This window comes from Schistocerca gregaria, chromosome 2 (assembly GCF_023897955.1).
Source record: "Schistocerca gregaria isolate iqSchGreg1 chromosome 2, iqSchGreg1.2, whole genome shotgun sequence".
Lineage (NCBI taxonomy): Eukaryota > Metazoa > Arthropoda > Insecta > Orthoptera > Acrididae > Schistocerca > Schistocerca gregaria.
Window position 1 is genome coordinate 739,769,313 of NC_064921.1, and position 226,296 is coordinate 739,995,608.

Genomic DNA, 226,296 nt, shown 5'->3' on the forward strand with positions numbered 1-226,296 from the left:
ATGTTGCATCCAAGATGATTTAAAATATCCTTCTGCTAAGCCAATTTTACTGAATAACATGCCGTGGTCTAATTTCGCAACGAGTTTATTTGGGGACAACAGAGGAAAGACCACTGGGTTTGCGTACTGTTACCAGGGCAGTGGTCCATCGATTTAAGGCATTAACACATATTCATAAGTAAGTCTATCCAGCTCTGTTCTGAGGGTGTCCTTTACAGTGTGGGGTACCAGGTGAGTTTTGGGGACAAAAAAACCATGATACAGCCATTTCTTTAAGAGTGGTGTGAGCTTTGAAATCAGTTCTCCACCAATCCATGTGAGAAAATTTGGGCATATTAGTCACAGTGGCTTTGTTAAGGTAGGCCCTTCAGATTGCATAGTATGCACTGTTTTGTGAACAATAAATCCAAGACCATGGAAAGAGACTACCCCAAAAAAATTCCACCTTTGTGTCAGCTGCCATCAGAAAGTAAGTGAATTTGGTTTTAAGTAAATAAAAGTGGAAACTTTCCTAACAAAGGAACATGATGATGACCACAGATGCAAAGATTTCCCTCAGCTGCTTCGGAAAGTGACAATCATAAGTTTAAGTAAGTAGATTCACTTAGCAATAATAACTTCACAAGGTGTATCCCAATGGAAAACATCTAAGTAAATTTTCTGGGCTGCATTCTGCGAAGTGACCAGTCACTTGATACACTTCTGAGTACGTGATGTACGAGGGGCGTTTGAAAAGTCCGAGCAAAAATAAAAACTACTTACATGTTTGGGGTAAACCTTTTTATTTTTTGATATCGTCTCCTTTTAGACTTATACACTTCGTCCTACGCTGTTCTAATTTGTTGATCCGTTCCGAATAATAGGAATTGTCCAAGTCTGCAAACTAGCTATTAGTTGCTGCAATCACCTCCTCGTTTGAATACAATCTTTGTCCCGCCAGCCATTTATTCAAATTGGGGAACAAGTCTGGAGAATAGGGGGGATGTGAAACGGGTTGGAATCCTATTTCCATTAATTTTGCGACCACAACTGCTAAGATGTGTGCTGGTACAATAGTGATAGAAAAGGACTTCTTTGCCGTCCAATCGCCGGCGTTTTTCTTGTAACTCGGTTTTCAAACGGTCCAATAACGATGTATAATAAGCACCTGTAATGGTTTTAGCCTTTTCTGGGTAGTCGATGAGGATTATCCCGTGCGAAGCCCAAAAGACAGCCGCCATAACCTTTCTGGCCTTTTTTGGTGCAGATTCTCCCTTGGTAATTCATTGTTTAGATTGTTGTTTGGTCTCAAGAGTATAGTAATGTATCCGTGGTTCATCCACAATGACGAAACGACGCTTAAAGTCCTGCAGATTCTTCCTGGACAGCTCAAAACCATCCTTGCAACACTTCACACGAGCAATCGCGGAATCCATCTTGCGGATAGCTTTCTCATATCCAATGTTAATGCAAAATATTATGTACCAGTTCATTCAAAATGCCCACAGCACTAGCAGTCTCACGCATCTTAACTCTTCTGTCGTCCATCACCATATCATAGTTTTTATCAGTTATTTCTGGAGTCGTTGCCTCCACACGACGTCCAGAACGTTCAGCATCACTTGTGCCCATATAGCCACTCTGAAAATTTTGAAACCACTTATAAACTGTTCTAATCGAAGGTGCAGAGTCACTGTAGTGTTTATCAAGCTTCTCTTTAGTCTCCTGAGGCGTTTTCCCTACAAAAAAGTAATGTTTAATCACCACACGAAATTCTTTTTCGTCCATTTTTTGACAATCACTCGACTTCCTTGATTCATACGAATGCCAAACACAAATAAATAGACCAATATGGCTGAAACTTCGTGTGCGTTTTTTCCTAAGATGCTACTAACTAAACATGACCTCGATACGCGTTGGTGGTGCCATCTCTCGGACTTTTCACTGACTTTTCAAACGCCCCTCGTATTTGAATCAGAACTATTGCAAGCGCTACTTTTTGCCACATCTGTGGCATGTTTTATGTCATGGGGGCATGTGCTGCTTACATGACAAAGCAAACAATACTTACAGCCTGACAATCGTGATGCTGCTGACGTCGTTAATCACCACTGTTATAGTGGTTTACAGTGTCGTCAGACCATGGATCTAGTGAGGGCCTCGCAAAATGTGGTCTGAAATCTCGATGGCTGGTGCTGGAGAACTGCCTGCCATGACATCTTTTATCATAAGCAAACTATGGGCTGTGTGGGCAGATTCATGGACTTGAGTTATTCACATTACTGCTATCAAAGAAGGATCCAGTTTCCTCAGGACCCAGTTTCTCAGCACCAAGTCAAGTGTAAGCTGCACTATAACATCTCTGATTAAAAAATCTGCATAGTTCTGCCGGCATAAACATCTGAAATTGCAGTTCCTGCTTAATCCACCTACGTTGGCAGTCCAGTCCACCTAAGGTTGATTGAGGCCCCGTTTCTAGTGCCAAAAGTCTAATATGGCTGCAATGACATGTTTATGTTAAAACGTTTTCTAGCAATAAAGAAAATATTCTAGACAACTCAAAAAAATTGTTCAAATGGCTCTGAGCACTATGCGACTTAACTTCTGAGGTCATTAGTCTAATTAAACCTAAGTAACCTAAGGACATCACACACATCCACGCCTGAGGCAGGATTCGAACCTGGGACTGTAGCGGTTGCCCAGTTCCAGACTGTAGCGCCTAGAACCGCACGTCCACTCAGGCCGGCTAGACAACTCAAATTCTCCTGGATTCATTAATGGCTCTAATTTCTGTATTAGGTGATACAGTTCAGGATATCTTGTCAAGAACATGGCATTTTGTTATTCTGAGTTGAAAATTTGACAAGCCTAAAAATATAACTGCAGTCGTCAACGATAAGTGTCTCAATCTTTGTGTTGTTCACTAAAAAGTGGAAAAGCCATGACACTGGTGTGGGAGACTTGCAAATTTGTTGGTTTCATGTTTAATAGATCATGTTCGTGATAAGAATTGTGGCCGTGCGGTTCCAGGCGCTTCAGTCTGTAACCGCGTGACTGCTACAGTCGCAGGTTCGAATCCTGCCTCGGGCATGGATGTGTGTGATGTCCTTAGGTTAGTTAGGTTTAATTAGTTCTAAGTTCTAGGCGACTGATGACCTCAGAAGCTAAGTTACATAGTGCTCACAGCCATTTGAACCATTTTATAAGAATTGTAATTTGGAATATGTCAATTGAACAAAAGAGTTATAAGCAATTTAAAAAATCAGTTCATACAGCTACACACTGCCGTTTAACATGAACACTTACTGCCACATGGCAAAGAATAAGATGCCAGCCTCCAATTTTGTTGACACCACAAAGTTAAGCTTGAAGAGGCCATACATCAAGTGTGCAGCACAATATGCCATATCACGTTCCCTAGGTTTGGGAAGGAGATCAGGATTATTGTGCTGTTATGGGACCTTTTAACACTTTTCTTACTATACTGCAGGTGTTTCCAAAGAATGTAGGTAATACAGGACCTTTACTTGTTCAGGCTACATACAGATTTAACTTGTTAATTTACAAAATATTTTAATAGCCCTTGCATTTCATTTTTCAAAGAAATGTAAATAGACAAACACAAACAATACAATCAGTTTGGACCTATACAGATCACAACGACATGCGACATCTGTGTAGAGATGTATTAGTTCACCTACCAAAGACTGTAGCAATTTATCCTCTGCAGTTGAATATCACAAGTGAAAAAACTAAACTTTGAGACTATGTCTCATATCATCACAGTCACAAACAAGATGTTCAGTCACAATGAGCCAACTGAGATCAAAATATTTCTGGGGTCAGTGCCATGCCCCATATCTCAGTATTATAGGGTATGCCCAACTGAAAAGAAGATTTGAACTGCAGCAACATTTTTTATCGTCTCAGAGAATGAAAGTGTTTGCCAAGGTATGGTGTGGCACTCCAAAAAAAGCCTCCTCTGTCCCATAAGCAGGAAAAGTGATGCTCAAGTTATTTTTCAGTGAAGAAGGACCTCTGCTCACCGACTTGCTACCATGGGGTGCAAGAGTTGATACTGAGAAGTACTGCAACACGTTGCTGAGGCTGAAACATGCCTTCAGGAACAAGGGCAGGGACAAGCTTTTGAATGGGATAATGCTTCTCCAAGATAACGCTAGCTCACATGTGATAAACAAGACCCACAAGCTCCTTCAAAAATTTTGATTGGACCTGGAACATCCTCTTTACAGCCTCAATGTCTCTCCAGGTGACTCACATATCTTCGGCACCTTAAAACGATCTCTAAAATGTCAGAGGCTCACCTGTAATAAGGAAGTGCAGGGCACTGTGGAAAACTGGATCTTTGAGCAACCTAGAAGGTTCTACATTGAAGCCATCCAGTCCCTTTCTCCATGTGCTGGGATTGATGTATCAATGTCAACGGCAATTATGTGTAGTTATAAAACTTCATGTGAACTGTATTTCTAATATTGTTATTAAAATACTTTACATAAAACTGTAGACTCCTAGGACAATCAATGTCAGGGTGATTTCTAAAGAGATAACCACGAAGTCAATCCTCCTTCACAGTCGATCGCAGCTATGTCTTTGTTCGGAACAATGTTGAAAAACTTCTTTCTACTGTAGCAATAGAAGCAAGTAGACAAGCAGATATTTTGTACAGCGTGTCCAAAGTAGGATAGTCAGATTTAGGACAAACAGACAACGCTTGCATAACAGAATGACGATCATTAAGGGCGTTTATTCTCGTTTGCTTGCATTGAAGAATCTCTCCCATTAGTCTCTTTTTAATCACAAAGAGTGATTGTTCTTCATAGAACGGTAGTTCAGTTAAGCACTGATTCAATTTATGTGCCAGATCATTACCGTCATGTTTAAGTAGTTGTGAGGGCAAAAGTATGTTGCATTTTAAATGATAAATATTTTCTTCGGCAGAACGTTCTCTCGCGTCAATCGTAACATGGTCCAGTTCTGGAATAAAAACAGTTCTTTTCCAATATGTCATAGCATCATCATTATGATCGCAGTTTTCCCTGTGTCACTCCTCTCCACGCCTAACTCTTCCATAACTACTTTTGCCTCTTCAGCAGTGTGAGCAAAGAGGCTATCAGCATTAGCCCTCATGTCGTCGTATACCTTGGACGTCCAAGCTAGGGTCTTGTAAGATTTTGCTGACAGGATATGTTATACTCATAATGTGACTCCGTGTAAACAGAGCGATGATAAACTCGCAATTAGATAGAGCTCGAAGGAGAATATTGGCTTTCGCAGCCGTTGTTCTATCTCTCCAACACTGTATTTAAGAAATTTGCAAACTATTCCGATATCAGCTGCGAATTGAATAAGACCATCATGTCGCTCAACCCAGCTCGTTTGAGAATGTGACTGCAGCGAGTGTCTTAGGTGACTCTTCAATGTTGCGAACCGCTTGCTAGACGCTGTAAAGAACGATTCTACTTCTTCAATAGTATCAACTGAGTTTATCACACCTGTAACTTTGCAACTGCGAGAGACAGCGCGGTTGAGCTGATGACTTCGACACGGTGCTACTTGCGCGTTGATAGACATCTTTTTTATTGTAGCCACAGCTCAATTCTGACGTACTAACTGAGCAAACATCACAGCTTATACACACACAGCTCTCCAGTGACAAAGAAAGGCTTTCCATTCTCCTTAGAATCGTAGTAACTATTACTTCCCCAGTAAAGCTGCGCTCTTCATCTTGACTCTCTTGAGGTTCATCGACAATGTTTCCACTACAGTCATTGTCTTTATGGTTGCCAACGAAAATTATTCACAAAAATTGAACAGTTAATTCAAAGAAGCCCCTTTTTAACTTGTGTGAACGTCACCCATGGATACTGTTGAAAGTGATTATCATGCACTTGTCTGCATTCAACCCGTCCCCTCTTGTTGTGCTCCAAGTAGGAAAGATATACCCTTATTCAAGTTTCCTCGGAGCTGTGTCAAGCTTGTGTTTTATATCATCACGAATATTTCCTGGCGCTAATATATCCAAATAATTGCCAATATCTGTGAGATTACAGGAATCAGTCGATGAATTTAGTTGGGAAGTTTCGACGAAGTGTTGGAGCTCTGCCTGTGCATCTGGTGGTGTTTTTGCGGCTGAATGGTGACCGGAATCTTCAGATGTTTCTACTTTTATTTTTCTTATTAAATAAAGACCCATTTTATTATATTGTTACGACGTAGGTAATTAGATGCCAATTATTCTCGAATAAACTCTTTATTCCCACTGAAAAATGCAACACTAGTGCACTTAGCACTAAGACACACACGGTCACACTCCGCGTATTTCTAATATCACTAAGCACAACACTGACTGAAGTCCATGGTAATAGCCAATAATCGCAGTTGTTCACTTTTTATCACTTCCAAGTTATGGTGACGATTGTAGCTTTCAAACTGACTACCCTTATATTTGTGGCTCGATTGTTCCGAAAACTTTCGCTGCCAGAATTTTGGCTCCATATTTTTATGGAGTGTGAACAAATACCTACTGTCAAAGCGACAGGCCAATATGTACCTTACGATGTAATGCACGGGCAATTTCCTAATGATGACATCATCCGGCAGCTTATGTATGTGTGGAACTTTTATTGTCGATTCCGTTCCTTTTAGTGCATTCGATAGAAGACTTATTTAGTACAACACGTTTTTAGAAATCTACTCGGAAGTCACTATTACCGGAGACATACGCATCAATCGTTTCCCTTTACGAGTAAAGTATGGGAAACTATTGTTACGTCATTAGTAAAAATATTGTTATGAGTCTCGTAATAATATTTTTCCTGAGAAATTACTATGAATTACTATTATTAATACTTCACTCTCACTCTCGAGTAATATGCACACTTGCACTTGCTACAACTAGGACTTTATACTTATTCATTCTTCAGTCTTAATATTTCTGCTTCTGAATGCAAAATACCTTCCCATTCGGCGAATAATCCGTATTTATAACGCTATGTGTCCAAGATTTTCTATACAAGAAAACGGCAGAATATTCACAACTTTTCTTGAACAAATGCCAGACAAAATAACGTATAGAGATCACTAGAATGGCCGCGACTTTTCTCGTGGCTATGTGCCAGACAGAAACACATAAAATACGGTGACACAGACACACGTCCTAGATAGGAAAGTACAACTACTCGATAACTCGATTCAGTCGAGTCGACTGACGAAAGAAGCGAACGAATAGCGCGCGGGCTGACTGGCGGGGGCGGCGCGGGTGGCATAGCGGGCCGCCACACAATGGCGGGGGCAGGGGAGGGGAGGGGGGTTGGGCGGGAAGGTGCGCCCTGTGCACCCCCTCCCCACATATGTATCCACCACTTCCACAGTGCTACTTCCCTGGTATGGCATTGCACTATCCTCATACAATGACAGCCAGTCATTGCACACTGCATATCAAGAGGCAATGCATTTGGGGAAAGTACTTCTAATACAGAATGTGGACTAAAATCTGGATAAACCAACGACACAACACATTAGCATGCCTAATACAGTGTAGGCTTACTATTGGCATTCAAAATAGCTTCCAGTCATCTTGGAACAGATAAATGTAGGTCCTGTATGGTTTTCAAGGGAATCTTATACCATTATTTCAGGAAAATAGTGGAAAGTTCAGGTAATGATGATCACACTCCCTTCTCTCCAAAGTAGACCACACAGGTTCAATAATACTGAGATCTGGTAACTGTGGTAGCCAAGGGGACTGAAACAGTGCATCCTTGTGCTCACAACAGAGAAGCATACGAGAAAGACAGGCCATGCCGTGTACGTCACAATACGTGACACTGCAGGTCTTACGAGTGACAGTAGCCGTCTATGGCAGAGAGCGAGCAACTATTTCAGGTGAGTTTAATAATTATTGACTGCTTGTTTAAATGTATGCAAGTTCTTGACAGCACACAACAAAATTATAATCTTTAGTGGGTACCTTTTCAATTAAATATTTAATTCCTCTGAGACCTGCATGGAGCCGAGTGTTCGCAAAGTGTGGCGGACAAACCGACTAATGCGGCACAAGTTCATTTGCAGGACCTGTATATCTCATTGGCCCTGGAGAACAGGAACCCTGTCATCTTAGAACACAGCACCACCTTTGGAGAACAAACATTGTACCATGGGATGGACCTGACCAGCCAGAATGATGACACATTAGCATGCCTAATATAGTGCAGGCTTACTATTGGCATTCAAAATAGCTTCCAGTCATCTTGGCAGTAATGCGACCAGGCTGTAAATCTAAAGGTCTGGCGTTTGATCGCTATTTGATACTAGGATTTCCTTCTGCCAGTTAAAATGAAATGTTTCTCTGGAACAACTTCACTGTTAGAAAATAATCTAGTTGCTCCACAGTTTAGATTCTGTGTTACATTGTAGGTCCTGCTACAACAAGCTGGCTGAGCCTGTTGTCTGAATGAAGGTAAGGAATTACTACTTCAATACATAGTATGGCATCACAATGATCACATTAGCTTTTACGTTAATTTTTTTTTCAGTCACTAGTATCAGTAGTAACTGAACAAAATTACATGTTATCAAACCATATGCTTCATGCAACTTGCAAAAAGCAAAGGCCAATTACAGATTTGTGTAGTCCTCGGATATGAAACATGTGGACAGACGACATCCCTACTAGTGGTGATTCTTTTTTCAGGAGCAAAAACAGATTTGTAATCATAATAGTGAGCTGTAGCAACATGTAATGTTTTGAAGACCATTTTAGACGAGAAGAGTTATGAACATGTACCAGATTCAGTAAGAATTACAACTGCAGCGTACGACTTTTGAAAGGACAGCCAGCAAGTACGGGAAGAGCCACATCTATAGAGAAGAAAGTGGAGCTCTGCATAGTATCTGGTGCAATATGAAAGCAAAGCTGAAGAACATAATTTGGCCAGCATAAATAACTGTGCTAATAAATAAATAAGTTAAATGTGTATCTGCAAGTTTGTATTCAGTTTAAACAAACACAAAATATTCAAAAAGCAACTGTTGGCTTCTCATCTTCTTATTATGAATCAGTTAGCATAAATATACACCGACATTTAAGAGAATTTTTTATAGACTAATGTACTAATGTTTCATTTACAGATATTGACCCCTTACTGGCCTTATAGAGGAATGCACATTATTCAAAGATTGAATTGTAGTGAACATATGTCCTACCACTCAAACACTATTCCTCTCAGCACCATCTATTGTTTTAGATGTTGGGCCATCTGTGTAAGCAGTCATGCTATATAGCAATTCCATTTGCACTATTGCAAAGTGTTTTATGTGGACATGATTATAAACACACTGTCCACTGAAATGAATAGCCACTAGCAAACTCTGACTCAGGGTATGTTTGATTATTCAACTGCAGACCACACTACTCAGCCCATCATAGCTGACAGCAATGACTCTGCTTCAAAACTATACTGCCTGATCACTCACAATACTATCTTCTCTGAATTGTGCAGGTGAGAACTATTGGTTCAACAATGCATTGATCCTGTAATTTTCATAACTTCTGTCTCTACTGGCTCTTATTCCCGCCCAATTTCTCCCTCCCTCCTGATCTGCAATAGTTATTATCCCCTCAAACTGTTTTCCCTGTAGTCACCCTCTCTTCAAGAATAGGAGGGCTTGGGAAAGTGGGCATGGGCAACTGCTCTTGCTGTATGCATACTTGCACAGAGAACTGCAGTGTTACATTTCACTCTGGCAGAGTGTTGTGTAACACTACATCTACATTTCCGATAAATGGTGTTAACTGTGAAAGTGTCATCAGTAATTATTTTACACATTTCATCCTCCATATGATGAATACTACCATAACTTTCATAATTTGCATTGCCACTTGACCAAAGAAAGACATTTTAAGTCTATACACAGTTCTTATACTATGTAAAACTTTCTTCAAGCAGTTCATTGTTGTGCAGATGAACTTCAGTGTGCTTTCTAAACTTTCTTCAGGATTTTTTAAAGGATGCAGCCGAGACTGACAAAATTTGGTGTCTCTATCGAGTCTTGAACTGAATTATTAAAGTTGCCCAAATTTCATGTCTCCTTAATGTATCAGCAGAACTCGTAGCCGTGGTCTAGGGGTAGCGTCTTTGATTCATAATCAAAATGTATTCGGTCCCGGGTTCGATCCCCGCCACTGCCTAAATTTTGATAAATAATCAGCATTGGCAGCCGAAGACTTCCGGCATAAGCCTCATTCTGCCAACGGCCTTGTCAAAGAGGGCGGAGGAGCGGATAGAGGTTCAGGGCACTCTCTTGTCCTAGGGGTGGGAAATTGCCCCTACAGGCGGAAGAATCAGCAATGATCAACGACATGAGGATGCAGAAGGCAATGGAAACCACTGAATTAAAGACACGTAACGTGTATCCACAGGACATGTGGCCTGTAGTTGAAGAAGTGTCATGATGATCTCTCCATTGGCAAAAGATTCTGGAATAGTCCCCCATTCGGATCTCCGGGAGGGGACTGCCAAGGGGAGGTTACCATGAGAAAAAGATTGAATAATAAACGAAAGGATAATGTTCTACGAGTCGGGGAGTGAAATGTCAGAAGCTTGAACGTGGTAGGGAAACTAGAAAATCGGAAAAGGGAAATGCAAAGGCTCAATCTCGATATAGTAGGGGTCAGTGAAGTGAAGTGGAAGGAAGACAAAGATTTCTGGTCAGATGAGTATCAGGTAATATCAACAGCAGCAGAAAATTGTATAACAGGTGTAGGATTCGTTATGAATAGGAAGGTAGGGCAGAGGGTGTGTTACTGTGAACAGTTCAGTGACCGGGTTATTCTAATCAGAATCGACAGCAGACCAACACCGACAACGATAGTTCAGGTATACATGCCGACGTCGCAAGCTGAAGATGAACAGATAGAGAAAGTGTATGAGGATATTGAAAGGGTAATGCAGTATGTAAAGGGGGACGAAAATCTAATAGTCATGGGCGACTGGAATGCAGTTGTAGGGGAAGGAGTAGAAGAAAAGGTTACAGAAGAATATGGGCTTGGGACAAGGAATGAAAGAAGAGAAAGACTAATTGAGTTCTGTAACAAGTTTCAGCTAGTAATAGCGAATACCCTGTTCAAGAATCACAAGAGGAGGAGGTATACTTGGAAAATGCCGGGAGATACGGGAAGATTTCAATTAGATTACATCATGGTCAGACAGAGATTCCGAAATCAGAAACTGGATTGTAAGGCATACCCAGGAGCAGAAATAGACTCAGATCACAATATAGTAGTGATGAAGAGTAGGCTGAAGTTCAAGGCATTAGTCAGGAAGAATCAATACGCAAAGAAGTGGGATACGGAAGTTCTAAGGAATGACGAGATACGTTTGAAGTTCTCTAACGCTATAGATACAGCAATAAGGAATAGCGCAGTAGGCAGCACAGTTGAAGAGGAATGGACATCTCTAAAAAGGGCCATCACAGAAGTTGGGAAGGAAAACATAGGTACAAAGAAGGTAGCTGCGAAGAAACCATGGGTAACAGAGGAAATACTTCAGTTGATTGATGAAAGGAGGAAGTACAAACATGTTCCGGGAAAATCAGGAATACAGAAATACAAGTCGCTGAGGAATGAAATAAATAGGAAGTGCAGGGAAGCTAAGACGAAATGGCTGCAGGAAAAATATGAAGAAGTCGAAAAAGATATGATTGTCGGAAGGACAGACTCAGCATACAGGAAAGTCAAAACAACCTTTGGTGACATGAAAAGCAACGCTGGTAACATTAAGAGTGCAATGGGAATTCCACTGTTAAATGCAGAGGAGAGAGCAGATAGGTGGAAAGAATACATTGAAAGCCTCTATGAGGGTGAAGATTTGTCTGATGTGATAGAAGAAGAAACAGGAGTCGATTTAGAAGAGATAGGGGATCCAGTATTAGAATCGGAATTTAAAAGAGCTTTGGAGGACTTACGGTCAAATAAGGCAGAAGGGATAGATAACATTCCATCAGAATTTCTTAAATCACTAGGGGAAGTGGCAACAAAACGACTATTCACGTTGTTGTGTAGAATATATGAGTCTGGCGACATACCATCTGACTTTCGGAAAAGCATCATAAACACAATTCCGAAGACGGAAAGAGCTGACAAGTGCGAGAATTATCGCACAATCAGCTTAACAGCTCATGCATCGAAGCTGCTTACAAGAATAATATACAGAAGAATGGAAAAGAAAATTGAGAATGCGCTAGGTGACGATCAGTTTGACTTTAGGAAAAGTAAAGGCACGAGAGAGGCAATTCTGACGTTACGGCAAATAATGGAAGCAAGGCTAAAGAAAAATCAAGACACGTTCATAGGATTTGTCGACCTGGAAAAAGCGTTCGACAATTTAAAATGGTGCAAGCTGTTCGAGATTCTGAAAAAAGTAGAGGTAAGCTATAGGGAGAGACGGGTCATATACAATATGTACAACAACCAAGAGGGAATAATAAGAGTGGACAATCAAGAACGAAGTGCTCGTATTAAGAAGGGTGTAAGACAAGGCAGTAGCCTTTTGCCCCTACTCTTCAATCTGTACATCGAGGAAGCAATGATGGAAATAAAAGAAAGGTTCAGGAGTGGAATTAAAATACAAGGTGAAAGGATATCAATGATACGATTTGCTGATGACATTGCTATCCTGAGTGAAAGTGAAGAAGAATTAAATGCTCTGCTGAACAGAACGAACAGTCTAATGAGTACACAGTATAGTTTGAGAGTAAATCGGAGAAAGACGAAGGTAATGAGAAGTAGTAGAAATGAGAACAGCGAGAAACTTAACATCAGGGTTGATGGTCACGAATTCAATGAAGTTAAGGAATTCAGCTACCTAGGCAGTAAGATAACCAATGACGGACGAAGCAAGGAGGACATCAAAAGCAGACTCACTATGGCAAAAAAGGCATTTCTGGCCAAGAGAAGTCTACTAATATCAAATACCGGCCTTAATTTGAGGAAGAAATTTCTGAGGATGTACGTCTGGATTACAGCATTGTATGGTAGTGAAACATGGATTGTGGGAAAACTGGAACAGAAGAGAATCAAAGCATTTGAGATGTGATGCTATAGACGAATGTTAAAAATTAGGTAGACTGATAAAATAAGGAATGAGGAGATTCAACGGAGAATCGGAGAGGAAAGGAAAATGTGGAAAACACTGATAAGGAGAAGGGACAGGATGATAGGACATCTGCTAAGACATGAGGGAATGACTGTAGAGGAAGACAGAGATTGGAATACGTTAAACAAATAATTGAGGAAGTTAGCACAGGAAAGGAATTTGTGGAGGGCCGCATCAAACCAATCCGTAAAAAAAAAAAAAAAGGTATCGGCTTTGGCAATACGATATACTGAATATAAAAGAAAAATAAAGAACCTTTACTGGTCATGGATATACTTGTATCTGACTTAGGAGTTATTATATATGTAGAGGTAAGATGTACTGGTAATATATTTAATTCAAATTATTTCTTAATGTGGGAATAATTTAGAACTGCATTAACAAATTAATTAGACTGACGTTTATAATATGAACCAGTGGCATTTCTTTTTCTCAGAGGAACCTAATTTGAGTCAGACATAAAGAATAATTTTAGAATCATCATATATGTTGCTGTCTATATTAAAAAACAGTTTTAAACTGGTAAGTTCTCAGTTTTTTGTGAATGTTAATTAATACTGCAGATTACCAGTTGATGATGCCAAACAGTTCTTGTTTTTCGTGTTCTCGCACAAACTTCACACAAAATAATGGAAATTCTCTTGAATACTGCACTTCACACCACTTATATACCTGTAACACTTTTCCACTAATTGTTTATTTGTTACGTCTATTTTAACATCTGCTTTTGTTTCTTTTGTATGTCCATTTGTAGTGACACTGGAACTAGGACTTTCTTCTTTAAAACAAATTTATCCATCATTTCTAAATGCACAAACATACACCACATTTGACAAGAATAAGCGAACCGTACAGGTCTGATCAGTAAGGAGATCCACTAGCTGGGAGGGAAAGCTGCCTATAGTTTGTCTGAGTAACATATAGCTATGGCCTTTTGAAACCTTAAGGTTGTGCTTTTAACCTCTATTGTTTGTCTGTAGCAGATCTGTGTCACATTCTGGGATGGAAGGCTGCGTTTCATTTGTGTTTGTGACAGATTGTTAAGACTTTTTTGTGTTTATACCTTAATTGGAATCCTCATGCCCCAGTACCAGCTTTCACAGCGCTCAAAAGAACAAAGTTGTACACAAGCTCCCACTCTCCTACTGCAGAGGGAATGACAGGTGAGATAAAAAATATCTTCTTTTCTGTGGCAGAATGTTGTTCCTTTTTTACAAATGCTCTTATAAAGCTCGTTGCTTTCTTTGAATAAAATGGAAAAGATGGGACGACAATCACAGTAACTTCGCCACAATTACCTGCAGGGGCATTTATAATGTTTCATGTATGGTCAGCTCAGTTCAGAGTAAGGCAACTCAAGAGAACAATGCTGAAATCGCTTGGGCAAAAATTTAAGAAAAGAAAGAGAATGTTGCACAATGTTTTCATTTTATTTTCATATTTAGAAATGTCAAGTTATTTACCGTGATATTCTGAGTTACAAAGCTACTGTAATGTTCCCATAGAAAGATCTCTTTACCGCGAAGAATTAATTCTATCGTACTTCAAGAATACATGACAAATAATATGAGAAGCATAGCATTTGTTTATTGTTCGCGCAAACAAGCGTGGTGGCTGATGGGAGTGACTGTAAATGGGAAGTGCCTTTACTGTCATTCCCATCAGCGACCGCTCCGGGTGTCAATTTTGTTTGCACATGTAGTATGCAATATCATATTGTGCAAAGTCATAGACTATCAGCATCTACTGCAAAATCAGAAGGCAAAGTCCAAGCTATTAGTATTCGCAGTCTAATAAAATAAATAATAAATAACAGACTAAGATTTTTAACAGTCACTACTTGAAACTAATTGAAACTCCGAAATATCAATGTAGGGAACGTTACATTTTGGCCCCCTGTTGACAGGGCCCAAGGTAATTGTTACTGAAAGTGAATTAAGTGAAAGAATCAGTAGATATAAATGCCCATTCACTTTGGTCACAATTGAAGAATTCCCCAATTGAGTACAATGGGTACTCTTCCAGAACCTGTGCAATTTTCCTTTAGAATGATGCCGGTGAAAGAGATTGTTCACTTCTCAGGGCAATTTTAAAGCAACAATGGAAAACTCTTGGATTCCAGATAGTTGACGTCTTGGCACCATATATCAACGTTCCTTTTGTTGCGGGTGTCACCATTATGTATATCTTGCCTCGTGATGAGAATCACTTGGTTTTTCTTTTGCACTGATGAGGCATAAAAACTCGTACTGGCTGGAGTTTGGTCATTATTCCTTACCAGGTGAACAGAGGCTTGCAGTGCTTCAATTTTTTCCTTGATGTAGTGATTCTGACTGCTTTCTTTTGCCGCATTAATACATCCTTGCAACCTGCGGAGTGGGCTTATAACAGCAGGTTGTTATAAAATAGTGCACAATACACTGTTATAAGGTATGGGTCAGTTAATATAACTATTAGCCTCCTCAGAAAGTACACTATGTGATCAAAAGTATTTGGACACCTGGCTGAAAATGACTTACAAGTTCGTGGCACCCTCCATCAGTAATGCTGGAATTTGATATGATGTTGGCCCACTCTTAGCTTTGATGACAGTTCCCACTCTCAAAGGCATACATTCAATCAGGTGCTGGAAGGTTTCTTGGGGAATGGCAGCCCATTCTTCACAGAGTGCTGCACTGAGGAGAGGCATCGATGTCGATCGGTGAGGCCTGGCACGAAGTTGGTGTTCTGAAACATTCCAAAGGTGTTCTGTAGGATTCAGGTCAGGACTCTGTGCAAACCAGTCCATTACAGTGATGTTATTGTCATGTAACCACTTCGCCACAGGCTGTGCATTATGAACAGGTGCTCGATCGTGTTGAAAGATGCAATCGCCATCCCTGAATTGCTCTTCATCAGCGGAAAGCAAGAAGGTGCTTAAAATGTCAGTGGTGTGATAGTGCCACACAAAACAACAAGGGGTGCAAGCCTCCTCCATGATAAACATGACCACACCATAACAGCAGCACCTCCAAATTTTACCGTTGGCACAACACACGCTGGCAGATGACGTTCACCAGGCATTCACTACACCCTCACTCTGCCATTGGTTTGCCACATTGTGTAACATGATTCGCCACTCCACACAACGTTTTTCCACTGTTAAATTGTCCAATGTTTACACTCCATACAAAAAGCGAGGCGTCGTTTGGCATTTACCACCATGATGTGTGGCTTATGAGCAGCGGCTCGACTGTCAAATCCAAGTTTTCTCACCTCCTGCGTAACTGTCATAGTACTTGCAGTGCACTCTGATGCAGCTTGGAATACCTGTGTGGCGGTCTGAACAGATGTCTGCCTATTACACATTATGACCCTCTTTAACTGTAGTGGTCTCTGTCAGTCAACAGACAAGGTCCACCTGTACACTTCTGTGCTGTACATGTCCCTTCATGTTTCCACTTCACTATCACATCAGAAACAGTGGACCTAGGGATGTTCAGGAGTGTGGAAATCTTGCATACAGACATATGACACAAGTGACACCCAATCACCCGACCACATTTGAAGTCTGTGAGTTCTGCAGAGCATCCCATTCGGCTCTCTAACAACTACTGAGGTCGCTGATATGGAGTACCTGGTGGTAGGTGGCACCACAATGCACCTAATATGAAAAATGGGGTGTGCGGATACTTTTGATTACATAGTGTATATTATATGGGACAGCTTGGACCACATGTACACTTTGTGCTCATTCAGGGATAGTTTACTGTAAATCATGAATCTCAGCATTTTCACAGTTTCCATATTATTGTAGTATCCAATGTAGCTAAGGCTGCATATCATGTGGTGTGTTTTTTCTTTATTCATTTTAATTTTATTGTCAATGAACCATTCCTTGATGTTTTCAAAGAGTACATTTGTTGCTTGCAGAGCTTGCGCAGCAGCTTTTCCTTTTACAAAAAAAGAGTGGCATCATCATCAATCTCTAACATGGGCTTGTTACAACCCAGATCATTGACATAAATAAGGAACAGAGAAGGTCCTATGACAGACTCCTGGGGTATGCCATGCTCAAGTTTTTGCTCTTGGGAGCTTACATCATGAACTGAACTACCTGCTTTCAGTTTTCAAGATAGGATTGAAGAGTTAAATGCCTTGCTGGGGTCACAGAGTGCCAGTGCCACAATTTCCCTGTCTTCAAACCCTTGTCTTATCTTCTCAATTAAGTCCATTGCTGCTGTAATTGACTTTCTATTGAAAAAAACTATGTGGGTGTGGGTTACCTCTTCTGTAGACTGATATTGTCTTTGACATATGTTGATTGCTATAACTTTGTGCCAGATCCACACTGAGATTAGAAAACTTTGTGCAATGATTCCATCCAAAGGTAATGTGGTTGATATGCTGTCCGATCATCTCTGAACTGCTCACATCGTGATTCATACGACAAATTGTGTGATACTGGCAAAGAAGATGATGAAATTCTAGTCTACTTCAGGGTCAGTCATGGAGATGATTAATACCTGTTTAAATGGTGGTAATCAAAGGTATATTATTCTCCTTTTTGTAGGACCTGAAAATTTTATCTTTGAAATATAATGTACATTGGTAATTATTTGGTCTTATGGGAACATTGTTACTGTAGTCTGATGAACGAGCGTGAAAAATGTTTGGAAATCCAGCTAGCAACACTTCATCTGAACACAAGAGGACATTTAAAATCAGCAAAGGTCAATATCCCGCACAGAGGAGGAACCAGATATATATTAGTAAAGTAACTGCTTTAACTATGGTGTGGCTGGGTAGAAGTTTTATTTTTATTTTTTTATTTTTTTTAACACAGTTATATACTCCATTAAATTTTGGGCATGCATCTGCGCAAATAGAATTTCTTCCACTGATATTTCAACCGCATATCATCTGGCCATCTTCAGAGTAAGTCACAAGACTTACCAGAGGAAGAAATTTTATTTGCATGGCTGCGTGCCTAAAATTTAATGGACTATTCATTACACCATGAAAAGTTGAAAATGCACAACATTTATATACAATAATTTTCACGTTCCTGCACATAAATATTTTTTGTTCATTCCATCCAAAATACAAAAGTCAAAATAAATGTCATATATTGCTGGAACTTTAATACTGAATGTTGTGATCCAGAAATATGTTATGATATCATTACTTTGGTTTGTTTGTAATGTAATTCTAGCTGAAAAATTCCGTGTTTCTACTGGGGGAGGGAGCAGTATATGCAGTGTATGGCAACTGTGTCACCTGTAAATATTACAGAATGTTGCTGAGTGTCCAAGTGTTGTCTCTAGAATCTGGAACAAGTGTCTAGCGACAGGATCAGTTGAGGATCATCAAAGAAGTGACAGTGGAAGAAAAATAACAAGTGTGCAGTGCTGATATCTGTGTACAACAGCAAGCAGAAATCCTCAACACAATGGTACACTTCTACGAAGTTAATTCCAAACAGCTACAGGAGTGTAGGTGTCAACACAAGAAACAACACAAAACAGTTTCCATGAGAAGGGACTATGTGTCAGAAGGCCTCTCAAGGCTCCTTCTCTAAATTAGGTTTGGAGAGAGGCTTGTATCACATAGGTATAAAACAATTAATTGTAGACTATGAAGCAATGAGACACAATGTCCTTTTCTGATGAGACCTATAAGTCTCCACCCTGACAATACAGATATTACAATTAATAAAATGTTCTGGGAAATTATGCAATGGTTGAATGGATTTCACTTTAAAACCCGATGTTTTGTTCCCATCTGCAGAGGACATTTTCAAGGAGGATTAATGTCCGATTCGCACCCTGGCACACTACTGACTACAGCAAAATTCTGCTTCTGCACAGTGGCGAGACATCACACGTTTTGAATAAACAAGCACAACTGGTCATTGTCGACTGCTGTCGTCTGCTCTTGCTATCATCCCATGGTGGAAGACTGGTGAACATCTTCTTCATCACTGGAATCCAAATGTAATTCAATATCATGCACTCCTCCTTCCTACTGATATTAACGGGGTGTTTTGCAATCCCTATGGCCTCTCTGTATAGGCTTTCATGCTACCTGCTTGTAGCTGACAGTACCTGAGTGCTATCAAAATGAATGTGGTGGTCTCCTAGCTGAAAGGCATGTTCCACAATAGCTGATCTGTCAGTGTCCCCTCTTCTACAATTGCTCTTGTCCTCTTTTGAGTCATTTTCAACAGTTCTTTTTGTAACACCCACATACCTCTCTCCTCAACTGCACAGGATCCAGTAAGTTCCAGCTTTTTGCACCAGTTGGGGAACATCCTTGGCTGCTTTTAGGTGAGCTTGTACCTTCCATGTTGGTGTGTAGATTACCATGATGTTCCACTTTTTCAGGATGTTTCCAATGTGGTCAGTCATGTCCTTAATGAATGGCAGGAAAACTTTCGATTTCACCAGCACTTGAGCATCACTTTAATTTAGAAACAGTGTCTTAATGCTCTTTCCACCTCAGTGAATGAATAACCATTCTTGAGCAATGGACTGCTGAGAGGTTTTAATTCTGCATCAAGCAGCTCTGGTTCACATATTTTCCTTGCTCTATCTGCCAACATTTTTATGATGCCTCACTTTTGTTGTGGGTGGTGGTTCAGATCACGGTGTATGTGGCAGTCTGTGTGTGTGTGTGTGTGTGTGTGTGTGTGTGTGTGTGTGTGTGTGTGTGTGTGTGTGTTTTTGTTTTTTTCAGTAAACCACGACACCCAAGGTACCATCATCTTTCTTGAAATCTAGTACATTGAGAAAATTTAATCTTCCACCTGCCTCCTCCTCCTTGGTAAACTGAATCTTCAGATTGATCCCTTTCAGATGTTTACGAAAATGATCTGATTCCTCCCTTCTGTGCCACCACAGAATAAACGTATTGTCCACGTAATGGACCCAGACATTCGGTTTCTTCTGTGCAGTTTCCAGTGCCTGCTCCTTGAATTTTTCCACAAAAATTTGCTATAACCAGGCCTGAGGGGCTCCCACAGTGACACCATCCATCAATTCATAGAACTCTTCACTCCATTTGAAATAAGTGGTTGAGAGGCAATATTTAAACAGTTCTGCAACATCGGGTGAGAAATGCGATCCCACTGTTGCAACACTTCATTGAGTGGGAGCATAGTGAATAGCGACACCACATCAAAACTAAATAATATGGCCTCCAGCTGTACCATTATGCCGTTTAATTTACTGATAAAATGTGCCGAATTCTTGATAAACGAATCTGATCAGCCCACATACGGTTGTAATAATTTTGTCAAGAACTAAAGAAATAAAAAAAGAAAGAAAGGAACTATTTGCCTTCAATATTCAATACAGCAGACCAAACTTACCTGAGCAGTGTGACACATGATGATGATGATGATGATGATGATGATGATGATAAATGATAGACAAGAAGTGCAACTGCACATGCAGAGATTGTATGGGTATAATTTGTTCAGGGACTGTATGAAGAAAGCTTTAGATATTTCAACTGAAGATCTGCAAGAGCCAAGAGGATTTACAGAAAAGGGAGCAGAGGTTGCAAAGAAGAAATACAATGACAGGTTCATTGAAGAGGCTCATAATCCGTGTAAAACAGCTTGGAAATCTGGTAAATGAGCACAAGAAGAAGTGTACCTCTGCCTTAAATTCCTGTAGTCCTGATGCCTTCAATTAGGATAGTCGAAACACTGCAACTGAAAGCCGCCGCCGCCCGCCCCCCCCCCCCCCCCAATCGTTGCTGTGCTCACTATTGACATCCAACTACTTTTGTATCAAAGACCTGTCCATCTAACTCCATGATCTTTGTGTTTGCAGCTCTGCCCATTTGGCTCCAAGACTATGGTGTTTCAGGCATCATCCTCTTGACATGAGAAACAGCCCATCCGTGCCTTACTTTGCAACCACCCACAACACGGCTGGTCATGCAAGCTTGCTGATGGCAGCCGACCACGACATCATGCTACATGGCTCCACGTCACTCGAAGTGGTCAACAACTGAGTGCCTCCTGTGCTCATATTCCCATAACTACCCATAACCTGATTTTCATCTCTGAAGTAAGTTGTTGCTTTGCATGCATCTAGCTGTTTGAAGTGACACACTGATGTTTTGGCAGCCATGAGGGAATCACACCCATTTTGAAATTTTTTTATGTTGGAACCTGAAAAGACAGTGTACAAAACCCATGTACTTTTCAATTTTCTTCTCAAATCTCTCTCCAAACTTGACCCAAGCTGGGCTCATTATGCAGCTACCTACTTTTGTCCGGACCACCCACTCAATAGATATAATTGCTTCTTGGACAGTTTGTTTCTTAAATTCTTTCATCACTTTCTTGAGCCTCCCCGTGTCCCTGCAGCGACATTCTGCTCCTATTCACTCACCTCACAATCAGCTCATGTTGTGTTGTACTTGTAAAGGCACATGTTCTAGCAGCACAGGTACAGTACCCCGCATGAAATCATGATAACGTGCTCCATTGAGCGTAGGTGGAAGAATATGGGGCCCAATGAAGACATGACTAACTATGCCTGCCCAAACATTCACAGAAAATCTGTGTTGATGACGTGATGGCACAATTGCACGCAGATTCTCGTCAGCCCACACATGTTGATTGTGAAAATTTATAATTTGATCACGTTGGAATGAAGCCTCACCCGTAAAGAGAACATTTGCACTGAAATGAGGATTGACACATTGTTGGATGAACCATTCGCAGACGTGTACCCATGGAGGCCAATCAGCTGCTGATAGTGCCTGCACATGCTGTTCATGGTACGGAAACAACTGGTTCTCCCATAGCACTCTCCATACAGTGACGTGGTCAACGTTACCTTGTACAGCAGCAACTTCTCTGACGCTGACATTAGGATTATCGTCAACTGCACGAAGAACTGCCTCGTCCATTGCAGGTGTCCTTGTCGTTCTAGGTCTTCCCCAGTCGTGAGTCATAGGCTGGAATGTTCCGTGCTCCCTAAGATGGCAATCAATTACTTCGAACATCTTCCTGTCGGGACACCTTCGTTCTGGAAATCTGTCTCAATACAAACGTACCGCGCCACAGCTATTGCCCCGTGCTAATCCATACATCAAATGGGCATCTGCCAACTCCGCATTTGTAAACATTGCACTGACTGCAAAACCACGTTCGTGATGAACACTAACCTGTTGATGCTACGTACTGATGTGCTTGATGCAAGTACTGTAGAGCAATGAGTTGCATGTCAACACAAGCACTAAAGTCAACATTACCTTCCTTCAATTGGACCAACTGGCGGTGAATCAAGGAAGTACAGTACATACTGACGAAACTAAAATGAGCTCTAACATGGAAATTAAGCATTTCCGGACATGTCCACATAACATCTTTTCTTTATTTGTGTGTGAGGAATGTTTCCTGAAAGTTTAGCCGTACCTTTTTGTAACACCACGTGTGTGTGTGTGTGTGTGTGTGTGTGTGTGTGTGTGTGTGTGTGTGATAATTATATCATCAGATTTCAGATCAGTGCGTACTGTGTTGGGGCATTTAAACAGCAGAAGTTATCTCGAACAAGTAATGTACAGGAGCTGCTACATCATTCCACTACTATCGGTGAGAGGTCCACAATATTTTTCCTAAGGTGTACTGCAGGAGTAAGGAAAACAAAATGACAGATGTCTGGGTGAAGTAGGACAGCCATGGAGATATTAGTCATTGTCGAACCCTAGCAGTTGGTTTGCTACATAGTTATAGCTTCTGCCAGCTAAAAGAGGGAACACTGAATGACAGGAGGCATCCAGAAGTAGAAGGGCAGCCTATACACAAATATTCATTTCATTGTTAGTGTGCCACTAATATGTCACTTGCTGATATTTAAGAGGTTTAAGAACAACCATCAAATGCCCTGAGCTTCAATCACTGCTGCTGCTGTTGAAAGGAACATCTGCAATGCACCAGTTCCCTGCTGTGGGCACATGGTGAACAAGGCACCAACATCTTCATCTGTTGCATAAACAAGTGGAAACACAAAAATTGGCTATACTTGATCTGAAAAAAGAACAGCTAACTCCAAAAATATTATTGTTATTGGAGAAAACTAGACATTATATAGAATCTTACATACATGGTTTTAGTCAACTTGTAAATCCCAGTTTAGTAGTGAAGAACACACAGTGGTCTGAAATAGGAACCACTTGCAAACTGTTCATCTGATTACAGTGTATCATCATTTATCAATAGCTGGAAGGCCTGCCTGTATGGTAGCTCTTGTACAGGGTGTTTCAAAAATGACCGGCATATTTGAAACGGCAATACAAACTAAACGAGCAGCGATAGAAATACACCGTTTGTTGCAATATGCTTGGGACAACAGTACATTTTCAGGCAGACAAACTTTCGAAATTACAGTAGTTACAATTGTCAACAACAGATGGCGTTGCAGTCTGGGAAACTCTATAGTACAATATTTTCCACATATCCACCATGCGTAGCAATAATACGGCATAGTCTGTGAATGAAATTACCCGAAACCTTTGACAACGTGTCTGGCGGAATGGCTTCACATGCAGATGAGATGTACTGCTTCAGCTGTTCAATTGTTTCTGGATTCTGGCAGTACTCCTGGTCTTTCAAGTGTCCCCACAGAAAGAAGTCACAGGGGTTCATGTCTGGCGAATAGGGAGGCCAATCCACGCCGCCTCCTGTATGTTTCGGATAGCCCAAAGCAATCACACGATCATCGAAATATTCATTCAGGAAATTAAAGACGTTGGCCGTGTGATGTGGCCGGGCACCATCTTGCATAAACCACGAGGTGTTCGCAGTGTCGTCTAAGGCAGTTTGCACCGCCACAAATTCACGAAGAATGTCCAGATAGCGTGATGCAGTAATCGTTTCAGATCTGAAAAATGGGCCAATGATTCCTTTGGAAGAAATGGCGGCCCAGACCAGTACTTTTAGAGGATGCAGGGACGATGAGACTGCAACGTGGGGCTTTTTGGTTCCCCATATGCGCCAGTTCTGTTTATTGACGAAGCCATCCAGGTAAAAATAAGCTTCGTTAGTAAACCAAATGCTGCCCACATGCATATCGCCGTCATCAATCCTGTGCACTACATCGTTAGCGAATGTCTCTCGTGCAGCAATGGTAGCGGCGCTGAGGGGTTGCCGCGTTTGAATTTTGTATGGATAGAGGTGTAAACTCTGGCACATGTGACGATACGTGGACGTTGGCGTCATTTGGACCACAGCTGCAACACGGCGAATGGAAACCCGAGGCCGCTGTTGGATCACCTGCTGCACTAGCTGCGCGTTGCCCTCTGTGGTTGCCGTACGCGGTCGCCCTACCTTTCCAGCACGTTCATCCGTCATGTTCCCAGTCCGTTGAAATTTTTCAAACAGATCCTTTATTGTATGGCTTTTCGGTCCTTTGGTTACATTAAACCTCCGTTGAAAACTTCGTCTTGTTGCAACAACACTGTGTTCTAGGCGGTGGAATTCCAACACCAGAAAAATCCTCTGTTCTAAGGAATACACCATGTAGTCCACAGCACACTTGCACGTTGTTAACAGCACACGCTTACAGCAGAAAGACAACGTACAGAATGGCGCACCCACAGACTGCGTTGTCTTCTATATCTTTCACATCACTTGCAGCGCCATCTGTTGTTGAAAATTGTAACTACTGTAATTTCGAAAGTTTGTCCACCTGAAAATGTACTGTTGTCCCAAGCATATTGCAACAAACGGTGTATTTCTATCGCTGCTCGTTTAGTTTTTATTGCCATTTCAAATATACCGGTCATTTTTGAAACACCCTGTACATAAACTACACTGCCCCGACTTGCATTTTTTTTTATCACAAACTTCTTTTTTCTTTTTCAATGCTCTTGACAACAGGTAAAAGTAAATCTGCATTACCAGTCCAGTACATTTGTGGTGCACTGTCTCCAGTCCTTAACAGGACAATGCGACTATACACCCTCCAGTATGTCACAAAGCTGTAAGAGGTCATTTCAAGCTTCAAACAATGTGTGCATTGTCACTTTACAGAAAAAACATTGTCAGCACAGGATAAGACTTACACCATAACATTTGAACATTCAGCTGCTACTATGAGATAAAAAAACACTGATGATCTACCACAATCCGGTGACCACTACCTACAAATAATGGCTCTTAGGTGCTCGAGGACTGTCCAATAGAAGAGTGAGTGTGTGAGTGAGTGTGTGAGTGAGTGAGTGAGTGAGTGAGTGAGTGAGTGAGTGAGTGAGTGAGTGAGTGAGTGAGTGAGTGAGTGTGTGAGCACGCGCGCGAGCGAGCAAGTGTTTCTTTACATCCCAAATCTAATTTTTATGTTCTTTGAAGTCAGCCAAGCTGACATCCTACTATGTGGTAGGCCCTGAAACTAGTAGTGACACCAGACAAAGAAATAATGTACCTGCGAATGAATTAGTTCCCTAAAACATTAACAGGTGCAGACCCACAACAGAATAATCTTCAGACAAAAATGGAAATCCTTGATGCAATAACTTACCAACAGCTGTATGTATAGTAGAAATTTATTTTATTTTATTAACTTCTATGTGCTACCAGTTTCGGCTTTACATTGATGCCATATTCAGGCCCCACTCGTCCAAGTCGTAAAATTGCTATACACGAAAGGAGCCATATAACTGGATCAATGAATCAAATCGTCCGGCAACAGCTCTTGGTGGCCAGGCGACACAGATACAGTTATATGGCTCCTTCCGTGTATAGCGATTTTATGACTGACGAGTGGGGCCTGAAGATAGCATCAATGTAACACAAACTAGCAGCACATAGAAGTTCATAAAATAAAATAAATTTCTACTATACATACGGCCGTTGGTAAATTACTGCATCAAGAAGTTCATGGCAGCCGCTGTCCCACGATCCATAATGGATCAACGAAGAAAAAATGGAAATGGTCACAATTTTATGAAGGATCACCAGATATTTAAACAACAAAAATATTTTTTGTTTTAGATAGAAAATCGAAAGCTCTCCAACCCAAAGAAATGCAATAACTTTGTAATCTATCAACTCCAAAAATTTTGAGAAATTCCTTTGAAGAATTACTGAGCCACACTGTTTCAACAGCTGCCCACTCAACTCCAATGTATGCAAAAATAGAAGATCTTCAGCACTAATATGGAACTGAGCTGCTACTACATACATGTAACAGCTAGGCCCATTGCAGGAATTTCTCCAGTTTCATCATCAGTCCATCACGTGTGGTGCTGAATAACATTAGATGTAGATACATGAACAGCATAAAGGAAATGAAGGTTCTGATTTAATGTCCGATTGAGACTACTAGCTTTGTGAGACAGATCACTAACTTTATGTGACATGGGTTTGGGAGATTCGGACTCAACATTATTAAAGGAAATGTCACACAATTTGCCTGAAATCATTTAGAGAAACTTTGGGAAACCTAAATTAAAATGGACAGATAGGGTTTAAATACTGGTCTAGTATATTAACTGCAAAACCTTTCATACAAGACAGTCAGTTAATCTATGTAGATACTTTGGTGGATCATTCACAAAACTTGTGTTAGAGTATCAGCTACAGATGTGCATAGTAAATGATTCTACATAAGCAATAAAAGAACTTAACCCAACCATCTAGGACTCAAATTGGGATTAGTTCCAATCAGGCTTGGCTCAAGCTACTGGCAGGTCTTGACAATGGATGAGTCAATATATTGTGAGAAAATTTTTGAGGTTATACTTTATAGTCTTCCTGAAATTGAAAAATTCTGCTATCAAAATTTTCTAACCATCTTCATTTTCTTGACAGTATCATATCCCAAACAAACAAGGTTTGCAGGAATAAATTACCTAATTTTGGATATATAACTGTTACTGATGCAGTAGTCCAACATTTTGACCTCCATAAATCATTGCATTACATTTTTCAGAATAAAATTCAAAACATCAGGTGTCAACAAACTAGTAAGTGCTACTCTAGCATAGAACAGCGGACTGTTGACAAACTCAATGACTACTTCGCATCTTTTACTTAAATTCAAGTATGTTTTCGAGCACATTCAGAATTTCTTTATTTGTACACAGATTGTTACTGCTCTATGCATGACAACTGTCCTCTTCAACCACTTGATAGGAAATATTTCAGTGCGTAGTCTACTTATGCCATTTACTAGATTGTGGAGAGCTGTGAAATGCAGGAATTAATAACTGAAAACAAAATTCATGAGAAAATTCTCTAAATTATGTTACTTCTACTCTAGATTTTTTTTTATTCTGGCAGGTCATTATTGACATTACAGATACAGTGTGAAATCTATGTATGCATGTTAGATTTTTGTGAGCATATTGATAAAATATCAATCATTAGATAAACATGGTTAACTTACAATTTTATAAATAAAATTTCTAGATCATAATCTCCTCTCTCTCTCCAGCCATCTTTGGAAAACCATTGATAAACTTTCCTGTCACATTTCTGTGGCATATCTGGCCAATGTGCAGCAACTAAACTTATGATGAATCCTTGTGAGGTCTTGCTTCAAACTGTGATCATGTAACATAATATTAATAGACACTGTACCACATTGTAACAGGGGATCTCATTGTGCTGTAGTCACTGACATTCCTGAGAGTCAGCATAACAACTGATTTGATACAAAACACTGCAAATCTTGCAGCGAATTGTATCAAAACACACTCACCACATATTCCTTGATGTTTCCAGATAAAATAAAGTTCCATGAGAATTTGACGTATTCCAGATGAATTGTTACCCTGTTTATCAAACCCACAGAAATGTTAATCAGGATGCTAGACAAAGGATTTGAGCCATGCTCCTAAACAGTTCACTTGCATGTTAACCCCAGTCTGACTGTCTATTATTCATAACAAATGAAGTACAGAAAGCACTGTATTCATACCATCATCTGCAAGACCAGAAGCTCATAACTTCAGACATGAAATGTCCCGTATGCTTAACATGCAGTATCACATACCTCACAAACTTCACACCAAAGAATCATAGTGAAGATTGAAACACAAATCCAAGCATTCGTCAGATAACTATTTCATACTTTTCTGTTTGTGTAACAGCCTTTGCCATGTTTTAAATACTACTTTGGCCAATAAGCACTGAAGTAAAAAATTAGGCTTCAGAACTGTCATGAAGAAAAGATTTGTTTTTGAAAAATTTGGTAAATAGAACTTTTATTTACAAAAAATACATCACTGCAGCACACTCAATGTTCACAGAAATTATACCTTTCTGCACAAAAATTACAAAATATAAAAATGATTAAAGCAGTCAACATTCAAAGGCATTTCATAATCTGAAAATTTATTAGGAAGCTTTTTATAAAAATCACTTTTAAAAATGAATCAAACTGGACTCAAAATAAGAACACGAATTTGCACACAATATCAACCAAAACAACAAACATGACAGCTGAGAGCATCATGATACAGAGAGAAGCTGAGAGTAATTGCATTGTTATGTCCATTGCAATGTTGAGGTTTAGATGAAAATATAAAAGTAAAACTGAAACAATAACAACTGCAAAGGACGCATTCCAGTGAGCTCCCTTTCAAGAGGGACACTGCAACATGAACACACTAAATGCAATTTTCACACAGTCTTACAATGTGGTTTAAGTTGAGATTTGTTAAACTCACATCAAACACCACAAAATATGTCAACAATGACTACTGGATTATAAGCAAAGGCCAATTTATCATTGGTGGCCAAATGCAATTTCAAACATTTTCAAGCTAGTGAAAAGTAATTTCAGTCACAAAACATCACACAGATTACATATTAAATCCGAGCATGTTATAATTACAGTCTGTATTAAATTTGGTAAAGTGTCTTATGATATCACTAACTGGCTGTCCCATTACAGGAATGTAAAATAAACATTTTATCACAGTGTTAATACTTAATAAATAATGTCTAAATGTGTTCTCCCTGGAACATATACAAGAGAAAGAGAAACTTTTTTCCTTTTTTTCGAAACAAAAGATGTTGAAGCCCAGAAATCCCCACATTACACAACTGGTAAAGTAATATTCAGCACTTAAAAAAAACTTGTGTTATGTAATTATACCTTAACCAAAATTACGCTGTCAGGCCATTTAACACTGATGATCATAGAGTTTACAAATCAGGATGCAGATGTGTCACTTCCAACTTACTATACATCTTTCATTATATATACATGTATAATTCCATAATTAGCAATAACTTACCTCTCTCTCTCTCTCTCTCTCTCTCTCTCTCTCTCTCTCTCTCTCTCTCTCTCTCTCTCTCTCTCTCTCTGTGTGTGTGTGTGTGTGTGTGTGTGTGTGTGTGTGTGTGTGACATGCACATCATTGCTTTTCCCACTTACCACACCCTATACACGATGCAAAAGTATTATAGCACACTATGAAGCCCGATTTTCATTTTGTACGATTCCTCTTTTAATACATGTCATTCCACGACGGTAAGCAGTTATTGAACCATTGGCTCAGATAAAACAATGTATTTCAATCAGTGGATTTGGGAGCAACGTGAGTCACTGAACCAAAAAGTGATTACACTGAACTCTGTTATATTGTGGTCTAATTTCAGCCCTTTTTCTTTGCATTATGACCCTGTGATGAGTATCAGATTAATGTGACAGCAGTAGATGGAGCATTTCTGTTGTTTGGACTTTGAAATTTAGCTCCGAGTTTTTGCTACATTCACACACAAAATCTTGAGCTCCAGGTTTTCAAGGTATCCACTCGACTTATTGCAACACTTTCAAAGACATTGGTGCTTGTAGAAACAAGCCAAGGGCCAAAAAGTCATTCCACACAAACTCCATGTTCTTAAGCCTGTAAACTTTACACTCACAACAATCAAAAACAGTGATTCGTCACCAACAGCAGTTCTAATGGAATTATAGGCAAAATCTGACCTTGTGAAAAATTGTTGCTGGAGTTTCAAATGATAATATGAAGACATTATGGGCCTTTCTTACATCTTAAAAATAACTGAATTTTCACAGATACTATATCAGTTATGCGAGACGAAAATGTATCTGTTCCCTTTTGCCACTGTGAAATAAAATCAAAGGCTGAAGACTTCCTTCGAGCAAGAAACTTAATATGCTGAAGGATAAATGTTTTCCACCTACATAACAGACAGATGGCACAAAAATCCATAATACAACTTGTTGTGAGTTTTTGGTAGATAGTTAAGCAAAGATAGTGGGGGAGGGAGGGAGGGATTAAAGTTTATTTTTTGCCTTTCATAACTATATAATCAGCCCCTCCCCTCCCTTTCTCAAAAAACAGTATTTGTAAAACAAAACTTGAGAATGTGCAAGTATTGGACCATTCACAAATTTTATCATTCCACATTTCGAACATAAAGCAAATATAGTTTACACACTTGTGTGCAATTGTATCAGAGACAATACAGTCCATTCCAATCCAATGTGATTTATAAAGTTTTACTTTTGGCACCAGCCTGGAACTCCAAACTTCAAGTGTCTAACCAGTGAGCAGGCACACTTGTTTTGCGGCACACTTAAGTAATATGGTGCTTCCCAACACAGTTCACAATAATGTGATATCCCCACTCCATTTATCAACAATGTACTTCTTAACTATAATGCAATTCCAAACTTAAAAATTATTATGTCTTAAAATAGCTTAAAACTGTAATATGCACACCTATGATACATTGCGAAACAAAAGTACAAACATACAAGAGAGATATCTTTGTTTAAATTTCATCTATTAATCAGTCACCATGGTTTTTGATTTTACATGGTAATTTACTTATCTTTTGAGTGAGAAACAAAAAACAAATTCAAAAATCAAACTAAGTGCATATGATCTGAAATATTCATGTAAAATAAACATAAAAAATAAATAACTATATGGTAGTGGCACTGCCAAAAACTGCAGAAAAAACTTAGCATAATTAACACTGACAGTAGCTCAGCCTGTGTCTCATCCACTAGATCACAACAGACAAGTTTCAGACAAAACTTGTCTAACTTGAGGACTAGGGAGCCAACAAAGAAACGGCCTACAGACAACAAATATGGTAAGTCAGTGTGTTTAGTCTCTTAAGAAAGCACTTAGAGTTATGAATAGTTTTTCAAGGAAAAAACCTCTCAAATAAAAACAGGAAGAATGACGTGTTCTTGGACCCAATAGGTTAATGGACATCAATGTTTCTTGAATGCTATAAAGATGATTAAAATTACCCTTGTAAATACTGGGAAGTAATGGTTATCTCAGCATGGTAAAATGGCTGTCAACTGTGCCTTTGCTTTTATTCACAGCTTTTGTACATGATGTGGAGGATTATCTGGACATGTCACTAACTGCAGTCAGCACAGAAATACTACTAACTGAGCCACCCTGCATGAAACAAAAATGTAGTAGCAGCAAGAATGGAAACTGTATTTGGAACACCTCCACATACAAAGTAGAGATTTTAAGTGCATAAGATGCTGCCCAAAACAGAAGAAAAGGTAATCGATTAAGAAACAAATGGTGAGCAAGATTTTTTATGTGGAAATAAATAACTAGGGTAAAAAATTTAAAAATGGTCAGTTAAATACAAATGTAAAATGAACAGGAAATGGTTAAAAAACCACAAGAAAAAATTATTCCCTTCCCTAGTATTACTTGAAGTGGTGAAAATCAGAATAAGAATTCAGATACAGTAACAACAAACAGAACCTTATAATTACATCCATCAAGCAACTAGCAAAATGAGGTCTCATCCATATCTGCAACCTGGTCAAAAAATGTGGAATGGCCCTTCCCTCACCATATAAGTCACACAGCATACACTTAAAATCCAATTTGCAAGCACTTATTCTATCAAAATTTGTCAAACGGGTGAATTAAAAAAAGGTACAAAATATTTGTGGCAACTATAGGGAGGCACAAATTATGCGTAACTGCAACTGAATAAAAATATCGACTAGAATGATACTGGGAAAATATAGTTCTTAACAATTAGAAGCTAATTTCAATGATTACGGACACATACAGAAAGAATATTTTAAGCTAAACTCATGAGTTAGCAAGAATGCTTTCAAATGTGAATAAATGAAAGTTCAGCTGGAAATGACAAAATGAAGTTGAGTAAGAAATAAAGGTTGCAGAAAGATGAGGCATTTCAATTTGAGGCCCATAAGTCTTCAATGAATATTTATGTCAGCACCGTTTACTTAAACCATGAGGTACTTTGATAGCAAATATGTGGATAAAAGCACAGCAAATGTTGCTGTAATGACATAATTTATTTACAAATTAGTTTTGCACAAAAAATTTATCAAATTCTTCTATCAACAGTCCACAAGAAAACAGAATTCACAGTACAACCTCATTTATTTGCCCTCACTTTAAGCTTTTGATCATTCACATCAGTTTTGGACAAAAAATATTATTTTAAATTTATTACATTAGAAAGAAGTTGTGGAAAAATATGACCAGCAATCAGTGACTGTAACACAACAATGACCACATTACTACAATGGATAAAGAAATGGTTATAGCACATACTTCTGCATCGCAGGAAGCAGCCAGCCAGAGCAGAGGGGGGAAGGTGAGGAGTGATCACACCCAAATAGCAATAAATGTCACGAGCAAATGCCATGCACCATCTGATCCATGTCATGAGGTCTCCGAGATCACTCCAAATGCAAATTCACTTATCAAGCAGTTGTCTGGCAATGGTGCTGTTAAATGCCAAACATTGTTGCAAGAAAGTAGACTAGACTACCCTTAAAAATTGTACCAAAAGTGATAGTTATTGTTTAATGAATTTTAAATAAATATGTTACTGCATATAATTATAACTTATTCAGTTGATAGGTTTTCTCTTACATTATTTTTGTCCTCATTCATTTTCTGTTAATTTTTATTTGGAGTGTTTTATTTACTGGGTCACTTCCAGTCTCCCATGATCCTGTATCAGCTTTATCAATCATAATCAAACAATGGAAAGTCCAGGATGGAATGACAACAATACAGGAAGGATAAATTGAAACTCACCATACAGAGGAGGCATTGAGTTGCAGACGGGAACAATGAAAATGGCTGCTAAACTATTAAAGCTTTTAGACAAAGTTGGTCTCTAGCACCCTGAGACTGGTCATGTCTGTCAGTTGTGTTTGTATTAATGTGTATGTGTTTTCTACTGCAGAAGAACTTTGTGCAAATACCTTTAATAATTTATCAGTCTTTTTCATTGTGCCTGTCTGCGACTCAGTGTCTCCTCTATATGGATCATAACATATACGAACACGAGTCATTAATTACATCAATAGTTAATAGAACTACGTAATTTCTCAACTTCAGTACAAAAATATCCTACACAACTCTGTTGACAAGCATCGCTCGTGGGTACACACACACACACACACACACACACACACACACACACACACACACACACACACAACCTACTTGCACAACCAGAAACCTTAGCATATAAGGCAATTTTAAACATTCAGAATTTGCAGCTTGAGATCAGTGCTCCACTGCAGTTAGTGGAAAACACTTTTATCCCACGTATAGGCAGAAAGAGCTCTGCATTATACATTAGAATCTGGACTGTCTGCATTGCACACAGGGTGATAATCTTTGCTTGTAAGCAAACATAAAAATAAGCATCTGAATTGTGGTGCAGGATACATACATGAAGAGACAAAATTTGTTTTAGATTGGAAACTTTCACATTAAGAAAAAAAGAGCAGAATACATAGACCTGCTATTCATAAATGACTGAAGTAGCACATTGTGATTATCTTTCACTTATTGTACCTCACAAAAAATGAATTTCAGAAGTGATTTTGTAGTTGCACATTTGGACTTGGAATTCTTGTCGGTTTCAAAATGCATGCTTTTGATCAGATCACTCAAATGATATGAGGAGACTGGTCCATAATTTATCACATTATGTCAACAACAAATTATTACATACTATGCCAGTCTTAATGCTTCCTTTAAAAACCTGATAACAGGCCTGTGATGAAGCTTGCTGAACATCGTAAAAAGTCCCACTCTAATATTGCAAAATCTTCAGCACACAGCCTTTTAACAACAATGCTTTTTATGAATGGTCATAGTGGTAACATGTTGTCTCAACAATACACGCTGCATTCTTGGAGCCCGAGAGCTCCATGAACAGTAAATCACAAAATGTTATTCATAGCCTAGTCAGCTTTACGTGGCTTGCGCTTTCGGACATTGGGGCTGCCTTCTTCTCTTACATCAGAGTCAGATTGTGATTCAATTCCCTCTTCTTCCTCTTCCTCTTCGTCATCATCCACAATATCATCTTTTATGTCTTCGTCATCATCATCTTCTTCTTCCTACAAAAAGAATACCCAAAAAACAAATGTAAATAGCTTGGTTTAGTAGGTTAATTTGAAGTATTGTATTACTGACCTATTTCCTATAGAATCACTGTCATACTTCGGCAATACAGTTTTGAGTACAAAGATAGGTGTGGACCAGCCACTTTTAGAAACTGGCAATGTGTAAAATATATGAAATGAATTTGTAGTAACTTACTTCTCTCTCCATATAAACTCATCCACTCATCAAGGGAATAAGCACAATCTTGTGTACTTGTCCAAAACTACCATTTTTAACTACCGTTCTCTGATAACTGATTGAGAAATTAAACTCATTTAGTTAATTGACTTTTCAGTTCAATAAAGTAAAATTATGTTAATGGGTAAATAGTGAGTTTGCAGTAAATATTCGAACAGCAGCACGAACATTAAAAAAAAATGATGTCTCTCTCTATAATCTCTCACATATCCTTGAAATAAAAATATTATTAAGGAAATAATAATAATAAAATTATAAGACAGTTAAAAAATGCAAAGGAACATATCAAAAACATCACAGAGTTCAGGATGCAATCATGTAGCCTCAATGCACACTGTCAGGTAAAAATAGGATAATTTCTGATAGACATAAAGTGTATCAGATTATTGCAATTGGAAAGCAAACAATCTTCACAGAATTACCAACATCACCACCAATCTTCACCCATAGATGAACAGCATCAGGATCTTCTAATTTCCTTCTATTCCTCGTGTACAATACTAATGGCTCCATAATAGTAACAACTCCTTTTCCATAATCCTTGCTAGACACTGCCTGTATTTGAGTTGTCTTCCAACAAATAATATCTCTCATAGCGAAAGAATCCAAACTCTGTACAGCTGCATTAGATGCCCTAACAAGAGCATAAGTAATCCATCCATCTCCCCAAGTATCACTAGCTCCTAAATTCAAGGTCAACCTTACTGTTGCACCACAAAAAGTCTTAGGATACTTGGGGAGAGCTTACTTGTCTGACTGTCTTTTTGTTGTGTCTACTTGCAACTGAGCATCTCCACTATATAGGAAGTAGCAACCTATACATTTCATAATATTGGGATTAAAAAGTATAAGAAGTCTGCAGAATCAGAAAGTGCATGACAATTATGAAGTGTCTCAGGGTGGCTTGGGTTCTATGGTGGTTTGTTATAAAGGGTGTACATAAAGTCGGGAAACAGTTTCAATTATTTATTGCACAAGAACTAAACATTGTACAGATGTCATAGATATTGCATTTTGAAGAAAAACAAAGTTTTTTTTTTTTTAACATTCGATATGCGAACCATGAGTGACCCAGCTGACGTCAATTAGGTAATTCAATTCTTGCCATGCCTGTCCCAGCATGGCATCGTCGACTGGCAGTTGCTCCCTGTATTCTCTGCTGGAGCTCTGATACATCACATATTAAAGGCGGTACATACACCAGATCTTTAATGTGCCACCATAAAAAAAAAGTTACACGGAGTGAGATCTGGTGATCAGGGAGGCCATTTCGTGAAACAGCTCGCTCTGCACCAGAACTAGCCACATTTGCGACTAACGCTGACTATTGGCAAATTACCAAACTACACTTGGGCGGTAAACATGAAAAAACTTTCAGGATTTGTCTTAAAAATGACATATGTATGATATCTGCACAATGTTTGGTTCTTGTGCAATAAATAATTGAAAGTGTTTCCAGACTTTATGTACACCCTGTATTTCACTTCATGCACCAAACACTTAAATAAGTTGCCACCTGAACACTCATTTTATATACAATGAATATTGCTTACTGAATATTCAGTAGCTGTTAAGTATTGTTAATCAGGGTCCAGCTAGTCTGTGCCGTGAATCGATGTACCTTCTTCCTCCAACTTTGCTTGGACTTTGTCTCCTTACAGGCTGCAGATTAACTTCTCATTCTCATTCATTCCACCACATAAATAATAAGATTCAATTCACCTTCTTATATTATCTTCAAAATTTCAGCTCAATACATGATAAATGAGGACAGCTACTAACTCATATACTGCCTCTCTGTACTACGTACATTACAGATCTGATATTCAGTTTGATAATTAACAATTACAATATATTCCTTTCATTGAAGGAACGGGATGTATCACTACATACCAACACTTAATGCCAGAATGATCTGCAGAGTTTTGAGGAGAAGTAATTATAAATGAACCGATATTTCAATAAACCTGTAAAAGTGAGTTACGTATTCAAAAGAACAGGTACTGATACAGTCAAAATAAAAGTGCTGATTACACATAGGTGAAAATCAACAATACTGCTTATAGCTCTACTACGTGCAATGTTGGAGTAGTGGTTAGTGTCACTTGCTGGTGTGCTGTGGGTTGTCAAATCAAACTCAATTACCAGCAAATATTTGTTATTTAGTATCTACCATTTTCTATAAGGTTTTCAAAATTTCTTATGTTTCTAGTTTGAATATTCCAGAATATGCAATGTTCGTATAAACAGTGGCACCCTGCATCGAGAAGCCAGCTCTGTTCTTCGTCCGTAATAAACATGGTATGAGTACCGGGAGCAGCACTTCATTGAGGACCCTATTTCCACATTTGGAAGGTACTGGGGTTACAATGTGACATTGTTTGGTAGAGACTCAAGGTACTTCAAAACATCTAAACGACAGTGGCTCCAATTAGGCAATGTAAAAGGCCCACCTACACATGCAGGAACCAAAATATGAGGTGTACAGTGCTCCCATAGTCCATATATTATGGAAAGCAATGGATTCCAAAACAGCAGTAAGACAGCTGCACATCAGGCATCCATGAATGTTTTCCAGAGATGTTTGTCAGGACCACGCCACCAGTAAATGGATAAAAAGATTTGAACAAGTCGCTAAATAGCGAGCCCCCCCTCCCCAAATGTTCTTCCTGTGGCAGCTATAGAAGACCACCATGTTCCTGTCTCTCTAATACAGCAGATATAACAACGAAAATAATCAATTATTGATAATATAATCTATAGATAACAAATCGACTCACCAAGTGGTGACGGGAAACACACACACACACACACACACACACACACACACACACACACACACACACACACACACAGATTTAAATTTTACAAGCTTTGAAGAGCCTGTGGCTCCTTCTGGCAGAAGAATTGAAGGGGAAGGAAGAGGGCTGAAGGAAGAGGGCTGGAGAGGCTTAGGAAATGGGTTACAGTTCAGACGTCACCCATAACCCTGGGTCAGGGGAGAGATACCGGACGGGATGATTGTTGGGGTCTGCATATGAGATTTGAAACCCTGAGAGCTTAAAGGTGGAACACAGGATAATATGCAAGACAGAGATTACTACTAAAACATTGTCCACAAGTTAATGAAAGTGGAAAGCTAAGTGCATTGTATGTATAAGAGGTCGGAGGGGGACAGCAAAATAGACAAGTCAGAAAATAAAAGATGTAGGAAACAAAAATGGAGTAAAGAAAGGAGTAGTTACTGTAAATAAAAGCTGAGGCGGAAGGAATTTATGTAAATTAAGGACACTTGGGTGATGGGAACCAATAACATGTTGTTGTGATAATTCTACCTTAGCTGATCAACACCTGCAACCCATAGTACAAAGACTCCCATCCTATATTAAAGTTACCAACTATTTCCTAGACAGTCTGATATCTGTGCCCATCCCACTCCCGCCGCAAACACTGCTTGTCACCACTGAAGACATCTCCCTCAATACAAACATCCAACATATAGATAGTCGGTCTGCTGCTGAACATTTCCTCAGTCAACATCTGTCTGATTCCATGCCCATGACATCCTTTTTCCTCACCTTAATCAACTTTATACTTACCAACCATTACTTCACCTTTGAGGTGCTAACAGACCAACAGATCAGAGATATGGTCATGGGAAATAGGATGGCTCCTTCCTGTGCCAACCTTTTCATACACTGCTTGGAGGGGCACTCCTGGGATCCGTAAGGCTTCAGCCCTTGGTGTGGTTTAGATACATTGATGACATCTTTGCTGTATGGACACATGATGAGGCAAACATGTTAAATTCCTGGAATCTCTAAATACCTCTCCCCAATTACTTTTCACATGGTCCTATTCCAAATCCCATGCCACTTTCCTTGATGTTAATCTCATCCTCACCAAAGGCATTACAAATCTCATAGAAAGTTTAAAGTGGGACACACGTGCAGATAGATAACGCGCTAAACAGAAGGAGTTGCTCACTAAATTCCGAAATCCGATCTTTGCCCAAGTTGTACAGCATATATTCTTACCACCGACTTTCAAATTGTGCAATTATCACCATTCAAAGATACGGAAATTACAGCTCATACTGAGGCGTCCAGACAGTCTTTTTTTCCCTTGCGCAATCCGCAAATGGAACAGAGGGGGGGAATATGACTTTGGCGTGAATTGGCCCTCCGTCACACACCACTTGGTGGCTAGTGGGGTATATATGTAGATGTAGACAGGCCCGCTGCAAGACTTGGCCTATGCACCTTCCTACCACCACCTATTCCAGTGATGTAACTGGCAAAATATATACTTTTGAAGGGAGAGCCACCTGTGAAACACCACATCATATTCCAGCTGTTATGTAAACACTGTTAGGCCTTTTACATTGGTAGTTATCAGTCAGGACGAATGTGTGCAGGCAGCGGGTGTATACAGACAACAGACAATATCCTGTTGCACAGCATGCTCTACATAATGACAGTCACGACCTCCGTGCCTGTTTCACCACACGTGCCATCTGGATTCTTCCGCCAGATACCAGTTTCTAAGAACTCCTCATTCCATCTCTGCATTTATTCAAACTAACTACCTCTTTCTTCACTCAATTTTAGTTTCCAAAATCTTTTATTTTCTGACTTGGCTATTTTTCGCCATCTCCCCTTCCACCTCTGTTACACACCATTTATATAGCTTTTCACTCTTATTATCTTGTGCACGATGTTTTAGTAGTTATTACCCTGTCTTCCACCTTTAAACTCTCAGGTTTTCAAATCACGTCCAGTGCAATCCCCAACAATCATTCTTTCCTTCTCAGCCTGTCCAGTAGGTCTAACCACCCAGGGTTCTGAGTGACTTTTCTCAACTTTACCCCTTTCCCTAAACCTGTCCAGTCCTTTTCCTTCACCCCTCTTCCTTCCCATTGAACTCTTCTGCTGAAGGAGCCACTGGCACCAAAAGTTGGTGAGTAGATTTTTTTATCTAACACAGCAGATACTAAAAGGAGATAACGTAGTTTACGACAGCCAGAAATATCACCTCAATGTCTTTCCAACGTGGACACCACAGACATATTGCAACCTAAATATATAACCTACAAGCTGGTGTACTGTGGTGAGTAACATGTACGACTATTAGTCACTTCCTTTGCTATTCCAGTTGCAAATGAAGCGAGGAAAAAAGCAACTCTATAAGCCTCTGTAAAAAGCCCTACTTTTGCTTATGTTGTCTTCACAGTCCTTACGCAAAATTTACATTTGCAGCAGCAGAATTGTTCTGCAGTCAGATGCAAATGTGTGTCCTCATCATCCTCATCATCCTCATCATCCTCCCTCTAGGTGTTCACATTTGAGTTCACTGTCTACTTAACAGTCACAAATTGATCAATCTAGCAGTACACCTCTGAATTCCTTCGATATCTTCCTTTAATCTGGCCTAGTGGGGATCCCAAACACTTATGCAGTACTCATGAATGGACCACACAAGTGTTCTGTATGTAGTCTTCTTTGCAGACAAGCTGTATTTTTCTAAAACTCTCCCAATACACCAAAACCAACCAGTCATCATCCACAATACCGTCCTTACATGCTCAGTTCATTTCATATTGTTGGAATGTTAGGCATAGATACTTAATTGATGCGACAGTGTCAAGCAGTACGCTACCAATGCTGCAGTCAAGCATTACAGGATTGTTTTCCCACTATTCATTTGCATTATTTTACATTTTTCCAAGATTAGAGCTAGCTGCCATCCATTATTCAAAACAGAGATTCTGTTTAAGTCATCCTATATCCTTCTACAGTTACTCACTGACAAAACATTCCTATATCTTACAGCATCATCAACAAAAAGCTGCAAATTGCTGCTCTCAGTATCCATAAGATTATTAATGTATACAGATAACAAGGGTGTTCTATTACATTCTCCACGGGCACTCTAGATGATACCCATGCCCGATTAAAACTTGCCTATGATGACAATGTATTGGGTTCCATTACTTAAGAGGTTTTTGAGCACCTCGCAAGGCCAGAAACTTAATCTGAATGCTTGGACTTTTGTTAAATCTGCAGTGGAGTACCATGTTAAGCGATTTTCAAAAATCTAGGAGCATGGAATCTACTTTCTGTCCTTCATCCATGGTTCTGCAGGGTATCGGGCAAAAAAAAAAAAAAAAAGGGAGAGCTGAGTCTCCTATGAGCAATGCTGTCAAAATCTGAGTTGATTTTGAACAGAAGCTTTTCTGTTTCAAGAAAATTTATTATATTCAAAATGAGAATATGTTCAAGAATTGTGTGGGCAAACTGATGTTAAGGATATAGATCTAGTTTTGCTGTGTCAGTTCTTTTCACCCTTCTTATATATGGAAGCCACCTGCACTTTTTTCCAGTTGTTTGGGACTGGGCTTGGATGAGGGATTTGGCATAAATATAAGCTAAGTAAGTGGCCAATGCCGTATAGTACTCTACGTCAAGCCCATCTGGAACTCTATCTAAACCTGGCAACTCATATATGTTAATTGCTTCCCAGTGCTCGAGATATCTATTACAATGTCTTCCATATGGGAGTCTGCGTGACACTCAAAAAAAGATGAAAGGATGTGGGTTTTAAGTGAGAGGGTAAGGAGTCATTTCAATCCCGGGAGCGGAAAGACTTACCTTAGGGGGAAGAAAGGATAGTTATATACTCGCGCGCGCGCACGCACGCACACGCACACGCACATCCATCCATCCATCCATCCATACATACATACATACACAGACACAAGCAGACATATTTAAAGGCAAAGAGTGTGGGCAGAGATGTAAGTTGGTTGGTTGGGTGTGAGATTGAAGGGACCAGACTGCTAAGGTCATCGGTCCCTTGTTCCACGATAAAATCACACGAAATAAAAACTGTCAGTCGTTAAAAACGGAGAACTGAGACAAGGGACGACACAATACTAGAAAGACAGACAAAGACCAGACAAACGGAACTAAAATCACACTGAGTGTGAAGGTGGTTGGCCGACCATGAAAATAAGGAAAAGCCAACCACCAAATGACATTAAAACCCACAGTTTAAAACCACAGGCCAAAGGCCCAAGTCAATACAGGAAATAAAAGGACAAACACTCAAATCATACGATAAAAACCCCCTGCCCGAATAAAACTCAACACGAGGTCCGCCATAGCAACGTCATCACATAAAAGGGCAGGGAAGGTATCAGGCAGCGCAAACGTCTGCCTGAGTCCTGTTAAAAGCGGGCAGTCCACCAAAATGTGGACCACCGTCAGAGCTGCCCCGCAGCGACATAGCGGTGGGTCCTCCCGGCGCAACAAATGGTCGTGCGTCAGCCACGTGTGGCCAACGCGCAGCCGGCAGAGGACGACAGAGTCCTTCCGAGAGGCCCGCATGGAGGAGCGCCACACACCGGTCGTCTCCTTCACCGCCCGAAGTTTGTTGGGCGTGGGCAGGGTGCGCCACTCGTCACCCCAGGCACCAAGCACTTTCTGGCACAAAAGCGACAGGAGATCACACTCCATAAGGCTGAGTTCCAGAGCCGGTGAACTCACTGCCTGTTTAGCCAGCGTGTCAACCCGCTCATTGCCCGGGATGCCGACATGACCTGGGGTCCAAACAAAGACCACGGAGCGGCCGCAACGGGCAAGAGTATGGAGCGACTCGTGGATGGCCATCACCAGACGGGAACGAGGAAAGCACTGGTCAAGAGCTCGTAAACCACTCAGGGAGTCACTACAGATGACAAAGGACTCACCTGAGTGGGAGCGGATATACTCTAGGGCGCGATAGATGGCAACCAACTCGGCAGTGTATACACTGTTCCCGGGTGCCAGCGACCGTTGCTCACAAAGATCCTCTAGAGTAAGAGCGTAACCAGTGCGACCAGAGACCATCGAACCGTCGGTATAGGCCACGGCAGATCCGGGAAACTCGGCAAGGAGAGAAACAAAGCGGCGGCGGAGGGCCGGAGGAGGGACCGAGTCTTTCGGACCCTGTGCCAAATCCAGCCGAATGCATGGTCGGCGCACACACCAAGGGGGCAGACGGAGATTGGCCCGGAAAACAGGTGGGAGAGGAAAAAACTCAATCCCACACAGCAGAGCCTGGATGCGAACCGCGATCGTACACCCTGACCGGGGCCGCCTGTCTGGAAGATGGACAATCGAGTGCGGGAACAGGAGACGGTAGTTGGGATGCCCTGGCAAGCTACAAACGTGGGCAGCATAAGCGGCCAAAAGTCGGTCACGCCGGATCCGCAATGGAGGAACACCAGCCTCCACAAGTAAGCCGTCAACAGGGCTTGTCCGAAATGCTCCTGTGGCGAGTCGTATCCCGCAGTGATGGATGGGATCCAGCAATTGCAACGCTGATGGCGATGCCGAACCATAAGCCACACACCCATAATCAAGGCGGGACTGGATCAGTGCTTGATACAGCCGGAGAAGGGTGGACCGATCGGCACCCCATCCGGTGTGGCTAAGGCAACGGAGAGCGTTTAAATGCCGCCAGCATGTTTGTTTAAGCTGCCTAATATGAGGCAGCCAAGTCAACCGGGCATCAAATACCAGTCCCAAGAACTGATGCGTCTCTACCACAGCAAGAGGTTCACCGTCAAGGTAAAGGCGTGGTCAGGGTGAACCGTGCGACGCCGGCAGAAATGCATAACGCAGGTCTTAGCGGCCGAAAACTGGAAGCCGTGCGCTACAGCCCACGACTGCGCCTTGCGGATAGCGCCCTGCAGCTGGCGCTCAGCAACTGCAATGCCAGCGGAGCTGTAGTAGAGGCAGAAGTCATCTGCATACAACGAAGCTGCGACGGACGATCCCACCGCCTCAGCGAGCCCATTGATCGCAATTAAAAACAGGGAGACACTGAGGACAGACCCCTGTGGGACCCCGTTCTCCTGGACCCGGGAGGAACTATGGGACGCAGCAACTTGCACGCGGAAGGAACGAGACGACAGAAAATTCTGAATAAATATCGGGAGCGGGCCCCTAAGACCCCACCCATGAAGTGTGGCCAGGATGTGATATCGCCAAGTCGTATCGTACGCCTTCCGCATGTCGAAGAAGACGGCAACCAGATGTTGGCGGCGTGCAAAGGCTGTACGGACGGCAGACTCTAGGGAGACCAGATTATCGACGGCAGAGCGGCCTTTACGGAACCCACCCTGAGACGGAGCCAGAAGGCCTCGAGACTCGAGGAGCCAACTCAACCTCCGGCTCACCATACGTTCTAGCAACTTGCAAAGAACGTTGGTGAGGCTTATGGGGCGGTAGCTGTCCACCTCCAGCGGGTTCTTGCCAGGTTTCAACACGGGGAGGACGATGCTTTCTCGCCATTGAGACGGGAACACACCCTCAACCCAGACGCGGTTGAAAACAGCTAGGAGGCGTCGCTGGCAATTCACAGAGAGGTGTTTCAGCATCTGGCTGTGGATGCAGTCTGGCCCAGGAGCCGTATCAGGGCAAGTAGATAGTGCACTCTGGAATTCCCAGTCGCTGAAAGGAGCATTGTACGACTCTGCGTGGCGCGTGTGAAAGGAAAGCCTCCAACTTTCCAACCGCTCTTTCCGGGAGCGGAAGGCCAGTGGGTAATTCGTAGATGCGGAACACTGAGCAAAATGCGCTGCTAACCGGTCCGCAATCATGTCTGAGTCAGTACACACCACTCCATTCAGCGAAAGCCCAGGGACAGAGACAGGCGGCCGATAGCCATGGAGTCGCCTAATCTTAGCCCAAACCTGCGATGCAGAGGTACGGACGCCAATGGTGGAAACATACCGTTCCCAGCACACCTGCTTCCGTTGGCGAATAAAGCGTCGGGCACGGGCATGGAGCTGTTTAAAAATGATGAGGTTCTCCAAGGACGGGTGCCGCTTATGGCGTTGAAGAGCCCGCCAGCGATCTCTAATCGCCTCTGCGATCTCGGGCGCCCACCAAGGCACAGTCCTCCGCCGAGGGGACCCGGATGAACAGGGAATCGCAGATGCCGCCGCAGAAACGATGCCGGTGGTGACCGACTGAACCACCGCATCAATGGTGTCATGGGAAGGAGGTGCGATAGTGGCGAGAGAGGAGAACAAGCCCCAATCAGCCTTATTCAGAGCCCATCTGGAGGGGCGTTCAGAAGAGTGACGCTGTGGTAGTGACAGAAAGATGGGGAAATGGTCACTACCACATAAGTCGTCATGGACACTCCAGTGGATGGATGGTGAAAGTCCGGGGCTGCAGATAGAAAGGTCGATGGCCGAAAATGTGCCATGGGCTACGCTGAAATGTGTCGGCTCTCCCGTGTTTAAGAGGCAGAGGTCAAGCTGCGAGAGAAGAGTCTCGACATCTCGACCCCGGCCAGTAAACGCGGCGCTACCCCACAGGGGGTTATGGGCATTAAAGTCGCCCAGTAACACAAAAGGAGGAGGCAGTTGTGCTATCAATGCAGCCAACACATGACGCGAGACATCACCATCTGGCGGAAGATACAAACTGCAGACAGTAATAGGCTGAGGCGTCCACATCCTTACAGCGACAGCCTCTAAAGGTGTGTGAAGAGGTACACATTCGCTGTAGACAGAGTTAAGGATGTAGACGCAGACTCCACCAGATACCCTCTCATAAGCTGCCCGGTTCTTGTAATAACCCCGATACCCACGTAGGGCAGGGGTCCGCATTGCCGGAAACCAAGTTTCCTGTAGGGCAATGCAGAGGAAAGGGTGACTGCTGATGAGTTGGCGAAGCTCAGCAAGGTGGTGGAAAAAAGCGCTGCAGTTCCACTGGAGTATCGCTTTGTCCATGTCCGAAAAAGGCGTGAAGGGGCCGAGGAGGCAGATCACGCCACTGGGTCACCTGCTGCCACCGATGGAGGACCAGTACAATCTGCTTCCATGGTGTCTGAGGGTCCGGCGAGATCCAGGTCCTCAGCGGACGCCCGGATCTCCACCTTATCCTCGGACACAGAGCCTGTAGGGAGCAGTGGGGTGGATGCCACCGCGTGGTCCTTGGCCTTAGAGGTCTTCTTCTTCGTCTTGTCTCTCTGGTCCTTGGGTTTCATTGGCTGGGAGGGCTCCAGCGAGTCAGTCTCCGGGACGGAGGAGGAGCGGGAAGCCCTGCAACCAGCCGCTGGTCTGCTTTTCTTCCATTGGCTGACGTCACCCTTCCCAGAGGCGGAAACCTGGGAAGGAAGGGACCCAAGGGACCCTTTCCGTGCTATTTGAGCCGGGGAAGTTTGAGGCTTCCCCAGCTTAGAAGTGGGGACTGATGTCCCCGATGGTTGGGGGGTTGCTGCTCCTGAGGCAGGTAGTGCAGGAGCAGCAGGGAGTGAAGTGCCCCCCACCATCAAGGGGGCAGGTGTAGCATTCCGGCTCCGAGAGGTGGCAGTCTGAGGGAGAGCTAATGGGGCCATAACAGTAGTAGCCGCGGCGTAAGAGGCAGTCATTCGAACAGGATGGAGGCGTTCGAACTTCTGCCTGGCCTCAGTGTATGTCAGGCGGTCCAGGGTCTTATACTCCATGATTTTGCGCTCTTTCTGGAAGATCCTGTAGTCCGGTGAGCAAGGCGAGTGGTGCTCTCCGCAGTTTACACAGATGGGAGGCGGAGCACATGGAGTATTGGGATGTGATGGGCGTCCACAATCTCGACATGTGAGGCTGGAAGTACAGCGGGAAGACATATGCCCGAACTTCCAGCACTTAAAGCACCGCATCGGGGGAGGGATATATGGCTTGACGTCACAACGATAGACCATCACCTTGACCTTCTCAGGTAAAGTATCACCCTCGAAGGCCAAGATGAAGGCACCGGTGGCAACCTGCTTATCCCTTGGACCACGATGTACGCGCCGGACGAAGTGAACACCTCGCCGCTCTAAATTGGCGCGAAGCTCCTCATCGGACTGCAATAGAAGGTCCCGATGGAATATTATGCCCTGGACCATATTAAGACTCTTATGGGGCGTGATTGTAACCGGAACATCCCCCAGCTTGTTACAATCGAGCAACCGGCGGGACTGGGCGGAGGACGCCGATTTGATCAAAACCGAGACCGAGCGCATTTTGGACAAGCCCTCCACCTCCCCGAACTTGTCCTCTAAGTGCTCGACGAAGAACTGAGGCTTCATGGATGTAAAGGATTTACCATCAGCTCTCGTACACACCAGGTAGCGGGGCGAGTATGGTTCGCTGGCATCCTTAGTCTTTCGTTCCTCCCATGGTGTAGCCATGGAGGAGAATGATTTGGGGTCATATGTAGTTGCGTTGTATTGAGCCCTGGAACGCTTAGAGACTGCTGGCGGCTGGCCGCCAGCAAGAGATGATGTACCACGCTTCATTGCGGGTCATCCGCCCTGATGCCACCTACTCCGACCAAGGACCCTCCCCACGGGCGCCACCCAGCCTCAGCAACGACCACCTGGCAGGATGGCCATTGCCGGGAGTCCCAATGCCCCAAGGAGATAGGCATCTACTCCTTGGCATACGTGGGGAGTTAACGGCGCTGGCATCAGCTTAACTCTGGCATCAGCAGAGCGATCCCTGTGTAGTCAGGGGGCTACAACCAACAGGGTACATGGCGGCCCCACCACAACGGACTGGCTACCGTGCTGGATTTCAGGTGATGTAGTCCAATATCGTCATTGGCGCATAAAGCGACACAGCATAGCAGACTGCAATAAACGGCACCCAAGAACAAATCCACGCCCAAGAGATGGTAGGTGAGCGGGACTGCTAAGCGATGACGACAAACCTGGCTAGAGATGGTAATGCATGATGGACACATCGCTCCTTGTAAGGCGCCCTTCCCCAATCGGCTCGCTCTTCGGAAAATTTAGAAGGATGGAGGTCAAACCCGTTAGGGGACCATCTCACAAGGCCAAAACGTTTGAGACTCCTTTTAGTCGCCTCTTACGACAGGCAGGAATACCGTGGGCCTATTCTTACCCCCGAACCCACAGGGGGGGGAGAGATGTAAGTCAAGGCGGAAGTGAGGAGGCAAAGATGATGTTGAATGACAGGTGAGGTATGAGTGGCGGCAACTTGAAATTAGCGGAGATTGAGGCCTGGTGGATAACGAGAAGAGAGGATATTATGTAGGGCAAGTTCCCATCTCCGGAGTTCGGATAGGTTGGTGTTGGTGGGAAGTATCCAGATAACTCGGACGGTGTAACACTGTGCCAAGATGTGCTGGCTGTGCACCAAGGCATGTTTAGCCACAGGGTGATCCTCATTACCAACAAACACTGTCTGCCTGTGTCCATTCATGCGAATGGACAGTTTGTTGCTGGTCATTCCCACATAGAAAGCGTCACAGTGTAGGCAGGTCAGTTGGTAAATCACGTGGGTGTTTTCACATGTGGCTCTGCCTTTGATCGTGTACACCTTCCGGGTTACAGGACTGGAGTAGGTGGGGGTGGGAGGGTGCATAGGACAGGTTTTACACCGGGAGCATTTGCAAGGGTAGGAGCCAGAGGGTAGGGAAGGTGCTTTGGGGATGAACCAAGAGGTTACGAAGGTTAGGTGGACGACGGAAAGACACTCTTGGTGGAGTGGGGAGGATTTCATGAAGGATGGATCTCATTTCGGGGCAGGATTTTAGGAAGTCGTATCCCCGCTGGAGAGCCACATTCAGAGTCTGATCCAGTCCCGGGAAGTATCCTGTCACAAGTGGGGCACTTTTGGGGTACTTCTGTGAGAGGTTCTGGGTTTGAGGGGATGAGGAAGTGGCTCTGGTTATCTGCTTCTGTACCAGGTCGGGAGGGTAGTTGCGGGATGCGAAAGCTGTTTTCAGGTTGTTGGTGTAATGGTTCAGGGATTCAGGACTGGAGCAGATTCGTTTGCCACGAAGGCCTAGGCTGTAGGGAAGGGACCGTTTGATATGGAATGGATGGCAGCTGTCATAATGGAGGTACTGTTGCTTGTTGGTGGGTTTGATGTGGACGGTTGTGTGAAGCTGGCCATTGGACAGATGGAGGTCAACGTCAAGGAAAGTGGCATGGGATTTGGAGTAGGACCAGGTGAATCTGATGGAACCAAAGGAGCTGAGGTTGGAGAGGAAATTCTGGAGTTCCTCTTCACTGTGAGTCCAGATCATGAAGATGCCATCAATAAATCTGTACCAAACTTTGGGTTGGCAGGCTTGGGAAACCAAGAAGGCTTCCTCTAAGCGACCCATAAATATAGGTTGGCATACGAGGGGGCCATCTTGGTACCCATGGCTGTTCCCTTTAATTGTCTGGCCTTCAAAAGTGAAGGAATTGTGGGTCAGGATGAAGCTGGCTAAGGTGATGAGGAAAGAGGTTTTGGGTAGGGTGACAGATGATCAGCGTGAAAGGAAGTGCTCCATTGCAGCGAGGCCCTGGACGTGCAGGATATTTGTGTATAGGGAAGTGGCATCAATGGTTACAAGGATGGTTTCCGTGGGTAACAGACTGGGTACGGATTCCAGGCGTTCCAGAAAGTGGTTGGTGTCTTTGATGAAGGATGGGAGACTGCATGTAATGGGTTGAAAGTGTTGATCTATGTAGGCAGAGATACGTTCTGTGGGGGCTTGGTAACCAGCTACAATGGGGTGGCCACGATGTTTGGGTTTGTGAATTTTAGGAAGTAGGTAGAAGGTAGGAGTGCGAGGTATTGGTGGGGTCAGGAGTTTGATGGAGTCAGGTGAAAGGTTTTGTAGGGGGCCTAAGGTTCTGAGGATTCCTTGAAGCTCCACCTGGACATCAGGAATAGGATTACCTTGGAAAACTTTGTATGTAGAGTTGTCTGAAAGCTGATGCAGTCCCTCAGCCACATACTCCCGACGATCAAGTACCACGGTCGTGGAACCCTTGTCAGTCGGAAGAATGATGATGGATCGGTCAGCTTTCAGATCACGGATAGCCTGGGCTTCGGCTGTGGTGATGTTGGGAGTAGGATTAAGATTTTTCAAGAAAGACTGAGAGGCAAGGCTGGAAGTGAGAAATTCCTGGAAGGTTTGGAGAGGGTGATTTTGAGGAAGGGTCCCGCTGTGATGGAGGACGGAACTGTTCCAGGCAGGGTTCAATTTGGATAGTGTCTTGGGGAGTTGGATCATTAGGAGTGGGATCAGGATTATTTTTCTTTGTGGCAAAGTGATATTTCCAGCAAAGACTACGAGTGTAGGACAGTAAATCTTTGACAAGGGAAGTTTGGTTGAACCTGGGAGTGGGGCTGAAGGTGAGGCCTTTGGATAGGACAGAGGTTTCGAATTGGGAGAGAGGTTTGGAGGAAAGGTTAACTACTGAATTGGGGTGTTGTGGTTCCAGATTGTGTTGACTAGAATTTTGAGGTGTTGGGGGGAGTGGAGCTGGAAGTGGGAGATTGAGTAGATGGGAGAGACTGGGTTTGTGTGCAATGCGAGGAGGTTGTTTGTTGGAAAGGTTGTGGAGGGTGAGTGAGGTGCCTTTCCAGAGGTGGGAAACCAGGAGATTGGATAGTGCACAGGATCAACATAGCTCATCTCAAACCAACACTTTTTTTGACTTTTTTCACACCTTTATCTCTCCCTATATAAATTTCTATTTATTTTCACTTTAACCTCATATTACCCTTTCCACCTTCTAATACCATGTCAACCTCACAACATCCCTACAACAACCCCATTAAATTTTATTTACATTCCCTCCGCAAATATGCCTTCACCCTAGCCAGATTACGCTCCCATATTTTATTTACTCAGGCTTGCCTGACATTTGGCATTATCCCCAAAGGCGTCACACTTAAAGTTCCCATCTCTGGCTGCAATCCTTCTTTCCATCAGTCCTTATACCAGTTCCAAACAGCACAATCCGTAGCCCTCACCCGCCTAATCCTTCACCTATACATCGACTCGGCCAATGAACACACCCATCAGCTCCTATCCCAAATCAAAGTCCTCAATCTTTCCTCTCCCACATCCACACCGGCTGTTCATAGCATCCTCCTACAGGCCAACCGCAAATTAGAACAGCATGCCACCCTCCACCTCAAAAAACTATCCAATTATCCAATCTCCTGGTTTCCCAAAACACACACACACACACACACACACACACACACACACACACACACACACACACACACACACACACACACACACACACACACAATCCCCGGGATTGGTATGACTCCTTACCCTCTCCCTTAAAACCCACATCCTTTACATCTTTCCTTTTCCTTCTCTCTTTCCTGACGAAGCAGCCGCCGGTTGCGAAAGCTCAAATTCTGTGTGTGTGTGTGTGTGTTTTATTCGTTGTGCCTATCTACCGGCGCTTTCCCGCTTGGTAAGTCTTGGAATCTTTGTTTTTAATATAAATAAATAAATAAATATTTTGAAATTAAAATACATATTTCTACATACAAATTTCAACTTCATGAAAACCAGATATTTTAGCCAGTCCACCAAGGCCAACGAAACGAACACTGCAAGTATTAAATGCAAGACAGAACTTCAGTTTTCATTTTGCTGTCTTCTATTGCCATAGAAGATTGGTTGACAAGTAATGGGGTAGAAACCTTCGAATACTTAATAGTTTTATGTAGAACAACAATTTTCTTGGATTCTTGGCAAGATGCTTTGCTGAGATAAGATGGTGGAAGTAATTGTATGCTTTACGCATTTTTTAATGTACTAATTTCTATTACCTTTTGCTTATCAACATCTCCGCCTTCTTTTTTACCCAATAGTGCATCAAACCACAGTCATTATGCCACAGTGGGTCTTTTCTGCCCTTAATCCACTCACTCAGCACATACCTTTCCAGAGTGCAATTTACAATCAGTAAACTTTGCCTGTAATTTCTCTACATCCATTACATTGGAAATAATGATTTCCATTCACTGACAAAGAAAGATTGTACCGACTTCTTATCTGCTTTTTCCAGCAATCCCCTACCTTCCTGACAGATTTATTCACTTCAGTAACCATTATCACTATGATGACATAAGAATCACCAATTCCTGTCTATACTGACACTGTTGATAAGGTCATATCTGTTTGTAGCTTTCAAGGAACCCTTTGACAGAACACAGCAGTGTGGATGAAATCTTAGTCATCACTGCATTAAATGATATTGCTGGTGAACAGAGGGAAGATACAACACTGTTGAAAACCATATAATCCTTGGAGGAGGAACTGACTTAAGGTGTGCATAAACTGATTAATGGAACATTGTATAGGAAGAATTATGATCCACTGGAACACAAACGGTTGATTGTTTTCCCAGTTTACCTACAGCCAGCCATCCTGAAGTGTTTCCAAGACATACCAACATCATGTCATGACTGAGCAGTGAAGGACTCTTCACAGAATTGAACACTCCAAATCTATATTTTAGGAGGCACCCAAAGTTGACAAATTGGACTCCATGGGTAACAGTCTACACTGACCACCTCACCCATTACACTGCAATAGCTGTGCCATCTACCAAACCTCAGGAAATTGCAGTATTCCTTGTTCGAGACAATTTTGAAGCACAGGGCAACCCGTATGATGACCTACGACTGTGAAAAAGTTTTCCAGTCGAGACTAGTATCAGAGGTAATTTTACATCGTGACATCAACATGCTGACAACTGTGTACCACCAAGAGAAAGTCTCACAGAGTTCTTTAATAATATGCTTGCATATAAACTCTCAATATATGTTTACATCCAACAGAGAGAAGGGGATACAATGCTGTTCATGTGACATTTGCTTACGACACAGCAAAGCAAGACATTACAGACTTCACTCAGTTCCTTCTGCTCCACAGTTGTGAGCCTGCAACAACAATGGATACACAGTTCCATTTAAACTGGACAATACTGAGGATGACTACAGGACACACCTTATCACCTGGACTGAAGAAGCAAGATGGCTGGCTTGCATATGGACCCTGGATGCCGAGAAGGAAGAAGAGTACTATAGCATCAAACACCCACCAGACAGATACAGCTATGGAAACATTCATTTTATGCCTGTGCAGAAGGGGAGACTACCAGGGAAATTACTGAAGTAATACTATGGGTCATATCATATCCTTTGTCAATTGTTGAAATTATATATGAAGTTGAGGAGTATGACACTTCGTCAAGAAGACAAACACACAGATGTAGTCCATGTCCTCTGTAAAAAACCTTACAAAAGTCCTCAGGCACAGATCAACTATGGAGGCTTCTCGTTCAAAGGAACTGAATGCCCACTCAATCGCGAAAATACAACAGGAGAGGCTACCTTTGATGCTCATCGCAGCAAATAGGATGTGACAACAAGACCCAAAAGTGAGGATCCTCCACCAATGCCATGACATACACCTGGGATGCTGTAGTCGGCTCCTATGAGAACTTCTGAAACAGCAGTCACTGTTTCTGCAGTAGAAGGGACAAGGCCACGAGCAATGCTGCTGGTCGCTAGTTGGCGCGCTGCATGTCGCCAGTTCAAATCCAATCATCAACACTATTTTTATTTGCTATTTATCATTTCTAGAAGGTTATCTGCATTTCTGATGTTTGTATAGTCTGGAATATTCAGTGCTTGTATAAACAACATTACCCCCGTCCAGAGGAAGTTCTGTTCAGTCTGGAAATTTCTGTTCATAATAAATATGCTTTCAGTCTAAGTGTTGTACTTCACTGATGACTGCTTTCTCATTTGGATTTCACTGTGGTTACAATATGAAAATATCCTAATTTACTTCCTCCTTCCTCCACACAAACCATTTAATTGATGTGTACAGTCTTGTGTCAGAGTGCAGTATGATGACATAAGTATTAAAGTCCATTTGGAAACCCAAGAGGTGGGCAAACAATTTTGAATTAAGATTTCAATTGCTTTAATTTACTTTAATTGAAAATGGACAGTCCGAAATTTTGACTAATGAGAATTATCTGACACTCACTTTTGATGATGATTTAAGAGAGACGACCCTTCTCAAATGGCACCAGTATCTTTGAGAAAAACGAAAATTTCCTTCACAAAGACGACTTTAAACCTCCATCTGCACTCTTATTCTGATATATAACAACACTAAAAGACCACACTGTCGAACAGTTGGAAATTTAGCACTCACTTTGAGTGTTTCACTTCATGGGAAGTATTTAAGAACATTATACAACCCATCAGTTGTTATCAGTGACATTATCAATCAGTAAGGGGACTGACACCATACAGTTATATGAATTTTAACTAAGAAACTATCATAATCCCTATGGGAATATAGGTATATGACGACGGAATACTTTTGGTATTAATGTCTTCAAACACTTTAAAAACTTGAAAATAAGACAGTCACAGTAAAAAATGGTTCTTTATTGGTGATGTAATTACAACTATGGCAAGAATATATACATATATATATATATAAAACAAGGAGTGTCATGAAAATTAGTTGGCTTCATTAAATCACAATGAATTCATTACCTTGACCTGCTCAGGTCCCAGGTGTAGGTTGTGTTGGAAAGGAATTGGGACAGTTGACCTCATGTATGACAGTCTTATCTTACCACTTTGTCCCGTTGCTTAGTCCCAGGTGTAGGTTGTGTTGGAAAGTGTTGTGCAGCTGGTTTTGATAAAACCAGCACAGATTTTTGTTAACAGCATGAGTTATATAAAAGACAATGCGAAAAATATTTATAAATTATGTTTACTTATTATGTGAGGATAGATGCATGAGTAATAACTGTTTAGCTGACATTCGAGAAAAAACTTTTCACTTTTTTCACAAACTAGGCTTATTTTCACATTCCTTTTCTTTCTTTTCCACCATATTGCCTGGACTCCTAATTTCTAATACCCAATTTTCATTTGCTCTTACTTTGCACAGGTCAAATGTTATAGTAGGGGGAAGCAAACATGGTGACCAAAGAGTGAATGTAAATTCTTTGCTTCCTTGTAGGAAGTGTTTAGCTCACTTTCTGATTCATGACCCACTGTTGCCTTGGTGTCATTTCTACAGTAGTCACAATCCAAATTTTGTAAGAAACGGAAAGCAATAAATGATGTGAGTACATCTCATTTTCTATAGGGTCATGGTTCGTCTTCGATATAGTGCTTTGTTCCACATCTTCGGCCATTCTGTTCCAGCTAATTCTTTCATTTATTTTTGTGTTTGCCATTTCTAAATGTTGTTTGCTGTATGAAACAGATTTAATTTTCAAGTATTTTTACCTGCTCTAGTCACTTTTCTTTGGGGTGGCATGAGGTGGGGTGGAGGTATTGTTCAGTTTCAAGACATACAAGTTTAAACAAAGGGAGTCAGGTACAAGGTGTACAAATTTCTTCATAACAAAAGAATTCCAGAAAAGAGGAAATCATCTTCTGACTGCCAATTACAACGGTGCAGAAACACAAGGAATGGAACATGGTAATACACACTCATTGCTGCACATATTATTGAACATTTCAATGAGTTAAAAGTTTCAGTCTGAGAAAAATGAAAGCTAGTTTAAAAAATTCCAGGATGTCATTAAACATCTGCTTCTTTTCCTCCTCTTAGGTGCATTTTTGTTCTATCTACCAATATTGCTCAACACCAATTTAAACACCTCATACTACATATCTTACACTAGAATATTAAGTGATACTATGCAATTATAAATTCAGTATAAAGTGCAAAGAAAAAGCACTAATTAAGAAGAGGCACCAACAAATGATACTTACCATTTCATCTCCACTAGTTCTATCTTTGCTATCAGGTGTAATTAAATCTTTTTTTTTAACATCACCAACTGTCACAGTTTTTACCACTAGAGGTTTTGGAGGATAAATGAAATCAATAACGCAGACAAGCATCTGAAAAAGAATATACGCATGTAAAGGCCCTCATTTAATAATTTATGTTAAGCAGTTAATTAAGAAAACAAACTTTACTGCTACTATATTGCAAATTTCATTTCCTGTAGAATTACAAGGCCACAACTGGCTAGAAGAAATTCAATAACTAGATTACATACCAGCCCCAACATTGCTCCAAGAAAGATGGTCGCTACAGCAAAGATTAAATATGAGCCCCATGTAGGGAGTCCATAATCTTCCATTAGCTTGTTATGGAGAGCCTGAAAGTGAAAAACAAAGTTAAAGAAGCAGTGATTCTGCTATAAAGATGTTTAAAAAAGATATTTATTGAATGAGTTCTTAACTATTTGAAAAGTTAGGAAATATTGACACTCATTCACATGAAACTATGTGAATAATTATAGTGTAATTTCTTAAGAATGGACCAGCATCATGGCTGAAATGCAAACAATTCTACAAGATTATGGAAACAAAGCAAAGCCACATCAAATAAAAGATGAAGGGCCTTACTGAATGGCCATTAACTATTATATTGACTTTACAGCGTGCGCGCACACACGCACACACACGTAAGTTTCAGTCATTTGACCATGTTATCATCTAGTAATACAGACCAGTATTTCAGCCACTATCATGAGTACATTACTAGTCTCCATCAGCATGATGCCTTTTATTCTTTTTATTGTTAATCTGTGACACTAAAAAAGAAATTTTTGCTGCTTCCCAAAAAAAGCAACAACTTACCCTCAGAACCTGCGACAACTTGAAGAAGTAGGATACAACTGACATCTGAAAGGAGCCTGGGCTTTTCCAGCTGGGAATTGGATCAATCTTTTTCCATTTCTGTTCTTCGATAAATGAAATGAAGGCTTCTTTATCCCTTGCACCTCTGTACTGCCTGAATTCTCCATTTAGAACACTGAAAAGACATTATGGTAATGACTGATTAGATATACTTTTTGTTCCACAGCTCCATAACGAGGATATCCTCAAGGATGTACAGCAAGTCAAAACAAGAATATACAATACATAACTACATCAAAAAGAGGAAAAAAAGGCCTCCCATAGATCCCAAGTGAAATGGTCACCATGGATATGGAATAAGTTCAAAAGCCTGAAACATTTTCATTCAAGTAATTATCTACCACAAAAAATGTAAATATATACACTGATCAGCTAGAACATTACGACCACCCACTCACTACCGCTATAAACAATCCAGGTGATAGCAGGATCACCTGGGGAGGAATTAATGCTAGTCAGACAAATGCACGGTGCACGTTGTATCATGCTGTCCGTGTGTAGAATGAGCAAGACACGCGATCTATCCGAATTTGATTGAGAGCAAATTGGGATGGCCCGGAGGCTCAGCACGAGCCTTTTGGAAACTGCACGACTTATCAGGTGTTCAAGGAGTGCTATGGTGAGGTTCAATGATGGTGAAACCACAATGAAACAATGTCCAGAACTGTGGGGTTATGGGGCCACCCCTTATTACAGATGTCTGATGTCATTGGCTGGGCCAACTGGAAAAAAGGAAAGGTGGTGAACTGTGGTGGAAATAATATCAGAGTTTAAAACTGGGCAGATTACAAGTGTGTGAACACAAAGTACACTGAACACTCCTAACGCTGGGCCTCCACAGCCGACAACACATGCATGTCCACCGTTAATAGCATGGCGTCGGCAACTATGACTAAAATGGGCTTGTGGCAATTAGCACTATATGTTGGCACCGTGGCAGAGCATTGCATGGTCTGATGAATCCGTATACCTTCTTCATCGTGCTGATGGGAGGGGGCGAATTCGTCTTCTTCCATGGGGACAGCTCCTTGACATCTATACTTCAGGAAGGAGACAAGCTGGCGGCGGCTCCATTATGCTCTACAGAACATTCACTTGGGCATCCATGTGTCCAGTGGAGCTCATGCAAGGCAGCATTATGGGCAAGGAGTATCATACACTCATTTGAGACCCCATACACCTCTTCATGATGATTGTTTCCCAACAGCAATGGCATTTTTCAATAAGATAATGAGCCACGCCCCTAGGCCAGGAATGTGATGCAGTGGTTCCAGTAACACAGTGGCAAGTCCCAATTGATGTGCTGGCCCTCCAACTCACCAATCTGAATCTGATCAAAAACACATGGGATGTGATTGACTGTGGCATAAAATCTCATTGGCCCCCCTTCCCTAAACTTACAGGAGTTAGGTAACTTGGGTGTGCAGATGTGGTGCCAACTCCCTCCAGTCACCTACCAAGGCCTCACTGCTTTCATGCCATGATGCATTGCCACTGTTATACATGCCAAAGGTGGACATACCAGCTATTCAGTAGGTCATCATGATGTTCTGATCAGTTTTTACAACGAGATGCATAAGAATTCTTATACAACTGTAGCCAGAAACCAAATAGAAAGAAGTTAACAACACATACCCTTATTATTGAGGCACATTATGATAGTTTCAGCTACTCACTGGAAAATTGTAGGCAATGCAGTCACCATGAATCTCCCACTGAGGCCTGGTGAAGCTGTCACGTCCACCTGCCCAATAGATATGCCAAGGTCTTCACTCCATGTTGAAAATTCTTCCCAGGCAGGTTGGAGGGCTTTGCAGGCAGGGCACCAGGGCGCATAACTGGAATACAATACAAACTGAAATAAAGTATGAAATTTATTGACTTATTCAAATATTGAAACAAGCAATGTTAATTAATCATTTATTCAGTCAACCAATCACTGCACTTCAAAGTCCCATAGTGAAGAAGAGCTTTCAGGGATGTGCAACGAGTCAAATTTTACATTAATGGGCAGAAATAACTACTGCTTGCCATTTCTCTAAAGTATAGTAGCAACAATTTATTACTGGTGTTAATCTACTCATATTGATTATTATTGTAATTACTTGCAGTTTAATTTATATGTTTGTATTGGGAGGAAAATAGCTACTTCGAAAAAACCAACAGCGCCTTCACCTCCTCCTCCTCTAGTCAGCTACTATTAACATCTATACTTCACAGCAGTTACGTAACTTTACCTGTATACAGACTGCTGACAGTGGTTCGTGTAGGACTATCTAACAAAAAACACTGGAGTTCCATGGAATTTACATTCCCATGTCAAAATATTCTGATAAATTGCAGGAGTGGCCAATGAAGTATTCATCTACACTGTTTTTGAATATTTGGGGATTTTTCATTTTCTTTCCTGATATCTGCTGGCAACTTTTTGTGTACTTTTGCACATGAATACAAAATTCTACTGTGAACCTTACAGAGGGATGCATAGTCGGTATAAAAATTACACTTCTCGTATTGGGATAGTGAATTTCAGAGTTAATTCTAATCTGAATGCTACCTTTCCCAATGTCCTCCTAATACCAAACCCCACACCATTTCCTAATACCCCCACCTCTCTCTCTCTCTCTCTCTCTCTCTCTCTCTCTCTCTCTCTCTCTCTCTCTCTCTCTCTCTCCCTCTCTCCCCACCCCCCCCCTCCCCCCTCCGTTCCCTATCTTCCTTTTCCTTTCCTCCCTCCATCTCTTATATCCTCTACGCACTGAACTACTTTCATCTTGTTACACAGCTGCTGAGTAATCTGCTGACAGACCTGCCTCACTACCCCTTTATCCCCTCCTTACATTGTTCACCAGCCCACAAACAGCTTCCAATAATAGATAATCAAAAATCAGTCTCAATGTGCTAGTGTGTGTGTGTGTGTGTGTGTGTGTGTGTGTGTGTGTGTGTGTGTGTCACATTTACTAGAAAAATGCTAGAGTTCAGCTTGTGTGAATACCATTTTCTGTTACATTTTTCTATGCTTCACACATCTGTCCACTATGGTGAGTGATTGCCTTTCCTTTATTTTACAAATACCATTTGGGGTATAAATCTACTAGCATGTGTGTTTGAGAATCCCCAGGTCTCTGAAGGGCCCCCTGTAAGGTGTCTGTTGATCAACTTTACCCAGCATTGTAATTGTACTGTTCTGCAGAAAATAGTAGTCATACCCCACAGACTTATTCACAGGTTGCTATCGACTTTAAGTATGCAAAGTATACTACCAATCCTGTCTGCAGGTCAACAAAAAGCACTTCTCCATATGCTGTTGCCACCTGGCTTATTATCCAACTGAATGTGCAGCACCTGATTAGTGGCCAAGATGTGGAACATTTATGCTAGTGTCACAGCCCAATGGCTCACAGAAAATGAACTGGTTATAAACCTTAAAGACTATGTATGCTGTGAAACTTACTTGCAGATTACAAATGTGGGACAGACCGGGATTCAAAACTGGCACTGTTAACTTTTTTGGGAATGTGTTCTCGCAACTGAGCTATCCGAGCACAACTCAAGACCCACCATCATGGCTTTACTGCCATGATATCTAATCTCCTACCTTCTGAACTTCACAGAAATTCTCCTGCAGATCTTGCAGGACTAACAACCCTGGGATAAAGTATATTGCAGAGATATACCCCTTAATGGACACACCTTGAAAAACGACCTTGGTGTTTGTGTATAATGTTACTATGAACTCTGCTCAAAAACCTAAATGATGTATGCAGTATTCAGAAACAAAGACAAGTCTGAGGATATGATTTAGAAGAGGACAAACAAGGCTGGAAGAAGTATAATCCACAAAATTCTTTTGTGCTACTGTACCTAATGAATTAAGATGGAAGCAGCATATTAAACCTGCCTGTAAGAAACTCAGTCCTGCCATATTCATAATGAAGCATCTACTGTAACATGAAAACAGCTTTTCAGCACAGTATATTAGGGACACACTGGCCCATACCTTCAGTATGGAGTGGCACTGGGGTAAAGCAAACATTTAGGAAAACTAGAGTATTTATAACGAAAAAATTTATTTTTAGAGAATTTCTCAAAAATCTAGGTATCTTAATTGTCACATAAAACAATAAAATAGATCACAGAAGATAGTTCATGGTGGATTCCTAATTGTAATGTGCATACTCATGGAACACAGATGAGATATGAAGCACAACCCACTGACTGCAAGTCGTTGAAATATGACCTTGGCACTTCGGCATCAAGTTACTAAGAAGCCTGCACAATAGTATACATGGTTGTTTGCAAAACCAAACAATGGAAACTCCAGGTAGGAATATCTGCAATGTAGGAAAAATAGATTGCTACTTACCATAAAGAAGACACGTTAAGCTCCAGAGAGGCACAATTATGACAAACAAAGCTTTCAGCCACAGCTTTCATCAGCAAGAGAGAAACACACATTTATACACACACACACACACACACACACAAGCATACCTACTGCACACATTACCATCAACTCTGGCAGCTCGCACCAGAATGCAACTATCAGCTGGGATGGAAGCAGCAATCTGGAGAGGGTGAGGAAGAGGATGGGATAGTAGTGTACACGTGCGGGGAGGGAGGAACACTGGCAGAGTGTGCACAGACTAGAATGCCAACAGGCAGAGCATCAGGAGGTTGTGGGGCAAGCAAGTGGGGAGAAAAGGAGCAAAAAAAGGAGGGGTGCAGGGAAAGATGGGTGGGTGCATTGGCAGAGTGCAACAAACAGAGCATGGGTGACGAGGATGGGGAGGAGGTGATAGAACAGAGGGGATGGAAACTATTGGATGGATGGTGTGGGGACAGTATGTTACTCTAAGTTGAGGCGGAATATTTTTAGGAATGGAGAATGTGTTGTAAGGATAACTCCCATCTGCACAGTTCAGAAAATCTGGTGGTGGAAGGGAGGATCGAGATGGGTCGAGTAGTGAAGCAGCCATTGAACTCAAGCATGCCATGTTCAGGTGCATGTTGTGCCACAGGGTGTTCTACTTTGTTCTTGGTCACAGTTTGACAGTGCTGTTCACCATGGTGGACAGCTGGTTAGCAGTCATACCAGTATAAAAAGGTGTGTAATGATTGCAGCAGAGCTGGTAAATGACATGGCTGCTTTCACAGGTGGCCTGGTCCCTGACGGGGTAGGATAAGCCTGTGACAGGACTGGAAGTACTCAGTGGGTGGATTTGGCAGGTCTTACCCCTGGATCATCTACAGGGATTGATCCTTGTGGCAAGAGGTTGGGTTTGGAGTGGTATAGGGAGGGACTACTATGTTGTGGAGGTTGGGTGAGTCATAGAACACTCTGGTGATTTGGCTCAGTTGTTCCAGATTGAGGTGATAGTTGGTGACAGCATTCCTTTGCTGCTGTTTGTTGGGAGTGATGGTAGGATTGGGGGGAGGGGTGAGGCACAGTCATGAAAACCCGCATGACACCCTCCTTCGCCAACCTGTTTATGTGCCATCTATAGGAGACCTTCACAGCCTCCCAAAATGCCAAACCATAGTCTGGCTCAGCTTCACTGGTGGTATATTCACGATCTGGACTCAGGGCCAAGACATTCTACCTTCATTCCTTCACAACCTCAACTCCTCCTCACTGATATGCTTCAACTAGTCCTTCTCAACCCTGTGTGCCGCCACCTTCCTAGACATTGACTCCCTTCTCTCTCCGCACCTCCCCCCATCAGCTCCTCTGTCCACATGAAACCTAGCATCCACCAACAGGACCTGCATTTTTATGGCTGCCATCCCTTTGATACCAAAAATCCCCTCCCACATAGCTTGGCCACTAAGGGATGGTATTCTGCAGTGACAAGAACTCCCTTGCCCAATACACTGGGGGTCTCCACAAGGCCTTCACAGGCAAGCACTATCACCCAGACATAATCTGCAAACATATCTCCCATGCCATTTATCCTCACACTCCCAATCCTCCTGCCACACCTAAGAAAAAGCCACAAATGAGTGGCCCCTTCATCACCCACTACCGCCCTTGACTGGGAAACTTAACCACATCCTTTGCCAGGGCTTTGATTACCTATCATCATGCCCTGAAATGAGGGACATCCAACTCAAGATCCTTCCCTCCCCTCCTAAAGTGGTGTTCCATCGCCCATCCAACCTACACATCATCATAGTCCATCCCTTTGCCACTCCCAATCCCGACCTCTTGCCACAAGGATCACATCCCTATGTAGACCCAGGAGCAAGACCTGCCCAATCCACTCACACAGCACTTCCCATAGCAGTCCCATCAAAGGTTTACACCCCATCATGGGCTGGGCCACTTGTGAAGCAGCCATGCGATTTATCAGCTCTGCTGCTAACAATGCACAGCTTTTTATATTGGTATGACCACCAACCAGCTGTCCATCAGGATGAACAGCACTGGCAAACCACGGCCAAGAGCAAAGTAGACCACCCTGTGGCACAACATGTAGTTGAACATGGCATGCTTGATTTCAGTAGTTGTGTTACTACCTGAGTCATCTGGGTCCTCCTCTCCACCACCAGCTTTTCTGATCTGTGCATATGGGAGTTATCCTTACATCATATTCACTAGTCCTGTAATTATCCTGCCTCAAGCTAGAGTATCATACTGTCCCACAACCTCCACCTAACAGTTTGCATCCCCTATATCATCTCCCAATTCTCACCTTTCATGCTCTGTTTGCTGCCCTCTGCCGATGCACCCACCCATCATTCTTTGCACCTTTTTTTTTCCTCGCCACCTCCCTGTTCCACAACCTCCTTATGCTGTGCCTGTTGGCATTCTAGTCCATGCACACTCTGCCAGACAGCATCCCCCCCCCCACCCACCCACCCTCCCTCTATACACGACTATCATTTCCCCTTCCCTGCCCCTACAGCTTGCTGCTTCCATTCCACATGATAGCTGCATTCTGAACCGAGCTGCCCGAGTTGGTTGTCAGGTGTGCACGAGGTGCGCTTGCTTGTGTGTATGAATGGTGTGTGTCTCTCTTGCTGATGAAGGCTGTGACTGAAAGCTTTGTGTAAGTGCCTTAATCATGTTTGCCCGCAACTTGTCTTCTTTACGGCAAGTAGCGATCTGTCTCTTCCTATAATACTGATTCTTTTGAAAGTAGTTCAAAGACTAACTGGTAGAAAAGGAATTTTACAGTGCCAAAAAGAACCAATTAAATTAAACTAATCTGTATTGTTCTTTGTAATCAATGGTGTTAAAGAGTATAATCAAAATAGTTGCTCTGTTGGAACTGAGCAATACTGAATGTTTTCAGTTTTCTGACATATCCTATATTACATGAACACTTGTTTAAAATTTAATTCTGCAGAATAAAATTCAATTCAATTCAAATATGGAGCCTCATCCATTGAATGCACATTGATCTCTATTGATGGTACCTGTAAGCAATCTGTTTTGGAATTGCATCATCAGTCCTTGATGTGAAGCATTTGTAAGCCTGTTCCATTATCCACTTGACTGTGTCCAGTATGGATGTGTGTATCTCCTTTATCAATATAATTATGTCATCAGCAAAAATTACAGTTTTTGAAGAACGAGAGGATGTAGCCACAGTTTCAATATTTAAAAAATGTAGTGGAGTAATTTAAGTTTTTATTTATTTGCATGTACAAGTCTGAACTCCTGTTACACAATGAAACAGCCACACCGCAGTACCATTCCATGCCACAAGAGGAGTGAAAACAAAATGTCACTCTGGGGTTGGACATACAATGGTCTAATTACACTGAATCATACTGAACATGAGTTATGCAAATAACCTCTTACAGGAAACATTCAGATGAAGACCACAGCATGTGTGGTGCTTCCACTAGCCTTCATAAGGAAAGGGGGAAATGAGAACCATAAGAAGTCAGAAAAGGAGATTCCTTATTAACAAAACTTCTCAGCAGTCTTAGAGCCAGTGACAAAAGCCTGAAAATCAATTATTAAAATAACATGCTATCAACACATTTAAATTTAATGAAGCTTGAACAGCACTCTCGCACAAAGTAGATTTTTTTTGTATTCAGAGCAACTGAAGAGAACACCTGGATGGGCACGAAAAAGAAACAGAAGAGTAAATATGGTCGGAGTACGTTTGATAAACTACACAGTTTTAAAAAACTAAGTTCCAGAAGTGTCAGATATAACAAGTGAACAATATATGCACATTACCCATTTTGGCTTATGGCCGTAAGACAGAATTTTCATATGAAAACCATTCAAAAACTGAAGGGAATTACTAGCAAAGACAGAAAAAGGAACTAATGGGCCAGGGAAGAGACTGAATGATCAAGATTAACTATGACTGTAATGAAAATGAAATGGGTAGGATATGTAGTTGGGCAAATTGATGACAGATGGACCAAGGACACACACTGCTGGATTTAAAGAGATAAGAAGATGGACAACTACTTAATGGAGGCTAGGAGATAATATCAGGGAGCATGCTGGAGCAACATGGCTAAACTTAGTTGAAGACCATAATTCATGGTAAGTCTGTCTTATGGTGTATGTCAAATGCCAAATATTGCAACAGACAACATTGGAAATAAAGAAAGGATAAGCATGGAAATGCAGTGCAAAAGAAAGAAATCCAGTAAAAAAAAAAAAAAAAAAAAAAAAAAAAAAAAAAAAAAAAAAAAAAAAAAAAGAATGGTTGTACTTAATTTGGAACTGTCAAAACAAATGTAAAATTACCAAAGCTGCCAAGAGAATTTGATAAGTCTGAGTGGATGGAAAAATAAAATGCTGGATATTCTCCTCCCACTTCTGGTTTCTCAGGCAATGGTAAAGGTATATATGGCATTGTTGTCAGGTTATGTAGTTACCAAGAGTAAAATTTATCTGGCAGCTAGGGAGCAGTATGGAAAAGTAAAACCTATACATTATGTACAGCAATCATGACTCACAGCTATGTGGAAGCCATCTGATTTTACATCCTTGGGTGCCAATGTCACTATTTATCACTGCAAGGTGAGTGGCGGGTGACGTCACAGTTGTGTTGCTCGAGGTGGCGGGCCAGTATAGAGGTTGGCCGTCTGCTCTTGCCTGTTCGCCCTGTGGGTGGACAGGTGGCCTTTCAGCAGGGTCCAAACAGGCACACAGGGGCAGGGATTTGCTAGTTCTTGGGAGCTTCAACATTAGGCACATTATGGAGTGCTTAGGGAAACAGTGTTTAGGGCTGGAAAGAAAGCCAATGTGCATTCAGTACAACTGCTGAGATGGGGCTCATCTGAGATGTGGAGTAGGCCTTGCTTGCAGCTATCGAGTGAGCAGGGCCGCAGTCCTCTGCAAGAAGTCACTCACATCCACACCAGTGATGCCTGTTACTTGGGTTCTGAGGCTACTCTCAGTTCACAAAGGCAGCTGGCAGAAGTGATGGAGTTTGCTCCCCCTCATGTGAGGTGAAAGCACAACTCTCAATTTGCATCATTTTTTCCACAATTTGGGTGGGTTCCTTTGGTTCCCAAAAACTTCAACAACTCTGTGAGGGTCTTTGCTGCAGATTTCTGGATCTGCATTATTGGGTGGGGAATTTTAGGACTCCCCTTGATAGGTCAGGGGTGAACTACACTACTAGGCGGTAGTTTGAGTGTGACAGTGAAGTCATCTGGTGGTGTATAAGTGGTGTACGTGAAATCAAGTTAACTGTTAGGTGTTTTTACCAGCCATGTGATTCCACTGTGATAGCTTAAATGTTATACACAGAGGTAGACAGTCTATAGCAGCACAGAAACACTCATATCATGCAATAGTAGTTAGAGGTAACTTAACATACCAAGTACTGACTGGGACATTTACAGATTCATTTTAGTCTTGTGATGTACTTCTGAATACATTTTCCGCCTCTCGCAGCTACTTTGACAGCCCACAAACAATGAAACTATTTTAGATCTTTTAGCTACAAACAGGCATAACCCCATAAAAGTCATCAGTATATTAGTATATAGAGAGGAATTAGTGACCATGATACCATAAAACCTCTGGTTACTAAAGCTAATAAAGCTATCAAGAAGGCTAGGAGAGTATTTCTCTAGAAAGAGTAGACAAGCAGTTGTCAGCATCCCACTTAGACAATGATCTGACATCTTTTAGTTCCAGTATGATGGACAGCATTTAAACAAATTGAGATCTTGGTCTGAAGAGGTATGGGCCGAGTCAGTGGATTAAGGACAGAAAAGACCTACAGCGTTTAACAACAAAATTCAGAAAATGCTGATTAAGCAAAAGCCACTGCACTTTTGGTTCAAAGAGAATGTTCAAATATCCACAGATGAAAATAAGTAGAGATTCATGCATCTGTAGAAAGATTGATGTGTGAAGCAGACAGCTACCACCATTATACCTTAACAAAACAGCTTGCCTAGAACCCGAGAAAATTCTGGTCCTACACAAAGTCACTAAATGTCTAACACTTCTGTTCAGTCCCTCATTGACCAGTCTGGTATCGTAATAGCAAATAGTAAACGGAAAGACAGTTTCAAATTTCTCATTTAAGAAATCATTCACACAGAAGAATTGTACAAATGTACTGTCATTTGAACACTGCAGTATGGAGGACATATTGATACACATCCCTGGCACAGAGAAACAACTGAAAGGGGTGAAAACAAATAAGTCACCAGGTCCAGATGGATTTCCAATTCAGTTTTACAAAAGGTACTCTACGGTATTGGCCCCTTACTTATCTTGCATTTACCATTAATCTCTCACCCTGGGCTAAGTCCTAAGTGACCGGAAAAAAGTGCAGATGACTGCTATAAATAAGAAGAGTAAAAGAACGGACTCACAAAATTAAAGCCCAATATCCTTAACGTCTTTAAATGCAAACAAGAAAACAGAAGGAGCCTTTACACGTACCATTCTAAATTAAACATGAATAGTGCAATATCTGTAAAAGCTGACAAGGGTAATACAACTGTTGTAATGAACAGACCAGCATACGTAGAAAAAACTTTAGACTTCTTCCAAACCAACAACATAATAGAAATACATAAAGACCCAACAGCCAGAATACAAAAAGAAATTAAACACATTTCTAACATCATCAACTTTCTACTCACGATCCAAGAAGCAAGAAACATTGTAAAAATGAGCCCACAAGCACTTTGCCTTGGATCACAACCAAGATAAACAAAAATGGAACCCCCATCAGGCCTTTAGTGAACTGTAGGAACAGCCCAACATTGAAACTCAACAAAATGCTCTTCAAAATTCTCAAAGCAGCATACACATTCAATAATGAGAGGTCACTTAAAAACACAACAATTTTCACAACATGTCAAAAGCATAGAAGTACTTGATGAAGCCACTCTTGCCTCATTTGACATACAAAACCTTTATTCCTTTGTGCCAATAGATCACACACTACAGATAATCAACGCCAATCTGCAAAAGCACAAAAATTCCATTCAACTAACATTACTGAACTAATGGACCTGCTTGAATTCACACTTTCACAAACTATTTTAAATTTAACAATAAAATCTACAAAGAGGTGGTCTTGCAATGGGCTCAAATCTTTCCAGATTGCTAGCAGAAATATTTATAAGTAACTTAGAAGACAACATCCTGAATTCCAATCACCACCACCTCAAAAATATCATGTACTACTACAGATATGTAGATGATACCATTATTTTAATCGAAGGCACTAAATATGACATCAGTGAGTTGAACCAGTTATTCAACAACTCCCATGAAAACATAAAATTCATAGTTGAACACTGAACAGATGACAGTATAAATTTCTTAGACCTTATCATTAGAGTAAAGAATGACAGACATAAGTTTGAAATTTATCTGAAGCCTATCACAACATACACTACAATCCACAACTCCTCGTCACCCCACAGCCCACAAAATAGCAGTATTCCGGTACATGATCGATAGAGCTATCCAACTACCACTCTCTGAAGCATTGGAGGGCAGCATGGAAGGTAAAAATCGTAGGAGGAGACGAAGAGATGAATTCACTAAGCAGATTCAGAAGGATGTAGGTTGCAGTAAGTACTGGGAGATGATGAAGCTTGCACAGGATAGAGTAGCATGGAGAGCTGCATCAAACCAGTCTCAGGACTGAAGACCACAACAACAACAACAACAACAACAATAATAATAACAACAACAACATCATAACAGCTCCATAGTAGACACCCTAAAACACTCAATAATGGCAAAGCAATTACAACACAAAAGACAAAAGAAAATAACATCTTTGATACAATCCCCTTTCTAGGTAACATTTCATATCAGACTGCCAATTTCTTCAAATGAAAAGACATAAGTATATTCATTACCACAGGCAACAAGACTGGACAGAGGCTAACCCACAACATCAGCACACGAAACCCACTTCATCACTCAGGTGTGTGCAAAATTGAATGTTTGGACTGTGACTGCTTCTACATAGGCCAGACAGGCAGATCATTTGAGATTAGATTCAAAGAACACATTAAAAAACAAAAAAATACCACACACCAACAATAGCCACCCACCTGCATGAAACAAAACACCATGCTGACATCACAATATCTGCATCCTAAACATCCAATCAAAAGGCAGAAAACTAGACATCCTTGAAACCCTCCAAATATACAAACACCAAACAAAACAACCTGAATCCATTTAAAATAGTATCATCTCTGTTTTCAGCAACTGCCTGCATCATCAAAATCACACACACACACACACACACACACACACACACACACACACACACACACACCTAGCTTAATATTTACCATAAATATTTAGTTATGTTATCAAGACAGCTGCCAACAGTACAAGAGATTGACATCATTTACATATAAATCATCACAACAGCTTGTACCCCATGTCAGCTTGAAACTATATCTACATCAATTACTGGCACAGACTGTACATCCATCTGCGTATTTTAAAGCATTAAGCAATGTATTACCCCAACCTTTAGGCAATTATTACATAATTATTACATGTAACAGATGTAATCTTAATACTACTTGCCATGTAAAGTTCGCTCTCATTCACTCACTCTTTCCACGACCTCACACTTTCTTTTTCTCTTTCTCTTCCTATCCCTCTCCCTCTCCCTCTGCCTCCAGCCTTTCATATCTATCTACTAATCCCAATCAAAACTGTTATTTATGTATTATTTTACCACTGTAGCCAATATAATTATTGTACCTAAAGTTTTTAACATTTCTCCCAATTGTATAAACAAGTATGAAGTTTAAGCTATTTTAAGTTATCAAAATCTGATTTATGTACCACTTGAAGTATTTATTCCAATGCATGTATTTGGTATCTCAAAACAAACACCTCCAAATCCTTAAAAAATTGTTCTGTAATCATGTTCTTACTGTTGTTACGACCTATATTCTGCGTACTTTGTGATAATGTTTCACTTCTGCTATACGATCCTTGCACCCAATAGTTTCCAGACACCATATTTGTTTACAAAGTATGGTGCTACAGACGTGATGTGTTACACAACAGTGAAAGGAACCTGTGACCACTGGAGGTACTATCTTTTACTTATTTTTTGTTTAGCATTAGATATACATTTAATTTTTTGTCAAAAGCACCCAAACCCATATTCTGAAATAGTATTTTGTTTTCTCCACTAGACAGTGCCACAAGTTACTCCAAAAAAATAACACAACTCTTACACAAATGTCATACTAACAAATGTAAATCCACCTAATGCAAAAGATTTAAACCTCTGAAATGCACCGTGGAGGAAAATAAACAGTGACTGGGAACAATAAACTTGTTGTCTCATTTAATTTAATCCTTAACATCAGTTTGCTGCAGAATTCTTGAACAATTCTCAGTTTGAATATAATACATTTCCTTGAGGCATTAATTCATTTTTTCACAAATCAGCACAATTTTAGAGAGTATCCCTCGTGCAAAACTCAGTTTGCCCTTTTCCCACAATATTCTACAAACTATGAATGAATGATGGGCAACAGGCACATTACATATTCCTAAATTTCCATGAAGCATTCGAAAAGGTGCCACACTGTTGACTGTTAATGAAGGTACAAACATATAGAATACATTCCCAGATATGAGCATCGCCCAAAGACTTCTTAAGTAACGGGATCAAGAATGTCATCCTCGATGGTGAATGTTCATCAGAGACAAGGGTACACGAGTGCTATAGGGAAGTGTGATATGACCGTTATTGTTTTCTACATTCATAAATGATCTGGAAGACAGGGTCAGTTTGCTGATGATGCTGTGCTGTATGGGAAAATGTCTGAGTGACTGTTGGAGGATAAAAGATGACTGACAAAATTTCCAGTTGGTGTGGTGAATGGCAGCTAGTTCTGAATGTGGAAAAAATGTAAGATGAGTAGAAAATGCAGAGAAACAAATCCATAATGTTCAAATACAGCATTAGTAGTGTGCTGCTTGACAGGCACATACATGTGTAATACTGTACAATATGAAATTGATTAAGCATATGAGGATTGTAGTAGGGAAGGCAAATGGTGGACTTCAGTTTATTGGCAGAATTTTAGGAAAGTGTGTTTCATCTGTACAGGAGACTGCATATTGGACACTGGTACGATCCAGCCTTGAGTACTGTTTGAGAGTTTGGATTCAGAGATGAGTTGGTAGATTTCTTAATAGTAGGTTTGAACAACACTCAAGTATAAAAGAGATACCTTATGAACTCAAATGGGAGTACCTGGAGGGCAGGTAATGTTCTTTTCTAGGAACGCTATTGAGAAAATTTGGAGACCTGACTCCACAACAATTCTACTGCTGCCAAATTATATTTCACTTAAGGGCCACAAAGGTAAGATTAGACACATTAGGACTCGTATGCAGGCATATAGATGGAACAGGAAAGGAAATGACCAGAAGTGGTATGGTGGCTTGCAGAGTATATATATGTATTCATTCAAGCAGCTTCTTATTTGGCAGTATGAAGCTGATACAACACTGATCCAACCTTTCAGAAACAGGAATGTTCAAGGTGGTCACAAGGGATAAAAAATAAAACTACTTCAGAAAATGTTACATAGTAATTATGCCAATCCTTGGTGTTTAGCTTCAAAGATAAGTATAAGTATGTTTCATATTACAAGGAGGAAGGAGGCATTAAGGAGAAGGATAATTTTCAAATGTCACTGTCTTAATCCACAACAAAAACTTTTGTATTGGACAGTATTTTGGATACCATGCCCAGCCCATTTATCTATTTGGACGAAGGATCAGAGATACTCAGACTCCATACTATGACTGCAGCTCATTTCCATGGAGGGTAGGACACGTGAAATTGCTAGAAAACACCACAGTCTCTTTCTTGCCCCGCAATTCTCAATATTCTCTGCAACCTCTGTCCGATGTGCACAACTGACAGAGTGAGTGACCTTGCCTGCATTTACTATTTTTAATTCTAACTGCTCCGTTGTTGCTTCTGGCTAGCCATTCTCTTTGTGAACTCCTCCATCATCAACAATGGGAACAGTATATGTTCCAGCAGTGTCTGCATCATGACTAGTGCGGGTGATCATAAACTGTGTTGCACCAACACTGAGCAATGTAGAAAAAAGAACACAAATAACAATACATAAAGATAATTAACTGATATGCCGCGTCACTGTTTTACCATTATTTGCAATGGTATAACAGACATACACCCATTTTATCAAGTACATTCACTATACAGAAAAATGAAGATGCTGAGATCATCACAATGAAAAAACCAGGGACAACAGGCAAAATGTTTACATGAACACCAAATAGATTTTCAACTGTCACAGCACTAAAATCATTTATTCACACAGATTACCAGTTTCAGCAATTCTCTGTTGCCATCTTCGGATCTGCAAAATATTGGATTGAAAATGCTAGGATACATCAGGTAACATAGCAAAAAACATAATTATAGCCAAGATTTGAAATACATGGAATAGCAACTTGCCTATGTTTACATCATAACACAATCTTCCCCTTTTGTACAGTAAATAGTGCTATACAATATATATCCATGTTGCTATCATGAGCTATACCAGAATTCGGCGTGTCAATTTTAAAACAATAGCTATATACATACATTATTGTGCCAATTACAAGTGCTCTCAGTCATCATCACTTTACAACTGACAGATCCCAGTATAAACCTCCGTGATACCCGAGTACATCAGACAGTGCAGTGGTAGTATGAATCAACACTATCATCATCTCACATTACATTAGATTAAGACATAAATCTACTATTCCATTCAATTACATATGCCTGAATTATCATTATAACATTTAAGTCATTATTATTGAACAGTAAAAAAAGGCATGAAAAATCGCTTGCAACATTCACAAAACATAAATTATACGCAAAACCTTTTTATATTGTTTTAAAAACATTTTATAGAAATTCTTAACCAAACTTCACCTTTATACAAAATAATGAACAAATCACTTAAAAGCTCTCTATGCACATCTATCAAGGAATATCTCGATATTTACAGGCACCTGATGCCTATGTGCAATCTCATTGCCTGATATCTGGGTAAACATTCTTCCAAACTTTATTACCACTGTATAATTATTAAGCCATATGAGATTGCTATTGGTCTTAAGCTGAGCCCATGAGCTAGCATTACCAGCTCACTCTTACATATGCCTGTGCCAGAAGAAATATATTCGTGTGATGTTCACCCTAGATGCCCTCTTGCAACAGAATATGCCCAGTGTCCAGATCATTATAGCTTAAAATACAGTTTTACAACAAATCCATAAGACACATTTTCATATAGAATTACATTATATGTCAACCTTGATCTAAAAAACTTTTTCAAAAATATTTATAATTTTTTTCACAATGCTTAATATCAAATTACATAAGACAAACCTAAAATTGTTGGTAGACATTGGGTAATAAGCTCTCAACTGGGCGTCAAATGAATTATTTTTGTATACAAGCTCATAAAAACAGCATGTTTGCTGACAAAAATATGAAATATTAGTTGTTTCTGTGTTGGTAAACACACACAGTGTATGTTTTCCAGGTAAAAAATTTTATAGTTTATTAACTGCACATTTGATTTCAAGGATTTATGGATGTTATAAAATTAGGTCACATATGGCATCACAAGACATACAATTTTTTAAAGTTTTAACTTTATCTTACGTAATTTTATATTACGAATTGTTAAAAAATTTTAGAAATATTTTTGAAAAGTTTTTTAAAGAACTTTGGCATATAACGTAATCTGTATGAACATTTGTCTTAAGGATTTGTTGTTCAAATGGCTCTAAGCACTATGGGACTTAACAACTGAGGTCATCAGTCACTCCATGTAGGGTGTAGGAGTATCAATAATGTTGCAAAAAGATAGATTGCTACTTACCAGAAAAATAACATGCTAAGTTGCCGACAGGCACAGTGAAGTTTGGTTAAGAATATTTAAAAATTGTTTTTAAAAAATTTCTAAACTGATATAAAAACATTTTTTTAATAGATTGCACACGAGTTTACAGGCAGTTTTTTTTAAAAAAGTGTAGAATGACTTGGCTTATGTATTATAATGATAATGAGGGCATATGTAATTACATGGAATAGTAGATCCCTGTCTTAATCTAATGTGAGATGATAATATTGATTCATACTACCATTGTACCATCTGATGTACTCATGTTAACATACATCTGTTGTTATTCCATGTGTTGCGAGTGTGTGTGTGCTGTTACATTAGTTGCTGTACACCACGGTTTTCAGTTCCACCCTTCTGCAAAGCCAAAGATGGCAACAGAGAATTGCCAAAACTGGTAACCTATATGAAATTATTTTATCAATCCTCGCACACGAAATTTTATTCAGTTTTCATAATACTACAGATTGCTATTATGCTGACGATGTCAGAAATGTATATGCAAATGTTTACGTGTTGTCCGTTGTGATCTGACAATCTATTAATAAATTACATATTCCTTCCACAATACTGGAAAATCTTTGACTAAAGACAATCACTAGATGAGTTGAGTCCATTCACCATATAATGTAGGTTTTTAGCAGTAAATACACACACAAAAAAGATTTGGAATATGGTAGCGAAGCTCCAAAATACACAGTTACATTTATATTATGTACTCTGAAAGACACTTTCCAATGTGGTGGCTAGACTATCTTGCCACCATCAAACTTCAATGATACATTTGCATATGGTATGAGGAAAGAGCAACCGTCAAAGCCTCTGTTACCTCAAGAGTCTATGATTTCACAGTCATTGGCAATATTGATATACTTGAGAAGATAAACAGTGTTTGACTTTTTCTGCAATGTGCATTAATGGAGTTTTATTATTAAAACTTTCTGAGGTTATTAATAATATGTCTTTCGGTCACAATAAAATGTTCTAGGCTATTATGCTACGGTTGAATGGATTCCACATTAAAACAACATTTTTGTACCCATCAGAGGAGGACATTTTCTAGGAGTGTCTGATTCACACCCTGGCTCGCAACTCACTGCAGAAAAATTCCACCTTTGCAAACTCACAGTGAAAATAATTGCTTTGTGTGTTAATTCAAAGTGGCTCCGGATCAAAATGGTGTCTGTTCTTTTAGACATGTCCAAAGGAACAGACACAATGTGTATATAATTACGCCAATGACAGTGAATGAGCTCTTCAGTGGGAATGTATACCAGGTTCGAATTTTTCCGGCAACCGGCAAAACACCATGAGTAATGTGGATAATGGGCAAGGGGCATTACATTAGTAGTGTGTGGATGAGTTGAGAATTTGTGTGTGATGGGAAGCGTGCTGGGGTAGTCGGCAGTTGTGATGACCAGTGTATCCAGATGACTTAGTGATCAGAGAAATGCCTAGTATGCACAAGACCTAGGTTCAAGTCCCAGTCCGGCATAAAGTTTCAACTTTCCCCACTGATTTTAAAGGAGTCGAATTCTCTTGCTTTGCATCCAGCCAGTTGTCTAACTGATGAAATGATGAAACTTCCTGGCAGATTAAAACTGTGTGCATACAGTTTTAATCCCCCATAAAGCTTAATATCAGTGAACTCTCCACAGAAGAGTGAAAGTTTCATTTTGGAAAAATTCCCCAGGCTATGGCTAATCTATGTCTCCACAATATTCTTTCTTCTAGGAGTGCCAGTTCTGCAAGGTTTACAGTGCAGGAGAGCTTCTGTGAAGTTTGAAAGGTAGGAGACACGGTAAAGGCAGAACTGAAGCTGTGAGGACAGGTCGTGAGTCGTGCTTTGGTAGCTCAGTCAGGAGAACACTAGCCCATGAAAGGCCTCATATGGCCAACACAGTCTCGGCACGCCTGCAGAAATTCAAATGGGTGGTTCTCTGCCACCCTCCATACAGTCCAGACCTCTCTCCCTGCAATTACACCATTTTTGGTCCCTTAAAAAGGCTCCGAGGGGCAAACAATTCACTTTGGATGACGATGTCCAGCTGTATGTGCAGAACTGGTTCACACCACAGCCCCAGGAAATTTATGAGACAGCCATTCATTGCCTTGTGTCACAGTGGGACAAGTGTCTCAACAGACAGGGTCAATACTTCTAACATACAGGTACTGGTTTCTGTAATGATGCTGCTGGCCCTTATAGATAAATCTCACATTATATAAATAGTTGCTACAATATATATTTACTTCCAAGTGAGTGTAAAATATCACCGCCTTGAATCATGAAGCGCACACAGATGAACTGGGTTCATAATAGAGGCTTTTGTCTGGATCATACATAGTTGATATCTTCTCCATGGTTTCTGACTGAGGCACTACATTGTACTTGTAGCCTTTAAATTCTTAAGCTAATAAATGAAAATGAGAACCAGAAATCTCAGTTTTTAACATTGAGCACATTGCCCATAATATAGTGTTGCCTTCAATGTCAGAAAATATGCCATCCCATAATAATTCACGCACAATATCTTAGTGAGGACTAGCATAATGGTATTATTATTCACATGGCAGTCCCCACTAATATTCTGCCTCCAAAACATGGATATTACTTTCTTTCCAACATTGAAGGCAAGTCCAATCTGTCCACTCCTCCAACCACATTGTCAGTTTCAAATTAACCAGTTCCTGCAAAGCTGGAGGAAGATCATGAAATTGTACTCCATCAATGAACACTGATTAGGAATGTTAACTGGTGATGTAATACAATCAATTGCAATAGCAAACTTAAGTTATATTATCACAGGTGAGCCATGGAAATCATTCCCTTGTTAAAATCTCTAGGGGAAGCCTCTCTCCGGTTCAGTATGATTAACAGAATAACAGCCACCATAGCTTCTGTAAAAGCTGATGAATTTAGTTATCATCTACATGTTTGTTGTTTGTGCTGTTGCTGGTGGACACAGAGCATTTGTAATAACATAGCTAAAGTTTAAGACTTTGTGAATGCTCTGCAATTAATCCCATGTTTGTAGTTGGTTTTTTATCAACAAATATGGAGTTTTGAAATCAGGTCATTCTTTAGGAAACACCCTCTATAAGGTGGTATTTGCATAGGAATAAGTCTTCTCTATCAGATTAACGGTTTCAAGGGTTGTACCCATACTGGAAGCAGCTAGTTGAGTTTCCTGGATTCCAAAATCCAAACACAGGTTAGCTGACAATGCACTTCTTGACATTACTATGCAACCAGGGTGGGGCACACTACAATAACAGGCGAACAACATGTGGTCCTCCACTGGTTTCATGGGAGAACAGATTACCTCCTTTCATATGACAGGGCAGTATCCAGCCAGATTTGATTAAAATCAGCCATGAGGATTTCCTTTTAGTCTACTTTTTACATTCCATAGCACCAACTTTGATGAAATCACCGCTTGATGGAGTCTTCAGTGACACTCACCATACAGAATCCAGTAAACAAATGAAAAGCTGCAGTTTTAATCCTCAATGAAAACAATTCTAGACAAAATAATTTAATCGGGTAGATAAAAAATCTATTCACCAAGCAGCAGCAGCAGAATATACACATAAACGAAGGTTATAATTAGGCAATCTGTTAGAACCAGTGGCTCCTCCTTCAGGCAGAACAGCTGGAGGGGAAGGAAGAGAAGTGAAGGAAAATGACTAGAGAGGTCTAGGAAAAAAAAGTAGATTTCGGGTACGACATCCAGAATCACAGGCCTGTAGAGTGTTACCGCACGGGATGAGAAGGAAAGACTTCTTTCTACCCCTTTTCCTACACCTCTCCAGTCCTTTTCCTTCACCCCTCTTCCTTCCCCTTCAACCCTTCTGCCATTGGCTCCAAAAGCTTGCCTAATTATAACCTTTTATGTATGCGTTCTGCCACCGCTTCGTGAGTAGATTTTTCATCTATCCAGTTAAATTAGTTTTAAACCTCAGCATTATTTGAAAAAAAGTTGCAGCTGTTCCTTTCCATTTATTCCACATGGTGACAGAAAGGTGGTGGTGATTGAAGTTCTCTATCATTCTCTGGACTATGTTTGGAGTTCTACATTTGAGATACATTTACTTCAGCATAAATGTTACTGGTTGGTTGATTAATGGAACAAACTACTAAGTCATCAGTCCCTTTTTTCTGGAACAGACAGGCTTATGTGGCTAAATCAGTTATGGTCTACCAAAGGTCAACCAAGACTAAAGGGGCAAAAAAGATTAAAGGGAGGCACAGGAAGAAAGGTAGGCAAGATGCCCCATCTAGGGAGCAGCCAGAAGCCCACAAAAGCAGACAGCAATGAGGGGACATACATTCCCCACTCCACCACCACTTACCAGAGGTAATCCACTCAGAAATTGCCAAGGGAAGACTAGCAATGCAGGCAGGGAGAGAGAAGCACAGGCAGACTAAAGATGAACAAGTTGAACAGACCACGTGAGACAGGCGGAAGAGTAAAAGAGCAGGTAGGATGAGGGCTGGGATGGATCACCATGCCCAGAAAGCCACAGCTTGGTCTGGGTTGAGACGAGGATACAGGTTGGCTGGCAGCTTTTCGAGGAGCTCTTTGCGGTGTGGGGGAGTAGCCATGTATGTGAAAAACAGCATCCCATTTGAGTCAATTGATGTTTCAAAGTACTGCACTGAAAAGATGTTGGTGTGTGTGTTGTGCAGGTGTGGTTAAATTTAACTTCTAACTGTTGTTATTTATAGATTCCCAGACTCCGATTCCACAACATTTTTGCTAAAGCTAGAGGAGGTTCTTGGTTCTCTTTATAGGAAATACAAAAAGTTAGTTATATGTGGTGACTTCAATATTAATTGTATAAGTGATTGTGCAAGGAAGAGGATGTTGATAGACCACCTTAATTCATATAATCTTATGCAAACCGTATTCTTTCCAACGAGAGTGCAAGGGAACAGTAGAACAACCATAGAAAACATTTTTGTTCATTCCTCATTGCTGGAAGGGCATTCTGTTAGCAAAAAGGTGAATGGCCTTTCAGATCATGATGCACAAATTTTAAGTCTAAAAGATTTTTGTGCTGCAACACATGTTAAAAATAGTTATCAACTGTTTAGAAGAGCTGATCCAGTTGCTGTACAGACCTCAGTAAACCTTATCAAGGAACAAGAGTGGCAAGATGTTTATAGCGCTGATACAGTAGACGATAAAGATAATGCTTTCCTCAAGACTTTTCTTGTGCTCTTTGAAAGTTGCTTTCCGTTAGAACGCTCAAAACAGGGTACTAGCACAAACAGGCAGCCTGGGTGGCTGACTAGAGGGATAAGAATATCTTTTAGAACAAAGTGGCAATTATATCAAAATGTTAGAAACAGTCCAAATCTAAATGCAGCAGCCCATTACAAACAGTATTGTAAGATGCTTAAAAATTTTATTACGAAGGCAAAAAGTATGTGGTATGCAGATAGAATAGCTAAGTCTCAGGATAAAATTAAAACCATATGATCAGTTGTAAAGGAAGTGGCTGGTCTGCAGAGACAGGTCGAGGATATAGAATCAGTGCGTAGTAGGAATGTCCGTGTTACTGATACGTCACATATATGTACAGTATTTAATAATCACTTTCTGAATATAACAGGTGAATTAAATAGAAATCTAGTCCCAACAGGGAATCATATAGCGCTCTTAGAAAAGAGTGTTCCGAGACTGTTACCTGAAATGCTCCTCCATGATACTGACAAGAGGGAGATTGAGTTAATAATTAAATCACTAAAGACCAAGAACTCTCATGGATATGACGGGGTATCTAGCAGAATACTGAAGTATTGTTCTATGTATGTTAGCCCAGTACTTAGCCGTATCTGTAACTTTTCCTTTAGGAGTGGTCGGTTTCCTGATCGATTAAAGTACTCGGTAGTGAAGCCAATTTATAAAAAGGGAGACATTGATAATGTTGACAATTTTAGACCTATTTCTATACCATCAGTGTTTGCTAAAGTTATCAAGAAGGTTGTATATACAAGGTTACTGGAGCATTTAAATTCACATAATTTGCTGTCAAATGTACAGTTTGGCTTTAGAAAAGGTTTAACAACTGAAAATGCTATATTCTCTTTTCTCTGTGAGGTTTTGGACAGATTAAATAAAAGGTTGCGAACGCTAGGTGTTTTCTTTGATTTAACGAAGGCTTTTGACTGTGTTCACCACAAAATATTACTGCAGAAGTTGGACCATTATGGAGTAAGGGGAGCAGCTTACAATTGGTTCGCCCCTTACTTTAAGAACAGAAAGCAGAACGTAATTCTCTCCAATATTTAGAGTGGTAGTAATGTTCACTCCCAATGGGGCACAGTTAAGTGGGGCAATCCCCAAGGGTCAGTGCTGGGGCCACTGCTGTTTCTTATTTACATAAATAATATGCCTTCTAGCATTGCAGGTGATTCAAAAATATTTCTGTTTGCTGATGACACCAGCTTGGTAGTGAAGGATCTTGTGTGTAACATTGAAACAGTATCAAATAATGTAGTTCATGAAATAAGTTCGAGGATGGTGGAAAATAATTTGACGCTAAAACACAGTAAGACTCAGTTTTTACAGTTTACAACTGAACAAGAACCGATATTTTGATCAGACAGAATGGGCATATTATAAGCGAGACAGAACAGTTCAAGTTCCTAGGCGTTCGGATAGATAGTAAGCTGTTGTGGAAAGCCCATGTTCAGGATCTTGTTCAGAAACTAAATGCTGCTTTATTTACCATTAGAACAGTATCTGAAATAAGTGACACTTCAACACGAAAAGTAGTCTACTTTGCATATTTTCACACACTTATGTCGTATAGTATTATGGTTTGGGGTAATTCTTCTGATTCAAAAAGGGTATTTTTGGCTCAAAAATGGACTGTTTGAGCTATATGTGGTGTAAGTTCGAGAACCTCTTGTCGACCCCTATTCAATAGTCTGGGAAGTCTGACATTGCCCTCACAGTATACATTTTCTTTAATGTAGTTTGTTGTTTGCAATATTAGCCTATTCCCAAGAGTTAGCAGCTTTCACTCAGTTAATACTAGGCAGAAATCCAATCTGAATGTGGAATGCACTTCCTTGACTCTTGCGCAGAAAGGGGTGCAGTATTCTGCTGCAGCCATTTTCAATAAGCTACCACAAGAACTCAAAAGTCTTAGCAGTAGCCCAAACACTTAAGTCTAAACTGAAGAGTTTTCTCATGCCTCACTCCTATTCTGTCAAGGAGCTCCTGGAAGAGCGGAAAAATTAAGCAAAGTCCAGTGTTACATAGTTGATTTTCTTTATTTAAATTTACGAGTTGTCACCTGAATGTTTTTTTTATATTTCATTTTATCTGTTTCTAATATTGGGTAATAATTTCCTGTATTGACTCATTCCATGACCATGGAGACTTCTCCTTAATTTGGTCCCACAGAACTATAAATAAATAAATAAATAAGGCAACAGAGTTTTCTGCCAACCCCTCAATGGGCCAGTTAGGTTAAGTGACTCTCCCTTAAAAGGAGTAGTAAAAGGCCCACCTCCCCCCCCCCCCCCCCCCCCAACCAAAAAAATCAAGAGTAAAATTTAAAACTAAGTCACAACACAAATAATCAATTTTTTGACAATACAATATAATTGGATAGATAATAAATCTACTCACCAAGTGGCAGTATGAAAACAGACATACGAAAAAGGTCTTACTAATGCAAGTTTCAGAGCCAGTGGCTCTTTCTGGCAGAACAGTTGAAGGGAAGGAAGAGGAGTCAGGCAAAGGAACTGGATACCTTTAGGAAAATGGGTAGTGTTCGGAAAAGTCACCCAGAACCCGGGTGAGGGAGATTTACCATACGGGATGAGACAGAGTGAGTTTTTCCTTATGTCCAGTAAGTCTCGTCTGACCTGGGGTTCTGGGTGACTTCTCAACTCTACCCCTTTACCTAAAGCTCTCCAGTTCCTTTCCCTTCACCACTCTTCCTTCCCCTTCAGCCCTTTTTCCAGAAGAAGGAAACAGTGGTGCCAAAAGCTTACATACATACAACCTTTTTTTTTTATATGCGTGTGTTCTCCTGTCATCACTTGGTAAATAGATTTTTTTATCTATCCAATTACATTGTAAAACTAAGTCAGCCACTGAGGCATCGTCCCCTAACACAAGGGGTAACAAGTCAGGGAGATTAAGAGTCTGCCACAGGGTGGCTAGGTTGAGGCAGTCCAGTAAAATATGGACTAACAAACGTGAACCACAATAACAGTGGGTAGGTCCTCGCAATGGAGGTGTGACCATGAGTCAGTCAAGTATGGCCAATGTGGAGCTGGCAAAGGATGGTGGAGTCCTAGCGAGAGGCCTGCACGGAGGGCTGCCACTGATTTGTTGATTTGTAGTCTCCTTTATCACCTGCAGTTATTCTGGTAAAGTCAAGAGTAAGTCATTCTAGATTCCAGATCCCTAAAACTTGATGGTGTAATACCGATTGGAGAACTGTTTCCAGAATACCAATCTCAAGATTGCTGGTGGCCAGTTTGGTGAGGCTATCAGCAAGTTCATTCTGCAGGAACCCCATGTGGCCCAGGATCCAGACAAAAGTCAATGTGCATCCACATTGTTCAAGGGCATGCAGGGAATTCTTTAAAGCCAAGGCCAAGCAATGGCAAAGGTAACACAGGCCAAGAGATTGCAAACTGCTCAAGGAGTCACTGCAGATGAGAAAGGACTCGCCAGTGTAGGAACAGGTATGCTCAACAGCATGAAAGATGGCTATGAACACGGCACTGAAAACACCATAGCCATCCGGCAAGGAGTTCAGTTCCACTGTAGGATCGACTGACATCTTAAACCAGCTGCAACTTCAGGTGAGGTGCGGCTTTTCAGGGTGTTTCAGCACTTTATAGTGAGTGATGGGAGCAGCAGGTAGTAGCTCAGTTTGACAGTTTCAGATGTCACTGTTTTCAAGTGAAGGCAAAATTGATGTCAGCTATAATTAAGTGACGCAATGTTTTTATTTTGTGCTGTATTATCAAAAACATAATGTAAAAAGTTTTTGTTTTCAACTTTTTCAAATCATGTCAAACATTGTATGAAGGCATGGTTTAACAACCCTGAACGAAGTGACTATAATAGGTATGTACATGCATGGGAGTTATGGATTTGAGAAACTACTGAATTGGAGCTCATATTTTATACTAAAAACTAAATCTAAACAGTTCTCAGAAGATTTACAGGAAGTGCTTGAACAGCTGTCGCAAGAGGGATAAGAGTGAAGTAACGTGTGATTCACATAATGGGACTCAATCGCTTGCAGAGGCTGAGTCACCTGAATCGAGAGGTATAAATAATTGTCATGTACACACGATCACAGGAAGAAAGGAGGATATATTTTCCCTCTGCTAACAAATTCAACTATGTATATTCTGAGACCAGTCAAATATATGGCTCCCATTATGCGAGTCATTTATTGGCAAGTATTGTCTCCCAGTTTCCCTTTTGAGTTGACAAATCTTAATCACATGAGAAGAACAGGGGGGCTTGGGAGTTCACTTCAGCATATCCCAAAGTGTGCCACAGTCATCTGATTTAACTGGTCACTTGCAGCCTTCTCATTTTGACTCATACTAAAACTTCACTGTTATTTCTCTACAGGTTTCCGTTACTTTGTGAAGCCTATTTACATAGCAGTATATTGTTTTACATTTGTTTTATTTCTTCCACATGTCTTATTTCACATTCTGAAGCACTGATAATTACTGTAGGTTTGCTTACTGCTGGGGCTGGTTTGGGCTCAGCAATAGGCTCATTTACAACATTTTTAATCATGCATTTTAACAAACACCTGTTTATGTTGGATCCATAGTTTGCCTCTGACCTATTTTTTTGTTCAGGGTTTTGTTTAGTGCTGCTCTAAAATGTGTTAAGAATTCTTCTCTTCTTTGCCTCAGCATTTGATACGTCACCATCACATTCTTGATTTTATCAGCTTCCAAGCCAGAAGACATTCCTGCTTCGAACTATTTAATTGAGCAGTTTACACAGCAGCCAGGGACAGTTCTTTTCATTCCTTTAGTATGAGCCTTTATTCTGCACTTCCCACTTGTCTGACCGTTATACCGCTGAGTGGTATGCCTGAACTGCTCACACTTAAAAATAAAAGAAATCTAACCGCCAAGCAGTGGCAGGCGAACACACATATACGGGTGTAGAAATCTGCAAGCTTTAGAAGCCAATGGCTCCTCCTGGAAGGAGGGATGAAGAAGAAAGAAAAGAGGTGATGGAAAAGGACTGGTGAGGTGTAGGAAATGGGGAGAGTTCAGAATAGTCACCCAGAACACAGAGTCAGGGGAGACTTACCAGACAGAATGAGAAGGAAAGACTGATTATTGGGGACTGCACCAGAAGATTTGAAAATTTGCATGTTTGAAGATGGAAGATAGAGTAATATGTAAGGCAGATTACTGCTAGAATGTCATGCGCGAGTTTATAAGCTCAGAAAGCTAAGAGCATTGTATGTGGTGGAGGTGAACAGGGAAAAACAGACAGGTCAGAAGAGATATAGAGAAGTAAAAGGGAGTGAAGAAATTAACACCAATTAAACACAGGTGGTTGGTAATAACCAAGGACATGTTGTAATGCCATTCCCACAAGTTATGGAAAACTTGTCTGGGGCAAAAATCCAGATGGTAAGTGTGTTGAAAAAGGCACTGAGGTCAACTGTATGCACCCACTGCTTATGTCCACTCACCCTAACTGATAACTTTGTGGTAGTCATGACAATGTAGAAAGCTAAACAGAATTTACATAACAGCTGGTACAAGTGTTTGCTTTTTTTAAAACACTTCATGACATGCTGGAAACAGCCTGCTAGGTGTGTTGACCATTTTGTTATTGACTACTTTGGGGAATCATTCCCCTCATTCTCAGCCCAAACTGGCTTCTTGGGAATTAATGGTCATACTGTTCCCAAAAGCAACTACAAATACATAGGGGTAAATGCAGACAGGAGCCTACATATCCGAACAAGCCTAATAAAATTTCTGTGCGACAGACATCCTGTCAGTTAGCCTCTAATAATTGTTTCGTCTCAGCTGGCATACACTCCAGCAGCACATAGAACACTACACTCCAACATCGAAATTTTTATTTATTTATTTATTATATAAGCATACTGGTGATGTGGGTGGACAAATCAAGATACCCAGTCAATGTGACAACTTGCCATTACTGCGGAGCACTGATTGCTAGCACATGTCTAGAGTCTATGATTACAGAAGACTGATGGCATCCACCAGTCCCAGCCCATGGAACTCAAATTCCTCAAAACCCACGAAACATATGGCATGACCAGGAGCTTCCTGAATGCCAATGATGTGGCAGGTGTTACCCTAGTAAAGCAGCAGATGTGTAATTATTATTTAGTTACTATTATCTCATGTCTGCTACAGCAGAAAGTCATAATTGTGTAATAAAACTTCTTAGCAACGAACTGTATGACAAAGCATTAGTTTTGATTTTGCAAACATAGGCCTGTTAGCCTCACAAATAAAACAATTGAGCTCACGATATTAGAAACTGATGAGCTGAATATGAGGTCAATAAAAAAGCCACACGACTAACACTCTAGTCTTCCGTCTCTCAACACTGCAGATGTGCATTTGTTCACAGCAAGTTAACATTCCATGTGCTTACACCTCCCGGGTTCACAAACTTGTGTAACACTCATTTGTACTGAACTATGTAACAACTGTTCCCTATGAGAGATGGAAAAATTATTAAGACCAGTTTCTAGCATTTGTGAGCAATTGTTTTGTTTCTGACTTTAACTAACAAGAAGAGAAAAATTTTGCTAAGGATTACTGCACACAAAAACTTCTGTCAAGTGCCCAGGTTTTCAGATTGTTTAAGACTATTTTTGAATGCTAACCTCTACTGAACATTAACCTCTTGGTTGAAAACTAACAAAAACTGATCAAAATGTCAACAGAGGCAGCTCTACAATACTTCATACAGCAGTTAACAATAAGAACAAAATTCAAACAGCTGCATTTGACTTCAATTATCAAATTTTGGTAAATGGACTCAGATGACAAAAATCAGAAAAGCTGTTCTAAGCTTCTCTTGTTGAATATATTCAGCAAGTACAGACAAGGAAAAGTACACTACATTCAATGATAATTGCCAACTATATCCTCCAGCCAAGCCAGAAGGAAGTACAGTGTTTTTGAAGTTTTGGCCTCCTTCCTCTTATTTCACTCAGTTTGTGACCAAAATGCTTTGTTTAGGTGGAGCAGTTTCATGCAAACCTTATGTGATCACATCACATAATTTTATTCATGTTCCATGATGTTCTGATTTGTAGTTTGTCAGCTACAGAAAAGTAGTGTTAACTCTGTAAATATTGGTTAAAGTAGGTTTAATACATAACTTGTACATTTCTTTCATTAAATATATTCCTACAACAATTTGAATCTATTTTTCCCTTTACAGAGGAAAGCAAATATGAACAGAAAATGGAACAACTGATTTCTGGGTTCTAAATATTATGGGATCAACAGAAGCGTCCAATCCCACGCATCGGCTTTGACCCGTGACGTAAGGGCATTGTCGTGTGTGACATCATGACGGCGCGGAGTTTGGTTTGCGAGTGTGGCGTGTTTGTAGATGTCGTCATGTTTTAGTTTATTGTACTCTTTGGTGTTATGTTCAGGGTTTTCATTTGTGTGGTGTAATGGGCTCAGTCTGATTTTGCTTATTATCACGAATTGTTAGTGTCGGCTGTGTCTGTAGTGGAATTCGTCTCAGTGAGTTAACGATTTCGGGTGGAGGTTAATTTAGTGTTGTTTGCTGTACGTCGCCTGGTAATTTTAGTAAAATTAATCGGTTGTTGTTTTTGATCAGGAATGGATATGACAGATAAAATTAACACTGTGCAGGTCAAGGGAAGTGTTCGATCCCAATGTGTGGCTGTATATGTTGGTATTGGTATCGGGAGATGTTTCTGAACTAAATAGCCCAAGGGAAGTGTTTGATCCTAATTTATGCTGTTGAGCTATATAGGTCAAGGGAAGTGTCCGATTCCAGAGGATATTGTGTTTAGTGGTATTTGGGGAGTTTTGTGACGTCTGCTTTTTTGTCGTTTTGTGTGGTTTTGATGGGGTTGGTGTCTAAATTTGTTTATATTTAGATAGCCCCCACCCAAAACCATGCGCTTTTCCTGTTAGTGTCATTAGGCTTTTTATGGAAAGTGTGTGTTTTTCGATGTATTTTCATCCTCATAATGTGAACGTAACGACTTCATATGTGCCATATTAGAATCGTGGTTTGTGGCTGTTTCCGCCATATTTGTGATGTCATGGGTCAAAGCAGACGGGTGGGATCGGACGCTTCCGTATTTCCATATTATGCACCCAGAAGGGAGGCTGTTCTGTTAACAGTGCTGTTAAATTATAAGATGCCACCATAAGTACAGAAATTGCACCATATATAAAAGGTAAATTTTAAGAGTAAACAAAAATTATTTGGAGCATTAAAACACACACACACACACACACACACACACACACACACACACACACACAAATGATACCAATGAAAGTACTTTCTTGATTAACAATGACAAAGCTTGTAACTGTTGTTCATGAGAGATCCTTCTAAATACGTCAGTAATAAAGATTTTTACTCAGGCTGACAATGAAAGCATCAATATGAGTTATACCAGTACACAGGGCAACCACCAAAGAGGTTACAAAAATGTCACCAAAAGTTCTTTTCAACATAAAGAGAATTTACATTCTAGTATTACTACTACCTGATGGAGCTGTACACACTACACCATCTTTGCATTCAGTCTGTTACTCAAAAATAGAAATATTCAGCAGTTACCCATCTCAGCTGGGAAATCAGTTTGGGTCATGGAGAAATGTACGAACACACAAAGCAATATTGACTCTCATGACTGTTATAGATAGACTGAAGTCAGACACCAACATTTACAGCATTTGAAATTTAGAAGAAGCTATCTGGCATAGCAGAAGCATCCAATTTAACCCATCTGCTTTGATCCATGATGTAAACAATACAGCAGAAATTGGTAGTTCCAGCCTACACAATATGCCAACACTGACACGACTACATACACACACCAACAAATACTAACAAAAATAAAAATGACACAGTAACATCTCAAGCCAAAAATAAAATGAAACAACCATGGGAAATTGGGGATTTAAGGCAGGACAAGCTAAATACGCAACAATTAAAAACACCACACCAAACTAAAACAAATAACACAAAAAAGTTAAATCACAACATTCCAGTACACCAACAAAACCATAGGAATCGGACGTTTCCCTTGACCCATATAGCTCAATCACTACTATTAATGCCAAAAAACCAACACCTACTGCTCCGAAAAGTGGAACTGAAGCCCCAACAACTTAAAAACCCAAATATCCCATATTCACTACATCAATTAAAACAGAACCAACCTCCCATAAATATACAACAGACAAAATATCACAATTACTATGGAATAAAACCAAAACAAGAACTCAAAACTACATTAGCCTGAACACAGCCAAAATTCAGATGAGCCCAATGCCACACGTTAAGCTCAGCATGTCAACATCCACTACCAGACGGCACCATGAAAAACAACAACACACCTACAAGCACAACCAACTCAAACACTACCCTGTAATGACGCCACGCACCACACAAGTATTACGTCACACGTCAAAGCAGAAGGATGGAATCAGATGTTCCTGTTGAGTCAGCTTGTTACACCATTACCTGGAATATAATCCTTGAAATTCTGAAGACAGCAAGGGATAAAACATAGGGAGCAAACAGTTATGCACAACTTCTATAAAAGCCACACTGCAGCAACAAAGAGTCTAAGCACATGAAAGGCAAGCAGTGGTTGAAAATTGAGTGAAGAGAGGATTGTAGCCTATTCTTGTTATTCAATGTGACATTAAGAAAGCAATAAGAGGAAGCGTCAAGTAATTGGGAAAGAGAATCATTAAAGTTCAGGGAGAACAAATTAAAACATTAACTTCAAGCTGTCAAACAGCGAAGGACTTTAAACTTCAGTTGAAGAGGGCAGATTGTCTCTTGGAAAAGAGATTGAAAACTATCAACAAACATAAAACAAAGCTAATGGACTCCAACTGAACTAAACTGGGCAATGCTGAGCAAATTAAATTATTTGGAAATGAGAATGTATGAGGGATTGTCAAAGTCTTAATTATAACATCAAAAAAATAGTTAGTCTATGTAATTAACTCAGTGTTTCCAAGTACATGTTACAGCCCTGGTACACACTGAAACCAAGACACCACAGTACCATACCATCCTCCAGCTAATTTTGTAAAAAACAGTAACACATGCTGCTGCTTTGTACTACCAAATTTTAACTAGGCCTCTATTTCTGACATGCCACCCAATGATGACTTTCTCTTTCCTTGGATGAATAAAACATTACATGGCAGACATTTCTAGAATAATGACAAGGTGATTTGAAATGTGGAATGTTTCCTATACAGCTAAAATACAGACATCTACAATCAAGATTCATGACAAGTCATGCACTATTGGAAAAATTGGACCACTGAAGGACAAATATGTAGAGAATGTCTAACATCCCCAAATATCATGACTGCTTTTATTTATTTATTTATTTATTTTTATTTTTTTTTTTGCGGTTGGTGACTAAAACATCATGATTACCCCTCTAAGTAGACAAATTTCGAAGTCAAAGTAATATTTTTTGTGTATTTACAACCATTTTACTTAAAATGAAGCACAGTTAAATGCAAATGCTGACTAGACTTAATTATTGCACATACTTAAGCATTTTGAAGTAATTTAAGACAGTTGTCTCAGCTGGACTATTCAGTAAAGTTGTTCTTCCATATTCCTGCAGACTCTGCATGCTGACACCAACAGAACATGATTATAGGAAATGACTAAACCAACAGAAAAACTGTTGATCTACAAATTAAAAATTATAAAAAAATATATGTTAATGATTGTAGTCAGTTTGTAATCACAAAAGTCAAGCACTAGCCTCAATGTATTCTGAATAAGTTCTAGTTATTTGTAAAGTGCTAGAAGACTACATTGGCTTATTCTCTCCCTCTTAAAAAGATCTTTCTACCCAATACTTCCCCACATGTTTCTTGCAGAATAAACTCCCTGCTTCAAACAGCTCTGATCAGCAAACAGGTTACATTTGAGACTACACAAAAAGTACTCTAACCATTACAAGGTGCCCATAGAGATTCCTCAATCTTTTATAAAATTGGGTAATTTTCCATAGCAATTTTGGTCTAGGAAATTCAGTAAATTTACAAGTGATTAATTTCACAATCTCATTACAAAAATATTTCAGAATTGTTTAGAGAGTTACAAGGTAAATACCCCAACATCAAAATGCAACACATAACCCCAATTTTATAAGACTACCTTACAAACAAATTTTTGCATTGAAGAGCAATTACATCCATTTTATCTCACTGTACAACTATGACACACAGGTCAGAAAATATAAGTCTCACAATTAGGCAGACAGAGGACATGAAGATGTGCATGTGGCACAGTTCAATGTTTATAACCCTGGAGTTAGTTTTCCAGACATAGTTTGCGCAAGCATTACAGTATGTTCATGGTCCAGGAGTCAACAGTGGGTGTCCTAAGAGGTGCCATTATGAAGTGCAAAACATTGTTCTATATTGTACGTTACATACAAGAAATTGTGTGTAAAGAAAGGACATTTTGCAAAAGGTACCATCCAAATGCGGTAGTGTAATGTTTAAGAGACTGACCTAATAATGGATAATGGAGTTTAATCCGCCTGGGCATTCTGGTATAGGATGTCTAATTTTCCTAAATCATTTCATGCAAACGCCAGGATGAGTCATTCATAAGGTTATGTACTCAAAAAGAAGATAGCCTAGTCATATATATTGTATGTGTGAATGCGTTTTGCACTACTTGTTTTCATTGTGTAATAATTACAAATGTCATCATTAGGAGATGAACCCTGGTTGAATACATAAATCAAGGTCTATGAAACTGTACACAATACCGACTCTAAATTTGGTTTCACAATTTTAAGTCTCACATAGCTGCCAAGACTACATGACAAATTGCTGCTGCCCTAACCTAAAACATTTTACTCCATGGTTTGCTCCCAAGCAAATGATGACTCCCTGATAAAGCATACAATATAATTCTAATATACCGAAAAGTTACTACGTCCGCTGTAAATCACTCATCACATCCTGCTCACTACACAAGAAAATAGTATACAATTATTTCACACTTTAAATAATCAAATGCGATAATGTTGTTGGACTCCTGTGCCACAGAAACTGTTTCAAAAATTGAGGAAATATATCAGCTTTGTTCAAGGCAACCCACAAATATTATTACATAATTATCCCTAAACCCATGCTACCTGAACGTGGTGTGGGCGTCACTTTTTTTCCTAGGAAAAAAGAAACAGGATACACATATGTTCTCCATATGTTCCGAATGTTGGCTCCGAGGTCATAATGAATTTTATTCCATGATGCCTCTGTTGCTATACTTTCCGAAATGAACGGCAAAGTCTCTGAAAGTTTGACACATGCGGTGAAGTAAGCTTCTTGGCACACTTACAATTCAACCATCCATTCTTTCGTCAGCATTTCATCCCAGTTGTCTTCATTTAGCTCTCTTAACATGCTTTTCGCTGCTATGCCTGACAAATTTAATGAATATAAGAATATAACACATATCAGCACTCTCTTATACACGCCGGATGCCATCTTTCCTGAGTTCCTGACGTCGCCCTCAACCAACCCTCAACACACACCTCTTTCCACAGACCTGAAAGAAAAAGCTATGTACACATGTTTACTATAATCGCTGCTACGAACTTTAATAACAGCGTAGCCATATGCTCAATCTTTATCTTTCGAGGAACAGATAACTTACAATGGATTATTTACTTCCTTCTGCTACCCATAATATTGTTCAGCATTGTATTAATGATAAATATAGCTACAAATATAACTTATATGGGTAGGAGGAAAGTCTCGCAATGCTGGCAACAACTGATTTCAGTTTAAAAAATACAACTGTAGGAATAAAAAATAACTTTTATTTCGTAAAATTTGAAGAAATTCTAGCTCTAAATGGTAACAGTCCTGATTTTAGATATTTCGTCTGAACCGTTGCTAGAATTCTTCAGCTTTTAACCATTTTATGCATGATTTTTATCCATCAAATTACATCTTTGGTTAACTGTCAAGTATCAACACAGTAAGCAGATCCATAACAAACATTGTGTAGAAATGGCTCATTGGTTCCATAGAAATGTTTTTAAAGCGACAGCACCAGTTAATTTCGATCTAAAACTAATAGCCATGGACGGTGAAGCATTAAAAATTTGTAGGTAAGTATTGTCAGTGCTAAATCATTGCAGTGTATGAATCATTAGCTAACATCAACAGAAGGCTTCCATACAGTACTTTTTTATTACTCAAAGTGCACAATGTTATAATGCTCATATTAGTATTCAGCCTTAAAATGGTTTCCACGAATAAATGTAACGTATTTCAGTGCAACAACGTTATATCAAAAATTTCTGAAATTTACCTTACACTTAAAAGACAATTCTTAACCGACAATGGTGACGTCCGTGGAAGGTTCGGTGAACCATAAAGAATTGTATGCCATAATCTGTCCGACGCAACACACTATTCAAAAATATACGTATCTGCTTAACTTACTAATATCAAGGAAGTCTTACGTTAAAAATACTGTTTTTGTTTCTGTTTACAATGAAACAATAACATATCCTGATTTATTCTGTTACTGTGACCCTCATATACCCACCGTTTCTTATAAATGCTTGTGTTAATACCTAACTCTGTCAGATAGTCCTACAATCATTATACTATTTTTGCTTTGATTCTTTTCATTCCCACCCCCATCCACCTGATTTGACACTGTCACAAAAAACTCTTTTTTTTCATGTCTGACTGCTAATTTTAAATGTGGATCTCATCTAGTATGTCAGTTAGTGCAAACAATTTTCTTATTTGTGATTTGCACTGTATAGGATATGCACTTCTGTTCTGCCCTGCTGGATAAACAGATGCAGTCCAAAAACCATTGTGCATGGCTCTCGCGGTTTTAGATGCCATTCTTCTGAGATTTTACAAACAATGATATGAAAAGCTTTGTTTTCAGAAGGCTCAAAATCAAAGATGTACAAAGAATTTGTTGACTGCCAGAAGGTTGCCTACATTGAGGTGTGAAACACTATATGTACCCACCTTCTAAGAGGATTGACCATTTCGACTAAATGGCAACGCAAATCATGTTGCCGCACCACAATAAACAGGATACCACAGTGGCCTAACAGTTTTCATTATTACTAAAAATTAAAAAAATATTGTGATAAACGTTAATTTTTCTTCCTTTCTAAAACAGAAATGCTGTAAGTGCTCCTCCTTCTGCAGTCTTTCAACAAGTTTTCTGCTCATCAATTCCGGAAAAGGAATAGGATCCTATAGGAAGTCATCTTTAATAGGATCTCTGCTCAACATCTGCTCTCCCAAGATTTAACGTTCCATCGACATCGAAGTCTCTCCCAAGAGAACATCAAGCAGAAAAGCATTTCTGAAGCAGAAAAATTTCTTAACATTGAAAATAGATTTAAGTGTTATGTGTTAAAGTTTTGTGTTGTGAACAGTTTTATTTAATAAGTTGAATGACATCTAAATAGCTTTGTTTTACCAGACACAGACTGTTTTATGCTCTTTGCTGAGTGGAAGTGTTTATTATCATTTTAAGCATTAATGTGCTTCTTTTAATAAACCAGTGTTTTCAAACAATGATATGTGTGATAGTTAAACAAGTTATGGGGCCAAGCTCAATACTGAATAATTTAAAGTAAATTGTAGAAACACAAGTTGTAAGTTTTGTAGGCCCTACATAAATGAAGTGAAAATTTTGAATTAGTGTACATCGGAGTAGCTTTTAAAGTAATTTTATGGATTTCGTCTATGTATTCAACAAGAACGATAATCATTGATTTAGTGGAAGGGCTATCAAACAGGAATACATTGAAATACAAAGCAAATGTCTCGCTATGTGATATTCCTGGAACACTTGACGTTATTGAATATAGATTAGTTAAACGTGTAGAATGTGTGGAAGATGCTACTGCTCAAGTAAAAAGAGACATATAAGAACACATTAAATAATTATCTTAAAGCTGACAGCACTGCTTTAATTGTTTTGACTATGAGTAATGCAGAGGATAATTGCAAAATGAAATTAATATGGCATTGATGGCTGGGAGTCCCACATGGGAAAGTTTGGCTGGCAAGTTGCATGTCTTTTCAGTTGATGTTACATTGGACGACTTGTATGTCAATGATGATGAAATGATGATGAGGTCAACACAATACCCAGTCCCCAATCGTAGAAAATCTCTGACCCGGCAGGAATCGAACCCAGGCCCATTGCATGGCAGTTGGATGCACTAAGCACTCAGCTAAAGGGACAGGTAACAGACATTCGTAATTACAATTTTTTGGATTTGTGAAACATTCAAACGATGATGTAGCATCTCATATATCAAAGTCGAAAAATGTGTGGAATGATTGTACCAAGACGTAGGAAATAATTCAGAATTACCCTATTTATTTTTAATTTGTAAAAATGTACACACACTGTCAGATGAGTATTTTTAATCCAATCAAGTTGGATACTTATATCAAAAAGTGGTAGGACAGTTAATAAGTTGACAACTCAACCTTGTGCAAATGAGAAAGCTTTGTTGAATGAAAGATGGGATTCTACATCTCAAGAGACACTTATAAGTAACTTGTTCGAACATCTCTTTATACAACCATAGTGGGAAAAAATTGTTTGTTATTACTGTTGTTGTTGTTGTGTTCTTCAGTTCAGAGACTGGTTTGATGCAGCTCTCCATGATACTCTAGCTTGTGCAAGCTTCTTCATCTCCAACTACCTACTGCAACCTACATCCTTCTGAATCTGTTAAGTGTATTCGTCTCTTGGTCTCCCTCTATGGTTTCTAGCCTCCATGCTGCCCTCCAGTACTAACTCGGTGATCCCTTGATGCCTCAAAACATGTCCTATGAACTGATCCCTTATTCTAGTCAATTTGTGCCACAAATTCCTCTTCTCCCCAATTCTATTCAGTACTACCTCATTAGAAACATGATCTACCAATCTAATCTTCAGCTTTCTTCTGTAACATCACATTTTGAAATCTTCTATTCATTTCTGTTTATCGTCCATGTTTCACTTCCATATATGGTTCCGCTCCATACAAATACTTTCAGAAATGACTTCCTGGCACTTAAATCTATACTCAGTGTTAATAAACTTCTCTTCTTCAGAAACACTTTCCTTGCCATTGCTAGTCTACATTTTGTATCCTCTCTACTTCGACCATCATCAGTTATTTTGCTCCCCAAATAGCAAAACTCATCTTCTACTTTGTGTCTCCTTCCCTAATAAACAATAAACAGGTAAAGGAGACTGTACAAAAGGAGGGCATGATCCAGTGTTTCATAAAGCCACACACTCCACTGCAAAATTAATGAAGTGAAAGCTGTTTTAGGGTATGAAAGGTGGGGTGATAATTCTCAGACGCAGAGGTGCAAGCATAACACTCAGCAAGACAGTATACAGCTTGATTCATGGATGTCCAGGTATACTGGCTTAGATCTGATATCCATAGAGGCATCTGAACCTAGGAAGGGAGGTCCATTTTTCAATGGTGAAGATGTATCATTCCCAACACTCCTTATTCCACCATTTTATGAGTTGACAGACCTGAGCATGGAACTGTTTGAAGGCAATGAGATGCTTCAGGGATGGGTACCTCTTATGACACTGGAGGGCCTGCCTATAGTCTCTAATGGTATCTGCAATATCCAGTAACCACCAAGGCACTGTCTTCTGTCAGGGGCGACAGTATGAACAAGGGATTACTGATTCAGCTGCAGAAACAATGGTATTTCCAACAGTCTGTGTCACCTCATTGATATTGCAATGCAATGGAGATCCAACAATGGTAGCGGAGGTGAAAACATTCCAGTCAACCTTGGTAAGAGACCGTTTGGACAAGCATCCAAGTGAGTTACACCGTGGGAGGGACAGGAAAATCGGAAAGTAGTCACTATCACACAAATAATCATGAGCTCTCCAGTGGATAGGCAGTAGAAGGCCAGGAATGCATATGGAGAAATTAATGGCCATGTATGTGCCGTGTGCCACACTGAAATGAGAGGAGGCACTTGTATTGACAAGGCAAAGGATCAGTAATGTTCATTCCACCCCACAAAGGATTAAAATCACTCAGAAGTAGAAAAGGTGGGGGAAGTTGGGAAATAAGTGCACTAAAGACATGGTGTGACACTTCACCATCTGGAGGAAGGTGGATGTTGCAGATGGTATTTTCCTTTGTTGTCCTCACCCTGACAGCCACAGCTTTTTAAGGTGTTTGAATGGGCACAGATTCTCTACATGCTGAGGTAAGGTCATAAATATAGGCTCCACCTGGCATTCTGTTACAGCCATTACAATATTTGTTGTACCCCCGATAGACACGAAATAGGGGGTCCACAGTGTGGGAAACCAGGTTTCCTCAAGGGTAATGCAAAAAGCAGATTATTGCTTAATAGTTGTTAAACCCAGCCATGTGGGAGAAAAAACCACAACTCCATTGGAGTGTGACACTCTCTGTCGTCTGCAGTTTACGCCTCAGGGTCGTCTGCTGCCACTGGTTCAGTGCTGGCATCCAATACCATTGTGTCTGAGGCATTGGTGAGTTCTAGATCCTTGGGGGATGCTAGAACCTTCACCTCGTTCTCAGACATGGAACTGTTAGGGAGCGATAGCGTGAGGGACACTGGAGTCTCCCGTTTCTTAACAGACTTCTTCTTTGTCCATTTGCCCTCTTGTCACTCCTTAGGGATTGCTGGGAGAGCTTCGCTAAAGGAGTTTCAGGAAGAAATCAAGACTGCAAAGCCCTTCAACCAGCAGCTAGTGGCTCCTTCAGCCACTGGCTGATATCCACTTTACCAGGGGGGAGACTGTGGAAGGTAGAGTCCCAGGGGATACCTTCTGTGTGAGAGGAGCTGCAGGAGGCTTTTGCTTCTCCAGCTGGGGGGAGGGGCCCAATCTCCCATATGTTTGGGGTAGCAGTGCTTCCAAAGTAAAAGCTCTGGGAGCAACAGAAGGAGATGTGCCCCCAACCACTTGGAGGGGATGTAGTGCAAGGCACTGAGGGCCCATGGAAGAAGGCTTAGATGAGTAGCATACCATTGCCAATGAATTAGCCTCTAGGTAAGTCAGCCTGTACAGGGTCTTGTACTCCATGATTTTCCTCTCCTTTTGGAGTACCATGCAGTCCAGCAAGCAGGGGGAGTGGTGCTCTCTACAGTTGACACATTTGGGAGCATGGGCACATGGAGTGTTTGGATGTAATGGACATCCACAGTCTCGACGTGTGGTGCTGGAATTGCACCAGGAGAACATGTGCTTGAATTTTCAGTACTTAAAGCACTGCATAGAGGGAGAGATGTATGGTTTTATGTCACATCAGTATACATGACCTTGATTTTCTCAGGTAACATATCACCCTCAAAGGGCAAGATCAAGGCACCAGTAGCAACCCTATTATCCTTAGGCCCCTGTATAGACATGCCAGACAAATTGAACACCCTGTCATTCTATATTAACATGTAGCTCGTCATTGGACTGCTACAGGAGTAATGCCTGTGACTGGGTTGGGGATGCCATCTGAATCAGGACTGACCCTCTGCGGATTTTGGACAGTGTTGTCACTTCCCCAAAGTTATCCTCCGTGTGTTCAACAGAAAAGAGAGGCTTTGTAGCCAGAAAGAAGTCCCCATTGTTATGTTGCACACTAAATAACGAAGTGAATATGTCTCTTCTTTCTGTAGTGCTATGTTCCTACTGTGGTGTGGCTTGGGAAGAGCGTGATTTGGGGTCCTATTTCTCAGCACTGAATTCAGCTTTCCCTTTCATAGGGACTGCTGGGGCTATTTGATTCCCAGTGAAAGATGACTTGGTCCACTTCGTCGCAGGTCATCTGCCCTGGTGCCACCCACTCCAATCAGGGGCTCTCCCCATGGCCGCCACCTGGCCACAGCAAAGGCCACCTGCCACCTGGCATGGTGGCCATTGCTGGGAGTCCTGATGCCCCATGATTTCAGGCATGCACCAGTGAACTCTTACTTTTACCTAGCTGTAACATCGCTTGACAAACTGAAATACGTTTTTTAAGGAATGACATAAAATCTTACTGATAAACATTCACATTATGAAAAGGACAGATTGGTACTCGCTTAATAGAGATGATGTTGAGCCACAGACGGTACTAATGGAAAGACTGCAAAACATATGAGCTTTCTTCCAAAAGATTTTCTTGTAACACAGAAAACACTCACTTTCACACAAGCACAACCCACATACACACACCGAGCGAGGTGGCGCAGTGGTTAGCACACTGGACTCGCATTCGGGAGGACGACGGTTCAATCCCGTCTCCAGCCATCCTGATTTAGGTTTTCCCTGATTTCCCTAAATCGTTTCAGGCAAATGCCGGGATGGTTCCTTTGAAAGGGCACGGCCGATTTCCTTCTCAATCCTTCCCTAACCTGAGCTTGCGCTCCATTTCTAATGACCTCGTTGTCGACGGGACGTTGAACACTAACCACCACCACCACCACCACATACACATGACCACTGTCTCTGGCCTCCAAGGCCAGACTCGGTGGTCACGTGTGTATGAGTTGTGTTTGTATGAATGTGTGTATGTTTTCTACATTCAAAGAAGGCTTTTTGACAGAGAGCTCACATGTTTAGCAGTCTTTTTTGTTGTGCTTTTCTGCATCTGAACACCTCTATATGGTGAGTAGCAGTCTATCCTTTTCATAATACTGTCATTATCCCGTCCTGGATTTTCCATTGTTTGATAACTATTCATAATTTATGTGCATCGATTCACAGAGGGTTTCTACATTTTTACACTGATTATGGCTTTTCCTACCCTTTTTTATTTATTGGATGTCACTTATTTTGCTTAATTTATGTTTGGTCCCCTCATCCAGATTGACTTCAACATTTTTACTGAAGTGTGGTCCATGCTGGGATGGTTTCCCAAAGCTCAGCATGAGAGCCACTCTGTGTGGGGTGAGGGGGGGGGGGGCAGTTCAGTAGGGGGGGGGGGGAGTAGGTATCCATATGGTGGTAGCCTATAGACTTAACTAGAAACACACCATTGATGACAAGAGTCCCTTCACATGTCAGGGAATAGGTGTACACCCATTTGGGGGTACCAGGACTCCAGACAGTAGCCATCAGGCATGGTGGTCATTGCAGTGGGTGGGTGGTTTGCAAGGGGAAAGCCTCGTTTAGAGTAGGCGGCATTGTGGCAGATATCTTGAACAATGGAAAGACCAAAGTTATCAGCCACTGGCCGTTAGGTTCCAGCAATCTCTTCAGACAGACCTGAAAATGCTTCAGTGCACAGAAACTTTCTCTCCTTGAGCACACTCAGAGAGGAAGCAAAATATAATGAAATGCAGAAACTTACTTCTTTCAATTTTTGGTTTGTACCTGCACCTACAAAGCCAATGTTCTGTGTAGGTAATATAGAAAATGTTCTCTTAGAAATATTATCCTTCAGTAAATTACTAATTGATTCTGTCTTAATTAAAATGGTGAATCCCACCCAGTCCTACAAGAGCCTGAACATGATACAGGGATTAATATTTCACCTGGACTTAATGCTGCTTGAACAGATTGAGAATTATGCAAAAACGAGCAGAAGCGAGTGGTCCACATTATACTTCATGTACATTGAGGCCCACCAGACAGCAGTGTTGACATTGAAGCATTCATCCTTGCTTTTCAGTGGGATTCACTTCTCGAGAAAGTCAAAATCATTTTCTGTTGTGATGTAAAGCTGAATTTCCCATATCCCATCAGATTTTTAAATTCCAACACTAGGAACATTTTTCCTGTTGCATGAGCTTCCTGATGTGCAGGCTGGTCTATCACTTCATGAAAACACCCCATGTGTTCTGTCACCATTCTCTGTCAGTTGTAGAGATGATCACCCTCCCTGAGTCCTGAAGTGTGCTACCCTAATTAAGGAATGTAAGATCCAGAAACTTAAGGTCTCTGATATTTTGCTGGAAAAATATGATCATATACATCCTGTTCCACTGGTATTGAATTTCAGTTTTACTGTGATCAGGTCATTACAACTATCCTGAGTGTTAACTGTTCCTATACCATCAGTATCATTCTCCGGTGGTCATCAAAGTATATTAGACCATGAGGCAGACACACCCTTCCCTTTTTTTGTTCCTACAGCACCATCTTCAGAAACCTCAATTCTCTGCACCTGGTAAGAGAAGCAGCATCTGCCTCTGGTGTCTGCTTGTGATAGGATTTCCATTCAGGAACCTCCTCCCTGGAAATCTTTAGACCAGCAACCTACCATCAGCCAGTGTCTGCAGGAACCACAGAATAGTCTCTGGGGTGTCCACTCTTCTTCATTTCTTACCCTTACAGCAAATAAGCCCTTAGAAGAGTCTCATCACTCTTAAAGTACTTGAGGAGGAAAAGAAGAAATTGCAGGAGAAAGTTTTCTGATTAATTTGCTTCAAGAATCACACATCTACCTTCATTCTAAGTATTTAAAAATAAATAAATAAATAAAAAGGGCTGGTGGTGCTCTTTAAAGGTGTTTTCCTGATCTGTTTGACAGGTTGTTTTTGTTTGTTTGAACTTCCCTCTATCATCTTTAGTGATAGGGATAGGGATTTTGTGTTGTGTGGACCCAGTGCAGAGGTTGATACCTCTGGCAGAAAATAAGACAATCATACATCAAAGTTGTTGTGTAGTTTTCGAGAGCAGTATTCAGTGTGTTGTTCTGAAGTGCGTTGAGTAGGTAGACAGAGTGGGTGCATTCTTGTTGAAATATCATATTCTTAGCAAAAATGACGTGAGTGAGTAATAGAAAATTTAGAAAAGCGGAAAGACAAGGGGAAGAATCATCTTCAGAAGAACGTTTCTGCAAATGTCGAGGCTTGGTCAGAAGCAGGTAGTGTGGTTTCTTCTTCCCAATGCAGTCCATCCAAGAGGAAACTGAATACTGGCGAAGACAGCTATAGTAAAATGTCTTCATAAAAAAATCAAAATGATGTAAATGAAATATTTCACATAAGGGTACCGTCAGATATTTTTAAAAATTATGTTGTTGTTGCTGCTGCTGTTGTTGTGGTCTTCAGTCCTAAGACAGGTTTGATGCAGCTCTCCATGCTACTCTATCCTGCACAAGCTTCTTCATCTCCCAGTACCTACTGCAACCTACATCCTTCTGAATCTGTTTAGTGTATTCATCTCTTGGTCTCCCTCTACGATTTTTACCCTCCATGCTGCCCTCCAGTACTAAATCGGTGATCCATTGATGCCTCAGAACATGTCCTACCAACCGATCCCTTCTTCTAGTCAAGTTGTGCCACAAAATTCTCTTCTCCCCAATCCTATTCACTAATCCTCATTAGTTATATGATCTATCCATCTAATCTTCAGCATTCTTCTGTAGCACAACATTTCGAAAGCTTCTATTCTCTTCTTGTCCAAACTAGTTATCGTCCATGTTTCACTTCCATACATGGCTACACTCCATACAAATAGTTTCAGAAATGACTTCCTGACACTTAAATCTATACTCGATGTTAACAAATTTCTCTTCTTCAGAAACACTTTCCTTGCCATTGCCAGTCTACATTTTATATCTACTCTACTTTGACCATCATCAGTTATTTTGCTCCCCAAATAGCAAAACTCCTTTACTACTTTAAGTGTCTCATTTCCTAATCTAATTCCCTCAGCATCACCCGACTTAATTCGACTACATTCCATTATCCTCGTTTTGCTTTTGTTGATGTTTATCTTATATCCTCCTTTCAAGACACTATCCATTCCGTTCAACTGCTCTTCCAAGTCCTTTGCTGTCTCTGACAGAATTACAATGTCATCAGCGAACCTCAAAGTTTTTATTTCTTCTCCATGGATTTTAATATCTACTCTGAATTTTTCTTTTGTTTCCTTTACTGCTTGCTGAATATACAGATTGAATAATATCGGGGAGAGGCTACAACCCTGTCTTACTCCCTTCCCAACCACTGCTTCCCTTTCATGCCCCTCAACTCTTATAACTGCCATCTGGTTTCTGTACAAATTGTAAATAGCCTTTTGCTCCCTGTATTTTACCCCTGCCTCCTTCAGAATTTGAAAGAGACTATTCCAGTCAACACTGTCAAAAGTTTTCTCTAAGTCTACAAATGCTAGAAATGTAGGTTTGCCATTCCTTAATCTAGCTTCTAAGATAAGTCGTAGGAACAGTATTGTCTCACATGTTCCAACATTTCTACGGAATCCAAACTGATCTTCCCTGAGGTCGGCTTCTACTATTTTTTCCACTCGTCTGTAAAGAATTCGCGTTAGTATTTTGCAGCTGTGACTTATTAAACTGATAGTTCGGTAATTTTCAAATCTGTCAACATCTGCTTTCTTGGGATTTGAATTATTATATTCTTCTTGAAGTCTGAGGGTATTTCACCTGTCTCATACATCTTGCTCACCAGATGGTAGAGTTTTGTCAGGACTGGCTCTCCCAAGGATGTCAGTAGTTCCAATGAAATGTTGTCTACTCCGGGGGCCTTGTTTCGACTCAGGTCTTTCAGTGCTCTGTCAAACTCTTCACACAGTATCGTATCTCCCTTTTCATCTTCATCTACATCCTCTTCCATTTCCATAATATTGTCCTCAAGTACATTGCCCTTGTATAGACTGTCTACATACTCCTTCCACCTTTCTGCTTTCGCTTCTTTGCTTAGAACTGGGTTTCCATCTGAGCTCTTGATGTTCATACAAGTGGTTCTCTTTTCTCCAGAGGTCTCATTAATTTTCCTGTAGGCTGTACCTATCTTACCCCTAGTGAGATAAGCCTCAACGTCCTTAAATTTGTCCTCTAGCCATCACTGCTTAGCCATTTTGCACTTCCTGTCGATCTCATTTTTGAGACGTTTGTATTCCTTTTTGCCTGCTTCATTTACAATTATATAATCTATCTGATACCTTCTAGTATCTCCAGGATTCTTCCATGTATACAACCTTCTTTCATGATTCTTGAACCAAGTGTTAGCTATGATTAAGTTATGCTCTGTGCAAAATTCTACCAGGCGGCTTCCTCTTTCATTTCTTAGCCCCAATCCATATTCACTTACTATGTTTCCTTCTCTCCCTTTTCCTACTCTCGAATTCCAGTCACCCATGACTATTAAATTTTCGTCTCCCTTCACTACCTGAATAATTTCTTTTATCTCATCATACATTTCTTCTATTTCTTCATCATCTGCAGAGCTAGTTGGCATATAAACTTGTACTAGTGTAGTAGGTGTGGGCTTCGTGTCTATCTTGGCCACAATAATGCGTTCATTATGCTGTTTGTAGTAACTTACCCGCACTCCTATTTTTTTATTCATTATTAAACCTACTCCTGCATTACCCCTATTTGATTTTGTATTTATAACCCTGTATCCACATGACCAAAAGTCTTGGTTCTCCTGCCAGTGAACTTCACTTAATTCCTACTATATCTAACTTTAACCTATCCATTTCCCTTTTTAAATTTTCTAACCTACCTGCTCAATTAAGGGATCTGACATTCCACGCTCCGATCCGTAGAATGCCAGTTTTCTTTCTCCTGATAATGACGTAATCTTGAGTAGTAGATCTGAATGGGGGAATATGTTACCCAAGAGGACACCATCATCATTTAACCACACAGTAAAGCTGCATGCCCTCGGGAATAATTATGGCTGTAGTTTCCTCTTGCTTTCAGCCGTTCACAGTACCAGCACAGCAAGGTCGTTTTGGTTTAATGTTGCAAGGCCAGATCAGTCAGTCATCCAGACTGTTGCCCCTGCAACTACTGAAAAGGCTGGTGCCCCTCTTCAGGTACCACCCATTTGTCTGGCCTCTCAACAGATACCGATCCGTTGTGGTTGCACCTACAGTACGGCTATCTGTGTCGCTGAGGCACGCGAGCCTCCCCACCATCGGCAAGTGCCGGCCAACTGTAGAGAACCTTGCAGCTTTTCGTGTGGCGAGGGCAAAGTGTCGTCGGATTATACGAGAGAGCAAGAAGAGGTCGTGGCAGCAGTTCCTTAACACCATTAACCATTCTACACGAAGTGTCATTGCATGGGAGACCATCAGGAGGATTTCTGGGAGAGGTGGGAGTGCCCTATGGCTGCTATAATGTGGAATGGTACTCTCCACACGACCCCAAAAGATATTGCCCAGTCTATGGTGGCTCATTTTGCAGCTATTACTGCAACCGCCAGTCAGAATCCAGCTTTCCAGCCCCACAGAGTGGCTGCTGAGAGGAGCAGATTTGACTTCTGCTCACCCAATACAGAAGAGTACAACTGCCTGTTTTCCATGTGGGAACTGGATTCTGCATTGTGTGGGGCTCGTGATACATCCCCTGGTCAGGATAGAATCCACTATATCATGCTGCGCCACCTCACAGGGAGAAATAAAGAAATCCTCCTCCGACTTTTTAATCTAGTTTGGATGTCCAGTCACTTCCCCGACTCGTGGCGTGAAGCAGTTTTAATTCCTCTTTTAAAACCTGGGAAAGACCGCACGTGCCCGGGTAGTTACCGTAGTGTTGCCCTCACTAGCTGCGTGGGAAAGACCTTGGAGCGGATGGTCAACCGCCACCTTGTCTGGATGCTAGAATCCAGACAACTCCTTAGTCGCTTTCAGTGTGGGTTCAGGAGTTATCGCTCCACCTTTGATAACCTGGCCCTCCTGGAGGCTGCCATACAACAGGCTTTCCTGCGCCAGCATCACCTGTTGGGAATATTTTTTGACATTGAAAAGGCATACGACACTACTTGGAGGCATCTTATCATAAGGCAGCTCCACGAATGGGATTTTCGTGGATGTCTTCCCAATTTTATTCGGTCCTTCCTGCCGCCACGTTATTTTCGGTACCGAGTGGAGGTTAAAAACCTATCAGAAAGGTTTTGAACTTCAAGTCAAGCAACATGTTGGCCTTGCATGTGAAATAATGCTATCATGTGATATGTGTGATTACAAAGTATCATTTTTTAACTTTCACTCTGTGCATAGTGAGTCACAAAAGTTATTTGAACTTAATTTGAGACTGGTTTATGCCCTACACTCTATTGGAACACATGCAGCCACAGGACGACAAATCACGTGTGGTTTTAGGGACTTACCAAAGCCTCCCACAAAATTTAATATCTACCATAAAAGATTAGGGTCTGTAGTGGAAGATGTTACTCAAGAAACTATGTAGGAAGCAATTGAAGAAGCTGTTGGAGTCAGTGACAGCATCAATAAGAGAGACCTTACTGTAGACTTAGATGGCTGCTGACAAAAAAGAGGGCCTCACTCGCTCAGTGGTGTGGTAACAGCCACTTGTGGAGACACTGCAAAGGTAACTGATGTAATTTTATCAAAATATTACAAATGCCTTGCGGAATTAAAAACATTCTGAAAGCTGTCAAGCTAGTTATAGTGGAAGCAGTGGTGATATCGAAGTTGAAGGGGTAAAGAAAATTTTTGAAAGCTCTGTTTCATGGTAAAATGGTAGATATGTCAATTTATTACATGATGGTGACCATAAAAGTTTCAGAATAATTGAGGAATTGAAACCCTATGGTAATGACATCAAAGCAAGAAAGTTGGATCATACTGGTCACATTCAGAGGAGAAGGGGTTCAAGACTGAAAATGCTGATGGAAAGCCTATTGGAGGTAGGAACAGGCTGACAGATGAAGTCATAGACAGATTGCAGAGATATTATGGGCTTTGTACAAGACAGAATACCAAATGTGTAAGTGATATGAGAAAAGCAGTTTGGACATTGTTTTTTCATACGATGTCAACAGATGCAAAATTGAAGCACAGTTTATGCCCACCTGGTCCATCATCATGGTGTAAGTTCAATAAATTGAAAAATACAGGAGAAATCTATGACCACAGACACAATTTACCTGCAGGAATTATGGAAGAAATTAAGTCAATATTTAGAGCTTTATCAAATGGAACATTATTGGAAAAATGTCTACATGGAAAAACACAAGATTTCAATGAAAGTGTGAACAATGTAATTTGGAGTCATATTCCCAAAAGGGTTTTTATTGTAATTAGTTCTCTACATTTTGAAGTCTATGATGCAGTAGCTTTTTACAATAAAGGGAGTGTGATGAAATGTGAAGTTCTGAAGAGGCTAGGACTAAAACCAGGATGCTTCACAGTTCAATCCATGCTGCAGTAGACTCTGAAAAAATAAGAAATGCTGAAAGGGTAGGAAATATTTATGGGAACAAACTGTTACAGAAAAAAAAGTGTAAAAGGAAAATTGTTAGATGAGATTGAAGCCGCTGACAGTCTGTCCTATGTAGCTGGGATGTTCTAAACAGGTAACAGATTTAAATGCTTCATTTCTCAAATTTACATTTTGTAAATTATAAGTACTATTTGCTTTAAAACAGGGCTCAAACTTTCACAGGTTGTTGTAGTATGTTTTGTTTACTATTTTAAAATGTTTCTGCTGAATTTCATGTTACAGAAAAAAGTTATGAGATCTTATATGTGATATTTTTTGTTAAGATACTAGTATTCAGATAAAAAATATTAGTTTTCCATATTACAGCCCATTGCTCCCAAAACAATTTTAAATACCAAATAAATCCCGTTTACCAATCCTTAAAAATTTCATCATAATATCTGAAGTAGTTCCAAGAAAAATATACCTAAAACTTGTAGCTTTATCAAGGAAAACATACAGCCTTCTGGGCCCCCTTAAGATTATAATTCTTTGAAACTGCAATGGATGTTACCATCACCTGTCAGAACCACAACAACTAATGTTCTCTAGTTCTGCAATCTGTGTTGCTCTCTAAAAAATGCGTTTCACTGGTGATGGTCCTCCAATGCTTTGAGGTTACTATGCCTCCTGAGAGATCATTAGGGTCGATATGCGAGATCATTCACGCAGATGTCCTCAGTGAGTGAATCCCCCATCATTCCACATTGCAATAGCAGTGTGAATGACTTCCAACAATTACCATTTGCAACATTTATTGACTCAGAAGAAGGGCACTTATGTCTCTCCCACCCCACCCTTCTTTTTTCTTACCTGGGAATTTCAAAGCACACCACCCTCTATGCAGGAGTACCATATTGCGTGATAGGAACCATCCGGTTGAACAACTTATTTCTGTTCTTTATGTATGTCTCCTCACGTCAGTACCACACATTGCACCTTTTGACTATCGGTCTTACAGTCTCTTCTTGCAATCTTGTGGCATCAGTGCAGTGGTCACTATACTACAATCTTTGTATCAGTGACCCCATTCTGGTGATCCTCTACCTTGTCAGTGTCCAGCTGACCAGTTGTCACATTGGGCTCTCTGAAGGATCAGCTGGCCATTGTATACCTCTGCCTTCACCACTGCCCTCTCTCCATCAGAATACATCAGAGATATCTCTGATGGGATCACTTGTGCTGCTGGAACTGCCATCCCACATTTTGTGGGCTGCACCCACCAGCAGCTGGTACTATGGTGGGCCAAAGACTTTGCAACAGCTATTCAGGACCACCAAAGGACACTGCAGTTTCTCAAATGATATTCTTCACAGACTGCCCTCATCACTTTTAAGTGGCGTAGTGTTAAGCCTTGCTGCCTCATTAAACACCGCAAGAAGAAATGCTGGCAATACTATATCTTCATGGGAACATGTGCCTCTGCATGCCAGATGTGAGCTAAGCCCCTTATTCTGTTGGGTCACCAAAGATCAACAACTGCTCCGGGTGTCCTCTTTCATGGTGGTTCTTGCTGAGCACTTCATGATGCACTTTGTGAGAGCATCGACATTGTCATCTAAGGCAACTACCTTATTACAGAATTCGATGCAGGGCTCTGATTTGATTCATTATCAGATGATCCATCATTAGAATGTCTCTCAAATATTCTGTCTTGTCAGAGTCTTCAGTCATATTTGGATAGAGAGTATTTCTCCTTCGATTAGAGAGACAGTGTCATAGTCCTAAACCTTGAACTAGACGCAGACCACCAACCAGACCAACTAGTCTCACCAACATGCTCTGCAAATTGCTTGAAAGGATGGTAGCCTGACAATTATGCTAGATTCTCAAAGTAAGCCTTCTATTTCTCAAGGCTCCATGCCCTCAATGGGCTTGTGACCTCCATAGGATAGGGGATTGGCTCTTAACTGTTTGTCACTGATTTTTAAATTTGATATAGCTCCTAATCTGTAGCCTTGCCTAAAAACCATTTTTTCGATTGCTTTGAAATCTCTCCCATGAAAATACAAACTGTGCATCTGTTGTCATAGCACAGTTCTTCCTGATCCAGACTTCTACTTGGGTACCCTGTGCTTGGGTGGTGTTGTGCAGTTCTGAATATTAGGACTCATCTTTGATAAAACATTGACATGGGTGCCCCATATTCATCAACTAAAGACTAACTTTATGTGAAAGCCTAACATTCTCTGCTTTCGTACCCACCCTCTGGACCATAGTAATGTTGTTGGGCCCTGGTCTCATCTTGGCTAGATTATGGTTGCTAGGTTTGTAGTCAGCAGAGCCTTTGGCTCCTTCAAAGAGCTCACCACTCTTTGGTGAGTTTGTGCTTGGCTACCACGGGTCTCCAGCCTTTGCAGTACCTTTTCCCTTCTGTGCTGCATGTCTATGCTTCTGCTATTCTTCATCCCCTCCCTTGGGGAACATGACTGTGATATTTTTGGGAATGTGTTCTAAATTTTCAGTAACCTGACATGAGAACAGGCCCTCCATGTTTTTTGCCGCCCTCGTATCCTTCCTCCACTTTGGTGCTTGGGGTTCCTCTTTGTTTCTTCTTCTTCCTTGTTCACTCCTAAAGGCTGTCTCACACATCTTGCATGTAACAGGTGACTGGGTAACACGTAATTCTGAGCTCGTGATCGACAGGTAGGGTTCACATGTACCCCCTGGTACAGGCCAGGACCAGGGAGGGGTGATTGCCTGAGCTGTTACCTTCCTAAATTCCCAATTGATCCCTCTGTCAGGAGTTTGAGAAGTGTGACCTGAGGTGTGAACAGCCACCTAAGGCGGGTGAAAACCCCGCGGAGGGGGTAGTCCCCCAATTGAAAGGAGCATACCATAGGAGATTCAGGCAATCATGAGGGATTACCTCACAATGAGGCAAACATCTTCGTCTCAGTGTACATCTACTAAACATAAACAGAATGAGCCCAAAGACTCTCCCAGCTGCAGCTTGGTTTCTTGTGGTTACACATACTGAAGACGGTCAGTCCTTGCTACAGTTAATCTATTTATTATTCAGAAAGGTGTTGATGTGATTGCTGGCCCTGTGAAATCGTGCTCTTTTTAATGCAATATCAATTTGCTTTTGTAAACTAATTGTGATTCTCAAACAAAACAACTGCTTTTAGTTTCACTCCTCCACAGCTATCCTGTTCATGTTGAGGTACAACCAATACTGAGTTCTTCATGTGGTGTTATTTACACTAGGCTGCTCGATCGCCTGACTGAGGGAGAAATCCAAATTTACGTCTCTGACCAGGGTGTCACTGCAGTCCATCAGGTGATGAGAAAATATTGATGCATCCTTAGTGCTTATATGCACTCTTTTTCTCAGATTTGATAGAGTAGTGCTTCCATCAAAGATCAAAGCAGGTTTTCACAGTTTGCCCATACATTCCAAACCCGAAGTGCTGCTACCAGTGTCAATGTTACAAGTACACTCAAATGTCCTGTTGAAACCTTGCCAAATATGTTACTCGTGGTAGGGATGCTCACTGAATCAATTGCCGTGGTGACCATGCAGCCTCATGCCAAGAATGTCCCATGTATCTCAATGAGCATGCTGTCCAGGAGATCTGGGTGAAAGAAAAAGTGCTTTACCCTCTCGCTTGCAAGTTGTAGGCTAGTTGAAAGTGCTGTGTTTTACCATCTGCAATACTTTGCTCCACAAAGGAAACAGCCATGCAGACTTGTGACTTCAAATTCAGCACCACAGTTGTAAAATCGCCCAGTGTCATAATAGCATCGCTGTCTCCTTCTCCTCTAGCTGTGCAACAAGTCACTTGCTACACAACTGGCAGGCTGGAAAGAACAGAAGGAATGCTCGCACTAAGGATTTATATATCTCTGCAGCCAACAAACATCTGAGTCCTCATATGTCAACCACAAAAGGCTCTAAGGAATCAAAGGTGAAAGGTCTTCTCCTTCGCTGACTCAGGGATTCCCTTCAATGAAGTTACCACATGATATCCTCACCTGGCTGACTTCCATTTCACTGGCGTGCACCACTAAATGTTTTTCTGCCCTGGAATCCACAGACCAACCAAGGGAGAATGCTGACGCCTCTGTAGATCTCATGGAGCAGGATCCTCCAACCTCTGCACCCTGCAGCAGTGAGTCTTAGAAGGCTTACACTCAGCAACTGATGAGATGACAACCCTTCATTTTGTGCCTCCTCCCCTTTCCCCATCATGACTCTCCTCCAATGGAATGTTTTCAGCATTAGATCCAACAAGAAGGAACTACGGCTGTTCTTGAAATCACAGCGTCCACTTTTTCTGTCTCCAGGAAACAAAATTGTGTCCCCACAACCATTTTGACTTCTTGCATTTCTTTGTGCCCTGACCGTAGCACATGATGTCATTGTGGACCATATTACTATCTCAAACACCTTGGGCAGCTAGTTTGTGGAGATTTTGAGCTCCACCCACCATCACCCTGCCTTCCTGCATCAGAAACAAATGGAGGAGGCTTGGGAGATAGTCTTCTCCTCTCAGAATCGTAAATGCCACAATGTTGCCTTTATTATGCAGGAACTAGATCATGCTCTCACGTCCTCCCGATTTTCTGCCCTATGGCTGGATGATGTTCACATTCAGATATTGTAGCGCCATTCTCTTGTAGGCAATCACTTTCTCCTTCATACGTACAATCACAACTGGGTGGATGACACGTTACACAAATGCTGACGTGAAGCTACTGTCAGACCCGTACCTAAGCCTAGTAAGGACAAACACCTTCCTTTTAGCTACGGCCCCATTTCTCTCACCAGCTGTGTTTGCAATATGATGTAAAATATGATTCATCCCAGGTTGGTGTGGTGACTCGAGTCTCAGAGACTACTAACCACTGCACAAGCTGGATTATGAGTGTGCCATTCTGCAGTTGACCATCTTGTCAGTTTTCTGCAAAAATACCAGACTGTGGCTGTGTTTTTCAATTTGGAGAATGTCTTCAACACATGCTGGAGGACTGTTGTCCTCCGTACTCTCTACATGTGGAGTATCCGAGGCTGCCTGCCCCCATTTCCTTCCAGACTCTTAAAGAGACGAAGTTTTCAATGTACATATGGGTTTGGCCTTGTCAGACACATTTATCCAGGAAAGCAGGACGCCTCAGGGCTCTGTCCTGAGTGTCGTCCTCTTTGCTATAGCCGTTAATCCTTTTATGGCCTGTGTCCCGCTTGGTTTCTTCAGCTCCCTTTTTGTTAACACTTTTCCGATCTAGTGCAGTTCTCCACAGACTTGTCTCCTTGAGTAGCATCTTCAGTGATGTCTTGACCATCTCTACTCGTGGAACATTGACAATACTTTTCACTTTTCCATGTAAAAAAACCATTTGATGAATTACAGGTGACACAGTTGGTTTCTTTCACAGTCTTTACATCTGGGGCTCATGCTTGACAGGAAACTTTCTTTGTTCTCCCAACTATCTGACCTAGCTGCACACTGTACCCTGTCCCTCTGTGTCCTGCGTGTCCTTAGCAGTACTTTCCGGGGAGCATATCGTTCCACCCTCCTCCATTTGTACCAGTCTCTTGTCTGTTTGAAGCTAGACTATGTGTGTTTTATTTATGTATCTGCACATCTGTCCATCTTATGCTGTCTAAATACAATCTGCCATTGTGGCACCCATTTGGCCAATGGTGCCTTTTACACTAGTCCGATTGAAAGTATGCATGCAGAAGCTGCCAAATTACCACTGTCATACTGACATGATGTTCTCCTCAGCAGATACACATGCCGTTTGTCTGCCATGCCTAGCCACCCATCCTATGCCTCCTTCTTCGATGACTCCTTTGACCGCCAATATGGAGCATGTCCCTCTTCACTGTTACATCATGGAGTTTGCTTTTGGCTATTGTTCTGGGAGCTTAGCTTCATACTACCTGCCATGTTCCTCATGAGTGTGAATCCTTCACCACCTTGGCTTTGTATGGTAGCCCGTGTTCACCTTGGACTTCATTCGCTTCCTAAGGACACTATTCCAGATTCTATCTATCGCTGTAAATTTCTCGACCTTCGCTTGGAACTTAGTGATAGTACTTTTGTGTACGTTGATGGCTCTCGGACTGACAGTGGTGGGTATGCACCGACCTTTTTCGGTATCGGCTTCCAGACCACTGCTCAGTATTTACAACAGAGCTCTTCACCCTGTGCAGTACATCCAGTGGCACAGGCTCTTCAATTGTGTCATCTGCTCCAATTCTCCTACTGCCCTTCAGAGCCTCTATGTGCTGTACACCGTCCATCTGTTAGTGCAATGGGTCCAAGAACTTTCACTTGCTCACTTTTCAGGGAGTCACTGTGATGATTATGTGGGTCCCTGATCACGTCAGTTTGACGGGAAATAAGACAGCTGATGCTGCTGTCTAGTTTGCAGTCCTCCTACCTCGGCCTGCTACTTCCATTCCTTGAGATGATCTCCACATTGCCATCTATCTGCAGGTGGTGTCACATTGGCATCACCACTAGTCCTTTCTTCATGAGAAGAAGCTGCAGGTTATTAAACATCTCCCAGCTGCTTGGCCAATCTCCTCTTGGCCTTCTCACCATGAGATCATGCTAGGTTATGTATTGGATGCTGTTGTTTCAGTCATTGCCATTTGTTAAGTGGTGATCCCCCACCTCTTTGGGCACATTGTCATCAATTTTAACAACTTGCCATTTCCTGGCTGAATGCCCTTTTTTTTAACCACTTACGTTCCAATGTATGTTTACAGTATGATTTATCGGCCATTTTAGCAAATGGTGTATGGGTTGTAGACTGTGTTTTATTTTTTGCTCATCATAGCAATATGGCAAAGGATATTTAATCTTTAGTACAGGACCTCTGTTGTCTCTACAGTGTATTTTGTGGATCTTTCTCAAAGACGAAGTTCTTCTTTTGCAGCTGTCATTCCTTCTGTCAGTTGAGTTTAACGAGTAGTCGGTCTAACTCCTCTTTCGTCTACAACAAAACGAAACTTAACCTTTGGCTTTGGCATTGTTGAACTCAGTACTTCATCGTGGAGTATGACCCTTAGCACCTTTTGAACTAGCCCCATAGGCAGTCTTCTCTACAAAGTAGTGATCCTGCCTTTTCAGTTCCAATAGTTCCAACTCCTGCTCACCATAAAACAATTTCCTAAACTACATCTATATCTACATACATGCTCTGAAAGCAACCATATTGTGTATGACAGAGGATACCATGTACCACTAGTCATTTCTTTTCCTCTTTCAATCACAAAAGGAATGAGTGTAAAAAAAGACTGTTTATAAGCCTCCACATGAGCGGTAATTTCTCTTACCTTATTTCCACAGTCCCTACATAAAATGTATGTTGGCATCAGTAGCATTGTTCTACAGGCAACTGCAAATTACTATTCTTAAAGTTTCTCAATAGTGTTTCACGAAAAGAATGTTGGGTTTGCATCAGTGATTCCCATTTGAGTTCATGAAGCATTTCCGTTGCACATGGAAGTTGATCAGAGTTATTGATAACAGATCTAGCTGCACATTTCTGAATTGGATTGATGTCTCCCTTTAATATGACGTGGGATTCCCAGACACGCAAGCAGTACTCACAAATGGGTCACATAAGTGTTCTATATGCGGACTCCTTTGTAGGTAAGCTACTGTCTCCTGAAGCTCTCCCAGTAAACTGCAGCTTACCATTCGACTTACCTACTACTGCCCACACGTGCTCATTACATTTCATGCCACGTTGCAACGCAATGCCTAGATATTGCTATGCTGCATTTTAAAACTTTTGGCTCTAAAGTGGTACTTCAAGTATTTTTCATTGTAATTTCAAATCTGATTCTGGTTTTCATGTGTCACATGAGACTGTTGCACAAATCACAACTGAAGTTGTAGCTTAAATCAGTTTTGTGTGTGTGTGTGTGTGTGTGTGTGTGTGTTCCTAACAGAGATTTTCTTTTTTTAATGGCATTGAAAATAAATCAACTGCAGTAACTCCCTGCCACCCTGATTGTTTCTCTTACCTTAATTTACTGTTGTCAGTCCTACTGACATTCACCGGCCGATGTGGCCGAGTGGTTCTAGGCGCTTCAGTCTGGAGCCGCACGATCGCTACGGTCGCAGGTTTGAATCCTGCCTTGGGCATGGATGTGTGTGATGTCCTTAGGTTAGTTAGGTTTAAGTAGTTCTAAGTTCTAGGGGACTGATGACCTCAGATGTTAAGTCCCATAGTGCTCAGAGCCATTTTTTGAACCTACTGACATTCATTATGTTTTTAGGCTTTTCAGTTTAACAGTTACTGATCTTCACGACCGAGATAGAAGAAATTATGTATTCAGTTTTACCTCTCCTACATACTATTGTAAATGACCAAATTTCTAGTTGACATTACTGGCTCCATATGGACTAATCCATGAACAAGTGACTGATGACCCTACCATTTATTCCCTTACCCTCCAACCAATCACTTAATCACAAGGTAACTAATCAAGGCAGTAGAATTGTTGCATGAACTATTCTTGAGCACTTGTTCTTTAAATTTGCCCCACAGAGTTTTTCAATAACAATCTCATCTCAACTCCAACAATTTCCATTTAAGTTTTCTGAGTTTTTTGTTACATATTCGCATGATCTGTATTCATCTGTTACGAAACTAGTGCCAGTCTGTTAATTCCTTGATGTCTGTTATCAGACGTACTTTTAAAGGCTCTTTGATATTATAATGGAATTACATTGCCCAGTAAGCAGGAGATCCAGATTCGAGGCCCAGCCGTGGCACAAATTTTAATTCCTTATTTCATCTCCTATGCTTATCTATAATATTCATTTGTCATTGGCAGTTTTAATATGATTTAAGTTCTTCATATCCTTGAAAGATCCTTTTTTCAACAAAAGACCTTTTTTTGCTTTTTAACGACTGTTTCAATTGTAATCTATCCATGTGGAGGGTAATTTTTTAGCTGCTGATCTGTAAATGTATGCTAACTGCACCAAACACATTGGTTCTGTTAGTTGCTGGAATGTCTTAAGATGTTACTATCTCTATGGGGTTATCTAAGTAGTTATTGAGATAAAGATTGGTGCAATATCTTTCTAAGGTTATCATCAATGCAGCACACTGATAACTCTTCCACTTAATAGCCAGCAATTTGGAATCACATTCCAGTACAATAGAATGATCAAGAAAACTGTTTACAATACTTTCAAAGCTGTGTTGGAAGTGAGATGCTGCTTAGCACAAGTGGCTAGTAAAAAAATTTCTCTAAAATTTTTCAGTCTGGCTATGATAATTGGCATTGAATGTGTACTGACCTTGTCAGGTTCAGTTGGGCCTGTAGTATAGATAAGTGCAGTACATCCAAAGAGATCCAACTGCTATGGGCATTCCATATGCATCCTGCCACTTGACTAAATGCTCATGCACATAGAGCAGAATGAAGTTATCAAGTTTGGCATTTCAATTCTACAGGATACCCAGTCAAGTTTGTGTCACAGCTTCTCCGGATGTGGTAACCATGCAAATCCAAATACAACTCTAGCCTATCTTTGATTCATCAGTGCTTCCAGTAATTATTGCTCAAAGCTGAAGATAACCCAAGAACATAGACCCAAAATCTTTAAGTTTCTTTTTCTGTCTTAGTGCTGTTCCCTGAAAATCTCTCCCTTAACAGTGAAGTTTCCAATATATGCCAGAATCCTTTCATATACATTCGCACAGATTCTGCTGAAATAGTAGTAACAACTGCCACAATTAATCTACCAGTTTCCAGGATTGCCCGATATCACTTTAGAAAAAAACACAGCTTACCAGATGACCTATCGTCACAAATAATTTCTGCTTTGAGCAGCCAGAAGCAACCAGAACTTGTCTCTCACTGAGACATGTGAAATCTTGAAGTGGGGCACTGAAGGACTCTCAGAAGTAGGAACTCTATATAGAACCTCTCATTTTTAATGGCCCAGCTGATATGCAGTTTCTCCATAGCAACAGCATGTGATGACACCATTGCCACCAAGTTACACAAAGAGCGTACACAGTGTAAAAGCAAGAAAATAAAATGAACAGCAACTTCCCATCATATACTGAGTAAAATAGCAGTGACTAGACAAGTGGCGTGTAGGAGCTGTATCTTGGCCAGTCAATTCAGCAAGTTCCTTAAAATGTAATTACAGGAGATCACTTGTTTAGTATTCCTAATTGCAATTTAAGAAAGGAAGAAGCCACAGTGATGTAAAGAAATTATAAAATTGCATGTTAAAATGTATCTCGTGGCCCAAAACTTAATGCTTTGACTGTAATGATAAGATAATTCCAGTTTCACATTTCCAGTGCCACACAATAAAGATAATGCTGCTTAATAAGAATCCACATTGTAGGACCAACAATAATTAAATAAAGAAAGATGGAGATAAAAAAATTCCCCAATTAGTGTTCACAGCCTTTCTTCCATCGCTCCTCTCTATTTAAATTCAACATGTAATTATCTGTACCTGCATTTGGGGTTGAGTATTTCCTTTCTGTCTGGGTCACACACACACACACACACACACGGAAAGAGAGAGAGAGAGAGCGAGAGTCGTGTGTATGAGAGATTTACGAAGCTATTCCTGGTGGCGCCCTCTGGAGGCTGCTGACCTAATCTGTGTTGGATATCATCTGGCATCAGTACTAAATAAACAGGTCAGAGTTTGTGGCAAGGTTTATATCCTGGCTATCTGAGCTTGTGGAAAGAGACCATACTGATTTTCAAACCAGGGGAAGATATTAACTCCATGATCAGTTATAATATTTTCCATGATTTCGTGGATGTAGACCTCCCAGTATCCCCCCATGTGATGGGATTCTTTAGCAAACTATAAATTTGCATCTTTTCTTGAATCACTGGACTTAATCATTCAAATCCAGTGTGTATTTGAGGAGTGCCATAGATCTCTTGTGAAACTCACCCAGCTGTAGTCAGACATTGAAAAGTCTTGAAAGGTGTTTTTTTTTTGTTTTTTTTTTTGTTTTTGTTTTTTTTTTTTTTCCCTCCTCATGTGATAAAGGCATTTGGCATGACTTGTAGGAACATTGGCCTGAGGCAGTGTAATGGCTGGGACCTCTGTATCCATCTGCCATTCTTTCTGCAGTTGTATATCACAGCATGTTGTTACTTGTATGAAGTTGATATAATACTTCACTTACATTCGCCTAAGAGAATAACGCCCAACAGGGCAGCATGCGAAGCATCGCTCTGTTTTCTGTTACTGTAAACCAAATCTGTACTACTATATAAAAATGAGTCACTGTTTAACATTGTTACCAAAAATTTCTAAAATTTCTTGATCGATATACTTCAAATTTTTACGCAGTACTGTGCAAATGGTCAGGCAAAACGTTAGTAACAAAAGCTCTCAAAATGTTCTTGATCAATTTTTTCAAATCTTCGCAAGATGATCTAATAAGCATTTGGTTGGGCGCAGGCTGGATATATGTAACAGACTGCGAAATATTGTTTGCTAAATATCTTGAAAAGTTCTTGACGGGTTAACTTCAAACATTTACACAATGCTCTAATAAATGTTCAGATGGACACAAGCTAAATATTTGTTTAAATATGCATGGTATCCAAATATTTGTATGTACTACTATACAAAGACAAGTTTTTGTTTAAGGTTGTTAGCAAAAATATCAGCAAAAATCTCAAAATGTTCTTCAATGATTTACTTCGAGCTTGACATATTTACTTCAGAACCTTACACAATACTATAAGACATGTTCGGGCAGTCATAGGCTACATATTTTTTTAAACTACATATGGTATATAAATATGTGTAATATATAAAGAGAAAACATTGTTATCAAAATCTCAAAAAGTTCTTTACTGATTTACTGCAAATTTTTACACAGTACTCTAATAAACATTGAGATGAAAATTAGCTAAATTTTTTAAAGTAACCTTGCACAGGTTTCTGTTAAAACTGACTCTGAGAAAGAAAATGCATGCCGTGCTGTGAAAATGTGTGGGTCCATATCCTTTTCTGCAGTCAGCCTTAACTACAATATCATAACATTTCCAACATTGGATAAATTGTTTCTCTCACACATATTATTGCTCCTTATATATAATTTTACACAAAAAGGTATAGAGAACAATGTGCTGTTTTGTTTTCTTCCTTGTAGTTGGCCGTAATGGAAAATGGGAAAGTTGCATTTATGGCTAACTTTGTAATCCTAACAATTCACAGCTTAAAATTATAACTATTGGAAACAGTCTCATGGAAGCTACCATCCTCACAGATCCAGTAGATGGAGAGGCCTCTCTCTCATATGTTGTATACCAATGATCCCAACTGATTTAGCCATTCATTTTAAACGGCTTCAATCCCCAGCCGAGGTTTCATTTGCAATAACAATAAGCAATTATGAAGGTCAGAGAGAGGGAAGGAGAGGAGACAGACAGAGAGGGAATGCACCCCCCCTCCCCCCTCCCAAAATGAGAGTGTACCACTTCACCTTGCAGGGACCTTCTAACTGACCAGCTTTTCACAGACCATGATCTGTGCCTACTCAATGATGGGTCTCTTACCCAATTTAGGGCTGCCCATGGCACCTTCTCAGCTGTCAATCTAAAAACAATCTCTTCCCCAAATCTAGTGGTTTTGCTACATTGGTCACAACACGGCAAGTTTTGTGACAGTGTCCACTTTCTGGTGATCATGCCATTTCCTTGCCACCGCCAGACAGACTAACTACCACGTTGAGCACTTCACAGAGCCAACTGGCTTTTGTATGCCTCTACTTTTACATTCACCACCTCTCTGTTGGATTTTATTGATGAGATTGTACAAGGCGTCTTGGACACAATCATCCCTGCCATTGGAACTACTGCTATTCCCCTTTCTACAGATCCCCTGCACTGCCAGCCAGTGCCATGATGGGCCAAAGACATTACCTAGCTATTCAGGATTCCAGACGAGCTCTGCACTGATTCAGACATCATCATTCACAAACCAATGTTGTCACTTTGAAGCAACTTCGTGGTAAGTCTGACTATTTAATCAGACACAATAAGAAGGAATGCTGGAAGCACTATGTCTCCTCCATGGAGATGTATGCCTTTTCATCTTAGATGTGGCTGAGTTCTGTAGTCTTATGGATCACCAACTTCAACAGCTGTTCTGGGTCTAGTCCTGTGGGGTGGGCTTTGACCAATTCTTTGGTTCTTGCAGAACATCTTGTGACACATGTTGTGATAACATCAGCATCCTTTTCCTATGAGACTCCATTCCTACTGCAGAAATGACAAGTTGAATACGTCCACTTATGTTTCACACCCTACCAAGCTGAACACTATTATGAACCTTTCGCTGACTGGTAACTACTTGAGACACTTGCCTAATCCCATGACACAGGTGCAGACTCTGATTTAGTTCACATTTAAATAATCCAACGCTTGTATATTCCTCAACAGCAACATCTCAGGGTCTACCAGCAGATTAGCGTGACCAAATGTACTCTGTAAGCTTCTTGAAAGCATGGTTGCCTGAAGATTACACCAGCTTCTCAAACCTTGGGATCTTTTGCCCCCCCCCCCCTTTCCCCCCTCCCCGTTAGTTTGGTTTCTGGGAGGGACAATCCACAAATGACCAACTGCTTAGGTTGCAGACAGCAGTCCATCAGGCTTTTTCTAAACGCCAACATCTTTCTTCGGTCTTTTTGACCTACATAAGGTATATGACGTGTGGCATCATCACATTCTACTACCCCCTCCCCCCCTACCGATTTTTATTCATCAGTTTTTATTCCACGAGTTGTTCTGTGTGAGAGTCAGCACTTGACTTACCTCCCCACAGGTCCAAGAGAATAATGTCCCACAGGGTTCTGCATTGAGTGTCACTCTCTTCCTCATCACCATCAATGGGTTAGTGACTTCTGTTGGGCTGCTGCCACCCCTACATTGTATATTGATGATTTATGCATTTGGTACAGCTCTCCATTTGGTCCCCTCTGCTGGACACCAGCTTCAAGGTACTATCCATGGGCTCTTTCCTTGGTTTCCAATTCTGTTCTACAAAACATGCAGATCGTGCATTTCTGCCATCATATCACAGTCCTTCCTGACCCAGAACTCCACTTAAGCACTCGGCATGTGGACATTGTAGAACATTCCCTTTTTTTATTTTGGCCACCTTTTTGGTAAAAAGCTGACCTGGCTGCCCCTATTCGTCACGTGAAGACTAGCTGCATGTGGAAGCTTAACGCTCTCTGCTTCCATGCCCCCACCTCTTGGGGTGTAGATTGTGCTGCTCTTGTCCATATTTACCGGGCCCTGTTTTTGTCCTGTCTGGACTATGTTTCTCAGGTTCATGGCTCGGCAATTCCTTCAGCTGTTAGACCCAGTCCACAATCATGGCAAACATCTGGCCACAGGTGCCTTTTCAGCTAGTCCCATAACTTATTGAAGCAGGGATCTTCCATCTTCTGATTCAATGACACCAGCTCTTGGTCTCAAATGCAGTTGCCATTGGAGAATTCCATGATCATCCCATGTATGCTATTCTCTTTACATACGAGAGGTGTTGTCGTCTTGATTCCTGCCCTCAAGTGGGGCTTCCAGTTGGAATGTGCCTCGCTTCCATCTGCCAAGGCCTCCGTCTCCTCCCCCTGGACTGTGCTCTCTGTGTTTTCTAGCCCCCCACCCCACCTCTTACCCCCCCCTCACCCCCCCTCGTTAACCTTCTTGGATGTTGTCCAAGCCACTGATAAGGACCAGTCTCTAACAAGATCCTGAAGTCTTGTCACCTCATGACCTGTTGGGATCTGTTACGTCCAGTTCTTTAAGAGTTCCAGTGTGCTTCTATATTGTACACCAATGGCTTGAAAACTGAATCAGATGAAATATACTTTTACATACCCTGCCAATATGGAACACAATTCGCTGCAAGGAACATATTGTGTGTTTACGGTAGAGATGACGGTCATTTGCTGAGCCCTCCAGTTTATTAAACATGTCTCCCTTAATTGTGTTTTAATATGTACTGATTCAATGAGCAGTCTGTAGGCTGTTAACCAATGCTACTCTTGCCACCGTTTGGTATCCTTTATTTGTGACCTTGCTGACCTCCTTCGCACTGCTTCCTCACTTGTCTTTTTCTGTCTCCCAAGTTATGGGGTATCCTGGTGAATGACTGGCAGGCTGACTGGTTGCAGGAGCACTGAGTCACCCCCATTCACTTTGCCACTTCCAAGTGCAGATTTGCAGCTGCACATAAGATCTATACTCACTTGGAAATGGAACGATATCTAGTGGGCTACTGCCCCATCTAGTAAACTCTGAACTCTCAAGGAGACGCAATAAGGTGCTCTTCCTTCCACTTCTCCCAGAAGGAATCCACAGTCCTTTGTTGTCTCCACATCTCAGACATAGCAGGTTAATCCATTTCTCCATAGTTTTTTTACTGTTTTATGAGTAACACGCACATTGTCGCTGTGGAGTCTTACAGACAGTAGCTCATATCTTGGTGGAGTGCAATTCCCCCCCCCCCCCCCTCCTCCCCAACCCCTCTTTTGACTCTACATGCTAAGCATAGCCTTCCAAAATCATTGCCTCTAATATTGGTGTATTATTCATGGATGCTTGAACTGGTTCTCAATTGTTTCCGTGAAAGTGGTTTTTATTCTCAATTATGATGTTTTAATCTACCTCCAGGGCAGGGGCACGGAGGTTGAGGATGGGGTTCTCCTGCTGTATGCTAGGTCTTGGGGATCCCCTCCTTGACCAGGCTACTCCTTCATTCCTCTTTTACTCCATTTTAATCACTTTTAGTTTCAATTCACCTCCTTTCTGCCATTCTCAATTTTTTATTCTTGGTGTTGCATTTTGTTGGATAATGAGCACCCATGACTTTAATGGATAAGGGGTGGGACAGCTGTGGGTGGGATGTTTCGTATCACATAAAGAACACTGGGGATGCCCACTTGACAAATTTCCTATCTTCTTCATCCTGCTTTTATTATTGATGATACCAAAGATATTCGTTAAGTTTCTAGCCTTCTCATTTTCATAGTTATGAACCTGTCATCTAGATCAGAAAATGTTATGGGTGGACGTCTACTTCCAGGTGCACCATGCTTGGATTGAGGGACTGATGATCTCATTGTTTGGTCCCTTCTCACCAACCAACCAACAAACCAAGCACCAAGCAAATAATGGAAGGGAGAGGGGCAGGAAGTGTATGTAGAGAGGGGGGAGGGAAGAGATGGTCAGAGGAAGGAGGAGAGAGAGAGAGAGAGAGAGAGAGAGAGAGAGAGAGAGAAAGAGAGAGAGGGAGAGAGAGAGAGAGAGAGAGAGAGAGAGAGAGAGAGAGAAGGAGGAGATGGATAGAAAGAGGGGGGAGAAGTGATGGACAGAAATAGGGGAGGAGGACATTCGGATGTATATCCAATTACCAGACATATTTCACAATTGTGAAACTTGGTTAGGTTTACTAGGAATGATATATGTGTGATGTCTGTACAAAAGAACAGATACTATTTTTGATCCTACATCCATACTTATTCATTATAAAATGAAATAAATTCTGCATCAGCTCCAGTTGGACACTGAAATGAATTCAATGGCAGTAAGTGAAAATTAGTGCCAGGCCTGTACTCTGACCCTTACCTGCTTCAGCTATTGAAGCACACTTGCCATCTGACCCAAATTTCTGACTTGTCCCTTGCTACTTACATAGTGTTGTATGATGGCAGGGGGCACTACGTAAGTAGTGTGTGACAGGTCAGGAGTTTGGATCAAGCAGAAAGTGTGCTCATATAGCCAAATCAGTTAAAGCGACTACTCACATAAAGCAGGAAATCTGGGTCTGATTCCCGACCCCCCACAGATTTTCACTGTCACCGCTGGATTCATTGCATTACCCAATTGTGACTGAGGTCAGAATTTATTTCATTTCATCAGATAGTATTAAGCTTCATAAAAAGTCCACTATTTGTACGATATTAGTAGATGAGTGAGCCGAAAGGAAAAACTAATCATATATACAGAGTGTTTGGTGAATTTCTGCTGTGTTTGAAGCATTTTTAATTACTTTCACTTGTAATGTGAAGACGTGATTCAAGATTTTGGCAAGTCAGTGAAGTTTCTAAGCCCCATAAGTACCATGTAGTTTATCACAACTGAGGAACATTTAAAGACCATAAGTTTTTATGAGCTGGTAGAAGCAACTGATGAGCAGACTAATGATGTCTACCAAATTTTTTAGGGCATTTGTTCAATTTAAACTTAAGTATGCATGTGGTGTTATTAGAATGACAATAGTATCCTACCAAGTGAAGTGGTTCAGTGGTTAAAGTACTAAAATGGAATTTGGGTGAGTCATGATTTCACTAAAGAGACTTTCCATTACAAAACCTGATGTGCAATCTCTGTTGTGTACTTATCAAAACTGCAGCCTGGGCTCATAGACTGAACCTCATTTGTAGCATTAGCATAGTAACTAGTGGAGGTTGTGAGCTCCCCACACGCTCACATTGTTTATAGTTACTCCTCTCCTTGTCAGTTACTAATTATTTGTAATTACCATTACATGAGGTGGAATCCAAAATTTTCTGGACTGGTGCTGCCATCTGGAAAGTAGGAGTAGTGGATCTTTGCACCGCTAGGTGATGAGAGGTGCATATCTGATGAGTCAGTGTGCGGAGTGGCATTCAGCTGGGAGTACGTGTTGCGTGTCCACAGTAATTTCCATAAGACTCTGTGTTTGGTGTGTGGCGATTTTACAATGGATCCCTGAACAGAACAGCGCATGTATATCAAATTCTGAGTGAATCTCGGAAAATGTGCTACGGAGACCCTTGCAATGATTTAACAAGTGTTTGGGGAACAGAGACTGCGCCTTACACGTGTGCTTGAGTGGCATGTTAAGTTCAGGGCCAGCCGTACATATGTGGGAGATGATGCTCAGACTGGAAGGCCCATTAGCCGCACAATGCCAAATATTGTTGCCCTGCTTCAACAATTGGTTTGTGCGGATCGATGACAAACCATTCAAGACCTTGCAGATGAAGTGGATATTGGTTATGGGACATGTCAACAAATGTTGACTGATGAATTGGGCATGCACCGTGTCGCCGCAAACGTTGTGCCAAAGATCTTGACTGCCAATCAGAAGGACAGCATGTTGAAGTGTGCACGGACCTTCATCAGACCACATCTGATGATCCAACCTTCATGTCACGGATTATGACAGGCAACAAGGGCTGGATTTATGGTTGTGATCGAGAGACAAAGCAACAATTGTCCCAGTGGAAGAGCCTGGGCTCTCCAAGATCCAAAAAAGCAAGACAGGTGAAGAGCATGATCATTGTTTACTTTGATACCAAGGAAATTGTGCACAAAGAATTTGTCCCACCCAACCAAGCTGTGAATTTTGCGTACTACTGTGACGTTTTGCGATGGCTCCGTGAAAACGTGCAGCGAAGATAACCCAAGCTTTGGCGTCAAAGGAACTGGCTGCTGCATCACAACACACCCTGTCACACGTCCTTGCTCACCAGGACCTTTTTGGCAAAAGACAACATGGTGGTCATACCCCACCCACCGTACTCACCAGATTTGGCACCATGTGACTTCGTGCTATTCCCAGAACTATAACTCGAGTTGAAAGGTCGTTGGTTCGACATTCTAGAGAGGATTCAAGAAGCATAGCTGGTAGTGATAAACGTCCTCAAAGAACCGGACTTCCAGAAAACATTTGATCAGTGGCAGAAGCGCTGGGACTGGTGTGTACATGTGGATGGGAACTACTTCGAGGGTGATGATGACCATTAGTCCAAAGGTAAGATTTTCAACAGATGGCAGCACCAGTTCCAAAAATTTGGATAGCACCTCTTATGACGACTGGTAGGGTTGAGTTCATTAAGCACAATTTACTGGAAAACCACTATAAAGTCTTTTGCTAAATCCAGTTATTGAATTATAGTGACAGAATTAGCCCACAATATCCAAATCAAACTTCAAATGACGTAGCCTTCTTGTGTAATATTTTTCAGTATTATTATTACACTTTGCTCGAGATGGGGCCATAAAATTCAGTACTCAGCTTGGCCACCATTTCACTGCTTCCTCCAACTGACTGTTCATGACTGACTACATCTGTAGATTCCACTTAAATGACCCTTGCACTGATGGGCATTCAAAACGAGCAACCAGGAAACTCATAGCAAAGCCCAGAGATGCTTCACCACATGTTGCCACACTTCACAAAGGTTATATCTGGTCTTGTGTCAGTGTAGATGCAACAATAGTGACCTCACAGGAAGCCCCTAACCATTTGATATTGTCATCTCCCTATAATATATATGTTTATGGCCAAGTAAACAGTTTTAAGCATTTTTGAGCTCAAATTTAAATGATTAATTGCATATCTGAATTAGACTTACTGGTATTTCTTTTATTTACAGTGACCTGAAGCAGTCCAGAGCGCGGCTTATTCAGTTATTCCCAGATGCCAACCATGCTCCGGAGACAGTTGATGTTGCTTTCAATCAGTATATGGCTATTTTTATTGGTTTTTTAACTTCACCTGACAGTAAAAATACTGGAGTAGAAAGTAAGATGCGTTATAGTGTGCTTTTTAAGTGGACACACACTCTGCTGGGAAATAAACCGCAGTAAGTTTACAAAACTCCTTGTATGTATATTCCTGCTTTTTACAACCAGTCTTCTCAGTGTTTGCAAAGTGTATATTCTTCTTTCAGGTTGATGAGAGACTCATATTTTGAGGGTGCTAACATGAGTTACAATGTAGCAATTTGGTACATGAAACACGCAGCCATGCTTGCTGGAAAGGATGAGTGAGTATTTATTGTGTAGAGTCAATAATGTAACCTTATGTGAAGAGAAACTGAACGATGGATTTTGTCTCAAAAGCAAAATTCACTTGAGGAAAATATAAAATTGTGAAATAGAGTGGCTGGCTATCACTTACTTTCAGGGGGTAACATTTTAAGTATCGCTGATAGACGCAAAGTGAAGAAAGAACAAAAAATTATCGGGGTCTCTTCCCCAAGGAGGAAAGGGTGATAGATTGGAGAGAGTTAGAAAGGAGGAACAGGTCATTTGTGTAGTGACTGAGTGACACCTTGCAGTCCAGCCACCAACCACACAAGCTGCACTGCTGCCCTCCGAGTCACCTGTAATTCAATTGCAGCATTTCACACTTGCAGTAGCTATTGCGAATCCAGTGACCCCACATCCGCCAGTACAGCTCTGCTGTCATTGACACTAGCTTGCCTCCGCGAGCCTTATGACATTATCACAATTTTCTAGTAATCGTCTGCCACACAGCTTTGTAGGACACCACCCAGTCACTTGCCAATCAGGCTACGCTTCTCTGGGCCAGGAGCTGAGTGTGCAAGCAGTCCCACAATCAGAGTTCCATTCATCGGAGCACAGAGCAAACAAGTCGGAGCCTACAGCCTCGTGTACAATGTCCAAACTTCTGAGTCTGTGCTTGTGTTTCAGCCATGGACTATGCGTATGTACAGACATTTCTGGGCTACACCAGTGCTACCTGATTTAGGACAGACGGTGAACTTAACCTAGTTTCTAAATTGGAATAACAGTGGAACTTGTACCTTCAAGAAACTGTCATTTTGTTTGATTTCGGCTCTTGTTGGATCAGCACAATCTATAGTGGTATCACTTCAGAAGCTGTTCTGGCTGAGGTGCTGTGGGATAAAGTTGTATAGTTCTTTTGGCTTCCTACCTTCATCCTTTCATTGAAGCGTGCACCTCCCACAATGGGATTCAACAGTGGCAATGAGGTAAAAGCTTTGGTGATGAGCGTACACAATTAAACTATGGCTGATTTTTTGTTTCCAAACATCATTCCCTGTGTCATGTGTTCAACTGGATAGCATTCCTCTGTGTGTTCATGTGTCCTCTACTTGGAATTTTTCATGGTTCTGCTCCACATTCGGATGTAGCCCAGTTGTTGGCTGTTTCCTCTGGCTTACTTGCATTTGTGTGTCCTCTTCTTACATCCTGCAGAATTGTGGCTAGTTGGTTTCATTATCTGTTGCTTCTGAGTGACCCATGGTCATTGAATTTTTCGTGCTTTCCAGTCCCTTGTTAATGCAATTTTCTGTAGGAAATATTGCTTAGTGTACATTAACTGTTCTTTACTATTTGTTCTTATCTCAGAGCCCTTGCCTCTTCATTTGTGTGTGCACAATTTCTGCTCTATCACAGTCCACGTTTAAATTGCACATTATTATTATTATTATTACCTCTCTAACAGTAGGGCACACTATTTCATTTGTTATGGTGTTTTGCTGAGTTAGATGTTTGTTCTGTTAACTGCATCCATTTCACTTCTGTTGTGTTATTGTAAATACTGGGATCTCTTTTGTGTGAGTTACAACATCTGGGTGTCTGTACACTTTTTTTTGTGGGCTACAAGAACATGGATTACCATGGATTCTGTTTGCAGTTCCTTTGTATTCTGGAGGTAGATGTCAGTAGTGAAACAGTGTCAAGTGAAACAGTTCAAAATTAGTTGACTTTGAAACTGTGCCTTTGTGTGGACAGTTAGACTGTGTAGCAGTTTTTGGTTGTGCCATTGTAGTTCTCAGTCATTATGTGAGCCCCTGTTGGTCAAGTTGACTGGTATCATTTGACACTTGTCATGACTCATTCCGGTGTCTGAACTGTCTCTGTCTCAGCTTGTGCAATGATGGAGGTGGCTGATACAGCAGTTGCTCCACTCCTTTACTCATTTGATTCAGTGTACAGTGGCAGCTGCACATGAGTGACATCTCATCACAGCTTCTGCCTCACATCCAGCTCGTACAGTGTATCTTGGTGCTTCTCGTCTGGCAGCTTGCCAGTCCCAACACTGCCTTGGCTCCAATGCAGACAACGCACCTCTGCCTCCTCTGAAGTTTGAGATTGTCCTGGATTAGTGGCCCACATTCCTTGTGCAGCTAATACAGTTCCTCCAAGCCTTTGAGTTCCCTGTCAATTGTGTTCTGATGTCCTCTGACAACTCAACCTCTGACATGCCCACTGGGCGCGGCAGGCTTACCAGGCACGGCACGTGTTCACCAGTTCCAATGCTACTGGCATTCTTGTTGCTGGGCCTGGTACCTTTTTGATCCCAGTGCCACCAGTGTTCGCACTGGCAGCCCCCGTGCCCTTCCAGTCCCACTGACACCCTTGCTACTGGGCTCGGTGCCTCTTCACATCCCAGCACCCTTACTGGCAACCCCGGTGCCCCGACTGCCAGACCCAGCACTTCTTGAGGTTCCATCACCCTCACCACTGGCCCTCACATTGCCAACCGACTCAGTGCCACCCTCAATTGAGCCCTCTCTTGCCTTTTCTGGGCCCTCAGCTCCTGTTCCTTTTGTGAATTCTCCTTCTTCTTTTTCACTGTTCTTTGGGGGCTACACTGACCACAGCTTGTCACCTCCAGACAAGTTGCCCCTGATTCAACCTTCCTCACCGAGCGAGGTGGCGCAGTGGTTAGCACACTGGACTCGCATTCGGGAGGATGACGGTTCAATCTCGTTTCCGGCCATCCTCATTTAGGTTTTCTGTGATTTCCCTAAATCGCTTCAGGCAAATGCTGGGATGGTTCCTTTGAAAGGGCAGGGCCGCTTTCTTTCCCCATCCTTCCCTCACCCAACCTTGCGTTCCATCTCTAATGACCTCATTGTCAACGAGACATTAAACACTAATCTCCTCCTCCTCCTCCTCCTCCTCCTCCTCCTCCTCCTCAGCCTTCCTCGCTGCCTGTTGCTGACATTTAGCTCGTGCTCTCAGAGCACTGCTTCACTTCCCAGACTTCATGTCTTCAGAATGTGGCTCGTAGTCACTTCAAGCATTGGGTTTCCCCTCTAACAGGCACCTCCATGGCACACAACATGCCTTCTTGACCCCACCCTGCACCGCTTCACCATGATCATTGGCCGCAGACATTTCTGTTTGTAGTTGTCTCCATCGACCTCCTGGGCCTTCTACTCTGTGCGGAATGTCTGCCTCTTTTCTTCGAGGCATACTTCATCGTTTTTTACTTGGTTTCCATATCATTCCTGTTTGCTGGTTGCATAGTCACCTTTTTTCAGTGATGACTTTGTATGGTTATGTTTTTCATTTTTTTCTTCTTCCTTATGGTGCCTACATCTCACCCTCGAGGAAAGGGGTACTGGAACCTCGGCAGGCACCTACATCACAGCCACCACCAACACGTGCACAGGGAGATGGCTCCGCCATCTCATTTTTAGGAAAGAGGGACATAATAACTGTGGCTGATGCCATTTGATCCAGTCACTAACCACACAGCAGAGTGCCAGAGATTGCTATGCTGCCAAGGCACCTGCAAATCTACCGCAGCACATAATGTCTGCCACAGCCGTTGCAGGATCTGGTGGCTCCATATCTGCTGGACAGATCACTACTATTGAGCCAAGTGACATTCAAGACTTTTATCATCACGATTTGCCGGTATTCTTCTGCTGGATGGCTTTATAGGATGCCATCCAGTCACTCACCAGTCAGGTGACAATAGGAGTATGCAGCTGTGGTTCTCTGGACTAGGAGCTTGTCACACAAGCAGTCTCACAGTCAGAGGTCTATTTGTTGTGGAACACAACGCACACCACTCGGAACCTACAGCATCACATACCACACCCAAACTGCCAAGTCTTCACAAGTACTTCAGGCACGGAATTCACCTACATATGAACGTTCCCAGACTCCGTCAGTGTGACCCAATTTAGGATTGACAGTGTACTTAACTCAATGGCTACGTTAGCAGAATGGTGTGGCTTGTACATTCAAGAAACTGTCATTGTGTTTGGGGTCAAGCTTTATCGGATAAGGACAAGGACAGTCTCAAGTGGTATCACTCCAGAAGCTGTTTTTTGTTGTATGTGCATAAGTTAGTGTGTTGTAAAATTCTGTTCCTCTTTCGGCTGCCTGGCTTCATCCATTCATTTTAGAGTACACCTCGCACAATGGGATTCAACAAACCGCAGCAAGAGGTCTGCCCCTTCTTTCTAACCTCACTCCAATCTTCCTCCCTGAGGACACAAGTAATACTTCTGGAAGCTAGAATAGTATTTATATATCTTTCAGCAGTCCTGTACTTTTCACAATCTGAAAATGAGTACTGCCTGAGCAGTTTTGACTCCTTGTAATTTCAACATATTTTGTACAACTCAGTTAAATTTATTTTCCAGAAAGATAGATGACAAACAGTGCTTTAAAAGCATAAAGTTAATTTATGTAGATATGAGGGTGATATTCTTGATCAAGTACTTGCCGCAGTAAGTTTTCAAATTCCACTGCTGATTTTCATAGCCAAACTAACTGGCAGTTATCCTACAAGAATTCTAATGTAGCTATTCATTTTTCGTCAGTGTAGATTTGATGCTTATAGCAGAATCATTCCTCTCAGAAATAGCAATTGCATGTCACAGTTGTTTTGTACAGTTTTAACTAGCATAATATTTGCATCTGTTCCCTCCATTTCACTGTAAATTTTCTAGTGAGTGAGATTTTGATTGCTTTAGATTAAAATGTCAGTAGTAAAAATCTCTTGCAGTTTGCTCATAGGGCAACTTCTGTCATTGTTGAGAAATGTTATTCGGATACGAGAACCTTGAATAGGTATCAGCCAGATTAAGTCACATGACATTGAAAACTGAGCCAGCATAGTAAATGCCATTATGTTTGTGGTTGGATCAAGGCAAAAAGTTTTGCATGTGTCTGGCTGTTACCTTGCAGTGCTTACTTAGGTGTACATGTCTCCTGCTGCATGTCTTTGTCAATCACTGGCCAGTTTGCAAAGTGGCAAGACAGAATTTTCATCTTATAAATCCCCCAGATCCCAGTGATACGAACAATGGTCAGGGTTTTATCTTCTATCTAGTTATAATTATGTTGAGCAGGGGTCAATTTTTTTTAGATGTATGCAATTTTGGATATTCCACAGTCTTCATCAAAGAGGACTGCACCAGCACATTGCTATGAAGCATCTGTGGCTAAGAACGGAGGCTTTTGCAATGAATAGGCCAATAAGCCATGGTTGAATGGTGTTGTTTGAGCCTCCTGAATATCTGGTGTCAGCTGGTGACCATATGGATTTGACACCTCTTTAGTGTAAATGTCTACAACAGTAGGAATAAAGTATGAGCAATAATTCACTTTCCCAAGGAAAAAAAATTGAGTTCTTTTAGTGGTGTTTTTTTTTGTGGAGGGGGTGGGGGGATGGAATTACTTTCATAGCTTTCAGAGGTTTCTCTGTTAGTAATAGCTTGTTTTACTAACAACAATTTCCATGTATTCCAATGAGGGCTGAAAGAGTCTGTATTTCTGAAATGTACATAGTAAACCTTGTGATTGCAGCATTGCGTATAGAGCATGCAGATCACAATGTTCCTGCTATTTGCACTAGTAATGATATTATCATCAAGATAGTTCTGACTGGCATAGCTCATAGTAGAAATTAATATGCAACTATAGTATGTTGTAGGAAATAAAATCTGTCAGTAGTTAGGAGAGACAAGTTTTCTGTTCAAAATACAGACCAAAAAATTTCTAATGAAATACTCTCCACTAGGTAAATTTTGCATGTATCAGTCTGATTTAAGTGTGAATGTTTGACTACATCTCAGTAGTACAGTATCATAAGGCAGTGAACTTTGCTTTGATTGATTTGTACACATGAGCAAAAGGATCATAGCTGTTCTCATTTATTGAACTGCAAGGACTGGTCAGTATAAAAATAAAGAAAAACTTGCATGCATCTTGGGGAACAGTTTTGGTTCAGGTTTCAACAATTTTAACAGCACTGATTGTACCCGCATCTCACTGGTAAGTGATTATGAACAGTGATGAACGTATTAGCTATAGAAACACTTTGGCACAGTAACCAGTGTTATGAAGTACTTTTACTTAAAACCTAGTAATTACAGTCTCATACACTGCTCTGGGTGGTGTCTGTAAATTTCCTTGTTTAGAAGTCAATGTGTGATCCTTCTGAAATAGTTGAGCACATAAATGCAGTAACTAAAGAAAAAAATACCATCACTATGTGTCCACTGCAATTGGTGATGTATATTTGTAGCTTGAAGCAATATTTCAGAACTAAATTCTGCTATTGCAGTCTGGCCACATTTTCTTTAATTAGCCATTTTCCCATTGTGGTGTGTTCACTCACTGTTGAAAAATGCACTTTCCCATATGTCATTGCTGATTTCCATCACTATGTGATCATACTTTTTACTGTTGTAAGTGGGTTATATCTGAGAAAAAATATTCATTTTTACTACTCCTTTCCTTGTATCCTCCTCATCTAGTTGCATTAAACATTTATATCTAAGTCTTCTCATATCTCCAGCATTTATCAACAGGACTCCCATTAATTAAAAGGAATTATATCAGACTTTATATGTTCCTCATTGTGAAAAAAATTGAAAACAGAAAATATGTCTCGGCACCAATTTCGTAACTTTCTTCTCAGTGAATGCCTGATTCTCTTCACTTCCTCACTTCATGGGTTGTGACTTGTTGAATGTGGCTGTAGCTTCAAATTAAAATGTAGGTATTGTCTCTGTGTTCTTTACTGTTCCTGCCTCAGTACTTCTTTTTTTTCCTTCGGGAAAAGATACCTGATTTTAGTCTTTGGTTGTGGAGATATCTTGCTAATTCCTTCATTTGTTGATCTTGTGTTCTTTACATGGTAAGTCCCATAGTGCTCAGAGACATGTGGGCCATCTTTACATGGGAGAAGTAATACTAATGTTTTTCTTGGAAAAATTATAGAGAGTGCTTTGGTTTTATTTGTATTTCAGCATCACCATGGAAGAAGCAAAGGAAGTGCACAAATGCCTAAGGAAAGCTGCTGGCATATTCAGGTTTATTCAATCCCAGTATTTGCCTCAGTTACCAGGGAAACAGCTTGAGGGTGGTGATCTTGATCCACGTGTCCTGTCTGCTTACTTGACACAATGCACTGCAGAAGCACAAGAAGGTAAGCTGAAACAATGTCATGACTTGTATAGGAGTACAGTTGCTGTTTTTATGACCTTGAAATATTAATGACTGAACACTTAAGCTCATTCAACTTATTAAATAAGAATCAGTTTGGTTTTAGTAAACATCATAGAACGAACACTACACTAATTAGGCTAAATGATGATCTGAACTGTAGACTACCGAGAGACCACAGTATTGACATCATTAAACTTGAGCAAAAAAAAATATGCAGCCAGTTTAACATACTGCTGATAAAGATGCAACATGCAAAATTTTCAGATAGTTTATTGAACTCTTTTTGGGAGGAGGGCAGGTAACATTGAAAAATAGACAACTGCATCAGTAGTTCTATAAGGAGCAGTTTTCGATCTGCAGTTGTTATTCTTGTATGTTGATGATATCTTGTTGGTTGTGTCCACCTGTATGTGCTAGTGACCTCCGACTTTACTTAAACACCTGGCCTGAACATATCGATGCTGCCATCACCCGCGAGAATGACGGCCCATCTTCATTGTTCAGACAGACTGAAAACTAAGTGCAGATAAGTCTCAAATAATTATAGGAACTCATTAGAACTTAATCAGCAGTAAAGTCTTTAAATACGTTTGGCTATTTCTTTTGGTCAGTTACCCAATACTATAACAGAAAATAATTCCAGACATGTGTATAACTTTAGATAAACATCTCAATGGAGCTGGGGGGGGGGGGGGGGGGGGAATAATAAAAAACAACTCTCACTATGTGCAGAATGACTCTCGCATGTTTTTATGCTTATAAGGAATGCTGGAATGTATTTGTACAGGATGTGCAATAGAAATGTTGCTTCACTTGTTCTGGTGAACCTGTACTATTGCAATGCAGTGTCCCACAGCACAAGTAATGAATACTTGTGTGTGTTACATCTTTTATATCTGCCTGTCTGATTGTATAGTCCTCACACAGACATTTGAATGGCTGTGACCAGACAGGTTATGTGATAACCATACACAGTACACCCTTTTATCAGCTTCATAATGTGTACACCCCTTAGTGCCTTATGTCACAAATCAAATATTTATCTTCTCATTCTATGTGCAACTCGGGAAGTAACGTGTGTAGTATTTGTAATGTACCAATCTGTAAAACAAAAACATCCCCAAATTCCTTCTCCTTTTCTGGTATCTTCTTCTTCTTCTTGTACAAGCTTCCGTGCACCCTAAGCACAATTCAATGCCTATGTTCAATAAAATCCTGATGCACTTTCTTTTAACATCTTCTTCATTACATCCCCACCAAATAAGTAAATAAATTATATAAAAAAGAGGTCATTACTCTCTGATAAATAGTGTAAACGCTCCCTCTTCCATTGCTCTTTTTCTTTCACTCACTCACATCATCTTAGCCTCCCCCCCCCCCCCACCCCCCACCCCCTGTATTGCACTACTTCCCTTAGCCTCTCAAATCACCTTCTTCCTTCTCTTTACTTCATGTCCATTGTTGCCATGGCTCACAATATAAATCTGCTTGCCTGTAAATTGGCTCTGTTATTCTACTCTTCATGAACAAATATAAACTATTGTTTTTTGTTATAGTTATTAGTGTTTCTTGGTATTTCTGTCACTACTGTTTCTAAGTGTGAAGTTCCATACCAAATATAAAACCTTTGTAACACAAGTGCACAATGACTGTAATGATAAAATGTGAAGAACATCTACATCTACATACAACTCCGAAATCCACCATATGGTGTGTGGCGGAGGGTACCTCATACCACAACTAGCATCTTCTCTCCCTGTTCCACTCCCAAACAGAACGAGGGAAAAATTACTGCCTATATGCCTCTGTACGAGCCCTAATCTCTCTTTCTTATCTTTGTGGTCTTTCCGTGAAATGTAAGTTGGCGGCAGTAAAATTGTACTGCAGTCAGCCTCAAATGCTGGTTCTCTAAATTTTCTCAGTAGCGATTCACGAAAAGAACGCCTCCTTTCCCCCAGAGACTCCCACCCGAGTTCCTGAGCATTTCGTTAACACTCGCATGATGATCAAACCTACCAGTAACAAATCTAGTAGCCCACCTCTGAATTGCTTCTATCTCCTCCCTCAGTCCGACATGATAGAGATCCCAAGCGCTCGAGCAGTACTCAAGAACAGGTCGTATTAGTGTTTTATAAGTGGTCTCCTTTACAGATGAATCATATCTTCCCAAAATTCTACCAATGAACCGAAGACGACTATCCGCGTTCCCCACAACTGCCATTACATGCTTGTCCCACTTCATATCGCTCTGCAATATTATGCCCAACTATTTAATCGACGTGACTGTATCAAAAGCTACACTACTAATGGAACATTAAGGGGTGCTTTTTCCTATTCATCTGCATTAATTTACATTTATCTATATTTAGAGTTAACTGCCATTCTTTACACCAATCACAAATCCTGTCCAAATCATCTTGTATCCTTCTACAGTCACTCAACGGCAACACCTTCCCGTACACCACAGCATCATTAGCAAACAGCTGCACATTACTATCCAAAAGATCATTTATGTAGATAGAAAACAACAGCGGACCTACCACACTTCCCTGGGGCACTCCAGATGATACCCTCATCTCCAGTGAACACTCACCATCGAGGACAACATACTGGGTTCTATTGCTTAAGAAGTCTTCGAGCCACTCACATATTTGGGAACCAATTCCATATGCTCATACCTTAGTTAGGAGTCTGTAGTGGGGCACCGAGTCAAACGCTTTCTGGAAGTCAAAGAATATGGTATCCGTCTGATACCCTTCATCCATGGTTCACAAGATATCATGTGAAAAAAGGGCGAGTTGCGTTTCGCAGGAGCGATGCTTCCTAAAGCCGTGCTGATGCATGAACAGCAACTTCTGTCCCAAGGAAATTCATTATATTCGAACTGATAATATGTTCGAGAATCCTGCAACAAACTGATGTTAAGGATATTGGTCTGTAATTTTGAGGATCCGTGCTTCTATCAAGTGGTTAGTTGTAAGAGTGGGTCAAATAGTATCAATAGTGGGTCAAATGGCAGTGTGTGACATCTCTTTTGTTATACTCTTTCAATGTTACAGATCATAAATCTGATTAACATTGTGGGTTTTCATAGGCGGTATCCATTTCTTTAATAATATATTTGTTTTTGGGACACAGAACATGATTTTCTAAAAAGTATCTGCCTGTTGTTTCACCTTTAATTGTAGGAGGCATCATCAGAGGTTGTGGAGATAGGCATTTATAATCTCCAGCATTGACTGCTTTTGGGGGCGGGGGGAAGAAAAGTATTTCTAAACTCTTTGCAGGTACTGATTAGCAAGAACATCTTAATTGGTCATTCACATTTGTGCAAAACTTCTGTGTCATCTGAAAACTGTAAGCACCATAAACTGACCTAAAGTGGGTTTTGATGATAATTTCGCAGATAAATTAGCACTATTTGCTTTACATTAAACCAAGTACCATAATTTGTCCAGTTTGAAACCTTCTTTTTTTACCTGTTGCAGATCATCTTATGTTAATTTCTGTTTTCAGTATACCTTCTTAAGATTTGTAAATGGAAAAAATAACAGTCAACTCAAGATCACAGGCAATTATTCTGTAGGCAGCATTCATCATATCGGGTGAAAAAGTCATTAAACGATTTCACTGAGTTCTGGGATAAATTAATACACATTAGCACATCAATAAAAAGTGTCAGATTTGTAAACAATTTTGTAGCTAATGTCGTGGCATCTCTTCATCATCATGAGTGATTTATATCCCCATCCGGCTATCCTGATTTAAAATTTCTGATGGTTGCCAGGAGAGTTCCCATATGAAGGCCATGGCTGATTTCCTTTGTCCTCCTTATCCAACTGAAGTTAATAGGCCAGAAAGGTGCAACTTTCCTTCCACCTCTTTTAATTTATAGTACTTTCATTATTGATTTGGTTAGTGAACTCAGGTGTGTGAGGGCAAGGTGAAAAGCTTGGCAGCTCACACTTTGATACCAACCATTAATATCAGTAAAAGTTTTTTGTTCGGTGGGTAATTTAGTGGGCCAGTCAGGATGTGATGGGTGCCTGAGTGCTCATCAAGCCAAGAATATGAGTGTGTGCAGCTCTGTGAACATTGTCATCTTGGAAAATGGTAGTGTTCACAGCATCACAAAGAAATAGAAGGAAGGACAGCATTTGGTCACTGAACACCTTGAAATAAAAAACATAATAGCTCATGTTATGATAACCTAAATGATGGTACCGAAGTCACTTTATGGAGGATGCAGGACAAAGACTACACCCTCCACACCATGCAAATTAAACAGCACATTGGGATGTTGGGGCACTCAATGCAGTGCATCATTTGAAAAGAGGAAATTGTGGCACACTGGACCACACTATATCCCGTCAGCTAGCTACTGTCCAGTTTCTGTATTGTTTGGCCCATTGATAACCTGAAGCTTTATGTGCAGCTGTGAGCAGTGGCCTTCTGTGGGTTACCTGTTTCCAAACGCCCGTGCATGCAGTTCCCTTTGCAGTGCTCTTTCAGATAGTGGTTGAAATGGACCTGCATTAACTGACAGCAGCAATTCCTATCATGTTTGAAATGATGATTGTCATTGACAAGACATGGCGCTCTTCTCCAGTCTGTGTCAGTTGGTATCTTTTTATGACCCCCAATCCTATTATTTGTCACATTTCTATACGTGCTACACATTTCTTTGTAAATGCATTGGACTGTCCACATTGATGAACTAACAAATGTGACAACTTCATAGCCCCTTTGTGCTATTCTGTAATGTCTTCATGTCGACCCATCTTACTCCACTGATGCTGTACAACGAACAGGCACATACACACTACTTCAGTGTCGTGGCTTAAGTCAGAATTGGTAGGTCAAATGGCTGCATGGTACCAGTTCTACATACCTCAGTGTACTCTTTTATGGAGGTGACTAAATGTCCAGTAAGCTTATGTAAGAAGAGATGTAGATAAAAAAGGAAAATGCTGCTGTCCACTAAAGGTGCTTTGGCAATGAGAAAATTGGGTGATTCAGAGTCAAAATTAAAAGCAGATGATATAAAAAGAGAGCTTTTAAAGTTCAATCATGAAGCCAAAACTGTTCATCTTGTGCTCGTATTATGCCTCAAATGCATTTAAAGAATGTTACTTAAAGGTAATTGTTCTCTCCTTAGTCTATAATATTTATATTTTACTTAGTTTCTGATCAATCCTCTCAACAGTCACAGTTGCAAGGGCGGTGGAACTGAAACACAATCCAAGTTTAATATCAGCTTTATCGAATGAGACATCCAAAATGTTTGCTGATGCTGCAACGGTATTAGCTACAGTTGAGCAAGCAAAGCAGTGGGTGCTCTACCTGAAGATTAAGGCAGCTTTCTATGAAGCTTATGTAAGTAAAATGTCATATAAATTCTTGTTTTCATTGTTGTATTGTCTGCGTCAAAAAAAAAAAAAAAAAAAAAAAAAAAAAAAAAAAAAAAAAAAAAAAAAAAAAAAAAACACACACACACACACACACACACACACACACACAGTGCATGTGTGTTCTCAACTACTCATTATCCACAGGAGGAAGTATGTGATGGTGTTCAGAGGAAGAAACTCACTCAGCATCCTTAGTAGATATGAGTACACGAGGTATGAAGTTAGAAATAATGGAATTTTTTTTCTTACTCTGTTTTTACCCTACGTTAAACAGACTGCTTCCACCTACACTTTCCTTTCCTGTCTTTTCGTGTCCATTACACTGTTCTCTTTAATACCAGGGGAAGGAGCATTTGATTTCAAAAACATGATACTCAATTCCAGCTACTTTGTGTTGCAACAATTGAAACTCAGTCCAGTAACTTTACCTTGCTGTCATGATACACTTGAGTAATTATTATAAATTAACTATTTTATGATACTAAACATTTGCATGTTAGTTAATCACTAGCACCATTTACTGACTGTGAGTAGGACATAGTCTAACTTTTGCACATGTTAGTAGTACCTATGTATGTAGCAACTTCATCATTTTTATTCGTATCAGCAACACTGTGTTAAGTGGTATGCTTTGGCCTTCATTATTATTATTATTATTATTATTATTATTATTTCTTGCCTTTCTCAGACGTTATGTCTGGTTAAAAATGAAAAGTGACTCGGACCTTGATCAAGCGTGACTTCCTTTTAACTGTACGATATACGTTACATTGCATTTAGGAACTTTTGGGTAGTTGAAAATGTATCAATAATTACAGAATTCTGTAGTTGTATATATACGTTTGGATGCAGCTGTATTGCGTTGATGTACTGGGGGATATTGTGTGGTGTGACTCCTGTAGTTGACAGTATAATTGGTATAATGTCAACTTTATCCTGATGCCACATGTCCTTGACTTCCTCAGCCAGTTGGATGTATTTTTCAATTTTTTCTCCTGTTTGCTTCTGTATATTTGTTGTATTGGGTATGGATATTTCGATTAGTTGTATTAATTTCTTCTTATTTTTGGTGAGTATGATGTCAGGTTTGTTATGTGGTGTTGTTTTATCTGTTATAATGGTTCTGTTCCAGTATAATTTGTATTCATCATTCTCTAGTACATTTTGTGGTGCATACTTGTATGTGGGAATGTGTTGTTTTATTAGTTTATGTTGTATGGCAAGTTGTTGATGTATTATTTTTGCTACATTGTCATGTCTTCTGGAGTATTCTGTATTTGCTAGTATTGTACATCCGCTTGTGATGTGATCTACTGTTTCTATTTGTTGTTTTCAAAGTCTACATTTATCTGTTGTGGTATTGGGATCTTTAATAATATGCTTGCTGTAATATCTGGTGTTTATTGTTTGATCCTGTATTGCAATCATGAATCCTTCCATCTCACTGTATATATTGCCTTTTCTTAGCCATGTGTTGGATGTGTCTTGACCGATGTGCGGCTGTGTTAGATGATACGGGTGTTTGCCATGTAGTGTTTTCTTTCTCCAATTTACTTTCTTTGTATCTGTTTATGTTATGTGATCTAAAGGGTTGTAGAAGTGGTTATGGAATTGCAATGGTGTAGCCGATGTATTTATATGAGTGATTGCTTTGTGTATTTTGCTAGTTTCTGCTTTTTCTATAAAGAATTATTAATAATAATAATAATAATAATAATAATAATAATAATAATATTTACACTGCTGAGCCAAAATGTTGTGACCACTGCTCACCAAGTGCCTGCCACCTGATGGCACATGATGTGGAAAGGAAAATTTATAAGTGTAGGAGAGAGAAATGTGGAGTCATTGTACCCAAGATGAGGCTACAAATGAATTTATTCATTTGTGGCCTCATGAATAAATTCACTGACCTAAGCAATCTTGAAAAAGGTCATGGCACCTGCCCCATGTAGCACTATTGCACCAACCCCCAGAAGCCAGTGTGCATATCAGTACATTAATATTAGGACACATAAATGTGTACACACATTCATAAGACTGCACAAATCAATCATACCTAAATATAGGAACTGCTGTTGCACTTACAATGAAAATCTACAATCCTAGATTTTTATGTCTTCTCAATCTAATACTACATTTCTTCTCATTATTTTATATGGAAATGTCGTGGCTCATTTGTCATAGAGTGACACAATATATTAATGATGCCTTAATGTCCTTATATGTCACTCTTTATTCGCTCAAATTATTTTCTGCGTAATGGCCAAGATTTGCTGCTTCACTAGAGTCTTCAGATACCCACCTCACTCTCATTGTGCAACAATGTTCTGCCTCTCCAAAATTATAAAAATCACTGTAATACTGTTATGTAGGAAGCATGACATTGCCTAAGGAACCATTTCAAATGCTCAAGATTTTCAGATTCACTCATGTGCCTTTTAAATCATGGAAGGTTACCACATGAAAGTGCCCATTTATCAGCTGGTTGATAGTGATGACTGAATGCCACATGGACAAAAATGTAATCACAATCTCTTTTAAAACATTCTCTATAACCCTTTCATTTGTATAAGAACAGTTCTCTTTTTCTTCTGTCTCCTTCCCACTTCATCATTTTCCCCGTGTTTTTATTTCTCCCCTTTTTTTTTTAGCTCTGTACCTTACATCTTTGTCCATCATCTTTTCTCCTTGTTAGTCTAACTTTACAGTTTGAATCTTAGCCCATGAATGAAATTTTCACTATGCATAAGAGTGTGTTCTGGTGTGATACTTCCCAGGTGGACTATTTAGACACAGTTCACAGCCAGCCCTCACTTGCTCAATACTACCAGTCTACTATCTACAGTCAGCACTGCCTGTAAAAGGCAAGAATATCAAATCATGGTCTGCCACAGTTTGTCTCTTCACTAGATTTGAATGCCACCCATTTGTCCATTGTTATGTCTATAAATTTTTCTTGTGCATTACATCTCTCGTGTCCCTGGTATTGGCGTGGCTTTTTCTTCCCTACAGCACCAGTGATGCACTCTTTCCTTTTTCCTGTTCCCCATCTTAATCGTGATTCACCTCTGTTTTTTAATTATGTCTGTCAGTCCCGCTCCAGTTGTTCTTGTTATGTCAGCTGAGAGAAGATGGGTCCTCTTCTGTCACAAAGATTTCTAATAATAATTTGTGAATGTCATATTTACCTAATTCTGTCAGTATGTTTTGTTTTCTAAAAGTGATCTAATATTTACTTTCATTTTCTGTCTTGTATTGTTGTTTGCAATACTTTCATATTTTGTTCTTCTTATGTTTCTTGTTAGTCATCAGTGCTGATTGTGGAAACATCTCTCTTTAGCTCATTTTATAACAAAAATCAATTAGTAATTATTTAATGAAACAAGACAGCAATATCAAAGTAATACGGCATCACTCTACTAAAATATTTCTGAGGGCAGAGACAAAAAGGAAAGAAGAAATGCTGCAAGTAGCTACATACGTGTTATAGTAACTCATTCAATGGAAAATCCAGGATCAAATGTAACAATATTATGAGAAGGAAAGGTGCTACTCATCATATAGTGGAGATTCTGAGCTGCAGATAGGCGCAACATAACAAAAGACTCTCACAATTATAGCTTTTGACCATTAAGGCCTTTGTCAAAAATAGACACACACACACACACACACACACACGTGTGTGTGTGTGTGTGTGTGTGTGTGTGTGTGTGTGTGTGTGTGTGTGTGTGTGTGTGTGTGTCTATTGTTGATAAAGGCCTTAACGGCAAAGCTATAATTGTGACAGTCTTTTTCTTGTTCCTATCTGCGACTCAGCATCGCCGCTGTATGTTAAGTAGCAACTTTCCTTCTCATAATATTGTTATAGTAACTCATGTATTCAGTAATTCCTCCATTGTCTTAACAAAGGTACATGGGCTTTCAGTTATGCCACAAATAGCAATGGAAACATTCAGTTGAATTGTTAATGTTCTGTTTACTCTTTCAGGCATACACTTTTTGTGGAGAAAATCTCTTGTCACAGGACAAGTGTGGAGAAGCTGTAAGGGGCTTACAGGAGGGTCAAACCAGTAAGTATTATTATTTCAACTGCACCTGACCAGAATGATGTAATAAATAAAAGGATATAGTCACATGTTTGACTCATTTCTTTTGACTGGAATTGTAAGATAATAGCAGTATTTTCAGGTAACACTTAATACAAAGAATATGTGTATTAACACGATTCACGTTGTCCGTCGCACTTCACATAGTGTAGACCGGGAACTGTCTGTTAGGCATGCCCGATGTAAAACTGACTGGGCACAGCCCGTGCTGCCTGAGTTGTTGTTGTTCCACCGGCAGAGGGCGTGGCCGAATTATTGCGTGCCCCCTGGTGGACGGGACTTTACTTGCGGCAACTACTGTCCGTGATGCGCCGTACCGATGTGTGCCTCCCGCGATCTTTCTGGTGGCTACTGCAATATGTGTTGGAAAATGCTCTAACCCAAGAACACTGTAATTTATTACTCTACTAGTGCACACTATACTGGCATTTTAAGTACTGGTGCTGTAGAGAGGTGCAAATAATGTGGATTATTTCAAGATGTGTGGTTGGTGGATACTTTCACCAGCATCAATTCACACTTCTAAGTTCGCACCTCTGCAGTCTCTCACTTCGATTACCACTGAAATAGTCTAAATTGATTGATATATTAACACTCCTTTGAGCAGAGTGATATTTACCTCCTCTTTCTTGAAGAAAAGGAAACACCATCCATAATCATGATAAGGAATACAGTACAATTCGATCATAAATAATGTTGCAGCTATATTCGAAGATTGCAGGCTGCGGTGTATCCAGGTATCATTTCCAGGATGAGTAATTTAGAAATGGAAGAAATTGCCTCCATTTCCAGAAGATATGTTGTAAAAAAACTTGACACAAATACACATAGGTGCCCGACACACATTCACCATGTTCACCCAGAATCATGGACGGAAAGAGACAGATATTTGAAGAGTGAAAAATTTGATATTGGCTTAAAGAAACTTTAAATTACAGATATATGGTCATCTTTCTTTTCATGCATGCCTCTTTTTGGTGCGACATGTTTTATGTTGTATTTTTGCCCCGCACAGTGTTTCGATAATGATTAAACAACATATACTTGATCATGATTACTAGATGACATTATTCAGCAGTGGTAGTTTTTACAAACAACATAAATAATCAAATTTCATATGAAAGTACTTCTTAAACTACTTTTGGCCTGGCTAGGGATCAAATCCCTTTATTTGTGGCCAAGTTTATATCTTATTTATCCCCTGCACATGTCAGCTTTATTTATATTGCAGTTAATTTTCATGAAATTTACAAAACTTTAAATGCTCAGTTTCTAAGAGATCATCACCCAACAAAGGGCATATTTGAATTACAATCTTTTGTTCCATAGGAAAAGTGCATCTTCATGTGCATTTGTTTAAAAAGTTCAATGGCGCAATGGAGCAGCTATAAAGTTCCAATCAATGTATATAGACCACATTGTCCATCACGTATTTTAGAGTCCAAAAGGCCATCCCTTATCATCGTCACCACACCTAGAGCTCACCATATTCCAGGTAAACCCATAAATTACATACTTTAATTCGCCCTTTGTAGTAAAGTTCAGCATCCAACACCACTACAAAGGCACTTACAATGTTTTTGTCATTTTAGGTACACCATAATTTGATCATTGTTCCACATGAGTGTGTATTCCTAATTTAACACATGCTGAACATATGCTATGTGAAATTTTCTATAAGAACCCTTTTTATTTCACATATGTTAAACACCCTTTTCATGTACTCTTTTCCTTAGTTGTCTTGTACAAGTGTGTAAAATTTTACATGATTTAAAAAAATTAAAATATGGCATAATTGCTCCTTACAACTACACATAAATGTAATTTTAATATTAGCTGACAAACAATATCTAATACATTTCAGTTATGAACAAGTGTATACATGACTTTGTCACATCATTTTGATATTTGCATAACAATATTTAGATACAAGTGAATAATGTTTAAGAAGTAATTTTCGCCTTCTAAATTCATTGGGAAACATTTCTGTGACAAGCTATTTCATATTAATTCTCATTGTTTATAAATCACTTATATTTACAACTTTTATGATGAGCTATTATTCCCTTTAACTTTTAAACTCTTGACATAATCTTTGTTTACACAAATAAATTGCAAAACATGTTACAAGTCAGGACAAAAAAAATATGTGTATGCAATTTGATGATATGCATGAACTACTACCATGACCTCATTTAACTTAAACATTCATAATTCCATATTGCTAACGAAAGGAATGGAGACCTTCAATCTCATGTTTCCAACACAAGCAGGCCTAACTACACTTAGCGACACTCTCTTCATTTCTCCCATGAGATGGTCTATGAATATACAGGGAGTTATATTAAGAATTGAAAGAAGCATTTATCATCTCCTGCTGAAATCCATCGTTCACACATCACACAATAATTGAGCAAATTCTCTTGAAGGCTTCTTTGTGTTTTGTGACATAACTATTTACTCAGTGTTTTGAGCACTATAGATAAAATTCTAACGTCATTGTCTCTTACAAGTTTATTAATGTCTTTTGCTTAAAATTACTTATATTGATTGTAATCAGTGTACCTAATTTATACTTTTCATCGTGGGGTACAGCTCCTGTGTAGTGTACATGTACATATGTAAATACTTTACTACGAAACCTGTGTCAAAAGAAATGTTCCGTGGAAGGACATCCAGATAAGCCCTGATCACATGTAATTGTCTTGAACACTTGTATTTGGCATTCATATCTGTTACTTGTATTCTTCAGTGTACAGTCTGACCCCTTATTTTTATCCTTTTGTAGTACACGACCTTGACGTCATTACACAACATTTTATGTACTATAACTTCTTTATATTCACACATAACATTCACGCTGTCACATTCATACACATACGTATACATAAATAATTATTCATATTGTGGTGTGACCCATTTCTTTTGGCACCACCTACTTACTTGGTTTAAGAATCATGGAAGAAGGTTGTATACATGGAAGAACGCTGGAGATACTAAAAGATATCAGATAGATTATATAATGGTAAGGCAGAAATTTAGGAACTAGGTTTTAAATTGTAAGACATTTCCAGGGGCAGATGTGGACTCTGACCACAATCTATTGGTTATGACCTGTAGATTAAAACTGAAGAAATTGCAAAAAGGAGGGAACTTAAGGAGATATGACCTGGATAAACTGAAAGAACCAGAGGTTGTACAGAGTTTCAGGGAGAGCATAAGGGAACAATTGACAGGAATGGGGGAAACAAATACAGTAGAAGAAGAATGGGTAGCTTTGAGCGATGAAGTAGTGAAGGCAGCAGATAATCAAGTAGGTAAAAAGACGAGGGCTAGTAGAAATCCTTGGGTAACAGAAGAAATATTGAATTTAATTGATGAAAGGAGAAAATATAAAAATGCAGTAAATGAAGCAGGCAAAAAGGAATACAAACGTCTCAAAAATGAGATCGACAGGAAGTGCAAAATGGCTAAGCAGGGAGGGCTAGAGGACAAATGTAAGGATGTAGAGGCTTATCTCACTAGGGGTAAGATAGATACTGCCTACAGGAAAATTAAAGAGACCTTTGGAGAAAAGAGAACCACTTGTATGAACATCAAGAGTTCAGATGGAAACCCAGTTCTAAGCAAAGAAGGGAAAGCAGAAAGGTGGAAGAAGTATATAGAGGGTCTATACAAGGGCGATGTACTTGAGGACAATATTATGGAAATGGAAGAGGATGTGGATGAAGATGAAATGGGAGATACGATACTGCGTGAAGAGTTTGACAGAGCACTGAAAGACCTGAGCCGAAACAAGGCCCCCGGAGTAGACAACATTCCATTGGAACTACTGATGGCCTTGGGAGAGCCAGTCCTGACAAAACTCTACCATCTGGTGAACAAGATGTATGAAACATGCGAAATACGCGCAGACTTCAAGAAGAATATAATAATTCCAATCCCAAAGAAAGCAGGTGTTGACAGATGTGTAAAATTACCGCACAATCAGTTTAATAAGCCACAGCTGCAAAATACTAACACGAATTCTTTACAGACGAACAGAAAAACTAGTAGAAGCCGACCTCGGGGAAGATTAGTTTGGATTCCGTAGAAATGTTGGAACACGTGAGGCAATACAGACCTTACGACTTATCTTAGAAGAAAGATTAAGGAAAGGCAAACCTACGTTTCTAGCATTCGTAGACTTAGAGAAAGCTTTTGACAATGTTTACTGTAATACTCTCTTTCAAATTCTAAAGGTGGCAGGGGTAAAATACAGGGAGCGAAAGGCTATTTACAATTTGTACAGAAACCAGATGGCAGTTATAAAGAGTCGAGGGACATGAAAGGGAAGCAGTTGTTGGGAAGGGAGTAAGACAGGGTTGTAGCCTCTCCCCGATGTTATTCAATCTCTATATAGAGCAAGCAGTAAAGGAAACAAAAGAAAAATTTGGAGTAGGTATTAAAATCCATGGACAAGAAGTAAAAACTTTGAGGTTCGCCGATGACATTGTAATTCTATCAGAGACAGCAAAGGACTTGGAAGAGCAGTTGAATGGAATGGATAGTGTCTTGAGAGGAGGATATAAGATGAACATCAACAAAAGCAAAACGAGGATAATGGAATGTAGTCGAATTAAGTCGGGTGCTGCTGAGGGAATTAGATTAGGAAATGAGACACTTAAAGTAGTAAAGGAGTTTTGCTATTTGGGGAGCAAAATAACTGATGATGGTCGTAGTAGAGAGGATATAAAATGTAGACTGGCAATGGGAAGGAAAGCGTTTCTGAAGAAGAGAAATTTGTTAACGTCGAGTATAGATTTAAGTGCCAGGAAGTCATTTCTGAAAGTATTTGTATGGAGTGTAGCCATGTATGGAAGTGAAACATGGACGATAAATAGTTTGGACAAGAATCGAATAGAAGCTTTCGAAATGTGGTGCTACAGAAGAATGCTGAAGATTGGATGGGTGGATCACATAACTAATGAGGAAGTATTGAATAGGATTGGGGAGAAGAGAAGTTTGTGGCACAAGTTGACCAGAAGAAGGGATCGGTTGGTAGGACATGTTCTGAGGCATCAAGGGATCACCAATTTAGCATTGTAGGGCAGCGTGGAGGGTAAAAATCGTAGAGGGAGACCAAGAGATGAATACGCTAAGCAGATTCAGAAGGATGTAGGTTGCAGTAGGTACTGGGAGATGAAAAAGCTTGCACAGGATAGAGTAGCGTGGAGAGCTGCATCAAACCAGTCTCAGGACTGAAGACCACGACAACAACAACATACTTAAATTATTTTTCTTCTCATTACTGGGACATGTCCTTGCATCGTTCCCTATAAAAAAAAAACCTTAATATTTGCTTATAAACTAAGCATTTAGTACACAAACTTTTTAGTTCATCATTTTCTGACTCTTTCTCAGAATTCAACCCTTTTTTGTGAGAGCAAAATGTGCTAATATTAACAGCTTGTCTATCGTTGCTGCTTGCCATTTTCAATTCCTTCCATATTCATACAGTGAGTACACATGAAATAAATTGGTATCTTCGAAGACGAGTCACTGTGTAATTACCCCCTCTCAGAGCTTATTTAGAGCAAGAGCATATCCTTAGAATTTTTCATTCTTTCATTGGATGTACAGATCTGCTATACTATAGTGCTTTGTTTATTTTGTATATAGCTACAATGTAGGTTTTTTTGTATACATTGTAAATAGTAGCCTAGTGTGTAGATATCTCCTGTAGTTATTTCATTTTATTCCCTTCCATGTAAATATTTCCTTATCTTAGTTCTCTTTTCTTATATTAATTTTATTGTTGTGGTGTAGACCTTTGAATTTATTTTAATAATTAATTTACATTCATAAACTTTTGAGTATATTCTGCTTGGTGTACAGATATTAATATGAGCTGAATGTCTGACATGTTAAACAGTGTGTTGGACTCATTTCACACATGGGCTGAGATCACTGTCCTGTGATGCAAATTTCTACTGTGCTTGTGCGTAGCCTCACCTCTTAATGCTACATCATTTATTTCTCCCCACCTCATTTATCACTTTGCGGCTGGAAGGTGTATGTGTTTTAGTAGTGACTTTGCATCATAGGGATTAAATTCTGCTTATTACTTATTTCACAACATCCTTTTGTCAGTGAAAAAAATCTTAAATAACTATTGACTCACCTTATTTCTATTTACACACATATAAATAACAAGAGAGAAACTTATTGTAAAACCAAGTGAACACCTTTCCTAATTTATAGTGAAATATTTTAACTATACTTAAGCACAATAGCTTTGTTAGTTGGTTTAACCTTTTGTCTAACCCATTCAGAGAACAAATTCCTTTAGATCCTTTGGTTCACAAAAACCCTTGTCCTTTCCATTATAGGATTCCTAGTCTATGTGATCCAAGAAGAGGGACTTGTGTAATTATAAGTGGGCCAGTATATAAGAGTTGCCATTTGCAGTTAAGTTTTCCTTGTTTGGTAGACTCTGGGCGCATTTGCTACACTACTCCATGTCCTGTATGGAACTGTATGGTGCACCCAAATCTTTTGTCATAAAACTTTTTTTTTCGCTACACGACCTTTTCTCTATCAAGGTTTGGCATATTTTTTCTGCAAATGACATATTTTCCTTGGGTACATTAGGCAATGGTTTTTCCCACTCATCAATTTCTTATTTCTTAAACATTAGTTCAGTTGGCATAAAACCTGTCGACATATGTGACAAGTTGTTAATGACGTGGTGAAATGGTGAGATGAACTCAATCCATTTTGTATGTTTGTGTAGTGTGTTGCACCACATAAATCTGTTAAATTCCTTAAACACCCTTGCTATGGGGCTTGCGTGGGTGTAGAATGTTGATATCAGTGTGTGTTTTATTTTATTTCTGGTCGTGAATTCCTCCCCTGTGTTACTTGTGAAGTACGATGCATTATCAGTTAACAGTACCTGCGGCTTCCCTACTCTCAGAAACTAGTCATCATAATTCTTCTAATAGTAGAACCGATGGTCACTGACTACTTCACTTACAACTTAACATACTTGGAAAAAAACATCATATAAGGCAATTGCATGCTTAATGCCCCATTTACATTTTGGATAAGGGCCAATAGCATCCAAAATTTAGACTTGTTGCAGTGTATGGTCTTCTGATAAGTAATACATTTTCAAATTACTTGGAGAATTCAGTGCCACATGTTGGTGAAGTAGCAGTACATGATTATCTTATCAGTGCATTTAGTAACACCATAAAGCCACCATACATTGCAAGTGTAAAGAATGAATTCATCTACAAACTTTTCAGGTAAACACAAATACCACCATTCTTGGTTAGGTGTCCATCAGTGAAACAGTACTCCTTTATAAATAATATAAATTTTGTAAAAAAGTTGTTATCATCATCGCCTTACATAGTTTCAGCGTTACCTTTTTCCATTGCAGATCATCGTCTTATATTTATTCCAGGCTATTGCACATTTCTGTGTAATAGGCTTGGTGTGTTTTGTCTTGCATATGTAGGACATGGATTTCACAATTCTGTTCAGTGAGCTCTAAAAATTCATTTAACCCTTGGGATAACATCAGCAAGGTGTCAGCAATTGTGTTTTGTTTACCTTTGATGTATGCTACCTCAAAACCTAATTCCTGCAATTAACGAAGCCATCTGCAACAACCTGGATTTTCCATTGTCTATTCTTCTGTGCAGCAATTTGCATTCAAGATAAAAGAAAGTTCTTAATGGTCACAGTAGATTTTGGTGTGTTTTCCCCACAAATAATATTTTAATTTCTTAAAAGCGCACTCTATAGAGAGAACTTGGAGCTCTGTTACTGTCTCAGTGATTTGGCATAGGCATGCTCCCAGACCCTGCAAGGATGCATCAGTGCTTACATAAAACTCTAATGACATGTCAGGGTGAAATAATGTATTTGGGTTGAGTAGAGTTTCTTTTATGTTTTCAAAGTCTGTTTGACATTGATTGGTTAATATCCATCAGAATTCTTCTGTAACAAGTTCAAGGCATCACTGTTCAGCGACTGATCAGGAATAAATTTTCTAAAGCCCAGATAAGCTTTGAGGATTTTTTTAAGCAGGCAAAATGTCTGAATGCATCTAGTTTCCATATCTGGCAGACTACCAGGGGGTGATATGATGTGTCCTGGGACTTTTCTTTCCCAAATTCAGATTTCTTTAAATTTGCCGTATCTCTGTATTCTGAGAATTGGTATAGTACTTGTCCCAAAAGTTGTAAATGCTTTTCCCAGGTAAGTGTTGCTATTAGCAAGTCACCCATGTAACAAGTTACTTTATTAATTAGTTCTGGACCTAAAACTTTGTCTAACATGGAAGTGAAGGCACCTGTGCTCACATTTAAGCTGAAAGGCAAGACACAAAGTTAATAGCTTCTGCCCTCACATACAAGGCTGTGTACTTCCAATTGTCTTCAAGGAGAATAAACAGGCAGGAGATACAATCTGCTACTGCTGTTGCATTGTTTGGCTGCATACCAGTTCAACTGGTATTGACATTGGCAGAGCCTGTTTCATTTTACAATCCCCATCCTCTCTGCCTGAAGGACTAGTGGTTAACAGCAAATAGGTATTCCATCTCTCTATTCTGCCTGACTGCACCTGATTGCTGGTGATTAGTGGCTCCTTTGTGATATCAGTACCACAAATAAAAGTGTGCTGCAATTTTTCTTCCGATACTTTTAGACCTGATTCAGTCAGACAGCAAAGCTTTACGTGTAGTGTGCAAATCAGTAATAGTATCTTGCATCTCCTTTACACTTAATATTAATTTCGGATTGAGTACCCTGCATTTTAATCTATGTGATTCTCATTTTTCAGCTTACCTGTCATATCCTCCTGCACCTTGTCTATATCTGATACCTTTTTTCCCAGCTTATCTATTTCATGAAACAGATCTGTGAATAACTACACCTTTAATTCTGTGCCCTTTTTGGACAACTTAAATGTTAAATCATTTGATAGATCAGTGCACAGCTTCTTTCTTAGATAATCAAATTTTGTTCATTTGAAAGTTCCTCAAATTTTTGTGTCACATGATTCCCAAAGTCATTAAATATTTGTGTTTGTTGTTTTGAAGAATCTTTGACTTTTTGTATTAAATTATTAAATTTTTGTGTTAAAGCATTAAAGTCCTGTGTTTGCTCCTTAAAGTTTTGTGTTTGTTCATTCCTAAAATCATTAAGAGCTTTCATCATTCCCTGTGTAAGTTGTATCACTGTTGGGGGATACTTTTGAATGCCTACTCAGTCATATCAATAGCCTCATGTGAAAAAATGCTTCCCAGTGATATTCGCAAATTTATTTCACCTGCTGTAAGTAAAGTCATGTCATTAATCACAGCACAGCTATCCTCAATCATAGTTGAGCTTAAATAATACTCGAGGTTATCATCTGACTCATCAGCATGTTCACAATCACTATCATTTGTTATCATGTTAGTTGTGATGACATTTTGTGCTTGTACATTAATTCTTGGGTACAGTGGTTTTATCTGATGTATCCATTTAAGTCCTGGTGATTTACTAATTGCAGAATTTTAAAATGAACATCCCTTTCTTAATTACGCCGAGAAAATTTTCTAAATTATCTTGTGATATGTTGTGAACATTAACTACAACTTGTTGTTATTCAAAATAATCTGCCAAAAATAAGTACACTATTTTACTATGGTTTAAAAAAGTGCAGTGTTCAGGATGGGAGGGCAGAGGTACTACTGTTACTATTAAATGTGAGTGAGGCACTACTGAGTGCAGTCATGCAGCTATGAGCTAGAATTTTCCTACTTTCTCAATGGGTTTCACAATTTTTTTCTGTTAGTTTCCACACATATTTTATTCTCCACCCAAGCATATCCTTCTTTTATGATCTTTCCTCTCTTTCTCTTGTAAATATTACTTGTTTCACTTAAAAAAGAAAACAAAAGTTAAAAGGATGTGGGTTTTAAGGGAGAGGGTAAGGAGTCATTCCAATCCCGGGAGCGGAAAGACTTCCCTTAGGGGAAAAAAAGGACAGATGTACACTCGCACACACACACACATATCCATTCGCACATACACAGACACAAACAGACATATTTAAAGGCAAAAAGTAAGCCTTTCCTTCTTTTCCTCCTTTTTTTCCCCTAAGGGAAGTCTTTCCGCTCCCGGGATTGGAATGACTCCTTACCCTCTCCCTTAAAACCCACATCCTTTCGTCTTTCCCTCTCCTTCCTGAAGAAGCAACCATCGGTTGCGAAAGCTAGTAATTCTGTGTGTGTGTTTGTGTGTTTTGTTCATGTGCCTGTCTGCCGGCGCTTTCCCGCTTGGTAAGTCTTGGAACCTTTGTTTTTAATATATTTTTCCCATGTGGAAGTTTCTTTCTATTTTATTTAAAACAAAAGTTAATTAATACAGTGGAAAAATTTTGCAACATGTTTTATATATTTTAATTACTTCAATTGTTGGGGGATACCGTTCTTACTCATGCCAGTTACACTGGTATTTAAGTAGTGGTGTGAATAATGTGGATTACTTAGAGGGGTGTGGCTGCCAGATACTTTCACCGGCAGCAATTCACACATCTAAGTTCACGCCTCCACGGTCTCTCACTACGACTACCACTGAAACAATCTGTTTTGATTGATTCTCATTTGAAGAGAGTGATATTTACCTCTTCTTTTTTGAAGAAAAGTAAATGCCTTCTATTGCCGTGATAAAGAATAATAATATAATACAATCATAAAGTATGTTGCAGTTTTATCCGGGTATTATTCGAGATGAGTAATTTAGAAATGTAAGAAGCTGCCTTCCTTTCCAGAAGGTATATTGTAAAAAACTTTTACACAAATACACGTAGCAGCCTGACACATACACAACACACCCACCCAGAATCACAGATGGGAGGAGATAGATAGTTGAAGAGTGAAAAATTTGATATTGGCCTAAGGAAACATTAGAATACAGATATATGTTCATCTTTCTTTTCTAAACATCTCTTTTTTGGTGCAGGCATATTTACATTGCATCTTTACTCTGCACAGTGTTCTTATACTTATTGAATGACATATACTTTATGACTAAACCAGTAAGGTCTATCTCAGCACACATGGAAGACAAGGTATATTACTGTCAGTAATACAAAAGTCACTGGTGGAGCCGTGCACTCTCTCCTGTATATTCATTTGTCCCAAAAGGTGGTGCAACTGGCAGGTTACACACACAATGGCCTTCATATTAGCAGGCTTGGTGGCCTCTAGTGGCTGAATTAAGCACAGACTTCACGCACGAACTATGCAATGACAGACACACTTTTTGGTAGTTACACCACTCCACTTCCTTTGTGAAGAAGTGAGCACTGTGTTCACATCCATTTCTTCTGTGGTTGATGTAGGTTGTTGAGCCATGTGATGTACTGTCACGGATGCGGTGGCGGCAGATGCACACCGGATGCACAGCCATCCATGTGTAGTCATAGCTGGTTGATATGTCCTGATACTTTATCCTCAGCTGTGGCGACAAGGCAGAGGTGTCGGCCACAGGTACTCTTGATTATCTCTGGTGCCTATTTCGGCCGGTGGCCAAACCTGTGAGCCCAGACAGCTGCAACAGGCCGGAAGCATTGCGGCGCCTGTGCCAGTGGATGACCTGACTTGAGCCAATGCAGGTGTAGCAGAGTCTGGGGCTGATGACCATCCAACAACTCTGTTAGACTCTTATCACCAACAGAGCTAAACCTATAAGAACTAAGGAACCGATCAAGAGCTACATGTGGTGACACATCCAAAACGCATTTTTTCATGTGAGTTTTAAGTGTTCACACTAGTAATCTTGTTTCCCCATTCGATTAAGGGTGGAAAGCAGGAGCTGTGAAATGGAAAACACCATTTTTTTTACAAAAATTTTCAAATTCCCTAGATATGAACCAAGGACCATTGACATTAACTAATTTATACGGAAGACCTTCCATTGCCCAAATTTTTGACAAAGCGGAAATTGTTGCCGCCACAGAAGCAGACAAGCAGTGCAGCATTTACAGAAACTTTGAATAAGTATCAGTTACTACAAGCCAGTAGAAATTCTAAAAAGGTTCCACAAAATCTATGTGAATTCATTTGCAAGGCTACTGTGGATCCGGCTATAGTGACAAAGAAACACACGGAACAGCCGGATGGTTGGCACACTGTGGGCAGGCTGCAATGACTCACACTATTTCTCCACCAATGCACGGCCAAAAACATGTCTACAACTCATGGAGCAGAGCCCTATGTAGCTAACAGGAGCTCTCTGTCCCAAATGGAAAAACATTTTTGTAGTGTAAAATAATTTCTTAAAGGATCAGAAGTATGGCCCAGAGGTTTGTCTGGCCAATTGTGTTGCACAAAAGAAACAGTGCTACTTAAAACAGGACCTGTGGCTGCAATTTTAGTGCTAATAGTAGGAAAACCATCAACAGTATTTTGAGCTTCCGGGTCTAAATGAAAACAGAGTAATTCCTCTTTAGCAAACTGGATCCAGACCAATCACCAAACATGAAATGACATCAGCATTTGCTTGTTGCGCCATAGGTTGAAAATATGGAATAGAGCCCACCGCTGTAAGCAATGTGTGGCTTTGTCCGCCAAGGATGCTGAAGAGTTAGAGAGAGGCATCAGTGGTTTGAAGACTGATCAGGTGACACTTAGACCCATATAGAAAACCATTAAATTTTTTTAGAGCATACCGGATCTCCAGAGCCTCTTTCTCTATCTGAGAATAACACTGTTATGCTGAATTTGAGGATTTAGAGGCATGCAATAGGGCATTCAAAACCATGCAAGGATGGACCCAAGGTCAGATGAGACATGTCTGTCATTAACACAAGGTACTGGTCTGGCTGAAAAGTGGCCAAACAAGGGGCTGACTGCAGCTTAGATTTCAACAACTCGAATGCCCGGTCACTGGCTGTGAACCAGTGGAAAGGAATGTCTTTACATAATAATGCATGGATTAGTGGTGCCACAGTAGCAATGTGTGGTATGAATTTGCGATAGTACGTAATTTTTCATAGAAATGCCTGTAATTAGTTGGCAGACGTGGAGTGTGGCAATGTGGTAATAGCATCAGTATGCTGGTGCACTGGTTTAATCCCAACATGCAACACTTCAAAACCCAGATAGATAATGGATGATTGAAAAAACTGAGTCTTGTCCAAATTGCACTTTAACCCTGCAGACGGTAAAACAGGAAGCAGAGCACGAAGGTTCTGCAAATGTTCCTCCGTAGAGGCATCAGACACTGCTATATCATCTAAATGATGTAGGCTGGAACTGATCCAATAAGCTGCTGTAAAAAGCATTGAAAAATAGCTGGTGCACTTCCCACACCAAAATGCAAACACTGATATTGATAAAGCCCAAAGGGAGTATTGATAACTGGAAAACATTTATATTTCTCATCAAACAGCAACTATAAATCTGCCTCTGCCAATTCAGTCTTTGAAAAACAATGGCCCCTGATAATTTTGCTAACACCTCGTCAGGGTGTGGCTGAGGATAGATATCAATGATTGGCATTAATAGATTTTTAAAAAATCACTGCTTAGTCATAGTTTACCAGTAGATTTCTCAACTATCACCAATGTGGTGCTGACTGTCCACTGGAATAAAAAGGTTGAATAACTTCAAGGGATTGAAGACAATCTAATTCTCCTTTTACTTAATTATGTAAAGTTACCGGTACTGGGTGGGCCCAGAAAAAATGGGTGCAGGCAGACTTTTTCATCATAAAATGAGCCTGATATTCTGTTGCACAACCCAGTCATGGAGCAAATGATAGGAAAATATGGCAGAGAGAGCATTTAGCTGCTGATATGGAACTTCCCCATTAACCATGGACCTTGCCATTGGTGGGGAGGCTTGCGTGCCTCAGTGATACAGATGGCCGTACCGTAGGTGCAAAGACAAAGAAGGGGTATCTGTTGAAGGCCAGACAAATGTGTGGTTCCTGAAGAGGGACAGCAGCCTTTTCAGTAGTTGCTGGGGCAACAGTCTGGATGATTGACTAACCTGGCCTTGCAACATTAACCAAACGGCCTTGCTGTGCTGGTACTGCGAACGGCTGAAAGCAAGGGGAAACTACGCCCGTCATTTTTCCCAAGGGCATGCAGCTTTACTGTATGGATAAATGTTGATGGCGTCCTCTTGGGTAAAATATTCCGGAGGTAAAATAGTCCCCCATTCGGATCTCCGGGTGGGGACCACTCAAGAGGACGTCATTATCAGGAAAAAGAAAACTGGCATTCTACGGATCGGAGCGTGGAATGTCAGTCCCTTAACCAGGCAGGTAGATTAGAAAATTTAAAAAGGGTCATGGATAGGTTAAAGTTAGATATAGTGGGAATTAGTGAAGTTCGGTGGCAGGAGGAACAAGACTTTTGGTCAGGTGAATACAGTGTTATAAACACAAAATCAAATAGGGGTAATGTAGGAGTATGTTTAGTAATGAATTAAAAAAAATAGTGAGTGTGGGTAAGCTACTACAAACAGCATAGTGAACGCGTTATTGTGGCCAAGATAGACACCAAGCCCATGCCTACTACAGTAGTACAAGTTTATATGCCAACTAGCTCTGCAGATGCTGAATAAATTGAAGAAATGTATGATGAGATAAAAGAAATTATTCAGGTAGTGAAGGGAGACGAAAATTTAATAGTCATGGGTGACTGGAATTCGAGAGTAGGAAAAGGGAGAGAAGGAAACGTAGTAGGTGAATACGGATTGGGGCTAAGAAATGAAAGAGGAAGCTGCCTGGTAGAATTTTGCATAGAGCATAACTTAATCATAGCTAACACTTGGTTCAAGAATCATGAAAGAAGGTTCAATTGGTTCAAGAATCATGAAAGAAGGTTGTATACATGGAAGAATCCTGGAGATACTAGAAGGTATCAGATAGATTATATAATTGTAAGACATAGGTAGATGGGTAGATCACATAACTAATGAGGAAGTATTGAATAGGATTGGGGAGAAGTTTGTGGCAAAACTTGACCAGAAGAAGGGATCGGTTGGTAGGACATGTTCTGAGACATCAAGGGATCACCAATTTAGTATTGGAGGGCAGCGTGGAGGGTGAAAATCGTAGAGGGAGACAGAGATGAATACACAAAGCAGATTCAGAAGGATGTAGGTTGCAGTAGGTACTGGGAGATGAAGAAGCTTGCACAGGATAGAGTAGCATGGAGAGCTGCAACAAACCAGTCTCAGGACTGAAGACCACAACAACAACAACAACAAAAACATAGGTTTAGGAACCAGGTTTGAAATTGTAAGACATTTCCAGGGGCAGTCTATTGGTTATGACCTGTAGATTAAAACTGAAGAAATTGCAAAAAGGTGGGAATTTAAGGAGATGGGACCTGGATAAACTGAAAGAAGCAGAGGTTGTACAGAGTTTATATGCCAAGCGAATTGACGCATGGTGCACGGAATGGCAATTGAATCTCAATGTAGCGAAGTGTAATGTGATGCGAATACATAGAAAGATAGGTCCCTTATCATTTAGCTACAAAATAGCAGGTCAGCAACTGGAAGCAGTTAATTCCATAAATTATCTGGGAGTACGCATTAGGAGTGATTTAAAATGGAATGATCATATGAAGTTGATCGTCGGTAAAGCAGATGCCAGACTGAGATTCATTGGAAGAATCCTAAGGAAATGCAATCCTACAACAAAGGAAGTAGGTTACAGTACGCTTGTTCGCCCAATGCTTGAATACTGCTCAGCAGTGTGGGATCCGCACCAGGTAGGGTTGATAGAAGAGATAGAGAAGATCCAACGGAGAGCAGCGCGCTTCGTTACAGGATCATTTAGTAATTGCGAAAGCGTTACGGAGATGATAGATAAACTCCAGTGGAAGACTCTGCAGGAGAGACGCTCAGTAGCTCAGTACGGGCTTTTGTTAAAGTTTCGAGAACATACCTTCACCGAAGAGTCAAGCAGTATATTGCTCCCTCCTACGTATATCTCGCGAAGAGACCATGAGGATAAAATCAGAGAGATTAGAGCCCACACAGAAGCATACCGACAATCCTTCTTTCCACGTACAATACGAGACTGGAATAGAAGGGAGAACCGATAGAGGTACTCAGGGTACCCTCCGCCACACGCCGTCAGGTGGCTTGCGGAGTACGGATGTAGATGTAGATGTAGATGTAGTTTCAGGGAGAGCATAAGGGAACAATTGACAGGAAAGGGGGAAAGAAAAACAGTAGAAGAAGAATGGGTAGCTTGGAGGGATGAAGTAGTGAAGGCAGCAGAGGATCAAGTAGGTAAAAAGACGAGGGCTAGTAGAAATCCTTGGGTAACAGAAGAAATATTGAATTTAATTGATGAAAGGAGAAAATATAAAAATGCAGTAAATGAAGCAGGCAAAAAGGAATACAAACGTCTCAAAAATGAGATTGACAGGAAGTGCAAAACGGCTAAGCAGGGATGGCTAGAGGACGAATGTAAGGATGTAGAGGCTTATCTCACTAGGGGTAAGATAGATACTGCCTACAGGAAAATTAAAGAGACGTTTGGAGATAAGAGAACCACTTGCATAAACATCAAGAGCGCAGATGGAAACCCAGTTCTAAGCAAAGAAGGGAAAGCAGAAAGGTGGAAGGAGTATATAGAGGGTCTATACAAGGGCGATGTACTTGAGGACAATATTAAGGAAATGGAAGATGATGTAGACGCCGATGAAATGGGAGATACAATACTGCGTGAAGAGTTTGACAGAGCACTGAAAGACCTGAGCCGAAACAAGGCCCCGGGAGTAGACAACATTCCATTGGAACTACTGATGGCCTTGGGAGAGCCAGTCCTGACAAAACTCTACCATCTGGTGAGCAAGATATGTGATATGTGGTTTATTCATCTCATTACATACAATTTTCAAATCATTTGATTTGTTGTACAGGAGACATGTCAAGGTTTACAAAAGAAACTTTTTTCACTTTTTTTAAGATAAATACAAATGTTTACATTATACACTCCTGGAAATTGAAATAAGAACACCGTGAATTCATTGTCCCAGGAAGGGGAAACTTTATTGACACATTCCTGGGGGCAGATAAATCACATGATCACACTGACAGAACCACAGGCACATAAACACAGGCAACAGAACATGCACAATGTCGGCACTAGTACAGTGTATATCCACCTTTCGCAGCAATGCTGGCTGCTATTCTCCCATAGAGACGATCGTAGAGATGCTGGATGTAGTCCTGTGGAACGGCTTGCCATGCCATTTCCACCTGGCGCCTCAGTTGGACCAGCGTTCGTGCTGGACTTGCAGACCGCATGAGACGACGCTTCATCCAGTCACAAACATGCTCAATGGAGGACAGATCCGGAGATCTTGCTGGCCAGGGTAGTTGACTTACACCTTCTAGAGCACGTTGGGTGGCACGGGATACATGCGGACGTGCATTGTCCTATTGGAACCGTAAGTTCCCTTGCCGGTCTAGGAATGGTAGAACGATGGGTTCGATGACGGTTTGGATGTACCGTGCACTATTCAGTGTCCCCTCGACGATCACCAGAGGTGTACGGCCAGTGTAGGAGATCACTCTCCACACCATGATGCCGGGTGTTGGCCCTGTGTGCCTCGGTCGTATGCAGTCCTGATTGTGGCGCTCACCTGCACGGCGCCAAACACAAATACGACCATCATTGGCACCAAGGCAGAAGCGACTCTCATCACTGAAGACGACACGTCTCCATTCGTCCCTCCATTCACGCCTGTCGCGACACCACTGGAGGCGGGCTGCACGATGTCGGGGCGTGAGCGGAAGACGGCCTAACGGTGTGCGGGACCGTAGCCCAGCTTCATGGAGACAGTTGCGAATGGTCCTCGCCGATACCCCAGGAGCAACAGTGTCCCTAATTTGCTGGGAAGTGGCGGTGCGGTCCCCTACGACACTGCGTAGGATCCTACGGTCTTGGCGTGCATCCGTGCGTCGCTGCGGTCCGGTCCCAAGTCGACGGGCACGTGCACCTTCCGCCGACCACTGGCGACAACATCGATGTACTGTCGAGACCTCACGCCCCACGTGTTGAGCAATTCGGCGGTACGTCCACCCGGCCTCCCACATGCCCACTATACGCCCTCACTCAAAGTCCGTCAACTGCACATACGGTTCACGTCCACGCTGTCGCGGCATGCTACCAGTGTTAAAGACTGCGATGGAGCTCCGTATGCCACGGCAAACTGGCTGACACTGACGGCGGCGGTGCACAAATGCTGCGCAGCTAGCGCCATTCGACAGCCAACACCGCGGTTCCTGGTGTGTCCACTGTGCCATGCGTGTGATCATTGCTTGTACAGCCCTCTCGCAGTGTCCGGAGCAAGTATGGTGGGTCTGACACACCGGTGTAAATGTGTTCTTTTTTCCATTTCCAGGAGTGTATTTTACACTTCTAAGTTACATGTACATAAAATAATGAGTGTAATACAATCCCTGTGTTCGGATTGTGAAGCTGTCCTCATTGAATTCATCGACAGAATAATAACACTTTTCCACCAGAAGAGTAAAGACCAATCTTTTCAGTGAGCCCATTTCCATTTTAAATATATTACTGCCTTTTATTTTACTGAAAATTTTTAACCCCATATACTCTGGCATTTGGGCACAACGTTTTAAACAATGTGTTGGAAGTTTGAAGTTATCTCTGTGGCGAGTGCTGTAGTTGTGGTCAAAACGGAAAGTATCTAGTGTATGTTGATTTCTATATGGGAACACCACCATCTCATATATGTAAAGTGAGGGGATAGATAGTATTTTTAAATTTTTTAACAGTGGTCAACAGGATTCCCATTTTTTGCAACACACATGTTTCTAATTACTTTCGTTTTGTAATACTAGGAGCCTAGTGACATTTGCTGAATTTCCCCAGAAGATTATGCCATAACAAATAACTGACTCAAAGTAGCAGTGGTAAACTATCTATCTGGTATCCATGTTTGTGGCACCTGACAAAATACTCATTGCAAATGCTAAGTTGTTCAGTTTATTTGCTAAGTAATCTATGTGTACCTTCCAATTTAAATTTTTGTCAAGATTTTGGCCTAAGAACTTCACATGGTTTGCTTCTGTGATATCCTGATCATTGCAAGTTATCTTTATTTCACTCCTTTCTACTGATTTAGCTTCAAGTTGCATCATTTTGGTTTTAGTTACATTTAGTTTTAGTCCATTTTGATAGAACCAAGATTCAAGTTATTCTAAAGTATTTTTGGCTTTTTCTGGAATATTTTCAGATACCTCATTTTCAATTAGAACTGACGTATCATCAGCAAATAAGACTGAATGAGCATCAATAGCAAGTGGTAGGTCATTTACGTAAAAAAAGAAACAGATAGGGACCCAATATAGAACCTTGTGGGACTCCTTGGGGAACTGTTTTCCAGTCTGATGAATAATTGGTTCCATTTGAAGTTAAAATTACTCTTTGTTTCCTACCTGACAGGTAAGAGCTAAACCATTTTAAAGCAGTGTCTCTGATTCCATACATCTGTAATTCGTGGAGGAGTAATGCATGGTTCACTAAATCAAAAGCTTTAGTCAGATCACAGAATATACCTGTGATCTTTCTACCTTTATCTAACGTGGAGCATATTTTTTGGATAAACTCATTTATAGCATTCACAGTGCTTTTACCCTATTGGAATCCGAACTGGTTTTTAAAAATTATTTCATTTACAGTAAGAAAGTTATTAATTTGTTTTGCTACAATCTTTTCAAGCACTTTAGTGAAGACCGGCAAGAGAGAGATAGGGCGGTAATTCCCCATATCTTCGGTCGATCCTTTCTTGTATAGAGATTTGATCTCACCATATTTCAATACCTCTGGAAAGCATCCCTGTTCAAAAGATTGATTTATAATAGTTGACAGTGGTTGGGAAATAATATCATACACATACTTGATTACAGATGTTGTTATTTCATCCCACCCATGTGAGGTTTTGTTTTTTAGAGACAATATTTCCTTTTCCACATCCCTTTGGGTGATTTTTTTCAAATTGTTTAAAAGATGTGTTCTGGCTGTTTTCCAAATTCGTGATGCCCTGATAGAATGTCATATCCACATCCTATCTTACTACATTTAGGAAGAATTCATTGAAACAACTTGACATCTGAACAGGGTTTACTATAATTTCATTTTCATGTCTAATTTTCAAAATCTCATGAATTTTTACTTTGGCTTCTAGTTCGGACTGAACAACTGACCACACTGCTTTTGTCTCATTTCTGAGTTCTCGTATGAATTTATTACTTGTCATTTTTTTAGCTGCCACTACAACTTTCCTAAATACAGCTATATACTGTTTGACATAACTAATGATGAAGTATTGAATGTATGAGACAGGCAAAATACCCTCAGACTGCAAGAAGAATATAATAGTTCCAATCCCAAAGAAAGCAGTTGTTGACAGATGTGAAAATTACCAAACTATCAGTTTAATAAGTCACAGCTGTAAAATACTAACGCGAATTATTTACAGACAAATGGAAAAACTAGTAGAAGCCTACCTCGGGGAAGATCAGTTTGGATTCCATAGAAATATTGGAACACGTGAGGCAATACTGACCTTACGACTTATCTTAGAAGAGAGATTAAGTAAAGGCAAACCTACATTTCTAGCATTTGTAGACTTAGAGAAAGCTTTTGACAATGTTGACTGGAATACTCTCTTTAAAATTCTAAAGGTGGTAGGGGTAAAGTACAGGGATCAAAAGGCTATTTACATTTGTACAGAAACCAGATGGCAGTTATAAGAGTCGAGGGGCATGAAAGGGAAGCAGTGGTTGGGAAGGGAGTGAGACAGGGTTGTAGCCTGTCCCCGATGTCATTCAATCTGTATGTTGAGCAAGCAGTAAAGGAAACAAAAGAAAAATTTGGAGTAGGTATTAAAATCCATGGAGAAGAAATAAAAACTTTGAGGTTCGCCGATGACATTGTAATTCTGTCACAGACGGCTAAGGACTTGGAAGAGCAGTTGAACGGAATGGACAGTGTCTTGTAAGGAGGATATAAGATGAACATCAACAAAAGCAAAACGAGGATAATGGAATGTAGTCGAATTAAATCAGGTGATGCTGAGGGAATTAGATTAGGAAGTGAGGCACTTAAAGTAGTGAAGGAGTTTTGCTATTTGGGGAGCAAAATAACTGATGATGGTCAAAGTAGAGTAGATATAAAATGTAGACTGGCAATGGCTAGGAAAGCATTTCTGAAGAAGAGAAATTTGTTAACATCGAGTATAGATTTAAGTGCCAGGAAGTCGTTTCTGAAAGTATTTTTATGGAGTGTATCCATGTATGGAAGTGAAATATGGACGAGAAATTGTTTAGAGAAGAAGAGAATAGAAGCTTTCGAAATGTGGTGCTACAGAAGAATGCTGAAGATTAGATGGGTAGATCACATAACTGATGATGAAGTATTGAATAGAATAGGGGAGAAGAGGAGTTTGTGGCACAACTTGACAAGAAGAAGGGACCGGTTGGTAGGGCATGTTCTGAGGCATCAAGGGATCATAAATTTAGCATTGGAAGGTAAAAATCATTGAGGGAGACCAAGAGATGAGTACACTAAGCAGATTCAGAAGGATGTGGGTTGCAGTAGGTACTGGGAGATGAAGAAGCTTGCACAGGACAGGGTAGCATGGAGAGCTGCATCAAACCAGTCTCAGGACTGAAGACCACAACAACAATGGAACTTGGTCAGAAACCAAATGCACTTAATCATCAATGGCGAAACCAAACAATTTGAAAGTGTCCAAACCTAAAAGATTTTTTGGGTAAGCATTGTGCACAACTAGGAATGTTAATGAGTGGACAGCAGCTTTGTAACTTAAAGGTGCAGAAAAATGTCCAAGAATGGGAATTTATTGTTAATTATATCTCACCAGCCTCCATGACATTGAAATAAGAGAGAGAGAGAAAGAGAGCGAGCAACATTTGCACCTTTTTTTATGCCTATTGACTTCTCAAAACATCAAGTGTACAGTGTGATGTAATTCTTTATTACTCCTGATGTTTCTATTTTACCTGAAATGTTCTGCTGTTCTGCTGAGTGTGCGTCACTTCATGGTTCATGCGTGAAGGATTCCGTCACTACAGACTACCCGGCCTGCTAATAACACAGCCACTACATGTGTAGCCTGCTGTCTGGGCACCCTATTGTAACTAATGAATATACAGCACAATGCAATGGTTTCTTGTGTATTGCTAAATGTATTGTACCTTGTCTTCCATTTGTGTGTAGTGTTTGAGCAATAAATTACAGTATCCTTGGGTTAGAACACTTTTGACGACAAGTATGGGATACAATTAAAAGTGTTCCACTTCAGTCATTAGTCCTTTGAGTATAATTTCCATAGAGAGAGTGCTCAAATCTCTTCTTGAGCAACAGCAGGCACTGACCATTGCTGTTTCCAGTTTAACGACTACACTGACACAGCCTGCTGCCCCTACCAACAACATATCCACTGCTGTTCCCTGCATACAATGATGCAGCTGGAAACTGGGACACTCCTGAAAAATGCCTGTGGCAACATTTCCAGGCATTTGTGGTAATACATATAAACCTGTGCAAGGCACTTTTTTGTTGTGGATTTCACGTCATTGGTATCAGTTGTTGCATCATCTCGCCCTGTTATAAGAACCTTCAAGTCTTTCTTTCGAGCTGATATGCGAGATACTTTCTACGTATCACTGTGGATGTAAGAACGTTATTGCTACTTGTGTGGAGTTTTACATGTGCCAAAAGTGGCCAAACCAGTTTTACAGGGCATGGGTAGCAGAACTGCATGGAATTAGCCGTCGTCATAATTTTATTACAAATGTTCATAAGGGATTCTATGCTGATCAAATGCTTCGTGACATAGTCAAACACCTTCCTCCTGATAGGGAAGTTCGAGAGCGAGTTCTACTGTGTGAAAATCCTGTGCTTATGACAGTATTGAACATAATTCAGTTATTTGAAATTTCATGGGCTGCAGGTAGTCAGATAGAGATCTGGTCTCACCCCTCCCAGCCTTCAGTCAGTTCGCAAGGCAATGTAGACACTATTGCAGCAGTCCAGCAAATGTCTTAGGATCGTATAGGTAATTGGCATGCACGACAACAACAGTATGCATCACAACAGTAACAGCCTCATGCTCCGCTGCCTTCATGGCCATACTGCATCATTCAACATGAACAGATCATGTGTACCAAGCGCTGTGCAACATGTAATAGGTGTGACAAGAAAAGAAGCATTTCTTCTTTATGTAACTCCTTTCCAAATCTGAGTGAGGACAAAATGAACGTGGATGTGAACACTGTCTGCAGTGACAGTGTCTCACAGCAAACCACACATTGAAGTGCCTGTTTAACAAATCACTGAGAATACAGGTGGACATTGGTGCAACAGCAATGTTAGTAAATTCTCAAACTTAAGTGGATATGAGTTCTCTCTCTCTTATTTCAGTGTCATGGAGGCTGGTGAGATATAATTAACAATAAGTTCCCATTCTTGGACAGTTTTCTGCACTTGTGAGTTACAAAGCTGCTGTCCACTCATTAACATTTCTAGTTGTGCACAATGCTTACCCTAAAAGTGTATTTGGTTTGGACACTTTGAAATTGTTTGGTTTCTCCATTGATGATTAAGGACATTTGGTTTCTGACCGAAGAGCTTCAGAGCTATCTAATGCAGAACCCCCCCCCCCCCCCTCCTCACACACACACACACACACACACACACACACACACACACACACACACACACACAGGTGTGGTTACATTTCACTGGGACTGCTGCTCAACTGTGGTGAGAGTGTGTGTCAGCTGAAGTTGAGAAGAGCAGAAGGGAGTTGGAGGGGGGAGGCAGGGTTAGGTGACAGCTAGGAGAGATAGATAGGCAGCAAGAAGATTTGGATATGAATGTGACACCAATGAGCTTGCCATAGTGCAGGCAGGGAGATTGCATGGGGCACATGGTCAAGTGAAGAATGAAAGAGTGATTTTGGAGTGGGGGAGATAATAGGACTCAGAAAGAGGAAGCGTATGGAGAGGAGACTGAGAGTGTGGAATAAGTGAAATAATAGGCGTGTGGACAGGGATGTATGTGGGCCTGGGGCTAGTGGAGATTGAGGCCAGTGGATTGCAGAGTCGAAGGATGTGTATAAGAACGTACAGAGAAGTTGACCAGCCGTATATTCTGTCACTGTGTGGTCGACTCAGCTCTTGGCCAGTTCAGTGGTGAGTATCTGTTGAAGTAGACAACTGGTTGATGGTCACGCACACTTAAAAATATGTGCAGAAGTTACAACAAAGTTGGTATTTGATATGACCGCTTTTAAAAGTGGCCCTGCCTCTAACGGTTTAGAATATTTCTCTGACAGATCTGAAACAGAACATACTGTGTGTGTACATGCGACAGTTCCAGCACCTGGCTCCTTCATAGAGATGTAATCATGTTGCAAGGGGTAGGGTGTACATGTTGCCTAAGAATGGCCCAGAATATTTTGTAACGTGGCAGAGCACTAGAATACCTTTATGAATGGGGTTGGGGAGGATTTTAGGTAGGGTATTCCTCATTTCTGGGACCAACCATCAATCAGCTCTCCACGTGAATGATTGTCCATTCCCAAACTGTGTCAAAGAGCAAATGAAAGATGAGTTTGTAATTAGAGGACACTTCCTTATCTCCACTTTTACAAATAGGTATTACTATTGGATATTTCAGTATTTTAGAAAATACATCAGAACAGACATGTTGATGGATCCATCAGAGAAGTGGATGTCCACATCCAGAAAGGTGGCACCCTTATCCTAAAAGCATCATTTCAAATGGGTAAGAGAGAAGGCATTAGAGCTGTGGAATAATGATGGCTCATATCACAAAGTTATTATCTATGAAGCCAGACAAGGGGTTTCGTATGTTGGCTGACAAGAAAGGTTTCTAGACCACCCATGAACAGCTTGACATACGAGAATTTCGTCACCACCAAACTATTACCCACAGCCTTTCTATATCAAAGGCATGTACCTCGTTCACCATCTCTCTGCCATTATCATCCCACTGCCACCTACTCCCAGTGGACAACACCTTGCTTTATATCAACATCTTGCACGTCATGGCCCTGCCACCTTTCCAAATGCATGCAGACATCAGAACCCACCCTATTTCATATACATATGACCAAGTATATACTTATATATTAAAAACAAAGATTCCAAGACTTACCAAGCGGGAAAGCGCCGGCAGACAGGCACAATGAACAAAACACACAAACACACACACAGAATTACTAGCTTTCGCAACCGATGGTTGCTTCTTCAGGAAGGAGAGGGAAAGACGAAAGGATGTGGGTTTTAAGGGAGTGGGTAAGGAGTCATTCCAATCCCAGGCGCCGAAAGACTTCCCTTAGGGGGGAAAAAAGGACAGATGTACACTCGCGTGCACGCCCACACACACACACACACACACACACACACACACACACACACACACACACACACACACATATCCATCCGCACATACACAGACACAAGCAGACATATTTAAAGGCAAAGAGTAAGGGCAGAGATGTCTGCCTCTGTACTTCCGCCTCGACTGACATCTCTGCCCTTACTCTTTGCCTTTAAATATGTCTGCTTGTGTCTGTGTATGTGCAGATGGATATGTGTGTGTGTGTGTGTGTGTGTGTGTGTGTGTGTGTGTGTGTGTGTACACCTGTCCTTTTTTTCCCCCTAAGGGAAGTCTTTCCGCTCCCGGGATTGGAATGACTCCTTACCCTCTCCCTTAAAACCCACATCCTTTCGTCTTTCCCTCTCCTTCCTGAAGAAGCAACCATCGGTTGCGAAAGCTAGTAATTCTGTGCGTGTGTTTGTGTGTTTTGTTCATTGTGCCTGTCTGCCGGCGCTTTCCCGCTTGGTAAGTCTTGGAATCTTTGTTTTTAATATATTTTTCCCATGTGGAAGTTTCCTTCTATTTTATTTACATCAAGTATATACTTACCCACTCATATGAGGACTGTTCATAAAATTTCAGAACTTTGTCCACAAAAATTTTTATATGCTTACCTTATACTTATTGTGCGTGGTCTCCTACGAAATACTCTCCTCCCTAGTTGATACACTACTCCCAATGCTGTTTCCACAACTGGAATCAGTCCTGTTATGCATCTTGCTGGATTGCACGAAGTGCTATCTGTGAATTTTCTTTTATCTTGTCTATCGTTGCAGATCTTCATCCTTCCAACGGTGTTTTCAACTTTGGAAATGAAAAAAGTTTGCAGGGACCAGATCTGGAAAGTACAGAGGATGAGGCAACCAGTGATTTCTTGTTTTGTATAATGGCTACACACCAACAGGGATGAATGTGCAGGTGCGTTATCTTGATGCAAGAGCCATGAATTGTCTCGCCACATTTCAGGCCATTTCCTTCTCTCATTTTCTTGCAGGTGTCGCAACGTGTCCCAAAACTACCATCGATTAACAGTTTGTCCCCATGGCATGAATTCATGATGAACAAATCCCTCAGAGTCAAAGAAAACTATCAGCATGTCTTTGACATTTTATCTGACCCAATGAGCTTTCTTCTTCTTCTTCTTTTTCCACCCCCGTGGAGAACCTTTCCTGGTGCACTGTGAAGTTTGAACTTTGGTCTCAAGATTTTAACCATAGACTAACATCTCATCACCAGTTATTATTCTCTTAAGGAACATCTCATTCTCATTTGCACAATCTAAAAGCTCTTTGCAGACTGTGAGACGAAGATCTTTCTGGTCTTGACTCGTGAGCCGTGGCACGAACTTGGCGGCAACACGATGCATTCCAGATGCTGTGTCAGGATTTCGTGACATGATCCAACTGAAATATTACATTTTTCTGCAGTATCTTGGACCGTCAGTGTGATTACCATGGATAATTTCGTTGATGTTGCTGATGTGAGCAGCATTGGTAGATTTGAAAGTTCGCCATGTGCAAGGGTCATATTCAACTTCTATCGAGCCATTTTTAAACCATGTGAACCATTCTTAACACCAAGTGCAGCTTTTTTTAATGTGTCTCTCTAAATTCTCTCTAATAATTTCTTCATGGTCTAGATCCTTTTCCTCCACAGCCTCAACAACTTGTCCCCTATGGATTTCAGTGGGTCTCTTTAGCTCAGTATTTCACTTTCCTGTATTTTGTCCACCTTCCTGATGGATCCGTAAAAACTTTGTTGAAATAAGACCCATATGCATCTCAATAGCTGCCATCCATTCTGGTTTAAGTCTCTCCTTTACAGCCTAGCTATTTATGAATGGTGAATCTGTAGTGACAAGTACTTGCCTGCCCAGTAAACTGAAGCTCAGACTAAGGCTTTCACAGACAGACTCTATTCTCCAAACTAGCCGACAGACAGTTCTCAGATACCATATCCACACACATACTCAATTCTCCAATCAACTGAAGAGTAGCATCCTTCTCATTACCCAATATCAACCAAGAATGTAACAATTTAATCACATTCTCTCTGACTTCCTTTCATCATCTATCACATGGTTCATACATCTGTGAAAGACAGCTGCAAGATTTGTCATACACACTCACCTAATACACCCTATTCCAAATCTGTCACTAGCAGGCAGAGCCACATTCAAATGTGAGAACTTTTTCTAAATATCTGCATAGCATTTACCTCAGGTGGTACGTGGGTAACAGGCCAATATTTATCTTGTTCGATGTGGGAAAAGTGCTGGCTGACCAGCCCCCCTCATTGATCCAAGAAGCAATTTCAGTCCAGTGCAGGCTCAGCTCCTCAATTCCCAGAAGCAGTACATTAACAAGTTCAGCTATCTGGGCAGGTGTTCTATGGTATATAATGTAATAACACTTGTATCACAGGATCCATGCTGAAGATGAATACATTATTGATTATTAAGGAATGAGTGGTTAAAGTTAATAGTCATCAATATTTGTTCATATTTTCTATGTGTCTAATTAGGACACACTATCTGGAAAAAGATAGATTGCATCTCATTGTGAAGATGACCCACTGAATTACAGACAGGCATGATGAAAAGACTGTTACACATTACAGCTTTTGGCCTTCTTCAGCAAAGGAAACACACACACATTCACACAAGCAAGTACAAGTCATGCGTACATGACTGCTACCCATACTGGAATCATTTTGGTTGGAGCTGCAAGTGGTAATGGTCACGTGTGCATGAGGTGTGCTTGCTTGTGTGAATGTGTGTGCATTTTCTTTGCGGAAGGCTTTGGCCAGAAGCCATAATGTGTAGCACTCTGTTTGTTTTGCCTTTCTGCAACTCAGTGTGACATTTTTCAACTCAATGTGTCATCTTTATGGTGAGTAGCAATCTATCCTTTTAATCTGATTGTTGATATTCCAGCGTGGACTTTCCATTGTTTGGTTAGGACAGTTATCAGTTAAGTGAGTTTATGTGTGGTGCACAAACACTTGCAGAGTGCTCTCTCTCTCTCTCTCTCTCTCTCTCTCTCTCTCTCTCTCTCTCTCTCTCTCTCTCTCACACACACACACACACACACACACACACACACACACACACACACACACACATGCAAGCACAGGAGAGAGAAAAGGAGGCAGGGGGTCAGGGATGAAAGGAATGAGAGAGCATGAGTGGTCTACCATATCTGTTTGTCTGTTTGCTCTGAAGATCACAAGCTTGAAACCTGAGCCAAAATGTTGGAATTTTTATTTGTGTCCCTTTGCAGTGCTCAACATTTCATCCATATTATTAATGGTTGTCTTTACTCATTCCATTGCTTGTATTCCACCCTGAGTTCCACATCATCATATTTAGAGATCTCAAGTGCCAATTAAATAAATGGCAATGTCCAAAAAGATGTGGCTCTGTAAATATAACAAACTTTTCATTACAGGTTATAAAAGGGCAATAGAACTTAGTAAGGAATATGCAAAAACTAAAGGCCCTGCTCCAAAAGTGAAGCCAGAAACTCATGCATCTTTTCGTCGGTTGTCACCACTTCTAAACCGAACCTTGGAAAAGTGTGTAAGAGAAAATGGATTCATGTAAGTGATGCACTTAGTGATTTGTAATTTATGTAGTATATATCTGTAGCTATCTTGCTGTTTCAGAATTCATAAAACAAAACATTTAGTAGTAGCACCGTCCATATTAGTCAATTGATTATATGGTTCTGTCTTGAAAGTACTTTCCTCTTATTAAATTTTCCTTTTGTGACTATCCATCTGCAGCCACGGTTTAAAGATACAACAACTTGGGAATGACACTTCATACAGCTGCAGTAAATTAGATTGCATTGCAAAACATGTATCACTTTATCGGAGAAGCATTAGCAGCAATAAATGTAAAAAATAAAAAACCACAATGATAAAAAATCAGTCGTCAGCTACACAAAGAACCTTTATTTGCTGCACTTTACCACTTTCAACAATTTATACTGTCATCTTCAGAAGTGAAATAGGCTCAAATTATTGTTAAACTAACACCAAAATAAGAACCGGATGGCAGTGTCCTACAAAGGATTGGCGAAAAATGTGTATATAAAGCAAGTATGTTAAAAACAAATGGACAAAGATTGAACAGCAGAAGTAAAACAGGTTTGTTAAAAGAGAAGTAAAATGGTTAAGCTTAATAGACACAATGTACCTTTGCTACAAAGTCAATAAAACAAAGAGACATCTCAAAAAATAAATAATGCATGTGGTGAGTGGCATACAGTTAACTGTCAAATTTCACATTGTACGTAGTATGAGTAAGAGAAGCCAACCCCGAAACTGATGACATGAAAGGCATTGAACCCACCTATATACAAAGTTGGAGCACTAGTGTATGTACAACTGTAATAAATTCTGTGACAGTTGAAAGGCAAGTATGGAGCCTATTTTGCTTCTGAAGATGAAGTATAGACTGTTGAATCCAGTAAAGTGAACCAAATAGTGGTTTTCTTGTGAGGCTAATGACCGATTTTTTATCTTTTTGGAAATATTCTACAGTTGTTGGACTACAGCTGTGAACAAAATCATTAAAAAAACCTAATTTATAAATATTCATCATTAGACATATTTACAAATTAGTTTGTGCTGTGAATGTAAAATGACATGTTGCACATCATTACTATTTATTGTGCAAATTGATCCATGGAATCTGAAGCTAACCTACCATCCATCTTGCTGAAAATATTCCACAAATGTCAGATAGTTTATGATACTCTTCACTGATACTTCACAGCTCTTTTTCAAATATTTATTCTAAATCTACATTTGTACTTTGAAAGCCACCATATGCTGTGTGGTGGAGGGTAGTTTATGTGCTTGTTGAACTTCCTACCTCTTCCTGTTCTAGTTGCAAATGGTCTGCAGGAAGAACGATTGCTAGTAAATATCTATGTGAGCTTGAATGTCTGTGATTTTACATTCATGATCTTTTTGCAAGACACATGCAATGCCATGTTCCCCTTTTGTTAATGATTACTGTGCTCTTGACCATAGATAAATCTCGGACTTCAGATTCAGCAATAACTGCTGGAACCCAAGAATTTAGCAGTGCCCAGCTGCATAAATAAACATGGCACTTCTCAAGTTTAGGTGCCAAATATTCTTGCTCTCAAATACAATTACTCTTCATATTCAATATTTCTTTAGACACAAAGTTATTGAACTGCTTAGCTCTCTATCTCAGTGTAAATGCCAAGTTGACAGTTTGAAATACAGCAGAATTTACATATATTTCAAATTCTTTTGTTCTTTTGTTTTGTGGTAAAATAGGCAACAAGTTGTAGTGCTTTGAGAATTTACACGTAAATTCTGGAACCACTTGACCTTCTGCCATCTCGAAATCGCAAAATTTTAAAGATAGATGTGAGAGAGAGCCTATTTACTGTGCAACACGTGTCTATGTGTGCAGGATGGACGAGATCTCATGGAGTAGGATTCTCTACCCTCTGTGCCCCGCAGCAGTGAGCAGTGAGCAGGCTGACACTCGGCAGCCACCGAGGTGACACCCCTTAATTTTTTTCCTCCTTCCCTTGCCTTGTCTGGTCTCGTAAACTGACAAAACGGCTGGGAGCATGGTGTGCTAACCACATGCCCCTCCATATCTGCAGCCAATGATGCTTATGGGCTGAGGACGACACGGCGGCCAGTCAGTACCATTCATGGCCTGTTCGGGCAGAGTTTAGTTTAGTTCCCTTTCCTTTTTCTAACTCTCCTTCAATAGAATGTTCATGGCCTTCAATCAAAGAAAATTTATGGCTTCTCTTAGAATCACAGCATCCAGTTGTTCTCTGTCTCCAAGAAACAAAATTGTGTCCACACAACCACTTTGAGCTCTCACATTTCTTACCGTTCCATTTTGATCCCCCCTCCCCAAAGGACGGCATTCCATCTCACAGGGGAGTCATGCTGTTCATACAGATACAGGATGATGTTCATAATAAACACATGTTCCTGACTACCTGCCTTCATGGTGTTACAGTTTGCCCTTTCCTTCTCCACCTTACCTTTTTGCTTTGTACTGTTTACATCCCTCCGTCATTCGTTGTCACCATGGCAGACTTCCTCCAGCTTCTTAGGCAGCTACCTCACCACTTTCTGCTGCTCGGTGACTTTAATGTGAACCATCTCCCTAGGGGCTCTTCCAGAACTTGTCTTGACTGACCTTCTCAATCAACTTACCCTCCTCTGCTTAAACACAGGAGCACCCACGTTCCTTGCAGAGTCCATGCACACCTATTCCCATATGGATCTAACCTTCTGCACTGCCCAGCTTGCCTACCATCTCAAGTGGTTCATTCTCTCTGACACATACTCGAGCGACCATTTTCCGTGTGGAATCCATTTGCTGACTCCTCCCCCACCTACGTGCACTCCCAAATGGCAGCTTACTAGGACCTCTTGAGGCTTTACTCCTCCCTGGCAACCTTCAACAAACAAGATATCCCCAGTTATGATGGCCAGGTAGAATATCTAACAAACATTACCCTTACCACTGCAAAATTTTCCATTCCTCACATTTCCTATTTACCGTGCTGTGTCCCAGTCCCTCGGTAGACTGGGGCGTACCATGACGCAATTCGTGCATGGAGAAATGCTCTCCGTGTTTTTAACCATCACCCTACGATGGCAAAATGTATTCAGTATAAACAGTTGCATGCACAATGTCATTGCATTCTTTGGGATAGCACAAATGCTTGCTGGACTACATCCACTGGTTCTCTTAACAGTTCCACTCCCTCTTCCATTGTGTGGGCCAGCCTCCAATGGCTCTCTGGGACCATGATACATTCCCCAATTTACAGCCTGACAGCAGTAGACAATGTCATAGTGAAACAAGTTGCTGTTTCTGACACCTTGGACTGCCATTTTGTGGATATTTCGAGCTCTTCCCCCTATCGTCCTACCTTCCTCCATCGTAAATGAGTGGAGGATGCTCAGGTGATACCCTTCTCTCCTCAGAATCGTGATTGCTACAGTGTCACCTTTATATGAGGGAACTAGATCATGCTCTCGTTCCATCCCGATCCTCTGCCCCAGGGTCAGACAATGTTCACATTCAGATGTTGCAGTGCCTTTCTCTTGCAGGTAAGCACGTTCTGCTCAATATGTACAACCGCATCTGGGCAGAGGGCACATTTCCCACACTGGCATGGAGCCACTGTCATACCCATAAGCAAAGCCTGATAAGGACAAACACTTCTTTCTAGCTGCCACAACTTCTCACACCAGCTGTGTTGGCAAGGTGATGGAGTGTATGATTCATGCACGGTTGGTATGGTGACTCAAGTTTTGCAATTTACAAACCACAGCACAGTGTGGACTTCGAGCACTCCATTCTCCACTCCATTCGTCACTTTGTACACCCATTTCATTATTTATTTTTTGCAGAAATCCCAGACTGACCATTTTTTTTATTTGGAGGAGGCCTACAACATCTGCTGGAGGACTGGTCTCCTCTGTACCCTCTACACATAGAGCTTCTGTGGCTGCATGCCCCATTTCCTTTAGAAATTTTTAAAAGACTGGGTTTTTGAGATACATGTGGGTTCTGCCTCATCAGACACCATTATCCAGGAAAGTGGTGTGTGCCTTAGAGGTCTATCCTCTATCGCCATTAACCCTATAATGGCTGGTCTCCCACCGGGCATCTCTGGCTCTCTTAGTTGATGATCTATTGCATTCTTAATGGACTTGTCTCATTGACCAGGATCTTAGCGACGTCTCAATCATCATTACTTGTGGAGCATTGACACTGGATTTCGTTTTTCCACTGACAAAGCTGTTTATATGAATGTCTGGCAGCACAATTGGTTTCTCCCACCTCTTTGTATCTTGGCCCTATGCTCTTCCGTTTGTCGACACTACAAAATTCCTGGGACTCATACTTGATAGGAAACTTTCTTGGTCCTCCTACATTTCTTACCTGGCAGCCTGCTGTATGCTGTCCCTCAGTATCCCGTGTGTCCTCAGTGGTACTTCATGGGGAGCAGATCGAACCACCCTCTTCCGTTTATACTAGTCCCTTGTCCATTCGAAACTGGACTGTGGGTGTTTCATTTATGTATCTGCACTTCCGTCTTCCCTACGCTATTACGGTATTAGCCACCATCATGTCATCCATTTGGCCACTGGCGCCTTTTCCACTAGTCCAGTTGAAAGTCTGTTTGCAGAAGCTGCCAAAGTACTGCTGTCCCACTGCCGTGACTTTCTCCTCAGCAGATATGCGTGCCATTTGTCTGCCACGCATGGCCACCAATCTTGTGCCTCTATCAGTGACTCCATTGATTGCCAGTATGGGGTGTATCCCTCTTCTCTATTACCTCCTGGAGTTTGCTTTCGACTCTTTCTCTGTCATCTTACCCTCACGCTACCTGCAAGTTTCTTGGTGAGTGTGAACCCACCTCGGCTTGATGTGGCATCCCAGGTTCACCTTGGCCTTCATTTGCTTCATAAGAACACTACTCCAGCCTCACTTTATCGGTTTCAGTTTCACAACCTTCGCATGAAACTTCACGATAGTACCTTTGTATACACCGATGGCTCTTGGACAGACCATGGTGTCGTCATTGTCTAACAACCCTACCACAACAAAGGTCAGCATTAAATAATGATTGTGGTGTTGCTCACGCTGCTAAATACTGCATTTTCGGGTAACAACAGTCATATTATGTGGCAGGTGTCAGTAGAGCACAGTTAATAAAATCATTTCATGTAATAATCAAAAAACTAGGCACTCATCTTTTTGTACTTCCCACACTGGTCTCGTCATAAAATCGTGGCTCAATCATTGAAAATCTAGGTGGTTATGATTCCAAGCTCAGATGCAAAAAGGCCTAGGTTTTATCCTGCTATATTTAAAAGTTTTGTAGATGCGCTTCACAAACGATTCTTGAAGCTTACACTTATACTGGACAATGGTGATGTAAAAAAAAAATAATCAGCACTCCGAATTTAAGTTACACTTCCTTTTAATTGCTTTTATTGCAATATCACATAACACACAAAACATCACTTCACAATACAAAACATACTTGAAAACATCTTCATCACAGTCACTGTTAAAGTTCACATTTTATAAGCTGACTACGTCATGCGTCTTTCCAAGATGACGTCCAACACTTGACCTTCTCAAGGTCCTACTCTCTAACAACTTAACAAGTAACTAACTATCGCTTACGCGCCCAAAAATCAGAGTTACAAGTATGTCAAAGATCATAGTGACAAAAGAAAGAATACACATAAGAATAATATCATTGCAATATAAACATATCGATGTATCACAAATGAAATCAAATCTGAATGTTGTCTCAGAAATATGTTAAGTAGTTAACAGAAAAACAGTAGAATATTACTGCTATCGAGAGGTTGAGATGAGGTACTGTAATGGTTACATAATGCAAGTACCATTACAATTGGCACCAATGTTTTTTGGTATCGGCTTCCAGAACACTGCTCAGTATTTACAGCAGAGCTCTTCACTCTGTATCAGGCCATGCATTACATCTGGCGACACAGGCTTTTCAATTGCGTCATGTGCTCCGACTCTCTCCATGCCCTTTAAAGCCTCTGTGTGCTGTACACCGTCCATCTCTTAGTGTAACAGGTCCAGGAAAGCTTTCACTACTTGCTCACTCTGGATGAAGCCACAGTGATGTTTATGTGGGTTCCTGGTCACGTCAGTCTGACAGGAAACGAGGCCACCGACGCTGCTGCCAAGGCTGCAGTCCCCGTACATCAGCCCGCTTGTTCTTATATTCCCTCCAGTGATCTCTGTGTTGCTGTGTGTCAGAAGCTGGTGTCAGTCAGCCCTCTCACCACGAGGAGATCATTTTAGTTAGGTTGCATATCGAGCACTGTCTTTTTAGCCATCACCATTTGTTAAGTGCTGCTGCTCCACCACTTTGTGTTCGTTGCATTCAACCATTGACGGTCTACCATTTCCTGATGGAATGCCCTTTTCTTAACCATTTACGTTCTCTTTTGTGTTTGCCATCTGAGTTTTTGGCCATTTCAGCAAACAACACGCAGGCTGTCGCCCACGTTTTAATTTTATCCCTCGTAGCTATATGGTGAAGGCCATTTAATTTTTACTTCAGGGCCTTTGTTTCTCTATGGTGTATTTTATAGACCTTTCACAACGCTCCTGTTTTTAGCTGTCTTCTCTTTCATTGGTTGGGATTAACGTGTAGTCGTTTTTAACTCGTGTCTTTGTCTTCATGTAATACAGTTATGACATGGGAACGTATGAACCTAGTTGTTATTGCGCCATAAAACAAAACGAAACAAGCCACTGCTGATCTCCACTTAGGTAGGTGGCTTTAGCTGTACTACTAAATATAACATTTTTCAGGTCTCTGTGCCGTATTTTCTTGCTCTCAAATACAGTAACTCTTTGTATTAAACATTTCTTTACAATAATTGCGTAACTCTCAGTCTCAATGTCTCATGTCAAGTTGATAGATCAAAATACAACACTTTAGTTGCTTTCCCTGTGTCATCTGTGAGTCTTGCTACAGGGCTGATGTGCTTCTTCAGTATGATGCGACAGTTCAAGGAGCTCATATAAATACTCCTGCGGTACTGCCACTTGCACAGTTAATACAGTCATTGTCCCACTTCAAATACATGTGTCGTCCCTCCAGATTACTAGCCACATGCAAATGTTCTCAAAAGATGCACAGCTGTTGCGCTTTCCTAAATATTAAATGATTCGATGTCATCATGTGTTTTTGTTGTTTACTCTCCCCATTCTGTCTGCCGATTAAATGTTCTTTCGCTGCCTTTTCATTTCAGGTCTCTTTTAATGTGGAGTGATGCTCCTTTTTGTTCAGCTTATTCAGTGGAGTTTACATTCATTCACCTACCGCATTAAATAGCTCACGTCAAACACTTTGGAGACTGAGGCCGAGCACACCTTGGGGCACATCACTGTGTTCAAAATCCGATGTCCGACTAGAGCTATGAGAACAATGTACAGATGTCTCTGTACATGTCCATTGACAGGTGCTGCCTTCTGTTGTCAATTTCTAGAATTATTTCAAAAGAAATGTTAGCAAATGCAACAGCTACTGTCACAAATAACTGAGGCAATGTATGATTGCATGGATGTAATTTTGTACACGGGTTGTTAGATTTTGTGATTTGCTGTAATTCTGCTGCAATAAGTCACAATTGTTCAGTGAGCAAGAAATTTTGGTAGCTCAGGAGGAAGAAATTGCTCAATAACTCACATCACACTTGTTTTTGGTAGGATTATTATGCTTTCTGTCCTTATTATTTTAAAATTTTTAATCTATCAAAGAGCTAAAGTAAATATGAAAAAAAGAGGTTGTGGAACATGCTCCTTTTTTAGTGTGTATGAGTAGCAATCAAATGAAAACTGAACACTCACCACAATGGAACCATGGGATGGTTCCTTTCAAAAGTAATCATCACATGCACTGAGAGATTTATCCCACTGGGAGACAAGATGATCAATTCCTGTTTCATAGAATGCGGCAAACCACTGACAGATCCACAATTGCACCCACTTTTGCATTTGCTTGCCCAATTTAAAGAGATGTCCACACATTTCTTTGTTCAGTTTGCCAAAGATGTAAAAATTAGTGAAAGATCCTGGGTGTATGGAGGCTGTTGGAGTGTTTCCCAACCAAGTCGCAGAAGCGTAGCCTTCGTCTGGCATCTGACAGCATTCAAACAGCTCAAAAGCATGTGCCAGAGCCAACAATGGATACATTCCACATCTTCCCCATCAAAGAAATCCAAAGCTGTTCATCCAAGTTGTGGTAAGGTCATGATGATCTTCTTTTTCAATTGTTCATCAAGATTCTTGAGTGTGGAGCCACACACAATGTGTAGTGCTATGAAGGCACTTTGCAGAAACTGTGGCATGCCATAAAGACGAAATGCCCAGGAAGGCTGTTGGACAGAATCATCCTGTTGCACAATAACACCATCACCCACACTGCCAATCAAATGAAGGCGACACTTCAGTGATTTGTTTGGGAAACACTGCAACATCCTCCTTACAGGCCAGGTCTTTCAGCGTGTGATTTTTCACACCTTTGGCAACCTGAAGAAAGACATACGTGGATGTCGTTTTGAGTCTGATAAAGAAGTGCAAGAGCAGGTGCAGTTGTGGATCCTTCAGCATCTGGGTGCATCCTATGAAAGAGGAATTAATCATCTTGCCTCCCAGTGGGATAAATGTCTTAACGCATATGCCAATTACTCTTGAGTGAAACCATTCTGTGGTACCCCTTGTGGCCAATGTTCAGGTTTCATTTTACTTTCCCTTATATTATTCTTGAAGATACATCAATTACACATGTTAGTAATGCTTTAAATAATGACACAAATGGTTGGTCTTCTTGGTCAAATATTCTTGTACATCCTCAAAGTGTTAAGGGGAGAACCCTCGGAAAAATGAAATAAATTGAAATATGTGTGCAGCTAAGGTGAAATACTTCTGTTGACTACATTAACAAGTTAACTCTATCAATGATATAACACTGAATGGATTCTGTCAACAGGATACTTTGTACCTCACATACGAAAGTGTGAGTTGTCCGGCATTAAGCCTGACAGTACTGAATGGTTCCACGTGCTTCTTTCCTGATGAATGAATTTCTTTATTGAGTAAAATGTCATTGGTGTTTAATTCTGCAGTGCTTCATGATAGAACTTCTGTTTTTTGTTTTTTGTTTTTCCCCCCATATGTGGCTTCTTCTCTTTGTAGATCACTTCCTTGTGCATATGTTAAAATTAATGTTTACTTCTTTTAGCCAGCATTTATTGTAATCAAAATATATTGTCAAGTGGACATATCTGTAATGTATTTGCTGTTCTTTATGGATCAGGCTCATTTTATACTATTTCCTACTGATGTTTATAGCAAGTACTGTAAAGAATTGTTACTTCTTCCAGCTACCATCAGAAGGTACCTGCTGATCCACCTGAACTAGAACATAAGGCAACCTATGGGCTGGCCAGCCCTGAGGAATTCTCAATGCCATCACCATGTCCTCTCTGGAACCCTGCATCATATGCTGCATTTGATGACTCTAAAAATGCTGCAGCCAATGATCCAACAACCAGCTCGGTATGTCTTAATACTGCAAAACATGGCATGATTTGTTGTTTGGACTAATATAATAACTGTCATAACACTACATGCTTTCAGTAGCGTTATCTGTTGAGATATGAGGGTGCAGGAGGAGTGTTACACTAAAGCACATTAATAATGTAGCTATTTCCTTTTATAAGACTAAGGAGAAAAGAAGTGATGAAAGTCATTTTTAGGAAAGGCAGCAAATCAAGGAAAAAAACGGGAAAGAATTTACATTACACAACAGTATAAAATTCAGAAAAATTTATATGACGTGGTGGTGATGCATGGAAGACTGCTGTCTGGTCTGAGAACAATGTGAACTGGAAAGACAGTTGTCATAATTGCGTAGAATTATTAAGAACACACAGAGTTTGAACATGAGTAATTTCAGTAGTGAAACATATTTTAAATTATGCAGTGTAAATCAGTCGTCATAACAAGTAACATGTGGTATCTTCACAATGATCATTACCAAGCAATATGATTCTTGTGTCTGCAGCAAACAGACCTTTATTGAATTTGAAAGTTTTAAATACAATAGTGAACAAGTAGAACTTGTGGAGACAAATGTATAACTCTGAGAGTAATAGAACATAGATTTATTTGAATTCCCCATTGAACAGAAGCTGAAGATCGATAGGTGGTAGTGCGATACTCTTTGAAAAATATTTGCAAATTACTAATTTAGGAAGCAGTTCATTTGCTCACAAATTGAGAAAAAATTTTGATTGTGGATTGCATTTTTATTCTGGTCTTCATATCACTGTAAAGTTGCAATAAGTTAAGTTACTTTATTTTTTATTATAACTTAAGGTGATTTCCAATCACTAGCTGCATTGTATTACCAAACTTTCAAGTTCCCATGTGACGTCTGTTTTACTCATGAAATGCCATGAAAAAACCTGGGAATTGCTACATGTTTAAGAGTGTTATGTGTCTTGAAGTTAGGTGCACAGCCAAGATGTGCTAGTCATTTATACAATGAATCAAATTTATTGGATGAATAAAAAATCTACTTACTTAGAGGCAGCTGGAAGAAACACACACAAATGTTACAGAAATATGCAAGCCTCAGAGCCAGTGCCTCCTTCTTCTGACAGAAGGAATGAAGGGTAAGGAAGAGAGGGGTGAAGCAAAAGAACTGGCAAGGTTTAGGAAAGGGGGAAAGTTAGAGAAAAGTCACCCAGAACCATTCATAAAAAAATAGAATCACTCAATAACCAATTACTAAAACATATTTATTATTCGCATTTCAGAGACGTCTTATGGCGACAGTCTTGAATTTTAGTTTGTCATTACACACTTAATGAATGCTACACCATTAGATGTTCTTTTGTTTTATCCCAGTTGTGCAGCTTATTAGCTCGCTTTAATATTTATGCTGTAAAGAGATAAATATGCAGGAAATTTAATGGCATTGTGTTCGTGGGAGCTACAGTATTCAGATGAACTAAAATGCAAGATTGTCACCAGAAATTGAAACTATGCCTTCAGAATTCTTTAAAATGAACAAGCATAAGTTTTAGTGACTAATAAAGTAGTTGTACTTAGAAAAACAGTCTAGATCACGCAAATCGCATTTATTGGTGACCAATTTCAATTCAAAGGCAGACTATCTTCAGATGTACTCTGGAGTGTAGAGTACTATAAATATAGAGGGGCAGACAGATAAAAAATAAATAATGTAATAGAATAAAACATAGTTATACCCAAAGTCATTGTGTAGAGATGGATTTATGGCGCAGAAACTGCAGGAGTCTCCAGTGCCGTCAATTGCTGGAGAAGCAACTATGTAGTGTTATTAAATAGCAGAAGCTCCATCCCATAGTCATCTCCACATGTTGTTCGTAACCGGTAGAATGAATGGTTATTGAACACATGATGAAAAACTTTAGTTACTAACTTAAAAATGGTATGTATTAATAGTATTGGCTTAAAATTAACCACTATTATATTTGTGGCACAAAGAATTAAGACATAAAATAGCATACAATAAATAAAAAGCTTACAGCTTACACTGTAGTGTACACTGTAGCATGTATGTATGTATGTATGTAAGTAAGTAAGTGTAAGGAGTCACTGGTTACTTATACACATTGCTGAATTGACCAGTCACATCTTATACATACATACTGTTCCATAGAGATCAGTGTAAGATATTGTCTTTTATTATATGAAATTTTATGTTTTAATTCTTCACATCGCAAATGTAATAGTGGTTAATTTTACAACCAGAATGATAAATAGATGCCATTGTTAAGATAGTAGCTAAAATTTTTCATCATGTTTTCAGTGAGCATTGATTCTACTGATTATGAAAGACATGTGGAGATACCCAAGGGGGGTAGTTTCTGCTATTCAGCCACACCACATCATTGGTTGTCCAGCTTTGTGTCCCTCTTAAGTATAGCACCCTATATTCCACAGTAAGGTCTGCAGATTGCCTGCATTTGGACTGAAAGTGGCCACCAATAAATATGTTTTGTGTGATCTGGACAATCATGAAACTGATCACTGTTTTCTCAAAATATTTTTGAAAATAATTAACAAGTGTATTGTTATTTAATTATTTGTTATCAGTTTAGCTATGGGGTATGGGAGAGGAAATAGGACAGTAACTGAAAAAGTTACAGCAGAATTATATAATTAAGTATTTTGTCAAGTTGAGGAAAAAGAAAAAATGAAGTGAGAGTTATGGACAGAGGTAGATGTGGGCACGTGTGTGTGTGTGTGTGTGTGTGTGTGTGTGTGTGTGTGTGTGTGTTTTCTGTTGCATGCTGATTTCATTACTAGGGTGGTTAACTATGGTGTCACCACACTAGAGTCTACAGAATAATCTTGTACCCCTTGTTGTCTCCTTATTAAAAAAAATTTATTGCAACATCTTTGTACTCTAACAACCAGATCTACCAGCCCATTCTTTCTTGTTTAGATTGTGGAACCATTCATAAATAAGTTGTCAAATCTAATGTGTCTGTAATCTTTACACATTCTTGGAGGAACAGTTCACCTAAAAGAAAGCTAGTTTGAGGACACAGACATCTAAATTGATGAATAAGTGGGCAATGATGTTTTTATGTTAGCAGAAATTATATTAGTTTTGCATGGGGGTAAATACTTTGATACATGATTTATTGTGCCCTTTTTAACAAAGAAATTTTCTCTTAGATAATAACGAAGTGCCCTTTGTGAGTATTTAGAAACAGGATTCTTCATCCTCTTAGATGACAACCATTAATATTTGTTGGCTGTAAATAAATTTTGAGAGAGGATCTTCATTTAAAACATAAAGTGTAAGCCATGATATGGTGCATGGTGGAGAATGTCTTGTACCAAAACAGTAATTCCCTTTCCTGTTCCACTCACAAATGGAGCAGACAATAATAATGGACATTTATATGCATCCTTACAAGCCCCAATTTCTCTTATTTTTGTCTTTGCTGTCCTTGCACAGGATGTATGTTAGTGGCAGTAGAATAATTTAGCAGTAAGCCAGATATTCTGGTTCTCTAAATTTTCTCAATATTGTTTCACGAAAAGTTCATCATCTTCTCTCCAGGAATTCCCGTCTTATTTCACAGAGCATTTCTGTGATACCTACATGCTGATTGAACCTGTCAGTAGCAAATCTAGCAGCATGTCTCCTCACTTTCCTTACTACTGAAATTATGTGCTGCACATGTTCAATGTTTGTTAAGTAACCAGATATTTATTGTGAAATTCTTGAGTTTACAGCCATATGCTCAACTTAACTTCATTTGAGATTATAAAATTATGATGGTGACAAAATATGGAAATTGATCAATTTTTAATATTGTGTTGTATTTTTTATTTGGTTCAGTAAATTGTACATGTACTGTCCTGCATATCAGAAATTGGACAGGTCAATGAAAATGTATCTTCTTGTTTACCTGGGTGTTTTGTATGTATTAATGAATACAATGTTTTTTCACCTCTGACTTACAATTTAACTACAAAATTACAACCAGAAATATGAATAAACTAATATTAATTATTACAGTCTTTACATGCTACAGGTAGATAGTCATACATACACAACATTTTTGTAAGTGAAGACTGTGGCATATACACATAACATTAACCTTCATAGGCTCTCAAAGATTTTTAAGGAACTCTTACAGACTATAGAAGCAATTAATAGATATTCTTTTAATACTGCTTTAAATTTGTTTCAATCATTTGTTACTTCAATATCTTGTGGCAGCTTATTGTAAATAATTTTACTGTGCTGTAATGTTCCTGTTTGGTGCAAAATGTTTTTATTTGGGGCATGTGAAAATCAGTTTTCTGTCTTGTGTTATGATGATGAAGATGTCCACTTTTGAGGAGGGTAATAGCATTTGTTATTGCATATTTCCTTTTAAAAAAAAACTGCACTTTCAAAGAGGTAGATACATACAGGAGAGAAAGATGCAGAGTAAGTCATGGGTTCCTGTAAAAAAACGTCTTTTTCAATAAATAACAAAATTAAAATGAAACTCAGAAGAAAGTAGTGGGGAAACGTTTGTTAAGTGGTAGCCTTTATCAACAGGAAGGTGGCACGTTGCCAGGGAGGCAGGCAGACAGACAGAGAGAGAGTGGAAAAGATCTGTAATTTCAGCTATTGGAGGAAAAATAGAGCAGGGCACAGGAGGAACAAACAAGAAGTGACAGATAATTGAAAGAATCAAAAAACTGGCAGGCAAAAGGTGGGAAGCGATGAGAGAGAACAAAAAAACTACAAAATAGTTACAGAACCATGATGAGGCATGAAATAGGCAGAAGCAACAAGAGTGAGAAGGATATAAATATCCCTTAGGAGAAAGAAAAACAAGGAAACAAAAGGGAAAGAATGTCCAAGGATTTTTTCTAGAAATACCAGTTCAGTTAATTGTACTTTAATGCACCACTGGAAAAAAATTAGTGTACCCTTTTAGAGATTTTTCAGTTCACTCAAGATTTATTGTTGTTACAGTGCATATGGAGTACATAAAATGATTATATTTACAGATCAATAGCACAAGCAGTTCTGATGAGACAAGTCAAGAGATCATGCTGGCCGTGGAAGCTGCTGCATGTCTTGGAGAGTACATCGACTTTCATGGGCAGTATATGGGTACCGTAGGTGCAACCACAACGGAGGGATATCTGTTGAGAGGCCGGACAAACGTGTGGTTCCTGAAGAGGGGCAGCAGCCTTTTCAGTAGTTGCAGGGGCAACAGTCTGGATGATTGCCTGATCTGGCCTTGTAACACTAACCAAAACAGTCTTCTGTGCTGGTACTGCAAACGGCTGAAAGCAAGGTGAAACTACAGCCTTAATTTTTCCTGAGGGCATGCAGCTTTACTGTATGGTTAAATGATGATGGCGTCCTCTTGGGTAAAACATTTTGGAGGTAAAATAGTCCCCCATTCAGATCTCCGGCTGGGACTACTCAAGAAGACATCGTTATCAGGAGAAAGAAAACTGGCGTTCTACGGATCGGAGCGTGGAATGCCCGATACCTTAGTGAAGTTCGGTGGCAGGAGGAACAAGACTTTTGGTTAGGTGAATACAGTGTTATAAATACCAAATCAAATAGGGGTAATGCAGGAGTAGGTTTAATAATGAATTAAAAAAATAGGAGTGCAGGTAAGCTACTACAAACAGCATAGTAAATGCATTATAGTGGCCAAGATAGACACGAAGCCCATGCCTACTACAGTAGTACAAGTTTATATGCCAACTTGCTCTGGAGATGATAAGAAATTGAAGAAATGTATGATGAGATAAAAGAAATTATTCAGGTAGTGAATGGAGATGAAAATCTAATAGTCATGGGTGACTGGAATTCGAGAGTAGGAAAAGGGAGAGAAGGAAACATAGTAGGTGAATATGGATTGGGGGCAAGTAATAAAAGAGGAAGCCGTCTGGTAGAATTTTGCACACAGCATAACTTAATCATAGCTAACATTTGGTTCAAGAATTATGCGTATGTATACACCCTATACGTGGAAGAATCCTGGAGATACTAGAAGGTATTAGATAGATTATATAATTGTAAGACATAGATTTAGGAACCAGGTTTTAAATTGTAAGACATTTCCAGAGGCAGATGTGGACTCTGACCACAATCTATTAGTTATGAACTGTAGATTAAAACTGAAGAAATTGCAAAACGGTGGGAATTTAAGGAGATGGGGCCTGGATAAACTGACTAAACCAGAGGTTGCACAGAGTTTCAGGGAGAGCATAAGGGAACAATTGACAGGAATGGGGGAAACAAATACAGTAGAAGAAGAATGGGTAGCTTTGAGGGATGAAGTAGTAAAGGCAGCAGACGATCAAGTAGGTAAAAAGACAAAGGCAAGTAGAAATCCTTGGGTAACAGAAGAAATATTGAATTTAATTGATGAAAGGAGAAAATATAAAAATGCAGTAAATGAAGCAGGCAAAAAGGAATACAAACATCTCAAAAATGAGATCGACAGGAGGTGCAAAATGGCTAAGCAGGGATGACTAGAGGACAAATGTAAGGTCGTTGAGGCTTACCTCACTAGGGGTAAGATAGATACTGCCTACAGGAAAATTAAAGAGACCTTTGGAGAAAAGAGCCACTTGTATGAATATGAAGAGATCAGATGGAAACCCAGTTCTAAGCAAAGAAGGGAAGGCAGAAAGGTGGAAGGAGTATATAGAGGGTCTATACAAGGGCGATGTACTTGAGGACAATATTATGGGAACGGAAGAGGATGTAGATGAAGATGAAATGGGAGATACAATACTGCGTGAAGAGTTTGATAGAGCACTGAAAGACCTGAGTCGAAACAAGGTCCCGGGAGTAGACAACATTCCATTGGAATCCTTGGGAGAGCCAGTCCTCACAAAACTCTACCATCTGGTGAGCAAGATGTATGAGACAGGCGAAATACCCTCAGACTTCAAGAAGAATATAATAATTCCAATCCCAAAGAAAGCAGGTGTTGACAGATGTGAAAATTACCGAACTATCAGTGTAATAATTCACACCTGCAAAATACTATTGTAAATTATTTACAGATGAATGGAAAAACTGGTAGAAGCTGACTTCGGGGAAGATCAGTTTGGATTCCGTAGAAATGTTGGAAAACGTGAGGCAATCCTGACCTTACGACTTATCTTAGAAGGAAGATGAAGGAAAGCAAACCTACATTTCTAGCATTTGTAGACTTTGAGAAAGCTTTTGACAATGTTGACTGGAATACTCTCTTTCAAATTCTAAAGGTGACAGGGGTAAAATACAGGGCTATTTACAATTTGCACAGAAACCAGATGGCAGTTATAAGAGTCGAGGGGCATGAAAGGGAAGCAGTGGTTAGGAAGGGAGTGAGACAGGGTTGAAGCCCGTCCCCGATGTTATTCAATCTGTCTATTGAGCAAGCAGTAAAGGAAACAAAAGAAAAATTCGGAGTAGGTATTAAAATTCATGGAGAAGAAATAAAAACTTTGAGGTTCGCCGATGACATTGTAATTCTATCAGAGAGGCAAAGGACTTGGAAGAGCAGTTGAATGGAATGGATAGTGTCTTGAAAGGAGGATATAAGATGAACATCAACAAAAGCAAAACGAGGATAATGGAATGTAGTCGAATTAAATCGGGTGATGCTGAGGAAATTAGATTGGGAAGTGAGGCACTTAAAGTAGTGAAGGAGTTTTGCTATTTGGGGAGCAAAATAACTGATGATGGTCGAAGTAGAGAAGATATAAAATGTAGACTGGCAATGGCAAGGAAAGTGTTTCTGAAGAAGAGAAATTTGTTAACATCGAGTATAGATTTAAGTGTCAGGAAGTCATTTCTGAAAGTATTTGTATGGAGTGTAGCCATGCATGGAAGTGAACATGGATAATAAATAGTTTGGACAAGAAGGGAATAGAAGCTTTAAAAATGTGGTGCTACAGAAGAGTGTTAAAGATTAGATGGGTAGATCACGTAACTAATGACGAGGTATTGAATGGGATTGGGAAGAAGAGAAGTTTGTGGCAAAACTTGACTAGAAGAAGGGATCGGTTGGTAGGACATGTTCTGAGGCATCAAAGAATCACCAATTTAGTATTGGAGGGCAGTGTGGGGGGTAAAAATCGTAGAGGGAGACCAGGAGATGAACACACTAAACAGATTCAGAAGGATGTAGGTTGCAGTAGGTACTGGGAGATGAAGGAGCTTGCACAGGATAGAGTAGCATGTAGAGCTGCATCAAACCAGTCTCAGGACTGAAGACTGCAACAACAACAACAACAACAACATCAACATATGGGTGAGCATTATCATATTGGAACAACACATCACCGTCCTGTTGGAAAAATGGCAAAAGAATGGATCTAACAAAACTCTTCATGTAAAGAGCATTGGTTAGTGTCCCATCCAGACACACCAGATGTGGATGAGAGTTGTAGATTATTGCACTCCAGACCATAAAGCCTGAGGTGGGACCTGTTGCAGGGCCTTTGTGTCTTGAAGGAATGCATTCCATGAGAGAGTGCTCACCAGGTCTACATCATACACGCGAATGATCTTCACTTGCATGCAGGCAGAATCTGCTTTCATTGCTGAAGACCATGGTGTGCCACATCATCTTCCAAGTGATCCTCTGATGGAACCAGTCGTGCCTTGTACATCAGTGCTGTGGCATGAGTGGAAGATGGGCTACAGATGTGCGTGCCCACAGTCCCACTGCTAATAACTGGTTTGCATCAGTTTGTGTTGACACCACACTGAGACTTCTGGCTGTGAGCATTCCCTGAAGTAGACGATATTTGAATAACTTACACGACTGCAGCCACATAAGCCCTTAACAGGTGCTGGAGTTTTGACAGGTGAATGCTGTGTCATTTTCAAGATTCGTATCAAAAGGGAAATAACTTGCATGGCAATTTAAACTCTTGGTGGTCAGTGCTGTACCAATCAGGAAAGTAAAAGATGGCATGTAAAGGCAAACATCATCCACTGTAAACAACCAGTGCCACTACACAAGCAAAGATAACAATTCTCAGATGTTATCGGTTGTGAAATATTAACCAACAGTGGACGCACAAGTAGTGTACCTCAGGCAAAGAGTAGATTTCCAAGAAGAATTTAAGAAAAAAATCTCCATCTATTTGTAAGGTCACTTGATAGTTTAATTTACACACACACACACACACACACACACACACACACACACACACACACACACACACACACACACACACACACACACAACCACCTTCTGTGGCCATTGAGGCCAGACTCAAGAGATCACAGAGAATGGTCATGTGTGTGTGAGTTGTGGTTGCATGAATGTGTGTGTTTTTTCTACTTTATAGAAAGGCCTTCTGGCTGAAAGCTTAAAAAAATTGAGGTTAGGTTTGGAAGTGAATTAAATAACTTGGTCATTGGAACAGTTCTATGATCAGACAAATGAGGTTGTGAGGGGGCTTGCTTCAGAGGGCCCATGACATCTGAGACTCTAAAAGTTTGTCAGCTGAGTTTAGCGCACCTTGAGGTTGCCTTTTGCCAGAACAGATGAAGTGAGAGATAGATCAGATGTATTATGCTAGCAACCAACTGTGAATTGGGCGAGTGATGAGAATAATGTGGTGGTGCCTGAGGCTACGCAGATAGTTTTTCCAACAAGTTTGGTTGTATTCTGAGGAAACACCATGTGAAATGTGTTTTTCGACCACCATCTAATATTAGGGCCCTTTTATGGTCTGTAAATGAAGCGTAAAGTTGGTATCCTACTATTTCGCATGTCGTCGTGGCATGTCACACATCGTCAGTCCATAGACGTATCATGCTGCTGTACTGAACAGATATTTGAATGTTGTGCAGGAGCAGTTAAATTTAATGAAACTAAACTCCTAATTTTTGTTGTTTATATGTCCTCTAAATTTGGCTTCAGAGCATTTATGCTCAAGCTAGAGACAGTTCTTGATTCACTTTATAGGAGGTACCAGAAATTATCTAGATGTGATGACTTCAATATTAATTTTGTGTATGACTGTGCAAGAAAAAGGGTGTTGGTAGATCTCCTAAATTCATATGATCTAATGCAGATAGTGTCTTTTCGATGTAGGGTGCAGGGGAACAGTAGCTCAGCCATAGACAATATTTTTATTCATTCTGCTTTACTAGATGAGCATTCTCTTAGTTTTCTTCTTCTTCCTTAGCGTTTGTCCTACATGCTGGCGGGTTCCGCTGTTTTGGCTCATTGTCGCCACTTCTTGTGATCTTGCGCCTGATCAGGGTGAAAGCTGAGATCTTGAGGTCTTCATGCATGGTGTCAAGCCATCGCTGCCTTGATCGTCCTGCTGGCCCTTTCCCATTGACATTTAGGTTGAAACTAGTCTTTGCCACTGTTGTCTCATCTGCTCTAAGGACATGTCCTTACCAACGTAGGCAGCTTTCTCTCATTTTGTCTACTGTTGGTGCCACACCGTATAGCCTGTAGACTTCTTTATTTGTGACGTGGTCGTGCAATGTTAGTCCCGATGTCCACTCCATGAGAGTGATAAATAGGCGCAGTGAGAGAGCAGATCCCCGATGAACTCCCACGGAAATAAGGAAGTCATCAGATAGTCCGGCAGCAGACTGTATCCGGCTCTTCCGGTTCTCGTAGAGCACTCTCACCCAGTCTTCAGGTACTCCGTGCTCTCGCAGGACAAGCTAAACTAACTCGTGTGGCACTCAGTCAAAAACCTTTTCGAGATTGAGAAAGGCAAAGTTAAGATGTTTTGACTTCTCACAGTGCTGTTTGATAAGCAGACAAGCTGCATGGATAACATTTGTCATCCCACAGCCCCTCACAAATCCATGTTGACTGATGGAGAGACTGATAGTTTATCAGATCCTTTTATTGATGGTGCGTTCGAATACTTAAATGATGTGTGACAGAAGGCTTATTGGACAGTAGTTGTTACATTCAGCTGGACTTCCATTTTGTTCTGCTTCCAAAGTGGAACTGTTGTGCTACATGTCCAGGCAACTGGGAATGTTCTCTCCTCAATGATCTTATTAAAGTAATTTGTCAACCATTCAGCTGAATCCCAGTGTTTTGATTCACAAGTCTGCAGGAAGATCATATGGCCTCATTGCCTTTCCATTTTTCATTTTCTGTAATGCTTTGACAACTTCATCCTTGGAGACTGGTGCAATGGGTTCCTCTACTGGAAGTAACACTGTAATTGGAGCATGTGGAAAATCCTCATTGCAAACTTCCTCAAAGTATTTCCTCCATCACTTTGCTACTTTCTTTCTGTTGATGATAAGTTTGCTTTCTTCATCCACGGAATTTTTCAATGTCTGCAATTTGTTTATTGCGCTGCTTCACCAGTCAATAAATTTCTCATTCTCCAGTAGGTGTTTCTAGTAGATTTCACTGAAGTGGGCTGATTTGGCTGCTGCAACTGCCTTCTTTGCTGCATTCCTAGCTTCTACATCTACATCCATACTCCGCAAGCCACCTGACGGTGTGTGGCGGAGGGTACCCTGAGTGCCTCTATCGGTTCTCCCTTCTATTCCACTCTCGTATTGTACGTGGAAAGAAGGATTGTCGGTATGCTTCTGTGTGGGCTCTAATCTCTCTGATTTTATCCTCATGGTCTCTTCGCGAGATATACGTAGGAGGGAGCAATATACTGCTTGACTCTTCGGTGAAGGTATGTTCTCGAAACTTTAACAAAAGCCCGTACCGGGCTACTGAGCGTCTCTCCTGCAGTCTTCCACTGGAGTTTATCTATCATCTCCGTAACGCTTTCGCGATTACTAAATGATCCTGTAACGAAGTGCACTGCTCTCCGTTGGATCTTCTCTATCTCTTCTATCAACCCTATCTGGTGCAGATCCCACACTGCTGAGCAGTATTCAAGCAGTGGGCGAACAAGCGTACTGTAACCTACTTCCTTTGTTGTTGGATTGCATTTTCTTACGATTCTTCCAATGAATCTCAGTCTGGCATCTGCTTTACTGACGATCAACTTTATATGATCATTTCATTTTAAATCACTCCTAATGAGTACTCCCAGATAATTTATGGAATTAACTGCTTCCAGTTGCTGACCTGCTATTTTGTAGCTAAATGATAAGGGACCTATCTTTCTATGTATTCGCATCACATTACACTTGTCTACATTGAGATTCAATTGCCATTCCGTGCACCATGCGTCAATTCGCTGCAGATCCTCCTGCATTTCAGTACAATTTTCCATTGTTGCAACCTCTTGATACACCACAGCATCATCTGAAAAAAGCCTCAGTGAACTTCCGATGTCATCCACCCGGTCATTTATGTATATTGTGAATAGCAACGGTCCTATGACACTCCCCTGCGGCACACCTGAAATCACTCTTACTTCAGAAGACTTCTCTCCATTGAGAATGATATGCTGCGTTATGTTATCTAGGAACTCCTCAATCCAATCACACAATTGATCTGATAGTCTGTATGCTCTTACTTTGTTCATAAAACGACTGTGGGGAACTGTGCCAAACGCCTTGCGGAAGTCAAGAAACACGGCATCTACCTGTGAACCCATGTCTAAGGCCCTCTGAGTCTCGTGGACGAATAGCGCGAGCTGGGTTTCACACGACCGTCTTTTTCGAAACCCATGCTGATTCCTCCAGAGTAGATTTCTAGTCTCCAGAAAAAACAATATACTCGAACATAATACGTGTTCCAAAATTCTACAACTGATCGACGTTAGAGATATAGGTCTATAGTTCTGCACATCTGTTCGACGTCCCTTATTGAAAACGGGGATGACCTGTGCCCTTTTCCAATCCTTTGGAACGCTTCGCTCTTCTAGAGACCTACGGTACACCGCTGGAAGAAGGGGGGCAAGTTCCTTCGCGTACTCTGTGTAAAATCGAACTGGTATCCCATCAGGACCAGCGGCCTTTCCTCTTTTGAGCGATTCTAATTGTTTCTCTATCTCTCTGTCGTCTATTTCGATATCTACCATTTTGTCAACTGTCCGACAATCTAGAGAAGGAAGCACAGTGCAGTCTTCCTCTGTGAAACAGCTTTGGAAGAAGACATTTAGTATTTCGGCCTTTAGTCTGTCATCCTCTGTTTCAGTACCATTTTGGTCACAGAGTGTCTGGACATTTTGTTTTGATCCACCTATTGCTTTGACATAGGACCAAAATTTCTTAGGATTTTCTGCCAAGTCAGTACACAGAACTTTACTTTCGAATTCATTGAAAGCCTCTCGCATAGCCCTCCTCACACTACATTTCGCTTCGCGTAATTTTTGTTTGTCTGCAAGGCTTTGGCTATGTTTATGTTCGCTGTGAAGTTCCCTTTGCTTCCGCAGCAGTTTTCTAACTCGGTTGTTGTACAACGGTGGCTCTTTCCCATCTCTTACGATCTTGCTTGGCACATACTCATTTAATGCATATTGTACCATGGTTTTGAACTTTGTCCACTGATCCTCAACACTATCTGTACTTGAGACAAACTTTTGTGTTGAGCTATCAGGTACTCAGAAATCTGCTTTTTGTCACTTTTGCTAAACAGAAAAATCTTCCTACCTTTTTTAATATTTTTATTTATGGCTGAAATCATCGATGCAGTAACCGCTTTATGATCCCTGATTCCCTGTTCTGCATTAACTGATTCAAATAGTTCGGGTCTGTTTGTCACCAGAAGGTCTAATATGTTATCGCCACGAGTCGGTTCTCTGTTTAACTGCTCAAGGTAGTTTTCAGATAAAGCACTTAAAAATATTTCACTGGATTCTTTGTCCCTGCCACCCGTTATGAACGTTTGAGTCTCCCAGTCTATATCCGGCAAATTAAAATCTCCACCCTGAACTATAACATGGTGGGAAAATCTACTCGAAATATTTTCCAAATTATTTGTCAGGTGCTGAGCCACAACAGCTGCTGAGCCTGGGGGCCTATAGAGACATCCAATTACCATGTCTGAGCCTGCTTTAACAGCGACCTTCACCCAAATCATTTCACAATTCGAATCTCCGTCAATTTCCTTCGATACTATTGCACTTCTTATCGCTATAAACACGCCTCCCCCTTCACTGTCCAGCCTGTCTCTGCAGTATACATTCCAATCTGAGTTTAGGATTTCATTACTGTGTACATGTGGTTTCAGCCAACTTTCTGTCCCTAGTACTATATGGGCGTTGTGACCGAGGAGGCGTCTTGTCGGGCCTATGGAGGGAATTCTCTAACCTAAAAAAAACCCATGTGTACTCCACACGTACTCCGCTACCCTCGTAGCTGCTTCCGGCGTGTAGTGCACGCCTGACCTATTCCGGGGGACCCTACATTTCTCCACCCGATAGCGGAGGTCGAGAAATTTGCACCCCAGCTCTCCGCAGAATCGTCTGAGCCTCTGGTTTAAGCCTTCCACTCGGCTCCAAACCAGAGGACTGTGATCGGTTCTGGGAACGATACTACAATTAGTTAGCTCTGATTCCACCCCGCAAGCGAGGCTTTCCGCCTTCACCAACTCCGCCAACCGCCTGTACGAACTGAGGATGACCTCTGAACCCCCCAGACGGCAGGAGTCATTGGTGCCGACATGAGCAACAATTTGCAGTCGGGTGCACCCAGTGCTCTCTATCGCCGCCGGTAGGGCCTCCTCCACATCTCAGATGAGACCCCCGGCAAGCAGACAGAGTGAACACTGGCCTTCTTCCTCGACCTTTCCGCTATTTCCCTAAGGGGCTCCATCACCCGCCTAACGTTGGAGCTCCCAATAACTAATAAACCCCTCCCCCCGTGTGCGTGCTCGGACCTTGCTGAAGGAGCAGCCACATGTCCACTCACAGGCAGAGCGGGCGATGCCACACGGCCAGCCTTCACATTGACCCTTCAAGGTAATCCTTCCAGTTTTCATTTGTCTTAGAGGTGAGGACCTTTTGGCATAGCTGCTTTCTAATGTGCACAGCCTTCTTCACCTCCTCAGTCCAGAGCCATGTTTGGCAATCGATTTTATGTCAGCCTGGTTCTGTGGTGCCTAATGTTTCCTGGGCTGCTATTATGACATGGACTTTCAGGGCATCCCATGATGTTCATATGTCAGTAATATGGGGAAGAGTGATGGGTGAAATAATGTCTCTTTCTGCATCTTTGAGTTGCCACCGTTTAGTACACGCTAGGACATTGCATTCTCTCTTCCTTTGATTTTGAGGTTTGATGCGCAATGTGACAACTAGCGGGCAGTGTTGTGTAGCAACTGTTTCATATGGAATAGTTTTTTTCATCCGAAATGAAGTTTATGTTTCATCGCTGTACAGAAATGAAATCTATCTGGCTCATGTTGTTACCACTGTAGTAAATCCAAAGGTGGGACATCCTCTTCTTGAATAGGTGTTTGTGGTGACTCAAAGTTCAATATTCTCTCCCCATCTACATTTCTATGTTCAGCCCCCCTCTACCATGTCATCAGTATCCATCTGCATTTGAAGGTGGCACTTTTAAGATCTTATCATCAAGCAGCCTGGTTGCAGAGCGTAACATGAGAATATATGGTTGTTCCTCTCGTCTGTAGCCAGTTTTCTGAACAATTAAAGGGCTTTGAAGACCTTGCCGTTGTGCGCCCGTACAAACCTCTCCATCCCATGAACAATTAAAGTACTCAGTAGTAAAGCCGCTTTATAAAAAGGGAGAAAGGGGTAATTTAGACAATTTTAGATCTATTTCTATACCATCAGTGTTTGCTAAAAGAAAAGGCTGTGTATGTAAGGGTAATTGAAAAGGTTTTGAACACTAGGCATATTTTTTGATTTAACTAAGGTGTTTGATTGTGTTGATCACAGAACATTGCTCCAGAAGTGGGACCATTACAGAATATGGGGAGTAGCTTACAATTGGTTCACCTCTTACTTTAACTGCAGACAGCACAAGACCATTATTCACAGTGTTGAGAATGGCTGTGATATGGGGTCTGAGTGGGGTACGGTCAAATGGGTGGTGCCCCAGGGATCATTGTTGGGGCCACTCATGTTCCTTATTTATATAAATGATATGTCCTCTAGTATTACAGGTAACTCTAAAACATTTCTGTTTGCTGATGACACTAGCTTGGTAGTAAAGGATGTTGCATGCAACATTGGCTCGGTTTCAAACCTCATGGTCTAATGGCTAGCGTTGCTGCCTGTGGATCGCGGTGTCCCGGGTTCAATTCCCAGCCATGTTGGAGATTTTCTCTGCCTGGGGACTGGGTGTTTGTGTTGTCCTCAGTATTTCATCATCATCATCATCATGTGTGACAGTGAGTGGCTACAGTGGATTGTGTAAAAATTGGGACTTTGTACAGGCACTGATGACTGTGCAGTTGAGCGCCCCACAAACCAGGCATCATCATCATCATCACTGTCAGTTTCAAACAGTGCAGTTCATGGCTTGTGGAAAATAAATTAACGCTAAATCACATTAAGACTCAGTTTCTAACACACAATTCAACAAAACCCAACATTTTAATTTCACAGAACGGGCATATGATTAGTGAAACTGAACAATTCAGATTTCTGGTGTTCAGATAGATAGTAAACTATTATGGAAAGCCCACATTCAGGATTTTGTTCACAGACTTAATGCTGCCATTTTTACTATTAGAACAGTATCTGAAGTAAGTGATCATATGACACAAAAATTAGTCTACTTTGCTTATTTTCATTGACTTATGTCATATAGTATTATATTTTGGGGTAACTCTTCCCATTCTAAAAGGATATTTTTGGCTCAGAAACAGGTGGTTCGGGCAATAAGTGGTGTAAGTTCACGAATCTCTTGTCGATCCCTTTTCACTAGTCTGGGTATTTTGACATTGGCCTCTCAATAGATGTATTCTTTACTGCTGATTCTTGTTAACAATATCAACTTCTTCCCAAGAATAAGCAGCTTTCACTCAGTTAATACTCGGCAGAATTCCAGCCTGCATTTGGATTGGACTTCCTTAACCCTTGTGCAGAAAGGTGTGCAGTACACTGCTGCATCCATTTTCAGTAAGCTACCACTGAATTCAAAAATCTTAGCACTAATCCACACACTTTCAAATCAAACTGAAGAGTTTCCTCACGGGTCACTCCTTCTATTCTGTTGAGGAGTTCATTGAAAAATTAAGCTGTTTCTTATGCTATATTGTTGACTGCATTTACTGAAACTTATGGGTGACTTTTTTGGGTTCACAAGCATTTTATTTTTATCTGTTAATACATGTATATTGCAATTTCATGTACTGACAAATTCCATGACCTTGGAGATTTGCTCCTCAATTTGGTACTACAGAACTTGATGTAAATAAATAAATAAAACCATTAGGACCATAGAGGCCTGATAAATAGAGCATAAGCATCACACATGCTTAAGCAGTCAGGCAAAATTGCAACTGCAGAACACTGCCTCAGCAACAGTCCTGCAATGGAAAGTAACAACATGGAGATTATGATGTGAACTTCCAGTCACTGGTATAGTAAAATTATTGATGTGGTTGACATTGAACTAACAAGGTACTTTAAGAGTGAAGATAGAGCCTTTTGATTAAATATTACTTGGAATCCTGCTTTCTCCCTCATCAAACAACTGAGAGGTGAGTCAATGCTGCTAACTCACCAATAATGCCTGATGTGAGTTGTGTGGTAGTGCTGGTTGCTTATAGTGCATATTGTTTTTCTGCTTACACTCTCTCTTCATTTCCTGGCTGGTGCAGTCCCAAGTACCGAGGATTTAAATAGTCATGCCACTGATCTCACCCACTTATTCCTTGAAAATAATGGATTGTTCCCTTGCCAATATGACAATTAAGTTATCTGAAAATTCGATACACCCAGAGAAGCTAAAATTTCACATGCATTGTAGACTATGACTAACAAGAAAAGAATAAATAAAAATAAAAAATTATAGCAGAACAATAAGATATTAAGAACTTTTCATCTGTTTATTTCTTCAGAATACAGCAGCAAAACTGGAAGGAGAACTTCCAGCAGTGAAGGAAGCTCAAGTTCACCAGTCATCTAAGGACCCAAAGACTGAAAGTGGATGCAGCATACAATAACATAAAAATTTCAGTGGTACTATTGGTTCTGGGGCAAGTCAAGCTTACGAAGTGCAGCTGTTTATATGTCTGTGTTATCACAGGTTGCGTAAACTATTCCTGTTCACACACACTCTGTAACCAAATACATAAATGTAACATTTAACTATTTGTGGCAATTTCTTTGCTTTTAGTTGTGCCTCTTGGGCTTGATATGCAGTTTTACATGTGTAGTATCAATTTTAATTAATATTGTAAAAGTGCTATTACTTAATGTTGTTTTGCTTCATATTAGGCAGAGTCAATATTCTGCTCTCAAAGCTAGATGTCTATATACAGAAAATATAATGTCTCAAAGACTGTAATTATTACAACATTTTGTTTTATTTTCAAAGTATTATCTTCTACTGCATAATTAACTGTTTGCACATACATTGTTGTTCCTGAAGAGGAAAGTTTTGACATTGATTACTACAGTTCCTTTGACATTAATTTTATTTTTTCATATTTTAGTGGAAGCATTTATTTATTTATTTACAAAATAATTGTAAGATAAAGATGTAGAGAAGAAAATATATATTTACAAAGAAATTGTATATAAAAATTATATTTTTAAAAGTTATGTGGTACATGCTTTAATGCTGATGTGATAATTACATTTGTGCTTTTTGAGTGGGGTACTCTGTTTTATGAGTTATATGTTGCCTGATTATTTTAATAGCAGATAAATGTGAATATTTTTACCAGTTAACACTTTTGTGTTACTACCTGTAGATGATGCAATCATTGTACAAAAGTATGCTTTGTATATGGGCAAGTGCTGTAAGATTTTAAGTCTTCAACATTATTAGAAACAAATCACTGTATCCAAACACAAAACAGAACTTTATAACAAATATTCAATTGATTGGACATTGACAGGAAGTGGTAGAATGGTGATTGGATACTGGAGGACTCAACTGTTGTGGTCATTAGGTGTTAGAAATTTCACTTCCTATGCTTTCATGAGGGTTACTTCTAAGTTAATACAATACTCAAAGGATTTAAAAGTGTATAAAGTAAACAGCAGTGCTTCTGCAGTATTCCTCATCTTTGTTGTGAAGACCCCATGTCTGTCTCAAATAAGAATGAGTACCTCAAGTAAAGGAAAGGCAACTGCTCACCTGTAGCAAACTGATGTGTGTTACATAGATGGTACATAGACACACGTAAAAGAACACAGTATTAACTAGATTTCACACCCTGACTCTTTTTTTATCAGAAAATACACACACTACCACACAGACACCCATATGCACACTGAACATACTTCCTTAATCTAAGGTTTGTTTGGTTTCAATTTCATGGCTGTAGACTTGTTTGTGCTGAGCAATTGGCATGTCACGCTGAAGTGTCCAGCAATAGTCAGCCACAACAACACAAATTTTAAAGAGCAATGTTGCCGCAGTAGTGTGCAATGCTGCTATCTGGTAACACTGAAAAACAGAGTTTAAAAATTGGCAAATATCGTGGTATCCAACACTTATTCTAAGACAAGTGAAACATGCTGATTCAAAATACACAAACCATTTGTCTCTACAATGCACCGTTTTTTAGTACTACATAATGCATATGCTATATAGTAATATCTAGTTCAAGATGTAATACACACAAAAGCCATACACATTGACAATACTTCTTTAATTTAAAGTGTGTTTGGTTTGAATTTCTTGGCTGTAGACTTGTGTTCATGCTGAGCATTTGGTGTGTCACGCTGAAGTACCCAACACTAGTTAGCTAACATTGCTGTAGTCCATCAGCGCAGATACTATTACTCCATTAGTGAGTTATCCTTTAGAAAATCTTCACATGTTTGTCACTCGCTGAACCTAGGTTTTTGGGAAGAAGTCAAGATGTGAGTTGAGGAGATGAATTTTGAGGCACATGTTGACACCCAGCTGTTTGTATGCACTGATGCACTTCTTCACAACATTTACACAGTCAGCGGATTTATAATTTATAGCTGATTTGTATACCACCCATGTGTTTCTTTCTGAATTATTCAGTAAGTCTCGGAAACGACTGTCCACAATTACCTTCCTTATTTGTGGACCTATGGACTCACCTTCTTTCACTTTCATATAACTCAACTCTGGAAACTTGTTGCACAAAAATCCAAAATCACCTGAATCATTGTCTAGTGCCTTCACAAAATTGTTCATGAACCCCAGCTTGTTATAAAGTGGTGGTGTGATAACTTTGTCGCAGTCAGTCAGTGGCACATGAAGGACATTTTTATTTCCTGGCTAGATTCTGTTTCTGATTGGCCAATTTTTCTTTATGTAGTGGTGCTTACTACTCTACTGTCCCACTTACAGATAAAACAGCAGTACTTGGTGTACCTTTTCTCCATTGCCATGAAAATGGTGATAACTTTTAAGTGGCCACAGTACACCATTTATACTCATGGTACCCCACATTTTTTTAGAATATCCAGCTGGTACTGCTGCATACTTGTTTCCTTGTATAACAACACTGCTTTCAAACTCTCTTTTAGAAGAGTTAATGAAGAACCACCATGCTTCAATGTTGTGTTCTACCCCGAGGGTTGACATGAGGCAACAAATGCCAGCACAGTAGCAAATAGTGTCACTCATTGCAAAGAATTTCACAAATTCTTCATATCTGTGGCAAAAATATGAAGCCGTTGTATCCAGTGCAAGCAAATTAAATTCTTTAATGCACGAAGTGAGCATTTCAGCTTGTTAGTGCCAGTCCAGTACAAAATCACAAAGGTCAGCATTGTTCATTAAATGAATACCTTCTCCAGATTGGTAATCAAAGTCTGATACATTGCTGAAAGATGAAAGAGAACTTTCTTGCATTTCTTCATCAACTGTGTTTTCTGGAGGTGCTATTTATTTGCATTAAACAAGTGGTGGGATTATGTGGAACTGGTTTAGAAACTAAGAGAACATTGGGCTACATTACAGGTGCACAAGTATTGTAAGAAAAATCTAGTGACATTTGCCAAACAATTAACAGTCTGTGGTGTGGTAGCTTGACTCACGCCATATCACAGGAACTCCAAATGCCAGATGGTTATTCTTCTTCACTTTCCTTATCCAGTCATGCAAGTTGCATGCACATGTCCAGCAGACAAACGGTGGTGACCACAATTTACCAGTATCCACCTATGAATCGAAGTATAATTCATATAGTTTCTTCAGAAATGGTGTAAAAGTCTTCCGATGGGACTTGTATGGTAGAAAGATGCACACAATGCAGAACGAATCTGGTTAATTTATGCAACCTCCATGCCTTAATACTGTCCTAAACTGAAAATAAACAAGAAATTAATGAAATATTAGTAGTGCAATATCGAAAATGTTTTGACATACTGCCTTAAATATAATTATTTTTACAGTCAACAAAAATATTGTATGGTGTTGCACAAAAAATTACTGAAAATAAAGGGGTAAAAGAAATTAATGGTGGTCCATGAAAATTAACTTTTGTCAATATCTTCAAAACATGACATGGTAGAGGAAAATGATTTTCGGACTTGAAATTCGAACACCAAACTACAGAACAAAAACAAAATACCACATTAGATATCTAGAGCTAGTTTATCAGTGTTGCCACACCCACGGTTATGTGCGCTTGAGTGTCTTTGTGATTTTGCATGTGGATGTGTGTAATTTCTAACAGGAGGAAAACAGGGCTCAGAGGTTGCCTTTCCTTTATTTTATGTATTTTTCATTCAGGAATTCTCATTATTTTTGTCCAGTAATAATGAAGTACAAATGAGTGCCCTAGCTGTCTTTCATCTTTTTTTTTCCTTCTCTGTGTCAGGTTGCAAATCCAAGGTTTGAGATTCAATCACTGATTTACCCCTGGAGTTTGTTTCTAGCACCTAATGTGACTAAACACTAACAATTCTTAGTGTGTGGGGAAAATGCCTAATTAATGTATGGTTCACTATAGAAAACAGCACAAGCCACTCTCTAACTGACTGGGTAAGCTAGGTTGGATGATGGTGGAAGAGGAAAGTGCACCATGTCATATGTCCATGTGTGGTAAAGTCCTGTAATCATAGTAGTGTGCAAACAAATCTAGGGCTTTAATAGCACTTTATGTTTTTGTGGTGTGTGAAATATTTTGGTGGACATGTGATAATATACAGTATTCTAGCTTAGATAACAATTTATTCTAAGGTTTCTCTGGCAAAGATCGGGCTTCTTCATTTAGTTCTGTAATGATTTTCCCCATTGATGTTGTAATTTATATGTTGGAACCAAAGTGACTACTGGTGTAACATCATTAATTCATCAGACTGTGTAGATATTTGATCTACTGTCTTGTAAGCATTAAGTAAAATATGGTGATGTACCTTAATAAAATGAATGAAGTATCTTTACTTTTACACTTGAATTGTTCTTATAAATTTGATATGAAAATCTTTTGAAGCTTCATGTTGTTTAGCCAATTAGTGCTTGAAAATTTTACATTTGTTACCTTTCCTCGTGTGTTAGAATGAAAAGAAGCATTTAAAGTGAAAAAGCAGTTTTTATCTTTCTAGGTTTAATACACTACACCAGAATGCTAATTACTATTGCGGGCAAGATATACATCTCTATGAAAAGGTTACACATTTTTGTATTAACAAAAACAAATTAAAGATGAGTACAAATTACCAATAAAAAAAGTTAAATTATTTGGTATGATAAAGAGCAAAACACTCAACAAACAATCCCATATTACAGTTCTTGCACTGGTAGCATGCTGATGTCCTGCTGTTTATTTCAATATATTTCCTTTGATTTCCTGTATTTTAACTATCAGGTGGTTCATCCCATTATATTCAAGTTTGTTTGCTACAGTAATGGAGTGTGAGGTTCATCCAAAGTGCTTTTGGTGGTGTCATGTACTGTCTCATGTACACCTGCACAAATTCTCATGGAAAGTTTACATGGACAGTTGAATTTCCATTTTTGCAGTAAGCTATCAAGACATTGTGTACAGTGACATCCAATAACGAACTGGAAAGAACCGAGTCCATTTCTATTAAAGATTTTTATCCTGTACTGATTCACATGTTGATCCTCCATTTGATCAGGTCCTCACACATGCCTGATGTATTCTGTAAGTATAGATGGATGGTTAAGGAACGCCAAGGAGTACCATTGACTGTTGAGGGTATTGTAATTACAATAGTTACTGTGTTCACCTCACTTGTACTTGATGCTGCAGAAACAATGGAATGAAACAGAAACAGATCGCTTCTTTTTTATGGCACAATCAGTAGTAACTCTTTCATATTTCTCAATTTTCTTCTTCTGTGGAAGATAAAATGTTCTCTAATTGACTTGGTGCCTCCAAAGCCTTGTTCTCTAAGAAAAATCACAAAAGCAAATAGACTTACTAGAATAATGTATAAAATTATTTAAATGCTCCCATTAGTGCTTAGTACTACATTTGTGAAAAATTAGCATATGTCCCTGTGATGCAAATAATGTTGCATAAATTTAAATAAATGACATGTGATTGTTGGCTTATTGAGGAACTACTTACAGTTTCTGAACCTGAACAAAACTTATTTTACTAGTTATATGTACTCTTTTTAACTTCACGATGTGATGAGGTTCAAGCTGTAGAAATAATGTTTAAATTCAGTTGCCAGTTGTTCCCAATTACGTACTGCTTCTCACAACTACTGACACAGGTATGAAAGAACAGATGTTCAACAATCCTTAAACAAACCTAATAAGATTATAGATTGTCTAAGGGCAATAATGGATTAATTTGTAGAAATGAACTTAAAGAATTTGTGTAGTTAATGTGCTTACAACTTAAGCATGAGGAAATAAATATTCATCCCATAGTATAAGACACCAGATATGTTTGAATGTACAGTGTAAATTGTTAGTGCGTGTAAGGTTGGAAAACTTAAGGACTTTCCTTTGTATAAGGTGAAGACCTTTTCCTCATAAATAATACAACCTTTTCTTTCATTTTTCTTATTTTGTGTGATATATCTACGTACCCCAGCCTCCCTCCTCATCACCCACAAAAATTTATCATTGTGCATTAAAAAAAATACAGTACTTACACAAGCTTGTAAATTATGAGAGAAGATTCACTGTATAGAGTAATTTTGTTAGTTCAGTTTTATTTGTGTCGTTAAGAAAGAAATTACAGTACAGTAATGGTAACCCTGTAGTTTTTAGGTAATATTGTCGTATGTTGAGGTGCAGTCCTCTCAGAATAATTTTAAAGTGGGAGCCACAGATGTATAGGAATTCCCAGACCCTCAATCCTAGATTGCCAGACATAAGGAACATTGTGAGATTGTCAATAATAAATTTTGTTAAAGTGTTTACTTTGGAAGATTGTTCTATTTGTGCATACTCTGTGTGACAGCAGCATCTTCTATTTGTATATATCCCAGAGGCAGTATAAATTTGTGTTTTCAGTTCTCCATACCTTTCCTGGAACTCTGTTCTATTGAAATAAAAGATTTCAGCTCCATCCTTTTCAGTTAAATCAATTTAACTCTGCTCACTCTTTTTATTGCGGTCTCAATTTCTTCTTTGATTAGAAAATAAACAATCTACATCTACCAAAACAATTCCATCTAGTACTTTTTTTTAAAACATTCTTGTTATCAGTCAAGTTCCTTTTATAAAATATCACATCAGAATAAATGAAAGAGGAGACTAAACAGAAAATGATTAAGATGAACAAAGAACAACTATAAATACATTACTTACATTTCTGAGCTGTAATTCTCAAGTATCATCACTCTTTCCACCATAGTGGGTAAACTACAGCAGATCTCTTCCCTATGAGACAGTCAGTTGTCATCTTGTTAGAATAACACTTCACTCATTACTAGGAGGATATTAACATGAAAACAGAAGTATTTCCTGCTGTAGCCTTTCATCTCTTTCTCCTCCCACTACATTTTCTCTTCCTCAAAACAAGACTTACTGTAGTCTGTGCAATAAGTAATTTTATGCACAGATTTTCCTCACTATTTCAAAATGAACCCATCACAGTGTAAACCATACGGTGTGACCACAGTTTGCCCTTTTATGACTGAATGACCATCCTCAGGCGTGCAAATTTTATAGTAATTGATGATTGTTCACACTCCATTTTAATCTTCTTCCTTTTTTTCCCCTCCATTAATTGCTTTCCAAATTCTGTTGCTTTTTTATTATAGCATGACCACACAATATGACTGGCTTTGACAATTTGTCTGTTGTAGTAAGCCACTCACATACGTTTACGCAGATATACAATCTTATTATTGTCTCAGTGCAAGTGGAATTAACCAGTGGCATATGTATATTTATAAGAAGTGGTTGAATCTGAACATGAAACTGAATGTTGTGTCAACCCTGACAGATATAGAGAAGTAGTTTCTCTTTGTTCTGAGCCCCCATTCCCTCCTATCATCACCACAGGTATTACTGCAGACTGAACTGATTTGCACAATAAAAGGAGATGAAAAATAACAAGAAGGAAAGAATAAATTATGGGTAGGATAGTGATGAAAAATGTGGAGTCATGAAGCAAGTATGAAACGAAATTGCTTTGAACAGCTCCATAAAAATTATCATCATTCTTAGTAACGCATTACACAGCTTCTGAGAATTTTGCAGCGGTAGTGCTGGTGGTGATGGTGGTGGTGGTGGTATAGGAGCAATAAGTGCACCAATTTTTTTCATTTCATCATAGTCCTTAATTAGGCCTTAACCAGTATTACATGTATTCCTAAATGTGTATGTTAGTGAAGAATTGTACCCAGTTTTGTATGTTGACCAATAAATACCACTCATAACATATGCATTGTACTTATTGTCATAATAAATTTCCATTGTATGTTTCAATTTATTTGCTGTTTTTCATTGTTTCTTACGTACTTTGAGAGTCTAATATTGTTCTACATGGGTCAATCCATGTCAAATCAGCAAATTTAATGCAAAATTTGTCGACCTTTCTTTCAGATCTTCTGAAAGTTTTTGACAACAAAAATATGGACGCTTCAGAAAAAAAACTGAAAAGTTTTTTGTCTCAATTAGTTGTATAATCTGTGAACAAGACATGGCTAAACATGAAATAAATTTAATTACTTGCACTTTAAATTTAGCCACAAAGTATCTAGATAACTTACCTCTGTAAATATAACAAACAACACACACACACACACACACACACACACACACACACACACACACACACACACTTCATCCTTCTAATTCAAAAAATGGATTACTGATTTTAATTATAACTTTGTAAAAAATGTAATATTTACCGTTAATCAGTGATGAAACTTGCAAATAATATTTATCAAAACTTGCCACATAAGTGAAAAATGTTACTAGATTTTCTCTTTTCAGCCAAAAATGAACATAAATTTTCTTTTTTATCCTATTAAATTTTTAAACTAGTGTATTGCTTTTTTAATAACAAGATGAATATGATAAATTGCTACTCACCGATAGAAGAGCTGTTGAGCATGTGTGAGACTGGAGTGAGAACAGGGATGAGCTTACAGGCAAGTGTTGGAGAATGACGATTAGCAAAGATTGAGCCGAGGGGGATTACAGGAACAAAGGATGGAGAGTTTGGACATGCACAGTTCAGAAAAGCTGTTGGTGGTGGGAAGGATTCCAGATGACACTAACCATAATTTGTCATTGAAGTCATGCACATTATGTTGTCCAGCATGCTCAGCAACTGAGTTGCCCAGCTATCTCTAGGCCACAGGTTAGCAGTGACGATCCACATGGATAGACAGATTGTTTGTTGTTATGTCAGACAGAATTTCACAAACCGATTGCATTTAAGATGGCAGGCAACATGGCTGCTTTCACAGGTGGCCATGCCTTTGATGGGCTAGAAAATTCCTGTGGCAGGACTGGAGTAGGTGGTAGTAGGAAGATGTTTGGGGCAGGTCTTGCATCCAGAACGTTTACAGGAATATGATGCATCAGGCAACTGATTGGGAGCAGGGGTAAAATAGTGATGGACAAGGATACTGTGAAAGTTGATTTGGTGGTGGAAAGCCACTGTGGGGGGCTGTGGAGTGGAGTGTGGAGGGTATTAATCATTTTAGAGTACAATGAGAGTTAGTCAAAACTCTAGCGGAGAAAGTGATTCAGTTGATCTAGGGTGTAGCGAGTCATGAGAGAGGCATTCCATGGTGGCTACTCAATGAGTATGTGAGGGACTGGGGAGGAACTGGTGGCCACTTCAGATGCGAAGACTATGGGTGGCTTGGCTGTGTGGAAGGGACTTCTTGTTGTGGAATGGTTGAGAGTTGTAGGAATAGCTTGTATTTTTGATCGTTGGTATGTCTGATGTGGATAAAGTACTGATAGAGGTCTAGGTGAAGTGAATTGGGGAGATGTTGAGGTTCCGGAGGAGTGTGGACAGGGTGCCTTCACTCTCAGTCCAGATCATGAAGACGTCTCCATTGAATTAGGATTCTGGATGGCTACAAAGGATTTCTCTAGATGACATACGAACAGGTTGGCATAGGGCAGTTTCATGTGTGTGCCCACATTTGTATTGCACATTTGTTTGCAGGTGATGTCTTCAAAGAAGATGTAATTGTGAGAAAGTTGGTCATAGAGACAAGGCAGGGAGTTATAAGTTTTGAAAGAGACAGCTTACACTACACTCGTTCGTCCTCTCTTAGAATATTGCTGCGCGGTGTGGGATCCTTACCAGGTGGGATTGACGGAGGACATCAAAAGGGTGCAAAAAAGGGCAGCTCGTTTTGTATTATCGCGTTATAGGGGAGAGAGTGTGGCAGATATGATACACGAGTTGGGATGGAAGTCATTACAGCATAGACGTTTTTCGTCGCGGCGAGACCTTTTTACGAAATTTCAGTCACCAACTTTCTCTTCCGAATGCGAAAATATTTTGTTGAGCCCAACCTACATAGGTAGGAATGATCATCAAAATAAAATAAGAGAAATCAGAGCTCGAACAGAAAGGTTTAGGTGTTCGTTTTTCCCGCTCGCTGTTCGGGAGTGGAATAGTAGAGAGATAGTATGATTGTGGTTCGATGAACCCTCTGCCAAGCACTTAAATGTGAATTGCAGAGTAGTCATGTAGATGTAGATGTAGAAGTCAGTCGGGCAGTGGGAAAGGTAGTGTTCAATGATGGGAACTCATGGGCGTTGGAGATGTCAATGTACAGGAGGTGGCATTGACAGTGACAAGCAGGCAACCTGTGGTAAAGGGAGAGAAACTGTGGAGAGTCAGTATACAAGAGGTTAGGTATACTTATAGAGCTGGATGCATAAACTTTATGAAGCAATCACCATTTTCATTGTTGGTGTAATGTCACCATATCTTTACAACACAATCTCTTCTTACAGAATAAACTGTTGTCCTGACTCATGAAGAAATGTGTTTGAAAGCAATATCTTGACTCACAAACTCAAAAATTGCAGTGATTTTGAGTCTACCAGACTGAAATAGTGATTTTCTCTTGTATGAGGGATTTTCGTGCAGTTGGTGAAACATTCTAGCACCTATATTTCGGTTCCTAGTACTTGTGACTGACTGATGAACAGACCTGGAATATTTCCTTCGGCAAAATTAAATAGATCTTCTGCTATTAGAATTTGTTGTCATCTGGCCTCTGGGAACTGACTTTAACAGTAAGGCAATTTGTTCTATCACCTACGCCATCAAATGCACTTTTTCCTTGACTGGTTCTAAAGAAATACTACTTTGTTTCTATCCCAAAATCTGTTTAAGGTTTAGGAGGTGGCCCTTTCTGTGTTTGTATTGTGATGCAGCTTCAGCATTGAAGGATGTGCAACATTTGGGAATTACCATTTCAAACTTCTAGGACTTGTAGAGAGGAGTGAGTACATAATATTTTGAATAGGAACGCATGTGCAGAAACATACAATTTCCATTCTACAACCGTTTCAGTTCAGATTTGTAATGTGACCATGTCTGCTGAGGAAAAGAGAAAAGTCTCAGAGTTGCATGTCATCATATGGAGTATGTAGGCAGAATGACATGTACTATGCCAGATGATCACCTGCTGTCACATGATATCTGCTTTGCTGCAAGATAGAGGAAGATCTGCTGGCACGAGTTCTGGCTACACTAGAAATTGGGAGACACCAGGTGGGATGTAAAATGTGTACCAGTATATGCTTCGTAGGTACAATGCCTGTAACAACGTTGGTGGTCGCCACATCGAGCTGCTGTTGCAATGCATCAGTACTGTTCTGTACGTACAGTATGCTAAGTTCATTTTTGTTTTGGAGTAATGTAGATATGTAATGTTGAAGTGTTGACACAAACAAATATGCTTAAGTGATAAATGGATGTTTCATTATGTTACCTCTCAAATTGTTACCTAATAATTATACTGTACAATTCCTAACCTAATTCCTCAATCAGAAGTGGACGAGTTAAACATGTGGATTGAAATCATCATAGAATGGGAATGGTACTTTTCTGGGCATGGGCTCCTGTTCAAAATATTATGTACTCACTCCTTTCTACAAGTCCTAGAAGTTTGTAATGGGAATTTTTGAACACCCTATATAACTTTTTCAAATACATCAGCCATTTTAAAGTAATGTATTAATGGCTTTGAAAGGCATAAACTGCTCTTCATGCAATCATTATTAATCTATGAGAGAAGTGACTTTGATACTGATACAGTTTCAGGTGGGTACATACAATGATGAACCGAAACATTGTAATCACTGCCAACTGTGAGACTGAATGCATTGGTGGCACATGACACTTTAAGGAAGCATATAAATGGAGTAGAGGTGAATGGGAAATCATTCTAGTGACTTATACGTGACAAAAATAGGGAAATCCACTGACATAAGCAACTTTGACAAAGGACTGAGTATTATGGTTCAACACCTGGAAATGAGTGTATCAAAAATGACAAGGCTGGTCATCTGTTTGCATACTACTGTTAAGAGCATTTATGGGAAGTTGTTGAAGAAAGATGAAATCATGAGTAGGCAAGGTGCTCAATGTCCACACTGCATCACAAAATGTGGAGGTCACATTGTAAAGCAGGATAGACAGCAATCTGTGGAAGATTTGACAATAAAGGCAATTCTGTTGCCGAGACAAGGGTCTCAGAACACACCATTCAGTGCACATTGTTGAACATAGGGTTCTGCAGCAGACAACCTCGTGTTTGTTCACATGTTAACCCAGTAACATGATCAGTTACAACTGCAACAGGCACAGGATCATCAATATTGGATTGTGGATCAATGGAAATATTTTTCTTGGTTGGATAAATCACATTTCTTGTTATACCAGGTCTGGTTATGTTGTCATCCGTATGAAGAACTATTCTTAATATGCACTGCACTATGGATGCAGGCCTGTTGGGACAGTATTATGCTATAAGGGATATTCATTTGTGGTTCCGTATGATGTATGGTAGCAATCAAAGGAACCGTGATGGCTGTGGACAACATGAACATTATTGCAGGCCCCCTGCATCCCTTCATTCTTGATGTCTTCCACTATGGCAATGGCATCTCCCAGCAGGATAACTGTCCATGTCACAAGGTCAGGATTGTGGTACAGTGTTTTGAATGAATTCCAGTTGATGTCTTGGCATCAAATTCAGTTGATTTGAACCCAATGGAACACATCTGGTACACTATCAGGCGCCAGCTCTGTGCTCACAAACAACCAGCCCATATTTTATGAGAGTTGCATGAACTGTACATAGACGTTTTGTGCATTATACCTCTGGACACATACAAAGGCCTCATCAAATCCATGCCACACTTAATCACTGCTGTATTGTGTTCCAAAAGTTCAAATTGGGAGCAGACCACCCAGTTTTAGGTTTTCCGTGATTTCCCTAAATCGCTCCAGGCAAATGCCGGTATGATTCCCCCACCTTTCACAATGCAAGCTAGTGCTCCCTGTCTAGTCTCCATGCTGTCGACAGAATGTTAAACACTAATCTTCTTTTCTTCCTCCCTCCAAAAGTGCACCAACACACCACTGAGCAGATGATCATAACGTTTTGCTTCTTCAGTGTGTACACAGCAACAGGATGAAGTGTAATTCGATTGTTTTCCCATTGATAATCTTGCACTGCTCTAAAAAATCTACCTAAATAGCACACTCATGTAGTAAGTTCTATTTGCATTATGTTAGAAACTGAGCCCAAATTTGTGCAATGAAACTGTGGGGACATATGAAAAACAAACTTCTGTCAGTAAGATTATTGATAAATTCTTTTATTCTTTTAAAAGTGAAACAACAGTTGCTAGTGATGTGCAGTCTGATATCACCCACTTTTTATGAGAGATTTCATCCTCATGTTGTAGTTTTTCTTTTAGTTAATCACAAACTGCATCTCGGAACCAGAACAGCTATACATTGTGACAAGCATGTGTTTTAACCGTTCACTGACAACACCATTAGTTGTAGGATATTACAATACATACACACACAGTGTGAGAGAGAGGGGTGGAGGGAGTGGGCAATGAGTCCTTTGGTACCTTTTAGAATACATTGTTTGGAACACAGGCTTGCAGATTTGAAAAATTCAAGTGTGTCCCATGATGTTTCATACAAACTACAACAAATAATTCTTTGAAGTTACATAGAATCAAACCAAATGGTGTGATGAGATCTTTCAGATTTTTTTGCAGAAATAAAGTATTTCTCAAGTACATAGTCGATTATATTCACAAAACTGAAGAACTGATACAAATTCATATTTTAAATAACTTACAATTTTAAAAATACAAACCTATTAAATGGCAGAGTGGTTCGGTATGTGCATTTATTAACCAGATACCAAATTTCAACGTACAGAACTATTAGTAGTATATCTATATTTACTTTTCTGGAAATGTTGTACACACATTTTCTGATTCATGTTCTCAAAAATGGTAATCTCAGCCCTACATTATTTAAACACTGCTGTGATCTCGAGGAAAGTAAGCTCACCAAAAAAAATACAGGGTGTCCCACATAAAACTGGTATGCCTCAAGCCCAAGATTCAAGTAACGATGAACTAACAAAGAAAGAATAGTTGACAATAATGTTAAAAAACATGTAGGTCCCTGTTTATAAGAGAAGCTGGAAATGAGAGAGTCTTGCCACCTCACAAGCAACTTGATTAGGGATGATTTACTTGATACATGATGTATACCTGTTTCATTTGGGACACCCTATATTAGTCACCCCCCTTTAAAAGAGCATATGGATCATTCTAGAGTTTGTAGGTAGGACAGAAGTGGCTCCAGGTGCTCACATGACCCTATTGTGCTGATTTAAGTCATGACACTGAAGGGCCAGTCAGCTGTATGGAATCAATGCAGGAAGTTGTGGGCATAAGATTTTGATGTGATAGAATTACAGAATGGAGCCTTGACCATGCTATGAACAAAGTTGTCCAATATATTGGTGTATCAGTATGGACTGTCCAACATATACCACTCACAGCCATGTAACTTGGTATAAGAACACTGGTCGTAAAAGGATACTAACCGTCACAGGTTTGAGATGATTGTCAGGCCTTGTATGTTTCAAACCCATGGGAACTTTTGCTGCCAGTGAGCTCAGGTCCATCTCAGCCAGTTCCTGAGTGAACATTGTGAAGGGACCTGCATGAAATGGATGTTTTGAGTGAGGTATCTTGTGACAGACCATTGCTTCCAGCAGTGCGTAAATATGTGCATTTTCAATGGGCCAAACAACACAGGAGATGTATAGTAATTGACTGGAGGTGTTTAGTGTGATGTGACAAATTTCAGCTTTGCCTCTTTTCAAATGTTGTAAGATGTTGATTTCACAGGTGGCCCAATTAAGCCTGTGATGTGTGAAGGACTTGTTTCAAGCTGGAGGTGGTTCAAGGATGCTTTGGTGCTATTTTTACCTCAATGACTTGGGCCTTCTCATTCACATTACTGTGAAAATGAACCATAATCTGTATTCCAACTTTTCTGATGGTCAACTGATACTTAATGATGAGTATACTGTGGCCTCTTCCAAATTCCAAGATGACAACAGCTGTATTCACAGAGCTGAACACATGTGTCCCAGGTTTAATGAATACTCATATATCCTACAGTGTCTTGCCAGGCCCACTAAATCACTTGACCTTAATCCCATAGAAAATGTCTGGGATTATTTGAAAAAGCCAGTGAAACGTAGCAGTCAACATTCCTGCAGTTGGTAACTCCAAAAAATCTAATCATCAGTGACTTCATCGGAATATGGCATACCTAAAGAAATATGTAAACTCTTTTCATTGCTGAACTGAGACCATTTTAAAGGCCAGAAATGCTGTTACGTGATATTAGTATGATTTCTTTTAAGTAGATGACTAACTTTTTCTCATTGTGCTTGTTTTGCATATGAACTTAGACTGTATAAACTTTTATATAGATCACTTTTCAGCAAATTATGACACTTAGCTGTTTTGGCTCAATGCTGTTTTGACACGGAATGGTCCATAGATGTCATTAGAATATGATATGTGCACTTGAAAACCTTATTATAAGATGGGATCAAGTCCCTTCTTGGCAGTGGGTTGGAATGAGGCAGTGGCAGGAAATAGTGCCAACAGAGGTGCATGCATAACTCAAATTGCTTCTGATTGAGTTTATTAGGTCACTGATGGAAAAAAAATCACAGCACCAAGGAGGAAATGTGTGACACAAATGAAAGTTCGTAGGTATGTTTCTACATCTGAAAGATGATGTCTATTCAGATTTTGCACCAGTCATATAAGAGTAGCACTACTAGTGCCAGTATGAGGATATAAATCAGGTTTGCTTTCAATACACTTAGTAATGGTCATGAGCATTAGTTACCTTTGAGATTGGACATGGTGAGTTGATGTTTGTCAAGAATGCCTTTAAGGTGATAAAGACGCCATTATCAACATCTCACTGAGTTTGAATGAGTTCATGTAATGAAGCTGTGATACTGCAGAAATACTTGTAGCCAGTGTACATGACTGCTGGCAGTGGTGGTCACTAGAATCTTCAGTTGCAAGAAGATCGGGCTCCAGGTGGCCACATGGCACTACCAAGAGGGAAGACCATCATGTTCAGGTATGCTCTGGTACATCATACACTGCCTGCAGCAGCAACTTGAGCAGCTGTTGGCACCACAGTGACACAATGCTTTTACAAATCAGTTACTTAAAGACAGCTCTGAGCCAAAATCCCTGTAGCGTGCATTTCACTAACCCCAAACCACCACAATTTGCAACTTAAGTGATGTCAAGTGAGAGCTTGTTGGAGGACAGGGTGGAGATCTGTTGTTTTTTCTGATGAAAGCTGATTGTGCCTTGGTGCCAGTGATGGACATATGTTGCTTAGGAGGAGGCCAGTTGAAGGTGTGTAACCAACCTGCCTGCGTGCTAGACACATTGGACCTGCACCTGGAGTTATCACTTGGGGTGCAATTTCGTATGACTGCAGGACCACTCTCATGGTGTCCCATGAATCCTGACTGTGAATTTGTACATCACTCTGGTGATTCGACCTGTTGGAGTGCCATTCATGAACAGAATTTCAGTTGGTGTTTTCCAACAGAATAACTCTCACCAACATAACTTCTGTTGTAATCTAAAAGTCTCTACGAAGTGTCGACGTGTTGCCTTGGGCTGCTCAATCACCAGATTTTTCTGCAATCAAGCACATATGGGACATCATCGGATGACAACTCCAGTGTTATCCACAACCAGCATTAACTATCCCTATGATGTTGAACCAAGTGCAACAGGCATGGAAAGCCGTCTCACAAACTGACATCCGGCACCTGCACAACAGAATGCATGCGTGTTTGCATTCAATATTCTGTTGGTTACACCGGTTATTAATGTACCAACATTTCACATATTGAATGAATTATCTTGTGCTTACATTAACCTGCGATTTTGCAATATTAATCACTTAAATATGATACCTATACAAATTTATTCCCATAATTTCATTACTCTACATTAATTATTTTTTGGTGTTGAGATTTTTTTCCATCAATGTATTATGATTTAGCGATAACAGTAATGTGTTAATTGTCTTTGATGAATTTGATCTTGTATGAATCTGATCTTTTTTACTGCTAGACACCAGTCTTAACATAATTGGACATAATCTGCTTAGCAAAATGTATGTAGATCCCTTGTCCAAACTGTGTGCATTGCATGAATTTAAATACAACTAACAAAAACAAATTTAACTTAAAGATTTGAACATAGGCATCCAATTTCAGCTCCAGAAAATGATGCAAATGAATAAACTTTGGAAAAGAAATAAAATTGTGACTCAATAAAAGGATGGCTACAATGAGAGTATTAAGTGTTTATAATAAAGAGCTGTCATGTAGTTTCAGTTTTCATCTCAAAAAATAAAGGAAACCTTTCTCGTATAGCTGACTTACATGTGGTGTATAGAAAAATCCAATAGAAAATTATTTGTACTAGCTTTCGAGCTTTTGGTCTTTCTATAGTGGAAGTACACAAATTCACACACACAACCAGACAGACACCCACACACGTATGCCCTTGGCCTGGCAAGATTGACTGTTGATTATCGTCAGCAGTTTCCTAAGCGGATGGAGGTGGAGAGGGTGTAGGGAAGGATGTACAAGACGAGGAGGGGATAGTGGGATAGTATGAGGCAGGTCTTTCCACAGATGACTCCTTAGCTGCTGCACAAATGGAAAGGAGAGAAGCGGGTAGAGCACCTAAGAGGTAGGAGGAGGGAGAGAGGGGTTAGGGGCACTGAGGAAAAGGGAGATGAAGAAAGGAGACAGAGAGGGAAGAGAGAAAGGGATAAGAGTGGAAAACAGGGGAGGAAGAGAGGGAGGGTAGGGGAGAGGACATCTGCATCCCAATCTAATGGTCGCCCAGACGTTGAGCTTAACGTAATATAATTAGCAATTACTTTCTACATGAGTGGACATGCTTGCACATCCTCCTTCAAAAATTACCAGCTTTGAACTCACCCCAAACAGAGAAAGAGAGACCACATGGAGGAAGGTGAAAGACAGGTGAAGGCAGTACATGATGGCGATATGGGGAAGGAGTGATGTGGACAGAAGAGAGAAGGGAAATGGCAAGGTGCGGCAGTGGGAAACAAATTAGTGGAGGTTTAGGCCAGTGGGGATTGTGAGATGCAGGATATTCTGGAAAAATAATTCCCACGTTCAGAGCTAGTAGTGCTACTGGAAGGGAGTATGAAAATGACTCTTTTAGTGAAGCAGTATGAAGTCATTTGTGTTGTGGTGCATAGCATGTTGAACAACTGGATGGTAAAGTTTGAATTTTGCCACAGAGGCAGTGGCCATTCATGCAAAGAGACACATGGTCAGTCGTCATGCCCACATAAAATTCTGTACAGTAATTGCAGTCTGGCAGACACTGAACATGGCTGCTTTCACTTGGCTCTGCTTTTTATAAGGTAGGAAATGCCTGTGACTGGACTCTGGTATTAACTGGTGGAGAGGTTTGTATCTGGGTCAATCACAAGGCAATGGGAGCATGACTGGCCATCTGGAAAAGCCCTTCCTCTCCAGTCAACATCTAAAACCCCTTGTCTGGTTCAGACTCATTGGTGACATTCCATGATCTGGACTCATGGAAAAGAACCTTTGCTCTTTCCTCTTTAATCTCAACATCTACTCTGAAATCTGCTTCACCTGATCTTTCGCATCTCACTATGCCTCCTTCCTACAGTGAATGTCCATCTTCACCTCTCAGATTGATACATCTGTTCATAACAAGTGCACCAACTACCAACAGAACCTCCACTTTGACAAGTGTCATTCATTCCATGACAAAAAGTCTCTTCCTTTCAGCCCCAGCCTCACCACCAGTGGACACCACATCTCAGTGGAAAGCAGGAATTGTCTAAATATACTGATAACTTTACCAGAGCTTTGATTGACAGACAGTATCCTATCCAGTTAATCAATAAATAGATATCCCATCCTGTCTACTCCCCTCTCTGTTAAACTGCCACCAGCCAGCACGCCTCTGATCATTCAATATCACCTTGGCCTTGGAAAGCTCAACCACATCAGTCACCAAGACTTCAGCTACCTCTCATTATGACTTGAGATGAGGGATAGGCTACAAAAAACCCAACCTACAAAATATACTGTATAGCATTCTATGTGGGTACAACAAGTACCCAACAGTCTAATCAGATGAATGGCAACCACCAACCTGTGGCAAATTGCAAACTTGACTATCCGTTTGCTGAACATGCTGCACACAAATGGCTTCAACAACTAATTCACTTCATGAGCCATTTGAATACTACTTTCCAGCACTAGTTTCTCTATGCAAGTGGGAATTGTCTATCATATCCTGTGCTTTCAGAATACCCCTGGCCTAAATCTCCACTAACATGTTTCCCAATGTGTCACTGTACCTTATCCCTTCTCTTTTCTGTCCACACCACTCCTCCTCCATCCAAATCGGGTGGTACTTTCTCCCACCACTCTTTCCCTCTGCCCCCCTCCCCCCCAGTCTCCCCCTACTCTCTCTTCCCTCCCTCATTTCCCTCTCACTATCCCCCCACCCCCTTTCCACCCATTTCCCTTTCTCTCTTCCCTCTCTCTCTTCCTCTTCATCTCCACCTTTCTCTCTTTTCCACCTGCTCTACTTTCTGAACCTTTCATCTTGTTGTGTGGCTCCCTTCATGTGCCGTTCCCTAACCCCTCTCCACCTCCATCTGCCCAGACTGCCGCTATCGATAATCAACAGTCTCACCATAGCCAACTGCATGTATGTTTGTGTGGTTGTATGTGTGAAGGTGTGTAATTCTGCAAGAAGATGAGTAAAAGCTCAAAAGCTAGTATAAATAGTTTTCTGTTATCTGGGTACCTTTTTTTTATTTTGTGTTCTATTCCATACAGGAATTTCCATTATTATTAAACAAAAATAAAGTTGCATAGTTAATTTTTTGTTTATTAGCAGATACAGCCAACAAAACAAACTGTTTGCATGTCTAGATAACTTTGGGTACCTACAGTTGTGTACAGATAGCACATATTGGCAATAGTGCCAGCAAAACAGCTAACTCGCATCTGAAAATATTAAAATTCTTAATAAAATTGAAAATTTCGAATTAGACAACAGTTTTTGTAGATGAGACAAATCATATGGAGGCTCTTGCATACTTATTCATTCTGATATAAAATATTAAGTAAGAAATGAATGTAATCATTTGAATGAAAAGTGTATACTCATATTTGAAAGTTGTTGTATCAAGTTGAGGAACCTAAATGTCATAGTAGTTTCTATTTATAGAGTACTGGAGAAAGCTACAAGTTAAGCTTTTCTGGTGAGATTTCATTGCCTGCTTGAACAGCTCAGTAAAGAAAAAAAAAAGAAAAAAAATATTAATAACTCCTGACTTCAATATTAATATCATAGCTAAAAGCATTCAAACACTTCAAAAAAACTTTGGCTTCAAAATAAACTTCTTCAAACCCACTAGATTAAATGTATAGTCAGCTACCTGATTGATAATACTCCAACAAATGATGTATTTGAAGATGTTTATAAATTTTACAAAGATTTAGGAATCTCTGACCACTTTGCATTATTCTCTGAACTACCAAAAATTAACAAAGAAATTCCGTGTACCAAAAGCCATATTTAAAAAAAAAAAACGTATATTCAGAAATAAGCTAAGAGAAGTTTAATGGCCATGCAACAGCTCTATTTCAAATAATAACAACTTTAACAATTCTTTAAGTAACTTTCTTGAAATATTTGATGAAACTTTTCCACTTAGAACCGTATATAACAAAACTATTAATAAACTTAAATGGATAACTCAGGGTATAAAAATTTTGAGTGCCAGGAAGAGGAAACTCTGCAATGAGCTGAAATACAATAAAGACAAGCATTTTACTGAGAACGTACTATAAAGCTATATTTTAAAAAATTTGTGAAGGCAGCCAAACAAATGGCAAACAATAAGTTCATTGTACAACATAAAAGTAAAACAAAAGCAGTGTGGTCTGTTTTCAAATCAGAGTTAGGTGTTAGAGTTAGTAGTAATGAAATATCTAGGATTAAAGTAGATGATCACTTTGTTGGAAACCCAGCTCTAATATCAGAGTGTTTAAATGAATTCTTAATAAATATGACAAAGTCAGATGCTGATGTAGTGGAGTATCAGAGTAAAGTTAATCCCTTTGGACTCCACCATCAAGCTGAGTACTTAAGGATTTTAAAAGAGTCACAATAAAGGATGTGGGAAATGTTATATAGTGATTAAAGGAGAGTGTGGCATAATAGCACCTCCCCTGATTAAAATATTCAACCAATCTTTTGAACAGGGGTGCTTTTGCAATGTTTTGAAGTATGCTGGAGTCAGACCTTTGTTCAAGAAAGGGTAGAGGGAAGACATGGGACACTATCACCCTATTTCTATTCTTCCAGTTCTGTCAAAAGTGTTAGAGAAAGTAGCTGCAAATCAGATCAAAAAAAATTATTGTAAAAAATAATGTTATTGTAAGTAACCAATTTGGATTTCAACAAGGGAAAAACACTCTCGATGCAGTGAATAACTTTTGCAAAGACATGCAAATCATTGGCTCAGAGGAGTAAAGTTTAAGGTGTCTTCTGTGCTCTCACAAAACCATTTGACTACATGAACCATAACTTGCTTATCTACAATTCAGACAAATACAGGATTAAGGACAATGCTCTAAATTGGCTCACATCATACTTGCACAACAAAAAAGGGTAACTATCACCTCAGAAGCAGTGAGTTATTACTCTAAATGGAGTACATTATGACAAGGTGTGTCTCAAGGCTCAATTTTGGGGCCAGTCCTGTTCCTATTCTACATAAATGACTTACCCACAAATATAAATTCCCCATCAGATCTGTTTGCAGATGATACTTTTGTTTTAATTGAAGATGACCATACAGAAAAAATTCCAAGCTCCATTGTAAGCACACTGGATACCTTAGAAAACTGGTTCCTGTTAAATGGGTTGAAACTGAACACTGCAAAAACCTGTACGGTGCATTTCAAAACCAAACATTCAAAATATATGGAACTTTAAATGTAACGTAACAACCAAGTTTTGAAAGAAGTTGACACAGTCAAATTCCTGGCACTAAATATGCATAAGAACTTAAGCTGGAACACACATACTGTCTTCCTGTCAAATAAACTATGCAGTTTTGTGTTTGCAATTCAAATAGTAGCAAATTCCACTGACTTGAGTACACGAAAAATTGCATATCTTAGCTATTTTGAATCGTTATTAGTTAAGGGATTTTTTTATAGGGAAGTTCAAATAGTGTATCTTAAGTACTGAAACTGCAAAAGAAAATTGACCAATACATGTGTACTGTGCAGCAAACAGAGTCTTATTCCCCCCACCATATACATTTATGAAATTATAATCTTCCCACATAGCAGACAAAAACTATTTGAGGAGAATCATTTTAATGACACATACAACATGAGAAATAAAAATACTTTTATGCTATCCAAACATCAATAGAAATTATGTGCATGGACTCCACAGTGTATGGGGATGACAATATATAAGAAGTTAATGGTTTATTAGAATAAAAAAATAATTTTAAAAAATTAAAGGAAAGAATGAAATAAATTGATTGGTGAATGTCTTTTTACTTGCAATGAAAATAGAATATTAGTACAATTGCATTATTATTAAATGTTCTGTGTGTACGAAATTGTGTTATTGTTCATTCACTTTGCCTTGCATTGTTTCTTTTTCTGTGTCCATCACAATATATATTTTAATTATATTTCTCATCTATTGAAAGCTTCTCCTTCTGTTAATTTTATGAAAATATGATTGTGGACTTCAATTGTAGATGCAGGCAGCCACCTTCAGGGAACACCAGTACCTCTCAATAAAATATGAAGTAATTCTTCTTAACTTGGTTCTATTTCACTTTAATAAAAATAATTAATACTGTTATTAAGTCTTCTCTTTTTCAGAAACACATATGATAGAAAAGACTTGTTGCGATTCATACTCCAAGCAGTACAGCATAACAAAACTTCTACATACCAGAGTGTGAAACAAAATCATGTACAAAAAAGTGAATGATGTTTTATGGTCATTTGTCTGCTCTTTAGTGTGCATTCGTAACTAATGACTTTTCCGACACTTATGGTCGGTCTTTGATTATACCGTTGTTTCATTTTTAAATAAATTTTAACTTTACCATATTCAGTCTTTCACCATGTACCTACACAGTGGGCAAAAACATATTTAATATGAAGCCAGAAATTTTAAAAATGAGGTAACAGCAGATTAGTATGTACATATGATGAAACATACTATGGTTTCAAGTGTTAGGATGTGCTGTCCCAATGGAGTGATCCAGTTCCTCCAGGATTACTGACTTGTTCAAACGAGTTGAATCACCGAGCATTGGTTTTTCAATAGGCTGATGTTGACTTGATCGCCTGGCCTTCTCCAGCACCAGATGTGAATTAAACTAAAAATTTGTGGACCAAAATGAAGCATCACAAGAACGTACATGGCCAGCACTGGCTTCATGTGCACCTGACCAACTATGGGACCTAGTGCTGGATACATGGGAGAGTCTCCCAGTCCTTGTTTCCAGAGGCTGACCTTGTCACATGGCCAGGTAGTTGATATCAGTGGTGCTTGGACTTCATAATAGCCTCATCCATGATGTGAAATTTTCCTCTTCTCACTTTACTCCACTTTACATTTGATATAACTATTAAGTTTGTTGATTGCAAATCTATATGAAATCATTGTACTATAAATTGAATTTATGGAATTCATGCTACATAAAATTTCATACATGTAAATTTTGAAAAAATGCAGCCAAGTCAATTTGAATTGAAATAGAAATGGTGTCCTCATGTGAGACATCCAGAGAAAGCAGTATTGATCAATATAGGAACAGGCAGAACCTACAATGATAATTTTCTTTTCCTTACTACCTCTACAACATTTTCTGCATTCATTGTGCAAAAGAAGTGCAGTCACAGCACACACAACCTTTTTTTTCAAGATAGCATTCTTCGGGAACCCAAGGATAGCATTCCACACACTGTGCCCATTTCTCCATGTTAGTTTTCAGAGAAATGGCCATTGCAGAATATTCATTCAGTGTCTTCTTCAGGTTGCATATCTGAAGCATTGTCCTCAATCATTTGTATCAGACTCTGAATGACTGGGAGTTAAGGTTTTCGGTGGTTTTCTCTCTTTCTTTTTGAAGAATAAAACTTTTGCTTTTGTTTCCAGTGTTTTGGCTACAGCTTTTTTCTCTTTGAATTGTTTGAAATGTTCTCCCTATGGAGATGTTAGTTACTTAATAGATCCATAAGTGCTGATTTTACTAGAGCTGGTGAACTGATGTGGCTCACTGATTTTGGGATCTTGCCAAATACTATTTGAACTCACATGTCGTTTATGTTTTTAAATCTTTTTTGTCAAATTCTTCATGTACTGCAAAGTCAGTGTCTCTAAGTATATTCCTGTTACATAGGAAGAGTCCCATTTTCCAGAGCCCATCTGCAGTATTCCCCATTTTTACTGCTCTCAAGTAGACCACTGCAAATAAACCCATAAACAAAACAAAACAAAAAAATGAGATTACTATTGAACCTGTGTTATTTGTCCACCAGGTTCCTATTTCTTGGGGATTATATGTTTTAAACAGTCTCATCAATTCCACACAAGAGACTGCATTTTATGTGCAGAATTGGGGAATAAACTGATGATGTGGACATGGTTTTGTCTTGCTTTGTCTATCACATACATTTGATATGATCCCCATCAAGTATAAGCACAACCATTCATCACCAAATGGTTCCACAATGGTCTCGAAATTGTCAAATCTGTTAGTATAAATGTGAGTCTGAATCTAGTTATCAGGGTGGCTTGCAGAAGTTAGCCTAATATGAGTAAATTTGTCATAATATGCAATATTTTCATGTATTAGGATACCCATGGTACCACATAATATTAGGAATAAACCATCTTGCAACAGAAATCTAGCCTCATAGTGACACATTTCTGTTTGAAAGACAATTCATTATAGGGAATATAAAAGTACTTTGAAGAATATAATCATTTTAGTACTACTGTGACAACTACTCAACTTCAGATATTAAAGCTCTATGAACACATACACTAAAAAAAAAACAACATGAAATTCAATGCTTTTAAAATCAGGGATCCTTCACAGTGTCCAGCTCCATAATGGTGTTGTTGCCACTGATTTACACATCAGGCACTGTGGGAACTATGTTCTAATATTTCCCAAGAGAGCTGAACATTTACCTAGCCAGAATATAGCTGTCTCACAGTAGCAAATTCTCCCTTAATAGCACCTATCCTCTACATTCAGAATCATTTTCAATAATGATAGTATAATGTGAGTAAATTAAAAACAATGTCAAATCAGAAAATAAACACTCATCTGGCACCTGTATTTTTGTACCTGCAGGCCATTGAAATTACTTAATTGTATTTTCCTTCAAAATGAGGGAGAAAGACACAATGATTTCCATTGGAAAACCATGTTCTACACTTGTCCTGTTACATGGAAGGTCTTTCAGTTTTGTATCTACTTATCCCTTTCAGCATCCAACTGGATTTTAATAAGTATTGAGTGACAAAGTTTAAACATCTTATTCAGACTCATTATGCTGAATTGTTCAATTATTTTTCCCACCAGATTTGGAATTTTACTCTGAGACCAAAAATTATGTACTCATCATTAAACATTTATTCTTTCTAGTTATTATTATTATTCTTATCATTTTTGTTGCATCTGCTTTCCTGTTCTGCGTCCTACTTCTGTGAATAGTTGTATGCAAACAGGCAAAACTTTCTGACAACTTTCAAAAGTGAGGGTGATAGTTAATTTCTGTATTCCTGAATAAAAGAAGAAAAGAACTGCTGTTAAGCTAGGCACTTACATTTTTGTGTGTAATATGGAAAAAAAGCATATCATCACCAGTTTCACTTGTGCCAAAGAACGAATAATTATTAAATTAATTACTCTCTTCTACATTTGTAATACAAGCTTCATAAAGATGAGATTTTGCTAGAAGTCTGACTGATCTGAACTCACTAACTACTCAAAACAATAGTATTCTCTTACTCCCATAAATCAAATTCCGTTAAAATAACTTATACACTTTTTTTAATTCTGTGAATTTTGTAACACAATTTTTATTAGCTCATACTACAATATTTCTTTTAAAAATTACAAATAACATGCACCACTTTTTTACTCATCAAGACAAGAGAAGCTACCACAGAAAGGCTGTTGGCACCTACCTTGATGGGGACATGAGAAAGATTGTCCCAATGGTGGAATCGACTTCCAATTCACTGACTGACAACCAGGCACTTTGACCATGAGCTACTTGCACAGTGATGCTAATGCCTCCTTCAGACCACATGTAACACTGCCAGTCAAATCACTACATATTTTGCAATCACTTTTGAAATCCTATATGTTAGTGTATATTGTTTAATTGACATTAATTTCCAATGCTGTGCATAGCGCATCTCATTGCTGTAATAATATGTTGCCACTGTACCCCAACATGGGCATTGACAGGGAAAAAGTGTCACCACAGTGGCTGTACATGCTGAGAATGCCTGAGGTATGACTTGGCCAGTCTCCGTGCAAACAGTTTTGTTTTGTTAACCTCACATGTCTACAGTTCTAGTACACACTGAATGTGTCTGAACTCATTCAATGTAAGTTGTCATGCCTCCTTGATAAGGACTCTAAATGCTCAACTATACTCTAGAATTTATATGATTTGTCATTTCCCTTATTCAGATGAACTTCACTTTTCTAGGCTCCTTCTAAAAATCTAAGTTTTCCATTCACTTTCTATATTACAGATTTTA

At 40.2% G+C, this 226,296-nt stretch overlaps 2 protein-coding genes across 2 annotated transcripts; one reads left to right on the forward strand and one right to left on the reverse strand.

The window, feature by feature from the left end:
* Positions 1-28,329: 28,329 nt before the first annotated feature.
* LOC126334904 (thioredoxin-related transmembrane protein 1) lies at positions 28,330-91,628 on the reverse strand. Its single transcript, XM_049997614.1, has 6 exons — positions 91,368-91,628; positions 58,002-58,163; positions 56,266-56,440; positions 55,680-55,781; positions 55,387-55,518; positions 28,330-34,522 (listed from the first exon to the last, which is right to left on the reverse strand). The coding sequence occupies exons 1-6, from the start codon at positions 91,514-91,516 to the stop codon at positions 34,364-34,366; spliced, it is 879 nt and encodes a 292-aa protein (XP_049853571.1). The 5' UTR covers positions 91,517-91,628; the 3' UTR covers positions 28,330-34,363.
* An 11-nt stretch (positions 91,629-91,639) lies between these two features.
* LOC126334903 (BRO1 domain-containing protein BROX-like) lies at positions 91,640-205,555 on the forward strand. The gene is made up of 9 exons (XM_049997612.1): positions 91,640-92,145; positions 125,623-125,832; positions 125,920-126,015; positions 133,024-133,202; positions 138,429-138,598; positions 142,625-142,706; positions 171,676-171,826; positions 181,202-181,376; positions 199,298-205,555. Exons 1-9 carry the CDS (start codon positions 92,045-92,047, stop codon positions 199,400-199,402), a joined length of 1,269 nt encoding a protein of 422 aa, XP_049853569.1. The 5' UTR covers positions 91,640-92,044; the 3' UTR covers positions 199,403-205,555.
* The last annotated feature ends 20,741 nt before the right edge of the window (positions 205,556-226,296 follow it).

What these genes read in the sequence shown, in the direction of transcription:
- LOC126334903 (XM_049997612.1), top strand. Translation starts at nt 92,045, where the DNA reads ATGGCTCATTGGTTCCATAGAAATGTTTTTAAAGCGACAGCACCAGTT. An exon ending in GAAGCATTAAAAATTTGTAG is followed by an intron (nt 92,146 to 125,622) that starts GTAAGTATTGTC and finishes TTTTATTTACAG; the next exon opens with TGACCTGAAGCAGTCCAGAG. An exon ending in CTTACAGGAGGGTCAAACCA is followed by an intron (nt 142,707 to 171,675) that starts GTAAGTATTATT and finishes TTTTCATTACAG; the next exon opens with GTTATAAAAGGGCAATAGAA.
- LOC126334904 (XM_049997614.1), bottom strand. Translation starts at nt 91,516, where the DNA reads ATGGCATCCGGCGTGTATAAGAGAGTGCTGATATGTGTTATATTCTTA. An exon ending in AGTTGTCGCAGGTTCTGAGG is followed by an intron (nt 55,782 to 56,265) that starts GTAAGTTGTTGC and finishes TTTCACTTTCAG; the next exon opens with GCTCTCCATAACAAGCTAAT. An exon ending in GAACTAGTGGAGATGAAATG is followed by an intron (nt 34,523 to 55,386) that starts GTAAGTATCATT and finishes TTCTTTTTGTAG; the next exon opens with GAAGAAGAAGATGATGATGA.